Source organism: Haliotis rubra, unplaced genomic scaffold (genome assembly GCF_003918875.1).
Source record: "Haliotis rubra isolate DU_JTF1 unplaced genomic scaffold, ASM391887v1 Scf1087, whole genome shotgun sequence".
NCBI classification, from domain to species: domain Eukaryota; kingdom Metazoa; phylum Mollusca; class Gastropoda; order Lepetellida; family Haliotidae; genus Haliotis; species Haliotis rubra.
In genome coordinates this window covers 11,249-299,606 of record NW_025764989.1, presented here as the reverse complement: position 1 = coordinate 299,606, position 288,358 = coordinate 11,249, and the positions used below count along the sequence as shown (strand labels likewise).

General features: G+C 40.6%; 2 protein-coding genes across 2 annotated transcripts in view; one reads left to right on the top strand and one right to left on the bottom strand.

Annotated features, from left to right (window-relative positions):
* Positions 1 to 97,826, bottom strand: part of LOC124282204 — a gene marked incomplete at its 3' end in the record, with an annotated part of 102,220 nt that extends 4,394 nt beyond the window's left edge. The window contains 122 exon segments of the mRNA XM_046718166.1: positions 296 to 554; positions 1,052 to 1,217; positions 1,333 to 1,536; positions 2,725 to 2,828; positions 3,317 to 3,458; positions 3,571 to 3,719; positions 4,095 to 4,370; positions 4,599 to 4,874; positions 5,092 to 5,225; positions 5,380 to 5,525; positions 5,923 to 6,043; positions 6,265 to 6,358; positions 6,857 to 7,078; positions 7,277 to 7,430; positions 8,003 to 8,133; positions 8,486 to 8,721; positions 9,116 to 9,275; positions 9,873 to 10,115; positions 10,271 to 10,468; positions 11,105 to 11,264; positions 11,888 to 12,060; positions 12,461 to 12,578; positions 13,177 to 13,420; positions 14,043 to 14,214; positions 14,898 to 15,141; positions 15,554 to 15,681; positions 16,505 to 16,674; positions 16,808 to 16,988; positions 17,258 to 17,443; positions 17,727 to 17,821; positions 17,979 to 18,102; positions 18,835 to 19,018; positions 20,649 to 20,749; positions 20,751 to 20,885; positions 21,527 to 21,836; positions 22,853 to 23,074; positions 23,584 to 23,800; positions 24,213 to 24,438; positions 25,707 to 25,869; positions 26,728 to 26,954; positions 28,100 to 28,256; positions 28,532 to 28,634; positions 28,821 to 29,046; positions 31,062 to 31,271; positions 31,445 to 31,496; positions 31,745 to 31,854; positions 32,757 to 32,894; positions 35,050 to 35,229; positions 36,319 to 36,479; positions 36,627 to 36,669; positions 37,343 to 37,561; positions 37,819 to 37,992; positions 38,512 to 38,672; positions 38,815 to 38,857; positions 39,089 to 39,298; positions 39,521 to 39,688; positions 40,122 to 40,291; positions 40,997 to 41,039; positions 41,261 to 41,470; positions 41,641 to 41,805; positions 42,078 to 42,241; positions 42,446 to 42,488; positions 42,654 to 42,863; positions 43,789 to 43,950; positions 44,128 to 44,285; positions 44,656 to 44,698; positions 45,042 to 45,119; positions 45,664 to 45,873; positions 46,581 to 46,742; positions 47,180 to 47,340; positions 47,550 to 47,598; positions 48,284 to 48,502; positions 48,839 to 49,015; positions 50,326 to 50,480; positions 50,634 to 50,676; positions 51,555 to 51,779; positions 52,092 to 52,202; positions 52,508 to 52,677; positions 52,867 to 52,983; positions 53,190 to 53,699; positions 54,226 to 54,280; positions 55,235 to 55,486; positions 55,833 to 55,878; positions 56,097 to 56,188; positions 56,642 to 56,796; positions 57,400 to 57,442; positions 57,749 to 57,994; positions 58,747 to 58,885; positions 59,115 to 59,248; positions 59,698 to 59,861; positions 60,246 to 60,312; positions 60,641 to 60,862; positions 62,010 to 62,148; positions 62,449 to 62,597; positions 62,946 to 63,026; positions 63,516 to 63,663; positions 63,991 to 64,170; positions 64,932 to 65,102; positions 65,710 to 65,893; positions 66,285 to 66,451; positions 67,119 to 67,285; positions 67,734 to 67,792; positions 67,926 to 68,068; positions 68,471 to 68,629; positions 69,143 to 69,319; positions 69,745 to 69,890; positions 70,997 to 71,202; positions 71,780 to 71,904; positions 72,154 to 72,362; positions 72,594 to 72,783; positions 73,940 to 74,114; positions 74,689 to 74,797; positions 75,255 to 75,345; positions 75,995 to 76,116; positions 76,705 to 76,763; positions 77,783 to 77,868; positions 79,477 to 79,589; positions 80,068 to 80,128; positions 83,338 to 83,470; positions 84,424 to 84,457; positions 90,577 to 90,667; positions 97,612 to 97,826. Coding sequence (XP_046574122.1) covers positions 296 to 554; positions 1,052 to 1,217; positions 1,333 to 1,536; positions 2,725 to 2,828; positions 3,317 to 3,458; positions 3,571 to 3,719; positions 4,095 to 4,370; positions 4,599 to 4,874; positions 5,092 to 5,225; positions 5,380 to 5,525; positions 5,923 to 6,043; positions 6,265 to 6,358; positions 6,857 to 7,078; positions 7,277 to 7,430; positions 8,003 to 8,133; positions 8,486 to 8,721; positions 9,116 to 9,275; positions 9,873 to 10,115; positions 10,271 to 10,468; positions 11,105 to 11,264; positions 11,888 to 12,060; positions 12,461 to 12,578; positions 13,177 to 13,420; positions 14,043 to 14,214; positions 14,898 to 15,141; positions 15,554 to 15,681; positions 16,505 to 16,674; positions 16,808 to 16,988; positions 17,258 to 17,443; positions 17,727 to 17,821; positions 17,979 to 18,102; positions 18,835 to 19,018; positions 20,649 to 20,749; positions 20,751 to 20,885; positions 21,527 to 21,836; positions 22,853 to 23,074; positions 23,584 to 23,800; positions 24,213 to 24,438; positions 25,707 to 25,869; positions 26,728 to 26,954; positions 28,100 to 28,256; positions 28,532 to 28,634; positions 28,821 to 29,046; positions 31,062 to 31,271; positions 31,445 to 31,496; positions 31,745 to 31,854; positions 32,757 to 32,894; positions 35,050 to 35,229; positions 36,319 to 36,479; positions 36,627 to 36,669; positions 37,343 to 37,561; positions 37,819 to 37,992; positions 38,512 to 38,672; positions 38,815 to 38,857; positions 39,089 to 39,298; positions 39,521 to 39,688; positions 40,122 to 40,291; positions 40,997 to 41,039; positions 41,261 to 41,470; positions 41,641 to 41,805; positions 42,078 to 42,241; positions 42,446 to 42,488; positions 42,654 to 42,863; positions 43,789 to 43,950; positions 44,128 to 44,285; positions 44,656 to 44,698; positions 45,042 to 45,119; positions 45,664 to 45,873; positions 46,581 to 46,742; positions 47,180 to 47,340; positions 47,550 to 47,598; positions 48,284 to 48,502; positions 48,839 to 49,015; positions 50,326 to 50,480; positions 50,634 to 50,676; positions 51,555 to 51,779; positions 52,092 to 52,202; positions 52,508 to 52,677; positions 52,867 to 52,983; positions 53,190 to 53,699; positions 54,226 to 54,280; positions 55,235 to 55,486; positions 55,833 to 55,878; positions 56,097 to 56,188; positions 56,642 to 56,796; positions 57,400 to 57,442; positions 57,749 to 57,994; positions 58,747 to 58,885; positions 59,115 to 59,248; positions 59,698 to 59,861; positions 60,246 to 60,312; positions 60,641 to 60,862; positions 62,010 to 62,148; positions 62,449 to 62,597; positions 62,946 to 63,026; positions 63,516 to 63,663; positions 63,991 to 64,170; positions 64,932 to 65,102; positions 65,710 to 65,893; positions 66,285 to 66,451; positions 67,119 to 67,285; positions 67,734 to 67,792; positions 67,926 to 68,068; positions 68,471 to 68,629; positions 69,143 to 69,319; positions 69,745 to 69,890; positions 70,997 to 71,202; positions 71,780 to 71,904; positions 72,154 to 72,362; positions 72,594 to 72,783; positions 73,940 to 74,114; positions 74,689 to 74,797; positions 75,255 to 75,345; positions 75,995 to 76,116; positions 76,705 to 76,763; positions 77,783 to 77,868; positions 79,477 to 79,589; positions 80,068 to 80,128; positions 83,338 to 83,470; positions 84,424 to 84,457; positions 90,577 to 90,667; positions 97,612 to 97,770 — 18,953 coding nt within the window.
* A 20,074-nt stretch (positions 97,827 to 117,900) lies between these two features.
* Positions 117,901 to 259,568, top strand: LOC124282192. Its single transcript, XM_046718161.1, has 107 exons — positions 117,901 to 118,103; positions 133,628 to 133,718; positions 146,160 to 146,193; positions 147,219 to 147,351; positions 151,234 to 151,294; positions 162,153 to 162,265; positions 163,106 to 163,191; positions 163,759 to 163,817; positions 164,774 to 164,895; positions 168,769 to 168,868; positions 169,184 to 169,292; positions 170,506 to 170,680; positions 170,977 to 171,166; positions 172,016 to 172,224; positions 172,477 to 172,601; positions 173,184 to 173,389; positions 174,162 to 174,307; positions 174,821 to 174,997; positions 176,590 to 176,748; positions 177,179 to 177,321; positions 177,446 to 177,516; positions 177,946 to 178,112; positions 178,792 to 178,958; positions 179,343 to 179,526; positions 180,390 to 180,560; positions 183,731 to 183,910; positions 184,130 to 184,277; positions 189,903 to 189,983; positions 191,084 to 191,232; positions 191,843 to 191,981; positions 192,554 to 192,775; positions 193,123 to 193,189; positions 195,880 to 196,043; positions 196,520 to 196,653; positions 196,903 to 197,041; positions 197,716 to 197,961; positions 198,673 to 198,715; positions 199,193 to 199,347; positions 199,720 to 199,811; positions 200,016 to 200,061; positions 200,576 to 200,827; positions 202,791 to 202,845; positions 203,167 to 203,336; positions 203,600 to 203,776; positions 204,124 to 204,348; positions 205,224 to 205,266; positions 205,420 to 205,571; positions 206,658 to 206,708; positions 206,872 to 207,081; positions 207,269 to 207,497; positions 207,792 to 207,894; positions 208,177 to 208,333; positions 209,042 to 209,268; positions 210,368 to 210,530; positions 212,050 to 212,275; positions 213,224 to 213,443; positions 215,419 to 215,640; positions 216,210 to 216,519; positions 216,955 to 217,190; positions 222,403 to 222,586; positions 223,288 to 223,411; positions 223,821 to 223,915; positions 224,230 to 224,415; positions 224,654 to 224,834; positions 224,968 to 225,137; positions 226,357 to 226,484; positions 226,694 to 226,937; positions 227,489 to 227,660; positions 227,955 to 228,198; positions 229,777 to 229,894; positions 230,500 to 230,672; positions 231,077 to 231,236; positions 231,701 to 231,898; positions 232,059 to 232,301; positions 232,509 to 232,668; positions 233,000 to 233,235; positions 233,601 to 233,731; positions 234,834 to 234,987; positions 235,175 to 235,396; positions 235,807 to 235,900; positions 236,082 to 236,202; positions 237,050 to 237,195; positions 237,362 to 237,495; positions 239,270 to 239,545; positions 239,772 to 240,047; positions 240,592 to 240,740; positions 240,828 to 240,969; positions 242,626 to 242,729; positions 243,575 to 243,778; positions 243,905 to 244,079; positions 244,786 to 245,051; positions 245,355 to 245,510; positions 246,002 to 246,212; positions 246,443 to 246,597; positions 247,385 to 247,705; positions 248,270 to 248,438; positions 250,041 to 250,243; positions 250,652 to 250,838; positions 251,070 to 251,240; positions 252,035 to 252,439; positions 253,120 to 253,419; positions 254,091 to 254,182; positions 254,581 to 254,752; positions 255,737 to 255,851; positions 257,370 to 257,574; positions 258,283 to 258,456; positions 259,379 to 259,568. Exons 1-107 carry the CDS (start codon positions 117,945 to 117,947, stop codon positions 259,463 to 259,465), a joined length of 17,523 nt encoding a protein of 5,840 aa, XP_046574117.1. The 5' UTR covers positions 117,901 to 117,944; the 3' UTR covers positions 259,466 to 259,568.
* The last annotated feature ends 28,790 nt before the right edge of the window (positions 259,569 to 288,358 follow it).

Below are 288,358 nucleotides of genomic sequence, written 5' to 3'. Positions count from 1 at the left end.
AAAGCACTTATACATACTGCATCCACAGGTTCCACCCTGCAACAGGGCACAGATAGACTCGGTCCAGTCCGGTGATGGTGTGTAGTCGTAGTCCAGGATGTAGTCATCTGGGCCGTCCCAGAACAGGACACTGGTGACCCTTGACTATCACCTTCGCTGCAGCTCTAATAAATAGCTGCAACACGAGTAGTAAGTGGATAGACATAAGTAGTAATTTAAGAGATACATGGGTAGGAATCATGCGTAGTCTTGGTAACAGGATCTATTTAACAGTGTCTTCTTTAATACCTTATACTCCCCGCCATTAAGAAGGTCAGCATCTCTGAAGTAGGTTCCAGAATACATGGAGTCAGTCTTGGTATCTCTGGCCAGTTTGATGTCCACTTTGCCGGACTCCGGGTGCACGTTGGCTGATCTGTAGGTCAAGGTCAAGCTGCGGTTGTTGCTGTCATGGTTACGGTCAGACTCCAGGTACATCCACTCCGAGTCATCAAATCTGATTTGTCTGACAGGACATGGAGACACGTCGGGCACAGGGTGGTGCAGGAAGGTGCCTACAGAGAAGATATGTACATAAAACTTCGAATTCCAATCATATCTCAATTCACGACATGCTTTGATACCACATGCGAATTAATAGTTTTATGCTACAGCCAACATTAGCGCAACTAGCCATTTTACACAATGAATTCAACTGACTTTCATTTCACATATATATTTATTAAATAATAAAATATATTTAACGGAGTTGATGATAATAGTAAATATGGCCGAAGTATGATACACTAAGATACAGTCGATTTCCTCTCTTCGACTGCTCAGAACCTGGCGACTTATTGACTGCAAAGTCTATCAATTACAATCATTGCATTAGGCTATCCTTGAACCTAAACATACCACACGGTACAATGTTTTAAATAGGGATGTAACGTATTCATCATGTCCGTTCAACGTTATTACATAACACTTGTTGTTTTCACTTTATCGTGATATGCAGGTAGAATGCAACCATGTATCTCAACAAAACCTAAATGAATGGATTACCCGTAACGGTGGTGGCAGAGCCGCTCCAGCTGATGTCGTGAGTGAAATCGTGCCCGTCGATGACGATGCCCGGGAGGGATGGAGTTGTCATACACGACTGGTGGAGAGTCTAATGTCGACTTGAGTCCAGCAAAGTTCTCCACCACAAGACGCACAAAGTAAGGAGCATTGCCCTGGGAAAGAAACGTCGCAGTAAGTTTGGTATGTGACCGTAGCTTTTGCTATAAGTCAAGATACCTACAACGCATGATATATTTCCGTTCAGCCTATTACGTTCAAAATACCTACCTGCATACTAATGTCCATGAATTTATAGGACGTGTAGTTGACATCAATCTCTATGGATTCTACGACAGTTTCTTCCTCCGAGTCTTCGTCACAGGAGGCTCTCTTCAGCAGGGCTGCGTGGTAGCATCGGATGCCCGAGTCCTCATCACTGAAGCCTGTCCAGTAGGTCTGAAGACTCTCACTGCTGGCCGAGTAACTCAGTTTCTGACAAGCGGAACAGTAAATTAGACACCCATTGTAGTTTCGTGATTCTTGCTGAAGACCAGTCAATAACTTTTCTGTTTCACGCAGGATAGTAAACCCATTTCCTTAACCATTGATAGGAAAGCTCTATTATCATTCCAATAAAAACACTAGTGCACTCTTGTGATTCTGAAAGGGTGGTTTTTATTCACGAAACAAAGTAAACAATGAAGTCTCTTTAAATTTTGAGACTTTTTTCTTCTTTTGAAAGTATAATTCTAAACGAAACTTTTATATAAGAAAAAAACCGATCACATTTTCCAGTATAACTGTAAACGCATAGGCATACATGCCAGACGAACCGGTCCTAGGTATGTGTCAGTATGTTGCCATGTTTAAAATACTCAGATACGTTTCAACTTCGTGGAGTCCACCTTATTTGGTAACAGCGGTTATGTAATTTTGTCGACATGAAGCAGTAACAGTTGTAAATGTGCACTTAAAAGAACCCACGAATCCGTTGGTAGATGACCAGATGTGGCCACATGAATACGTGCAAACGCCTAGTTGCGGGTACAGCAACGAACGTGCAGTAATCTTGGACAAAGTACTGTGACTATGTGTATCCCAGTCCACCCAGCTGTGAATGGGTACCTCGTAAGGATGGAAAAGCCGCAATAACTCGGTGCGCCTTGTGGCAGCAAGAGTAGTATGATCCCCAGGGAGTTGAGATTGATAATAAGATGCGCCGTTGAGATTGACATCCGACTGACTGACTGAGTTTGGTTTTACGCCGCTTTTAGCAATATTCCAGCAATATCACGGCGGGGGACACCAGAAATGGGCTTCACACATTGTACCCATGTGGGGATTCGAACCCGGGTCTTCGGCGTGACGAGCCAACGCTTTAACCATTAGGCTACCCACCGCCCATTTGACATCCAATGATCGAGGGGAAAATACCAGCGCCTTGAGCATACACTAGTGGGTGGATACGTGCACTATATAGATATGCTATAATAATAATAAATGAACATATAGCAATCCTAATGTAAACCCATCACTAAAAATAATGGACAATAAATCAACACACATATTGGTTGACTCGTATGCCTTTATAGCAAGACATTGTTCCGACAGAATACGGCACTGTTTTATTAGGAGGCGTGGACTTGGCAGGAGGATTATAATGTTTCCCCCGTCACCTACCATGTCATAATAGGGCCCTGTTCTGATCTTGCCTTTGACTGGAGGTGTTACGTCCACGTGGAACATGTGACTTGTCACGTTGCACTCTCCGGCCTTGTCAGCACCTGGGATATGAAGCACCAGCAAAATGAAAGCTCGCTTTTTCAATGGTGTCCACACAAAAGGGATGTTGCCACATAAGGGATATGCAGCACAAGGGTATGGGGTCATATAAGGGTTTTATCATGAAATGAGGAATTTGCTACACAAAGGAGTAGAAGTACTGCAACTTAAAGGATGTTGTCACATACGGAATATTGCCACATACGGGATATTGTCACATAACGGGTTTTTTTGCCACATACTGCCACATAAGGGTTGTTGCCACATACAGGATATTGCCATAAAAGGTTTGTTGCCATATACGGGATATTGCCACACAAGGTTTGTTGCCATATACGGGTATTGCCATAAACGGTTTGTTGGCATAAACGGGTATTGCCATAAAAGGTTGTTATCAGATTCTCTCTGTTAGAAGCTTGGAGAGGATGGTGATGGTGAAAGGTGTTAAATATGTCTAATTGTCATGCATTTCCCTTTTTCGTCAACTTACCAATGACCCAAGCATAGTAGATTCCATTGTGATCCAGAGACAGATTTTCAAACTTCATAAAAGTGTCCTTCCCCACATTTTGGAGGTCCACAACGTTGAAGATGCCTCGTCGCTCGTCGTCACTGATGGAGCCTCTTTCAGTCTGAAACATATAACAAAACATCAGCGTCTATTGACGAATCTCAAATCTGCCATTAGGCACAAAGTGAGTACTAGATACATAGTACTGATTTGTGAAGGTAATCTCTACTCACAAACTGTCCACATGTGTAGTTGTTCGCGTCTGTGCTGCTTGAGAGACCGACGTAGTACATCATCATGCCGATCTTGGATTCGAACCCGTCCCAAGGTACATCTACATAAGTGTCAGTGTTGACAAATTCTTTCATGTCGATGATACCCACTGAAACGTAAAGTCATGTATCGATATTGTATAAACTTTATATAGCAGCAACAAACTGGAGAACAATAGCCCATATACACTCATACACCGTTGTGTGGACTCTGATGTCTCGAACTTACGGCTGTATCGTAGAATATTAGTAGGACTAGGACCCTTTGACCTCGACACAATGTTCATTTTGCTTGGGGGTATGTGATCTTTGAAAACGTCCTGATCAATATTTTATACAGACTAGCAAGAAGGAAGAATATACACTCATACGCCGTTGTGTGGACTCTGATACACTCATACACCGTTGTGTGGACTCTGATACACTCATACACCGTTGTGTAGACTCTGATACACTCATACGCCGTTGTGTGGACTCTGACTCACCAGAAACGCCTCCATCAAAGCCAACAGAGAAGCCATTGGACGTGACGTCCGTCTTGGACCCGGAAAGGCTGTGTGCTCTGACTGTGAAGTAATATATTGCCGTGACTGGGGTGAGGTCAAGGTCGTAGAAGGTCACAGTTTTGTTAAGGCCAACGTTGACAAAAGGCACGACGTTGTCACGTGTTTTGGGGAAACGGCGGTCGGTTCCAAGGGCAACTTCATAGAAAGCGACTTCTTGGTTGGAAGATTTCTCTTTCTCCTCTTCAGGAACATTATCTGGAATGGCGAAAACATCGCTGATTACGAAAAGACATTAAAATAATTTCTTGTTGTATTTGTATCAAACAACTTTTCTGTTATAACCTGAATCTGTACTTTTTTCAAATATATTATTCTTTTGACGTTCCCTTTTCAGTGGCCTCTTTGGCGTCCTTAATTCAGGGCAGACCGACTCTCCAACTAGTCACCTTTTACGACATACATATTACCAACTTTTTGTCTCACCTGCTTTTATTCCAGCTGATACCTCGTCAGCGTTGCCATCGCTACCAAACTTGTCCCAGTTGGCGCTGACTTTACTTCTAGTTCGGAGGAACTCAAGGTCAAATCCAATGACATCGCCATCACTGACCTGTCCAGGCACCAGGGGGTCATCCTCGATGGTGATGCCGTTCGATCTGATGGTGTAGGTGTAGTCCATGGCGTTGGTCACACGTAGGTACTGATAGTAGCGTTCCATGTTTTGCATGGCCAGTTGGTCGTTGACGCCATGAGTTCTTCCTGGAAATGCAAGACAATTGATGAGATCCTACTAAACCAAGTTTATACCAAACATAAATGTCCACAATTCTGCACCAAACCACACTGATATAACTTCTCATTAACAAAGTTCGGTCACATTGCAGACTAATGTCCGTCTCGTCATCGATTGAATATGTTAATACACAAGGCCTCCAGAACACATCTGATTAATGTCAGCTGATGTTATAACTCCCACCTTCTGTATCGAAGTATTCCTGCACCCTCAGCCCGTCAGCCCTTTGTATTGCCCACTCGTACTTGACCACCGGACACGGGTCACCTGACACGTCCCACTTGGCCCCCATTCGGGACAGACTTGTCTGGAAATCACTGAAGAGAGATACAAGGTCAAATACTCTTTTTGTATGAAATGGATGACATTTCATGACAATCGGCGATTTTTCAATTAACCTTTGACATTTTGGTATCTTGGTCCAGATGCTAATGCATGGAACTCTGCACTTTGTTCACAATCAGTACTCACAGATCACCATCATGGCTTTCACCATCCCAGATTCCAACATGAGTGAGTGGTTCCAAGCCTTGACTGAGGTAGGACATGTAGATACCGTTAGACGTCGATATTGTGCTGAGACCAGCTCCATTGGTAGCTTTCACCGTCACAAATATCTGTTATTTGAAATTCATTATAAGACCTCTATGTTGCACTTGTAAGTCCAACATATATTCATTTGTAGTTTCAACTGTAATCCCGTGAATCCTAATAATAGCTGACATAACGTGGGACTTTAGAAGCGGTTTGTGAAGCAAAGGTAGACAACTCAACTATTGACGGAAGTGTTACTTTCATTTAATGGTACACGCACACTTCAATATGAATTTTCGGCAATTAGATATACACTCATTCGCCGATACAAGGATCAGAGCCAGTTAAGATCGTTATAATGTATAAGGAAAATAAATAGAAATGCAAAACGTTCAGTATTGTATGTACACGTCCATTATTATATGTTAGTTATTGTACAACAATCCAAGAATTTTAATCCTAATCCAAGGGTTTTCTCACCTGTCTCACCCCCTTCAGGATCAAGCCTGTGACCGACAAGTATCTCTTTGTGACGTCATCAGTCTCAAAGAACCCCCTCAGTTGTCCCCCCCCAGGTGAAGTGCCAACAGCTATCTCGTACCTGAAGAAGCCAAAACATTGAAATCAGAAGAAACATTTAGACGTCCGAGAAGATATTGCTCATGTACTTTGATACAGACTTGAGATACAGAAAGTGCTACATCTTCAGTTACCCTGCCACATGGCAAACAGTTTTCAGCAGTAAAAGCCCCATGCTTATATTTAAGTACATTGAATATCTAAAATACCGTGAAAATCCAAATCACGCATTTCTTTACTTACTTGACAATCTCTGTTTCTTCATCGTTGAAGGTCTGCCAGGCCACGTTGACAGCAGACAGAGACTCCTGACACACAGCGTCTATAGCCAGGCAGTCTGTGGATATACAGTTGTATAGGATGTACACTTGTAACACATGGCATTACTGATGGTGTGAATAGAATGCATACTCTTCGGCTACAGAACAAAATCCATGTATTAACCAAACTAGAAGATACTGAATGGAATCGAACCAGTTTACATCCACTATTTCATATGTTTATATGACGAGGTTATTGTTTTTAAACAGGTGATCAACTTCCTTTCAGTTGAAAAAGAATTGTTCAGGAAATGAACGATGGTCGGAAAACGACTGCCGTGATTTTATCAGCTAAGGCAAGTCCTTTATGATCATTCTGTTTTTCATTGTCATACAATTTAATTCTTTTAACATGTTACATACATTGTATGTTAATTCTTTAAATACAGCGGAATACGGAAACTAACATCTGCCTGTACCAGTATAGGTAAAACCTATTCCTATACATGCTGGTCCGTCATGCCACAATGTATATAACTTAGAAAACTCAGCAAAGACACAATGGTGGTACACACCTTCCTCTGTGTCACACTTGTAGGTGTTCAGTTTCTCGGTGATGATCTCGTCGGTGACGTTGATGATGTAGGCAGACTTCAACTCCACCACAGTGCCCGGCGCTGGTTGTGTGGTGTCCACGTTGATGGCATTGGAGATGATTGATGACGTCATTCCTACTTGGTTGATGGCCTTGACCTTGGCATAGTATCTCTGACCGTGGGTCACCTTATCAGCTAAGCCTAAGGATGAAAACGTCATTAATAAATTACCAGACGCTGAGTTTTCCATGAGATTACCTTACAACTCGTATGTAAGACCATCCTTTTACATAGTGTCCAACATTAACCGCGAACGGTACCCATAATTTCAAGATGAATGGTATCATAACCTATAATTTCATACCGTGTTTAACACATAGATAAAGTTATATTTTCTACCTGAAACCACATATTTTGCAGCATGTCCCGGCAGCTTGACAGGAGTGATGACATCCTCCAGCCCCTCATGAGAGCCAACAGCAAACTCAAACTCTACAACCTGACTCTCTGCGTCGTAGAACCCTGTCCATGTGCACTCCACTGCAGACCTCGGCTGTCAACATATATCCAAACAATATGAAACTACTTGGTACAATCTTAGCTGGACAGGATATGGAACCATATAACAGAAACAGTGGAACATTAACTCCTCCCTAAGACATAATATATATCATCATTAATTAACACAATATACACCTTCAATGTAAAGACTGTCAAATCAAGTCCAACCCACTCTGAATAATGAAACTGCATAACATGTGCATTGTTCTTAGGGAAATGACGATTGATGTGAGTGAGCCAATCTTTAAAAATGCACTCGGCCTGTAAATGGAGTCTAGGCAAACTGTGACCCAAAGCATGGACGATGATCAAACATTCAGCAAAGACACTGAGTTTGACAGATTGATCCCCTTTATAAGGAGGGTTTCATGACAAGGGGTAGGTCAAACCAGCCGAGTTCCAACTCAACCTCTCCAAGAGTGTCCAGCCTTTTCAAGATCTTTTTAGCGCATTGAGATCCAATGGGAACACACCAAGAAAGGAGAATGACCTAAGAAAGTAAGAAAACATGTGGTATAGGATCTGATCCGGATCTCTCACAATGGATTGACTTGTACCGCATACCTGAATAAAGCTTGGACATGTCAGTGTTCCCTTTGTTGGAGATGAGATGTCAACCACAAGATAGGGGGAGATCATGCTTGAGGACAATCCAAGTTCATTTTCAGCTGTCAGAGTCAGAATATTGGGTTTTCCTGAAACATTTATTGGTACAATTATTCTCATATATCGAATTCACGTCTGCTCTGCACTGTACAGATAAACACGAAACACAACGTTTGACATAAACTGGACACGAGTTGTTTTTGTTATTGATCAACGTTTTTTCGAAACAAGGAGGCATTGGAATCTTAATTGATGTGAGGATTGTTTCATTGTTTGCAGTTTCTCATGCATTTGTGTGAGACCGCAAATATTAATTCATACTGCGTCAGCAGTAACATCATACGATCAATACTATTTATCAATTCCTAAAATGATTAACAGCCTCTACCCTCTCAGATATTGTTTATGTAATAATAATTTCTAAACCCTGTCAGTTCTCACCATCAGTTGTAGGTTCGATGCCAGTGGGTAGCGCCCCCTCGCCGGTCAGCAGGATGTCCACCTCAGTCCTGGGCTTGACATCCTCCCCGTGAGGGTAGGTCCCCACAGAGTAGTACATCTTCTTGACTGGACTCTCACTGTCTGCAACCTTCCAGGAAGAGGAGATGGAGTCCACCTCAGCCTGGTACAGTGTCGTGGTGGAGGTCAGTCTGCTCTGGTTGCTCTCAGAGCCATAGCTGAGTTGGAACAAGAATAAAGCTTAGTTGAAATACATAGCGATGGAAGGACCACTTTTCCTGGCTGATTCCAGTGGTGAGCGAAACCTGACCAGTGATTAGCGCCTGAGGAGACCACATTGCATTGTCTGTTCTCACTACAGCAGCGAAGGCAACATGAACAATGCTTAGTTGACGTACATTGCTTCTGAGACCACATTGCTGTTTTTTTTTTCTGTGAGTGAAAGGTTAATCATGTGTGAAGACCTTGTTCTTATGGTTCTCAGAAGTATCTCTGCGAATAATGGTAAACATTGCTTTTTTAACGGACGTGATGTTTCAGGTGCTTGCTTTTACTATCGACAAGAGAAATACACAGTAAACCAAATTATGATTTGTAGACATTGATGTTTACCTTTCCATGTGGATGTCAGGAGGAGTGATATCAACAGTAAATCCATCTGACGTGGATTCCAGGATGTTGCCACCGTTGGTGATGCCGCGAACTGTGGTGTAGTATGTCGTGCCGGGTGACAGCGGGAGGACAGTCTGACCAAAACCCATGCTGGCGATACCTGGACAATATGTCGTAATATGTAACATGTAATTCTTGAATAAAAGTCGAAAATCACATGATGTACATATAGAGAATATCACCAATGTGTCTAGTGATATCAATTATATCAACACGAGTTGATAAAGTTACAAATATCCGTGTCTTGCCGAGGATATTTTTACTTTTCACAACGAGTGTTGATATATTTGATATCAGAAGACACAGGGGTGAGATTCAGATATAATCAAAAATCACTCTTCATAAATTTTCAGTGTAAAATGTACATATTTGAACACGTCACTGCCATTAGACTTGCAGTGCAGCGATGTCTTAGCATTGTGACATCATCAAGTTCATGACGTCATAGCATTCTCAGGGTATTATACAAAATCTACTGTCAAAACGATATCTGCTAGGAGATATCGTTTGATCTCACCCAAGCAATATCTCCAGTGGAACACAGTTTTGGATGATAAATATTATGTTTCCTATCAGCTGTTATCATGCCGATGCTAAAATGTTTTTGAGGCGTCGAAGAATGTCAGTAAGGAAGAATTTTCAATGTTTGGAAAATAAATCAAAAATGAGAATGTATGAGCTGAAATGTTCAACCCACCATTTCCAGGAACCTTGGTCTCTGCTTCTTCGTGCATAAGACCCGCCATGATGAACGGTTGCACCTCCTCGCCACCAGGTGCCGTCCCTACCGCCCAGTCATAGTACGTCACACCGTGCTCGTGGCTCTCAAACCCGGCAAACTGTACGGTCACAACTCCCGTGTCTTTCTGGTAGTCCGTGTCGTTACCGATGTCCATGAAGTCAATTCTCTCGGTGGAGTCGGCGCCGTCGATGACAATACCTTTTGTACAAAGATTTATTCAGTGTTCATATCTGATATGATGCAAAAGATGTCATAAAGATATGTGTTATTTTTTGACTGATCGATGGTGAAGCCGATGACTTTCACGACGACGATGATGCTGATGACAAACATACGCAAATGACGATACATACCCGCTTTGTCCTGGTCAACGACCCGGATGGGGTTTGACGTTATGACGTCACCGGTCAGATCAGCTCCATTGCTCGCCTTTACAGACACATAGTAAACAGGGGTCATCGTGTCAGGGTCGGTCACGCTCAAGGTCAACTCGTCCATGTATTTGTCTCTGTCAGAACCAAAGTCCTTCCAGTTTAGGATATTAGTTCCACCTGAAAAATAGTTTAATGTATCCAATCAAATATGTGATTGCTCTATTTGGTGTAAGATGAGTTGAGGTAAAATGGAATTACATCACAGTACACTTGTAGAGCGACGTGCAAACACGTGCGTGTGCAAGTACAGGTCTGGTTTCATAGTACAATGACCCCATGCAACGGGGGACGGTGGGGTAACCCAGTGGTTAAAGCGTTCGCACGTCACACCGAAGACCTGGGTTCTATTCCACACATGGGTACCGACTCCAGTCCGTGTAGGGTAACAACAAATACCAACTTAACCTATTTTGGTATGACGTGACTGGGGATTCAAACCACAGACCTCCTACTCCCCTAGCACAGTATATATAAACTACACAGAGGGTGTTTTGTTTTTTGGTGAGTGAATGAGTTTGGTTTTACGACACTTTTAGTATTATTCCAGCAATATCACAGCAGCGGTCACCATAAATGGGCTTCACACATTGTACTCATGTGGGGATTTGAACCTAGGTCTTTGTCGTGACGAGCGAACGCTTAACCATTAGGCTACCCCACCGCCCCTGTCTTTTTTGGAATATCTCTGGTTCAGTTAAGAATCTTTGATATTGACTTTAGTAGAAATGAAATTAATATCCTGAGAATACAAACCTTTAGTGGTTCCAACTGCGACCATGTACGACTTGATGCCACTCTCATGGTCCACAGCAAACCAGGTGGCCTTGATACCGCTTGGATCAGACTGGATAACGTGACCGTCAATCAACTCTTCTTCACTGCCAGAGAAAATGCCAACGTAGACCCATTTCATCTGTAACGAACAAGAATGGATGGTGAAACTCTTCTGAAATGTTCGGTGATACAGATAAGGAACAGACATATTTTCGTAACAGCCGGGGACGGTGGGGTAGTCTAGTGGTTAAAGCGTTCGCTCGTCACGCCGAAGACTCGGGTTCGATTCCCCACATGGATACAATGTGTGAAGCCAATTTCTGGTGTTCCCCGTTGTGATATTGCTGGAATAGTGCTAAAAGTGGCGTAAAACCAAACTCACTCACTTAGTCGATCCAGAGCTACCACAGATTCGTAAGCCTATGATAAACTTTAGAGTTACGACAGGTCGTAACACTGCGAAAGGTTTGTGGATCGGGCCCCAGTATCTCAATACTTGTCGTAAGAGCCAAGTGAATGATGTCTTTATGGACGACGGCAGTGGATTTTTCACATGATCTGAACTTGTGTACTTCACACACCCACTCATCCATTTAAAAGTCTGGACTGTGTTCATTTAAACAGTTTAATCTTTGTGCATAATACTCGATTTCACTCATATGTAAATGTAGTAAAAACACATTCAAATTGGGTAAAGCACTGTAATCGGCGTCTTCTATAATTTTTATAAAAAAACCTATACAGTATATATGTATGTTTTACCCGAGGTGGAGTATTATCAACAAGGACGCCGTTTGTGTCGTATGTGGCTACGGCCCCGGCTCTGTTGACGGCCCCGACTCTCACACTGTACTGGGCGCCCGGCCGGAGACTCAAGCCCGACTGACTGAGGCTGGTGATGCTAGGGTCGCTGGAGGTCTCCCAACCTTCTGAATCTGTTCCCGTTAGGTAATATATAGTAACACATCATCCTGTGGTGTACAGGTGTACATGTACGACTCAACGTTTCATGTGAATAAAGATATGTTTTAAAATAGTCCAGCCGTCATGTACCTTGAATCATAGAGGTTTGCTTTCTTTAGCAGCGCCAGGATTCCCAGGTCCTCTGTTCGTGCCTTGTGGTCAAACTGGATTTATCTCCAGTCTAAACATTACATATAATGATCTCATACTTAACTATTGTCCCAGCAAAATCGTTTGCTTCCATAAGGTCTGGAATGCCATCGTGATGTAAATATTGATAAACATATTCTGAGCATGTGACATCCTTTGCAAGGCTGTTGAGTATAATCCATAAAAATAGATCGTGTCCTGTTCATCAAAAATATTACTAACCTGGGTATATCTGATGTTTTGACCCATGGTAAAGCTCATACACCTGGTATTTGTAATGATCCAACCCAGACTCGGGGTCTTGAAACTGAAAGTTGGCTTCAACAGTAGTGCTGGATGTCTGCAAGTAGATACCACAAATCTTAAGGAGATACATTGAGTTTATAGAAGATAAAGCTTTGGGTGCATCATGCTCTTGTTTCAAACTATATGAGACGACAATTAACACTGAATGAATGACACCAGGTGTTCTAAAAAATGACAATGAAATTACGAAACATTTCTACAGTTTCTATTTATCATCGTTAAAAATGTCACTGATCCTAAAATAGTCATTCAGGAACTTCGGCGACAACTGCGACTATAACGGGATTTTAGAGACAATAGAGACAACACATGACATCCAAGGCACTGGGCTTATCATCAACCTGGATCCCCGTATCTTTGATCTGTTCGTGTCAGTTGTAGATCCAGATCATACCACAGTTCTCAAACATAATGAAGGATGAAAACATCTTCAACACCAACTTACAAGGGGCATTTAAACTTTGAATGTATATTTCATGCATGTACGTTATATTACGGTTCACCTGGTTCTCCGCATCTTTGGTCTGTACAAATTCAACACATACATTGTACCATTGGTGTCAAACATAATCAAAGACGTGACACCTAGAAGACAAAAATGTGTTAAAGGTGGTATCACGTCAATGCCTCACCTGGAAGTCCGTGTCTTTGTTCTGTTCACGTCCATCACCTAGGTACACCATCCTGGGCGGAGTGAGATCCACCACAAACCCATCTGTTGTCTGTTCTACAGTACCCAGGGCGTTGTTGATGGTCTTCAGTTTCGTCTTGACAATGTCCTGATGGTTCAGGTGGAAGTTGTGCCACTCGATCTGTCTGACGTCTTTGCCCAGAGTGTTCCAGTTTCTTAATATCTCAAATTCTGACGACAGCCCTCTGGAATTCACATTTTCAATAGAAAGAAGTTTAAGAATATGTCCATTATGTAACTCGGCTGAAGAAGATGAAATTCACTTTGATTTTGTATGCCAACATTATGCTGATTAAAGATAACAATGTATCCCAAATATTTATCTGTTAAAATATCCTTCAACTGCCTTTGTTTCCATTCTACCCTCCAAAAATGAAAAATTTAATACGCAATCAATCACTTTATGTAAAACATGCTGTTATCGGTAGAAGCAACCGCTTATCTGAACTGTAATTTGTTTTTGCAAAATGTCTGTAAAATGTGCTATATGCATACTTGTATTACTTGTATATGGGCCGGAGGCCTTAAGTACAATTATCATCTCTGACTTGACTTTGACAAAATTCGCGTTGTATTCATAATCATAATCCCATAATTTCGCAAAAATTGATTTTCCACTCTTACAGGTACGCTGCTTGTATGAATGCCTACCCCATCACTCTTTTAATTCTGCCCCGATTTGGAATAATGTAATTCAGTGTTAATCCTGTATACATGTATACGTGGCAGTTACAAATGCATTGCTTGAGTTAGTGTATCATTTACTATTGCATCTGCTTCCTCAGTGAAATGATCCCTCCGACTTACTTTGCTCTTAGTATCTGTACAGCAAACTCTCTTATGTCGGACTCGGGGTCACTATGGTTCCTCCACTGGGTTCCAACTGTGGCAACGTGGGTACTGAACTCAACGTCGACAAAGCTGTGCCGTATACCGTCAACAACGTCACCCGGCACAGGGGCAGTCAGATCCACGATCACTGGAAAAGGGTCAGTATTCCAGTGATGTCATAGGGTGTTAGTTGAATGGGCATTTGTATGGACAAGGGGTGAGGGAGTGGTGGTGGTAGCCCTGGTACCCATGTTTTAGATATGTATCTCTGTGATGAAGTTTATGGTGCTAATAATATAGAGATCCTTAATGTGGGCCTACTGAAACTTATGATTCGAACCCCTGCTGGGCAATCCAGGTATGTACCCAATTCTTGTCATGTGAGAAACCTTACTCATACAGAGTCATCCTTGTCACACTTAGTGACCATGGGGCGGTGTGGTAGCCTAGTGGTTAAAGCGTCCGCTCGTCACGCAAAAGGTGAGGGTTCGATTCCCCACATGGGTACAATGTGTGAAGCCCATTTCTGGTGTCCCCTGCCGTGATATTGCTGGAAAAGTTCTAAGAGCGGCGTAAAACCATATACATTTATGACATATCTGGATATTTAGGGCTAATTCTATCAGCGATGAACGCTGATATGAACATGAGAGAACTCATGGTAATTGTCGTCTATGACCAATGCACACACAAATGATCCTTTTCCTGCCTAGTGAACTATGAACGTAACACGCTGTCAAATAAAACCTGTGTATTTTCATGATGCAACCTTTACACTCTCCCTCTCTCCATGTAAGCAACGATATAATAGCAGTTGCCAAACATCATTACCTCCATCTGACATTGCCGAGACGTTCAGCTGTTTGTGGCCAGCATTGAATGCTGTGGTGTAGAATCTGTAGGCCTTGCCGTGTTCGAGCCTCTGGTTAGAGCTAAGCTGAACACAGGTATCGTGTGTCTTATGGTCAAGACTGACCGGCTCGGAGATTGTTGTGTTTGTGTCATCAAGAACCGACACCTCGTAGTTGGAAATACCCGACTCAGGATCATAGAACCCAAACCAGTTTGCGCAGATCTGGAATGCAAAGATGAGTTCTAAATACCAGACTCGGGGACAGAGAACCCAAACCAGTTCGCACTGGAATATGGAATATACAGATCAGGTCTCTTTGTAGGCGGAAAGACAAACTCAAGCTTATAGAACCCAAACTACATGTAGTTGGTACAGATCTGGAATATACAGGTCAGTTATCATTAGAGACGGAATACCAGACTCGGGGGCAGAGACTCCAAACTAGCTGATACAGATCTGGCACATAGATATCAAAACTCATTATAGATTGAATATATGTCGTTTGGGTAAAGACATGGACATTAGTGGAACTTTAAAGGTCATTGGAGGATGTATATCCAGTTAAATTGAATACGTAAAGATTGCTATCAACTATTTACACAGAAGGTTTCATGTGAAATAGATACATATCTACCTTATCAGCATCCTTGGTAAAGTTGAGGTCATGTCTGAAGAAGGGTCCGTCATACACAATGCCTGGTTCAGGAGGAGATGTGTCCACTATGATCGGATGGTCGGACACTCCCACTTTCATTAAATCAACTGAAACACAAAACCAATAGCTGATACTTTGTGTAATATGCAAAATAATCCATGTGTTAATAACCCGTGAGGTCTCAAGATGATACTTATCGTCAGCAACCTAAGACGATGGTGACAGAAGACGATGAGGATGTCACAGTCGGAGACCTGGTGGGCTCTACTGATTGTGGAGTTAAACAATGTATAAGCAAATCGTTTTTGAAGCTATACATCCCGACAGTTATTCAAAACAAACTTTAATCCCTATCGGCATGTTATCTGTATGCCACGTAGGATCTTATGCAAGTAGGTATTGTTTCTGCAATGAAACGAACATCCTTTATGCCAATCAACGTTCCAAAGAGCAATATTTTATTTTAGACAAATCTTCAGTTTTATTTCTATCATCACGATATACAGTATCAGTCCTGGGTGATGGCTTAAATCCAGACAGCAGCTTAATATTGTATCTGAACCTAGCCATTGATGTCGCCCTAATTGTTACAAACCTGATACCATTACTGACCATTGTTGATTATCCGGACTTTAATCCAGGCAGGAATCCCACCCGGTATCTGGAACTGGCGGGCGATGTCGCCATCAATGTTCCGAACTTCTAGGTTATAACTCACCATTGTTGATTACCCGGACTTTAATCCACACAGGAATCCTACCCGGTATCTGGATCTGGCGGGCGATGTCGCCATCAATGTTCCGAACTTCTAGGTTATAACTCACCATTGTTGATTACCGTGACTTTAATCCACACAGGAGTTCCACCCGGTATCTGGAACTGATGGATGATGTCGCCATCAATGTTCCGAACTTCTCAGTTATAACTCACCATTGTTGATTACCCGGACTTTAATCCAGACAGGAGTTCCACCCGGGATCTGGAACTGACGGGTGATGTCGCCATCATTGTGGGAGGACCTCTGCCAGTCCATGTGATGACAGTCACGTGTGGTCCGTCCAAGACACAAGTCTGCTTCTCTGATGTCTGAATGTGGGTCACTGTGAGGAGTAATGGTCATTAGCAGATATCTAAATGAAGGTTGTCCTAATTTGATCGGAGTTAAGTTCAATACAAATTTTAAAGACAGACGACATTTCAAATATACAAATATATTCGTCAACACAATATTACCTGGCGTTGTACTGCGCATTAATGAAGAAGGTATCTTCGTTGTAGGAGACGTTATAGATTTCATACAGGAGTGGTGGTGAGTTGTCCACCCCTAGCGGCGTGGTGTGGCAGATTGTTGTTACAAGTGGACCTCCATAGTCAACCTTGTTCAAGGCCCTCAGTGTGATGTAGTATTTCCCATCTGAAACAAGACAAAGATGTAACTGAATGAGTGTTTCTTAGTTTTCTATAGTGGCCGATCTAAGCCTAACATATATCATTACGAAGTAAGATTGTGTTTCATACTGTCCTGAACAGTAGTTGTATAGCGGGGGCCTCTACATAATCAATTCCAGCTTTTGCTTCCAGACAACAACAAGTTCGACACATCAAACGTCGATACAAAGTTGTTTTACAGTATTTAGGTTATTGAATGGTCTTATGTTTAAAAGTTTTATGTTTCTGTTTTACCAGCGAGAGGGTCGTATGGAGCCGGTATAGGGGAGATGAGTCCAGTGTGGGTCCACTCTGATTCGTCAAACAGGTGCCTGTGAGGGTCATGATGGGGGTGAATCAGCTCCTCACAGATCTGTGTCCCTGCGGTCAAGGAGTAGCCCAGTATGCCCGTTTCTTTGTCCATGATGCCGTCCCAGTTAGCTGGAACATAGGTGCAAACAGAAAATCGTCATGATGGTTTAAAAATGATGGTTTGAGGATGATATAAAAAATGAACATGTTAAAAATGAATTACCATACATCAAACGTGTACAAAATCGCAAACCAAAAACGTCCAACTACGTTTAGTAATGTCTACAAAGAGGTCTTTTTGTACATAAGAGAACATTTAGGACAGTAAACGAAAGATTAAAATTATTCTACAGTCAATACCAAATTTAATACGATATATCTGACCTCGAAACAAATAACCTCTTTCACCAACCTGATACGTATCTGTTTGCTCTGGTGTATAGGAGATCAGTAAGGGGTTCGTCCCCATTGAAAACGGTTTTTGATCCAGTGCCATCATGAATTATCCTGAAAATGGAGCGGTTACCTTGAGAATAAGATTTTAAGTCAACACAACTTTACATAACCATGTGGCCTGAGATTTGAGAATGCTGTGATATTCACTTTTTCTCCAGGAACTCATGAAATATCATTGAAATATAACCTTTGTGGTCAGATCTCTCACCTGTGGTTTTTTAACTGACTGTTGACACCTCGACACCTGACTTCCCAGTCTGGTCTGTCATCTGGAACCACACTCTCACACGAGGTCACCTCCAGGACATCGAGACTCACATTAGCCAGTGGACCTGAATAATGAGTTCAGATAAAGACGGGAATTTGTAAAACCGTAGCACAACATCAGATTCAGATGTGTTATTATCCCAGTAAACTTGAAGTACAGAACATAGATGGACGTAGAGCAAGGGTATAACAGGGTCGCATGAGCAATGCTTAATGCATGGTGATAGTCAAGTGGAAGGAACGTCACTCAGTCAGATATGTCGCTAAAAAAACAATCATAGCTTTTTACAGGACAAGGTTGGTTGGTTGGTTGGTTATTTAACTCAGCAATATTCCAGCAATATGGCGGCGGTGTGTAAATAATTGAATCTGGACCAGACAATCCAGTGATTAACCGCATGAGCATAAATCTACACAACTGGGATACGGTAACACATGTCAACCAAGTCAGCGAGCCTCATCCACCGATCTCATTAGTCGCCTCTTAATGAGTGAGGAGTTAAGTTTGACGCCAGTATATAAAACAATCTCAGCAATATTCTAGCTATATGGCGGCGATCTGTACATAATCGAGTCTGGACCAGACAATCAAGTGATCAACAGCATGAGCATCGATCTTAGCAATTTGGATACGATGACATGTGCCAACCAAGTCAGCGAACCTGACCACCCGATCCCGTTTGTCACCACTTACGACAAGCATGGGTTACTGAAGATCAATTCTAACCCAAATCTTCACGGGTTTCCAGGCCAAGGACACAATAATGCAACAAATTGTGGCTAAAGTGAAATCCTACCTGGTTCAGGAGGTGTTAAATCAACCACGACCCCCTTGCTATGGAGGATGGAATCAAACTGTAGGTTGTTGATAAGGTGGAGGTTGAAGTAGTACATGACCCCGTGACGTAGAGACAAATCCTTGTAGATGAACTCGTGGGCAAGACCAACTCCAAGCCTCTCATAGTGAGAATACTGATCAGACTACAAGGATAAAGAATGATGTGTGGTTAGTGTACATCATACATGATGTGTTTCAGTGGCATATACATATACATCATACATCATACATGTTTCAAAATATTTCTTGAAAAAAATACTTGAAGATACGCAAGGTAAGAAATGTCCTTCCCCTTATACGCTGAGAAAACCATTCCTGATAGTTTGATATCAAATCAGTATTTTAACTATAGAATATATTAGAGACTCATGCTTTCCTGGTATTTCTTTGTCTCGGCTCGCACAAGGTAGCAAAATATACAGTTGGGGCATTATCTCGGAATTATGTCTTGTTTCGTGTCCTGTCTATTAGGTTCAAGTCAGGATTGTGTTCAAGAAGCTGAACGACAGGTACACAAATTAGAGAAAAGGTCGTTATCGTGGATTACCATTGCCGGTATGTGTTTTGCCCACAAGAAGAATTACAGAGCTCCAAATGAGATAGCTGCTGACAAGCGAAACTGGCAACATGACTGTTGTGATGTGAAGGGGTGAGATTCAAAAGTGGTCAGGAGGGCAAGTTCAAGCCACTTTTACCAACAGATTACAATACACATCCGAGTATGCAAGTCATATAGTGATACACGGCCTAACATATGGATGGAAAATTACAATCTCGGAAATGAATGAAGTTACATTATGTAAAAAAATTATGTTTCACTTATATTAACGGCAAAAAGTAACTGTGCATAACATGAAATTGCATAAAACAAAATTATTGTAGTTATAGATATAAATTAGTTATACCTTCATCTTCAGAGATTCAGTACAAAAGTTTGCTTGATATAGAACGTCAGTGCATAAGTATATCCATTGTTCACTATCCTCAGATACCGATTCCTTGTGATGTAATGGGATCAATAGCTGTGAAACTTTCATAACAGGCAATACGTGAAATACCGGACTTCTATAGAATTTGGGGAAAGACAATAAGGAAGAAGTAGGCATCCCCATGTGCACGAGAGTGTTCCATAAACTGTCGATCTGTTTCTTTTTTGTAAAATAATCAGAGGTTCTGTTCGCCTAGGCAAAATCAAATGAACTGAAATTGATCAAGTGTAAGTTAAACTTCCTGAGTATCGATATTCAGTCTGTTCTATGTCACTGCTTTACCCAACTAAACTAAAAATCAGTGACAGTGAAACCGTTTCTTCTGTATCAGATATAGTTCCGTGTATAATGACGCAGAGTGATAACAAACTACCCCCAAGGCTGTAAGACGAGGGATGACTGATATTTCCAATTTTCCTTTCCGTGGAGCAATATTTCAAAAACTTCAACCTTTGGTGTCTGCTAATAACAACTTTTGATGTACAATGGAACATGCTATCTTTCCGAAGATTTCGAAGAATGTCATACAACTCTTCCTCAAAGGTTTTGTGATCACGATTGCAGCATTCAGATGTGAAGGCAAACTGTTCACACAGTTTCACTGCAGACACGTAATTGACTTATCAGTGACCAAAAAAGATATTCATTCCCTGTTTTGATTAGTTCCCTTTTTATTAATGGATAGGGGTCAATTGTCGTATAAAGAATATAAAATACACTCATGATGATAATAGCATAGATACATGCAAGTGTTTTCCTAGATACATGCCTAATCTATACTTACAATGAAGATTTTATGGTCGTGTCCTTCAATGCCTTCTAACAGTTCACAATGTCCACTAGGCCCGTAGTCATAGTTGACGCTCAAACATTTGGTCTCCGGGGAACTTCATACACTCCTTCACACACGACCCGGCGTGGTTCATCCTGGAGAACTCGGCAAACACTGGGCCAATCAGCCGACCTTTCTTCAGACCCGTAAACTGTTTTAACGCTTCATGGCCATACTGATCAGATGAAGCTGTAAGCAGTAACAACAATCATCTTTCACACATCCAACCTGTTATATTTGTTGTTTGCAAATGTGTATACTTTTTGGGATATGGCACCGTCTCTGGTAACAGGACGAAATGCCTTATTTCCTGCCTGTGAACAAACAGCGTGAATGAGTGAGTATGGTTTTACGCCGCTTGCAGCAATATTCCAGCAATATCATCGCGGGGGACACCAGATAAGGGCTTCACACACTGTACCAATGTGGGGAATCGAACCCGTGTTTTCAGCGTGACGAGCGGACGCTTTAACCACTGGGCTACCCCCTCCGCCTGAACAAACATTCAACCATTTCTGGTGTAGAGTTAACTGTATACTACGGAGTGGTCGTTGTGATAATGCACTTCGAAAACGTATAAAAAATTATTTTCTTGTATAAGTATTGCCAAAACTGACCATATTCTTGATTATTTGTCACTCATCTTCAATTCCACATTTTATGTTTACCCCTTACTTTGTTGAGCTATGTTTAATCATAACAATTCATTAGCAATTCATTTTATGTTTGATTATTTAGTCATCTTCGCGTATGGGTATAAGGCTCTTGTTTTGTTACAAACAGTAGATCAGGTTTACTGGCGATCGTATGATATATCATATTTGCCGTACGGTCATAGCCGGCTGTGTGCCTTCCTCTGAGATTGACCGAGTTGTAGGCTATTATTTCATCTGCGTAGATTCCTCTTCCCAGTCCGACACCCACAGAGGATTTAACCAGATCGGAATCTTCATACACCACCACGTTCCCTCTCAGCTCAGCTGGGTTACTGGTTGAACTAAAGTCCGCTGTCAATCTGCCACCAGGGGGCGTGACGTCATAGGTGGGGATGGCGCAAGTCACGGTGGATCTCGCGCCTGCGCTGTTCTCTCCATACACCGTGAAGTAAACGGGGACACCGTAGCCATTCTTGGAAAATCGCTTAAATTGATAATGTCATAAATTTAGATTACATCTCTAAATAGAGTTCTGAAATATCTACTTGTCAATATAGATATTAATCAAGATGATTCTACTAAAATGGTAACGTGCATGCACGTGTGTGGTTTCCAGACTTATTCCGGTTTTATAACACTGTACACGCCAACTGAGCTACAATAATACAAACAATTACACATGGACACCAAGTTCTGACACAATATTTCAACTACAACAAAACCCCGCAATGCTGTAACGAGGGGTAGTACACTCCTTAAGCGATTTTTGGTATGACTCTACAACGGACTCGACCTTCCGTACTGTAGAAAGACACACTGTCCACTAGACCAATGAGGTGGTCTGTCAATACAAACTTAAAATTATATATTTCTCATACTTGTCTCTGTGAGAAATGTAACAATGGCGAGTGCTATCTGCTCCCTTCAAGAGACATACAAATCTCTATATAGAATAATTATTGTAAAGGAAGTACAGGCATCAATATTAACAATGACATCTGTCGTCAACATATTCGAAGTGCGTGGTTTTTCACACTTTATTATATAACATTTGCAATACGAATTATGATGGTGATGACAGACTTCTAATAATAGCCATGTGATTAATCAGTATGATTGCCTCAGAAAACGGGGGTGGGTGGATGCGGGGGATGGTGTGTGTGTGTGTGTGTGTGTGTGTGTGTGTGTGTGTGTGTGTGTGTGTGTGTGTGTGTGTGTGTGTGTGTGTGTGTGTGTGTGTGTGTGTGTGTGTGTGTGTGTGTGTGTGTGTGTAAGGTTGATTCACTATAAAAGTATTGAAAAAAACGTGACATGAATGGTGTTGTCCCCAAGTCTGATTTACTTTTGTTCAACATAAGTGTGCCTGAGGCAAGTGATTTTGTGCCTGTGGCTTAATCACTTTCCACGATTACAAAGTAGTAAAAAGAACTTAAATGAACAAAGAAACCATTCATGCGCATGGGATGATGACAGAGGCATTCTCCTACGTCGGCTCCATACCTGAGTGATAATTGTTGATGGTCCACCGAGGGTGGATTTTCTCAGCACATCACTGAGTCCAGGTTTGGTGCCAGCATCCACAAAGATCTGGACCTGACTCCGGTCATCCTGGGCAGCTATGGCTATCTCTACAGCCGGTTCTGTGTAGTCTCTATTGGGGAGTTGTCTCACTAAGCAGCTCCGCGATGTGGACACTGCTCTCTTCTTTCGGCCAGGACCTCCCTGATGGATATACATGGATGTGCATCAGTTTTTTCCTCTGACTCTCTACTATTACATTTCTGAACTGACAAACCAGGAACCCGTTTAATAAGTCGATGTTAGTGCTATGGTAACTCCTATAATTTAACATAGACTTACCACCGCCGTAGGGCTACGTTCGCTTTGTGAAACGATGTTCCGCCCTTTGCTGGACTGATGAAACATGATAGAAAAGGCTTGTAAATACAGAAGCAAATGTTTGTTTATTGTTTAACACCGCACTCAGCAATATTCCTGCTTTATGGCGGCAGTCTGTAAATGATGTAAATGAGTCTTGTCCTGACAATCCGGTGATCAACAGCATAAGCATCGAATATACTTGTTAACCAAGTCGGCGAGCTTGACAACCTGATACTGTCAGCCGCCCTTTACAAGCATGGCTGAGAACAATTTCCCGGATCTTCATGGGTAACAGAAACAAATAAAAATGTAGCATGTGTAATTTACTTCGAAAATGTTCTTAAACGTACCGTATTGTCCACGTAGTTGAGGAACTGTGGTGGAGACTTGTCCTCCTCCTTCTTGCCTGTGTCTATCAGTCTTTTCCTTATCACTGGAGTAGCATATTGCCAGATAACTGCCTGGTACAATATCTTCTTGATCGTGACGAGCCAGAGATTGACCTCCAGGGTAACTAGTCCCCGCAGGGTCATCTCCAGAGGAACCAGCTCTATGTCCATCTTCAGACTAGAGAGGATCGCAAATGAGGCATATGATTCATGATTCCTTGAGGGCATTTTAATATTGCAACAGTTTTCCAGTAATATTCAGGTAAATGTTACATCATTGAAATAACATTGCAGTTGCATGAGAACATATGTTCATGGCACAATGCTCATATTATCTGGATAAGCAGAGGCATACTTCCATAAAGGTTTCTGGCCAAAGGCGGCACCACATGGTTAGGAACAATGCCCTTCAAATTCTTTGGGGTCAATCTGACAAACACTAAAGTACCACGCATTCTCAAACAGTACGCAACTTAACCACATACCTATTTAGTATCTAGGCTGTATAGAATGATATAATATAAATCACCATGTGATATGCGCATGTGTTTGGTTTGAGACACGTTAACTAATTTATGTAGAATACTTACCTTAAATCAAGTGGGAACTTATAGAACCCTATTTCAGCCCTGGACGGGAACGCAAGGTTCATGAGGTAACCATCAAATCTCAGCTTGCCATACAGTATAAATCCGATGCCAAGTTCTCCGTAAACATGGGCACTTCCATAGGGTACCACTTCACCGAACACCGTCATGCCAAGGATCTTAGCCCCGACAACTATTTCCATTCCATAAGAAGCTCCGGCTCCAAACTCTGAAGATTGCAGAGGCTGAATGCAGTGGATGACGTGGTATACGCCCATACATCATGGAGTGGAGTGGAGTGGAGTGGAGTGGAGTGGAGTGGAGTGGAGTGGAGTGGAGCGGAGGGAGGGAGAGGGAGGAGGAGTGGAGGGAGGGAGGGAGTGGAGGGAGCGGGTGGAGTGGCGGTGGAGTGGAGTGGAGTGGAGCGGAGTGGAGCGGTGCAGTGCGCGGTGTGGAGTGGTGTGGAGTGGGTGAGGTGTGGAGGTGGAGTGGAGTGGTGTGGAGTGGAGTGGAGCAGAGCGGCGTGGAGTGGAGTGGAGCGGAGCGGAGTGGAGTGGAGTGGAGTGGAGAGGAGAGGAGCGGACAGGCGTGGAGTGGAGTGGAGCGGAGCGGAGTGGAGTGGAGAGGAGAGGAGAGGAGAGGAGAGGAGTGGTGTGGTGTGGAGTGGAGTGGAGTGGAGTGGAGTGGAGTGGAGGGGAATGCAGTGGAGTGGTATGGTACTAACAAATGTAAAACAATTTCTCAAGCGTAAATGTGTCAGTGAAGTTGAAAACAATACTCAGTTTATCAGCTTGGAAAAAAAGAAAGCCCACAGAAAGAAAGACAACATTCTGTAGCCATACATCTTCTCTCTTGCAACTAACGTGAGGATCAGTATCATCACTTGCGTGATAACGATGTTAGTATCTACACCGAAAGGTCACATGATCAGTCGCATAGTAACCGTTTACCAATCTACACCGAAAGAGCACATACATTATAAATGGCACTGAATGAACAGGTATGGTAAAGTATTCTAGGATCATAATCTGAGCAAATATATGGGATTAGAACCAATCATCAGCGGATCAGTGGGACGCAGTCCTCAATGACAAGTTTCCTTTGACTCTCTATGTCGTTCTATCGTATACTTGGAAAAGTACCTTGACCAAGAGTGAGTGAGTTAAGATTTAAAGTCACATCGGCAATATTTCAGCCATATCGTGACTAACCTTGGCCAAGAGCATGAACTAAGCCATATTTCAGCTCATGAGCTTCACATATTGTACCCGTGTGAGGAATCATGTCTTCAATGAGACGACCTTATGTTTGGCCAAAAAGCTGATGCCATTGCTCCTTGAAAGGAAAAAAATGCATGCATACTTCATGTGGCATGTGACAGTGAAAGTGAAAGTGACAACAATTACAGCCTGGATGTAGAAACATTTGAAACATTACTCTGACATTCCTTTCAATCCAGAGTCAATCGTGTTTAGGGTTTTCTAAACCCATACTCACTAAAGGTCATGGGTACGAATCCTCCAATCAGGAAGAAATATTCGTATTCGAAGAAAGAGATGCTTTTTCTGGGTATACTGAAATCTCCTTGAAGGGTAATGTCAAAAGAACTAAATGCGTTGGTTCCATCGCCGTTGATGATGGCATTGATGATATCTGAATACTGAAATTGGAGAGATGACATAAATATCAACGGCATTAGGAGAGCTGACGACGTCAGGGAGAATATCATTTGCTTGCACTACGAATTTTCTCAGTTATATAACGGCGGTGATATATATTACTGCACGACCGACGCTGAATCAACAATGACAGTAAGAACGTGGAAGTCGCAGTGGACGAGTTGGAGACCGCTGCCTTTTGTGTTGGCGATTAGGGCCCTGATTCTAAGAGTGAGGGTTCGAATCCGGGATGGTACTAAAATCTGTACTTTATTGAGAATGTGTATTCCTAAATATAACATATGCTACAGCAGGCACTAGTATTTAGATGGTAAATATTGATATTTCTCTCGGCACATTTAGCACTCGTCTACATTTATAAAATTTCTATATCTGTATCACGATAAATGTCATCTGATCATATAAGTAGAGAAAAAGAAGTGTACGTCTTGAACATGATCTTAACCAAATTGACCTTGACCTTTAAAACATATTTTGCGTGTTCTAAGCTCGCAGAAAGGTAACCATGAACCCCAAAAACAGTGACATCACTAATGTTTTACAAAAAATGTTTGGTAATCTTTTTCAAATTCATGACCTTGACCTTTCATATTCTGAGCCAAATGAATTCCTCAAAGCCACCAGTGGAAGTTCATGCAAGAACAATCATTGATGATTATAACTGTTGCGATTATTTAAAAGCAAAATCACTAACAATTCGAACAAATACTGCTAATAATGTTGGGGCTACCATACATATATGAAGATGATTTCATTCTTTTATCTTACACCTGGAACATGGAATGTGATATATAACATTAATTATGGATAACTAAATATCAACATAACTAAAACGTTACCAGGGCAAGAGCCAGATCTCTCAGTTGTCTCGTCAGTCGAAGAGCAAGTTCAGGGTCGATGTTCTTGGCATCAAACATGGCTATGATCTCCCCAATACTCATGTTGGCTAGTTTAGCACCAAGCAGCTCCAGTCCTTTCCCAGTCAGACCTTTCCCAACAGTGTACGCCTGGTCCCCGCGACCCAGGATGTCGGTGACCTGACCCAGGACCTTCATGATCTTCTCGCCTAGGTGAACCAAGAACAATACAAAAGTGTGATGAACACACGGGACTCTTAACCAGCAAGCTCACCGACAAGCTCTGCTTGCCAAGCTAGAGGAATGAAGCAGCTAGTTCTGCGTGTGATGTGTCGGGGACTCTGATAGCTGCTGCGTGCAGCAATATTCTGGACATGTCACTCGGGGTACAGACGTAATAGGTTTCACGAATTTGAATTTATTCAACTAAATGGTTTTGAATGACTCGGATGTATTATTGCTACAGCGTTGTTTAAACGTTCAAAGTCCAAGTAAAGCTTTAACCTTTATAGACAACATGTGAAAGACATTTCAAAATTTAATGTATATCAATGACAGAAATTATATCCTAAGCAGTTCCGATTTTGACGTATATATCACATGTTCCCGTGTTCTTCAGCTGACTTTCAAGCGTTAGTGGCGGGTGCCACCGGTCAGGCAGGATATGCACACATTTCCCCCTGATATCGTCACTTTTTGAGAGTGAGGCATTAAAAGAAACATGCTGCTCATGACACAGCCCTAATATATAAACTGCATCTGGCAAGGATTTAATGTCATCATTTTCGTTGGTTTTATTTTTGTTTCCTTAAAAAAGTGCAAAAAACGTTAACGTAAAGATACGTTGGGTTTTTAGACATATTCCTTTAACTATTGACCTTTTGCATAAAGGTACTTGCAAAGCCATTTCAGATTTGTACAAGTTCGTAAATCTATCAACGGACATTCATCTACACGTTCAAGTGGACAATATATACTTTCAAGTATAAACATGTGGCCTGTAATTAGACATTGAACTGCAATCCAATCGGAGAAAGAAATGTTGATTTAGCAAAGCGCATTCACACCTACAAAAGATATAGTTTATTGTCATGGCATAGATAACCAATGTGCTACTCTGATGTTGCCAAAGAAAAAACAACAATAATTTAGACAATCTATATATATAAGCTCTTATTCAAAGCATGTATATTTCAAATTTGAAGATATTTCGGTTTTAAAACACATTCGTTGTAATCTTATATATGATAGAGTGCATACGAAACTAATCGCACAAAACATACAAAATATATATGCCTTAATTACTCTGAACTCAACAATTCTATGCTTATTGCGTGACACTAAACCCTCTCACCTCCTTCCATGCCGAGTACCACGTTCCCTCTGCCGACCTCCCCTGAGTACAGAATGGTTCCTGGGTTGGCCATACCCATCTTTCTGATGGCACTCTTAGTGTTGGTGGCTGTGCCATCATCATCTGTGCGGGTGAACATCAGTGAGTTGTCCCTCTTCTGAAGGTAGAGAACTTGTATTGCAATGAAGTTCTTATTCAAAGCATGTATTTTTCAAATTTGAAGATATTTCGGTTTTAAAACACATTCGCTGTAAAGCACAAAATCATGTCGGCATGTGAAACATCGATGAATTGAGGACAGTGATCTTCAAAACACCAGTGCCGAGGATAACATTCATATATCATTGAGAGCATACTCAATTCATCGCCAGATCTCCATAAAGAAAATTCATGTTAGTGGCAAAAAACAAACGCTACAAAATAGTATCATACTGCTTCAGTCTTCAGTCTTTCAAAAAGATCCTTGATTTCTTCATTTGTAAAGTTCTGGTTCATAGCATCATTAAGGATCCGTTTGGCATCGCCTGTATGTATTCTGAAAAGGAAGAAGGCCACAGGAATTCAACCTAGTTACATCTTCAACATTCGTTATGAGAAATAAACGAAACTATTTTCCGGAAATTATGTTTATCAATTAACATATTAAAGAATACATGGGTTATGAAAACAGAGGCCAAATGAATCGCTCTGTGTCCTCAGCAAAGTATTATGCAACACTCACAGGTCTAAAGGACTTCTTTTCCTTCTTCGTCCAACAGGTGAACAAGAAGACGGCATCTGGAACACCTTTTCATCTAGGAGTTTGTAGTAGTAGCACTTGTTGATGAGGTCGTGTACGTTCATGACACAGAGCTTGACGTGGAAGGACACTTCATAGGAGGACGCGGTTTTGCTGATCACGTAGCTCACGGTGATGGCGTTGCCAACTAACACAGTGTGGTTCTTGTCTAGCGGAACAGCAAAAGGACTTTACAACAAAAACGTACTGTTAGTCATTATTGTACATATTGAAATTTACTCATTTTGGCATTTGGCCTAGGACTGTTGCCACCGAGCAATTGCCACCTAGGACAATTGCCACCTAGGATAATTTACCAACTTTTATTGAGTTTGACATAACAAATAATAACATATTCTTCCATATAACCAGCTTTCATCAACATAGATTTTAAGAAGGTGTTCGATACAGTATCTACAAAAGATGTCTTGAATATTGTTTTAGCTAGATTTGGTAATAATTCATTGGATAAATATAATGACATATGAAACAACATTCTGTGTAACCTAACATGGTAAACTCTCTGAAGCAAGGAGATCCTCTGTCACCAGACCTCTATATTTTTTTGTCGCCGAAATACTTGGTTGTATGATTAGAAGTAATAAGAACATAAAAGGTATTGTTATTGACAATAATGTGAGTGTAAATTAAATCAATATGCAGATGATACTGAATTATTTCTTGATGGGAGTGAACAAAGCTTAAAGGCTGCTCGTGATGAAATTGATACTTTTTAAAAAATGACAGCATATCTAAGATTCTTAGAAATATACCACTATACACTCCAGAAATATTCTAGTTTTTAATTTACTCATAACTGAATGTCATTTGAATTTATTGAAATCATGGAAAGGGGCTCTATAATTTTGTATGACTCATTGATTTCTAATGAAGATTTACCCAAAGTGTGTCTTAAATGGCAAGCATCTTTTGCTAATGTTACTTTTGATTGGAATAGATTTTTTATGACTTACAGACATAGTTTGAAAGATGTCAAACTACTTGATTTCCAATACAAGTTTTTACTTGGTATTATCTATACTAAAAAAGAACTACTTGTTGACAATTTAGTTTGCTGTTTTATGTAATGAGCTGAATTAGAGTATTTATCGTGTTTATTGGGAATGTAGAGAAACACACACATTCTGGAATGAATTTGAAGTTTGGATGAATAATTATATTGAGAACACAATTAAAATAACAAAAAAACATGTTTGGTTTTGAACATTATACACTGAAATACTGAATCATATTATCTTAGCTGCCAAACATAATATACAACATGCTCCAAAACTTCAAAGGGTTTTGGTTAATTTGAAAGAAATTTCCAATGTTGAAAAACTCAATGCAATAAAAATGATAGCCTTCATAATCATGGCAATAAATGGCTATCCATAATCCGAACTAAACACTAATTTTATGTGTGTAAACAGCAGTTTAATTTACTAAAATCACTACTAAATTTCATTTAATGCTGAACCAAAGGATGAAACCTGTAGATTTGAACTGTTTTTCTAGCAAAGTCTGTTTACTCACATTATCAAAACATTCATCTCAGCATGCTATATTTCAGACAGTAGCACCCAAGCTCTTATAAATTGTTTTTCTAAACACTTGATCTTCTTATCACTGTAATCATATGTTTTCATCTAAGTCAATATTTCGTCAAAGTAAAAAATTCATCAAAGTGAAAATTACTTTAAGGTGAAAAGTTAATCAAAGTCAGAATATATATATATACCAAGAAAACACTGACTTTTCATCATCTAAATGTGTGTTTATTGACAACCTGCATTCATTTTCTCAAATATAATCACATAAAACTTCTGGGTGGCAATTGTCCTCACTATTATAGTAAAAATAACTGGGTAGCAATTGTCCTAGGTGGCAGTGGTCCGGGTGGCAATTGTCCTTTCTCTTGGGGTTCTGGGTTAAAACACTAAACACATACAAGAAGTACAATCCTGGAAACTTGGCCTCTGCAGCTTGAAATGAAACTAAAGTCTATAGATATGTTTTACTTAATTATGAGAGCAGCATTCATCAATATATAACTTCAGCCCAGCGACTGTAGGTGTGGTGTGAGTTACAGGGTTGAAAATGTGAAGAAAAAATATTTTTATGAACGCATTTTGTTTTAAGTATACCTACCCCCGGTACCCGAGTTACCTCGCAGTTACTCACCATATTCCACAACCTGAAGCTTCTTTGACCACTCTTTGTTCTCTATATGATACACAAGCTGGTCATTGCAGTGGTCAACCTCGATGCCGGCAGTGATGGAGTAGATGCCGAGGTACTTCAGGTCGACGTCCACACAACACGTTATGCCCATGCAGTTGTCAGTCAGGCGGCAGGTGCTCGAGATAGCCGTGGGGAGGGATGCCAGACAAGCTGGGGTTATGAATACAAGCAGTACTCAGAAGACATCATTATAATAAAATTTGCGAAAACTATTAATTTAATACAAACATGCCTGCTGGTTATTTCATATTCCACGATCACGTATAAGAAACATTAAAAAAAAAAATTAAATACATACTTTTCAAGACTTTGTTTGGGCTTACCGGAAGTTTGTAGAGCACATTTTTTTAGACTTCCAGAAATCAAAGGAGACACCTGTAACGTAAATAACACAATGTTTACATTTACACCTGTGTATCTAGAAATACGGTCACACACACGCACTCACGCACTCACGCACACACGCACGGTATACATACACAAAGCATTCTGTATCTGCCAGTATAAAGCCAGTGCTAAGTTTGTCTCAAATCCTGGTCAACCTCGGGCATTAGTATGAAAGATTATGTGGTAATCCACAAAATCTGTTTCCGTAAGTGTGACACCTTTGATTAAGTACACACCATCAAACGGCACCGGTAGACTCGGGTTACATGGGGAATACGCCAGCTCTGATTGCGAGAAGACTGGGACTTCAAGCACACACGTGTTGTCTTCAAAACACATCTTGATGTTTAGATCAATCACCAACGTCTGCGTGGAAGGGACGTGCTCAAGTTTGTACCTGCAGCGACATTCCATAAGTTCTTCTGAATGTTTATGAATGGTATTTGTAAGAGTCTATGCAATCAAATATCTTCATTATTTTCAGTATGATACTCTTATCAGTGTTCAGGAGAATAATTATTAAGCTCTAAAGAAGTGTAACAGATTCATGACATAATATCCCTATTCTAAAGCTGTGTGCAATAAATCGACTGAAAATTGATTTAAAGATTATAGTCCAAGGTTCTATGAATAGCTATTTGTTAAACAATAAAATGAAATCGGAGACCAACGTTTAGGTCTAATGATTTGCAACATACATTTGTGCGAAAAGGAAAGATATGACAGGAGAAACTACAGGCATCACGGCAGGTTCAGTCACATGAACAAAATGCCATCTGATACTCACACCAGCCGTGCCATATCTCCCAGGATGAAATGTCCTTCCGTGCCTGGAACAGATCGGAAAGTACATTGAATCAGGTATGACTAAAATACGACTGGCTAGTACCTCTAAGGTGTTAAGATGCGTAAGTCTAATGTTGGACAAACCTCAACGTGACAAAGGTCGCAATACCATTTTGAATACCATCTAGGCTCAGGTTCTATAACAACGGTGTCCATTCATACTGAATGTGAATTTGATATTTGAAACTCAGTGGATTTGGACACATTTCTGAACATTGGATTCCAGTGGACTTAACCATGGGCCAATCCTGAACCTGTGAAGAATTCTCCTTGTGACATTCTAGGATGGAGAAACAGGATGAATTGTAGAATATTGTGCAAGTGGACATTTACCCCATACATACTCCAGGAGTGAAACAGTGTAAGATAGTCGTTCAATGATCACTGTCATCTGTAAGTTACAAACATCCACATCAAACTTGGCTTGGATTGTCCTCTTGATGAGTCGAACATCGACACAACAGTCTACAGTGGAACAGTTGGAGGTCAGGTGACATCGCACAGACTCGGGTAGGAATGGTATGGCTCGGCTGCTGCATTCTGGAAACACAGAATATATAAATCGCGTACCTTCTGTTCTTCCATCTATACTGGTAAGACTTCACTCTAATGAATGTAAGAATTCCGAAATGTTTAAATCGTGTCTTATAACATACATTTTCTTTACTGGTGTGGTAGATTTACCAGTACCCTGCTCTTTCTCTGTGCAAAAAGGGTCGTTGAGGTAGCCTAACAGTTAAAGCGTTTGCTCGATGACGCGGGTTTATTTCCCTACATGGTTACAATGTGTAAAGCCCGTTTCTGGTGTTCCCCGCCGTGATATTGCTAAAAGCGCGGCCTACAACTAAACTCACCCACACTGCGCAAAAAGGGCGTAGGGGACAAATTCATTTAAATTCATTGCGTTTTCAGTGCAAATATCTATGTATATAATCTACAAAAGATTTAAAAGCGGAATGACCCTATGATTCTCATGAGAGGAAAGATTTCGTAATTGTTGATTTCATCAGTAACCCTAATTTCATTTAAATATATGCTCAACCACAGGCATACTTCAGTTAAATATATACTGAGTCAAAAAAGAAACTTCACATTCTTTCTTCAGGGCACTATAAAAGAACAAGAGATGGTAAGATGGTTAAATTGTTATTATTTCATTGCTGAGATCTGTGTGATGTACTCGATACACTGACAGTGCCATAATCAGTTCCATTAGGCTTCACCGCCGTTCCAAAACATGGGTATACAGAATGTCAAGTCACAAGAATAAAAATGCGAAATGTCTCAGTTCAATATCGTGTATGGCCGCCCCGCGCATTCACCACTGCCAAACACCGTCTCCTCATCGACTGCCTGATGCTTGTGAACACGTGGTTGGGGATTCTGCGCCATTGCTCTTGCAAGGCAGCGCCAAGTTCCTGCAAATTCTGAGGTTGGTTCCTAAGACCACGAAGCCTTCTCCCAAGTGCATCCCAAACGTGCTCTATTGGATTAAGGTCAGGGGACCTCGATGGCCAGTCCATGACGTTGATTCCAGCTTTTTTGAAGGAAATTTCGTGTCAACATCGCGGTATGCGGCCGAGCATTATCATGCTGGAGCTGTAGACCTGGGCCATGAGCCGCCATGAAAGGAACGAGTTCAGGGGTGAGCACCTGGTCGCGGTAAGCAGCACCTGTGAGGTTTCCACGGATAACCAGAAGTCGGGAACGGTTGTTCCCACAGAAAGCACCCCCACACCATGCAACTTCCGCCCCCGAATCTGTCGACTTCCTGTACACAACATTGGGCATACCGTTCACGACGTCGTCTCCAGACTCTATGCCTGCCGTCCGCGAATCTGAGGGTAAACCTGGATTCATCGCTAAAGACGACTCGATTCCAGTCTCTCTGGGTCCATCGGAGGTGACGTTGGGCCCACAGCAGACGTTGACGTTGATGAAACGGCGTCAATATTGGCCCACGATATGGACGTCGAGAATAGAGATTGGCAGCCCACAACCGATTTCGAATGGTCTGTGAGGACAGTCGACCTCTAAACATCTCAGCCCTGGTTCGTGTAGTCGGCAGAAATCTGTCACGTAGGTGACGTAGGACGATTTGACGGTCTTCTGCTCGTGACGTCACACGTGGACGACCCGACCTTGGGCGATCAGAAGTGGTGCCAGTTTGTTGTAGACGACCTCGCAAGTCATACACAGTACGACGGTTGCATCCCATTGCTCTTGCGACGTCAATAACTGATCTTCCCGCTTGCAACATGCCAACGGCACGTTCACGTTGCACATTTGACAATCGTGGCATTTCAAGTACCGTTAGAACTGTGGTTTAAAAGTGCTTTTTCAATTCTTGAGGCCAATGCAAACACGTGCATATGAAGAAAACCTCGATGCGAAGATCACGTGATCGACTGCACGTGCAAAACCTGATTTGGCACTAACGTCATTTGCACGACGAATGGATGGGTTTGAATGGGTTTTGCTAACGTTTTTCTAGAGTCGAAAGATAGGGATCCCATTTCGGATACATAGATGTATCATCAGAGAAGAATTATTCATTATTTTTCAAATTACATTTTGTGAAGTTTCTTTTTTGACTCAGTATATACAGGTACAAAACAACATGCAATAACTTCATACAGATTTTTACTTTACTCCAACACCAATAACATAGTGGTATAAATGTTTATACATATACCATTATTCCAGTTGTTTATCCCAGCAGGGGAATATGGACTTGCTGACTGATCACAGGCCGAACTGACGAGGTACTGAGACACCCCGAGATCATCCATGAGCTGAGATATGAGTGTTTCCGAGAGAGTCGACACGGTGGAGGACAGACCCTTGCCTGATGCCCAGTTGGACAATGAGAAATCTGAAACAAACAGTCATACTTGCTATGTTGTCTTCCTTATTATTCCGTTTGAATACTTAATAACATTCTGTTGGTTCAGATGCAAGGTTGCTAGGTTGGTTATATTTCCCTTATCTCTCAAAGGATGAAGCAGTCAACAATGCTGTTTCTCTAAGACCACAAAGATTTGAAAATTAAAATTAAAAATTTATCTTAAGACTTATACATGTCATTCTGCACTTATATACATCTATGGGGACCGGATGTCTAAAATTAAATTGACTTTAATTCACACACAATATACCATAATGACGGGAAGAAGACACATATATATACGCATGGCAAACATTGACTTAGTCAAACAATTATGACATAATTGTTACAGCAGAACCAGAGACTTGTCTAAGACATCAACAGAATATGACTGACTGACTGACTGAGTTTAGTTTTACGCCGCTTTTAGCAATATTCCAGCAATATCACGGCGGGGGACACCAGAAATGGGCTTAACACATTGTGCCCATGTGGGGAATCGAACCCGGGTCTTCGGCGTGAAGAGCCAACGCTTGAACCACTAGGCTACCCCACCGCCCCAACAGAATATGAAGTCACACTTTCCGAATACTTGATGTGCTGTTACCAGAAACTCCTGTTGACATTTTTTTCAACTTTCAAAAAGGTATATTTTCAAACTTGCTTCATATTGTTAAATACATGAAGGAAAGTCCGTTTGTTTCGATTTATGTGTAGAAAGTACGACTGTTTAAACTTAAAAAATATCCATTAAATAACTGAAATAAGATATGCAATTTCAAATACATATGTTAGAATATAGTTTTCTTGTGACCATGTGAATGACATGTCCCTCCGACAGTTTGCATTCACACGACTGGTCAGCAAGGGCAACACGTGCTCATCATGAGTATGAGTGGCAAGCCACCCAAAATGATTGTTTAACCATCTGGTATTGACTATAATATATTCTGTCGGCCTGTCTATTGCAGTGTGTGTTTACCTGAAGAACAAGAACATCCTCTTTGTTAATTATGCAATAGGATGAGAAATGAGAGATAGGGATTAAACAAGGACACATATCTAGTAAAGCCTTACTTCTCTGTTGCAGCCTGGCCTCCCAGTCACACAGGGGTTGTGGTATCTTGGCCTTGTCAAGGAAGGTTTTGGAGAACAGACACTCGTTTTGTTTCAGACACACACTGACAGCTGCAGTCACCTCCAGTTTCTTCTCAGACATAAGTCGGTTGATGGTGTAACTGAAACATTGGTTCAATGTATGCATATTTTCAGGTAAACGTTACGCGAGTGGTGCATACATAAGTGTAGATCCACATTTTTGTGTGTTTTTGTCTTATTTTACTGAATCATTATGTTAATAGATTAAATAACACGTCAATACTTACTCAACTCGAATGACACCTTTTACATAAAAATGTTCTTCTGTGCCTGTAAACAAAAATAAAATACGTTTCAGCACGTGACGTGTCCGTGGTAAAACTTCCCAATGTTCGTCAACGTTCAGATTATACTTGATGCATAATTTACACTGGACGAAAAGATTTATTTCGACGGTGAAGAGACAATCAATCAACCGCTCTTACCTTTCCAAATGTGTCATGATGCCCAATTAAAACAATTCCATTTTTTTTAATGAATTGGGTTGCAATATTGTTTTCGAATGTTTTGGAATGGAGTCCGGCGTTAACATGTGACAGACCGACACTGTATGTTAATAGACAGCCCGGGGTGCAGTGCGTTTCCTGCTTGATTCCCTGCCAGCGTCTTACAAGATGGCGTTTGATGTTACCCTAACTCGTGCTCGCCATAAAGGAAATAGTCGTATCGGAGTCACTATTGGAGCCTGTGTCTGATTATGAGTGGGTTGATACCGCAAAGTACCAGAGTGGGCAAGAACAAGAAAACTGCATTCTTCAAGAATAGTGCGACACTTAAATGTACAAACGTCAAAGAAATCATTTTGAAAGCAATGTTCAATGTCATCCATCACTCCAAACCGAAAGGAAACTGAAGGGATAATGTATCAGAACACCATAACGTAGCCATACTTACAGGTTTCACAAAACGTCAATCAGACTGCATAAATAATATGCTAACATACCCCACTGATAGTCGAACAACATCCGTTTGTAGACCAGATTTTCCACGCCCACCGTCAACTGATAGGTGCACATGTCCACTGTCACGAAGACGTTGAAGGCACGTGACAGGAAGTCGATGTAGATGCAGCAGTCAACGGCGGTACAGATGTCGGGGATGTGACATGCCATGGAATCAGGGAGGTTTGGGAGATACTGGTCAAGCCCATGAACTGGACACTCTGAAGTCATCGAAGTGAAAACATCACAATCAATAGGCTTCTGTTACATTTGGTCTGGGAGGAAACGTTGCAGCTATCATCACAATGGAAAGTTGTTAAATATATAAAATCACTCCATCATTGCTTTCAGCTGTGGACTTATATATTATCTTTAATCAGAATATTACATAAGTTTATTTAGAATCTTGATGACATATGAATACAGTGACTGGAATTTCATGCTGGTTCAACATATCGCCTTTTAATCCGGGTCCTACCGTTGTTCCATCCATTGATTGTAGGTACATAAGGACTACTTGTATTTTGACACTGTGCTGTCTTCAGATATCCAGCTATTTCCAGCCTCTCAAACAGTTTGGCTGCGATGACTGAAGTAAGACTCGCAGACCCATTAGACTTCATCTCGGACAGGAAGCCAGACAGAGAGAAATCTGGAAAAAATGGAGATGTATTATCATGAATATTCTGATCGGAAATTAGTTGAGGAGCCATTACATTTCTTGTTGATACACATACAATATATGATTCTTCTGGTTTTATTCGTTTGTTTGCCGCAATATGCAATGTTCCAGCCATGTGAATAATTCAGCCTTGATCAGACAAGCCAGTGACTGACATTATGAGCATCAACCAAGTCAGCGAGCCTGGTCACCCGGTCCGTTAGACTTCTATCATGACAAACATGGGTTGCTGAAGACCGATTCTAACCCGAATTTTTCACGGGTCGATGTCTCTGGTAGGCACTGATAAAGAACCACTTGTTATACACATGGGAAGGAATTTCTTAATGAAATGACAGGAAATGCTATATATAATCTAGTTGACCATTTTACGACACCAACAATGTGTGGGGAAACAATCTTAATATGATACGGTATAGTCATAAGCCTTAACACGTTTAGAATTAAGTGGGTTTACTTTCACATAGAACCCTCATCCACATCACTGACCTGCAAGAGCAGCTGTACTGTCCCAGTCACATATCAACTTGGGAATCTTTACATTCTTCAGAGCTGGGAAGGAAATCATACAAGAATCCTCCTCGAAACAGACACTGATGTTGAGGTTGATCAGGAACTTCTTTTCCCCGAACAGGTCATCGAGCATGAAACTGAAAAAAAACATGTGTCCTTAAACAGTGACGAACGGATGCCTCTGATTAGTACAGTGATGCGTACTATTACAACTCGGACAAAGCAAATGCTCAATTCTTTTACAATATAGTGAATTACCAATGTTAAAACAATACTTACTCTACACGGACCACGTTCTTTAAGCTGAAGTGTTCCAGAGTTCCTGAAAAATCAACACCTTTGTAAGACAGGACATGTACGTTTCATTGTTCGTCGTCATACATATATAGATGCATTAAAACGATTCATTATAGTCAGTGTTCCTTCCATCAAACTCGATTAATACTTTCACATTTGTATCCAGATACTCGAATATCCTCTAACAAACCTTTTACCCACACTTCTGAGATATGTTAACATTTTGATCATCCCCCCAAAACAGCACCCTGCTCACCCCATTTGTAGTTGGATAAGATCCTGGTGAAGACCAGCTTCTCTATGCCCATGGTGAAGGTGTAGGTGCACGGGTCTATTCCAACCTGGACGTTGAAGGATCTCCCGATAAAGTCCACGTCAATACAACACTGTATGGAGCCACACGGGTCTGACAGATGACAGGTGACGGAGTCTGGTAGTGTTGGCAGGGTGAGACTTGCAGGGCAATCTGAAAACATCACACAACAGTATGAATCTGTGTCTGTGTTCTTCTTATTGTTGTATAGTTTAGCTTTTTCTATTTGAAGACCCATACTCACAAGCCTTTCCCATCGCACTTTCTTTATTAGACATATTGCTATCAGTTTGTTGAGCGCAACAATGATCACATGCCATATTTGAAGCCTTAATGTCATACATTTTGCAAAAGTTCAGCGTTTAAACAACATACCTTTTTTCCAACCGCCAACTGCTCCAGGTGGTAGGCTCTTGTTACACTGGGGGTTTGTCAAGTAGTCCGCAATCCCAAGTCTGTCCAAGAGTTTCGACACAGCTAAGCTGGCGAGTCTCTTACCAGACGGAAGCTTCAAATCAGAAAGCCAGTTCTTCAAAGAGAAGCCTGCAAATATGTGGTTAGAAAGACATGATATTAATCCCATGAATCACAAACACAGGAACATCATTTATAAGGACACTGTCATATGTTACATTTATGCAATGTCTTTATAACTTATTACAGAAACGTGAAGTGCATCAGATGTTCATGTAGTGTACAGTTGTCGATGTATGTGGCTTACCGTTACCAGTCACCCGTTAGAATTGATCTTCAGTAACCCATGCTTGTCGTAAGAGGAGACTAAAGGGATCGGGTGGTCAGGCTCGCTGATTTGGTTGAGACATGTCATCGGTTCCCCGTTGCGTAGATCGATGCTCATGGTGTTGATCACCGTATTGTCTGGTCCAGACTCGATTATTTACAGACCGCCGCCATACAGCTGGAACATTGCTGTGTGCGGAGTAAAACTCATTCACTCACTCACTCGCTCACTCACCGTTGTCAATCGCGGAGAAAGGATTATCCCAGTTCCACACTAGTTTGGGGAAGCTGATATCTGTGAGGACAGGAAGGCTGAGAGCACAGGGAGAGTCTGCTTCAAAGCACAGCGAGAGTTTCAGACTCATCAGGTACTTCCAAGCATGTACAAGGTCATCAATCTTGAAACTGAGGAGGTAAGATGGACATAGTGTTAGGTCACGTACATAACCATTACAATGCGGGTTTGCTGGATGGAGACAACTGAATATAAATCACAGCATGATATTGAACTGGTTTAATTGTTTCTTCTGCATGAGTAAAGTGGTTGGTCGTTGTCAAAGGTAGGAACAGATAGCCACCCCAAGAGACCATGAGTCGAAGTACTAATATCGGTCATTTGACTGTCCAAACTGACTTCAGTCAACCAACCCATAAATGTATATTCCGTGTCATCATTCAATATACTTATATATATATATATATATATATATATATATATATATATATATATATATATATATATATATATATATATATATATATATATATATATATATATATATATATATATATATATATATCTATATCTAAGCATATACTTAATGCAGTCGCTCTGTAAGTGTATAAGTCTTCGAATCCGACTAAATCAACTCTCGTGACAGTCCATTCTAAACATATGTTACTGGAAGTGCCAGCAGTACATATAACAATTGGTCACTGAGAAGGAAATTTTAAATATTTTCGTCGTGAAAGGTTATACACTGAGTTTCATATCAAATCACACGACATACATGATCATATTCAATTGGCCTTAGTGACGTTAAGGATAAAGGTTCTTCATTTAAAACATGATAAATGTACCGTATATACAGTATTAATCACCCATCTCACCTTAACCTAACGACGCCATTAAGGTTGAAATTTTCCCATTCTCCTGAAAAAGCGTAAACACAAAGTTGACATTTTCGCAAAATAATCAAAAAGTAATTTATTGGTTATTATTCGTTATACATGACATTGAAACTGTGTACATACGATATTGAAAACAATTGCAAAAACACTCTACTGCTGTTAACAAAAACGTAAAAATTGATTGTCTATTTAGTAGAATACACATGATCTGCATTGTTATGGGGTTGCTGTAATGAGACCTACCCCACTTGTAGTTGAACAATGATGTCTGGAAGGTGAGCTTCTCGATGCTGACAGTCAGGACAAGGTTCCGTGTGTCCAGGAGGATCTTGAAGTTGAAGGACATCCCCAGACTGACCACATCCACACAGCAGTCCAGTCCAGTGCAGTAGTCGGGGATATGACACGACAGGCTGCTCGGGAGGCTTGGTAGGGTCATTGGTTTTGGACACGCTGAAATGTCATATAATAACCCAATTATTGGCCGAAACAATTTCCTAATTTTAAGATAAACAGAGGTTTCTACTTTTATTTGCACCGATATTTCCCTTCATTTCAGCAACTGGATAGAAATAGTACTTTGCATGGTTCCTGCAAAATTAATGATTTTTACAACCATTTACCATTATTCCATCCCGGCTTGTATATCCCCCTCTGCCTGTCGCACATGGGATCCAGAAGGTACTCAGAGATGCCCAGAGCTAGAGATAGTTGGAACCGGAATACTGAGGTCAAGGCTTGTCCGATGTTCAGATTATGATCATTCAGCCAGTTCTTCAGGGAGAAGCCTTTGCATATTGAAGTGGAATAAGATAGTGTACATGTTTCACCATCATTTCATGTTAATATACAAAATAACCCCACCACGCTGAGTTAATGAAATCAAACTAGGTTTATCATTTATGGAGGCCGTGCCTCCTGTTGATATAGTTTGAGTATGTTTTTATACTGGAATGGTCAAACAATTAATGTTTATACGATGATATATTCCATACATCACGCATCGAAAGTTTCCCTAGAACTGTTAATTATTTACTGTTTTATTTATTCACGGGCGTACCTTTGAGGGACAGCGTTGAGTTCCAGTCGCATCCAGGGTTGGGGAACCTGGCTTGGTTTAACACTGGTAGGGTAACCAGACACTTCCCTCCAGCCTCGAAGCAGGCACTGATGTTGAGACTTACAAGAAACTGTTTCTCTCCCTCCAGATTGTCGATGACGTAACTGAAAATGAAACACTTGTATTTCCAAACGTACGAGACTCGAATAGGAGACTCCAATTCACCATACACATCAGCTATGTACTTTGAAAATACTAAAAGTAATGGCGGTGTACCATCACAACTATATTTTTGTCTGTTTAAATCATAGGAGGAACCACTGTAATAGCAACTTACTGAACAAAGCATCAACATTTGAGTAACTTACTCTGCCCGGAATATCCCCTTCAGATTGAAACTGTCTGGCGTCCCTGCGGAAGGTCAAAGCAAAATAGAAATCTTAAAAAATATACACTTGCACATTGACTGGGCCTAACAAATAGACATTGTTGTTCTTGTGTTCAATGCGTAGAATCAGGTTCCACTTCCCCCTAAATATACAACAATTCATTAAATTGCTTGATATTTCCACCCACCCCATTGGTAGTTGAAGAGCAGTCTGCTAAACTCAAGCTTCTCTATGGCCAATGTAAGGGTCATTTTGCACATGTCCAAGTCGACCTTGAAGTGGACATTCCGACTGATGAGAGGCACATTGAGGCAACAGTCTATTCCAGTACAGTGGTCGGGAAGACTGCAGGACAGAGAGTCGGGTAGTGTTGGCAGTGAAACCGGTCTGGGGCAATCTGAAAAATATGATATGTACCAAACAGTAGAGAACCCTTCATCATACTAATGAAATGTCAAACATCTGTTCCCTGCAGAATATTTTTCCACAAACACATTAGTAATTGGCCCCCAAGAAGATAACATTTGTTTTATGTATACAGGTTCAAAGTGACAAAAACATTTTCCACGAGACTGGATGACAACAAGAATGTCTTCTATTTCCAGTAGTCAACTGTCTCGTTGTGTTGGACGAGCCCTACGCTTTACACAACATCCCAGGCAAAATCGAGCGTGTTCTTTCTTCGAGAGAACCGCATTAGACTCTTCCTCGAAAATTGTTTGATCACGATTATTACATTCAAGACCTTTTTAAAATATTGCAAAGAAGGAAATCAATGACCAACACTATGTTCGCTGCAGTTTCCTGTTTCAACTCTAGTATCACATGTTTCCTGGTTATCTCAGCTGAATACTGGACTTTCTTTTCTTCCACGTGTTTTTTCTTGGTGCTACCGTTGCGACAGGAACAACTTGTTAACAATAGTTGGTTGGTTGGTTTATTGTTTCACGCCACACAAAGCAATATTCCAGCTATTCTGGGGGCGATCTCTAAATAATAGAGTCTGGACCAGAGAATGTAGTGATCAACATCATGACCATCAATCTACGCAACTGGGATACGATGACATCAGCGAGCCTGACCACCTGATCCCGTTTGTTTCCTCTTACGACAAGCATGGAGTACTGAAAATCAATTCTAACTCGGATCTTCACGTGTCCGTGAACAATAGACATCATGTTTCATAAACACATGTTCACGATAAAGACACCTGCAATCTACCCTGAGATCATGAAAAGGATTTGTTGTTTTGTTGTATATCTGTTCACTGTTGGTCAGTGTGCTATAAATATGATTTATCTTAAACGGTTATGTCTCCTAACCTGAGCTCCAGCCATTCGTGCCCCGACCACTCATGGAACACTGCGGGTCCAGAAGATAGCCGGATACACCAAGAGTCTCCATCAGCTTGTCCACCAGTGTATCAGCCAGTCTGTCTGTCAGTGCACCACCTTGCGATGTCACAAACTCTCTAAGGGAGAAATCTGAAGCAAAGTCAAATCGTTTGACATGACGTTCTGCAGGTTTTTGTCCTTATTCAAAGATGATCTGTCCCAGAACGTCCATGTCAGTGTTATTGAGAAGGGCTTCGCTTGGATTAACCAAGGGCTATCCAGTAACTATTGCATATGGAATACAAAGGAGACTAATGTTGTTCTTACTTTGTAGCTGCTTGGTGGCCTCCCAGTCACAGAATGGTTTAGGGATGATCATGTCTGTGAACACAGGGAAGGTAAACTGACAAGCCTCTCCAGCAGTCAGACACACCTTAAGGCTCAGGTTCACCAGGAACCTCTTCTGACTAGAGCTGATGGTATATCTGAAAAGGTACGCCATTCTTTAAATTACTTCCATTCTGGGGAAATTGTGTGAATGGTGGGTGCTACCGGTAGGGCAGAACATGCTTACTCCTTTCGTGAACACCTGGTGTCATCATTGACTTTCAGTGATCAATTCATATATTTTCCCATTACTCCATAAGGAATTTGTTTCTGAGAATAGTCAATACTGGGTATTCTTTGCACTGATGCTATGTATATTAGGATGCGTAAATCTTTTTTGAACACGGCAATATAAAGTATATTCAGATCTAAACATGAACGTCCTTGTCAGCCTGAGGTATGTATCCTAGACAATATCACCTGATAAAAACTGAAAATCATACTTTTTTAAATAATCAAAATACTTACTCAATTCGTACCAGTCCTCCAAGATCGATAACTTCTGTTTCACCTTAGAAGGGGAAAATATTTGCATATGATTACCAGCAGTTGAACACACTTTTACAACTGACACGTGTATCTGTATGCATTTTCGGTATAATAAACCCAAATCTTCTCCATACCCAATGTTTTCCAGTGTACAACTTACCCCATGTATAGTTAAACAATGCACAACTTACCCGTGTATAGTTAAACAGTGTACAACTTACCCATGTATAGGTAAACAGTGTACAACTTACCCCATGTGTAGTTAAACAGTGTACAACTTACCCCATGTGTAGTTAAACAGTGTGTGACTGAACTCCCGCTTCTCAATGCCGACTCTCATATTGTAGTTACAGTGTACAACTTACCCCATGTGTAGTTAAACAGTGTGTGACTGAACTCCAGCTTCTCAATGCCGACTCTCATATTGTAGTTACAGTGTACAACTTACCCCATGTATAGTTAAACAGTGTACAACTTACCCCATGTGTAGTTAAACAGTGTGTGACTGAACTCCAGCTTCTCAATGCCGACTCTCATATTGTAGTTACAGTGTACAACTTACCCCATGTATAGTTAAACCGTGTACAACTTACCCCATGTGTAGTTAAACAGTGTGTGACTGAACTCCAGCTTCTCAATGCCAACTCTCATATTGTAGTTACAGTGTACAACTTACCCCATGTGTAGTCAAACAGTGTGTGACTGAACTCCAGCTTCTCAATGCCGACTCTCATATTGTAGTTATTGTGTACAACTTACCCCATGTATAGTTAAACAGTGTGTGACTGAACTCCAGCTTCTCAATGCCGACTCTCATATTGTAGTTACAGTGTACAACTTACCCCATGTGTAGTCAAACAGTGTGTGACTGAACTCCAGCTTCTCAATGCCGACTCTCATTTTGTAGTTACAGTGTACAACTTACCCCATGTGTAGTTAAACACTGTACAACTTAACCCATGTATAGTTAAACAGTGTGCAACTTACCCCACGTGTAGTTAAACAGTGTGTGACTGAACTCCAGCTTCTCAATGCCGACTCTCATATTGTAGTTACAGGAGTCCAGGAAGAGGTAGGCATTGAAGTTCCGTTTGACCTGTGGCACTTTGACACAACACGTGACCCCGGTGCAGTAGTCAGTCAAGTGACAGAAGACGTTCTGAGGTAGTACTGGTATCGTAATGTTTTCAGGACAAGCTGAAATGTTCAACATTTCTATATTCACTCAGTATACCATAACACTGCACTCTCGACTTCAGTCGAAATTAGTTTAATCACCTGATTTAATTATACTGATACCCCCACAAGAAGCTTCTAATGCGGTATGGCACCAGGCATTATCTGGTATTAGCATTTGTACGAAGTCTAAAACAAAGGGGTTACAATGAATGTATACAACTCAATAGTTATCCAAACCCTTTAGTAAACAATATTAACAACACAAATAAACACTTATAGCCTGGTAGAATATTATTTAACCCATGTCTATTAACAGATCTATAGGTGACAATGTCGACAGTATAATCACTATTTTACTCAATCTTCCCCCAACTTGCAACAGTCCATGCCAAGTACAATACAACTTTTACGACGGGTTTTAACCCAGTTAAACGTACCATTATTAATTCTATTTACAATAGACAACCGTGATATAGCTGTACTACGTTTGCGATCTTGCTTTAGTGCCATAATACAGCATTTGTCAACAGACAAATAGGGACATGGATATTAGCTGTCATATATGGTATGAATTTGAGTGAACGACCAGCATATAAATGGCTGCAAGAGATCAGGTCATTTAAATTAGACACGAATAAACTATTTCAAGAAATCTATAAATAGCAAGAATATTTAGCATAACGTAATATATATCAACCCACCAGGAAGCCACCAACAAAACCTACCGTTGTTCCATCCACTCATAGCACCTCTGTAAGGTTCCAGGTAGTCCTGACACTGTGCGTCCAGCAGGAGCTGTTTAATACCGAGCTCTTCCATCAGGACTGCTGACAGCTGAGCTGTGATCTCACCGCCCTTTTCTCTCAGCCAGTTCCCCAGTGAGAAATCTGAAAGGAAATAAACATACATACATACATACATACATACATACATACATACATACATACATACATACATACATACATACATACATACATACATACATACATACATACATACATACATACATACATACATACATACATACATACATACATACATACATACATACATACATACATACATACATACATACATACATACATACATACATACATACATACATACATACATACATACATACATATACACACACACACACACACACATACATACATACATAAATGTTTAATACTATAATCATGATATTTAAGTCACAGTGCACTGCTAACAAACAATAGCCAAGTTCAAGATATAATTTAGCTACCATTAGTTAATTAACTTGAGGTAATTGAGTTAACGTAATGTTTCAGTGCTGAAAGTTTACACCAACAGTTATCCTTACTTTGAAGCTTGAATCCCTTGAACTTGGCACATCCTGGCATCGGAAGTCGTGTCTGATTCAGCACCTTCAGGTCCAGCTCACAGTCATCTCCCTCCAGACACAGACTCAGAGACAGGTCCACAATAAACACTTGCTGGGACAGAAGCCGGTCAATCTTGAACCTGGGAAATATTAGACAAGTTAACGAGAAAATCGACAATTCTTTAAATTTTAAATGATGTCAAATTTATCGCACTTGTAGCTATAATTAGCATTTATTTACTATTTACAAAATGTTTACCGTTTATGGTAAAAGCAGATATAGATTCAATTAACCCGAGAAAATGTTATATTATAAAGTATCCGACGACAATAACTTTGTCCAACTTACTTCAATTTGAGAACAGGAACACCATCAAACGTAATTACTTCTTCTTTTCCTGAAACAAGACGTGTGACTTGTATGTTATGTTGATTTTGCACAGATGCATCAGAAATCGGAATTCATTTCTTTTACGACTGTCCAAAATCTAAAAAACATATGTAGTCAATTTTTCACTTGGATATCAGATATCACATTGAATATTGTTGAGAAAAAAAATCATATGTGGATTTTCTGAAAACAGGAACGATATCCTTAATCTCCTGATAACAGTTGTCAGCTTTACTCTTTTTAAAATATTAATATAGACATGCACGCCAGCTTTCGATGTGATCAGAAAGGAAATAAGACACATGCCATCTCTTCTTGTAATTTTACCAAATTTGTTGGATTCTGGTCCGATTGCCAATGTGACTAATATTTACTGAGAGCTAGCATATTTTCTAACAATGTCATCTGTTATAATATGCCTGTCAATCTGCCAAGATCTGTATACAAACGCATGGTTTTATAATTTGCTCGCTGTTATTTGAAGTCATGATTTTGTACCTAAAAAATAGATGAATAAAAACGTTAAAGACTTGTAACTGCAGAGTGCAACCCAATAAACATTGAAGTCAACAAAACAAAATGACAGATACAGCCTATTACCTTTGTATCCTATTATCATCGTTTTGGTGAGGCTTAAGCTTTCTCCTTGTGCTTTATGTGAGGAATTTGTAAACCATGTCATAAACACATACCCCAGTTATAGTTGAGTATGTTATGCTTAAAGCTGAACTTCTCAATGGAGCCTTCAATGAAGTAGTTACAGAGGTCAATGTTGAAGGCCGTGTGAAGAGACAGATCAAGGACGTTGCTGTGGAGACAACAGTCTATACCCAAACATTTGTCATTGATGTGGCAGTTGGCCGGAAGAGTTATTGGTGGGAGGGAGATAGCGCTGCCGCTCAAGTCGCAATCTGTAATAAGAATAAGGATTACTATTAAATCTTGGTTAAGACGTCTTTGGTGATCTGCGATACAGTCTATTTGTAAGAAGGGTAACTGTTTGACTGGTATTCACCACATTACTAAATTTGTACTGACCAAATATTCTTATGCCTCCACCTACTTATTGTCTCAATTACAATTCAGAACCACTTATCAGTTTAAACAAAACACAACATTCGTCCTATGGGAAAAACATTCAATGTGAAACAGAGTCATGACAAAAGTACTTATTACGCGTACCTGTTCACCTAAATGAAATGATAAACATCGTCAGATCTATCTGACTATCTGACTATGTTACTGACCATTCTTCCAGTTGCCTGCATCAGCTGGCTGGTACTTGAGACTGCTCCGGTTACATGGCGGATCCAGCATCTTGTCTTTGATACCCAGTTGCTCCAACAGAAGGTTCACAGCTGTCCGTGCGAGTCCCTTGGTCAAATCCTGTCCCCTTGCCTTGGCCCAGTCCGATATACTGAAATCTAGAGGGTTAGAACATTACAGATAGAGTTTGGATTGGTGGTCGGGGTGGGGATGGGGGAGTGGGTTTGGGGTGTGTGGGTGTGTGGGTGTGTGGGTGTGTGGGGGTGTGGGGGTGTGGGGGTGTGGTAGGTAATGAGGTAGGCAGGTTAACAGATTTTTAAGGACCACTGCTGCATCAATTACACACCTACCCCTTCCACCCCTATATTCAATCAATCCAAAACCCTGCAAACTGGACCCCATCTTCAAATAGTTCAACCATTGAAAATTGGTAGTACTTTGTTGACATATCATAATAAATATGTTCACTAAATTTTGAACCTAAATGAGGGGACTGGGTAGTTACTGAGTCAATACCAAACCTAACATACGTTACCTGTATGACTAAGGTGCAAGCATTCTGAACTTCAGTATATGATGTGTATGTCGATGTTCAGTATATGATGTAGCTGTGTGGCATCTATACTCCTCACAAAAATTTAGCAACAAGTATTTTCAGTGAAATATCTTTATCAATATGGATAGCGATTCAAAGAATGTATAACCTTTAGTGAATGTCAAATTGATTTATCTGATAACATTGACAGCGTCACCCGAACACAACCACCCTCAGAAACATGGATGTGTGGCATGGATGTGCTTTACTCTTCACACATGCACCCTGATCGGTGTAAACCACCTGTAATCATTCCCCTTGCACAACAAGCGGGTCCTCACTTCATGTTTATGAATGATAATGCCTGTCCATGGATGACAATGCCCGAGAAGAGATTTTAATGATGTTGTTTAGATCAACATCATGACACATATGCCTGGCCTTCAAGGTCACCTGATCTTAATCCCATTGAACAGGCTTGAAGCATTATTGGAAGTCCTGTTTACGGTCTCCATGTTCACCTCCAGACTCCGGATGACCTTGAACAGGCGTTGCAGACAGAATGGCAGATCATTCCACAACAGCAACTTTAAAGGCTCATTTGGTCAATGCCAAAAAACTGCTTCACTGTCCAAAACTGACTTGAACCTTAATGTTAACATTTTGCTCCACCAATGCAGCACATTTTGCACGACTGTTTCACGGGTACATGCTTTTGATGATTTGTTAGTCTAGTACTGCTCAATACCATCTCATATCATTTTGTTTATCGTGTGCACATAAGTTTCACCTTTCTATTGCATCATTCCATGATTTGAAATTTCAATATATGAAAATGTAATGAGACTAAAAATTTATGTTGCTTAACTTTTTGTGAGGAGCATACATTTCGTACAGGGACATTATTTCTTTTAGCTAGGTCTCATGGCTTACTTTTCAGGGTCCAGCTGGCATCAAGGTCGCACACAAGTTGTGGAACTTCAGTTCCCTTCATAATGGGCGAGGAAACAAGGCAGGAATCCTTCTCGAAACAAACCTCAATGTCAAGGTCAAGTAGTAGAACCTTGTCTTTCTTTTTCAAACCAAATCTGGAATAGAGATAATATTTTGAATCGATGGTAAATGGTGACACTTCACACCCAAACCACTTTTATAATTTATTATTATGATGTCTATATGTATGCATCCTATAACTATTTTATCGATGTATTTATTACGAACACAGCTGACAAGTGACTTACTTCATCTGGAAGACATCCGCGATATCTAGCGTCAGTGATGTACCTGGAGATGAATCAAAGGCGAGACTCAGATCAGAGGTGAGTTGAATTTAACAGTATTCGAACCGAAACACGACGTAACAACTGAATGAAGGAGAAGAGCCCGAGGTCTTAAAGGTTTGTCACTTTCATGAAAGCCATGCTGTACGTTGGCGACAAGATTCGAACCCACGATCGTTGATTTCTGTCGTGCGCAAGGTAAGAACATGTATTCAGTGACTTGCAGCTGCCTGGATGACAGAGACACGCCCAGATTCAGATCGTAACTCATATAATAACTATTAGATTTAAAATAACCTTATTATGGCACACCTGATTTGTAATGTAAGTACATTAAATAACACGTTGAAAACCAACGTTATCTGCATTAGTCTGACATTCCAAGCGAGGCCATGCTGTGTTCATGTCACTATACTGAGTTGAATAGGAGCAACAACACAAATTTCTTAATATCAAGAAATCTCTGCTAAAAGCAAAGTCTATTGTATGATTCCAACAAGGTCAGGAGCATACGTTCCCAGGGTACATAATCTATATGGCCTTTATTGACGTAGAAAAGTAGAATTGAACGCCCGTTGAAATACATGTCTGCGATACAGTCACTGCTTGTCACTGCTTGTAGACTCATTCATTAAAATTGTCAAAATCAGTGTTTCCTGTCAGGAATAGTAATATTGACGCCATTGTGACGTGGGGCATCGGACAATGGTTTCATATACCGCATCGATGTGGGGTCTGAGGCCGGGTCTTTTGCTTCACGAAGCAGAGCTATAATCTTACAGACAGCAAACTTCTCAGCTTTGGAGAGGTTTAGTCTCTGTACCCGTTTCATCCCTATCAATCACAGAACAGCATATTTTCAGCTGACAACTGGTCACGTACCAGCATCGAGGTCAATACCATTCCCTAACATTCCAAGCGTCCTGGTTTTGTTCTCAATGGCGGCATAAATGACGTAGTCGCACATATCGACGTTGAGGACGGCGTTGAAGGACATCTCCAGGAAGGGGACATGGAAACAACAGTTTATCTTGGTGCACGTGTCCGCTAGGTGGCAGTACAGACCGCTGGGAAGATTGGGCAGCTTGCCAATACTCTTCGGGCATTCTGAAAACTACATGACCCTGAAATTCTTTTCCTATTCTCTTTGACAGATTTTACTTTTTCATTATAAGTATCAATATGGATACAAAAACAGAGCTGTCCACAGAATCATCTTTGACTGGAATGTTCTTATCCTAATGAGTACATGGGTGATTTACTTAAACATCCAACGAATTTATTCATTGTACACTCGTGGATTAATAGAACGAACCAAAACTAACAATCATTATATCATTTTATACGCATGCAATGCAAAAATGAAATTGTTTTCGAGCGATGCACGTGTTTCGTGTTCGGAAAATTATACTTTCGTACCATTCCTCCACCCGTAAACACTTGGCTTGTATGGTGTTCTAGAAACATCACATCTGTCATCCAGCAGGAATTCAGAGATGCCAAACTTGTCTAATAATAACCTGGCAGCCGCTTGAGAGAGGACTTCAAGTTGACGTCAAGGTCAAGGTCGCGTAGCCAATCAGAAACTGAGAAATCTGCAAAGTATACGCAAAGGGAACTACATTTGAACGAAATCAATGTCACTTATTACTTTTCAACAAGTGGGTATTGTCGAAACATTTCGAAGAAAACCAACATGGACAGGGAAAATAATTTACCATATGGAAGATTGAGAAACTCTTCTTACTCTTCTTTCAAAGTTGAAAAAACACATTGGATTTACACGATGACAAAAAGAATGTAATAGGAGCAGTTCTTTGCTAAGGTAGACATACTTTGTTTTGTGAACTCCACCAGAGCATTAGCATCACAGGCGGGTATCTTCTCCTGATTCATCAGCGTCATTCCTCCTTCTGGGTAACAGAAACTGTCACCATCGATAGGGATACATGTGTGGACACTCAGGTCAACAAGGAAGCCTTTGGGATACTTGGAGATCGTGAACCTGGAATACAAAAAATGTACAGAAACTGTCACCATCGATAGGGATACATGTGTGGACACTCAGGTCAACAAGGAAGCCTTTGGGATACTTGGAGATCGTGAACCTGGAATAGAAAAATGTACAGAAACTGTCACCATCGATAGGGATACATGTGTGACACTCAGGTCAACAAGGAAGCCTTTGGGATACTTGGAGATCGTGAACCTGGAATAGAAAAATGTACAGAAACTGTCACCATCGATAGGGATACATGTGTGGACACTCAGGTCAACAAGGAAGCCTTTGGGATACTTGGAGATCGTGAACCTGGAATACAAAAAATGTACAGAAACTGTCACCATCGATAGGGATACATGTGTGGACACTCAGGTCAACAAGGAAGCCTTTGGGATACTTGGAGATCGTGAACCTGGAATACAAAAAATGTACAGAAACTGTCACCATCGATAGGGATACATGTGTGGACACTCAGGTCAACAAGGAACCATTTGGGATACTTGGAAATCGCGAACCTGGAATAGAAAAATGTACAGAAACTGTCACCATCGATAGGGATACATGTGTGGACACTCAGGTCAACAAGGAAGCCTTTGGGATACTTGGAGATCGTGAACCTGGAATAGAAAAATGTACAGAAACTGTCACCATCGATAGGAATACATGTGTGGACACTCAGGTCAACAAGGAAGCCTTTGGGATACTTGGAGATCGTGAACCTGGAATAGAAAAATGTACAGAAACTGTCACCATCGATAGGAATACATGTGTTGACACTCAGGTCAACAAGGAAGCCTTTGGGATACTTGGAGATCGTGAACATGGAATAGAAAAATATACAGAAACTGTCACCATCGATAGGGATGCATGTGTGGACACTCAGGTCAACGAGGAAGCCTTTGGGATACTTGGAGATCGTGAACCTGGAATAGAAAAATGTACAGAAACTGTCACCATCGATAGGGATGCATGTGTGGACACTCAGGTCAACGAGGAAGCCTTTGGGATACTTGGAGATCGTGAACCTGGAATAGAAAAATGTACAGAAACTGTCACCATCGATAGGAATACATGTGTGGACACTCAGGTCAACAAGGAAGCCTTTAGGATACTTGGAGATCGTGAACCTGGAATACAAAAAAATGTACAGAAACTGTCACCATGCATACAGACGTGTGGACACTCAGGTCAGTGAGGTAGCTTGGTATACTTGTATACTTGGATCATGGATCTGGTGTATACTAGTATACTTGGATCATGGATCTGGTGTAGACAAATGTACGGAAACTGTAACCGTACACAAACGTGTCAGAGAACACACTGGGTGTTCTTGCAGATCCATAATTTGGAATTGAAAATCACACACATGTGTAAGAAAGAAATCACTCGTACATGATGAATGATAGTGTAGTATTTCAAGAAAAGGTTAATCATTATTTGCTTTTTTCATAACAACGACAGAATCAGATGTTGTTATTACTGTCATATTACAAGAGTGTGTCATTTAATATATTTCTGCAAATAATCTGAATGTGAGATATTATTACTTACTTGATGATTACTGGTGATGGGTTACCATTGCCAATGTGCAGTTGATTTTCAGTTCCTTGTATGAAATAAACATCGGGAAAAATATTACACATGTACTGAGAGACATACAGAAATATTATTTTGAAACACACACACAGAAACGGACACACACACGCATGTTCACATACAAGTGTGATTATGAATGTATTAAACTGCTAAGAAACATTATCGTAACGGAATGAATCAGTTCATGTTTAACATAGTGGTCGTATTCACTCTACACCATCACTGTCTGTAAGTGGATAATCAGCCAATCCGGGACCGTTCATCGGGATAGAATGACACACAATTACTTCTCTTAGACATTGTATTCAGCAGATACCCTCATGTATAGAATGAAATGGCCTACCCCAGCCGTATGCCATCAATCAGATGACTCACTCCAGTTGTATGACTGTCAACCCTTATTGACTCACCCCAGTTGTATGTCAACCCTTATTGACACCCCCCAGTTGTATGTTAATCCTTATTGACTCACCCCAGTTGTATGTCAACAATCAAATGACTCACCCTAGTGTAGGTCAACAATCAAATGACTCACCCAAGTGTAATTCAACAACAAATTGACTCACCTTAGGCGTATGTCAACAATCAAATGACTTATCCCAGATACTTCGATGTATGTCAACAATCAAATGACTTAACTCAGTTGTATGTCAACAATCATATGACCTACTCCAGTTGTAGGCAAACAATCAAATGACTCACCCAGTTGTATGTCAACGAGTAAATGACTCACCCCAGCTGTATGTAAACATTCAAATGACTCACCCCAGCTGTATGTCAACAATCAAATGACTTATCCCAGATACTTCGATGTATGTCAACAATCAAATGACTTAACTCAGTTGTATGTCAACAATCATATGACCTACTCCAGTTGTAGGCAAACAATCAAATGACTCACCCAGTTGTATGTCAACGAGTAAAGGACTCACCTCAGTTGTATGTCAACAATCAAATGACTCACCCCAGTTGTATGTCAACAGCCTTTCCTTGTGGTAGTAGCTCCCAAAGCCGACCTCCACATTGAAGTTACACGGTTCAAACTTCAGGAAGAAGGGGACGTGTTTGACGAGGGGGTTCTCAAACAGCGGGATGTCAAACGAGAAGTCCACACAACATTCTATACCGAAACAGTTGTCCGGCAGTTCACAGTTGACGTTGTGCTGGAAACTGGCGGGTAGAAGATGCTTGTAGTTTGGAAGTGTCCAAGGGCAATCTGGGGGTTAAAAAAGTTTGAAAGTCTAAGTGTTTTGAAGACAAACAGAAACGTTTCCAGCTTCACATACCCAATCATCATATTGTAGATTAGCTTTTAAGTCAAGTAGTATCTCAGGTGTGTCATGCAAGCAGCGTTTAATGCAAGAACAAGACGAATTCAAAATCATGACGTTTTTGTAGTGTATTAAAAAATAATGGGATTGAGATTATGGCACTTTTTAGCTATGGCATTACACCAACCATGTGTTACCGTTCAGCTATGTTGAATTAAACAGTGTATGTTTCAGTATACATTGCACCACATGCAAACATAGATGAAGTGACATATCCAGCTGTTATACTACCTGGCTGGGGCGTTAATGCTGTACAGCCTCCGTCTATCAGAATCTTCTAAAATTAGAAAAACAATTATAAATAAACAGCATTTTGGACTATAACATAATTTCCTGGATCCACAATACACATGTACTTGTATTTCTACTATAATGATATTGCAATCATGGAGGATGTAGAAATTCCGCCTGTTTTGTTCATTATCACATTGTGTGCTTATTGGTCGATGAAGACATGAAACCTAATTGTTAAGAAGTTTGCTTCGTAAAACTCACATCCAGTCCGAGTTTTCGAAACACCACATCTACCACCTCTCTGATTAGCTTTCCTCCCATTTGTTTTGCAAGGCTATTCAGAGATCCGTTTCCTTAAATCAGAAAATTATGGAATGGATATATATTCGAAGCTGACACTGAGAAACTAAGCATATTATATCTGTATAGTATGGAAGCGTGCTCGTGCCACAGCCTAAACATTTTTTATCGTGTACGTAGAACATGCTTGTACTTTCGTCTGCGTAGAATACGCAGAAGATACTGATATCTACATGTTCACTTTACTTCTACGTAAGTATTACCCTAGTAGATTATGAAACATTTTTATACAGACTCAATTATGCTTCCATAGTATACCAACTATAAATCGGGTATACACCAAAATCCAACTATGAAATGAGCTTTTTCAACATACGTCCAACGGTTTACGATCGGGAGGCAGGACTGCCCAGGATCCCAACTAAGGGTTCAAGTCTTTAATGGGTTACTTCAATATTGTGAAATGTTATGAATAAATTAAAGTCGTCATTGTATTCGACACTTACCCGGAAAAGAGAAGTTTTCATTACAAACAGGTATTGGTACATCCAGTTTTTCGATCAACAAGGCATTCAGAATCGGTTCCGACGCTCCAAGACTGATTTGTAAACCCATGTCAACCACGAACACCTTCCTTGCCTCACTCCTGTCAATGGTGTACCTAGAACACGGTGCACATAATGCATTGGTGGTGAGGACTGCTTTAGACTGAATGACATCGTGACTGCACTATCGTTCAATAAAGTCATCATAAAGGATCATATAGTTGATGTAAATGGCGATCAGGTGTTGCCGTGTGGACTGGCTGACTTTATGTACATGATATGCTGTCAAATACTGACTTAGATACAGCAAAGAAGTGTATTTACAGATTGGTGTGATAAAACGGCTGCAACTTTAAAATGAACAGACATAATCAACATATTTTTAACAGGAGCACAGATCGATAAAATGCGAAGACAACCACAAAACTACTATTTACAATATAAAGTTAAACATCTTGCAGATTTGTGATAAGTTATATATAATCATTAGGACTCACGAGGTATTTTTGTAAATCAAAAGGTAACGTTTTGAGTGATTGTGCATCAGGATTGACAATTTGCCATTACACTCAATATGTTCAACCTTACACATTATAGGAAATATCGATTTTCTCTAAAACCAGAAGATAGTGTCCTTGTAAAGACAATCCTCTGAATCTCTGTAGAACATCCGAAAGGAGATATCTCATACGTGAAAGGCACCGTTTTAAAAGTCCTACCTTATGGAGACCCAATCATTCAATCTTGCGGTCTTCTCTTTCCCTGTAAACGCAATGACATAAATATCAGTTGGACACGGTGGTTGGATTTGATAAACGGAGCTGCTGTGTGGCTGTCAAGGTGTTACACGGGATAGGAATCTTTATGAAGCTAACATTACGTGCCGCTTGTGTCTAGAATGTATGGAGTATCATCATTATGGAGGAGTAATTTCATAAAGGTAAGTACTGTATTTTTACAGCACTTGAATGGACATTTAGTTGTTATCAATGTGTCTTTATAGCAATTAATGATAATATTGCATTCAGCTATCTAGCACTAGACTTTGATCTTTGATCCAATACCTACCCCAGTCGTATCCCAGGAGGATAACTGTCTCAGTGCAGTCCTCAAAGTTGACGGTCATTGTGAATTTACACGGGTCTAGTTGTATGTAAGCGTTGACAGCCTTGTTGAAATTCAGCTTCTTAATCCTAATATCAACACATGCATCAAACCGCAGACAGTCCGGGGCTATCTCCATGTACACGATCTTGTTTATATTGTCGTTCTTAATTGTTGGGAGGGTCACTGTCCTGTTCATCAGTCTGCAAGCTGGGAGAAGGTAATAACATAATGTTATCTCTAGAATTACAACACGATCCTTAGAAATGTTATTTATGTTCCGGATTGATGTCATATGAATACTATTTTATTATCGTTTTGTTCAATATGGTTTCATTATGAACAGGTAACGGTTAAATAGTGTGAATATTCATATTTCATCACCCCCAGTTTGGACGAAATTGAAGTCTAGTTGTCATAATTACATCGTATTTATAACTTCATAATCGTGGATAAAGAAAATGAGTAATAATGTATAGTTTTTGTCAAATCCAACCCATCAGAGATCTACAATAAAAAATATACCATTCCAAAAGGTAAATATTGGACGTCAGTGCAAAAGAATAACCAGCATTAACTATTCTCAGAAACAAATACACTTTGTTTAAACTAGATGTGAAATATATATGAATGGATCATTGAAAATCAGTTATGGCACAAGGTGATCGCGAAAACGGGAAGCTTGTCCTGCCCAGCCGGTAGCACCCACCATTCACAAAATTGGACTACAAATGGAAGCATTTAGGCATGAGGCCTGTAAACAATGGCAGCAAAATATACGGTAATTCTTGAACGCAAAACATTTCGCATTAGATTAGTTTTGGCCACAAGCTTCTTGACTACTGTATCCACAGTATGCAAGTTTGTGTGTGTGATATTCCATGCAGGGAGTTCATTGGGTACACAGAGCAAGACCATTTGCACCGAATAACAAAAACGCCATATTCCAGTGAACCACTTACTTCTGTGTCCAACCGTAAGCCTCTGTTCCAGTTCGTCTCTCGTGCCTGTGATCTGCAGTCCTCGCTGTTGTAACTTCTGTTTGAGGATATCCCGAGTCAGGGCCTCGGGTCTGGGACAGGGATCCGTCTTGCCAGGAGCCTGGAAATGCACCCGTTGTTATTACTAATTTGTCTGCCCTATGGAACAACTCTCTTGGGCATTTATGACCGGGTACCACTGTTAGAAAGAAGTAGAGTACCAATATAAACCAGCCAGAGTTTCCATCCTGCCCAAATCGTACATAGAAGTTGCTATATAATAAGAACACAGAGAATATATTTAAAGTGACAAATACACTGTGACGTGGATAGAACTGAGCCATACTTACATCGGGTGATATACACGGGATTACACCAAGTAGTTCTTCTATGCCTTTCTTTATGGTATCCTTTGCAAACGTTTTCGCACTTTCCCGAATTCGTCTCCTGATTGATTCCTTATCTAACAAACTCCTGTAGTCAACTGGTAATAGAAGAAGCTGCTATTAGTTATACTGGCATGTGAACAGATCAGCAAACGATACAATCTTCACTTAATACAGTCTACATAGTCTCACACTGTTACAGACCGCGACTCGTCCCGGACTAGGTGACGTAAATTATGAACAGTAGTGTATGTTTGTATCCGCTGCATTAGTTCCTTGCACTGAAACTAAACGTCTATTAAACTTACAGATGTTAACCTCAATGTTACCCTAAATCAACGGACTAGTGATAACATCGGTAAGGCTGTCGGTGACCTTGCATCCAATAGCAAATGAAATACATCGCTTGTATGTCATAACACCGAATAATATATTTCATAACTTATCTGAAATATGTGCTCCATAACTGGAGTAGTTCATAAATGAGTTGGTTAATTGAGATATTTGACACAGTTTCTCCGAGGTGATATATTTTTATAATGTTTACCGTCTGGCCAGGTTATTGAGCCATCTGGGTGACATATAGGTAGAGGTGTTGGAAACTCGTCCAGGATGTTGAAGAATGCGATGCAGTTGTCGTGGTCGTCCTGGGAACAGAAGCCGGCGGCCACTGTGATAAGAGCAGCCGTGTCATCTTTCTCCAACTTCACTCTGAAGAAACAACACTGAAGGATGTGAGATCTGGACATCATGTCTACAGCTACACTGACATGTTCATAAATCCCCTCTCCAGTAACAAGAGTAGTCAGATGGCAAATTGCCCGGAAAGCTTAAACTGTTCGTTTCTTCATTTAGAAGGATGTTATGCTGACATAGATCTTGAATTCGAACCAAATGTCAACGAATCCAAGCTTTTAAGGGATGTAATTTCTTCCAGTGGCCGCTCATATAAATTCCGTCATCCAAACATTTTAAAATAACGGTTGATAACATTTATGTGTTGAGTTTCTATAGTAAATAATCTACTTCGAGATAGTGTTATATCAAGTTCTCAGGCGGTCTTAGTTACTCACAAGATGTGAATTGTGTTTATACCTGATGAGTAGCTCTATTCCTCCCAGTATGTCCAGTTTCACATTAGTCGGAATAGTCTTTTCCAAACCTGTAAAATAAAACCGGCTTTCAATGAAGAATAAAAACTATCATTTCCAAACTGGAATTATGTTTATATCCTTCAAAACTTCATGCTCATGTACAACAATGTATATGTATATAATGCTTGGTATCTTTCTGTAAGGATAAGCATGGCCTTCATATCAACCTTACATGCATAAATTTAAAAGCACAGAAATCTGTTAATATTCTTCTATATATTTTTTTCAGAAACACTTGTAATTTTATGTAAAACAATGTAAATGATTTCCAACATAAAGTCCATTTTTCAGGTTTCCTTGAGACTGTGAATACTCCATTTAAGGAATGGCACCTACCTGCATATATATCCTTCAGGTCACCTTCAATTCCAATGGACGTGTTGAACTTCCCAGCACCGACAGAAAATTTCAAGTCACATGGGTCAAACCTCGCAAACATCTTATATGTCTTTCTGAACATGAAGAGGTTGAAATGTACACAGCATTCCAGTCCAAGACATTTGTCGTCAAATGTACAGTAGATGTTGTTGGGCATCGAGATTTTCATGAGCGGACAGGCTGCAAAACATTCATTACATTCATTTACCAAAGTTACATTTCCCTATGTTGTAAACTTACGCTAAGTGAATAAATGTTGTTTTAAGCCGTGTTCCATTATTTCAACTCCATCACGAAGCCTGTACTGAAGCAACTCCAGAACAAGCAATCAGCAACGATCCACGCGGCCGGTGAAGGATTACACTTAATCAGCCAGTTCACACATATATTTTACTTTTTGTCTCATTGTACGTAGGACCGCCTCCGTGGGGTAGTGCTTAGAGCGTCCGCCAGTAGAGCGGAAGGTCGCGGGTTCGATCCCCGATCCCCGACCGCGTCATACCAAAATATGGTACTTGTTGGTCCCGGCCTGGCATTCAGCATTAATGGGTACAACAAGGACTGGTCGGCTCGGAGTCAGTATATTGTGTCTGAGTGGGTGTATTCATGCTTCACTGCGGCATGGTATCTCAGTGGGCTAGCACTATAAAACCAGCTTCAGTCTGGGCTAGTACAAGCAGCCACACATACACATACACACGCATGCACGTCGTCATATGAGCGAAATATTCTCAAGCACGACGTTAAACCCAATTTCACCTCACCTCATTGTACATAAATAAGTGCAAAGACCTAGTCTGTCCGGAGGTCCCAGAGAGCCCGAACACTTATATCAATATACGGACATAAGTAGACTGGAGCAACCAAATGTTAATAGATAAAGAAGGAATGCTCCAGCAAAGTGTTGCTCCTTAATCATGAGGCATACTGTGACACATGAAGTTTATGAATATCGTGTCAACGAATTTTAGTAGACAGAGAAACGTAGTAAAGCCTGTTGTGTCGCTAAAATAGCTCTTTTAAGACGGCCTTTGAACGACCAAAGAGTGTCCAATACTCAAACTACATTAGTTGTACAGGCTGCATAAACTTGGCAAATTACTTAAAAGCGACAAAACAAACCATGATCAAGAGAAATATCTGTCAACAACACAGTCCATTGTAAACATTATAATGTACCACCAAACAGTAGGAATGACTTTAAGGAGACGGACCATGGACAGTCTTATCGCTTCGATTATCTTGTACTGATTGAAGCGTGGAAAGGCACATATCTGCGAAGATTATATAATTAAGCTAAAGACTGTTTGATACTGTGTGAACTGACTGTTTGATGGCGTGGTGAGGGAGTTGATCATGTTTTCCCGAGTCCCCTCTGCCCTCATCCCCCTCTCGGTCAGCTCCGTCCTCAGCTGGTCATCCGTCATCTGGTAAGGGTTGAAGCACGGCTTGTTGCTAATCATCTCCTGCAGCACAGAGAAACGGGAACATACATGATACATGGTATTATAGTGGACTATAACAGAATTTTAAGAAATCGTTCATAACTGTTTAATGAAATTGATATAGGTCATGGTCAAGATCAAACAGTCATAGTTCAGTAGTTCGACGCTGTGATATGACACAATACCTGTTATTTATAATCGTTTAAAACACAAGCTATGTACCACTAGCGACTAGGCTTGATCACCTTGCTTGTGAGTACGACTGTGAAGAATATTCATTTGTACAATGTTTCTCATAAGCCATACAATACAAAATTGTACCTTGATTGTTCTTATGACCTCTGCCATCTTCTCTTGACTCTCGTCAAGGCCGAGAATCTCAAGAAGATCCAAGATAGTCCCCATTTTCAGGTTACGGATGGAGAACTTCTTCATAAAGGCACCAGCTTTCTCGAAAAGGGTTGCCAGAGCTAAAATGAAATTTGGTAAGGTAAAGTTAGAATGTAGGTTGTATATAGCAGTGAGTCAATGCATCTTCTTGCTGGCTGGCTTGAAAATACGTACCATGAAGTTCATCAGCGAATTCCTATCATTGCCAAAACAGTTTACATGCATTTCATTGCACTTAAGCCATTTTACAGCATACACAAAGGCAAATACATACTATGTGTATCTGTAGGATACATGGAGGTGTCAGTAACATCTGTCGATACGTTACTGTACACTGTGTGTAGACATTTTCAAGTCAGGTTGCACGTTTTTTGTCTGCATTGTGAGAAACCAAAATTTTTCCAACCCGCGTATCATAATCTGCTCACCACCATCTTTTGTTTTCTTCGCCTTTTCTTTTATCTGTGGTTTTCGAGACTGCATCCTTCGGAACATAGAATCGGGCTTTTCTGAAACGATATACGTACAGGTAAAACGCTGCTGGACTAGTATGTTGCAAGGAAACACAACCGAGAGTCTTCTCCTATACAAGTTACGTAGCCGTGGTGGTCTGTCCTTAAATAAGTGTGACTGAAAAATGAATCCTGTGGAAACCAATTTTATCAATGATTATGTCTGCGTGTCAACAACGCCATTGCTGCGATATCGCCATGGAGAGATAGCCTCACCTTACACAACCAATATATCGATATTGTTTGTGATGACATTATTTATCTTGCATTTGTATTATGCACCTCAGACTATGATTAAACTTGAATGTTTCATCGATCAAATCACTCACTCATTGAAACAAGTATTGGGTGCATTATACTCCGTAATAGTTTTATACCTTTTTCACAAAAAACTCGATATTCCCCCAAACAATACACAGGTAACTATTTATCCCATATAATCGAAGAACGGATGGTAATTAAAACGTCAAAACAGAAATAACCTACTATTTTCTGCGTCGGCAACTGAGGAAGGATCTTTTGAGGAATCAACGTCCTCTGGCTTGTCAACTTCCTCTCCTTTTCTCTCTGGACTGGTGTCATTGTTGTCTTTACCGTCCAGACAGATGATGCAGTTTTCGGCTATAGTCTCAAACTGAGCAAGAAATTGGAAATCAACTGTCGTGCCTTAGTGTCTTTGGAAATCAAGTGTCGTGCCTTAGTGTCTTTGGTAAACGTGTGCGTCACAACATGACACACAATTTGTCAAAACAAATATGCTGACCAGATTCGTCACAGTATGTGTCCATACAAGTACGCCTTTGATGCAAATCGCACTGATTCTACTTCATACGTCTTGTATTTGGAACTTCATGATCACAATGTACATTTCAGATAAATAACTAAATTTATTCTCGGCAGATACACGTGCATGCTTATCTGTCTATCCCTATGCCAACACAGAAGGCGAAACGTTATCTACCTTAAACACCACCTTGTAGTCGTCACATTCTTGCACCCACTCAGGAATCTTCGGTATCCTGGCTTCCAGGTAGCGTGTAGGATCCACATAGCCGCCCTTCCGTCTCAGGGAGAAATGAATGTGTTCGTTACCCCCACACGGAGAGTTGGCCGCCACGCCTATCTTCTGTCCAGCACTCACCTGGAACAATGGAAAAAAAATACCTATCTAATCATAGCTTTCGAAAGTAAAGGAAGGATAACAATAGATGGATGAACAACTTCTTTGTTACAGCGAGAGCGTCGTTTCGGTGTAGGTTCTAAGGCAATTATCAAACAAGAGATGAACAGAATAAGGATTGGGTGGCACATTGGCACAAGTTTAAAGTGTTTGTAAAGCATATTGTCATCCTTCCTTACTGCTCCAACTTCTAAATGCCTCTCAAAGAAGTTCACACAACAAAGTGTTCTTGACGCCCCTCAATATGTGAAAGATGGTGTAACATTACAACAACAAATGTTGCGGATGATCCATCTGAATCATATACTGATGCATAAACACTCAACATCCATCATAGAGTATATGCCACTTTCGATTTCTTCAATAAGAGAATGCATAATCTTGAGAAGACGATTTGAACATTACTTTTATCAAGAAACTTCACATAAGATAGGGAGGGAATTTACTAAAAGTGATTGATGGCAGAAAGGTTGTACTTCTTAAGGACGCTTCACAGTATGGCACGCAGAAAATAATTCATGGAGTCTTAAAATCCCCTAATTATTTTCGTTGTCTCTTACGATAGACAGAACGTGTTGTGAAAATGCCCATTGGCTTGGTGTCTATGACTTAACCTGCATGCTACAACATGCCAACGTTAACTGTAATTCCACGTGGTGTTCATGGATATGTCTTTCGTCTTAGGAGCATAATAATGTCTACACGATCAGTATACGACTTACTGGATTGTCCACATATGTAGAGTCACCTGGACGTTGGATGCTTAAGGAGCTGTCAGGGTCGATGTTCGTGATGATGACCTCCGTTTCCTTAAGAGATCCTGCATTCGGGATGATGATGACCTCATGAGATTTGTCAGACAGCATGATGTTTCCAGCAAACGGAGCCACAATCTGCAGCATTAAGGTGTGTTGCTTTGTACACGGATATACCACGAGTGAGGGGGGCGAGCCATTGTAAAAAATATTTTAATTAAAAATAATAACGCCCTGTCTACCGTGTTTTGTGTTGCCAACATTACACATGCCTGAATAGATTGTCATATACCGCTTGGACTCATTATAGTTTCAAGCCACGATCAGCGTTTTCTGGTACGACGAAGGACGGCGACGCTTAGGCCCCTGGGCAACTTTTGACCCCGGGGACGGAGAGGAAGGGTACATGTACACATTACGAACATGCAAGTGAGTGAGAGGAGCTGGTTAGACACAACTTTGAACGGTATTCCAGCTATATGGCTGCATGGAAGCTCAATTTACGAGGAAAGTTCGAAATGATTCTGGCCTCAGCCATTTAGTACTTTAACGAGAACAGTGAGAATTACTAAAAAGATTTGACATGTGTACATGTGTAATGACAGACGAAACTCTGGACCACAATATGAACAGGTTTTCAAGGGGAGCACGAATTACACTGTGACTGTATTACACAGTGACACATGTGTACCGAACACTGCACGCGTTATATCTTAACACGACTACACATGTGGACGTTAGGCACCTCTTTGCCAGGAGATATTGTCACATCTATTCCTTCATGCTCGTATTCATCTCTATCCTTCAGTTCAGAGGGGTAGCTGCCCTGTCCATTGCATCCACCCCCAGCGAGTCGGAGGGTTCGGGGGAACTCCTTGTGACATTTGGGTCCGAAAACACGGTCGATAAGAGAGCGGGCCGTTCGGTATCTGAAGCCAATATGAACACCATACATTCTTCAAGTAGGTTGTATGAGGACATGTACAAAATACTCCCAATGTCTGTGTTCTCTCAAATCACTTTCCTCATATATGAAGTTACTTTGAATGAGGATTCCAGATGGAAAAAACGAGATATAAAAACTTGTAATCAAGAACACGAACTCTAAACATACAAGTGCTACCCGCCATGTTGGTTCAACCCCATGTTGGTTTATTTCAATGTTTACCACGACCCTCTGTTAAATAAAAAAACTAAATCATAACGCTAGATGATTTGGAAAGTAGTAGAACGTTGTTAAGATTAACGATATTACATGTTATCAATAGTTAATAGTTAGCATATTGTTCAGTGCAGCGTTAAACAACAAACAAACTTTACCCTTCCTTCAGAATGTTGTAAGCTTCCTTCACGGTTTTGACGAGATCAAACACCTTCTGGAAAGTGTCCACGAACTTCATTCCCAGTTTTTTTAGAGGTTCAAGAGGAGCCAGAACATCATCAACAATGTCCTTCAGCATTGCCACCACATCCTGTCTCATCGCAGTCTATAAAATTTGATCAGTATGTTACAACTTGCATCAAATAGAGAACAAACTGAGTTATCGTAAAATTTAACTTCTCCTATTCAAGGCATTCGGATATAAAGCCCATGTTCTACTCCTGGATGCAAAGGCTACTGAAATATTCACCTTCGCCGGATTAAATAGGAACATTCCACATATATCAAACAATAGCACACAAAGCTGAGTGATCAAAACCATTTTTTTTCAGTTTCCTTCATTTCAATCTAACATTTGAATTATTTTATTCAAATATGGGCAGTTTTCCGCAAAATATATACCCAGATATTTGGTGTTTAGCCATCCTGGTCTATTAGCAATTGGTGAGTGACGTTTTATTCCAGCTATTGTTCAATGGGGAAGACGTACCCGTACCGAAAACATGAGAAACGACCCGGGCCATCGTGGCCCTATGATATTCAATTAGCATGTCCTAGAGTTTGAAAACAGGGTCTTCTTTATTCAGATCTGACCACTAGTATGTTTTAATGGGGACCTATCTTTCACTGGAGTCTCAAGAGACAGATGCGTGATTGCTTGAATGTGTGAAAAGATGGGTCCAGTCCACAGTACAATAAATCCAATGTGGTCATTCATGAGGTAAATTCCAGCTCAAGTGCCTTCAAGACATACTCCGTATTGAATCACTCACCATGTTACTCTTCCCCTTGGAAAACTCCGCTACAGGGTCCTTCCTCCCCTTCGCAACCTCCTTGATCCATTTCTCCCCACCTCCCAGCAGCGCCGTCTTTGCTTTAACCCCTGCCTCCACTATCTCAACCACCTTCGAACCTAGGTCCATCCAGTCAGGAGGATTTTCTGTTGACACATGAGTCAGCATGTTATCTATAACACCAATAGTTATCCGTATGCCAGTGGAAGGTCCAACGAGAGGAAGTAAATGTTTCAGATATGGTGAAACCTCGAAGCCAGCATAGTCATCACAGTAATACTGCTACACACAATTAAAAAGGAATATCCTGAAGGCCCTGGTTTGATTTCCCACATGGATACAATGTGTTAAGCCCATTTCTGGTGTCCCTCGCCGTGATATTGCTGGACTATTGCTTAGGGCGGCGAAAAACAACTCAACAACAACAACAACAACAACAAAAAGGCATTTCACATGTCAAACGTTACTGAGTAGTTATAAAAAATGACTCTTTCCAGTTAATAGACACCTAGTCAAAGCGCGTCCCTTCCATCTGCATATTACTGTGGTAAATGTAAGTCAAGCGTAGTTGACGTTTATAATAGAAAGACTTACCGAGGGGTTTTTTGGCCTTGTTAATGACGTCAACCAGATTATTTACTTCTAGGCCAATACTGAAAAACAACAAACATTAGTCCAAATTAATAGACTTAAAGACAGAAATTATTTGAATCATGAAACGATATTTAAAGCTACTCTTTGACGAAGATAATCAGTGGTACCAGGTGTACCGTGAGAGTTACTCACGTAATGACGTTGCCAGCGACAGTAGAAATAGCCAGTTTGGGGTCTTTGTTGAACGTCCTGAAGCTGTCAATGATAGCCTTGATAGCCTTATAGATCATCTTCCCTGCCCTGGGTATTATAATCGTCACTGTCTCCATCAGTTGCTGAAATGGGCAGCACAATAATATTCATTTCTCTTTAGTAAACGTTCTTCTTGTTTATGAATAAATAATAGCGTTAAATGGAAGATTACCATTTCACTTACTAAAACATAAGGGAATTCAAAAACCAAATCGTACCTTCCTACATTGAAACATTTCCGGTAACTTAGCTCAACAGACCAGGTAGTTTGAGGTGCAATTTGAATATAGATTTTATCCATGTAAAGATGCTCCAATAGTAGCTGCCGACTTATAGCCAGCCTACCCAACTAACAGAAAAGGTTGAAACGGTGGTCTCAGTTACATTATGACACTACATCAATATTGACAGAAAGGAACTCAAAAATAATTATTACGAGAAGCACAAGATATTGCAGAAGACAAAATTACTAAGGTAATACCTACATTGTAAAAGCTGAGGACCGATGACTTGACTTCCTTGTAAAGATTTGTGATTTTCAACACAAGGTCCCTGGCAGGTTTAGCAAAGGGAGGCAACTGTTTCTCGTCCAGCTGACCAAGGACCGTCATAGCATCTGATGCCTTCTTTCCAACACTCACAACCTGTATCATACCATGATGTGCATCTACCTTATTGTCCTAAAGGGGGGTAGTGTGGTAGCCTAGTGGGTAAAGCGTTCGCTCGTCACGCCGAAGACCCGGGTTCGATTCCCCACATGAGTTCGATTTCTTTAAATATCCGCGTGTTATTGGTTCGTGTGTGGACTTCCTTGTCGTTGGTCTTTACGAAATGTTACACAACTAAGGAAATAAAAATATATAATTCAACTGGTCATAACCCTTCGACATAACGCCAGTAATGGGCTTCACACAGTGTACCCGTGTTGACAACCAAACACAGGTCTTTAACCACAAGGCTACCCTACCGTCCATTTACATACATCAGAACATCAACGAGACCTATTTCATGTTAAAGTTTATGGACATGTGGACATTGTATAGGGCTGGTCAAAAGTATTTTCTGATAGGTGATCTGCTCATGATGCCGAGTTTATCTGACCTCTACATCACAAAGCAACACTCTTGATTGTAGTATAAATTGCTCAATGAACACACCTTATCTGGAAGCTCCTCAAGCGCCGTCCTGAAACCTTCTATCATGTCAGTAAGCGAGAACTCCCCATCGATGATGCTCTTGAAGAGATCCAGACCTTTCCCTATAGCACCAGCAGCATCACCCTTGATAGCGTCGTAGAGTTCCACCAGTTTCTGGAGGTTGTCCACGCCATACTCCTGTAACAGGAACAGACGGTGCCAGCCGAAAATTTAATCAATTTGCATTGTACGTAATTAAATTTAAAATGTTAATTTATAATATTCTTATGATGGCTGCTTGACACTTTCTCATTTGGAAATGCTGATAAATCTGATGTGGTATTATTCATCTTGTTGGCATTTGAATATGAATTGTTTTCCTGTTACACTGGAAGGCATCAGGCTTCCTAACGTTAACACAGCCGAGTGTAGACATATATTCCCTGTCCAACAGAACGTAAGACATTGGAAACATTACAGGAAGGTCTTAGCGCAAAGCTACGTCACACGTTCACAAAGGGTAGACACACAACTATCACAGACAAGAGTCATTTGCTACAACGGTTTAGCTGAGCAGACTGGACACAACAGAAGTGGTTCAACGGGCTGCTTTGTTTGGTTACCTGCAGCATGTTCAGGTTGTAAGAAGCTCCTCCCTTGAAGCAGATCCTCGCCAGAAAGAATTCCAGATTCTTGCCCATGAAACCAAGGTGGATGCGGGCGTAGGCTTCATCGTGGATGTTAATTTTCATGTGTCCACTCAAAGGTGCTGTAACATGCAGTGACCATATATACTATTGGAATACAGTAACTGTGCATTAGTTGATGTTATGCCATTTTTAATGAAAAAAAGATATAACATGTTTTGTGGTGTCTTCCTTAATCACTGTAACTGTTGCCAGGATAATGATGTGACGTGATGTCCAAAGGCTTGTCAGCGAGGAAGCACAGACGACACTAAGCGACTGAAGAAAGCTTGGGAATGTTGTTCCATGACTAAACCAACGCTTGTTCCAGTTCACCTAACGTCAATGGGCAATCTGTTCTTGACGTAAACGTCGCTCCATTTCATCGTAAGCGTGCTCGATAGGGGACATGTCCTGAGCTGGCCATGGATGTTCTGCTGCCTCAGGAAATCTGTCACAACATGTGGACGGGCATTACCTTGCTGAAACGTGAATGTCTGTACACCCTTGCCCTGCCATCTGCGCTGTCCAGATGAAATATCGACTCGTCAGTGAACAAAACACTATCACAATGTTGTCTTCTAGATGCTGTCTGCACCAGGCAAGACGTACCTGTCGATGACGCTGGAGTAAAATTGGACGTATTGCAGGCCTCTTACCTAAGCATAGATTGTTGAAGGCCAATTTCATCCCAGATTTTCACGGATCGAGGGGTTGAGAGGAACATGAAATGTCAAAATCGTCTTTGTGTCGACGGACAGATAATATCGCATGTCAAATAACTCCAAGAATTCTGTTAAACGCAGAAATTATTATTGAGTGTGTTGGGTTGTGTTTTTAATGGCTTGGATTGCTGCATCATTTTTTTCAAGTTAGGGTATTCGTCAATTGTTTTTGAATGGTAGTCTGACATTACAGTTAAAATAAACAAAGATGTTTTATGACATTTACAATGGAATCTGAAATAAGAGTATATTATGATAATCTGTGATATCTTAAACACTGTGGATATGGAATGTCGGTATACATAAAACACCGTTGTGTCGAAGTTTGATGTGTCGAACTTACAGTTATCTCGATGTTAAATCTTCTTTTTCTTTTATTTATTCGGATAACTGTAAGTATTTACAGAGGTCGCTTCACCTTCGACACAATGGTGTGCGACTGTATGTCACTGACACGAGCATACCTATCTTGAAGTCTAAAGCGTTGTTGATGAGGAGTCCAAAGGAAGCTCCAAGTGTTGTGGTTCCAATCATCTTCTTCCAGTCTACGCTCGGTGAGGCCAGTATGAACTCGAGCTTACCGATGTCCCTTTTACGTCGATGGTGTACTTCAATGTCCCGTTTGCCAACATAGCGAGGATCCACGTGAAAAATGGATCCATTCATGGGACTGTAATATATCAGATGATTAGGTTTAGCATCGATTTAACAGTTTGTCTGAAGGGTACAATCAGGTCATCTCAGCTCAATCGGAAACAAAATGCAATGTCGAAGGCCTAACCGCCGGACACAGATATGGTGCTGGTAACAGACCAAACCCCAGAATTCATGATAATTTCATTCTCATGCTGCTTAGGGATGCTTCTCTTTGCAGTAAGATGCCTCTTCTAGGTGACAACTAACGGATTAATGGGGAAGCCAGGGGTATACAGAAATCAGTGACTGAATGATAACAAAACACTTCGGACGTTATTCATCCAGCCACTCTATTGTTATTCATCGTCAATTCGTACTGGACTGGTGAGGAGGTGAGACACCGTTTTAACCTTAAAGCAACCCCAGAGTCCCCCTGAAGTAATGGTCTACGGACAATTCATCTATGATGTACAAAAGTAAAAAAAAATGTGGATTGTCTTACCTTTCGGTAGTAAATTGGGGGGGTTGGAAGAAGTAATATTTTTTGAAGCCACAAAATATGCCATTAAAATAGCTTTTTGTATGAATTGTTGAAGGTATTCAATATTCACCCTTCTTCTCTGTACATGGGAGCTATATTTGCTGCTTTTGGGTGAGCCTGGTATTGTAGGAGGGCTTCATATCGGACCTTCTCGTCGTCATCGTACAGGGCTGTCCTTAACATCAGATGTGCTGCCTGGATCAGGGGATGATGTATCATTATTACATCTTACCCTCGTACCTCTACTCGAATATTTTCTACTGATGTGAAGCATTCCTTGGTGCCTCTACCAAATACCAGTTGATAAAAATTACAGTTTGACAATGTTTTTGTTTACATTTAAGAGTGTATTACTTCATATTTGTTCAGCTGTTGCCTATCTGAATAAACGAAGCTGTACTGAATTACCTGTTTGGTTAGTTATAAAGTTAATTGTGTGCATACCCCTTCATGTTGGTACTTCCTTAAGGCGTGTATCCCAGCCCGCTTCACCCACTGAGAGTTGGTTGTGTTGACATGTGACACAATCATCTCAAATGATTGGTCGAGACCGGCATTACCCAGAGATCCCAGTAAAATAACTCTCCAGCGGTCGTCATTAAGGACTTCAATTTCTGTCATAGTAGATCGTTTCGTGCGGTAAAGCCAGGGATCTGGAAAAGATGAGCAGATAATTAATCCACAACAGGCTCAAGATCGGGATGAAAGTAAGTTAGGGATTGTGAATGTCATTGGATCTGTAAGAATATAGCAGTCACAGACAAACCTGTGAACGCCAGATGTGTGAAGTGAAAATTCAGTGAGTTCCACCGAGTTAACAAAGTTTGGTGAAAATACAAAATTATGTTCGTGGTTGTTGTTCTAAGTCAAATAGTTATTCTCACCATGTAATCCAAGCCATCCCTCAAACTTCATGACAATATCAACCGCCTCCTCCTTCCTCCCAGCGTCTAATAGTCGCCTAGCAACCGCTCCCAACGCCAGCACCATCCTGTGATATGTTTTGTGTTCTTGTAAAGTCACAGGGGCCTTCTCGCGCTCAAAACACAGGCTCTTCAGTTTTGTGATGATACCCTGTGCAAAAAGCAAAATATACAAATAATCCGGGATCTACATTCAATCCGAACCATTGCAGTACTCCCTGGGCTTCCTCCCGTCGCTTACACCTCGGGAATTACCACTGCTGCTAGTCGTGGTAGAATCAGTATTCTTTCAGCAAATAACCAGTGTTGTGGAGCTTGTAACTGTTATACCACACATGTCTACACTTACATCTATCGGTGGTCCATCAATGGAGACGATGTGGAACATGAGCTTGTACTGGTATACCACTCATATCTACACTTACATCTATCGGCGGTCTATCAATGGAGACGATGTGGAACATGAGCTTGTACCTGTTATACCACACATATCTACATTTACATCCATCGGCGGTCAATCATGGGAGACGATGCACTACAACATTTACATCCATCGGCGGTCAATCATGGGAGACGATGCACTACAACATGCGCGTGTAAGGCGATTTATGCAGCTCCCAAGGGAGCCGTGCTGAAATAGGTGATACAATCTGGGAGGCTTGTAACTGCTATACCACATATTTACACTTACGTCTACCAGGGGTCCATCAAGAGAGACGATGAACAACATAAGCTTGTAACTGTTATACCACACATATCTATATTTACATCTATCGGTGGTCCATCAAGAGAGACGATGTACAACATAAGCTTGTAGCTGTTAAACCACACATATCTATATTTACATCTATCGGTGGTCCATCAAGAGAGACGATGTACAACATAAGCTTGTAACTGTTATACCACACATATCTATATTTACTTATATCGGTGGTCCATCAAGAGAGACGATGTACAACATAAGCTTGTAACTGTTATACCACACATATCTATATTTACATCTATCGGTGGTCCATCAAGAGAGACGATGTACAACATAAGCTCGTAACTGTTATACCACACATATCTATATTTACATCTATCGGTGGTTCATCAAGGGAGGCAATGTGGAACATGAGCTTGTAGCTGTTATACCACACATATCTATATTTACATCTATCGGTGGTCCATCAAGAGAGACGATGTACAACATAAGCTTGTAACTGTTATACCACACATATCTATATTTACATCTATCGGTGGTTCATCAAGGGAGGCGATGTACAACATAAGCTTGTAACTGTTATACCACACATGTCTACACTTACGTCTATTGGTGGTTCATCAAAGGAGACGATGTGGAACATGAGTCTCATCACCAGGGAGGAGTCGGGTCTGGATCTGTTAAGGACAAGGTCCAGCAGGAGCTGCTGAGACAGGTCTGTGGTCAGACCAGCGATAGCATCAAACATGTGGTTCTGGTCCTTGAAGGTCTTAGTCAGTCTGTAGATAGATGTAATGGAGGATTGAAAAAGCGCGCACCACTGCTTGCAGGTGTCGTTGGGACCATGATGATTAAAATGCATCTACCAGTGGACATGTTTATGCATCACGTGAAGTACAAACAGGTAAACTAGATAAAACTAGGTAAACTAGGAGCTGAGCTAAGGTGATCAACTGGTATAAGATATTCATTATACACACGAGGAACAATCAGATACCTGGCAGTTAATAATACCATTCAGCTTAAGATGATCTTTGGATGGCATTTAGAAGTGATACACATGAGGAAGAGAGTCTTTCATGGATGTCAACTTCTTTATTATGAGGAACACAACGTTTCGGAGCATATCCTTACTCCTTCATCATATGTTAGGCGATAAATAAATTTTTTAAAACATCCCTTTACAAAGTGTTCAAATACGAATATAGTATACTACTTGTGTATAATGTACAGGTGTATAAATACATATTCTTATGTAAAAACATTTATTGCATAAAATATTGATTTATATAAGACAAGTGCCATCAAACTGTTCCAATTTGTGTCTAGTAAGTACTTTAAGGGTTTATTCACCTCGGCCTGTCGGTTAGGTAGCGTTTGGCAAGGAGAGTCAGCTGTTTGTCAGGTAAGTCCCGGAGAACGTTAACAAGTTCAGTGAAGCATTTGTCCAACTTCTTCGAACCTGAAAAAAAGACAGCAAACATTTTAATATTCCAGATTCTCCCCTTACTGTGTGCTTAAGAAGCTTGTATTCACACTCCGATCAACTATTTGATTTTCAAAGGTGGTATTTACATATTGATAACCTACAGGCTTTAGAATCCACTAGGGGCGGTGGGGTAGCCTAATGGTTAAAGCGTTGGCTCGTCACGCCGAAGACCCGGGTTCGAATCCCCACATGGGTACAATGTGTGAAGCCCATATCTGGTGTCCCCCGCCGTGATGTTGCTGGAATATTGCTAAAAGCGGCGTAAAACCAAACTCAGTCAGTTAGAATCCACTATTTACAACCGAATCAAATGTGTGGTTTTTTGAGACTTGTGTTTACAAATGGACCAAATGTGTGATTTAGAAACTTGTATTTATTTACGGGACTCTATAACATTAAGACCCTAGACCATATCTACACATAGTAGTACCTTTATCTGGCTCGTTTCGCATGCAGGTGAGGTTCCCCTTCACATACTGCAGGTACTCCGTCACATTGACTGCTGTCTTCTTGCGCTTCACCTGGGACAAACGATGTACTAGATGAGGGTTCTGAGGTCCCGTACGTCTACGTTGATTCTCAATTTATTATTTAAGACATTTTCCTATCAAATGTGCACATACGTTTTGCACATTTTCTGCATTTTATTATTTTATTGGTTTCCTTTCTGTCACCGACTGACATAAGCGTTAGCGTGAGATTAATTGGACGAAAAGCTATGGTTCGTTAATATGCAAGGGGATTTACATTGTTTAAATTGTGTGCTACAAAATATTAACGATTCCTAGCTTTTAGCATTCCATTTATGATGCAAACTTAGGTGTCTTTAGACTTTACTGAACAGATTCTCTGTATATTATCTTTCTCTTTCTAAATGCTTTCTGATTCATTTTTAGTTTTCTTAAACAAGATCACATCAAAAACCCCATCGATATTAACAATACAATTTGAAGAAGGTTTTCAAGGAGGAAGGTTTGAAAATGTTGTAACAAGTGTTTGTTGTATCCGATCGATATGAAGGTGACTGAAACGATCTACTGTTTCTGACGCATCTGAACAGGAGTGCCATCGCTAACGTATGAATACAAATTTTCACAACAGAAATCGAGTTAACGCCACAGATGGGGATTCACTCTGTATTTTGAATGTAAAAGATATATAAACGGTTACCTCTTTGATATGAATGGACGCCGTACTGATGCCTGTCTTTGGTTTGCTGGGAATACTGACAACCTTGTGTTTGCTGAGGAACACCAGCTTTCCTGAACCTTGTGCTGACATCTCGGGTAATTCTGGAGACAGCAATCATGTAGACTGTCATATATTACAGTTTTGATGTACTCTTCTTCACAGCACTGACACAGGTTTCATGTAAGTAAACAGTTCCAAACGCGATAGATCCAAGACATTGTGTATTCAAGTCCGAGCGAGGTTACAGTTTTATAGAAAAAAGTGGGTGTACAGCATTTTGGAAAACGTGTGTGTGTGTGTGTGTGTGTGTGTGTGTGCGTGCGCGCGCGCGTGCGTGCGTGCGTGCGTGCGTGTGTGTGTGCACGTGCGTGCGTGAAAAAAGTCAATTAATTTCCATTTTTTGGGGTTGAATCCGGTTAATCATGTGTATGATTTTATCAGGATCCATGTATGGATTCATTGAATGTGCTCATTTAATAATAAACATAAATCGTTCTAGTAAATTGAATTTGATTGGGGACTTGTTAGTCTTGGTATAAATGTATATCTGTCTTAAGTCAGATCCACATAAGCTCTTTTGAAGATAACATCATCCAACAAATAATGTACAAATTCGCAGAAGCATCTGTAAAATATTTACCACCGCTGATAACCGTAAGGGTCTGTCATAACTACATATAACTGCTCACCCATTTCTGTGAAGTTGTTGACCGCCTTGACGGGACGACTGTTTTCATACGGGTCATATCTAGTGAGTGGTAGAAAATAACATAGATATAGACAGTACCAGGTGCGTATGTTACATATCTAGCCAGTTCAATCCTTTTGTCTGTGACCGCCTCCATGGTGTAGTGGTAAGAGCGTCCGCACGGAGAGCGGAAGGTCGCGGGTTCAATCCCCGACCGCGTAATACCAAAAGACGTTAAAATATGGTACTTGTTGGTCCCTGCCTGGCGCTCGGCATTAATGGCTACAACAAGGACTGTTCGGCTTGGAGTCAGTATAATGTGTCAGAGTGGGGTATTCATGCTTCACTGCGGCATGATATCTCAGTTGGCTAGCACTATAAAACCAGCTTAAGTCTGGGCTAGTACAAGCAGCCGCACATACACATACACACGCATGCACGTCGTCATGTGAGCAAAATATTCTCAAGCACGACGTTAAACCCAATTTTACCTCACCTCACCTTTTTTCTGTGGTGCCACTCATTTGTATTCTCAATAAGAGGGGCATGATGATCACTTAACCGGAGAGATCATTATGATCACATTATGTAGGGTAGCCTAGCGGTTAAATGTGGATACGATGTGTGAGGCCCATTTCTGGTGCCCACAGTCGTAATAGTGCTGGAACGTTGCTAACATCGGCGTAAAACTAAAACTCACTCACTCTAATCACATTGAGGCAACGACCTGTGTCGCTATCTCAAATTAATCTGAAATGAGGGTAAAATACTTTGAGAGCAACGTTGCACATAGTCCAGTAAATTTAAATGTTTGAGTATGATGGTCGTCATTTCATTAAGATTGATAATCAGAAATAAAAAAACCAGCGTGGTCACGGCGTTGACAAACCCAGAAACATCACCATGACGACCCGTGATCCGACCCCACAAACAACAAATGGACGCAACTCTGCACATCGAATACCGGGGCCTCTGCTGACTGACTTGGGCAACCGTGCCAGGCAAATGAGTGTGATATAATAAAGATGGTGACATCAACAGTAAAATGTGTTTTCAAGCGAAATATTCAACATCCTCACCCTTCTGCAGTCTTATGCATAACCCGGAACTTCTCCTCTACTTGAATGGTGTGCATTGTTCCAAGGGCAGTGTCGTAATACAGCGTCTGAAACCACGCCCATCATATCGTCATATAGTCAAGTATATATGCATACCCATGGTAATCAAAGTACTTTGACTTATTCGTCTTGCTATGTTTTAGCATGAGAACAGTATATGATGGGGCAGTAGTTTTAATCTGACAAGTGTTCATTGTGAGAAAAAGAACATTGGTTGAGGCGCTCTTAAAATGTCAAATGTACAGTACAAAGTCCGCCACAGCGTTTAACACCTTCGGTCCTCTCTGAGTAGACGACAAAGGTTGAAGCAAGGTGTCCATGTTTACGTATTGTCTGCGTAATTGCGTGATGCGTAGTGCGTATTGTCCAATTCCATGTGTACGCGTGTAAAGGCTATGTGATACGTCAAATCTTTCTTTTCCTGGAGATCGTACTGATCATAATTGCAGTCTACAATTCCACTTTGCTTCTCAAAGAACGCTAGAAAAATAATAGACATAACAGAAGATGTGGTTATTGCAGGGTTATTGTACTTGTATGTGAAAAAACACAAACCGAAGAAAAAACATTATTGATTAAAAATTAAAAAAAAATAGTAGCAATAAAATAGTAATAAAATAGTTTGAGCACATGGAAACCTAACTTTAATTGTTCAAGAAGTATCTCGGGTACCGAATTCCTTGGAATTTTGCAACTTGTGTGGGCAATGAAAACCACGTGACATTGGCAAGACCCCTTGGGAATCCTTACTAACGGCCTCCGTATAGCTACGTGATGCGTATTCGGACGCGGTTTGAACGTAAGCAAGATCACGCACTAAACATCACGCAGTACGTACCACGCGTGCGTGGAAAAAGCTATATTTACTATTTTAGTATAAAGTGTTGTCTACGCACTGCGAATCACGCCCTAGGCAGACATTGAAACCCTTGGTTAGACTGTTTAAGGTTTCTGTTAAATTATTTCATTTTGGCTTTGTTGGGGTTTATCACGTACTTGTAGATGCAAGTCACTGTTTGTTGTGTGAGCTTGTTGTGTAACGCCGCACTCAGCAATATTCTAGCTTTATGACGCAGTCCGTAAATATTCCAGTCTGGACCAGACAATCCAGTGATTGACATTATGGTCATCAACCCGCGCAGTTGTAATACGACGACATGTATGAAAGAAGTCAGTGAGCCTGACCGCCCGAACCCGCTAGTCGCCTCGTACGACACGCATGGGTTGCTGAACACCTGTTCTGACCCTTCTTTTCGGGGAGGAGCGGTGGGGTAGCCTAGTGATCAAAGCGTTGGCTCGTCACGCCGAAGACCCGGGTTCGAATCCCCACATGGGTACAATGTGTGAAGCCCATTTCTGGTGTCCCCCCGCCGTGATGTTGCTGGAATATTCCTAAAAGCGGCGTAAAACCAAACTCAGTCAGTAAGTCAGTCTTTTCGGGGACGTTATCTTGATCTGTTTGAAACTGATCCCGAATTTTCTCCGTTTTGTATCCTTCTCACACATTATATGGTATAGCAATATGTCCATTGTACACTATGATATGCCGTTTCAATGTATTATTGGAGGGAATAGATTTTTGCAAAGTTAACTAAAATTTCGAGCAGTATTTCCTGATATGCTTCCTCGGCAGCAGCAGAAAGTGCGTGGTCTACCTTGGTATAATCTGATGTTGCGTGCGTGACGGGGTGGTGACCCGGATATCTCGTCTTGGTGAACACGTGACCTGTGTGAGTTGGCCGCACAGAGTAGGTGGCGTTGTGAGGACCTGGAGTAGGATTGCAATACATTTAAAAAATGTCAACAATTAAAGAAAGGACTCGTATATTCAAGACAACCAATATATCAGACTGCATTCCTGCCAAACAGTTATATACCATTGCGTGCAACCCGTCCTTGACAAGCAGCCCATCTTCGTCAACCAACCCACCCACGAAAACCATCCTATCCACATCCTCCAACACATCCACGGACTCGGACCAGTCCTCAATCAACATCCTCCAACACATCCACGGACTCTGACCAGTCCTCAATCAACATCCGTCCTGCGGCATCCAACTCTTTCTTATGAACACATCCCGGATCATAAGCACAACCACGGCCTCCAATCTATCACATGTTTAAAACCCATTTCGACCTTACAACAGCCAGCCAGCCCTCCCACGGCCAGCAATCAATCTAAGTCGTCAATACTAACCCTGACACCCAATGCCTGCCCGGTCCCAGACCCTAACCCCGATCCTTACCCTCATGTCCAGTTTCTCTCACGTGATAACCCCAGCCGTCGTCAGTTGCATGGACATGACCCTGAAAAGACAACCAAAGACATTTGTATCCAGGTGAGAAGGAATGAGTGTTGGTCCTTAATCAATAACAATCAGTACGATATCTACTGCCTGTAAACAACCGAGTGTAGTCAATCGGCAACCATAGCATAGACTGCACACTACACCGTCGGGAAACGATAATACACTTGTAGCTGTGTCTGACATTATAAGTTGTATGCTTCTCTCGAGGGTAATACGGTCTGATGTATTTCATCAGACTGTATTATCCGAGGGAGAAGCATACAACGTATTTATCTTACCGCCATGTTAAATGTACAAAACATCATTTAATGTTATGTTAAAGATCGCGACCGACTATATGACATGTAAACAAAATGGCGTCTGCCTCTCGACTGGATTTTAAAAATCAGTGAAACATATTCTGACAAGCTAAAGACAGCTAGAAAAATGGTTAATTATGTTGAAGTCGAGTGTGCAAACCACTCCACGTACAAAATAGCTTAAATAAAGCAGTGAAAGTCGGTAAAATAAATATGTATAAAGTGAACACAAAAACAGCTGATCGAACGGTTTTCGAACTCGGGCACTGCATGCGTCATATCATGACGTCATACGATTGTTAGCGCTTCAGCTTCTCGGCGGAGAGCTTGGCGGTTACCGTGGCAGCGGGTAATATTTACTGTTGTCACCCTCCTGGGAGGGGTGAGACGGAAACTTGTTAAAGCTTCATTGACCAATGAAATTAAAGTATTTTACATGAAGGTAAGATAATACACCTTCCTGATTCTTGTCTGGTTGACATATTCAACACAAAGGTAACTCTCGGAAATGCTCCTTGCTTCTCCGGAAGACACAACAATGGTCTGTTTAGAAACATGCACTGAGCTTCAGTTTGAATAATTAAACGTTCGTTTAGTATTGAACACAACTATTGTGAGTTGAATGTAGAAGAAAACTGTCAATATTTGAAGACGTGGAGGTCTCGGTGAATTTCTGGAGCAGGTTTATGGTGCTGACAGACCAGGATTCGTAATCGTAGTTAACCTGGGATTCAAGTTTATGTTAAGAAGATCCTGAAATGTGTAAGGGTCGTAACCCTGCACCTAAGACAACTTTGATTCACAACCTATATGTAGATAGGTTCATTATTGTGTTTTCCAATTGCAAGGGGTGCATAGGCGGATCCAGAGGGGGTGTGCAAGGTGTCCTGAAAGTTTATTAAATGACCACTGAAGCTCTCGTAAAAACAGGTGAAAATGAACTATGCACCTCCCTTTTCACAAAAAGATGTATCTGACCCTGTGGTGTGTGTGTTTTCTAGCATCAGTCCTTAGCACCGACCTTTTGCAATGCTACAAATCAGTGAAATTCAGTATAAATGTATTTGTTAATGGGTTGATAGAAAGATCCAAAAATATATGAAGCGACATTGTTTTAAGTTTCACGAACGCCTGTATCTTGGTGATGATCGATATCACTGGTAATGCAGGTCTCTCAATTACTAAAAATCAGAATGTTTTCAAATATGTACATATCTATATCTCTCAAACAAAACGTTTTCTCAGTTAACTTCTGTTGTACATATTTTAACCTATGTCTGTCACTTGTGTATATTGTTGTAAGATGAATTGTGTAATTATCAGTAGGGGGTCTTTCTAAGTTGAACAACTTGTGCCCGATCCTTTTCTTGAATGAATAAAATATGTTATAATCAACCGCCGCCATATAGCTAGAATACCGCTGAGTGCGGCATTAAACAACAATTAAATCACATCAAATCGAAAGTGGATCAAGTGGTATAAATGGTTTATTTCGTGTTGTATCAAATACTGCCATATCAATAACTCGTGTGTCGAGCCAATATCTGATCATATAAAGACCGCCACCCTGTATCGTGGATATTGCTTAGTGCGCCGCTGACTATACAACAGGAAACACACATGCGTGTATTGTATTATAGAGCAGTAAAGTATGCACGACATGTACCGTAAGAGGCGGGACACAAGTTTAAACATATAAAGGCATAAACTTCACATCCTGCACAACTGTAAGCAGCACGTCTATTTCTTTTTTAAATGATACGCCCACAGGGCTTCTGTGTAGGTCGTCTATTATGTGCCGTTTACCACAGCGGGGAACGCCCAAACCTCATGCATACGCAATTCTTACATGACTGGTGGCCTCGACTTGTAATTATTGAAACGGGCCACACGCTGTCGCAGGTCCTCCGAGCTGGCTCTACCTGTTCAGGTGACGGACCAGGAAGTAGATTACTGACGCGCATTGAAGGGTAGTGTAAATACAGGAGGCTGCAGATCGCATACCGATACAAGCGCTTATATTTCACATGTGGCTGACGGTTGCTTTTGTGTGTATCCAATGGCACCCGAGTTAGAATAGCTCCCCAGCACGCTAATGGGTGTCGTGAGGGTCGATTAGAGTTTGGTTGGTCAGGTGAAACGTTGAATTGCGTGACAGAAACCACACTGGTATAACATTCAAGTTTTTCTTCTCACACTATTGGGACAGTTCAAATATATAAAACTACAATTTCTTGCTACAAGCCATTGGTCCACGGGCATGCGCGACTCTAAAATAAGCAAAATTATCAGATGTGTTATCAAGTGAATAGGAATCACATAAGACTATAATTGGGATAAAAATGGGATTCGAACCCGCGACCATACGGTTCCAGGACTCCAAATCTGGCAAATGCTTGATAGAAAGACGGCGTTTTTAACCACTGAACCAACCATGATCTCGCACTGTATAGCAGCAGGGGTGAACTAGAAAGGCGGAGGCATAGTCCGTAAGCCGATATATCTTTAAGTCGGTGTTTTTTACGGTTTTATATAGTCGGATTCGTACATTGGACTAGCATATATTTCATGATCTCGGGAGAATTACTCGGATATCAGAGACTCAATAAACATAGTACTATCAATGTTACTAGTGTTAGGTTAGCAGTACATGACTTCCTGTTTAAGGTCATGTGCTCATAGCACCAGCCACTGTTAGCATCCAAGGTCCTAATAAAGCTTTCTAACACGAAGCTCAACCTGTAATTTCATTACACCCACCACATTTTGACGTCAAGACTAACGATGTTTAGGTGTAGAATTCTATTAATCTATGAACCTATAAGCAATGAGAACCGGGAATGCTGTCTAAAAGACGGTTCAACACTGGCAGACTTAGACGCCTGGTTAACTAGTAATTCCTCATTACCTCAGTGGCGTGGTGTAGACGAGACGCGAACATGGCGGCGGCTCCTTTCTTCATTGCAACAGCTTCGTCGTCGTCGTCAGGAGGGTGGTAGACATGGAGAATCTCGCCACGGGACGTGATCACAAACGAGAACCTGTGAGATACATAATGAATGTCCGTGTGTAGATTTGATAATAACTGGTCAAGCAAGACACCTTGAAGACTACAGAGCGATGGTAAAACATACTTTGGATTGTTCACATTTGACCTGTTATCAATACTTGATAGTGATTCATAAACACATCCTCTGTCATCGTATATCATTGCATCAATCACTACATTATCCGGTCCAGACTAAAATGTTTTTGTCGTACAGCTGTAATACTGCTGAAACAAATACATACTCATGATATAGTCATAATTGTACGATTGACTCTTTCAGCAGAGATTTCTTATGGACGAGGAAATGGTTTTGTCCGTTTTATTCAGGGGACGCTTAAAATACGGTGGTAATTAATTGTGTTTCACTAGACTCAATTTAGCACCGGACTGCATAGGAAAGTTATAGCACGCTACTACCACTAACACACTCTTGTCATACCGTGGCCTTTTACACAGTCAGTTTTTAGGCAGAGTAAACAATACACGACCTTGTCAAAACGTTACTAGGTGAGAGAACATTGATTAACGCCGTATCAGCAAATTTGCAGCTTTTCGGAGCGAGAACGTTACTAGGTTGAAAACATTTATGTTATATCCATACCAGGAGCATATCTATTTTTTATTTCTTTCATTGGTCGCCACGATCAAACATGGGTAATCTCTCTCTTGTCCAGATCGCTGTGAGGTAGCCTAATGGTTAAAGCGTCTGTTCGTCACGCCGAAGACCCTGGTTCGATTCCCCTCGTGGGTGCAGTGTGTGAAGCCCATTTCTTGTGTCCGTGCCGTGATATTGCTGGAATATTGCTTAAAGCGGCGTAAAACCTCACTCACTCACTCACTCAATCAATCAATCAATCCGTCAATCAATCATTCTATCCCTCTCCTTAGATGAATAAGGGCGATCAGAAATTTAAACGTATACGCGCTCATTGATTTCACAATTACCATTTCGAGAAGTCCAAATGATGGCCAATGGTATCTGAAAAATAACAAGAAAATCAACTTTATAAAAAGTATGGTATCAAAATATCAAAACAGACACCCTAACATGACATGCAAGGCAATATAACTTCAAGGCGGAGTTAAGACTACGAGACATACACATATGTAATACCAAGAATTCCTCGCCTATGCAGTATTCACCTCCTCTTCCATAGTCTATAGTCTTATCATATGTCCCTGTAAAAAATGGCCTATGCACGTTGCAAAAATAGCTTTAACGTATATTACATATACTGCTCTTAAGAAAGAATAATGTTTGGACCTGTCATAAAACTAGAATTAAATTTGCCATAAGACCTTTTCTTCTTTGTCAGCCGGTGAAAAGTATTTTGCTAAGAAACTGTGCAGAAATATAATGACAGGCGTGTCTGTGCGGCAGTCATGACACAAACAGCAAGAGACCTCGATCATTCAGCTGTCTTTGGGCGTTATGCAAGAGCCATCGCGAAGTCAGATTGTGACTTTTAACATTCTGCGGATTCACCGGAGCGTGACTTTGAATGTTTTGCGAAAACTAACACGTAAACAATCCCCCGTGCAATGCAATATCCAGACACGAGACACAATACATGTCTTGAATGTTTCCTAAATTAAAAAAGGGAATTAACTGCTGTATACCATAGTGAAACCGTGATCAATTGCAAAATCCACGATTAATTTCTTATCAGTTGATTCAATGACAATTATTGTATTGTATTATATACACGCCCGTGAAATAGTGATCGGGTATTAATGGGTGATCGAGGAATGCAGTGTGTAAGACTCGTGAAGTATTAATAAAATGAATATATCTATGGGCGATAGTTTATACAGGTCCGTACAGCATTGACGATGTATTCTGTGGTCCTGGGGGAATGTGTTGAGTTTACAATCCCATAACGTTCTGAGACTGTATTAATGGATAATGGAAGATTATAGAGTACACTAGCCCGTGAAGTACTGCGGCTGTATTCATGGAAAATGGAAGATTATAGAGTACACTAGCCCGTGAAGTACTGAGGCCGTATTCATGTATAATGGAAGATTTTAGAGTACACTAGCCCGTGAAATATTGAGGCTATAATAATGGATAATGAAGGATTTTAGAGTACACAAGCCCGTGAAGTACTGAGGCTGTATTCATGTATAATGAAGGATTTAAAATACACAAGCCTGTGAAGTATTGAGGCTGTATTCATGTATAATGAAGGATTTAGAGCACACAAGCCTGTGAAGTACTGAGGTTGTATTCATGGATAACGGAAGATTATAGAGTACACTAGCCCGTGAAGTACTGAGGCTGTATTCATGGATAATGAAGGATTTTAGAGTAAACAAGCCTGTGAAGTACTGATGCTGTATTCATGTATAATGAAGGATTTTAGAGTATACAAGCCTGTGAAGTACTGAGGCTGTATTCATGGATAATGGAAGATTATAGAGTACACTAGCCCGTGAAGTATTGAGGCTGTATTGATGTATAATGGAAGATTATAGAGTACACTAGCCTGTGAAGTATTGAGGCTGTATTCATGGATAATGAAGGATTTTAGAGTGAACAAGCCTGTGAAGTACTGAGGCTGTATTCATGTATAATGAAGGATATTGAGGCTGTGAAGTACTGAGGCTGTATTCATGGATAATGGAAGATTATAGAGTACGCTAGCCCTTGAAGTACTGACGCTGTATTCATGTATAATGAAGGATTTTAGAGTAAACAAGCCCGTGAAGTATTGAGTTTGTATTCATGTATAATGATGGCTTTTAGAGTATACAAGCCTGGGAAGTACTGAGGCTGTATTCATGGATAATGAAAAATTATAGAGTACACTAGCCCGTGAAGTATTGAAGCTGTATTCATGGATAATGAAGGATTTTAGAGTAAACAAGCCTGTGAAGTACTGAGGCTGTATTCATGGATAATGGAAGATTATAGAGTACACTAGCCCGTGAAGTATTGAGGCTGTATTAATGGATAATGAAGGATTTTAGAGTATACAAGCCTTTGGAGTACTGAGGCTGTATTAATGGATAATGAAGGATTTTAGAGTAAACAAGCCTGTGAAGTAATGAGGCTGTATTCATGGATAATGGAAGATTATAGAGTACGCTAGCCCGTGAAGTATTGAGGCTGTATTCATGTTTAATGGAAGATTATAGAGTACACTAGCCCGTGAAGTATTGAGGCTGTATTCATGTATAATGAAGGATTTTAGAGTAAACAAGCCTGTGGAGTATTGAGGCTGTATTCATGGATAATGAAGGATTTTAGAGTACAGAAGCCCGTGAAGTACTAAGGCTGTATTTATTTATAATGGAAGATTATAGAGTACACTAGCCCGTGAAGTATTGAGGCTGTATTGATATATAATGGAAGATTATAGTGTACACTATCCCGTGAAGTATTGAGGCTGTATTAATGGATAATGAAAAATCTTAGAGTATACAAGCCTGTGAAGTACTGATGCTGTATTCATATCTAATGGAGGATATTAGAGTAGACAAGCCTGTGAAGTACTGAGGCTGTATTCATGGATAATGGAAGATTATAGAGTACGCTAGCCCTTGAAGTATTGAGGCTGTATTCATGTATAATGAAGGATTTTAGAGTAAACAAGCCTGTGAAGTATTGAGGCTGTATTCATGTATAATGATGGATTTTAGAGTATACAAGCCTGTGAAGTACTGAGGCTGTATTCATGGATAATGGAAGATTATAGAGTACACTAGCCCGTGAAGTATTGAGGCTGTATTCATGGATAATGAAGGATTTTAGAGTACACTAGCCTGTGAAGTATTGAGGCTGTATTCATGGATAATGAAGGATTTTAGAGTATACAAGCCTTTGGAGTACTGAGGCTGTATTAATGGATAATGAAGGATTTTAGAGTAAACAAGCCTGTGAAGTAATGAGGCTGTATTCATGGATAATGGAAGATTATAGAGTACACTAGCCCGTGAAGTATTGAGGCTGTATTCATGTATAATGGAAGATTATAGAGTACACTAGCCCGTGAAGTATTGAGGCTGTATTCATGTATAATGAAGGATTTTAGAGTAAACAAGCCTGTGAAGTATTGAGGCTGTATTCATGGATAATGAAGGATTTTAGAGTACAGAAGCCCGTGAAGTACTGAGGCTGTATTCATGGATAATGGAAGATTATAGAGTACGCTAGCCCGTGAAGTATTGAGGCTGTATTCATGTGAAGTGTATTATTGAGGTGAAGTACTGAGGCTGTATTCATGCATAATGAAGGATTTTAGAGTACACAAGCCCGTGAAGTATTGAGGCTGTATTCATGGATAATGAAAGATTATAGAGTACACTAGTCCGTGAAGTATTGAGGCCGTATTAATGGATAATGTAGGGTTTAGAGTTCACAAGCCTGTGAAATACTGAGGCTGTATTCATGGATGATGGAAGATTATAGAGTACACTAGCCCGTGAAGTATTGAGGCTGTATTCATGTATAATGAAGGATTTAAAGTACACAAGCCTGTGAAGTACTGAGGCTGTATTCATGGATAATGGAAGATTATAGAGTACTCTAGCCCATGAAGTATTGAAGCTGTATTCATGGATAATGAAGTATTTTAGAGTAAACAAGCCTGTGATGTACTGAGGCTGTATTCATGGAAAATGGAAGATTATAGAGTACGCTAGCCCATGAAGTATTGAGGCTGTATTAATGGATAATGAAGGATTTTAGAGTACACAAGCCCGTGAAGTACTCAGGCTGTATTCATGGATGATGGAAGATTATAGTGTACACTAGCCCGTAAAGTATTGAAGCTGTATTCATGTATAATGAAGGATTTTAGAGTACAGAAGCCTGTGAAGTACTGAGGCTGTATTCATGGATAATGGAAGATTATAGGGTACACTGGCCCGTGAAGTATTGAGGCTGTATTAATGGATAATGAAGCATTTTAGAGTACACAAGCCTGTGAAGTACTGAGGCTGTATTCATGCATAATGAAAGATTTTAGAGTAGAGAGCCCCGTGAAGTACTGAGGCTGTTTTCATGTATAATGGAAGATTATAGTGTATAGAAGCCCGTGAAGTATTGAGGCTGTATTCATGTATAATGAAGGATTTTAGAGTATACAAGCCTGTGAAGTATTGAGGCTGTAATAATGGATAATGGAAGATTTTAGAGTACACTAACCCTTGAAGTATTGAGGCTGTATTCATGTATAATGAAGGATTTTAGAGTATACAAGCCTGTGAAGTATTGAGGCTGTAATAATGGATAATGGAAGATTTTAGAGTACACTAACCCGTGAAGTATTGAGGCTGTATTCATGTATAATGAAGGATTTTAGAGTATACAAGCCTGTGAAGTATTGAGGCTGTAATAATGGATAATGGAAGATTTTAGAGTACACTAACCCGTGAAGTACTGAGGCTGTATTCATGTATAATGAAGGATTTTAGAGTATACAAGCCCGTGAAGTATTGAAGCTGTATTCATGTATAATGAAGGATTATAGAGTATACAAGCCTGTGAAGTACTGAGGCTGTATTCATGTATAATGGAAGATTATAGAGTACACTAGCCCGTGAAGTATTGAGGCTGTATTCATGTATAATGAAGGATTTTAGAGAATACAAACCCGTGAAGTACTGAGGCTGTATTGACTGGTAATGGAGGATTATAGAGTATACAGATACAGAACGTGATGTCCCCAATGTAGACAAGGTTTACCCAGTCCGTGAATATGATTTAAGACACTTCACAACTGGAGGGGGCGAAACATGTGGTTCACCAATGTGATTTATAACAACATACTATAATTCACTTTATTCCACTTGAAAGGATTCGTATTTTAACTGACGTTCGTGTACAGAATGTTTTGACGTGTTTCACTGAAGTACTGAGGCTGTATTCATGGGTTTTATGGGTATCCATTTAGGAAAGATCCTTATTTTATACAGCGACAGTACTCACAGATATGTTCGTAATGACTACATGGACAATCTACACAACATTGGACCTGCAGGAAGTGTTGCCCTTCGTCATGCATAGATGACAATCACATCCGTGACAACTCGTGTCATTCCGGGACAAGCCGAATAGTCCCTCTGGCAAGTTTGCATGTGTTTTGTGTCCAACAAAATTGACATTTATAACCACTAAAATCCCTTTTATGAAACGTTTGTGGCTGTCAGTATCCTCCCTGTTTCAGATACAAATAATACTTGTAAAGATAAAGCATTAAGGAGGAATTCTTTGACAAAAAGTATTTTGTGTGTTTGTTTACTTATATAGTCAATCTTGTGTTCGTGTAATGACGAATTTCAGATCATTCCGTGTTTGATATCCCCAGTATATGTGTGATTTCGCCAACATTGTCTCATAAATCACATAAATCTATCTATCGGGCATAGCTTCTTGATTGTTTTACGACAAACCATAAATCGACTTTAATGTCATTTGAAATTACCCGTTCTGCTTGTTTATAGATTTGCTTTCATCGCGCTTCTTGTGAGCACCCTTGCGTTGGGTTGGATGGGGTGAGGTGGGGTGGGGTGGGGTGGGGTTGGGGCGGGAGAGGTGGGGTGTTGCAGTGGAGGAGATGTTAATGTTGGATATAGTGGTAAACAAGTTGCAGGTGTGGGGACTGGTTAGAATTAAGCATTGAAGGTGAACACGTGAAGGAGCCCGCTGTGTTCTGTACAAACAGTATCGTATTGTATGTTTTGTGCTCTGTAGAAATATTTTAAGGCTACGAAACAGGTTTATCTACCCTTGTCTCATTCAGGTGTAATTTTAGCCTAAGGTAAAGAAACGCGTGTCTTCCTGGTTCACTGATAATTACATAGAACTGTCCCTGTCTTATTATCTGGTTTTGACTGTATTTTTTGTCTTCCCAGCGTTTAACCGTTCTAGTGGCGGTAGTTTTAGTAGGAATAGTTGGAGCTGTATTAGTTGAAATAGCTAAATTAACGCCGCATGGGTAATTTTACCACTAAACGTGGCGAAGAATGGTAGTCGTAGCCGTAATCGTGGTCGTAGTCGTAGTAGTAGTATTAGTGGTGGTGGTGGTGATGGTGGTAGGAGTACGAGTTGTGGGAGTAGTTGTATTATAAAAGAATTGAAGTAGTAGCTACCTTGTGAGTGTTTGGTCTTCAGCTGCAGAGCATACACCTTCACGTAGATCTCTTGTCCGTTGCCGCTGTCACCGACGTTGATGTAGCCGACCTGAATCAGAGACGTACATGATGAATTACAGGGGTACTGTTTTTAACATGGACACAAGATGACGTCATTGACTATTTATAGTAGACATGTGGAGGAAGTTCCAGATGGGATGCATCAGTGACAAAAATGATGTCCGATGCAACTCATTTATTTTGACATGTACCATATGTTCCCATGTCTTTTTCCGGTGAACAATTAACTTGCCTTTGCATTTGTTTGTGACGGATGCTGCAGAATATACCCAGCTTTTCGAGACCACCAATTTTTACCAGTATTTGATGCTGCATCATAACCACATGCTCATGATATAGCACAACTGAATCTTCTCTTACCGGAGATAATAGGTTTTCTTTTAGTTATTGTGAATTATGAACGGGCGGGATGACTCTTTTGTTGTTGTATTATATGTTTAATATGAATAACCACGAGGACATAAACATTTTGTTTTACAATAACAGTGGCTTGTAAGCATATATATAAATATGTGTGTGACTATAAACAGTATGATAGGTATTAAACAATCAAGGTAATATCGGCATCAAAAGTTTATCAAGTTTTCGACCACTGAGAACATTTACCATACCTTTTATTATGTTTCTAAAGCCTATTGCAAAACCTATTTGAGATGGTATGAAGTCCTTAGAAGTGACATTACCCTTCAGAAACACTCCCCCCATAATTTGAATTGTTATGTAACATGGTGTGAACGTGACAAATAAGACTATTCACGCGTGCCCACAAACAACGAGGACAAGCATTACATAAGCGTAAAATGGTTTTGTAAAGGAAGATAAAGAGCCAAATACGTAGCCCGTCGAAGTAGTTTGTTGTTTTGCGCCAGAGCAACGGCAACGGCCCACGCCGTCGGGTTGCGATGACACAGCGTCAACCAAGTCCAGAGCCTGATCACCCTTTCCATTTAGCATATGTTTGACATAGTCACAAGATTCCATCACACGTCCAGTGACAAAAGAAGTTCACATCTAAGACCTACATTACGTCCTGTGCCAAACGTAGTTCACATCTAAGTCCTATATTACGTCCAGTGACAAAAACAGTTCACATCTAAGACCTACATTACGTCCTGTGACAAAAGCAGTTCACATCTAAGACCTGTATTACGTCCAGTGACAAAAACAGTTCACATCTAAGACCTACATTACGTCCAGTGTCAAAAACAGTTCACATCTAAGACCTACATTACGTCCTGTGACAAAAGAAGTTCACATCTAAGACCTGTATTACGTCCAGTGACAAAAACAGTTCACGTGTAAGATCTGTATTACGTCCTGTGACAAAAACAGTTCACATCTAAGACCTGCATTTCGTCCAGTGACAAAAACAGTTCACATGTAATTCCTACATTACGTCCTGTGACAAAAACAGTTCACATCTAAGACCTGCATTTCGTCTAGTGACAAAAACAGTTCAAATGTAATTCCTACATTACATTCTGTGACAAAAACAGTTTACATCTAAGACCTGCAATACGTCCAGTGACACAAAACAGTTTACATCTAAGACCTGCATTACGTCCTGTGACAAAGCAGTGCACATCTAAGACCTGCAATACGTTCTGTGACAAAAAACAGTTCACATCTAAGACCTGCATTACGTCCTGTGACAAAAGCAGTTCACATCTAAGACCTGCAATACGTTCTGTGACACAAACAGTTTACATCTAAGACCTACATTACGTCCTGTGACACAAACAGTTTACATCTTAGACCTGCATTACGTCCTGTGACAAAAGCAGTTGACATCTAAGACATGCTTTACGTCTTGTGACAAAAACAGTTTACGTCGAAGACCTGGATCACTTCCCATCATAAAAGCCGTAAACGTCTCGGATGTCTATAATTCGCTCGATGCATTATCAACATACATGAAAACACGGATCAAACCAAGTTGTGCTCAAATCATCCTATCTTTCGTTATATGTAACACAACGTAGGTTCAAACGAACTCACAAGGCCTCTAACATACGTATACACGAGAGTTAAGCATACAATACCACTGATCATATTACATACTACTGATCACAACTGTCATGGAAGTGATTAGTCCTCAAACTAAACAGATTTCTCAACTGATATTCTATGAGGTCGAGCCATATTTTTACCAAAGAGGATTAATTTTATGATTTTTAAGGTCGACAATTGATATTGTCATGATCAGGAAAACGATACCCCATAAGTAATCACCTTGCTTAATGGGAAATTATAGGCTACGGGACAACTCGAATGACAACAGCATGTTTGTCCAAGCATAATCCTAGATCGGACTTGTGCTGTAGACGGAAGACAATTGCATGTTTATTACGCTTTACATGACACTCTGAATGAATTGGGAGATTAATTTCAGCGTTTGTATTCGGTAGCATCACAAACGAGCTTGTTACCCTCCACAGTGTGACCGCGATACTACTGTCCTAAATCTATTTTTACAAATAGACTAAATTTGCTTTGTTGATTGGGTTCCCGACCTTTTGGATAACATCTTAATTGTAACGGGATTACATGTCTTTAGGAGTTGCTATACATATAGTTACAAGTGATAGTGTGGCCATATATGTAGATGTGGATTTAAGTGTAGGTGTAGATGGAGTTGTAGCTGTTGGTGCAGATGTTTTTATTGGCATAGGTGTAGATGTAGACGTGGATGTGGATGTGATGTAGATTTATGTGTAGATGTAGATTAAGGTGTAGGCGTAGATGAGTGAGTGAGTGAGGTTAGTTGTACGTCACACTCAGCAATATTCCAGCTATATGGTGGCGGTCTGTAAACAGGCGTAGAAGAAGACATGGTGCGTGATGTAGGCATAGATGAAGGAGTATGTGTAGATGTTGGTACAAATGTTATATTGATATAGTTGTTGATGTATATGTGGATGTTGATGTGATGTACATTTATGTGTAGATGTAGAATAAGGATTAGGCATAGATGAAGGTGCAGCTTCGTAGATGTAAGTATAGATGAGTGAATGAGTGAGTGAGTGAGTTCAGTTTTACACCGCACTCAGCAATATTCCAGCTATATGGCGGCGGTCTGTAAATATTCGAGTCTGGACCAGACAACCCAGTGAGCAACAACATGAGCATCGATCTGCACAATTAGGATTCGATGACATGTGTATGTGTGTAGATGCAGATGTAGGTTATCAAGGTGTAGGTGTGGAGTTTTGTGTAGATATAGATAGATGAGAAGGCGTAGATGAAGGTGTAGCATTGTCGATGTAGGTGTAGAGGAATGTGTACATATACACTTAAACGCCAAAAGAAACTATACCCTCCTACTTTTATGAATTACTTGCATTAAAAACTATCAAGACAAGTCAAAGACAGGTTAGAAAGTATTAGTTTACAAGAAATCTTAACAAAACAGCTTTATGCAAATCACGAGAAAACATTCTCATGTACATTCATATTTAGGTGAAATGCATCTTTTCCAGAAGAGTTAAATTGTCTCATTTTCGACCCTGTCGAAATAAACCAATAACAGTGATTTAGATGTCCAAAAGAAAGGTTGAAATACAATTCTGCTTTAAGACAAAGATAAACCATTTAACCATTTCAACTATTAAAACAAGAAACAACTGTTGTAGAGTGTGTGAAAATGTAAAAGAATCATTCCTATAATTTCAGTCTCTTAAAACATTTTCTCCTGATTTGCATTAGTGAAAAGAAGTAAAACGTGTCTTTGATATTGTGAAAAAGTGTTTAGGAACATCTAAAATAATCATTTTTCCATATTCTGTTAACACACAGCAATATCAATCGCCTAACCGTAGCAATATTCAAACAGTATTTGCATCAATTTCATGTGTAGAATGATTCTATAGGGTATAAAGAGAGACTAAATGTATGATATGATACACAAGTACAAGAAATATGCCACGATTAACAGCTGAAGAAGGTGAAAGAGCTGGTGTCCTGATTGTCCACTGAAACACATTCCACTGGGCCTTGTCTTACTTTAAATAGGGTCGCTGGGGTAGCCTAGTGGTTAAAGCGTTCGATCGTCACGTCGAAGATCCGAGTTCGATTCCCCACATAGGTACAATGTGTGAAGCCCATTTCTGGTGTCCCCTGCCGTGATATTGCTGGAATATTGCTAGAAGCGGCGTAAAACTAAAACTCACTCACTCACTTACTTGAAAGATCTCACCTTTGACATGTATTCAGTGGGCTTCATAATAATGACTCATCACTCACTCAGCCAAGCCAATGTATGTAGTTTCAAACGATACACACTATCGAATTGTCAACCAGCCTAATACACTTGTGGGTGTCAAGGCATGTACGTAATTTACGAGAACCTCTCACGCTGAGATACAATATTTGCTTAGTAACTAGGACGAGAGATCCTATTTGAAATGACATACATAGGAACAAAAAGGGAGCGACGTGTGACGAATTCACCACCTATCTCGCTCTCTTGAGTAAGTGAGTTGGTATTCCTCGACACAACCGGGAATTCGATACATTCAAGTTCGAGATTATTTGGTTTTGATGTATTAATAGCCACCAATCAGTCACCTCCACCCCCAACCCCCCACCCCACACAGCCATCGCTGAGACAACGGGATGTGACCGTATTGCCATCCACACCTCAACCTTTCCCACCACTCCATCCTCCCCCTCGTTCGAGTAATTGTAACTTTCGCTATATGGAGACAGCGGACATGCATTAAACTACCAGCACCACACCATCCCCTCCACCCACCCAGTTCCACCCTGGAGAAAGGAGTTATAGAGTGAATGTTGTAATATGTCCCAGAGCGCGCATTCCAGTCGTGTCACTACGACCTTCTGAGCACGACTCTCGACCAAGCATAACAAAGATGTAGTCAATACAAGCAGCCGTGATCTCTCGTCACGAAATTAGCCCCAAACCAGCACCTGATCATATGTGTCCGCTCTGGCTGTTTGATACTGGGGTCTATTAAACACCGAAATCACAACGTTGACAAATCACAAGCGTCAATAATAATCAAAGTGTAACCAGATGGAAGCCACTGATTCAGAAAAAAAGTCTTACAAGTCTCCGGTTTGTGACCTTAACATGAACCGAAATCATCACAGGGCTAAACGGATAACTTGTCAAACCAAACATAACAACAGTAACTAAGAATGTCTTCGTTCAAAGGCTTGGTGAGATAAGCCACTGTCCTTCGGGTTTTACACATAAAAACGATTCTTTACTTATTCATTATCATGCGTATTTCAAAAGGCGTGTCTCCGTGTCGCAGTTGTTGCCGGTGAATGGCAGACAAATCGGGACTACTTGGAAATCCGGTTACACAGCTCTGCCTGAGTTTCCAAGGAAACACTGCCGACATATGTAAAAAGCTAATATGCATTTTTGTCAAGTGCACAGGCTTGAGCATCCCGTGTTCTACACAAATGCAAAGGTCAGACAGTAGGCTGAAGGTAAACAAGGAATTTGAAGCATTCACGTCCCTAATTATCTTCATAAAAATCATGACACTCGGTCAGCATGTCTGTAAGTTGTCAGCAAAAGGAGCACGTCGCCCAGGATCGTTGTTCCCAAAGGATTAACCATTAAAGGGAGTTCTTCCAGTTACGTAATTTGCTTTAACTGTGTTAGACGCAGATTTCAAAGATATGTTTAACTGGTATGAATGTCACTTCAAGCAAATTGATCTGGGTATAACCTTCCTTAAATATCATCCTATCTTGATGACATAATTCAAATGAAAGAAGAGTGAGTGTGCGTGGTTTTACGCCGATTTTAGCTGTATTCCAGCAATGTCACGGCGGGGGACAACAGAAATGTGCTTCACACATAGCACCCATGTGGAGAATCGAAACCGGGTGTTCGGCGTGACGAGCGAACGCTTTAACCACTAGGCTAACCCAACGTCCTTAATACAAATGAAATGATATTCCCGATGGATGTTTCCACCGAATATGCATATATACGTTTGCTATGATACCGCTAAGTATTTGCTGGCGTTTACGCGTCCATATAGTTATAATCGCGACATTAACTTGCAATAAACGTATTTATATAAATTACAATTCTGTACCCTGTTTCCATCTTGACAGGTGTAAACACAATTTGCCACCTGTTTGTTTGATTAATCACGATCGTAGTTGATGATACTAAATTTTTGCTTTTACTTATATGCCTTTATGTTGTGATTACGTAGCACCTATTGAGGACTCCATATATGTCTTCTCATGCCGTATTCATGCACATGGGCACTTGAGCTCAAGTGGTTTAAGGGGCCACGAATCCGTTCACAGCTGTTCCCAAAAGGCGTACCAGAATCCTACCAATTCTAGATTTGACACGATTGTCATTTCCAATTTTCAGCACACGATAAACTGGCACTTCTTCTGATTTTTGTTCGACAATAAGTTGAAAACCCACAAATAACTGAAATATTCTGCATTAACTCCCTCAGTATTCGGGTATTTTGCTAGTTCTCTCGCGGTCGCTAACCCCTTTAACACGAAACATCAGGGTGTGCATTCCCAAACTGTTAAACCTGCACCACTTCTCACAACGTTTTGTTCCACAATAAGATGGAAACCTATAAATAACTGAAATACATGTACGCTGGATCAACTCCATCAGTGTTGGGGTATTTTCCAAGTTCTCTCTCGGTCGCTAACCCCTTTTACGCGAGACATCAGGGTGTCCATTCCCAAACTGTTAAACCTGCACCACTTCTCACCACTTTTTGTTCCACAATAAGGTGGAAACCTATAAATAACTGAAATACATGTACTGTGTACTCCTTCAGTGTTCGGGTATTTTGCTAGTTATCTCAAGGTCGCTGACCTCTTAACGCGAAACATCTGGGCGTGCATTCCCATTCTCATATTTAGTCCTCTTAATTTATTGGAAGTACATTTTGTGTCGGCATATACAAAATAAGAATTATGGAAATGAAATAGGACTCAGGAACTCACCTTGGCTAATACTTGAAAATCTCCAAGATTTTTCACATTTGCGTTGGAATCATACTTGTACTGGTACTCAAATCCCGGTTCAAAGTTAATAAAACTTGAAGAAACACATGTCAGTATAACAAATATTCCACAAAGTGCCGGAAAATGATTTCCAGACATTTTGTAGAATGTATTCTTTTTCCAAATGCGATACAGTGCTCTATTCTTGAGCGAGGTCTTGCAAGACTGAAGTAAGCTGCAGCGTATATGTACTCACTGCCGTGCGATTGCGCTCGGGAGACGAGGAAGTAGATTTAGCTGTAAATATAGCAGTGACGGTTCCCTTCAGTACGGAGCAGTCTAAGCCCGCTCCTCGTTAAAAAACTCTCCTCAACTGTTCAATAGGGGCTACATAAAGCAAATAATATCAGTTTGAACAAGATGTTCTTATCATGCATGACTTTACTGACAGCGGCGTTGAGTAGAAGTCTGAAGTAGAACACATCATCTTCTGCAGTCAGTCACACATGATGATATATCCACGATAGGTTGTGAATATTTAATCTGAAAACGTGTTAATAGAAAATGCAAATGTATCTGTTTAATATTCTTACACGAAGAACGAAGCGAAAGGGGAATATCTGTGACAAAGGATCATTTGTTGCTTTTACATATCTATCAAAGCATATCCGTGAAATCATTTGAAGGGCTCGGTGATAGTGACAACGACTGACTGACTGAGTTTGGTTTTACGCCGCTTTTAGCAATATTCCACCAACATCAAGGCGGGGGACACCAGAAATGGGCTTCACACATTGTGCCCATGTGGGGATTCGAACCCGTGTCTTCGGCGTAACGAGCCAACGCGTTAACCATTAGGCTACCCCACCGTCCCAGTAACATAGACGACTATGTTAAACCAGCTAATGGGTGCTTTTGTCCACATTATGTCTAATATTATCGTTATTGTTATTGTCAGTGGTAAATCCAGGGGAGCCTCTTTTGTGTTCATAGATGACATTCAGAATGGTCTCAAATGATTGTTTGGAATGCTGTTATCCCAAAACTGTGGCACAAACAGCAATCAACAACATCGGCTTCAGTGATACACAATCAGATACTTGACATTAGACTGGTCACTTTTCGATCCTAATGTGTGTATGCCTGTGTATTATTTTTAAAGTGTATATGTGTCTCAGTATATCATTCCGTGCTGTTTATTGATGGGGGAAAATCCCGAAGTAACACAGTCAGTGCCATACAGCCCAGACTAGACACTATTTTCATTGTATTGTTACAGTTAACTAGAGGAAGATATTCAAGGCATGATCCATTGTTGATACAGGATTGGCTCCGAACAACTACCACAACATTTGCCTCTGACAAGGAAGTGTTCCTCAATGAACATATTTACTCAAGCTACTTCGTAACAGTCACAGCAAAGTCGTGGTCTCGAGCATCAGAGTGAACGAATGTTCAGGACGACTTGAAGAGTATTTCAATTACTGCGTGTCCTGCTGTGGGTGGAAAGGCAAAATAGCTAAACTTGTAAATGTTAACCACTGCAGTAAGCTGAGGCCGGAGAAAGTGATATTATACGTCGCGACAAAGATGGTGTGTATACCTAAGACACATTTTATTGACTCAATGCAACCAATCTTTGTTCTATTCCCTTAACGGGAGTCAGGCAGGGTGACAATACATACCATGGGATCGAACCAACGACTTTGTGCACTTCGCGTAGACGCTTTATACATTAAACTACACTTCGGTATTAAATACAATGGGCTAGTCGTAAAACAGCTGCAGTTCGCTGAGACACCATATTAAGCTGACACACCCTGATTTATCTTGGATACCTTTCAAAGCAGCATTTAACCACACTCAGTCACTCATTAAGATGTGCTTTAGCATTATCTCTTCCAACATTCAACCGAGGTTTACAGAAACCGTGTGTGGAATCTAACCCAGTTCTTCCTGCGAAGGATCAGTGGGGTAGCCTAGTGGTTAAAGCGCTCGCTTGTCACGCCGAAGACCCGGGCTCGATTCCCCACATGGACACAATATGTGAAGCCCAATTCTGGTGTTCCTCGGCGCGATATTGCTGGAATATTACTAAAAGCGGCGTTAAACTAAAATTCACTCACTCACTCTTCGACCGAACGTTTTTAACACCAGTCCTTGCACTATGCTGGCTCCCACACATGTTTATGTATTCATGAGCGATCAATGCCATAACTTGCTGTACAAGTACGTATTAAAGATAAACTGTTGATTTAATGAACTGTTGATAAAATTCAAATAATGCATTCTCCATTTTTTGTTGTTGTGGACAATTAGTTTAGGTTGTGTGTCTGGTTGTGCTTGAGTCCACAAGTCGCGGAAATGTCATTGCCTAAAGGTGTTTAGGTTTCAAAAATTCATGATTTTAAATATTCATTAATAATTCACCTGGAAAAATGCTTTCAATGAGACGTTTGATTATTGTATTCGCTTGAAGCATGCTTAGATAGGCCAAGATAGGTATTATTAGACATACCTGTGTGTTTAATACCCTCAGTTCGTTGTTCTTGTTACAAAACATTGGTTTGAATAGACTCTGACTGCTGACACTACCTACACCAAAACGCATATATCAACAAATGAATGAATGCTTGATTTGCGAATAAAGTGAAACAAAATCAAACGAAACGATTTGTTGATAGATTACGGGATACATTGACCATATATCAATAAACAATTCAACATTATGAAATGTACAATATCAAGTATTTCATGATAAAAATTGCCATCATGACCTGGGTCAAAGACGTTTTAGGTGAATCTTCTAAGCATTGAAAGGGCCAGGACATTGAGACTAAGTGAGTTTTGTTTGACCCTGTTTTCACTTTTACTTAAATCAGGTTTTCCTGAGAGAAATGCCTAATGATGTCATGTACATCCTTCCCAATAATGAAGTATGCTATCACTGATCAGAATTCTAAATCACACTTACTGGATCCTTATACCATTAGGGGACGCAACCCATCATAGCCATTGCGGACAACTGGTCCAAACGCGCACGGCACAGATACACTGTATTATCCAGTGCTAATGTCACACACACACACACACACACACACACACACACACACACACACACACACACACACACACACACACACACACACACACACACACACACACACACGCACGCACGCACGCACGCACGCGCACGCACGCACACACAAACACAAACACGCACAAACACACACGCACGCACGCACGCATGCCCAAGCGTGCGCACGCACATACACACACACCAAAACGGCAGCATTGAACACTTAGCTAGGTGACAAACTGTCTGTCTGTGCATGTGAACAGGTTTGTATGCGGGTGTTTATTTACTCATTGATTTCCAGAGTTATTAGCAAACATAAACAGATGTTTAAGAACACAAGAATTCGTGGGTACCTGTGTTTCAGCATACATACACAATGTAAATATATACGATTGTTACGATCAGTTGACACGTGTGACAGCATGGTAAACATACTGGAACTATTTGACATAACATTTCATAGAAGACTAGACTCTTGCATAATATATGTAATTACTATAATAATATTAGTAGATATGTGGTGGAAAAGTGTTTGATGTGTGTATGAGTGTTTGGCTGTGTGTTAGTGTGTCTGTCTATGCGGCCTGTTGGATGGTTGGTCGGATTGTTGTTTTACACCGCACTCAGCAATATCCCAGCTATGTGGCGGCGGTCTGTAAATAATCGAGTCTGGACCAGACAACCCAGTGAGCAACAACATGAGCATCGATCTGCACAATTGGGAACCGATGACGTGTCACCCAAGCCAGCAAGCCTGACCACCCGATCCCGTTAGTCACCTCTTACGAAAAGCATGTGTTACTGAAGGTTCATTCTAACCCGGACCTTCCATGGTAGGTACAGCTGAAGGTGTATGTGCACATATGTGTGTAGATGTACTGGACCTTGTCTTATTTTAAATAGGAGCGCTGGGGTAGCCTAGTGGTTAAAGCGTTCGATCGTCACGTCGAAGATCCGAGTTCGATTCCCCACATAGGTACAATGTGTGAAGCCCATTTCTGGTGTCTACCGCCGTGATATTGCTGGAATATTGCTAGAAGCGGCGTAAAACTAAAACTCACTCACTCACTTACTTGAAAGATCTCACCTTTGACATGTATTCAGTGGGCTTCATAATAATGACTCATCACTCACTCAGCCAAGCCAATGTATGTAGTTTCAAACGATACACACTATAGATTTGTCAACCAGCCTATAACACTTGTGGGTGTCAAGGCATGTACGTAATTTATTGAGAACCTATCACGCTGAGATACAATATTTGCTTAGTAACTAGGGCGAGAGATCCTATTTGAAATGACATACCTAGGTACAAAAAAGGGAGCGACGTGTGACGAATTCACCACCTATCTCGCTCTCTTCAGTAAGTGAGTTGATATTCCTCGACACAACCGGGAATTCGATGCATTCAAATTCGAGAATATTTGGTTTTGATGTATAAATAGCCACCAATCAGTCACCTCCCCCACCCCCACCCCCACCCCACACACCCATCGCTGAAGCGAATATGAATTCAAGACAACGGGATGTGACCGTATTGCCATCCTCAACTCAACCTTTCCCACCACTCCATCTTCCCCCTCGTTCGAGTAATTGTGTTGTTGTTACGAAAACATTCGCTATATGGAGACAGGGCACATGCATTAAACTACCGGCACCACACCATCCCCCTCCACCCACCCAGTTCCACCCTGGAGAAAGGAGTTATAGAGTGAATGTTGTAATATGTCCCAGTGAGCGCGCATTCCAGTCGTGTCACTACGACCTTCAGAGCACGACTCTCGGCCAAGCGAAGCAAGATCTGATAACAAAGAAATAGTCTTTACAAGCAGCCGTGATCTCTCGTCACGAAATTAGCCCCAAACCAGCACCTGATCATATGTGTCCGCTCTGGCTGTTTGATACTGGGGTCTATTAAACACCGAAATCACAACGTTGACAAATCACAAGCGTCAATAATAATCAAAGTGTAACCAGATGGAAGCCACTGATTCAGAAAAAAAAGTCTTACAAGTCTCCGGTTTGTGGCCTTAACATGAACCGAAATCATCACAGGTAACTTGTGAAACCAAACATAACAACATTAACTAAGAATGCCTTCATTCAAAGACTTCGTGAGATGAGCCACTGTCCTTCGGGCTTTACATACAAAAACGATTCTTTACTTATTCAAAAGGCGTGTCTCCGTGTCGCAGTTGTTGCCGGTGAATGGCAGACAAATCGGGACTACTTGGAAATCCGGTTACACAGCTCTGCCTGAGTTTCCTAGAAAACACTGTCGACATATGTAAAAAGCTAATATGCATTTTTGTCAAGTGCACAGGCTTGAGCTTCCCGTGTTCTACACAAATGCAAAGGTCAGACAGTAGGCTGAAGGTAAACAAGGAATTTGAAGCATTCACGTCCCTAATTATCTTCATAAAAATCATGACACTCGGTCAGCATGTCTTTAAGTTGTCAGCAAAAGGAGCGTGTCGCCCAGGATCGTTGTTCCCAAAGGATTAACCATTAAAGGGAGTTCTTCCAGTTACGTAATTTGCTTTTAATGTGTTAGATGCAGATTTCAAAGATATGTTTAACTGGTATGAATATCACTTTAAGCAATTTGATCTGGGTATAACCTTCCTTAAACATCATCCTATCTTGATGACATAATTCAAATGAAAGAAGAGTGAGTGTGCGTGGCTTTACGCCGATTTTAGCTATATTCCAGCAATGTCACGGCGGGGGACAACAGAAATGTGTTTTTCACATAGCACCCATGTGGAGAATCGAAACCGGGTGTTCGGCGTGACGAGCGAACGCTTTAACCACTAGGCTACCCGAGCGTCCTGAATACAAATGAAATGATATTCCCGATGGATGTTTCCACCGTATATGCATACATACTTTTGCTAAGATACCGCTAGGTATTTGCTGGCGTTTACGCGTCTATATAGTTATAATCGCGACATTAACTTGCATTAAACATTTTTATATAAATTACAATTCTGTAGCCTGTTTCCATCTTGACACGTGTAAACACAATGTGCCACCTGTTTGTTCGATTAATCACGATCGTAGTTGATGATACTAAATTTTTGCTTTTACTTATATGCCTTTATGTTGTGATTACGTAGCACCTATTGAGGACTCCATATATGTCTTCTCATGCCGTATTCATGCACATGGGCACTTGAGCTCAAGTGGTTTAAGGGGCCACGAATCCGTTCACAGCGGTTTCCAAAAGGCGTACCAGAATCCTACTAATTCTAGATTTGACACGATTGTCATTTCCAATTTTTCAGCACATGTTAAACTTGCACTACTTCTGATTTTTGTTCGACAAGAAGTTGAAAACCCACAAATAACTGAAATATTCTGCATTAACTCCCTCAATATTCGGGTATTTTGCTAGTTCTCTCGCGGTCGCTAACCCCTTTAACGCGAAACATCAGGGTGTCCATTCCCAAACTGTTAAACCTGCACCACTTCTCACCACTTTTTGTTCCACAATAAGGTGAAAACCTATAAATAACTGAAATACATGTACTGTGTACTCCTTCAGTGTTCGGGTATTTTGCTAGTTCTCTCAAGGTCGCTAACCTTTTAACGCGAAACACCAGGGCGTGATTTCCCATTCCAATATTTAGACCTATTAATTTATTGGAAGTACATTGTGTGTCGGCATATACAAAATAAGAATTATGGAAATGAAATAGGACTCAGGAACTCACCTTGGCTAATACTTGAAAATCTCCAAGATTTTTCACATTTGCGTTGGAATCATACTTGTACTGGTACTCAAATCCCGGTTCAAAGTTAATAAAACTTGAAGAAACACATGTCAGTATAACAAATATTCCACAAAGTGCCGGAAAATGATTTCCAGACATTTTGTAGAATGTATTCTTTCTTCAAATGCGATAGAGTGCTCTATTCTTGAGCGAGGTCTTGCATGACTGAAGTAAGCTGCAGCTTATTTGTACTCACTGCCGTACGATTGCGCTCGGGAGACGAGGAAGTAGATTTAGCTGTAAATATAGCAGTGACGGATCCCTTCAGTACGGACTTGTCTAAGCCTGCTCCTGGTAAAAAAAAACTGTCGTAGAGTCTTCAATACGGCCTACAAAAAGTAAATAATATCAGTTTGAACAATGTGTTCATATTATGATTGATTTTACTGACAGCGACGTTGAGTAGAAGTCTGAAGTAGTTCACATCATCTTCTGTAGTCAGTCACACATGATAAGCTATCCATGATAGGTTGTGAATATTTAATCTGAAGACATGTTAACAGAAAATGCAAATATGTCTGTTCAATATTCTTACACGAAGAACGAAACGAAAGGGGAATATCTGTGACAAATTATCAATTGTTGCTTTTACATATCTATCAAAGCATATCCGTGAAATCATTTGAAAGGGCTCGGTGACAGTGACATAGACGACTGTGTTAAACCAGCTAGTGGGTGCTTTTGTCCACATTATGTCTATTATTATCATTATCGTTATTGTTATTGTCAGTGGTAAATCCAGGGGAGCCCCTTTTGTGTCCATAGATGACATTCAGAATGGTCTCAAATGATTGTTTGGAATGCTGTTATCCCAAAACTGTGGCACAAACAGCAATCAACAACATCGGCTTCAGTGATACACAATCAGATACTTGACATTAGACTGGTCACTTTTCGATCCTAATGTGTGTATGTGTGCGTATTATTTTTAAAGTGTATATGTGTCTCACTTATGTCATTCCGTGCTGTTTATTGATGGGGGAAATCCCGAAGTAACACAGTCAGTGCGATACAGCCCAGACTATACACTGTTTCATTGTATTGTTACAGTTAAATAGAGGAAGATATTCAAGGCATGATTCATTGTTGATACAGGATTGGCTCCGAACAACTACCACAACATTAGCCTCTGACAAGGAAGTGTTCCTCAATGAATATATTTACTCTAGCTACTTCGTAACAGTCACAGCAAAGTCGTGGTCTCGAGCATCAGAGTGAACGAATGTTTGAGGACGACTTGAAGAGTATCCAATTACTACGTGTCCTGCTGTGGGTGGAAAGGCAAAATAGCTAAACGTGTAAATGTTAACCACTGCAGTAAGCTGAGGCCGGAGAAAGTGATATTATACGTCGCGACAAAGATGCACTGGTGTGTGTGTTAGTGTGTATGTGAGTGCGTGTGCGTGTGCTTGTGCGTTTGTGTGTGTGTGTGCGTCCGTCTGTTCCTGTAAAGAACGGAACGGTTTTATAGTCGAAACCTTCAGATGCTATACCATATGTGGATACCCAGCAAAGACACATTTTATTGACTCCATGCAACCAGTCTTTGTTCTATTCCCTTAGGGGCGGTGGGGTAGCCTAGTGGTTAAGACGTTCGCTCGTCACGCCGAAGACCCGCGTTCGATTCCCCACATGGATACAATATGTGAAGCCCAATTCTGGCGTTCCTCGGCGCGATATTGCTGGAATATTACTAAAAGCGGCGTAAAACTAAAACTCACTCACTCACTCTTCGACCGAACGTATTTAACACCAGTCCTTGCACTATGCTGGCTCCCACACATGTTTATGTATTCATGAGCGATCAATGCCATAACTTGCTGTACAAGTACATATTAAAGATAAACTGTTGATTTAATGAACTGTTGATTAAGTTCAAATAATGCATTCTCCATTTTTTGTTGTTGTGGACAATTAGTTCAGGTTGTATGTCTAGTTGTGCTTGAGTCCACAAGTCGCGGAAATGTCATTGCCTAAAGGTGTTTAGGTTTCAAAAATTCATGATTTTAAAAATTCATTAAAAATTCACCTCGAAAAATGCTTTCAATGAGACGTTTGATTACTGTATATGCTTGAAGCTTGCTTAGATAGGTCAAGATAGGTATTATTAGAAAAACCTATGTATGTAATACCCTCAGTTCGTGTTACCAAACATTGGTTTGAATAGACTCTGACTGCTGACACTACCTACACCAAAACACATATATCAACAAATGAATGAATGCTTGATTTGCGAATAAAGTGAAACAAAATCAAACGAAACGATTTGTTGATAGATTACGGGATATATTGATCATATATCAATAAACAATTCAACATTATGAAATGTACAATATATAATATCAAGTATTTCATGATAAGAATGGCCATTATGACCTGGGTCAAAGACGTTTTAGGTGAATCTTCTAAGCATTGAAAGGGCCAGGACATTGAGACTAAGTGAGTTTTGTTTGACCCTGTTTTCACTTTTAGTTCAGTTACAATACAGCAAATCAGGTTTTCCTGAGAGAAAATACCTTGTAATGTCATGCACATCCTTCCCAATAATGAAGTATGCTATCACTGATCAGAATTCTAAATCACACTTACTGGAACCTTGTACCATTAGGGGACGCAACCCATCATAGCCATTGCGGACAACTGGTCCAACCGTCCACTGCACAGATACACTGTATTATCCAGTGTTAATGTCTCACTCACTCACTCACACACACACTCTCACACACGCACACTCACACACACACTCACACACGCACACTCTCGCACACACGCACGCACGCACGCACGCACGCACGCACGCGCGCGCACACACACACACACACACACACCAAACGGCAGCATTGAAAACTTAGCAAGGTGACAAAATGTCTGTCTGTGCATGTGAATAGGTTTGTATGCGGGTGTTTATTTACTCATTGTTTTCCAGAGTTATTAGCAAACATAAACAGATGTTTAAGAAATGGTAACACAATATTCGTGGGTACCTGTGTTTCAGCATACATATACAATGTAAATATATACGATTGTCATGATCAGTTGACACGTGTGACAGCACGGTAAACATGCTGGAGTTATTTGATATAACATGTCATAGAAGCCTAGACTCTTGCATAATATATGTAATTACTATAATAATATAAGTAGATATGTGGTGGAAAAGTGTTTGATGTGTGTATGAGTGTTTGATTGTGTGTTAGTGTGTCTGTGTATGCGGCCTGTTTGATGGTTGGTTGGATTGTTGTTTAACGCCGCACTCAGCAATATTCCAGCTTTATGACGGCGGTCTGTAAATAATCGAGTCTAGACCAGACAATCCAGTGATCAACAGCATGAGCATCGACCTACGCAGTGTCAACCAAGTCAGCGAGCCTGACCACCCGATCTTGTTGGTCGCCTTTCACGAAAAGCATGGGTTGTTGAAGACCAATTCTTACCCGGATCTTCACGAGGGACAAGCATGGATTGCTGAAGACCAATTCTTACCCGGATCTTCACGAGGGACAAGCATGGATTGCTGAAGACCAATTCTTACCCGGATCTTCACGAGGGACAAGCATTGATTGCTGAAGACCAATTCTTACCAGGATCTTCACGAGGGACAAGCGCTAGCATTGGTTGCTGAAGACCAATTCTTACCCGGATCTTCACGAGGGACAAGCATGGATTGCTGAAGACCAATTCTTACCCGGATCTTCACGAGGGACAAGCATTGATTGCTGAAGACCAATTCTTACCCGGATCTTCACGAGGGACAAGCATGGATTGCTGAAGACCAATTCTTACCCGGATCTTCACGAGGGACAAGCATGGATTGCTGAAGACCAATTCTTACCCGGATCTTCACGAGGACAAGCATGGATTGCTGAAGACCAATTCTTACCCGGATCTTCACGAGGGACAAGCATCGATTGCTGAAGACCAATTCTTACCGGATCTTCACGAGGGACAAGCATGGATTGCTGAAGACCAATTCTACCCGGATCTTCACGAGGGACAAGCATGGATTGCTGAAGACCAATTCTTACCCGGATCTTCACGAGGGACAAGCATGGATTGCTGAAGACCAATTCTTACCCGGATCTTCACGAGGGACAAGCATGGATTGCTGAAGACCAATTCTTACCCGGATCTTCACGAGGGACAAGCATGGATTGCTGAAGACCAATTCTTACCCGGATCTTCACGAGGGACAAGCATGGATTGCTGAAGACCAATTCTTACCCGGATCTTCACGAGGGACAAGCATGGATTGCTGAAGACCAATTCTTACCCGGATCTTCACGAGGGACAAGCATGGATTGCTGAAGACCAATTCTTACCCGGATCTTCACGAGGGACAAGCACTAGCATTGGTTGCTGAAGACCAATTCTTACCCGGATCTTCACGAGGGACAAGCATGGATTGCTGAAGACCAATTCTTACCCGGATCTTCACGAGGGACAAGCATGGATTGCTGAAGACCAATTCTTACCCGGATTTTCACGAGGGACAAGCATGGATTGCTCAAGACCAATTCTTACCCGGATCTTCACGAGGGACAAGCATGGATTGCTGAAGACCAATTCTTACCCGGATCTTCACGAGGGACAAGCATTGATTGCTGAAGACCAATTCTTACCCGGATCTTCACGAGGGACAAGCATGGATTGCTGAAGACCAATTCTTACCCGGATCTTCACGAGGGACAAGCATTGATTGCTGAAGACCAATTCTTACCCGGATCTTCACGAGGGACAAGCATGGATTGCTGAAGACCAATTCTTACCCGGATCTTCACGAGGGACAAGCATTGATTGCTGAAGACCAATTCTTACCCGGATCTTCACGAGGGACAAGCATTGATTGCTCAAGACCAATTCTTACCCGGATCTTCACGAGGGACAAGCGCTAGCATTGGTTGCTGAAGACATATTCTTACCCGGATCTTCACGAGGGACAAGCATGGATTGCTGAAGACCAATTCTTACCCGGATCTTCACGAGGGACAAGCGCTAGCATTGGTTGCTGAAGACCAATTCTTACCCGGATCTTCACGAGGGACAAGCATGGATTGCTGAAGACCAATTCTTACCCGGATCTTCACGAGGACAAGCATGGATTGCTGAAGACCAATTCTTACCCGGATCTTCACGAGGGACAAGCATTGATTGCTCAAGACCAATTCTACCCGGATCTTCACGAGGGACAAGCATGGATTGCTGAAGACCAATTCTTACCCGGATCTTCACGAGGACAAGCATGGATTGCTGAAGACCAATTCTTACCCGGATCTTCACGAGGGACAAGCATTGATTGCTGAAGACCAATTCTTACCCGGATCTTCACGAGGGACAAGCATGGATTGCTGAAGACCAATTCTTACCCGAATCTTCACGAGGGACAAGCATGGATTGCTGAAGACCAATTCTTACCCGGATCTTCACGAGGGACAAGCATTGATTGCTGAAGACCAATTCTTACCCGGATCTTCGACGAGGACAAGCATTGATTGCTGAAGACCAATTCTTACCCGGATCTTCACGAGGACAAGCATGGATTGCTGAAGACCAATTCTTACCCGGATCTTCACGAGGGACAAGCATGGATTGCTGAAGACCAATTCTTACCCGGATCTTCACGAGGGACAAGCATGGATTGCTGAAGACCAATTCTTACCCGATCTTCACGAGGACAAGCATTGATTGCTGAAGACCAATTCTACCCGGATCTTCACGAGGGACAAGCATGGGTTGCTGAAGACCAATTCTTACCCGGATCTTCACGAGGACAAGCATGGATTGCTGAAGACCAATTCTAACCCGGATCTTCACGAGGACAAGCATGGATTGCTGAAGACCAATTCTTACCCGGATCTTCACGAGGGACAAGCGCTAGCATTGGTTGCTGAAGACCAATTCTTACCCGGATCTTCACGAGGGACAAGCACTAGCATTGGTTGCTGAAGACCAATTCTTACCCGGATCTTCACGAGGGACAAGCGCTAGCATTGGTTGCTGAAGACCAATTCTTACCCGGATCTTCACGAGGGACAAGCATGGATTGCTGAAGACCAATTCTTACCCGGATCTTCACGAGGGACAAGCATGGATTGCTGAAGACCAATTCTTACCCGGATCTTCACGAGGGACAAGCATGGATTGCTGAAGACCAATTCTTACCCGGATCTTCACGAGGGGCGGACAAGCGCTAGCATTGGTTGCTGAAGACCAATTCTTACCTGGATCTTCACGAGGGACAAGCATGGATTGCTGAAGACTAATTCTTACCCGGATCTTCACGAGGGACAAGCATGGATTGCTGAATACCAATTCTTACCCGGATCTTCACGAGGGACAAGCATGGATTGCTGAAGACCAATTCTTACCCGGATCTTCACGAGGGACAAGCATGGATTGCTGAAGACCAATTCTTACCCGGATCTTCACGAGGGACAAGCATGGATTGCTGAAGACCAATTCTTACCCGGATCTTCACGAGGGACAAGCACTAGCATTGGTTGCTGAAGACCAATTCTTACCCGGATCTTCACGAGGGACAAGCATTAGCATTGGTTGCTGAAGACCAATTCTTACCTGGATCTTCACGAGGGACAAGCGCTAGCATTGGTTGCTGAAGACCAATTCTTACCCGGATCTTCACGAGGGACAAGCATGGATTGCTGAAGACCAATTCTTACCCGGATCTTCACGAGGGACCAGCATGGATTGCTGAAGACCAATTCTTACCCGGATCTTCACGAGGGACAAGCATGGATTGCTCAAGACCAATTCTTACCCGGATCTTCACGAGGGACAAGCATGGATTGCTCAAGACCAATTCTTACCCGGATCTTCACGAGGGACAAGCGCTAGCATTGGTTGCTCAAGACCAATTCTTACCCGGATCTTCACGAGGGACAAGCATGGATTGCTGAAGACCAATTCTTACCCGGATCTTCACGAGGGACAAGCGCTAGCATTGGTTGCTGAAGACCAATTCTTACCCGGATCTTCACGAGGGACAAGCATGGATTGCTGAAGACCAATTCTTACCCGGATCTTCACGAGGGACAAGCATGGATTGCTGAAGACCAATTCTTACCCGGATCTTCACGAGGGACAAGCATGGATTGCTGAAGACCAATTCTTACCCGGATCTTCACGAGGGACAAGCATGGATTGCTGAAGACCAATTCTTACCCGGATCTTCACGAGGGACAAGCACGGATTGCTGAAGACCAATTCTTACCCGGATCTTCACGAGGGACAAGCATGGATTGCTGAAGACCAATTCTTACCCGGATCTTCACGAGGGACAAGCATTGGTTGCTGAAGACCAATTCTTACCCGGATCTTCACGAGGGACAAGCATTGGTTGCTGAAGACCAATTCTTACCCGGATCTTCACGAGGGACAAGCATGGATTGCTGAAGACCAATTCTTACCCGGATCTTCACGAGGGACAAGCATGGATTGCTGAAGACCAATTCTTACCCGGATCTTCACGAGGGACAAGCATTGGTTGCTGAAGACCAATTCTTACCCGGATCTTCACGAGGGACAAGCATTGGTTGCTGAAGACCGATTCTTACCCGGATCTTCACGGGTCTGTGTATGTGGAGTGAGAAGGGAATATGTTGGACGGGAGAGGGGAAGGGAACAGTTAATCATGACATAATACTTTTCATTGCCCGGTGTGTTCCGAATGTATCAGATATATGTGCCGTTATTTTCCTCTTGGGAACTATGCACTGATGTGAGGGAAAACATGGTCCAGCGCAGTGAAGAGTTACTTTACTGTACCGTCCTTCCTTGGCTCGAGCTCAAGATAATCTTGATTGTGATCCGTTATCTCCACATCCATGCGGGGCGGTGGGGTAGCCTAGCGGTTAAAGCGTTGGTTCGTCACGCCGAAGACCCGTGTTCGATTCCCCACATGGGCAAAATGTGTGAAGCCCATTTCTGGTGTCCCCCGCCGTGATATTGCTGGAATATTGCTAAAAGCGGCGTAAAATCAAACTCACTCACTCACTCACTCCACATCAATGCATGTAGGCGTCAACTTGATCGATGTGTATGACCTGTGTAACTTTAGGCTCTGCCTCATCAAGATGTCTCAGGGGCATACTAATGAAATATCCTCGCAGAGTACAACCAGAAGTGTGAAACATCAATACCAATTCAAGCACAAAATGAAAATTAGGCATTATTGGCAGGTGAGAATAAATATTTTCATACGGTTATATATACAGGTGGATATAATTCGCATGTAAGTATTATCAATTGATCGACATTATCATCAGGTTAGTACTTATCACAGGGGGCCATAATGTACAGGTAGGCATTGTCCACAATATGTACTTATGTATTATTTATAATTTGGTATTTTTGTCAGGTGGGCATAACGTATTGTTTGTGTTTTGTGCAGGTTGATTTTATTGACAGGTAGGCATGATTTTCATGTTATTCGCAAGTGGACATTTATTGATTGGTGTGCATTATTTACAGGTAGACATACTATTCATATGTATAGATATACATATATATTGACTGAAGGGTATTTTTCACAATATGTACATACAGAACATTATTTACATACAGGTATTTTGTTATGTAGGTGGTCATTATTTACAAGTCGGCATCATTCACAGGTTGTCTGTTTAAATGCAGGTATTTGTCATAAGTGGACATTATTTACAGGTAGGTACTATACACAAATGGACATTATATACAGGTAGGTATCATCATAAGTGTTACTCGTTGACAATTCTGGCATCGGGGTTGTGTTTGAGTGCTGGTAAATACCCTAGTGCTTTGTAAGCTAAAGGGACTGTGCATGTGCTTTGAATTATAGAACCCGTCGAGACACCCCATCGATCGAGATCTAGACATACTGAACGTAGGTGACGTACGGATAATGTATAAGGACACATACTGACGTAGTTTCACGTAGTTAATCGTTCAGGACGCAGTATAGGCTAAACAAACACCAGAGGTATAAACGCTCACTGTTGCTACATCTAAATATGAATTCAGAGATTCAACAGCTCCACCGATTTGTTATACTGGTACTGATAAGGACTCATTGGGTCTGTTTTCTGTACATGTTTTTCTTACTTGGTTGACTTTAAACTAAGTTATTTTTAGCTCCGCAGTGTACAGAACTCAAACCAAATTATGCGGGTTTAAGGGATGGAAAGAGAAAACCCACAAATGTCCAAATCAAGGTTTTTCTCAGATTCAAACTCCATCTAACCGATCATGGTTTGAAATGCCTTTCCATACAGTAGGCCTCGCCTTCAGGACGTAAAACCAGACAAACACGAGTTGTTTGAATGGCCTCAATCTGAATCAGTCCCAGCCTTCTATAAAGTCACGAACTCGCCTTTAAGAAACTTCACTTAGCTATAGATGAAATTGTCAACGTAAGGAAGACGTAAAGCTGACCGTGGCAAATGCGATGTAATCGAGACGCGTGCTCGTGACTTTCGTAGTTAAACAGGGTTTCCTTTTCAAATTAAAACTGTAATTTGACACGCTTTTCTGTCTCACTAATATTTTATGCCTTAATCTTAACACTATCTGTTTCGTACTTGTTTCAACAGAACAGATAGTGTGTGGTTATTCAGGTGTTTACTGTCAGTACTGAATCCATTTTTGGCAGGCCTGTCAGTGTTGAAACGGTTGATACCCACTACTTCCGGGTCAAACTATCCCATTACATTGCTCTCAGATTCCTAGAAGTGCTACTGGTTATTGGCTTGGTGTCAGTATCAGGACACTCCCTGCGTAAAACTTAACTCATCGCATGTTAAATATACTAGCCATAAGAAACAATTGTGCACATAGGAAATCAAAATATATGTTGGAACTACATGTGTACACAGGCACAGTAATTAGAAAATTAGATCATATTTGCAAGTGCACCGTTTCTTGCCGTCCGTGGTTTCGGCATGGGGACGTCCAAAACGTTTCTGCATTTGCATCTAGATGAACTCGTAGAGCACCATTTGTGACATTCGTCGCCACTCGCCTCTTTCCGTAACCTCCAAGAAGACTCCATTCGTCACAACTCGCCCCTTTCCGTAACCTCAAAGAAGACACGTCCCCCACTCAATACTTGTTATGTGCGAAAATACGACAAACCAATGAGAACGCGCGTAAATGAGCGCGGTGCTTTGATAAAAATAATCCCGAGTACTTAAATCGTTTATGGCATTATGTCATTGTTTAAAGAATCATGAAAAATATATATCGTCATATTGAAAGTACAAAGAACGTAGCTAAAAGGATTTTGCTGACTATTATGAAGTTTTTAATAAGAATCATGCGATTGACGGTGAGAGATTTAAATACACGCACGTGCGTTGGTTGACATCACTGCTCTCATGGGTCCAACTGGGGGTATTTCTGACGATCTTGCGGGCTTGTTATGGAGATGGTACGTGCGCTTCGACCAATTTTAGGAGATGTGATTATAATCGATAGGGTTTCAAAACAATAATATCGTATTTGTATGTAACTAATCAACCTTAATCTGTTATATTTCATAGCTCTGGGGATAATTTAGTCTGAGTGTTTTTTGGTCATTCATATTTTGTTTCAGCGAATTCATTTGAAATTCCACCAGGGGTGGGACAGCAAGGTTACACGAATGTTCAGTTTGAGAAATATTTTAAAGTCATTTTTGAGTATCTGCTTTGGGATTTAATGTAGCTGATTTTTTTCTTGGATTTTGTTTTGTATATTCAATAAAACAATTCCCATTTGTGATAATTAAACCCTATTAAGAAAATTAACATAATTAGAAATATAAGGTGAACAGCTGGTAATAATTACATTAGAATATGTCTAACAAAGATGTGTTTCTCCTTCTTTTAGTTGTATCAATGAGGTTTAATTCTTTAAACTAAATAAGTAAAAAAAAACAAACCACCCAACCTAGCAATACAATGTACATGTGCTTCGGTGATGTTTAGAAACATTGGAATCAAACAGGGATAGAGTTATCGTTCTTTTTAAAAGTAGTTCTGATGTACATGCGCCAATATGAAATCCTTCCAGAGGTGCACGAGTCGCTATTCGGCTTGTCCCGGAATAACACGAGTTGGTCATGAATGCATTGACTGGCAACAATAAACCGTAGTAACCAATAATGTAATTGAATGGCGCAAGCGCATACTGTTAGAGTTTTTAACGATAAGAGAATTATGTACCCGCAGCTGAACAGGGATCAAGGAGTGTACCTCACCTGTGCCTGGGAAGTCAATTAGGTCTTTACTGGCTTCTACCCACATCTTCTCATCACTTGTATAAACTCTTCCCTTGTATAAACAATACCCATTATCTGTACATCTCACTCTTTCATCTCCTGTTTCTTATCCGATTTATTCCACTGGCTTCTTGTACGTTTAGTATATATATAAATTGATGTATCTTGATGGTTACAACTCACCTGACGAAGGGGCAAGGAATAGCCCAGAAACGTTGTGACACACAATAAAGAAGAAGTTGTCATCCATAATATTTGCGTTTTACTTGAATACCAACTTCTAAATGCCTCTCAAGAACCTTCTAAATATAATGAATACACTTAATGCATGGTAACTTTAGTCATCTGTAATATGCCTACTTATAATTGTGGGGGCGGTGGGGTAGCCTAGTGGTTAAAGCGTTGGCTCGTCACGCCGAAGACCCGGGTTCGAATCCCCACATGGGTTCATTGTGTGAAGCCCATTTCTGGTGTCCCCCGCCATGATGTTGTTGGAATATTGCTAAAAGCGGCGTAAAACCAAACTCAGTCAGTATAATTGTGATGGTTCAAGCAATGTGTTGGGCGCCAGTAAACCCTACTTCCGGTCCAAGTCGCCTTAAATGTATAACACCACCACCACCAGCTCTGGGGGAAAAACGTTCGTCATCCCATCCCAGGCCAATAAAAATCCTGGTTTATAGTTTCAGAGTAGTTGCTTTTCATTTTTGTGACGGTAAAATATGACCTTGTTTTACGAAAAGAAGACCTTATATGAGTTTCATATAACTGCCTATGTCACACATTTACATTATCAATATTTGCATTTGTATACACAATTTGGCTACCTTAAGTCAACAATTTGGGGCAAACGTATTTCCCCCGACTTGTGCTTGTTGGTTACAAATGTAATAACCTTCCTTGAGAAGTATTGACAAGTTATAGATTCTATCATTTGCTTGATAACAGTGTGAGTCCCTACACTGAGACGTCGCCCTGTTGAAATAACAAACCTTGTTTATCTATATATATTATTATCCTTTCAATACATATACCGTATACGAGAAGTTAGTTTGATACATAAGCACATTGTCAAGTCAAAACATTGATTATACAACAGTCTCGTTTCCTGTTGACTGGGTTCCATCCTATTGCGCAACTTAGTACAATAACCAGTCCACAATTTTGAGACCAATTTTAAACATTCCTTCACTCTGCTCCAGGATACTTTGCTGTGACTGTTACGAAGTACCGTGAGTAAATATATTCATTGAGGAACATTTCTTTGTCTGAGGCAAATGCTGTGGTATTTGTTCGGAGCCAATCCTGTATCAACAATGAATCATGCCTTGAATATCTACCTCTATTTAACAGTAACGGTGCAATGAAAATAGTGTCTAGTCTGGGTGGTATGGTACTGACTGTGTTACTTCGGGATTTCCCCCTTAATAAACAGCACGGAATGACATAAGTGAGACACTGTTGTGAACGTCTGTATTTTATAGTGTTTTGTGATGCGTTGTGTCAATTCTCGTGTAAATACTTTATGTTCATTCGCTGTGTAGCTGTTTCCAGATATTGTACCAGAGTACGACTATAGTGGGTAGGAATGCCGGGGTAGATTGTGTTAGGCATACCATGATGTGCAGTATGAGACGTCTTAAAAGTCAGGCACTCAACATCTATCCATCCATCCATCCAATAACACAAAAGGGGTTTCCCTGGATTTATCACTGACAATAATAATACTATTAGACATAATACAGAGGGTATTTTAAGTTGGGTAACTTGTCCCAAATCCCTTTCACATTTGTGAACAAAATATGTTTAAATCAAATCAGACATGATGTGGACAAAAGCACCCATTGGCTGGTTTAACATAGTCGTCTACGTCAATACCACCGCGTCCTTCCAATGATTTCATGGCTATATGCTTTGATAGCTCAAATAAGGATGAATACAGTCACAAAAAAGCAAAATATGGCCACTCGTCACGGATATTTCCCCTTCGCTTCATTCTTCGTTTAAGAAGACACCCATTGTATAGAGTTATGTGTGTGTGAAAGTACTGTTTCTGACTTCTGCTCAACGTCGCTGTGAATGAAGTAATAGCAAGAACATCTTGTTCAAACTGATATATACTTTTTGTAGCCCGTGTTGAAGACTTGACAGGAGGTTTTACCAGGAGCGGACTTCGCTCAAGAATAGAGCACTGTATCGCATTTGAAGAAAGAATACATTCTACAAAATGTCTGGAAATCATTTTCCGGCACTTTGTGGAATATTTGTTATACTGACATGTGTTTCTTCAAGTTTTATTAACTTTGAACCGGGATTTGAGTACCAGTACAAGTATGATTCCAACGCAAACGTGAAAAATCTTGGAGATTTTCAAGTATTAGCCAAGGTGAGTTCCTGAGTCCTATTTCATTCCCATAATTCTTATTTTGTATATGTCGACACAAAATGTATTTCAAATACATTAATAGGTCAAAATATGGGAATAGGAATGCACATACAGATGGTGAACTGTTTTCCTTTAATGGTTAATCCTTTTTGAACAACGACAATCTTCCAGGCACGCTGACCGAGTGTCATGATGCTTATGAAGATACATGTACTTAGGGAAGTGAATGCTTCAGATTTCTTGTTACCTTCAGCCTACTGTCTGACCTTTGGTTTTTGTAGAACACGGGGAGCTCAAAACTGTGTACTTGACAAATGTGTATATTAATTCTTTTACATAGGTCCACAGGGTTTCCCAGGAAACTTTGGCAGAGATTTCAAAGTAGTCCCGATTTGTCTGCCAATCAAAGACAACATTTTCGACACACAGAAAGGCCTTATGAAACAGGCATGATAATGAATAATTAATTAATGGATCGTTTTTGTACGTGAAACCCGAAGGACAGTGGCTCATTTCAACAAATCTTTGAATGTTGGCATTCTTAGTTAATGTCCTATATATGTTTGGTTTGACAAGTAATTTAGTAACATTGCGCTGATTCAGAGCCCCATACTGCAGACTTCTGAATCCGTGGCCTTGACTCGCTAGTAAACTGTCTGCTTCCACTTTGAAACATAAAACCTTTTCAAATATGAAAAATAGACGTTCTCACCAAAGAACACAACACGTCACAATTTAAACCTGGAAACCCAAACTCCAGAACACTTTCCGCACTATGACCAGTTTTAGGACGAGAAAATCTACCACGTTCTATTTCTAATTGAAGTGTACCACAGCGTAGTTTACCTAGAACGCTACGGTGCCATCTAGGCACTATAGAAGTCATGCATGGTTCTGGAGTAACAGTGTACTTAAACTGTCTATATGTGCGTAACTTACTACCCATGTGATTACCTTGGTCATTCCACAGTTCCTGTAGCCACTCCTGATGATCTGACAACTGTATATGTTGAAATGACAAAGTCAGTTCACTCCTACATATGTGTAGCATATGATTGTAGCATTACGATGGTAATATAGATGACACTATGTTATCCGATGATTTGGCTAAACGCTGTGACCAGCTGCTAATAACAGAAGGCAATCTATCAGGTGCAGTTTATCACAAAATCGTAATACTTCTGTTCTCTGTTTTGACAAAGTACTAGTCCATCCCATATCACCCCTAACTGCCAGATTGGGAGTTTTGCTATTTACACCAATAAAAAATCTACAAGCACGGTTCTGTACTGCGCTTATACAACTAAAATCCTTAGTTCCCCAAAGTGCTGCACCTTAAGACAGAATAGGTTGCACTAAGTTATTGTATAATGTATTAAAAACGCTATAAGCCATACCGCCCACGGACTTAAACGTACACATCACCTATCCCAGTGCACGATTAGCAGACTTGGCTATTTCCTCAGCAGTGTAATTTAAATCAAGATTCTCCTCAAGCCAAAGTCCCAAGTATTAATCGGCGTTAGTATAATCAACACAATCATCACCAATTGTAAAGACAAATTTAGATCTCATAAACGATCTCGGACGATAATGAATAACTTTGGTTTTCCGAATATTAACAAGAATTCGCCAGTGGAAGCACCAATCAGCTACAACATCCAATATTCTCTGCAACGACACCTCGTCAGAAGCAATAAGTGCTGTGTCATCTGCATATAATAACAAACTTAACATAAGTAGTATACTATGTCAAAGCAATGGGGGAAAAGCTTTTTGTCCACGTTTCTATGTATTTGGACCACTTTCCGATGTTATTTTTCTCTCCACACATAGAAAAGTCTGTCTACTCCTAGAAAGTACTGTTGAAAGCAATCTTGTCCCAGATACTGCCAATGTCTTGCTGACAATCTCGGTAGAACAAATCTACAACATTTGGAAGGCCTACCTACACTTGTAGACGATATATACGTGTTTGGCTACCTACAGCCCAAAGACTGCGTTTGCAAGAATGTCAAAGTATCTTTGGGAAAAGGGAAGGGAAAGTTCTCGTAGTTTCCAGAATCGCCATCGCAGTACAAGAGCCCTAGGCAACTATACACCCAAAATATATGCAAACAAATATCCTACATTTCTACGCATACAAAAAGACATGCAGCATGCAGCATACAGCAACAGAAGACAAAATGTAGTCCAAACACACACAAGAGTAGTCCCTGTGGAGGTGCACACCCTTTAGAAGCCTCCAATTTGGTTTCCACAACTCACGACAGTGCAACTCCAAAAGTAGTATACACACAAAAGTTGTCCAGGAATATGAAACAAACACCGAAAAGCGGCACACGTTCCGGAGGGAATCCATACGTGCAAAAAGTTTGCAGAAGCGAAATACAAAGGGGAGAACAGATTGTTGTTGCTACTCGATTCGCCGACTGGAGAAACGATTCCGGTCTACAGCTACAAGATACGAGAAACGATTCGAGACAACGGCGGAATAGAACACCTACAGTTGGTGGGTGGACGGTTTCTGTGTAGGCCTGGCAAAATCTGCTACTCGCCCACTTTGGAAAAGAAAGACGATCGAGAAGTCGAGTTACTGTTCCCAGAGACCAAGTGGGTAAAGCTTCCATCGAGTCAAAAAAACACACACACGCAATCATGCATACAAACATATTTATTTCTAGTCCATGTAGAAGGGGTGCCTGGGGTGGACTGTGCAAACTTGTTTGGACGTTTCCGTCTTCTCGTCGGCCTGTCTGTCGGCAAGTGTGCAGTGCTTCCAGGTCATCTGCGCAGCCTTCCAGAGAAGGCGGCTAGCGAAAGGTAGGTCCACTTTTGGGCCGATTCTGACATCAGCCCCACCTTCTGGATATCCAGACGAGTCTCTTCTTGTTCCTCCTTTACGCTTTCGATTTCCTCGTGGAGTTCGTCGAGAGTGGAATCATCGTCGTCGTCCAGCCTAGACAAGATGTTGACCAGCATATTCGTGGTTTGCTCCACATGAGCCGACAACATCATCGCGGTTTGCTCCGCACAAGCCTCGATCTTCCCCAGACGATAATAGAAGTCCTGGAGAGTGGTCGACGGTTCTGCAGCAGGCAATACGGTTGTGCTGGAGGGCGACGTCATATTTGGTGCTATCTCGCCGGTGGGCAAGAGGGTCGAACGTTAGGCAATACGTTAGTGTTAGAGGGCTCTCGCCATAGCTATAGAGACTTTTAAAGCCGATACCGAGACGCTCTTTGACCTCGGCTGCCAGAGTACAACGCAAAGGTCACAGATTTCTTGGATCTGGTCCGGTGACAAATCTCTTTTTGGTGGCATGGTGTTTTTTTCCTGGATATAGACATGTGGAAGAACTGGGTTTCCTAGTCCTAGACATGTGGAAAACCAGGTTTCTTAGTCCTAGACATGTGGAAAAACCAGGTTTCTTAGTCCTAGGTTGCAGTTCAACACATCGCGAAATGACATCTCCAAGTAGCCTTATTCTAACCAAATTTTCAGTCATCTCTTCGATCTTGAACTGGATTACCAGTACATTGTCTTAGTGGTAAAAACCGATGCTTTTCAATGCTCTCAAATCATATCCATGTACTATGATATATCACGTCATACTGTAATCAGGTAACCTGTCCCACGTTAGTACTTCTGATGTTTTAAGTGCCCAGTGATTACATACTTATCAGTTAAACAATTTCTCACTGAAACGATAGGCGGGATCTTTCAATACCACTGGGAGCTTTCAATACCACTGAAAGTTCCTGACAGGTAATTTATGGCAGTTGGTCGGATTGGGGTGTGTTGATTGAAAAACAACGATTACAGCAACACAACAATACAAGCTTGATACAGGTGTAATTAACTGGTTATTAAATTAATTAACCCAGACCAAGTCAGACTTAACATTGTTTAATATTGTGTTTTGTGTTTGTTATCTTTCCCCATCTTGTCCTTCTCGCATCAATGGTGCAGAAGACTTGTTTAATAGGCTTCTGGATAAACTGTATACTGTTCTCATGGGCAACTTTTTGCTGACTTCTTAACACAGTGTAATTTGTGTGTTTTAAATGGGCGCCTTGGAACACAGGACTTTGCATATATCAAGAATGGTGCCTCAGTAGTTGATCATGTTGTCACTGGTCATGAAGAACTGAATTACTTTATGAATTTAATGTTGTTACTGTGTCATCAATAATCAATGGTGCTAATATGCCAAAATCGCTGCCAGACCATTCAGTTCTCTATTGGAATTTATCTGTACCCGGAATTTTCTACGAAATGTCGGTAGTCAAGTTCTGGATTGGCCGTTGTCGAGGTGCTCGTCAGCAAGTCAATACACCACAGACGTTACAAGATCTTCAGCGTCACCTTGTTGAGCAATGGCGACGTCTTCCTCGGGGTGTGTTTACTAACGTTCTAAGATCCATGAGGAGGCGTTGTGTGGCTGGAAGAGTCGCTGGAGGAGGCCACAGCCCTTACTGAAGTCCTCAATCAAATTGTTCTCCACGATATGAACTTCATTTGGAGGGTATATTGACATCATGACCGCTATCATTGTTAAAGATTTTCGGTGAGCGTTTTGTTTTCCTTTGATGTCAAGATGTTCTATGCACAGCACACAGCTAAAATTATTGTCTTGAACCGAATATTGAAACCTAGTCCAAAAAATCCTGAATGTCACGTTTTCAGTGTTGCTCAGTGTATATGTGTTTAATTCTTGTAGTTCAAGGCCATTGCCCCACAGAATATAGGGTCATGACAATAATTCATACATACTGAATGAAAACGATGCATAAAAAGGGGTGAGACATGAACATCAGGTTTGTGATGAATGCTGTCTGTATGCAAAAAATACAAATTTTGACATGATAAAGTGCGCATTTATATTCAGAGGACACTAATTCAATAAATTTACTGTATGTTGGATGATGAATGATATTCAGGCTTTAAGAATTTACTTCTTAGATGTTTATGGGCAAATTATGGATATCCGAGACGTTTACTGATTTAAGGACAACAAGTGATGCAGGTCTTAGACATTTACTGCTTTTGCGACAAGTGATGCAGGTCTCAGACATTTACTGCTTTACTTTTGGAACAGGCAGTCTTAGACGCAGGCTTTTGTGACAACAAGTGATGCAATTGCAGTGCTTTTGTGACAACAAGCGATGCAAGTCTTAGACATTTACTTACTGCTTTTGTCAACAAGTTGCAGACATTTACTGCTTTTGAGACAAGTGATGCAGACGTGACGCAGGTCTTAGACTTTTACTGCTTTTGTGACAACAAGTGATGCATGTCTTAGACATTTACTGCCTTGTGACAACAAGTGATGCATGTCTTAGACATTTACTGCCTTTGTGACGAGTAGTCATGCAAGTCTTAGATATTTACTCGGGTAGCATGCCATCATCGGCCCGAACTCGGCCCAACGTTGGCTCATCGGATTGACGTCGGCCCAACGTTGGCAAACTTCAATGGCCCTGTATCGGCCCTGCATCGACCCTACATCGGCATACTTTATTGGCACTGCATCGGTCCAACGTCGGCATACTTTAAAGGCACTGCAATATTAAATATTTGCTCACTTCACTTCTCCACGGTGAATACATATTTGTTATATTTGACAGCATATTTACCAAATTTATAAATGAATACAATTTCATATGTATATTAAAAATATATATAAATGTGAAAAAGCATCACCTGAACATTTCACGTTTTTAAAACGTTTTATTCACGTGAATTTGTATGGTTCTAGAAACAGTGTTTTCTATGAACATTTGGTTAAAAAAATTCAGTAACCACCAAAAAGGTTTCTGAAAACGTTTTTTTCATGTGAATATCTATGGTTCAGGAAACGTTGTAATAACATTTTCTGTCAAGAAGTGGTTTTAACTTTTCAGTAAAACACTAACCTTTAACTGACTGACTGAGTTTGGTTTTACGCCGCTTTTAGCAATATTCCAGCAACATCACGGCGGGGGACACCAGAAATGGGCTTCACACAATGTACCCATGTGGGGATTCGAACCCGGGTCTTCGGCTAACCTTTAACAACAAGGTTACATGTCTAAGGAAAATAGACATTGTTACTCTTAACAAGGAAACAAAACAAAACAAAAAGAATGGCAGACATGTAATCAACACTTTTTATTATTTATTTTTTTAAAAGCTCGTACACATTTTGAGATTACTTGTATATTAGAATCTTCTTCTTTGGTTTTGCCTTTATCCATTTTCTGAAATAAAGAAAAAATGTATAGTAAGTATTTTAAGTCAAACCAAGAGACAATAATCAATTAATGAAGTCTTCAGGCACCTATGTATATGACAATGTATATGCAAGTTTTTGATGGAGAACACAATGGAAAATAATGGAAATCCTTGAATGCCTAATTTGGTAATAGTATCAAATCACACTGAACAGCAACAACCCCATCACTCTTATTGGTCAGAGGCTGAGTGCAGGTACAAATCCAAGTTTCGCAATTACAAGCCAAAACGCCATCAACAAGTATATAGACAATGGTATTTAAAAGGTGCACTTACGTTTTCGGATTCACAGCTCCTGGATTATTAGATGTAATCCTCAATAAATTCAACACTTCTGTTTGTATCTGCCGGAATGCTTGTGTCTCATTTCCGCCCTTGCTGCGACGAAAATAACAATGTTCCACATTACAACAAGTATATAAATCTAGTTAGTCAGAAGTTGAAATATATTGTGTAACTGCCTAAAGTTTTTTTGGGGTCAACACTAACTAGATTTAACACTAACGTGTATATTAAAGTTGGAAATAACTCTGCCCTTTACAACAAACTTGGATTACTGGGGAGCGTTTCTAACAAGGAATCCAAACAGAAACTGATATATTAAATAGCTATTGTAACTAAAGTACTGTCGGAAATAGAAAAAAACAACTGTTTTAGGCTGTTACCCTGTATCCCTAAAATTTAAACAATTGCAAATAGCATATGTCGAAATAACCCACATCGACCTAACTGGGCGTTCAGTGGGATGCGTAATAGGATATCCAGAAAAGCATGTTTACTCATAAAATCGGGGAAACTTTGAAAAAAAAGAATAGCTGCTGAAAAGAATAGATCAAACTATACATGGCAATTTGGTCGCTCAGCCAGGCTTGACGACGGACCGTCGACTCACCTGGCATGAAATGCATGTGCTGCCTACGGGCACAAGGGATCATCTCAAAGACATATTATGCTTTTTCATGTGTGTTGAATATGTCTCATCTATTGATTAACATCTTACGTGTCTTTATTTCATAAACTTTACATTGAGATATGTGAAAGAGTATGATTCCCATAAAAAAGCTTAAATCAGCCATCATATTAAATGTCGCCATTTTTGACACAATACGAAATCGCGATTCACAGCGTTATTTGCTGTATGTTTTGAAATGTGAAAATCGGATAATTACTGGGAGTATTGAATTTTAAAAATAACATATTAATGACCACTGATATAAGTTTTTCAGGAAATCACTAATGATAATTCTGAAACGTTGCCGATGAACCTAGAATCGGTTGGGATGTTTTCAAAAATACACTCACACGAACGCCGAAGTGCGCTTTCCCCCATATTGGATAGTGTTTACAAAATCACATTTTGCAAAGGCCGGTATTGAGACGACTATTACATAACGTATATTTCATTTTCAGCTTCGACAAATGCATCTCTGAATTCCCCATACATTTTTTAATCAAATTGCCACTAGTCTTTGCCACAATAACCAACTGCCTTGATAAACTAAGACGAAACATATTAGGTGTGAAAACGAACGCTGTGCTCGAAAGACTGCGCTTGTTTGAAATGTAAACACATACAAAATCCGATTTTACACTGCGTGGCTTTTTCGGAAATTTTCCGACATCCAGCCGTCTATTTATTTCTTGCAATGGCTCAATACCTTTAGAATATGCATGGAAAGACTATCGTAGCCAAAAAATAGGAAATTAAAAATAGATGCAATGCAATGATTTGATAATTCATAAGGAATTGTCAAAGTTTCCGTGCAGCGTGACGCCATGGCTGACGCAAAATCACACAGAACGACAACGGTAATTGTCAGCATTTCTGGCTTCCTCTCTTACTTACAATGAAAACGATAAAAACATATAACAATACACAGATAGTCGGAATCATTCTGATTACTTACATGTCATATTTATGTACAAACAATCCCTGTATCAAGGGAAAGGTCCTCGCAAAACCCTGTGTACCCTTGTCAGCGAAGCCGCCATTTTGTAAGAAATCGGTCATCGGTAGTGGGGGCGGTGGGGTAACCTGGTGGTTAAAGCGTTGGCTCGTCACGCCGAAGACCCGGGTTCGAATCTCCACATGGGTACATTGTGTGAAGCCTATTTCTGGTGTGTCCCCCGCCGTGATGTTGCTTGAATATTGCTAAAAGCGGCGTAAAACCAAACTCAGTCAGTCAGTCAGTCATCGGTAGTGATGTCATACGTCAACATTGTTTATTAGGCAATTTCTTTGAGATTGAATAAGAGTAAACCCAATCGCCATATCCTTCCGGTTACACTTTCAGTATCTACATGATGTATATTTTGCATATCGTTCAGATATGTTTTCATGAAACTAACTTCAATTTTATCTACATTTAGCCTTATTCAACATCATATCATACGAGGGTATACGATACGTTTTTATTCTTTGAAAGCTTTGATTATTTGAATAATATTTACATAAGAAAATGATACATTTAGTGTAGTATACCATATTTGAAACCTTTACACAAGTGTTAGTTATAATTAGTTAGTGTTAGATTAAACGTAGTCATAACTGCAACATGTATAGTATGACCAGAAATTATTGAGACTTTTAGGAATATGTTTCATTGGATTTCTAGTATAAACAACCTTGACCAGTTATCAAGTGCTTGGTTTCATTCAAGAGAGACAACTCCGTTCATCCTTTTTCATTAGTTTGTGAAGAGTTATCCCCCTTTGTTTACTTGCTAGCAGACGACATTTTCAGTGATCCTCAGTATGGAGGATTTAGGGAAGAGGAAGTTGTGTTTAGAGTATTATAACAAGGACATCAGATCAGCTAAAGTGATTTCAAGTAGAACAGGCATCCCTTTGTCCGCTGTTTATCGTGTTTTGAAAAATATTGCAAATGGATATGGCATTGAGCACCAGGGAGGCGCAGGTAGGCCCAGAAAATTGACTGTCGGTGAAAGGAGGCGGCTTGGTATTCTTGTTTCTAAAAACAAACGAAGGAGTCTAGAAAACATAAGGCTGGATATGATTGATAGAGGAACTGTGGCTGTCTGTAAGGAGACAATTAGAACTTAGCTGCATGCAATGGGTTGGCAGAATAGTCGAGGAATTCCATCACCGATCATGAAACCTGAACAAAAGGAGCGAAGGTTGAACTTGTGCTTACAGCATAGAAATTTTAACTGGGACAATGTGATTTTCTCAGATGAAAGTTCTGTGTGGCTGTTTCCTAATACACTGAAATTCTGGACCAAAAAAACTGAAAAACCTTTGTATCAGCGCCCAAAGTACAGTCCGTAATTTATCGTGTGGGGTGGCATATCTGTGTTAGGGGCAACGCCCCTCTGTGTATTTGAAGGGAATATGAACAGTGAGCGGTACACAGATATTCTCGAGGGACATGTACTTCCATCTGCTCACGTGTTCTATGGAAATGTTTGGATTTTCCAGCAGGACAACGACCCAAAACATCGTTCAATGCATTCACGGGCCTGGTTTCGGACCCAAAATATGACATTATTAGATTGGCCAAGCTATAGCCCTGACCTTAATCCGAAAGAAAATGTTTGGGGAGTTATGAAGGAACGTGTCAATAAGAAAAATCTGATCAATATTGCTGAAATGAAAGAAGAGGTGGTCCGATATTGGGACAGCATGGACCACGACTTTCTAACTTCTTTGATCAGTAGTATGCCCCGCCGCATTGAAGCCTGCATTGCTGCCCATGGTGACTTTACAAAATACTAACTGTTCACCTGTCTTTGAATTTGGAGTTATGTTCTGCTAATATTCACATTTAATACGTGAGTAATGAGTGAAAATATTTAAAAAAATTACAAGCTTAAATTCTCAATAATTTCTGCTTGTACTGTACTTTAGTTCCTATGATATACAATATTCAACACACTTTGACTAATTGCAGTTTCATATGAACAGGTTAATGAACAGCGATTTCATTCAACCTTATAAGTAACGCTGATAAAATTAATGAAATGCTTTATACAGTTTATGAAAAGTATATGGACGCACATTTAAACGGAATTGTCTTGTTCATTGAATTTGTTTGTGTCGTTTTATACACAAAACAATGATAGATATCGATTGGACAGGTGCGCGTTTGTCAGAAACGTTTTATGATTCATTATCATTGTTTTCGATAATATTATCAATTCATATTCGATTAAAAAATATTGTGATGACAGGATATTCTAACTATATTTATATGAAAATTGTTTAAAAATATATAAACCAAGTCATGCCTTAATCTGGCCAAACCTTACATCATTATTCTGATAGTTCCATAAAAAAGAGCTATTATTTTGTATCTTTCATTGTATACTTCTGAAGAGAAATAGCTACATAATCATGGACAAAGAAAGGCCTTATCCTAAAAAATATTCGGTTTAATTGTGAAATATTTTTTATCACTTATGTTACATTGATGTGTTGTTCAATTAAAGATACATAGTCAAACCGTCCAGTTGTCTATCTATTCCGGACATTATTTAAATGGTAAAATAACTTATTATATGTTCTGTCGATAGAGCGTTAAAGTCTGACATAGAAACCGAGACCTGTTATACAATTAATGGAAAATAGGTGAGATATTTACTAATCAGCATACCAATGTCGTCTGTTATCGACGTCACAAAATACATAAAACAAGCCATGACGTCAACTAAAGTGTAATTGTTCAGTAATTTCACTACATTTGAAGATTTGGGTAGTACTCTGTTAATAATGATGCAAAATTAGTCAAAATACAGCTACACAAACAGGCGAATATGTGAATCTAAGAACTGATTTACATATCAGATAGGGCCATCCAAACGACTATTACGTGCTTTCTCTTTTACATTGTCACCTTTTCTTATAAATTGCGAAACTACCAAAACGTATCCGCTCACATTGGGGAACTTTGTATTGGAATAGTTTGCTTGACGGGGAACAAAACATAACGAAAATATAGCGTCCGTATCTACAACAAATTCTCTCCAAGTGAGTTACATTAGCCTAGTGTTAAACATAGTGGAGTTATGCCCCCTTATCTTTATACGTGTATGACCTCTCTGTCGTCGATTGACGTCATAGAAGAAAATCCATTTTCGACATTTATTGCGAGTAATTTTTTAAGTTTTAACGTATAACGTTACGTATAAGCACACAAACCCATTTCATATCCACTTATGTCGTTCAGATATCAGGCTGTATTTTCTTCGCTTACACTTTCCGTAAAGATGCCAAATTAAAAAAAATCGTAGCACAGTGCCTTTATCGGTGCACGATAAAAAGAGGCGAAATTTACTTATTTTATAACGATATAAAATATCGGACAACATTTAGCTGTGTTTATTTCTAAAACCGCCTAGGTATTTGCACTTATATTTATAGCAACGGATAGGAAATTTAATATTCTACATTTCTGTATAATTTTATAGAGGTAAGCAGATCCAGGACCTCGCGAGCGCAATTCTCGGAGAACGTTCACTTTCCAAACCTTTTGAAAATATGCGTCTGAAAAAAACTCGGCATCCAGGGGGTTAAGCCTCCTTCACAACAATATACATAATGCTCTCTGTTGGAGGCATCACAACACTGAATCTGAGAGATCGTGTCCGACTACAGTATTTCTCCAAACCTCGCGATTTCTGAGTTGCACGATACATTAATCGAGTAAATTTCAAAATGTACATAACATAACAACAACAGGGCGATAATGACTGTAAAATTAACTTACCGCAACCGAGGCCCAGTCCTATTGGTTCCTGCACAATGACATAGTTACATCGTCCTGAATAAACTTCAACGAAGATGGCGGGTACGAAAATATGACATGAACGTATGACATCATTCCGACGTCCTTTCCCGCAGTAATTTTTCTTGTTTTGAAAAAACATTTGAATAATGAATGTTTTAAATAGTTGAGAGACATTGTTAAAACATTGTGACTATGTTTTGACGAAAAGAGTTTTGATAAACCAGTTTGAAATCTTATGAAAATATTTGGAAAATGTTATGTGTTAGGTGGGTTACATATAGGCCCGCTGTCGGCCCAGCGCTGTTCAACGATGCCGATATTAGCCGACAGTGCCGACTATCAGCCGACGTCGGGCCGACGATGCATGCTACCTGGGTAGCGTTTTTGTGACAAAAGTGATGCAAATCTTAGACATTTACTGCAGATCAGATACATTTGGGTGTTACTGAAATAACCCACAGAGGATAACACCGGGTGTTACACGTGTTACACCTAAAGCAGTCTGTCAGGTGTGACGGTATCTTGTGACTATTTCAAATGTATGCTTGTACGTATGCGGCAAATTGAAAGGGTGGTGGACTTGGTTGAGGACTTAGTTGAGGCTGTGTCATCGTAACCCGACGCTCTGGCGCCAAACAACAAACTACTTCGACGGGCGACGCATTTGGCTTTCTATCTTCCTCTACAAAACAATTATGCGCTTATGAAATGTCTGTCCTCGTTTGTTATGTTCACCCAATGTTACGATAATTATAAGTATGGGCGGATGTTTCTAAAGATTAATACCACTTCAAAGGACTTCACAAATAGGTTTTGCAATTCGCTGTAGAAAATGAATACAATGTATGTTAAATGGTGAATATAGAGATCTCAGTGGTCGTAAACAGGATACAATATTGACGTCAATATTGGCGAAGTGTGACTTTTAATTACCTATTAGGCTGTTTACAGACTCATAAATATTTTATATGTGCTTACATGCAAGAGAGAGAGAGACTTGTGCGAGTGGATGTGTGAGCAATTGGAATTTCCGAGTAAAAGGAAGGTTAAATGAATGGGGCCTTAGTGTGGAAGCTGATGTTAATGTTAAACGGGTATGCGAGAAGGTGCGAGATATTTGTATGCAGAAGTATGTGAATGATTGGTATGAGTTATTACACAAGCCAAGTGGTAGAACGGGAGATAATAAATTACGAACGTATCGAATGTTTAAGGATGTGTATGGCTGTGAAAGTTATGTGAGTATGAGTATGCCCCGTTCTTAAAGCTCTGCCTTCTCCAAATTCAGATCAGGTACTGCTCCTCTGCATTTGGAAACCGGCAGATATACAAATGTGAATGTGAATGAGAGGGTATGTTTTCAGTGTAGTGCGAGTGTTGAGGATGAAAGACACGTTCTGCTGTATTGCTCTATGTATGATGATTTGCGTGAAAGTTTATATGAAAATGTCTGTTTTAGCTATCCCAACTTCTTAGATCTTTGTGATGATGATAAATTAGTTTTAATTTTTAAACACCATGTATATTTCAGTGCCAAAATCTGCTTTTATATCTTGCAAAGAAGAAAACATATTTTATACGGATAGATTTTATACTGTATGTACCTATATAATTATTTATTATTTAGTATTTATAATGTACTAAAACATTAGTCTCTCATAACCCTTAAAGGGTGGCTTACTTATGTGCTATATTTTATAAATATATTTTTATATGTATTTTATGTGAGGTGAGACTGAAATAAAATATCTGTCTGTCTGTCTGTCTGTCTGCAACTGTTTGGTTGTCTCCCAAAACCCCTACAGCCCAGTTCCCCATACAATTAGTTAAAACAACACGTGGCATTAACCTGAACGTCTGGCATAATGAACTGACCCAAAGGAGAGATTACAGGGTGGAGTATACAGTGTTAGATTAAGCTGCACAGAGTATACCGATGAGAAGGGAATAAGATTGTGCTGTTGTTATTAGGGTTTTAACATTTCATTTTAAATAAATGAGATGAATTAAATGTTGAACTAGATTTTTTAGCTTCCTGATGTACATAGTGAGCAGACAGGTTTTGGAAATCAGTAATAATATCAGTTGTAATAGTGTTGAGATAGTACACTGAGATAAATAATTTGAGATGATTTGGGGTGGTATATACGAGGGGCGTTAAAAAAGTAGTCAGCCTAACTATATTTTCGCGATGTTCAATGTTTGAAAAGCTTCCATTTTATTTTATTTATTCACTACCCGTCATAATCAACATTCAAAGATTTTGATTCTTTAATTTGCATTTAGACGGGGGCACCCCCACTGTGTCAAGATATTCAAGCTGGCACTGTTTACAATATATTGAGAGCTGACATTTGTGTGACCATTCAGTATTTAGTTTGAACCCTTGGCATCATGTATGAATATTTGAAAACATTAGAATAAATTATGCCCTTATGATTACGTCATCTGAAAGGGTTGGGTAGTGTCTCCAAAACAAGCTTCAGTAAACATGAAGGGGGAATCACTTCAACAAGCGACTGTAGTTGCAAATTGCTTTTTTATGCACTTTAATATTTAAGTTTGATTATAGTGGACTTCTGCCTCTCTCAAACACACAAGATGTTTCTTGCATATTTTGTTTCCTGATGCATTTATTGCAGCTTTTGCGTTTATGGGGGCTACCAAGATAAAAAGTCAAACAAAATGGGGATCATGAGGCTGGAACATGGCAAAACCGATTTGCTTGAGGCTGACAGATAATATGTAGAAAAATAAAATATAGAAATATTTAATTTGTTATGACATCATGATATTTAATGAAGTTAATTAAATCTCAAATTCAATATTATTTTTGATAATATTTTTGTTATCATCTATTAAAACCATTCTCTGAAACTCTTAGTTTGGTTATTGCTCATTAAAATCATTCTCTCAGTTGCTAAATGTTTGGGCTGGTCCATTCTATGAAATAGGTAACAGGCAGGAGATTAGCAGTGCACTGGGCCAGGAACTTTGTTGTTATAAGCTGTAGGGGTTATGGAATGTAGGGGTTTTGGGAGGTTACCAACTGTTTTCATACAAAAATCTGTATATGTCTTGGTGGTTATTCATGTTAAACATACAATACAACTACAAAAGTGTCAAAACGAATCGTATTCGCCCGTTCAAAATTCACAATAACAAAAGAAAAAAACTTCAATCTCTGGTAAGAGAAAAATCGATTGTGTTATTCTGGCTATATCATGAGCCTGTGGTTATGAATCAGCATCATATAGTGATAATAATTGGTGGTCTCGAAAAGCTGAGTGTATTCTGCCCCACTGTCACAAACATACGCAAAGGCAAGTCCATTGTTAACCGGGAATAAACAAGGGAACATATGGTACACGTAAACACGTAAACGCATCTGATGCGTATCACTTTGAATGTCCTCTACCTTTCTACTGCAATTTTTTAAATAATCATCATCTTGTACCTCCTCTACTCTACCGATTCATCATCATGTACGTTTCTGATTCAGGTCGGCTACATCAATGTTGGTGACAGCGTGGACAAACAAGAGATCTACGTAAAGGTGTATGCTCTGGAGCTGAAGACCAAACACTCAGAGGGTAGCTACGTCTCAATTACAAAAGAAAAATAAAACCACTGCTACTTCGACAACTCCTACTCTTACTACCATCACCACGACTACTGCTACTACTACTGCTACTACTACTACTGCTGCTACTGCTACTGCTACTCCTACTCCTCCCACTACCACTACTATGTTCATTTATATAAATAATAGTTTATATCACCATCACCACCGATCCTCATTCACCTCGAATTAACCCCACCCTAACTCCGACCCCCACCCTAACTCCGACCCCCACCCTAACCACTGACAATCTATATACAGGAAGCACAAGTAATTGCAAGTGACATTAAAGCTGATTAAGAACTTATGCCCATAGAAGAATTTTGTCACGATAAAATACAGTGGGAATCGTGAAAATAATAGGGACATCCCGAACGGACTGATCTGTCATTCGTCACTACATACCCCTTATCGAAACCTGCAAGAACATTCGATTTATAAGTAAACAGACACACAAAATATGGTTGTAAATGATTTGTGCAAAGAACTCCTCCTTAAGACTATTTCTTTACATGCATTTTTTTGTATCTGAAACAGAGTTGAAAGTGACAGTCACAAAGGTTTCACCAAAGTTAACATTTAGTGGTTATAAATGTTACACACAGAACACATGCACAGTTGCCATGGGAGGAACCCGTGTCTCTATTCATCTATGCATGACAAAGCGTAACACTTCCTCCAAGTCCTATGTTGTGCATACATTCCATGTAGTTATTAGGAAGGAACTTGTGGGTACTTCCTTTTCTAAATGGACCCCTATAAGTTATGTTAAAAATAGATACAGTACAACCAGAAATTGTTGAGAATTTAAAGATTGTCCAAAAATTTTTTCACTCATTACTCACGTATTAAATGTGAATATTAGCAGAACATAACTCCAGATTCAAAGACAGGTGAACAGTTAGTATTTTGTAAAGTCACCATGGGCAGCAATGCAGGCTTCAATGCGGCGGGGCATACTACTGATCAATGAAATTAGAAAGTCGTGGTCCATGCTGTCCCAATATCGGACCACCTCTTCTTTCATTTCAGCAATATTGATCAGATTTTTCTTATTGACACGTTCCTTCATAAGTCCCCAAACATTTTCTATTGAGTTTAGGTCAGGGCTATAGCTTGGCCAATCTAATAATGTCATATTTTGGGTCCGAAACCAGGCCCGTGAATGCTTTGAACGATGTTTTGGGTCGTTGTCCTGCTGGAAATCCAAACATTTCCATAGAACACGTGAGCAGATGGAAGTAAATGTCCCTCGAGAATATCTGTGTACCGCTCACTGTTCATATTCCCTTCAAATACACAGAGGGGCGTTGCCCCTAACACAGATATGCCACCCCACACGTTAAATTTCGGACTGTACTTTGGGCGCTGATACGAAGGTTTTTCAGTTTGTTTGGTCCAGAATTTCAGTGTATTAGGAAACAGCCACACAGAACTTTCATCTGAGAAAATCACATTGTCCCAGTTAAAATTTCTATGCTGTAAGCACCAGTTCAACCTTCGCTCCTTTCGTTCAGGTTTCATGATCGGTGATGGAATTCCTCGACTTTTCTGCCAACCCATTGCATGCAGCTCAGTTCTAATTGTCTCCTTACAGACAGCCACAGTTCCTCTATCAACCATGTCCAGCCTTAAGTTTTCTAAACTCCTTCGTTTGTATTTATAAACAAGAATACCAAGCCTCCTCCTGTCACCGACAATCAATTTTCTGGGCCTACCTGCGCCTCCCTGGTGCTCAATGCCATATCCATTTGCAATATTTTTCAAAACGCGATAAACAGTGGACAAAGGGATGCCTGTTCTACTTGAAATCACTTTAGCTGATCTGATGTCCTTGTTATAATACTCTAAACACAACTTCCTCTTCTCTAAATCATCCATTCTGAGGATCACTGAAAATGTCGTCTGCTAGCAGTACACAAAGGGGGATAAACTCTTCACAAACTAATGAAAAAGGATGAACGGAGTTGTCTCTCTTAGATGAAACCAAGCACTTGATAGCTGGTCAAGGTTGTTTATACTAGAAATCCAATGAAACATATTCATAAAATTCTCAATAATTTCTGGTCATACTATATATTCACGTATATCAGTTGAAATACGAATCCTTTCAAATGGAATAAAGTTGACATATGGTATTTGGCAACAAATCACATTGGTGAACCACATGTTTCGTCCCAGGCAGTTGGGAAGTGTCTTTAAATCGGCGAACTTTTAGAATTCAGCACCACAAACTTTACAAATTGAATCACAATACCTTATGACGTAATTTGTGAAACTTTGTTACCAAACACAATGCTCTGCGACGTCAGATTATTGTTTGGGTTTGCCTAGGCTCCTCTCAGAGGTCTGCTGTCTCTATGTGCATTGGCACTGAGTAAGCCAAGCGATGTTGGGAGTTTGTGCGCTAAACATAGCCGGCGGCGCATTTAAAAGCATGTTTAGTTTACACATTTTTTATTTCGAAATACAAGAAATGAGGATCGGTGAACAAGCCAAAGGATTATGCATATACCTCTTCCGTACAACATAGAGAGAAGAAAAAATAATTTTAGTGACATCATAAAATAGTCGTTTAAGTGTTGTTGGCAAGTGTAATCAATACAGCAATTGTATTGTCACATATCAATCAAAATTATGGCAGTATATCAAAAGGTATATGGTAAAATTATGTAATGTTTCATATCTTTGGATCGTTACGAAATTATGGAGTTATGTGTTTCATATCTTAGTATTTTACAAAAGCAGGAAATCTACCTGATAAAAATATGAAACTGCGCACTGATTTCAAGATTTCCATATTCGTTTTTAAGTGTGAGCTGGAATGACCGTAAAAGATTTTAAATCAAAGCCATTCACAAAGAAATACAAATCGTGTCTGATCAAGTCATAATCAGCGCAGACAAAGAAATAATGTAGAGTGTCTTCAGTATGACAGCCACAGTTACATATTGGTCTCTCAGCTAGATGTCTACCAAATTTGTCGGCGTTGAGATCGCTGCAACCAAGTCGGAGGCGGGGAGTGACTGATTTGACAGAATCGTGAACAGTAGTTAAGATCGAAGTAATTTAGTTTAGTAATATTTTCTTTTTTTAATCTCTTTTATAATTCGCCAAGGGATGGGGCGCTTGTACTGTCTGAGGGTAAAGTATTCCAGATATTGACTGTGTCAGGAAGGAATGTTTTGGCATAGTTCTACAATTAATACTTTGGAAGTTTAGATGGTTTCTTAAACAATAAGTGGTTGAATCAGATACTTTATTTGGTAAGAGAGATGATAAATAAGGAGGCACTAGATTGTTTTCCATTTTATAGAACATGCATAGCTTTTGAGAATGTCTCCTTTTATCCAAAGAGGTAAGAATTATTTCATCATAAAGTTTATCATAACTAGTGCCACTGACAGCTCCACATTCAGTTCTGATTGCATGGAGGTGTCACTTTTCAAGCATAGGTTTTTGTTCATTTGTACAATTGTACCAAATATGACTGACATAATCGAAAATAGGCAGTATAAATGATTTGAACATAGTTTCCAGAGTCTTTCTATTAAGGCGATACTTAAAACTTCTTAGACAATTTATCATGAGGCCAACTTACCTTGAAGTGTCGATATGACTGTACCAGAGGCCATCTTGTTGAAATGTTACTCTAAGGTGTTTATGGTCTGGCACCTCGGCGATGACAGAGTTATTCATTATCAATTTTGGCGCTTGAGTTAGTTTTCGGGAAATTTGTATAGATACAGTTTTACTTGGATTGAAATCAACTTGCCATTCCTCTGCCCAGTTAGATATTCTTGATAAATGCTCATTTAACAAGCCGCAGCTGTTTTTGGGTCATGTACTATAACATAAAGCGGCGTGTCGTCCGCGAAAAGTCTTATGTTACTATTAATGTCATCAACAATATCATTTATGTAAAGTATGAATAATAGCGGTCCGAGAACTGATCCTTTGGGGACACCTGCTAGAACTGGTCTAAGGCCGGATTATTAACCATTTAGAACAACGCGTTGACATAGCTTTTCTAAGTAACTTTTAAACCATAGTAACAAGTTGCCGTTTAAACCATATGATTCAAGTTTATGAAGCATACCGCTGTGCCACACCTTGTCAAAAGCCTTACTAATGTCACAGAAAACAGCCTTTACTTCCTTTCCCTTAGCCATTTCTCTGGCGATAAAATCGTACAGATACGTAAGTTGATTTGTAGTTGAATCACCCGACATGAAACCAGATTGGAAGTTCGTGATTAAGTTATTATCTCTTAGATAATCGGAAACATATTTAAACACACACATTTCGAAATTCTTTACAAGACAACTTGTCGATGCTACGGGTCTATAGTTACTGCATTCGTTTATGCTACCCTTTTTAAGAATTGGTACGACAGAAGCGTCTTTCCAGATTGCTGGGAAAATTGAGTGTTCTAAATATGCATTAAATAGTTTGGACAACGGAGCCAATACAATTGACGGGCCTAATTGCAATAGTTTATTGCCTAAACCATCATGTCCACAAGGTTTAGATAGAAGAATATCGCGAACATCGATGACCGTTATGGTTATTGATGATAAGAATTTATCAGTTTTTTTTTAGAAGATTGGGAGATTTTTGTCCGTGTTTTGGACAGTAGCTTGTTTCGAAAAATATTCATTCATTACTTCAGATATATCCTCCATAATTTCATAGGTGACATCATATTAATTTATTGGTGGGAATCGGCTGATGTTACTTGAACCCTTTAAATAATTTTAACTAAACGCCACCAGTAACTTTTCCCATGTGATTCGTTGATAGTGCGATCAATGTTCAAAATATGATTTTACTTAGCGGTTCTTACCGATGATACTACACTGTATCTAGCTTGACGGAATTTTGTCCAGTAAGAAGGGAGATCGCGTTTCTTAGCAATTTTGTGCAGCCCGTTATGTTTCCCAATCATTCGACAAATTTCACTAGTAATCCACGGCGGATCACCTGGCCTGATTGTTATGGTTTTGTTTGGGATCTGATCATTACAAACATCGATAAAAGATTCCGTGAACGATTTTGCTGCATAAGATATTTTCCCAATCTACATTGGATAATCATTCAATGGATAAATCGTTGTTCATTTTTTTAAAGTTTATGTCGGTAGAGAGTAGTTCCTTTAATAGTACATGCGTGGGATAGTGATTGCTGCACATAGGATCTCAAACGCCGGATTTGACTACATTTGTTACATTTGTTACAAAAATAAGGTCAGTCAGCGTCCTAGAAGCCGGCGTAATTCGAGTAGGTTCGTCAATGAGCTGTGTTAAACAATACATGTTTTTTAGATGATCAGTTTTGGACCTATTTTCATTTAAAGCATCAATGTTGAAATCACCAGTTATAACAGTTTGTAGATTTAAATCTATTGAATTGTTTATGGACTGATCAATCAATTCCCAGTAAGCTTCGCTTTTATCCGCGCAGTAAAAAGTTCAAATCAAATATTTACTATTTTTGCATCTGATCTTAACCCACAGTGCGTCAAGCCCAAGTACTGATAGATGATTAATTTCTCTAGCATAAAGACTATTCTAGACGTAGATCGCGCCGCCCCCACCCCGACTTGGCCGATCTCTCCTTATTGGTGATCTTTATGCTACGTACATTTATATGAACAATTGTGATGTTACCAAATATTTGCTTTACCGGGATGTGGGTGAATATCTCCACAACATAGAAAAAGAATTAATATTAATAATAAGGTCTCAACCTTGTAAAGAGCATGGTAATGATAATACATAGAGGATTTTACGAAATGGCTACTAGCCCTGCTAGAAAAGCATGCGATCTAAACAAATTTTATTCATTATGAGTAATGAAAAGGATTGGCAAACAAGCCAAAGGCTTATCTTAATGCCGCTCCAATACAACAACATTGATTGTGTACATATATTTTAACAGAAAATAATTAAGTGACATTGAATTTGTTCAATGAAATAATATCATTTACAGTAGGTTAACAGTTATGTATTAAATTGTGTTTCAGTGCATTACTTTTTAAAATTTAAATCGACAAGAATTTTCAAAAAAACAATGAACAGATTTAACAATTTGCAAATTTTCAATATATTTCCATATAGGACCGATTTGAGAATGTATCCATTTCTAAAAAATGCATATCGTTTCTTGAATTATCATAATTTGGACGCAGAAAGAAATAGTATAAATTATCTTCAAAAAATGCACCACAGGAACGAGATGGGTCGTTAGATATATAAGGATTAACTTTGTACGAGTTTAGATCACTACATCCTAATCGAAGTCTACAGTGCATGATTTGACAGAATCTGCTTCAATTGTTCAGGATAAGGGGAGTGAGTGTGTTTCCACCAATATTAGCAATTTTCCAGCAATGTCAACCAAGAGCAACCAGAAATGCGCGACGAGCGAATGTTTTAACCAGTAGATTACCACACTGCCGCTGTGAACCCCCCGTCACCATTTCACGGGATTGTATACACTTTAATCCTCCACTAATCATGAATACAGCATCAAAATGTCATGGGATTGTATACAACACATATTCCCCCAGCCCCATGGAATACATCGTCAATACTGTACGGGCTTGTATACACTATCGCCCATAAATGCATTCATTTTGTCAATACTTTACGGGTTTTATGCACTACATTCCTCCCTATTGTAAATACAGCCTCAATACTTCCATTTGGCTTGAATACACTATAATCCTCCATTGCCTGTAAATACTACCTCAATGCGTGATTGTGTGTTGTATACTCTATAATCCTCCATTATCTGTAAATACAGCCTCAATACTTCTATGTAGCTTGTATACTCTGTATACCTCCATCACCTGTAAATACTACCTCAATGCGTGATTGTGTGTTGTATACTCTATAATCCTCCATTGCCTGTAAATACAGCCTCAATACTTCAATGTAGCTTGTATACTCTGTATACCTCCATCACCTGTAAATACTACCTCGATGCGTGATTGTGTGTTGTATACTCTATAATCCTCCATTGTCTGTAAATACAGCCTCAATACTTCTATGTAGCTTGTATACTCTGTATACCTCCATCACCTGTAAATACTACCTCAATGCGTGATTGTGTGTTGTATACTCTATAATCCTCCATTATCTGTAAATACAGCCTCAATACTTCTATGTAGCTTGTATACTCTGTATACCTCCATCACCTGTAAATACTACCTCAATGCGTGATTGTGTGTTGTATACTCTATAATCCTCCATTGCCTGTAAATACAGCCTCAATACTTCAATGTAGCTTGTATACTCTATATACCTCCATCACCTGTAAATACTACCTCAATGCGTGATTGTGTGTTGTATACTCTATAATCCTCCATTGCCTGTAAATACAGCCTCAATACTTCAATGTAGCTTGTATACTCTATATACCTCCATCACCTGTAAATACTACCTCAATGCGTGATTGTGTGTTGTATACTCTATAATCCTCCATTGCCTGTAAATACAGCCTCAATACTTCTATGTAGCTTGTATACTCTGTATACCTCCATCACCTGTAAATACTACCTCAATGCGTGATTGTGTGTTGTATACTCTATAATCCTCCATTGCCTGTAAATACAGCCTCAATACTTCAATGTAGCTTGTATACTCTATATACCTCCATCACCTGTAAATACTACCTCAATGCGTGATTGTGTGTTGTATACTCTATAATCCTCCATTATCTGTAAATACAGCCTCAATACTTCAATGTAGCTTGTATACTCTGTATACCTCCATCACCTGTAAATACTACCTCAATGCGTGATTGTGTGTTGTATACTCTATAATCCTCCATTATCTGTAAATACAGCCTCAATACTTCAATGTAGCTTGTATACTCTGTATACCTCCATCACCTGTAAATACTACCTCAATGCGTGATTGTGTGTTGTATACTCTATAATCCTCCATTGCCTGTAAATACAGCCTCAATACTTCTATGTAGCTTGTATACTCTGTATACCTCCATCACCTGTAAATACTACCTCGATGCGTGATTGTGTGTTGTATACTCTATAATCCTCCATTGCCTGTAAATACAGCCTCAATACTTCAATTTAGCTTGTATACTCTGTATACCTCCATCACCTGTAAATACTACCTCAATGCGTGATTGTGTGTTGTATACTCTATAATCCTCCATTGCCTGTAAATACAGCCTCAATACTTCTATGTAGCTTGTATACTCTGTATACCTCCATCACCTGTAAATACTACCTCAATGCGTGATTGTGTGTTGTATACTCTATAATCCTCCATTGCCTGTAAATACAGCCTCAATACTTCAATGTAGCTTGTATACTCTATATACCTCCATCACCTGTAAATACTACCTCAATGCGTGATTGTGTGTTGTATACTCTATAATCCTCCATTGCCTGTAAATACAGCCTCAATACTTCTATGTAGCTTGTATACTCTGTATACCTCCATCACCTGTAAATACTACCTCAATGCGTGATTGTGTGTTGTATACTCTATAATCCTCCATTATCTGTAAATACAGCCTCAATACTTCAATGTAGCTTGTATACTCTGTATACCTCCATCACCTGTAAATACTACCTCAATGCGTGATTGTGTGTTGTATACTCTATAATCCTCCATTGCCTGTAAATACAGCCTCAATACTTCTATGTAGCTTGTATACTCTGTATACCTCCATCACCTGTAAATACTACCTCGATGCGTGATTGTGTGTTGTATACTCTATAATCCTCCATTGCCTGTAAATACAGCCTCAATACTTCAATTTAGCTTGTATACTCTGTATACCTCCATCACCTGTAAATACTACCTCAATGCGTGATTGTGTGTTGTATACTCTATAATCCTCCATTGCCTGTAAATACAGCCTCAATACTTCTATGTAGCTTGTATACTCTGTATACCTCCATCACCTGTAAATACTACCTCAATGCGTGATTGTGTGTTGTATACTCTATAATCCTCCATTGCCTGTAAATACAGCCTCAATACTTCAATGTAGCTTGTATACTCTATATACCTCCATCACCTGTAAATACTACCTCAATGCGTGATTGTGTGTTGTATACTCTATAATCCTTCATTGTCTGTAAATACAGCCTCAATACTTCAATGTAGCTTGTATACTCTATATACCTCCATCACCTGTAAATACTACCTCAATGCGTGATTGTGTGTTGTATACTCTATAATCCTCCATTGCCTGTAAATACAGCCTCAATACTTCTATGTAGCTTGTATACTCTGTATACCTCCATCACCTGTAAATACTACCTCAATGCGTGATTGTGTGTTGTATAATCTATAATCCTCCATTGCCTGTAAATACAGCCTCAATACTTCAATGTAGCTTGTATACTCTATATACCTCCATCACCTGTAAATACTACCTCAATGCGTGATTGTGTGTTGTATACTCTATAATCCTCCATTATCTGTAAATACAGCCTCAATACTTCAATTTAGCTTGTATACTCTATATACCTCCATCACCTGTAAATACTACCTCAATGCGTGATTGTGTTTGTATACTCTATAATCCTCCATTATCTGTAAATACAGCCTCAATACTTCAATGTAGCTTGTATACTCTGTATACCTCCATCACCTGTAAATACTACCTCAATGCGTGATTGTGTGTTGTATACTCTATAATCCTCCATTGCCTGTAAATACAGCCTCAATACTTCTATGTAGCTTGTATACATACTCTGTATACCTCCATCACCTGTAAATACTACCTCGATGCGTGATTGTGTGTTGTATACTCTATAATCCTCCATTGCCTGTAAATACAGCCTCAATACTTCAATTTAGCTTGTATACTCTGTATACCTCCATCACCTGTAAATACTACCTCAATGCGTGATTGTGTGTTGTATACTCTATAATCCTCCATTGCCTGTAAATACAGCCTCAATACTTCTATGTAGCTTGTATACTCTGTATACCTCCATCACCTGTAAATACTACCTCAATGCGTGATTGTGTGTTGTATACTCTATAATCCTCCATTGCCTGTAAATATACAGCCTCAATACTTCTATGTAGCTTGTATACTCTATATACCTCCATCACCTGTAAATACTACCTCAATGCGTGATTGTGTGTTGTATACTCTATAATCCTCCATTATCTGTAAATACAGCCTCAATACTTCAATGTAGCTTGTATACTCTGTATACCTCCATCACCTGTAAATACTACCTCGATGCGTGATTGTGTGTTGTATACTCTATAATCCTCCATTATCTGTAAATACAGCCTCAATACTTCTATGTAGCTTGTATACTCTGTATACCTCCATCACCTGTAAATACTACCTCAATGCGTGATTGTGTGTTGTATACTCTATAATCCTCCATTGTCTGTAAATACAGCCTCAATACTTCAATGTAGCTTGTATACTCTGTATACCTCCATCACCTGTAAATACTACCTCGATGCGTGATTGTGTGTTGTATACTCTATAATCCTCCATTGTCTGTAAATACAGCCTCAATACTTCAATGTAGCTTGTATACTCTGTATACCTCCATCACCTGTAAATACTACCTCAATGCGTGATTGTGTGTTGTATACTCTATAATCCTCCATTGCCTGTAAATACAGCCTCAATACTTCAATGTAGCTTGTATACTCTGTATACCTCCATCACCTGTAAATACTACCTCGATGCGTGATTGTGTGTTGTATACTCTATAATCCTCCATTGTCTGTAAATACAGCCTCAATACTTCAATGTAGCTTGTATACTCTGTATACCTCCATCACCTGTAAATACTACCTCAATGCGTGATTGTGTGTTGTATACTCTATAATCCTCCATTGCCTGTAAATACAGCCTCAATACTTCAATGTAGTTTGTATACTCTGTATAACTCCATCACCTGTAAATACTACCTCAATGCGTGATTGTGTGTTGTATACACTATAATCCCCCATTGCCTGTAAATACAGCCTCAATACTTCAATGTAGCTTGTATACTCTGTATACCTCCATCACCTGTAAATACTACCTCAATGCGTGATTGTGTGTTGTATACTCTATAATCCTCCATTATCTGTAAATACAGCCTCAATACTTCAATTTAGCTTGTATACTCTATATACCTCCATCACCTGTAAATACTACCTCAATGCGTGATTGTGTGTTGTATACTCTATAATCCTCCATTATCTGTAAATACAGCCTCAGGGGCGGTGGGGTAGCCTAGTGGTTAAGATGTCTCGTCTTGGTGAACACGTGACCTGTGTGAGTTGGCCGTACGGAGTAGGTGGCGTTGTGAGGACCTGGAGTAGGATTGCTATAAATTCAAAAACTGAAATAGCATTTATAGATGTCAACAATTAAAGAAAGGTAACACATCTTCAGGATAGTCAGTGTATCAGACTGTGTGTGCTGCATGCACTACACTAATACATAAACAGAAGGAATCAATGTTAAGACGCTACTGTTTTAGAGACGGTGGGGGTAGCCTAGTGGTTAAAGTGTTCGCTGGTCACGCCGAAGACCCGAGTTCGATTCGCCACATGGTTACAATGTGTGAAGCCCATTTCTGGTGTCCCCCGCCGTGATGTTGCTGGAATATTGCTAAAAGCGGCGTAAAACCAAACTCATTCACTCATTAAATACTGCCTCAATACTTCAACGTGGCTTTTATGCACTATAATCTTCCACTACTTGTAATTACAGCCTCAATATTTCGCTGGCTTGCATACACCATATATTCCGTCATCGTCCATGAATGCATGTTGTCAGGCTGTATAGACCTATAAGAAATTAATTGTACGTTAACACTGATGATTTTGCAATTAAACACTCCCATTTAGCTCCCATTTTTACTTTAGGATAATTCAAGACATATATACATATAGTGTGTCCCGTGTCTGGATACTCCATACTTCAATCGTAAGAAACGTACCAGTAAATCTGTGGAATGTTAAAAATCTGACAGCTGAATGATCAAAGTTCCTTGCTGATTGTGTCCAAACTGCTGCACAGGCCGTCTGTTTGTTGTCGTAGCACTGTTTCTTTCTCTACACTTTCTTAGCAAAATGTTTTATGAGAAATTTAATTGCCTAGTTTACTGACAGGGCTACACATTATTTTTCTTTACAGCAATATGTGCAATATACTTCAAAGCTATTTTGCAACGTGCATAGGCCTTTTTTTACAGGGACACATGATAAGACTATCTATAGACTATGGAAAAGGAGGTGATTATTGCATAGGCGAGGAATTCTTGGTATTAAATATGTGTATGCCTCGTAGTCTTAACTCCGCCTTGAAGTTATATTGCTTTGCATGTCATGTTAGGGTGTCTGTTTTGATATTTTGATACCATACTTTTTATAAAGTTGATTTTCTTGTTATTTTTCAGATACCATTGGCCATCATTTGGACTTCTCGAAATGGTAATTGTCAAATCAAAGAGCGCGTATATATACGTTTAAATTTCTGAGATTGAATGGACATTAGACATACACTGCCGGACAAGAGTGAGTGAGTGAGTGAGTGAGTGAGTGAGTGAGTGAGTGAGTGAGTGAGTGAGTGAGTGAGTGAGTGAGTGAGTGAGTGAGTGAGTGAGTGAGAGTGGTGAGTGAGTGAGTGAGTGAGGAGGAGGAGTGAGTGAGTGAGTGAGTGAGGTGAGTGAGTGAGTGAGTGAGTGAGTGAGTGAGTGAGTGAGTGAGTGAGTGAGGAGGGAGGAGGAGGGAGGAGGAGGAGGAGGGAGGAGTGGTTTTACGCCACTTTTAGCAATATTCCAGCAGTATCAATACGGGGGCACAAGAAATGGGCTTCACATATTGTACCCATGTGGGGAAACGAACCCGGGTCTTCAGCGTGACGAACGGACGCTTTACCCGTTAGGGTACCTCACCGCAATCCGGACAAGAGAGAGATTACCCATGTTTGATGGAGGCTAAAAATGAAAGAAACAAACTGGTTATTTCATGGAAATGTTCTTGGTATTGATGTCACATTGGTGTTTGCCATGGATTTCACATCAGTGTTTGGGACCTTAAGTATGTGGTTTTCAGCCTAGCAACGTTTTTCGCTGCGAAAAGCTGCAAATTAAGTTATAACGCTGCGGGGTTAAGTTATTATCACTACTACAAGTAACGTTTGGAGGTTGGGTATTGGTTTGTCCTATAAAGTATTTCACTTGCCCGTCACTCTATATCGAGATTGATTGTGTAGAAGGCCACGGTATAGTGTGTGAGTGGTAGTAGCGTACTATAACGTTTCTGTGAAGTCCCGTGCTAAATCTAGTCCAAGGAAACACAGTCGTGCTAGTACTACCATATACGAAGCCTCTCTGTGAACATCGGGCAAACACAAACGTATGTTTTAGCACAGCCCTATAAACAGGTCTTCAAGATGACTTGCTTAACCATTTATTATCAAATCTACATATCGACATTCATTATGTATCTCACAGGTTCTCGTTTGTGATCACGCCCCAAGGCGAGATTCTCCACGTCTACCACCCTCCCGACGACGACGATGAAGCTGTTGCCATGAAGAAAGGAGCCGCCGCCATGTTCGCGTCTCGTCTCCACCACGCCACTGATGTAATAAGGGATTGCAATAAGTCTAGTCTCCCAGTGTTGAACTGAGCAACGTTCTCACAGACAGCATTCCCACTTCTCAATTCCTATAGTTTCATAGATGAATAGCAGTCTACAACTAAACCTAGTTAAGTCCTGGCGTCAAAACGTGGTGGGAATTCTCCCTTGATTTCAAAATATAGTATTCACAGAAACTATTGAGAAAGTTGTTTCGGCAAATACGTGATACATGTATATAAACTGTTACCAGTAGAAGTTTTACTCAAATGAATATGCTGAGATATGATTCCCTTACAGTCGAAGTGTCTTTTCAGTACTTTGTGATAACTCCTTGCCCTGCAATACACGACTGAATGCGCCTAGGTACACTACCGATCAAAGTTTGTGGGAAATCGTGTGGCAGCGTATCCCAATATTCTACCACTTCTTTCTTCATATCTTTTTCGGTTTATTCTGTTAATTCTGTCCCATATATTCCCAGTAGAGTCAAGATCTGGGTGCCGTTCCACTAACCGATCTTAGCCCTATGCCAATCGTAAACCCCTAAAATCCTAATCTTAGCGTGACGTTACGATCGGCATACCGTTCCACTAACCAATCTTACCTAAGTCAATCGTAAAGTTAAGATTCAAAGTCTAAGTTGCTCATGACCAACTTAGGATAGCTAAAATCAATCGTAGAGAAACCAAAATGGTGACTTTCCTATTCTTTGTGAAAAATAAGAGCGAGCATTTCACCGTAAGCGTCCCCTAAAGTCCCCCATGAAATGAATTTGTATATTTCTGTGATGTAAACAAACACTGCACTGAAGCCTTACAAATGTCAGGCCAGTCTGACCACTGTCGTCATGGGAACACAACCGAGCGAGTCGGTGTAACACATTTGTACAACAATATTGCAACGTCATGGTTAAGAATAACGACAGCCGTGAAGTGAACAATGTTCTGAAGCAAAAAGATACAAATATGTTTGATTTCACTGCGCATATTTGGTGTGGGATTCTAAAGACAGGCCGCGTGTTATTCAAGACCACTGACAGATTCTACATACGTTATATATAGCCTCGTCACGCCTTTTTTATTCTGATTGACAAGGTTCAGGCACATATTAAAAGCTCTGACACAATTGCCATTTTTAAAGTCCAGACTTAAAACCTGTTCTCAGTATATTACTTATAATCTCGGCTGTAAATATTCTCGTGTAAATTATCTGTACACAGCGCTTTGAGCATGCCCAAGGATGTGGAATAGGCGCACTATAAATATGCATTTATTATTATTATATTATGCTTGATACCCAGCGTTCTCACGCACTTGCACCTGAAACCAAGGTGCTCACTACCCTAATATTTTGCTCTAGGTTTTTTCTCCACGTTTACACTTGGTTGGAAAAATACCCATGAAGGCCCGGGTTAGAATACTTCAATAACCCATGCCTGTCGTAAGAGGCCACTAACGGGATCGGGTGGTCAGGCTCGCTGACTTGGTTGACACATGTCATCGGTTCCCAACTGCGCAGATCGATGCGCATGCTGTTGGTCACTGGATTGTCTAGGTTAGAGTCGATTATTTATAGCTAAGATACATAGCGTTCACTAACATGAACGCTCATGCTAGTGAACGCTATGCATCTTAGCTAGATTATTTACAGACCGCCGCCATATAGCTGGACTATTGCTGAGGGCAGCGTAAATCTAAACTCACTCACTCACTCAGTTGGTTCGTAAACTACTTCCATCATTTGCTAGACTATGCAAAGGGAGATAACTCGTGCCTCGCATTCCTCTATCTCTCGCACGAAAGAGTCTCGATCTAAGCTTGGATCGGATCGTAAGATCGGTTAGTGGAACGGGTGTAACTTTTAGCTAAGACGATTGTAAAATTGGCGTAACTTGCTAAGATTGATCTTAGTTAAGATCGGTTAGTGGAACGGCACCCTGGGCTGTAGCTGGGTCAGTCAAAAACTTTAGTCTAAAACACTGTTGTCTGAAAACCACTGTTTTGTGTAGCCCCCAGTACGTTTTAGGTCGTCATCATGCTGGAAAATCCAATTATCTTCATACAGTCTTCGGTCCGTTGGAAGGAGGTGACCAAGATGCCCCTGTCTATTGCTCAATCCCAACTCCTGACTGCGTATTCTTCAAAGTTCTGTATACTGTAGACAGAGGAATGTCATGTCTACCAGCTAACTTTTTTCCAATAATCACATTCCTTTCAAAATCATCTGGAACCAGCTTTCCTTTCTTTTCTCTTCTACTGTCACACCTGCAATGACAACAAAGGAAGCCGTCTGCGACACCTGGGGAGATAACTCTTGATGTAGTAAGGCTCATTCTTAAGCCAACAAGAGTTGGGAGAAACTATAGTCATCGAACATTTAACAATCAAACTTTAGTTGTGTTCAAAACTACGATATAAACTCCAAAAACCATTTCATTTCTATTTCGGTGAGTACTTTAGCACTGGTTGACACGTGTAGGCCATGGCTCCTCCACCACATCTGTCCACCTGTTAAATGCAGTTCCGCGCTAGTTCGTGTTGATGTCATTAGACACGATGTCTCCCATCCCGTCGTTGCAGATTCATCGCTGATCCAAACGCATCGCAAGCTCCCCAGGTTCCATACCTGTACTCTGTTGCACCATTGGACACGTCGTGTCGGTGTAGTCGTGTCAGGTCAGGTTCAACTTTTGGTCGATATGCTCGAATTCCCATTTTCTCTCAGATGATTTATGAAGGTTCGCTCGGACATTTTTCGAGGCACCTGTCCTCCATGATGAATTTGGTTTGACCTTTTATAGTCGATGTCTCTACCAATGTTTCCACCCCATAGAATCGAGTGGAAAACCTTTTCTGCATGGACTTTTCATGTTTCGTTTCTTTTTTTATGACAAACGCTTACAAACACATTTTGGGATGCGTTTGCTCTCAATACACAGGAACCATGACATGATTAACGAGATTCAAACATAGGAATTGTCTTAATGACGAATGCTGTCAAAATATATCGAAATGAACTGCTGAAAACGCCTGTGCGTTTTTGTTGCTGTTTTGTAAAGAGTGTATTGGGTAGCAAAGTGGATTTAAACTGTGAATTATATTATTTCGACCATGTGATTAATATTGATTATGGACTTAACGTCAACACCAGGGAACAACCAGTCTGGATTATTCGCCAAAACGGGTTCAATACAGCATAGAAGACAAAGTAGATGTGTACATATTACAATTTTTCTCTGGTTATGACTGCAGGCGTTGGCGCCTTGACTCGACATATATTTGGCTCTTTTCAGCAGTTCAGAAACAAATACATCTACACTGATTTGTAGTAATACCGACTACTAAAGATCAGTGCTATGGAGTGATGCTAGGAAAGAGACACACCACTTGGAAATGACAAATAATGCTCCTATCTACCTATAGTTTGTGAATCAAAGTTGTCTTATGTGCAGAGTTACGTCCCTTATACATTTCAGGATCCTCTGAACATCTTGGTCTGTCAGCACCATAATCCTGCTCGAGAAATTCACCAAACAGTTACGCATCTTCAAATATTGAACGCAGATAGCTGCGCTCAGTACCAAACGAATGTTTAATCATTCAAACTGTAGCTCATTGCACGTATCTAAATAGACAAGTGTTGTGTTTTCCGGAGCAGCAGGATGCATTTCCCAGAGTTACCTTCCTGTTGAATGTGTCGACTAGACAAGAATCGGGAAGGTGTAATGTTAGACATAACAACAAGTGTATTATCGTTTCCCGACGGTGTAGTGTGCAGTCTATGCTATGGTTGCCGGTTGACTCGATTTTTACAGGGAATAGATATTGTACTGATTATTACTGTTTAAGGAACAACACAACAAAATGTCTTTGGTTGTCTTTTCAGGGTCAGGTGTATGCAACTGACGACGGCTGGGGTTATCACGTGAGAGAAACTGGACATGAGGGTAAGGATCGGGGTAGGGTCTGAGACCGGGCAGGCATTGGGTGTCAGAGTTAGTATTGACGACTTGGGTGTCAGGGTTAGTATTGACGACTCTGGTGTCAGAGTAAGTATTGACGACTTGGATGTCAGAGTTAGTATTGGCAACTTGGGTGTCAGAGTTAGTATTGACGAATTGGGTGTCAGGGTTAGTATTGACGACTCTGGTGTCAGAGTAAGTATTGACGACTCTGGTGTCAGAGTAAGTATTGACGACTTGGATGTCAGAGTTAGTATTGGCAACTTGGGTGTCAGAGTTAGTATTGACGAATTGGGTGTCAGGGTTAGTATTGACGACTTGGGTGTCAGAGTTAGTATTGACGACTTGGGTGTCAGGGTTAGTATTGACGACTTGGGTGTCAGAGTAAGTATTGACGACTTGGGTGTCAGGGTTTGTATTGGCGACTTGGATGTCAGAGTTAGTATTGGCGACTTGGGTGTCAGAGTTAGTATTGACGACTTGGGTGTCAGGGATAGTATTGACGACTTGGGTGTCAGGGTTAGTATTGACGATTTGGATGTCAGAGTTAGTATTGGCGACGTGGGTGTCAGAGTAAGTATTGACGACTTGGGTGTCAGGGTTTGTATTGGCGACTTGGATGTCAGAGTTAGCATTGACGACTTGAGTGTCAGGGTTAGTATTGACGACTTGGGTGTCAGGGTTTGTATTGGCGACTTGGATGTCAGAGTGAGTATTGGCAACTTGGGTGTCAGAGTTAGTATTGACGAATTGGGTGTCAGGGTTTGTATTGACGAATTGGGTGTCAGGGTTAGTATTGACGACTTGGGTGTCAGGGTAAGTATTGACGACTTGGATGTCAGAGTTAGTATTGGCGACTTGGGTCTCAGAGTAAGTATTGACGAATTGGGTGTCAGGGTTTGTATTGACGAATTGGGTGTCAGGGTTAGTATTGACGACTTGGGTGTCAGGGTTAGTATTGACGACTTGGATGTCAGAGTAAGTATTGGCGACGTGGGTGTCAGAGTAAGTATTGACGAATTGGGTGTCAGGGTTAGTATTGACAACTTGGGTGTCAGGGTTAGTATTGGCGACGTGGATGTCAGGGTTAGTATTGACGACTTGGGTGTCAGAGTTAGTATTGACGACTTGGGTGTCAGGGTTAGTATTGACGACTTGGGTGTCAGAGTAAGTATTGACGACTTGGGTGTCAGGGTTTGTATTGGCGACTTGGATGTCAGAGTTAGTATTGGCGACTTGGGTGTCAGAGTTAGTATTGACGACTTGGGTGTCAGGGATAGTATTGACGACTTGGGTGTCAGGGTTAGTATTGACGATTTGGATGTCAGAGTTAGTATTGGCGACTTGGGTGTCAGAGTAAGTATTGACGACTTGGGTGTCAGGGTTTGTATTGGCGACTTGGATGTCAGAGTTAGCATTGACGACTTGAGTGTCAGGGTTAGTATTGACGACTTGGGTGTCAGGGTTTGTATTGGCGACTTGGATGTCAGAGTGAGTATTGGCAACTTGGGTGTCAGAGTTAGTATTGACGAATTGGGTGTCAGGGTTTGTATTGACGAATTGGGTGTCAGGGTTAGTATTGACGACTTGGGTGTCAGGGTAAGTATTGACGACTTGGATGTCAGAGTTAGTATTGGCGACTTGGGTCTCAGAGTAAGTATTGACGAATTGGGTGTCAGGGTTTGTATTGACGAATTGGGTGTCAGGGTTAGTATTGACGACTTGGGTGTCAGGGTTAGTATTGACGACTTGGATGTCAGAGTTAGTATTGGCGACGTGGGTGTCAGAGTAAGTATTGACGAATTGGGTGTCAGGGTTAGTATTGACAACTTGGGTGTCAGGGTTAGTATTGGCGACTTGGATGTCAGGGTTAGTATTGACAACTTGGATGTCAGGGTTAGTATTGACGACGTGGATGTCAGGGTTAGTATTGGCAACTTGGGTGTCAGGGTTAGTATTCACAACTTGGATGTCAGAGTAAGTATCGACAACTTGGGTGTCAGAGTAAGTATTGACGACTTGGGTGTCAGGGTTTGTATTTGCGACTTGGATGTCAGAGTTAGTATTGACGACTTGGGTGTCAGGGTTCGTATTGACAACTTGGGTGTCAGGGTTAGTATTGACAACTTGGGTGTCAGGGTTAGCATTGAAGACTTGGGTGTCAGAGTTAGTATTGACGACTTGGATGTCAGAGTTAGTATTGGCGACTTGGGTGTCAGAGTAAGTATTGACGAATTGGGTGTCAGGGTTTGTATTGGCGACTTGGATGTCAGGGTTAATATTGACGACTTGGGTGTCAGGGTTTGTATTGACAACTTGGGTGTCAGGGATAGTATTGACAACTTGGCTGTCAGAGTTAGCATTGACGACTTGGGTGTCAGGGTTAGTATTGACGACTTGGGTGTCAGGGTTTGTATTGGCGACTTGGATGTCAGAGTTAGTATTGGCGACTTGGGTGTCAGAGTTAGTATTGACGAATTGGGTGTAAGAGTTTGTATTGACGAATTGGGTGTCAGGGTTAGTATTGACGACTTGGGTGTCAGAGTTAGTATTGACGACTTGGATGTCAGAGTTAGTATTTGCAACTTGGGTGTCAGAGTAAGTATTGACGACTTGGGTGTCAGGGTTTGTATTGACGAATTGGGTGTCAGGGTTAGTATTGACGACTTGGGTGTCAGGGTTAGTATTGACGACTTGGATGTCAGAGTTAGTATTGGCGACTTGGGTGTCAGAGTTAGTATTGGCGACTTGGGTGTCAGAGTAAGTATTGACGAATTGGGTGTCAGGGTTAGTATTGACAACTTGGGTGTCAGGGTTAGTATTGGCTACTTGGATGTCAGGGTTAGTATTGACAACTTGGATGTCAGGGTTAGCATTGACGACTTGGATGTCAGAGTTAGTATTGGCAACTTGGATGTCAGGGTTAGTATTGACGACTTGGGTGTCAGGGTTAGTATTGACGACTTGGATGTCAGGGTTAGCATTGACGACTTGGATGTCAGAGTTAGTATTGGCAACTTGGGTGTCAGGGTTAGTATTGACGACTTGGGTGTCAGGGTTAGTATTGGCAACGTGGATGTCAGGGTTAGTATTGACGACTTGGGTGTCAGGGTTTGTATTGGCGACTTGGATGTCTGAGTTAGTTTTGACAACTCGGCTGTCGGTGTTAGTATTGACGACTTGGGTGTCAGGGCTAGCATTGACAACTTGGGTGTCAGGGTTAGTATTGGCGACTTGGATGTCAGAGTAAGTATTGACGAATTGGGTGTCAGAGTAAGTATTGACGACTTGGGTGTCAGGGTTAGTATTGGCTACTTGGATGTCAGGGTTAGTATTGACAACTTGGGTGTCAGGGTTAGTATTGACGACTTGGGTGTCAGGGTTAGTATTGACGACTTGGATGTCAGGGTTAGCATTGACGACTTGGATGTCAGAGTTAGTATTGGCAACTTGGGTGTCAGGGTTTGTATTGACGACTTGGGTGTCAGGGTTAGTATTGGCAACGTGGATGTCAGGGTTAGTAGTGACGACTTGTGTGTCAGGGTTTGTATTGGCGACTTGGATGTCAGAGTTAGTATTGACAACTCGGCTGTCGGTGTTAGTATTGACGACTTGGGTGTCAGGGCTAGCATTGACAACTTGGGTGTCAGGGTAAGTATTGACGACTTGGATGTCAGAGTTAGTATTGGCGACTTGGGTGTCAGAGTAAGTATTGACGAATTGGGTGTCAGGGTTAGTATTGACGACTCTGGTGTCAGAGTAAGTATTGACGACTCTGGTGTCAGAGTAAGTATTGACGACTTGGATGTCAGAGTTAGTATTGGCAACTTGGGTGTCAGAGTTAGTATTGACGAATTGGGTGTCAGGGTTAGTATTGACGACTTGGGTGTCAGAGTTAGTATTGACGACTTGGGTGTCAGGGTTAGTATTGACGACTTGGGTGTCAGAGTAAGTATTGACGACTTGGGTGTCAGGGTTTGTATTGGCGACTTGGATGTCAGAGTTAGTATTGGCGACTTGGGTGTCAGAGTTAGTATTGACGACTTGGGTGTCAGGGATAGTATTGACGACTTGGGTGTCAGGGTTAGTATTGACGATTTGGATGTCAGAGTTAGTATTGGCGACGTGGGTGTCAGAGTAAGTATTGACGACTTGGGTGTCAGGAGTTTGTATTGGCGACTTGGATGTCAGAGTTAGCATTGACGACTTGAGTGTCAGGGTTAGTATTGACGACTTGGGTGTCAGGGTTTGTATTGGCGACTTGGATGTCAGAGTGAGTATTGGCAACTTGGGTGTCAGAGTTAGTATTGACGAATTGGGTGTCAGGGTTTGTATTGACGAATTGGGTGTCAGGGTTAGTATTGACGACTTGGGTGTCAGGGTAAGTATTGACGACTTGGATGTCAGAGTTAGTATTGGCGACTTAGGTCTCAGAGTAAGTATTGACGAATTGGGTGTCAGGGTTTGTATTGACGAATTGGGTGTCAGGGTTAGTATTGACGACTTGGGTGTCAGGGTTAGTATTGACGACTTGGATGTCAGAGTTAGTATTGGCGACGTGGGTGTCAGAGTAAGTATTGACGAATTGGGTGTCAGGGTTAGTATTGACAAGTTGGGTGTCAGGGTTAGTATTGGCGACTTGGATGTCAGGGTTAGTATTGACAACTTGGATGTCAGGGTTAGCATTGACGACTTGTATGTCAGGGTTAGTATTGGCAACTTGGGTGTCAGGGTTAGTATTCACAACTTGGATGTCAGAGTAAGTATTGACAACTTGGGTGTCAGAGTAAGTATTGACGACTTGGGTGTCAGGGTTTGTATTGCGACTTGGATGTCAGAGTTAGTATTGACGACTTGGGTGTCAGGGTTCGTATTGACAACTTGGGTGTCAGGGTTAGTATTGACAACTTGGGTGTCAGGGTTAGCATTGAAGACTTGGGTGTCAGAGTTAGTATTGACGACTTGGATGTCAGAGTTAGTATTGGCGACTTGGGTGTCAGAGTAAGTATTGACGAATTGGGTGTCAGGGTTTGTATTGGCGACTTGGATGTCAGGGTTAATATTGACGACTTGGGTGTCAGGGTTTGTATTGACAACTTGGGTGTCAGGGATAGTATTGACAACTTGGCTGTCAGAGTTAGCATTGACGACTTGGGTGTCAGGGTTAGTATTGACGACTTGGGTGTCAGGGTTTGTATTGGCGACTTGGATGTCAGAGTTAGTATTGGCGACTTGGGTGTCAGAGTTAGTATTGACGAATTGGGTGTCAGAGTTTGTATTGACGAATTGGATGTCAGGGTTAGTATTGACGACTTGGGTGTCAGAGTTAGTATTGACGACTTGGATGTCAGAGTTAGTATTTGCGACTTGGGTGTCAGAGTAAGTATTGACGACTTGGGTGTCAGGGTTTGTATTGACGAATGGGTGTCGTCAGGGTTAGTATTGACGACTTGGGTGTCAGGGTTAGTATTGACGACTTGGATGTCAGAGTTAGTATTGGCGACTTGGGTGTCAGAGTTAGTATTGGCGACTTGGGTGTCAGAGTAAGTATTGACGAATTGGGTGTCAGGGTTAGTATTGACAACTTGGGTGTCAGGGTTAGTATTGGCTACTTGGATGTCAGGGTTAGTATTGACAACTTGGATGTCAGGGTTAGCATTGACGACTTGGATGTCAGAGTTAGTATTGGCAACTTGGATGTCAGGGTTAGTATTGACGACTTGGGTGTCAGGGTTAGTATTGACGACTTGGATGTCAGGGTTAGCATTGACGACTTGGATGTCAGAGTTAGTATTGGCAACTTGGTGTCAAGGTTAGTATTGACGACTTGGAGTGTCAGGGTTAGTATTGGCAACGTGGATGTCAGGGTTAGTATTGACGACTTGGGTGTCAGGGTTTGTATTGGCGACTTGGATGTCTGAGTTAGTTTTGACAACTTCGGCTGTCGGTGTTAGTATTGACGACTTGGGTGTCAGGGCTAGCATTGACAACTTGGGTGTCAGGGTTAGTATTGACGACTTGGATGTCAGAGTAAGTATTGACGAATTGGGTGTCAGAGTAAGTATTGACAACTCGGCTGTCGGTGTTAGTATTGACGACTTGGGTGTCAGGGCTAGCATTGACAACTTGGATGTCAGGGTTAGTATTGGCGACTTGGATGTCAGAGTAAGTATTGACAGGTGGGTGTCAGAGTAAGTATTGACGACTTGGGTGTCAGGGTTAGTATTGGCTACTTGGATGTCAGGGTTAGTATTGACAACTTGGGTGTCAGGGTTAGTATTGACGACTTGGGTGTCAGGGTTAGTATTGACGACGTGGATGTCAGGGTTAGCATTGACGACTTGGATGTCAGAGTTAGTATTGGCAACTTGGGTGTCAGGGTTAGTATTGACGACTTGGGTGTCAGGGTTAGTATTGGCAACGTGGATGTCAGGGTTAGTAGTGACGACTTGTGTGTCAGGGTTTGTATTGGCGACTTGGATGTCAGAGTTAGTATTGACAACTCGGCTGTCGGTGTTAGTATTGACGACTTGGGTGTCAGGGCTAGCATTGACAACTTGGGTGTCAGGGTAAGTATTGACGACTTGGATGTCAGAGTTAGTATTGGCGACTTGGGTGTCAGAGTAAGTATTGACGAATTGGGTGTCAGAGTAAGTATTGACGACTTGGGTGTCAGGGTTAGTATTGACAACTTCGGTGTCAGGGTTAGTATTGGCGACTTGGATGTCAGAATTAGTATTGAAAACTTTGATGTCAGGGTTAGTATTGACGACTTGGATCTCAGAGTTAGTATTGACAACTTGGGTGTCAGGGTTAGTATTGACGACTTGGGTGTCAGGGTTAGTATTGACGACTTGGATGTCAGGGTTAGTATTGACGACTTGGATGTCAAAGTTAGTATTGACGAGTTGGGTGTCAGAGTTAGTATTGACGACTTGGGTGTCAGGGTTTGTATTGGCGACATGGATGTCAGAGTTAGTTTTGACATCTCGGCTGTCGGTGTTAGTATTGACGACTTCGGTGTCAGGGCTAGCATTGACAACTTGGGTGTCAGGGTTAGTATTGACGACTTGGATGTCAGAGTAAGTATTGACGAATTGGGTGTCAGAGTAAGTATTGACAACTCGGCTGTCGGTGTTAGTATTGACGACTTGGGTGTCAGGGCTAGCATTGACAACTTGGGTGTCAGGGTTTGTATTGACGACTTGGATGTCAGAGTTAGTATTGGCGACTTGGGTGTCAGAGTAAGTATTGACGAATTGGGTGTCAGAGTAAGTATTGACGACTTGGGTGTCAGGGTTAGTATTGACAACTTCGGTGTCAGGGTTAGTATTGGCGACTTGGATGTCAGGGTTAGTATTGACAACTTTGATGTCAGGGTTAGTATTGACGACTTGGATGTCAGAGTTAGTATTGACAACTTGGGTGTCAGGGTTAGTATTGACGACTTGGGTGTCAGGGTTAGTATTGACGACTTGGATGTCAGGGTTAGTATTGACGACTTGGATGTCAGAGTTAGTATTGACGACTTGGGTGTCAGAGTTAGTATTGGCAACTTGGGTGTCAGAGTTCGTATTGGCAACGTGGATGTCAGGGTTGGTATTGGCCACTAGGGTGTCAGAGTTAGCATTGACGACTTGGGTGTCAGGGTTAGTATTGGCAACGTGGATGTCAGGGTTAGTTTTGACAACTTGGGTGTCAGGGTTTGTATTGGCGACTTGGGTGTCAGAGTTAGTATTGACAACTCGGCTGTCGGTGTTAGTATTGACGACTTGGGTGTCAGGGCTATCATTGACAACTTGGGTGTCAGGGTTAGTATTGACGACTTGGATGTCAGGGTTAGTATTGACGAATTGGGTGTCAGAGTAAGTATTGACAACTCGGCTGTCAGGGTTAGTATTGACGAATTGGGTGTCAGGGTTAGTATTGACGACTTGGGTGTCAGGGTTTGTATTGACGACTTGGATGTCAGAGTTAGTATTGACGACTTGGGTGTCAGGGCTATCATTGACAACTTGGGTGTCAGGGTTAGTATTGACAACTTGGATGTCAGGGTTAGTATTGACAACTTGGATATCAGAGTTATCATTGACGACTTGGGTGTCAGGGTTAGTATTGACGACTTGGGTGTCAGAGTTAGTATTGACGACTTGGGTGTCAGAGTTAGTATTGACAACTCGGCTGTCGGGGTTAGTAGCGACAACTTGGATGTCAGGGTTAGTATTGACGAATTGGGTGTCAGGGTTAGTATTGACGAATTGGGTGTCAGGGTTAGTATTGACGAATTGGATGTCAGGGTTAGTATTGACGACTTGGATGTCAGGGTTAGTATTGACGACTTGGGTGTCAGAGTTAGCATGGACAACTCGGCTGTCGGGGTTAATATTGACAACTTCGATGTCAGGGTTAGTATTGACGAATTGGGTGTCAGGGTTAGTATTGACGACTTGGGTGTCAGGGTTAGTATTGACGAATTGGATGTCAGGGTTAGTATAGACGATTTGGGTGTCAGGGTTTGTATTGACAACTTGGATGTCAGGGTAAGCATTGACGACTTGGGTGTCAGGGTTAGTATTGACGACTTGGGTGTCAGAGTTAGCATTGACAACTCGGCTGTCGGGGTTAGTATTGACAACTTGGATGTCAGGGTTAGTATTGACGAATTGGGTGTCAGGGTTAGTATTGACGACTTGGGTGTCAGGGTTAGTATTGACGAATTGGATGTCAGGGTTAGTATTGACGACTTGGATGTCAGGGTTAGTATTGACAACTTGGATGACAGGGTTAGCATTGACGACTTGGATGTCAGGGTTAGTATTGACAACTTGGATGTCAGGGTTAGTATTGACGACTTAGGTGTCAGGGTTAGTATTAACGACTTGGGTGTCAGGGTTTGTATTGACAACTTGGGTGTCAGGGTAAGTATTGAAGACTTAGGTGTCAGAGTTAGTATTGGCAACATGGATGTCAGGGTTAGTATTGACGACTTAGGTGTCAGAGTTAGTATTGACGACTTTGGTGTCAGGGTTAGTATTGACGACTTAGGTTTCAGAGTTAGTATTGACGACTTAGGTGTCAGAGTAAGAATTGACGAATTGGGTGTCAGGGTTAGTATTGACGACTTGGGTGTCAGGGTTAGTATTGCAACTTGGGTGTCAGTGTTAGTATTGGCCACATCGGTGTCAGGGTTAATATTGGCCACTTGGGTGTCAGGGTTAGTATTGACGAACTGGGTGTAGAGTTAGTATTGACAACTTGGGTGTCAGAGTTAGTATTGACGAATTGGGTGTCGGGGTTAGTATTGACAACTTGGGTGTCAGGGTTAGTATTGACGAATTGGGTGTAGAGTTAGTATTGACAACTTGGGTGCCAGAGTTAGTATTGACGACTTGGGTGTCAGAGTTAGTATTGACGACTTAGGTGTCAGAGTAAGTATTGACGAATTGGGTGTCAGGGTTAGTATTGACGACTTGGGTGTCAGGGTTAGTATTGCAACTTGGGTGTCAGTGTTAGTATTGGCCACATCGGTGTCAGGGTTAGTATTGGCCACTTGGGTGTCAGGGTTAGTATTGACGAACTGGGTGTAGAGTTAGTATTGGCGACTTGGGTGTCAGAGTTAGTATTGACGAATTGGGTGTAGAGTTAGTATTGACAACTTGGGTGCCAGAGTTAGTATTGACGACTTGGGTGTCAGGGTTAGTATTGACGACTTGGATGTCAGGGTTAGTATTGACGAATTGGGTGTAGAGTTAGTATTGACAACTTGGGTGCCAGAGTTAGTATTGACGACTTGGGTGTCAGGGTTAGTATTGACGACTTGGATGTCAGGGTTAGTATTGACGACTAAGGTGTCAGAGTTAGTATTGACGACTTGGGTGTCAGGGTTAGTATTGGCAACTTGGGTGTCAGGGTTAGTATTGGCCATATGGGTGTCAGGGTTAGTATTGGTCACTTGGGTGTCAGGGTTAGTATTGACGAATTGGGTCTAGAGTTAGTATTGACGAATTGGGTGTCAGGGTTATTATTGACAACTTGGGTGTCAGGGTTAGTATTGACGAATTGGGTGTAGAGTTAGTATTGACAACTTGGGTGTCAGAGTTAGTATTGGCAACTTGGGTGTCAGGGTTAGTATTGACGACTTGGGTGTCAGGGTTAGTATTGACGACTTAGGTGTCAGGGTTAGTATTGGCGACTTGGATGTCAGGGTTAGTATTGACAATTTGATGTCAGGGTTAATATTGACGACTTGGATGTCATGGTTAGTATTGACGACTTGGATGTCAGGGTGAGTATTGACGAATTGGGTGTCAAGGTTAGTATTGGATAACCGTGGATATTTTCATTTGTGGGTGAGTTGACGATTGGACGAGATGAGATTGAGATGGTTTAGTTGTAAAGGATGGGTTTGTTGCATCATTACATAACACATACAGAAAGGGGACATACATAAAATAGCATAACGTGATTTGGCAAGAATACTACAAAAAGCAAAACTGCTTCAAACAGTAGGGTGAGTTAGTATAGTTTTACGCCGCTTTTAGCAATGTTCCGGCAATATCACAGCGGGGGACACCAAAAATGGGCTCCACACATGGTATCCATGTGGGGAATCGAACCTGGGTCTTCGGCGTGACCAGCGAACACTTTAACCACTAGGCTACCCCCACCGTCTCTAAAACAGTAGAGTCTTAACATTGATTCCTTCTGTTTATGTATTAGTGTAGTGCATGCAGCACACACAATCTGATACACTGACTATCCTGAAGATGTGTTACCTTTCTTTAATTGTTGACATCTATAAATGCTATTTCAGTTTTTTGAATCTATAGCTATCCTACTCCAGGTCCTCACAACGCCACCTACTCCGTACGGCCAACTCACACAGGTCACGTGTTCACCAAGACGAGACATCCGGGTCACCACCCCATCGAGCACGCGACATCAGATTATACCAAGGTGAACCGATAACACTTTTATATGACACATCATAGTGTACAACAGTGATGCTGATATTGCATAATGGGTGAAAAGGATGTAAAATCTTTCGTCAACGAACGGAGAAGATTCGGCCTCAGAATCCCCCAGTTTCAGATTCAAAGAGATTCGGACTCAGACACCTGTTCAGACTGATTCAGATTCAACGACTCATCAATGTTTTACTATCAATTGTTTGACCGATCTAAGGTCGGATGCACATAGCAAATGCGCAAACTCATCTTACTGTTTCTTTTTCTTTTCCCCTTTAATTGACAAATTTTATAATATATAATTATTCTCAGTTATGCAATGCCGTATACAAATAGAGACACGAGTCCCATATGTATTAAAACAGAAAACACATGGTTATTCACTCACAAATTACAATAATGCTTGAAATAACTGTATGAAATAGTAAAGTCACGGACCCGTGAAGATTAGGATTGGAATTAGTCTTCAGGAACCCATGCTTGTCATAAGAGGAAATAAATATAAAAATAATAACAATGAAATAGTATAGCAGAAGCTTTTCTAAGGAATAGTTTTAAACAGTTATAAACTTGGTCATCTATCCAGAGAGGACCGAAGGCGTTAAATGCTGTGACGGAGTTTGTACTGTACGCGAACATTTTAGGAGAGCCTTATGCAATTTTCTTTTTCTCACAATGAACATTTGTCAGACCAAAACTACTGCAGTATCATATAATGTACTCATGCTAAAATATAGCAAGACGAATAAGTCAAAGTGTTGACCATTTTGATTACCATAGGTATGCATATATACTTGACTATATGACGATATGGTGGGCGTGGTTTCAGACGCTGTATTACGACACTGCCCTTGGAACAATGCACACCATTCAAGTGAAGGAGAAGTTCCGGGTTATGCATAAGACTGCAGAAGGGTGAGGATATTGAATAATTCGCTTGAAAACACATTTTACTGTTGATATTATTTGTTAAGCACGGTTTACCAGTCAACCCCGGCATTCCCTGTGCAGAGTTGCGTCCCTTAGTTGTACACTGTTTGGCGCTCCTGATGTTTCCAGGTTTGTGGTAAATGATCCGTGCATCAGTGCATACCATCCACACCAAGCCAACATGATGGTATATGACTGAAATACTGTTCAAACCTATCTGAAAACAGTGTGGATTGGACGAGTGTTTCGCGCTGGCATCATCATTATCATTAATCAAATAACCATCATCATACTCAATCTTTTATATTTAGTGGGCTGTATGTAACGTCGCTCTGAGAGTAATTTACCCTCATTTCAGATCAATATGAGATATTGACAATGGTCGTTAACTCTAACAAGATTACAATTATTGCTTCGGTAACCTTAACGATCGAGTGTATGGCGTTCTGGGACATGCCCCTCTCGGTCTTATCACAATGGTTGTACTGGTCAGTCATTCAACTTGCATACCTGGTACTGTCGGTAACTATGTTATTTTCTGCCACTCACTAGATATGACCCGTATGAAAACAGTCGTCCCGTCAAGGCGGTCAACAACTTCACAGAAATGGGTGAGCAGTTATATCTAGTTATGACAGACCCTTACGGTTATCAATGGCGGTAAATATTTTACAGATGCTTCTGCGAATTTGTGCACAATCTGTTTCGGTGTGTTGGGTGTTGCACTTGCGGCATTAAAAAAAAAAACTTACATGGATTTGACTCAAGACAGATGTACATTTTACCGAGACTCACAGTGTCCCTAATTAAATTCAAATACACTTGACAAGAAGCATTTATACAAAAAATTTAAATCAAATCTCAAAACCCACCTTTTTGCTAAATATTATCCTCAATAGCCTTTATTGTTTTTGTATTATGCACCTATTCATCGTAGTTTTCTTGCTCTGTATATATAATGTATTTATTTTAAGGTACTTATGTAGCGCCAAGAGCTTGCTTCTGAGCGTGGATATGTGCGCGTTATAAATATGCACTATTATTATTATTATTATGATATTATTAAATCAACATATGAAATGAATCCATACATGGATCCAGACATATGACGAAAGCTATAATAGTGAGCGAGTGAGTAGGGTTTTACGCCGCTTTTAGCAAAATTCCAGCAATATCATGGCGGGGGACACCAGAAATGGGCTTCACATATTGTACCCATGTGGGGAATCGAACCCGGGCCTTCGGAGTGACGAGCCAACGCTCTAACCACTAGGCTACCCCACCGCCCAGAAAGCTATGATAATACGCCTGGATCACCTTACTTGAATAAAGGAAATTAATTGACTTATGTGATGGTTAATAAGCGTAATTATTTTCTCAATATTACCTTTCGGTCTGTACTTTAAACCTAGGTCCTAAAAAGCTGTTACCGCGCTTGGAATTGAATGCACAATGTATTGGATGTACCTCGTCGGTGTTTACTTACATGAAACTTGTTTCAGTGTTATGAAGAAGAGTACATCAAAACTGTATTATGTGACATATTCAACATGATTTCTGTCTCCAGAATTACCCGAGATGTCAGCGCAAGGTACAGGAAAGCTGGTGTTCCTCAGCAAACACAAGGTAGTCAATACTCCCAGCAGACCAAAGACAGACATCAACACGGCGTCCATTCATATCAAACAGGTAACCGGTTTGATAAACAAATGCATATATTTTTCATTCAAACTAGGGAGTGAAGCCCCGTCTGTCACGTTACCTAAATTTCTGTTCAGTAAATGTACATACATAAGAAAGCGATGAGACTTTACTCCTGATCAGCTGCAGATGAAACTGAGTGAGTGAGTGAGTATAATGTAAGTCACGTCGACAGTATTTCAGCCATATTGTAACTTGATCAAGTTATATAATTTCAAACAACACATTTCAAACTAAAACCTGTCACCAAAGGACCGTAAAATAACTAAATATTCACAGATATAGGTCTAAAACTAGTATGTAAATATTAAAATGTGACTGTTTACAACAATACAATCTAAACATGGGCTATGGTTCACCACTAGCCAACATTAAGCCACCACCCCAGGGACCATAAGGGTTTACGATACTTCTGCTACCTGCAGGGTATCACAGGTGGATTTACACCATCCCTCTGGCTACCGGCGATGTGTTGACGGTGAAGCCAAACAGTTAAAATTAACAGAAATGCTATGATTAAGAACACGGAGGATGAAAAATACTGTTAATGTCATTTGAATTAAGAATCTTCTCTGGAGGACAATACCTTTACGATGCTTCAACCCCCTTTGAAGGTACAGGCACTAACAATCAAAGTTATTGATTCACTCGTCCAAATTAAAATATTTACTTCCTATTTACACTATATATTCGTATCAAAATTTATCAATGAATCAATATATATTTTGAAAAGCAATAAGTGAAATCTTGAAATAGTTGCCCCTTGCAATGTTATTCTTTCATCAAAAGGGATACAAAAAGTAGCATCCTCAACTTTCAATAAATATTCACGAGTATATCTGAAATGGCCAAGACGTCATCGTCTTAATATGACGTCTTCAAATCTGGAAGGTGTAAAGTAGGTGTAGCCGATACCTGGTTTAATTTCATGTAATGTATTAATACCTACTTGCGAATGCCACTTTTGCATTAGATCACGGATGTGATATCTAATAGCAGTTTTGTAGTCGCTGTATGGTATAAGGCGTGGTGTCACAGATTTGTTGAGAGCTGCCTTTGCAGGAGCGCCAGCCATTGTGTTACCTACTATGCTAACATGACTAGGTAGCCAACAAAAGACAATATCTCACCGGCTAGTTGAAAGATGATTATATAGCTCTAAATTTTTTAAAATAAGTGAATGAGTTGGAGAAAAATTATTTAATGCCTGAAGACATGAAAGAGAATCAGAAAAATACAATTTTGAAACTGTCTATACACAGACTGTCTTTGAATGTATAAGCCCATTTCTGGTGTCCCCTGCCGTGATATTGCACTTTGATTGTATGACAAGGCGGTAAGCATAGCATGATACTCAGCGGTAAAACGATAATGTCTGGTATTCTGGACCATGATTCTCCTTTATAAAGGGGCTTCAAAACGGAATCTTAAGGAGGATTCAAGGGATTTGAACGTAATTTAGCAATATATTGGAGAGATAATTTAATGAGGCTCGTTTGCCTCAACATAAAAGGGAGATGTTCTAAAGGCAGCCAGCCAGACATAATAGTTCTTTGTAGTGGATAGTGTCCAGTTTCTTTAAATTACTCTTGCAGGCTCCAGCATATACACTGGATCCATAGTCCAATTTAGAACGAATCAGTGATCTATATAAGTGAAGGAGGGTTGTCTGATCCCCTCCCCACTTTGAGTTTGAGACGACTTTTAACAGGCCTTCCGGCATTTAGTCTTCAAATATTTGATATGTGGCAGAAATGTCAAACGATGGTCGAAAATCAAGCCCAAAAGCTTGTTTTCCTTCATAACATTAATTGGAGTGCCATCTAAAAAATAATTCGGGCTGGTTATGGACATTATATTTTCGAAAGAAATGTATACAGTTTATCTTTATCTGTGAAAACTTAAACCCATTCTCAAGTGACCATTTATAAATTTCATTTAGACACAACTGTAATTTTCTTTCAATGGTGTACATATTTTTACCACGACCTGAAACATTAAAATCATCCACAAACAATGACCCATCAATTGAGTCATTTAATACTTTTGAAAGACTATTTATGTTTATACTAAACAAATTCAAGTCACAGACACAATACTGCCTAATGGAACCCCCTGTTCCAGATTATAATGGTCAGACAGGTTTGCTCACACACGTACTTGAAATTATCTGTCTGTTAAAAACTGAGATATAAAATGAGGCAAACGGCCTTTCCAAACCAAAATACCATGTTTCCATGTTGTATCATAAGCTTTTTTCAGGTCGAAAAAGATTGATACGAGTTGTCCAAATATCATCAATAATATGTAAGTGTTTCAAGACATGAGTTGGGTAATTGTTTTAGAAGCTGATAGTGGATGTCGCCGTATTACGGACTTGTACTTTTCTTGGGTTTTTTTCTGAAATTGTGGATTATAATGTGACAATGAAGAATGTGCAGCTAAAGGTTCACCCAACTTATTTGCAAGGTCGGATTTATCCGTTAATATATTGTGTTCATCTTTGACATGATGAACATTACATTTTGTACCTTTGCCTTTGCCTTTTTGTATCATGATCCAAACCTCCGTCACAGGTGTACGTGATTTAATCTTTGATACAAAATTCTTCCAGGACTGTCGCCTATATTTTGCTTAAACGTACGTCGAGCCTTGGCACTATCGATTTTTAACATTATCAAGATTATGAACTGTAGGATGACAGCGAAAGTATTTCTCAAGCCTTCTTCCTGCACTTCCTCGCCTTTTTACAATCGCCAGTAAACCATGGTTTACGACAATGTGGCTTAGCAGAGGACTTAGGAACAGTAACATCAGCTATTTCATTTAGTTTATCTAAGAACAGCTGAATAGGATCTGGGATATTAAATGTCGGATTTTAATGTGTCAGTTCAAAGTGTCTGAAATAAAGGGTAATTACCCAATTTAAAATTCTACCTCATTGCAGGTGGGTCATCAGTCCGATTTATAGCTGAGAGAATTGTGGGCCAATGGTCACTTCCACAAAGGTCATCATGGACCAACCTTTCAAACTCATTATTTATATTTGGATCTGAAAGTGACAAATTAAGTTCAGAATGTGTTCCTGTACCAGGATGCAAATATGTGGATGATCCAACAATTAAATATATATAAATTTAAAGAAAGATAATATTTTAGACGATTGGTCACTTTAACTTGTATTATATATACATGGTATCTGATAAGCTTGGAATCATAAATATATTGGGGATTATAGTGAGTGAGTGAGTGAGTGCGTGAGTTAAGATTTAACGTCACATTGGCAATTTCTCAGCCATATCGTGACGAGAACAATGTAATTCATATCAATGAAAAAAATAAAAATTCAGAAAATATAAACCTGTCATCGAAGGACAGTAAAACTACTTGAATATCACAGCTCTAAATTTAAAACTAGTACGCTATCATAAAAATATATCACTATAGACAACAATACAATATAAAACCGGGCTATAGATCATTAGCAACTGAAGGCTGTTCCCCATACTAGGGACCATGGGGATTTACAGTATCTTTGCTACCTGCATGGACCCTAGCAGGATTTACACCATCCCTTCAGCAGCTGGCGATTGTAGGAAAAATTAACCAAAATTAGTCAAAGTCAGAACAACACACAATTTAAACAATATAAATCCCCTTGCATGTTCATGAAACTTAGCTTTGTCGTTCAGTTGACCTTACGCTGACAGTCATGTCAGTTGGTGACAGACAAGAAACCAATAAAATAACAGAATGCAGAAAATGTGCCAAACGTATGTGCGCATTTGATAGGAAAAATGTATTGGATAATGAATCTTCATAGTCGTACTGGACCTCAGCATCCTAATCATTTCATTGTAGGTGAAGAGAAAGAAGGCAGCAGTCAGTGAGAAGGAATACCTAAAGTTTGAGCAGTACATGAAGGGGAACCTCACGTGCATGCGAAACGAGCCAGATAAAGGTTCTATTATGTGATGATTGGATCAGAGGTCTTGATGTTATACAGTCCTGTAAATACATACAGGCTTCTAAAGCACACATTTGGCTCATTGTAAACACAAGTCTCAAAACCACACAATTGATTTGGTTGTAAATTGTAGATTCTTAAGCATATAGGTGATCTAGATTTAGATGCCAACTGCTAAAGTAAATGGTTAATCCATTTGTAAATTCAGGCTTCTAAATCATATAATTGAATGTGAATACAAGCTTCTAAAGTATACAAGAAGGGGAGAATCTGGAATATTTTAAATAATTTGTGGTTTTGTTTTTTCAGGTTCGAAAAAATTGAACAAATGCTTCACTGAACTTGTTGCCGTTCTCCGGGACTTACCTGACAAACAGTTGACTCTCCTTGCCAAACGCTACCTGACCGACAGGCCGAGGTGAATAAACCCTTGTGAATAAACCCTTAAAGTATTTACTAGACACAAATTGAAACAGTTTGATGGCACTTGTCTGATATAAATCAATATTTTATGTTTTATTTATTTTTGCATATGCATTTATACACTTGTACAAGATACACATGTATCAAACTATGTTCGTATTTGGACACTCTGTTAAGGGATATTTATCATTTATCATCTTCTAACATATTAGATAAGTGGTATATGTCTTAAGCTGAAAGGTATTAACTGCCAGGTATATTATTGTACCGCGTGTGTGTAAAATGTATATCTTATAGCATACCAGTTAATCATAGTGACCTTAGCTAAGATCATCGTTATCCAATTTTACCTAGTTTTACTTAGTTTACCTATTTGTACCAACATAAACATGTGTTACGGTTAATAATTTGCCGACAAAAGGTTTAAGAGTCCCCTTTGAACCAGCAGTATAGAACACAGACAAGTCTAAAATATTCAATAATATATTGAGCAAACAATGAGCAAACTACAATCAATGGCAATACAGATATCTAGTACAATGCAATTGTGTCACAAATCTAAAATATTGGGTCACAAATATCAAATATTAACTCACCAGAGTCTTGACATTAACAGTGAGAACAGATTTACTGATTGAAGGTTGTTTACAATGAGAATAGACGAATAGACGGTCTTGAAATGTTGACAGACAGACTTGACGATGGTAGCCTCGGTAGGCAGATGACGGCAGACATGTGTGTATAACTCTAGTCAGGTAATAAATCCCGTGTAATTCCGTGTGTGTGTGTCAACACAACAACCAGCCTTTATATATACTGACACAATTCTCGAGCATTCTAGCAAAACTAGGTAGCAGCATAATCCACTCAGAATGTTATCGAAATTCGTCGAACATAGGACTGGGAGTCAAAGCAAAATAAAGCTAAGGGATGCAACTCTGGAGCGCTATCAAAATGGTGTACCGCTAAAAGTACTATTGCCATTGAACATACATGATGCATGATGTGAGCCGCAACCTACTCTCAAAACTTTAAACACTGTGACCCACAATAACTATCACCTAATCAATGATTTTACAAGTTACAAAAAAACCACTCTCATGACATATTTCCACACTGGTAGATGCATATTAAGACATCATTGTAACAACGATACCTGGAAACAGTGGTGCACTTTTTTGTCAGTCCTCCATTCCATCTATTTACAGACTGACTAAGACCTTCAAGGACCAGAACCACATGTTTGATGCTATCGCTGGTCTGACCACAGACCTGTCTCAGCAGCTTCTGCTGGACCTTGTCCTCAACAGATCCAGACCCGACTCCTCCCTCGTTAAGAGATTCATGTTCCACATCGTCTCCCTTGATGAACCACCGATAGACGTAAGTGTAAATATGTTTGGTATAACAGTTACAAGCTCATGTTGTACATCATCTCACTTGATGGACCACATATAGACGTAAGTGAAGATTGGTCTTGTATACCGGTTTCATGCTGATGTTGTACATCATCTCACTTGATGGAACACCAGTACACGCAAGTGTAGATTCCCCCGTTATTCGTTGAAAGAACGCCGATTGAACACGACTATTATCAGTACTAAGTTTCGAGGTGTCAACTGTGGAAGGAAGCCAAGAGAGGACTGCAATGATGAGAGTTTTTTCTCTCATTGGAACAGGACATCATCACAAAACTGAAGAGCCTGTGTTTTGAGCGGGAGAAGGCCCCCGAGGCTTTACAAGAACACGAAACATATAACAGGATGGTGCTGGCGTTGGGGGCGGTTGCTAGGCGACTGTTGGACGCTGGGAGGAAGGAGGAGGCGGTTGATATTGTCACGAAGTTGGAGGGATGGCTTGGAGTACATGGTGAGGATAACTCTTTGATTTTAGAACTCATCAACAGCGTCGAACATGGTTTGGTATTTTGACTAAACTGTTGATAGATATATGCTCGCTGAAATTTCACTTCACAAATCTGACGTTTCCTTTAGTGGTGATTTTTGTACATATTTACCGTGTCTAACAAGGCAAGGTGTAAGAGGGTCACATCTTAGATAAGAACAACAGTCATCTGTGAAATCTGGTTTTGCTGACTATTTTACAACCTAAAGTCACTGTCCCATTGTACACGATGTTGAACCAGCATATTAGTACACTGTTGCATTGTTACACTAACCCGTCTATTTATTACGACATAAACCTGTCGACTGCAGAAAACCCGTGAAGATCGGGGTTAGAATTGATCTTCAGTAACCCATGCTTGTCGTAAGAGGGGATTAACGGGATCGGGAGGTCAGACTCGCTGACTTGGTTGAGACATGTAATCGGTTCCCAATTGCGTATATCGATGTTCATGCTGTTGATCATTGGATTGTCTGGTCCAGACTCGATTATGTACAGACCACCGCCATATAGCTGGAATACTGTTGTGTGCGGCATAAAACTCATTCACTCACTCGACTGCAGAGAAATGCGCACTCCAAAGTGTTACCTTTGACCCGAAGCAGTTCACCAATTTTCCCATCTGTGCCGAGTGACATGGGATTCCTGGTGAGACTGTATGGCATGCCAATTTGCTTAGGCTAGTCACAGATTTGTCTGTGACTGATTGCATACTTTACGAATCGAATGATATTGCCAGAAACAGATTCCCTAACTTACTTTCATCCCGATCTTGAGCCTGTCGTAGATTACTTATCTGCACATCTTTTCCAGATCCCTGGCTTTTCCGCACAAAGCGATCCACCATGACAGAAATTGAAGTCCTTGATGACGACCGCTGGAGAGTTATCTTGCTGGGATCTCTGGGTAATGCCGGTCTCGACCAATCATTTGAGATGATTGTGTCACATGTCAACACAACCAACTCTCAGTGGGTGAAGCGGGCTGGGATACACGCCTTAAGGAAGTACCAACAAGAAGGGGTACGCACACAATTAACTTTATACCTAACAAAAGAGGTTATTCACTACATTTTCGTTCATTCAAATAGGCAATAGCTGAACAAATAATATGAGGTATTACGCTCTTAAATGTAAAAATCATTCTTGAACTGTGATTCTCACCAAATGGTATTTGGTGGAGGCACCAAGCAATGGTTTACATCAATAGAAAGTACCTGAGTGGGGATACGAGAGAACTCATATGTATTAATGATACATCATTCCCTGATCCAGGCAGCACATCTGATGTTGAAGACAGCCCTGTACGATGACGACGAGAAGGTCCGATATGAAGCCCTGCTACAATACCAGGCTCACCCAAAGGCAGCGAGAATAGCTCCCATGTACAGAGAAGAAGGGTGGATATTGAACATTTTCATCTGTTCAACAAGTCATACACATTCTATTTTCATGGCATACTTTGTGTCTTCCAAACCTTGAAGTCCATTCAACCCCTAATTAATTACCGAAAGATAAGGCAATCCAGATCCCTTTTGACTTCTTGTACATCATAGATGAATTGTTCGCATTGAGACACTGTGGTTGCTTTAAGGTTAAAACAGTGCCTCCCCATGCCAACACTATGGTTTGAATTGACAAAGAATAGCCATGATGTGTCTGGATGAACGGTAACGTCATATTGTTGTTGTTTTTTTGTTGTTATTATTCAGTCACTGCGTACCCCTGGCTTCTCATTAAGCCGGCAGTTGTCACCTAGTTGTCAAAGAATGGGCATCTTACTGTAAAGAGAATCTTCCCTTAGCCGCATCAGTGTTCACTGGATCTAGTTCTTGGTCAAATTCTCCCTCCACCATATCCGTGTCCAGTTGTTACGCTTTCGTCTTTGCGTGTGTTACTCACTGATCTGAGATGCTGTTTCATTTTTCGCTAAGGGATCTCTGTTAAAACAACGTTAAACCTTATCAACCGATATGTTACAGTCCCATGAATGGATCCATTTTTCACGTGGATCCTCGATATGTTGGCAAACGGGACATTGAAGTACACCATCGAAGTAAAAGGGGCTTCGGTAACCTTCAGATCAAAGTGGCCTCACCGATCGTAGACTGGAAGAAGATGCTTGGATCCACAACCATTGGAGCTTCCTTTGGACTCATCATGAACAACGCTTTAGACTTCAAGATAGGTATGCTCGTGTCAGTGACTCACTAAACCATTTTTATCATATACCTATTTCAGATTCCATTGTAAATGTCATAAAACATCATTGTGTATTTTAACTGTAATGTCAGACTGGCATTCAAAAACATTCGATGAAAACCCAAACCCAAATTAGCGTTGCAGGAGCTCAGGCCATTTAAAAAGCTACCAAACGCACTTAGTAATTTCTGCGATTTGACATGCAGATTTGATGTTATCTGTCCGTCGACACAAGGACGTTTTTGATATTTTTGGTTCCTCTCAATCCATCGATCCGTGAAGATTCGGGCTAGAATTTGCCTTCAACAAGCTATGCTTGGCGTAAGAGGCGACTAACGGGATCGGGTGGTCAGGCTGACATGTCATTGAATCCCATTTAAGCAGATCAATGCTCATGATGTGAATCACTAAATTGATGGTTATTTACAGACCGCCGTCCCAGAGTTGGGGAAAGTCTGGGTACGACGATAAATAGCAAGAAAAAATATACAACAAACGAACAAAATCTAAAGCTTGAAAGAGAACAGTTCCTTAACTTCTACTGAAATTGTAAATGGTTACTTCAGGGGCGGTGGGGTAGTCTAGTGGTTAAAGCGTTGGCCCGTCACGCCGTAGACCCAGGTTCTAATCCCCACATGAGTACAATGAGTAAAGCCCATTTCTGCTGTCCCCCGCCGTGATATTGCTGGAATATTGCTAAAAGCGGCGTAAAACCAAACTCACTCAGTCAGTCAGTATATGGTTACGTCATGTTACAGCGCCTTTGGGTGCACATACGAAAGTGAACATCCAGGATGAAGCGTACGCCCGCATCCACCTTGGTTTCATGAAAAAGAACCTGGAATTCTTTCTGGCGAGGATCTGCTTCAAGGGAGAAGCTTCTTACAATCTGAACATGCTGCAGGTAACCTCACAAAGCAGCCCGTTGAAACACTTCTGTCGCGTGCAATCTGTTCAGCTAAACCGTTGTAGCAAATGACTCGTGTCTGTGACAGTTGTGTGTCTACCCTGTAGATGTGTGACGTAACTTTGCGCTAAGACTTTCCTGTAGCGTTTCCATTGTCTTACGTTCTTTTGGACAAATAGTTTATGTCTACACTCGGCTGTGTTAAAGTGCTTCCAGTGTAACAATTCATATTCAAATGCCAACAAGATGAATAATACCACATTGGATTAAAATAATCAGCATTTCCAAATGAGAATGTGTCTTGCAGCCATCAGCCATAAGAATATTATACAGGCAAACTTTATGGATAAACAACTTCTTTATTCGGTAGATGCGACGTTTCGATACAGATTCTTGTTTCGTTGTCACTCAAAGAAGTCATAAGAATATTATAAATCAACATTTTAAATTTAATTACGTACAATGCAAAGTGGTTATCTTTATGGTTGGCATCGTTTGTTCATGTTACAGGAATTTGGCGTGGAAAAACTCCAGGAACTGGCGAAACTCTACGACGCTGTTAAGAGTGAAGCTGCTGCTGCTTTAATGAAAGGTCTGGAACTCTTCAAGAGCATCATCGATGGGGAGTTCTCGCTTGCTGACATGATAGAAGGTTTCAGGACGGCGCTTGAGGAACTTCCAGATAAGGTGTGTTCATTGAGCAATTTATACTACAATCACGAGTGTTCCTTTGTGATGCAGAGGTCGGATAAACTCGGCATCATGAGCAGATCACCTATCAGAAAGTACTTTTGACCAGCTCTATTATTTATTATTATAGGATATTTATATAGCGCACATATCCACGCAACTAGTGCTTGCTCAAGGGGCTGGTATTTCTTTCCCTCGATCATTGGATGTCAATCTCAACGGCACATCTTATTATCAATCTCAACTCCTTGTGAAGTATACACCTCTTGCAGCCACTAGGCGCACCGAGTTATTGCGGCTTGCTCATCCTAACGAGGTATCCACTCACAGCTGGGTGGACAGGGAAACACATAGTCACAGTACTTTGTCCAAGTTCACTGCACGTTGTGTTTGCACGTATTCATGTGGCCACCATCTGGTCATATACCAACGGATTCGTGGGTTCTTTTAAGTGCACAGGTTTGTGTACTGTACACTAGGGGTTGTGACAACACGGAAAGAGTCTGCACACAATGTTGAGTCCAAGGTTTTTACACCTTGTCACAGGTGGGCTCGATCCCGACACCTCAACCTCGCTGGATCACTAGCCTAGCGCTTTAACCAGCTCGCCCACCGCGTCCCATACATAGATACAAAACCCAGATGTTCATAAACTTTAACATTAAATAGAACACGTGAATGTTCTGATGCATCGAAAGGGTGCTGGGGTATCAAAATGCTTAAAGAGTTCGCTCGTCACGCCAATTCCCCACATGTGTACAATGTGTGAAGCCCATTTCTGGTGTCCCCGGCGTGATATTGCTGGAATATTGCTAAAAGCGACATAAACATACTCACTCACTCACTCACGCTGCTGTATGAAGACGAGCTCCATTCTTGCATTACATTTAGAAGCGGTCTATGAAGTCGAGTTAGTGAGTGCAACCATGTTTTTCAGTTTCGATTTTGAAGAAGGGGATTATTTGTCTGTGATGAAGATATTATTCCTCATGTGTGCTTCCGGACACAAAGATTCGCACAATGCAATATATGCCCATATACGCGGTAATGATAATTATGATTCGAAAACACTCCCGGCTAATATCCTCTCTATATAAGATGGGAAATTCCCTGCACGCATTATCAATAATATGAAGACTATAATCAAATAAGCGTGAGTGAACACCTGGTTTCATTACTGATTATCAGTAATCCATTCATATGTTCACAGCATATTTGCCTTTAAGGCCCGATGGATTCAGATTGGATGGATAATCACGACTGGGTTTTATATTTGGAGGGTGAAATTATGTCGAGGAGTCATGACCAGTTGGATCATGAAATAATTTCCTTAGTTGTGCAAAATTTCGGCAGTGAAGTTGAACACACATAAAACAATAACACGCGGATAGTCACTGATATTTCTGTATGATTAAGTGAGTAGGGTTTTACGCTGCTTTTAGCAACATTGCAGCAGTATCACGGCGGGGGACACCTGAAATTCGCTTTAAACGCATGTGGGGAATCGAACCCGGGTCTTCGGTGTGAAGAGCAAACGTTTTAACCACTAGGCTACCCCACTACCCGATGTACATGATGGTATGATACAGGTTATCAGTGCTGGGAAGAAGGCATCAGACGCTATGGATGGACTTGGTCAGCTGGACGAGAAACAGTTGCCTCCCTTTGCTAAACCTGCCACGGACCTGGTGTTGAAAATCACAAACCTTTACAATGACGTGAAGTCATCGGTCCTTAGCTTTTACAATGTATGTATTGCTACAATAATTTTGTCTTCTTCCATATCTTGTGCTTCTCGGAATAACTGTTTTTGAGTTCCTTTCTGTGAATTTTGATGGTATTATACCATACATTTAATAATGTAACTAAGGTCTTCGGGCTACCTTTTGAATCTTTTATGTCAATTGGGCAGGCTGACTATAAGTCGGCTTGCTACTGTTGGAGCATCTTTACATAGATGAAAATCTATGTTCAAACTGCACCTCAAACTACCTGGTCTGTTGAGCTAAGTAACCAGAAGGTGTTTCAATGTAGGAAGGTACGATTTGGTTTTTGAATTCCCTGGTATTTTAGTAAGTGAAATGGTAATCTTCCATTTAACGCTATTATTTATTCATAAACAAGAAGAAAAGAACGTGTACTAAAGAAACATGAATATTACTGTGCTGTCCATTTCAGCAACTGATGGAGACTGTGACGATTATAATACCCAGGGCAGGGAAGATGATCTATAAGTCTATCAAAGCTATCATTGATAGCTTCAGGACGTTCAACAAAGACCCCAAACAGGCCATTTCTACTGTCGCTGACAACATCATCACGTGAGTAAAGTCACCGTACCTGGTACTATTGATTATCTTTATCAGTCAACAGAAATATCATTTCATGGTTCATTTGTATTTAAAACGTATTAATTTGGACGAATGTTTTCTTTTTCTTTTTCAGTATTGGCCGAGAAGTAAATAATCTGGTCGATGTCCTTAACAAGGCCAAAAATGCAATATATACAACCCTTGGTACGTCTTTTTAAACGTCGACTACACTTGACTTACATTTACCACAGTAATTATTATATGTCCAGATGTCTATTAACTCGAAAGAGTCCTTTTTTATAACTACTCAGTAACGTTTGACATGTGATATGCCTTTTAGTTGTTGTTGTTGTGTTTGTTTTCACGCCGCTTTTAGCAATATTCCAGCAATTTTACGGCGGGGGGCACCAGAAATGGACTTCACACATGAGTCCATGAGGGGAATCAAACCTTGATCTTCAGGATATTCCTCTTTAATTGTATGTAGCGGTATTACTGTGATGACTACCCTAGCTTCGGGTTTCACCATATCTGAAAACATTTACCTCCTCTCATTGGGCCTTCCACTGACATACAGATAACTATTGGTGATATAGATAACATGCTGACTTATTTTGTCACATGTGTCAACAGACAAAACTCCTGACTGGATGGACCTAGGTTCGAAGGTGCTTGAGATAGTGGAGGCAGCGGCTAAAGCAAAGACGGCGCTGCTTGAAGTCGGGGAGAAATGGATCAAGGAGGTTGTAAAAGGGAGGAAGGACCCTGTAGCGGAGTTTTCCAAGGGGAAGAGTAACGTGGTGAGTGACTCAGTGTTAGATTTTACCTCATGAATGACCTCATCGAATTCATTGTATTATAGACTGGCCCACACTCGTGCACTCACGCACGCATGCACGCATGCACGCATGCACGCACGCACGCACGTACCAGTCTCTTGAGACTCCAGTGAAGGAAAGTTCCCAATTATCACATATTTGTGGCAAAAGCTGAACAAAGAGGACAAGGTTTTCAGATGCTGTAACATGCTAATTGAATGGCATGGTGCCACATGTGTTAGTCACGGATTTATGTTGCCAAGAGTTTAGCCACATGCCAGTGAACAATAGCTAGAACACTGTTGACTTCAGCATAAAACCACACTCACTATTGATAATAGACCAGGTTGGTTAGACACCGAATAACTGGGTATATGTTTTGCACAAACATAATTCAGATGTTAGATTAAAGCGTGACTGTATGGAGGAAACAGAACAATTTACATGTCTTATCATTCAACTTTGTGTGCTATTGTTTGATATATGTGGAATGTTCCTGTTTAATCGAAAGAGTCGATATGTCACTTGCCTTTGCATCCAGGAGAGGAACATGTGCGTTATGCTTGTCTGCCTTCAGTTGCATAGTAGAAGTTAACCTTTGCGATTACTCTGTTTTCTTTTCTATTTACGCTAATTGTAACATTCTAATCAAATTTTATAGACTGCGATGAGACAGAAGGTGGTGACCATGATGGCGGACATTGTTGATGATGTCCTGGCTCCTCTTGAACCTCTAAGAAATCTGGGAAGGAAGTTCGTGAACACTTTCCAGAAGGTGTTTGATCTCATCAAAACTCTGAAGGAAGCTTACAACACTCTGAAGGAAGGGTAATGTTTGTTTGTTGTTTAACGCTGCCCTCAGCAATATGCCGGCTTTATGCGGTAAGGGTAAAAGAAGCGAACATTTAATATACACTATTGTTGATATGTAATGTCATTATTTAAAGGTTCTTCTATTTTCCAAATCACTAAGCGTTTTGTTTATTAACAGAGGATCGTGGTATTCATTGGAATAACCCAACCTGGGGTTTAACGAAACCAGTAGCAACACTTGACTACAAGTTCTATATTAAGTTCCTGATCTGGAATCCTCATTCAAAGTCACTTCATATACGAGGAAAGTGATTTGAGAGAACACAGACATTGGGAGTATTTTGTACATCTCTTCATACAACCTACCTGAAGAATGTATGGTGTTCATATTGGTTTCAGATACCGAACGGCCCGCTCTCTTATCGACCGTGTTTTCGGACCCAAATGTCACAAGGAGTTCCCCCGAACCCTCCGACTCGCTGGGGGAGGATGCGATGGGAATGGCAGCTACCCCTCTGAACTGAAGAATGGAGATGAATACGAGCATGAAGGAATAGATGTGACAATATCTCCTGGCAAAGAGGTGAGTAACTTCCACTTGTGTAGTCGTGTAAGGAGAAAACGTGTGTAGTTTCGGTACACCTCTGTCACAATATCTCCTGGCAAAGAGGTGAGGAACTTCCACTTGTGTACTCGTGTAAGGAGAAAACGTGTGTAGTTTCGGTACACCGCTGTCACAGTGTAACTGATATATTTTTCCGAATTGTGAATTCATAATGTCTTGATCTTCTCAACAGAATATCAAAAGAAATGAGCATATATTTCTAAAAGATTGTAGGCAATTCTTTATTAAGGAACACGCTTTGGGGGAGAAGATGTCGAATTGTGGTCGTTCGTCCAAATATGAACAACGGGGAGAGTTCTATGGATATACAACTTTTTAACATAATATGAGCGACGTTTCGGTGTAGCTACTAACACCGTTATCAAGCAAATGATGTACAAAACTAGAGGCAAGGTATATATATACATAGTAAAGTTGAACAGTAAGTGATTGATGTTTGCACAATCATTTCGGACTTTCCTCCCAAACTGAGTTTCCACGCAGTCATATATGGAGTACTATTTAAAGCGGTGTATAACCAGCTCCCTCACTCGCTCACATGTTACTTCGTAATGTGTACATGTACCCATCCTCTCCTTCCCCGGGGACAAAGACTCACCGCCCTTGGTCGTGCCAGAAACCGGGGATCGTGGCTTGAAACTACAATGAGACCAAGAGATATATGAATATATCTTTTGGCATGTGTAATGAGGACAAAACCAAACAACGAATAATGTTTAAAAAATAATGTTCAAAATTATAAAATTAAAATTACCTCCAAATCAAGTCCTCCCTGGATGTATCTGTGATAATGTCCACTACAACAAAAATATATTCTGCAGATTGTGGCTCCGGTTGCTGGAAACATCATGCTGTCTGACAAATCTCATGAGGTCATCATCATCCCGAATGCAGGATCTCTTAAGGAAACGGAGGTCATCATCACAAACATCAACCCAAACAGTTCCCTAAGCATCCAGCATCCAGGTGACTCTACATATGTGGACAATCCAGTAAGTCATATACTATGGAGTACCGTTTTTCTGACACCCTGCTTCAGTACTTAAAAGTTTCACAGTTATGGACAGGGATGTGGAAAAAGACTTCGAAGTTAGACCACCAGTCAGTTATTGTAAATTGCGCTTCGTTTCTTATGTCAAATGTCTCTATTAATGTAATCTTTAAATCCTCTGACATCATATTCACTTTCTGTTATGCATTCTCTCCTTGGAGAAATCGAAAGTGTCATCTATTTTAGGAAGGGTGTTGAGTGTTTATACAACAATATATGCTTCAGATGAATCATCAGCAACATTTGTCGTTGTAATATTACATCCTCATTCACATATTGAGGGGCGTCAAGAAAACTTTGTGAACTTCCTTGAAAGGCAAGACAAATCTTATGCATAACAACTTCTTGATTTATTTTTCACAACGTTTCTGGGCTAGTCGTTGCCCCTTGTTCAGGTGGATAATGATCATGGTGAACAGTTCAGTATGTATACTCTCCAAAAAATAAACGCATCATAAAAATAACAATTTCATGTAGCAATGAATTAAAATGTGATTCATTTTACAAAAGGTTATCCTCTGTTTATGAGTCCTATGGTGTTTATGTTTTGAAACATCACAACAAAACGCACCATCCGTAAAATACCCGTATTTAACAGCATGATTTTCAATTTCGGCGTGTAGTGTCACAGAATGCACAATTCACATGCAATGCACGTGAAAGTTGGGGATCAGATAGTCTCAATGATGGGTATAAAAGGTTGTTCGCTGTCTGTCGACTATTCACTGTATTTGGAATATTGTTGACGAACGCAAAATGCCACGTCCAAGTGAAGCCAACCGTCATATCGCCATTGGTTTGCTTGAAGCTGGCCATTCTCAAGGTGCAGTTGCCCGACGCATGAATGTTCACCAAAGGACCATTTCACGGCTTTGGGAGAGATATCACCGGCAGAATGCGGTAGCAGATGCCCCTCATAGTGGGCGACCTCGAGCGACCACTGCGGTGCAGGATGACTACATCCGGGTACATCACCTGCGTCATCGAACAGCTACGGCGACCAGTACCGCTCGACAAATACCCGGATTGAGGAGGCTTTCTGCACAGACCGTCAGGAACAGGTTGAGAAAGGCTGGTTTACGTGCCAGAAGACCTTATTTTGGCCCTGTGCTTCGACAACAACATCGTCGACATCGAGTTCAATGGTGCACCAACGTTCAGGCCTGGAACCTACCGAATTGGTGTAGAATCTGGTTCAGTGATGAATCACGATTTCTATTGGAACGACGCGATGGAAGAATGCAGGTGTAGAGACGTCGACGTGAACGTTTTGCCGACTCTTGCGTTCCCCAGGTGGACAGATTCGGCCGGGACAGTGTTATGATGTGGGGGGAGATCACCTGCCGTAGGAGAAGTGATTTGGTGATGATCCAGGGCAACCTGACAGCTCAACGGTACTGTGACGAAATCCTACGCCCACACCTCCTTACAATCATTGATCGCCAGAGGGAGTTGTTTCAACAGGACAACGCCAGGCCCCACACAGCACGTCACACTAGAGACTTCCTCCAGAGCCACAACATCAATGTGCTCCCCTGGCCCTCAAGATCACCTGACTTAAACGCGATCGAACATCTGTGGGATGCCCTAGGACAGACGGGTGCGACGCTGTAACCCTCAGCCCCAGACACTTAAGCAACTCGCACAGACACCAAAATAAACATAAAAATACAGTTGAAATTCCTATATGCGTTTCTTTTTCGGGAGAATATATATATATAAGGAAACGCTGTTAAATTTACAATATTTACTTTTTATCAAGTTCAAAATTCGGACAAAGTAAAACGAATTTTAAAAGAACACTACTTCATAGACAAGTACAAACCAATGTTAAACCATTGCAAGCTGTGACCTTGTCGCTCTAGAATGTTGTCCCTATTATGACGTCACAATATATATGTAATGACGTCATACTGTAACCGCTACAATCTCCCTGAAGAGTAAAGAACGAAACATGTTGGAGAAAAAGGCATTCTGTTTTTATTTTTCTCTGCAATATTTATGACTGAACACCTGTACTACTTTGGACATTTTGTGCGTATATATATATATATATATATTGATGTACAGGAAGCCAGATATGTCATTTAAGTATATACAACCGCAAGGGAAACAGCAGATAAAATTAAGTATGTATAAACAATGATTGGATAAAGCAGGTTGAGTTTGAGAGTCTATGATTTCTTGGTGATGCACGAGGCGCTATGGAGGTAAACCCCTTGATCCCTGTTGATCTCGGGCACTAATCTTCTTATGTTGATTGACTCAAGAAGTTTTCTTTTGCGCCAATTACTAATGTTGGAAGACAGGATTTCAGTGCGTTGCCCTCTCAGAATACATTGTCCTTCCTTACCTTGTTATGTTGAATATTGCTCATATTCATTGCCCCTTCGTTATGCCAACTGAAAGCTATGATTAGATAGTTATTAGGGCTCCTTGCCTCTAGGTAGGAAACCTATTGTAATCGTTCGGATTATTATTATTATTATTTATTATTCCGCCGATTTTTGTACCAAACATAACTCCTAAACCAATGCTCCGAATCGCTTACAAAAAAAATCACACAGATGCGCACCGAGGTGTAATTTAAAATTAATTCCAAAATTTCAACGTTTGACAGCAAATATCTCAAGAACTTATTGTTCCAACACTTCCAAATTTATTGTACAGATGCACAATCGAATTCCCAACAATTTTGCTTGACGGGTCAAGTCGCTAAAATGTACCTTTTGGCAGTTATTTTTGTTTTCAGTTTTTGACCATGTTTTTCAGCACTTTTCTGAGTAGTTTGCTCCCAAAATGTGCAAATTCTGCACAAAAAGTACCAGTATGGTAGATGATGTCCTGGTGATTCCAGAACACTAATTGTTTTGAACGTAGACCCAAGAACAACTGAGATACAGCCTTTTAAAGAGGGAACTATTTCGTCTCCGGAACTACTTAAAAGGTACGTGACCCCGGCTGTATTTGGAAGATCCGCTCGCCTGTCAACACATGTGTTCTGGCTCCGTTTTGGACGATGATATCTGGCCCTCAGATATAATAGATAGAAAGTAAAGCAAAGGAGACCTAATCGTTGCCTGCAACTATATTTTTGTTTTATTTTTCCAGGTGACTGCTGGACAGAAGATAGGCGTGGCTGCCAACTCCCCGTGTGTGGGTAACGAACACATCCATTTCTCCCTGAAAAGGAAGGGCAGCTATGTGGATCCTACACACTATCTGGAAGACAGGGTCCTGAAGGTCCCAGAGTGGGTGCAAGAATGTGACGACTTCAAGGTGGTGTTTAAGGTAGATAACGCTTCGCCTTCTCTGTTTACATAGGGATAGATGGATAAGCATGCTGAGTATATATTTAGTTATTTATCTTAAATGTACATAGCGATCATGAAGTTCCAAATTAAAAAATGTATGAAGTTGAATCAGTGCGATTTGCATCACATTATGTGTCATATTGTAATATACACGTTTACTGAAAACGCTGCATTTGATTTCCATTTTTTTGTTCAGGATGATACTATAGCCGAGAACTGCATCATCTGTCCAAACGGTAAAGACAAGAATGACACCAGTCCAGAGAGAAAAGGAGCGGAAGTTGACAAACCAGAGGACCTTGATTCCTCAAAAGATCCTTCCCCTGTTGCCGACGCAGTAAAGAGTAGGTTAATTCTGTTTTGAGGTTTGGGTTATAACACGTTCTTTGATCGTATGGAATACATATTTACCTGTCTATTGTTGGGGGCGATATCGATGATTGATTCTCCGAGTGTTTGTTAAAAAGGTGTAAACCTATTACTGAGTATACATGCACCTGATACTTGTTTGAATGAGTGAGTGTTTTTGATCAATGGAATATCCCTTATCCCCGTATATTTTTCTGTTAAGTGCAGAAATACTAGCGCACATGTTAAGGACTAACCCAAAAATAAAAGGAATTATCAATGGAAATACAGAATTTCTTGTATCTCAAGTTGCAGATGACACATTACTGGTATCAGATGGAACATAATTTTACCTTACAAACATGCTGCAAATCCTATGGCACTATGCACCATTTTCCAGTTTAAGAATTAACATGAACAAAATGCAAGTAGGAAAATAGGATCCCTGAAATCGTGTGCCAAAAAAATGGGAATTGAATTGAATGAAAATGAATTTACTCTGCTTGGTATCATCTGCACGCATTATTTGGCAGAAATGGTGGAAAGAAACTACAAAGATAAACTAAATGAACAACTATCGAAGAAGAGCCCTTTCATCTATAGGTAGAAATACTGTATTGAAATGTCTTATACTACCTAAACTGAATCATTTATTTTCATCTCTCCTCAATCCAAATAAAACCTTTATAAGACAATTAAATTAAGAATTTTTTAGATTTATTTGGCAAAATGAAAAACACTTTGCAAATCAATCGGAAATGGAGGATTGAGAGTACAAAACAATACAATCAAATCAAATCGCAAAAGGTTACATAGAGGGTGTTAAAAAAAACGATCCCAAACTGAAAATATTATTTAATAATACACTAAAACAAATGATATGAACTTTGTATCAGAATGTGAACAATATATCAAAGCAAATCTACTGATGAAGTGAACCAATGAATTTTGGAAAGATGTTTTGCTCTCATGGGGAAATTACATCAATAGTAATAGACAAAACATCAAGGATGAAGATATTCTCACACAACCACTCTGGCACAATAACAACATACGTACCGGCAGCAAGCCAATATGCCATAGACTCTTTGAAAAGACAGAAAGATATGCTATAAACGATTTGATAGACGACAAAGGAAACATACTTACATTTAAACAGTTTAAAAATATGTATAACTGCAAAATGAACTTTTTTAGAATATACACTGCAGGTAACTGGAACTGAAAATAATAACAACAAATACAGAAGTAAGTGGGATTTACAAGTACACAAATGTATATCTGATATGATTGGAGATATGTCCATAAAATACCTTTCGGGGCATTTCTTAATGAAAAAACATGAATGGTTTCAATACAGTATTATTCACAGGTGTATATCAACTAACAAAATGCTATCAAAACTGAACTGATGGAAATTGATGCTTGTACTTTCTGTAAAAAAAGTGTTGAAAACATAATACACATATCCTATGAATGTGATGTTGTTAAAGAGATTTGGAATAATGTTATTGTGTGGATTCAACATAAAACTGGCCCTCTTCTTCTCTTTGATAAGAAAATAGGTACTATTTTGGATACTGTGAGAAAAGAAATGATGTGCTCAATTGCATCATAATTATCACAAAACACAATATTTTCAAATCAAGATTAGCAAATAGCTATAGACATCCTGACATTTTACATGTAAAAAGATGTCGAAAATTCATATCATTTAGTTTTGATTTCATCACTGTCTTTATTCTCATTTCTGTCTGGATAAATTCTTATGGAAAAACGCTTAATCTGTTGCATGTCCACGGGTGATCATGAATTGGAAAGTGTCACGTAATGAGCGTTCAAAGCAATGTCATGGGATTCCTTGCCTCTTGGGAACAGGTTTTGCAATAGCAAGAAGATAATAACATTCTTGTGGTGGGAGGTTTGGGTAAACATATAGGAAATCTGTTTGTCATGCTTCGCCTGAGACAAAAAAATCATCCAAAACCCTCATGATTTGATAACTGATATCAAAGATGTTATCATCCTCGAGATGCCTTTTACAAACTGTACTTGGGGTAGAGTTTGAAGAATTGTATCATAAAAGGATTGCCTTACAGTATAGCACCAGACAATGTGGTTAGGCATGGGTTTGATGAGTCCACATTGTAATAGGTTGAAAAAAAACACTGACTTTCCACTAACCCTTGGTCCTACAACGATGGCAGTGGAGGGAAATGTTCTGATAGAATGCCCTGAGGAGGAGGAAGAGGAGGAGAAGTAGTGTCCTGAGGAGGAGGAGGACAAGGTGTGATTGATTAGGAGGAGAAGGAGGAGGAGGGATAGATTGTCAACACTTCATGTTGTCTCTGCGTGTTATCTTCCCTAGTAAAGTTCCTCTCACACTCTGGACACTGTGTGATTTCCATGACGACCCGAGTAATACTGAGGACTTACAAGAGATACCACAACAAATACATCACAGTTGGTTCATGCGCGTCTGTCAGTTTGTGTTCTTCCTGTTACATTAAGCCTTTACCCGTCTCTACTTTTTTGCCATTTGGGGTTTAGTGTTTCTTGTAAGGTTCGTCTTTCCATTCAACTGATTGTTTGATCTCGGGTTGAATGGATAAGTACGTTTTCCTCTTTTCTTGACTAGTTGACGGACAATGCTTTCTGTGAATGTGTCTGCATGTCCAAAGATGAACGACTGTCATTTGGTTATTCATTGTCGTAATATGTTCTAAAAATGGGGTCCAATCAGCAAAGACACTTAGAGGTAATGAAAGCAACAACACCTCTATCTTATCAGACTTTGGACATGTTTAAACAGGCGCTTGACCAACAATGTTTTCCCATTAAAAGATCCACCAATCACTGCGGGTTTGAGGTGTTGACTTGTTGACTCATGGTGATGCAGGAAACTGGATTAGACTGAACACACAAATGTGCTGTCAATGACTGATATATGTCTCCTGTTTTGTTGTTTACTTGTGGATTTTGTTCACTTTAGTGTGTTTAAGCATAAACATACTGAGCAAAACTGAAAACTTGACACTAGGGATTTTTTGGACTAGGTTTTAAACATTATGTTTAACACTATAATTTTAGTTGTAGGCTGTGCACAGAACATCTGGACATCAAAGGAAAAACAAAATCAAGACTCGCTGAAAGTTTTTAACAATGATAGCGTTCATGGTATCAGGGTACCCTCCAAAATGAAGGTCACAGCGTGCAGGACAGTTCGATTGAGGTATTCAGTAAGGGCTGCGGTCTCCTCTATCGTCTCTTGCAACCACACAATGTCTCCTCGTGGATCTTAGAACACTAGTAAACACGACGATTTCAAGACGTCGCCATTGCTCACCAAGTTGAGGTTGAAGATCTTGCAAAGTCTGTGGTGGATTACTTGCTGACAAACACGTTGACCCAGTTCATCCTAGATGTGTTCGATAGGATTGAGGTCGGGGCTACGTGACGGCTTATCCAGAACTTGAATACTGGCATTTTGATGAGAATTATGTGTAAGAATTGTCGTATCTACTGCTGTCTAGCGTTGCCTTGTTATAACGTCAGTCCAGGGCAGTGTCTCTGCATAAATGGAAGCAGGACAGGTTGCAAAATCTTATCCCTTTTCTGGGCAGCATTTAAGTTCCCTTGAACGACAACAAGGGGAAAACGTCAGGCCCTGCTGTTGGCATATCTCAGTGGGAATCGAGATTCGTTGCTGAAGACAACCGAATTCCACTGTCTTTGATTGAATTCCATGTGTCTTGTGGCCCATACCATGCAGACACCTTTCGTTACTAGCCTTTCCTTGATTATCTAAAAGGTATGTTGTTTCACACTTCTTCCAACACTGAACCAGGTGGGAATAGTACTTTATGATATCGACTCGATAGTTATGTAGTTCACTACCGCAAATAACGATGTTTCTGACGTTAAATCGGTGGTGCATTCTCCGTGTTGTTGAAATGTTGAGGCGAATTATACAGTTTTATGTATAATAAAAGCAATCTCCAAACGTAAAGCTGATTATTTGCGTGAAAAAGACAGGAAAACCATTTGTCACAAACTACAATGATCTTAGTTCCTTACATTGTCTGGACCAATTGTAAGTTTCGATTGTAACTTACAATGATCTTAGCCTACAATCGCCTTGTGCAATTGGATGTCGATTGTAACCAAAGCCCAAGATCGCAATCTTAAGGATTTACAATAATTGTAGCGCTAAGATTGTTCTGCGCAAGTGGACCCAGGTCACTAAATCGTCTATGTGTTTCACTACATTGGCTCTGAATCCTTCGTCTGCACAGACAACCACATTCCGGGACTTTTGGATGATCATCTGTTTGACAGCTTTTTGTCTATACTGAAATTATCCCTTGGCACCTTTCACACATTCACCACGATCTTGAAACAATTCGCTCGATAGCATGTTGGTAGGCTTATTGATAGGTTGGGATGTCCACATCACTTGCTTCCAGGAGTAGTAGGTCACTTTATTGTCTGCTCTGCTGTTCAGTGAAGCAACAAATGTTCAGTGATGATCACATGAGCATATGTGTCTGGTCATTTTAGAGCGCAAAACTACTTCAAGAGAATACCTCTTACTTCTATTAATACCTCTCCTAACCGATTTTGTCCTTTCCACCTTGATACTTCAAAACGTTTGGTGTTGAGAGAAAGAGTCGAACACCCCATTGTTTATCATAAGGACGTGCTTCAGCCAATACTTGTGGACAAGTATGCAACAAGACATCTCGGAGATAGATCGACTGTAAAATTTTCTGTGAGATTTCAATGTCACCGAACGTGATAGCCTCCATGTACCGATCAGTACAACTAACCGCTTTATCATCAACAGGATATTGTTGACTAAATAGAGATGAGTTTGTGTAAAGGAATACAAACTGTTCTGTGCTCCTGGTTCCCATGGTATATGTTCCACAAGTTGGTAAAATGTCTTTTTCCTGTGCTTGCTTGGATGAGAATTAAATGTTTCCTTGGGTGAATTTTTGACCTGATGATTCACTGCACATTTATTGGCCATAACCTGATATGTACAAGATCATCTGACAGAATATCATCACCGTCCTAAGATGTTGCTCATCCCAGCTCGGAAGGTGGCTGGAATGTTAAGGTTGGAAAGTATTCTGAAATGTTATTGTTCATTGTTTGGGAACAGGTGTTTCCTAGGATGACTCACAGAGGAATGTCATTGTACTCAATAAGATAGTGGAGATGGGTGAATTTGAGATGGATGAGGTGGGTGAGAGGAGGGTACTTGCAGGAATGCAAGGAATCCTATTATTCTTCTTTGGAATTCTTTTGTTCTTCTGAAGAATCCTTGGTACATGTATTCTTGTCTCTGTGGTAGAGTGCAAATAACTCCTACTCATAATACGAATGCATGAATAAAAAATGAAATCATCAAAAACAATAGCGATATTGCTTGTAAGAGATGAAGCTATCTCTCCATGGCAATGTCACTGAAATGATGTTATTGATTCACTTTTCAGTCAGACATTACTTATTTAAGAACAGGGTACCATGGCTGCATAGCTAGTATAGAGGAAGACTCTCAGCTATGTTTCCTTGATACATACAGCAATGTTTTACCTGTACATATATCATTGCAGAAAAGCCCAATTCCATGTTCCAAAGGATGCAGTCTCGAAAACCACAGATAAAAAGAAAGACGAAGAAAACAAAAGATCGCGGTGAGCAGATTATGATAACTGAGATGGAGAAATGATGGTTTCTCACAATGCAAATAAAATATATGAAGAACAAAAATAAGGAAAATCTAGTAACTTCTTTATGAAGCAGGCTTTATATTACTTTGTATACATACTGGAGGTTTACAGCATAGGTTGCCCCAGGAATTTGCTGCCACTCATCCTGAAGTGCAACACTAAGTTCCTAGAGATTAGCAGGCCCTGAGCGCCGTGCACGAACTCTCCTAGCCAACACATCCCACAAATGTTCAATAGGCGACAGGTCTGGATATTTGGCAGGCCAAGGAAGTGTCATAATGCCTTGTTGACAAAGAGAACTACAACACGAGCCCTATGGGATATTGCATTATCATCTTGAAAAATGAAACTACGTCCTACCCTGCGGGCAATGAAGCAACAACGATGTGCAAGATTTCATTGACATAACGCTGTCCTGTCAGGGTACTGGGAAGAAGATATGTCCTATCGTAGGAAACACCTCCCCAGACCATAACACTCCTTCCACTGAAGGAATCATGTTCCATGATAGTGTTATGACTGTATCTCTGCCTACATCGTCGCCAAACACGTTTGCGCCCATCAGGGGGATCGAGAGGGGATAGAATTGGGGTGAAGGGCTTGGTGGGCGAGGGAGGAGGGGGTAAGTGTTCCAGTTCTCTCATTGTGCATACTACTATTGCTCTGAGCTTAGAGTTTTAGAACATGTTTTAGAACAGTTGAGACGTAAACTCATTCTGTCATATCAAGTCAGAAAATATCGGTGTTGGGATTCCTTATGTTTTGGGCCACGTATACTTGCAAACTTGGGTTGGAAATGTCTACACACAGTATACAGTAACGTATTTAGTTTGCGATCGACATATACTACTGACACGTTACATGTGTCCTATTGCTACACATTGAGACATAGTTGTGTCTGGACATATATATTTGTTTTTGCTTTGTGACTTACATGCGGTAAAATGGCATAAGTGCTAAGACATGCATGCGCGGAAGTGTTTTGAAACCAACCGGCAAGGAGATGTACTGACTGACCTGACTATATAAACCTACATTCTAATATTACCAAATATCCATTTCAGCTCTGGCAACGCTTTTCGGGAAGACTAGTGCCTTTTTGAAGAAATTCTCCATTCGCACCCTGAAAATTGGGAGTGTCTTTGATACAATTGAGATTCTCGACCTTGACGAGAGTAAGAAGATAATGGAAGAGATCATAAAAACAATACAGGTATATCTTTTTATTGTTGGGCTTATGAGAAACATTGTAACAATGAATATTCTTCACAGTCGTACACTCAAGCAGGGTGGTCAAGACCGGTTGCTGATGGTATAAAGGTTGTGTTTTAAACAGTTAAAAATAATATGGTTATGAAAAACTATGTTTGACAAATTTCCTTTTATACATGAGCTTGTACTTACGTTTGCATATTTGGCTGTATAGAGTTGGTCTCACAGCTATATGGCTGAACATTTGCCTATGCGACATTGATTTTCACTCACTCACTCACCCACTCACAACGCACCCACTCACTCACTCACTCACTCTCAGGGGTGCTATCACCGCTGTCATCGTCTTATAGTTTGACGAAGGATTGTTTCATATCACCATGACTGCCAATCTGACCTTGCCCATGACCATAAATTTCTTAAAACAGTTTTGAACGATTTTGACTATGCTTGATAATCAGTCATGCTCCGTGTCGAATTATTTGGATCTATGTCGATCTTAATGAAATCCGAATATCTTTGTGAAGAAATAAGTTACAGCAATTGAGCTCTCTTAAGGTAAATACTTTAATTCCATGTATCATGTATGTTCCCGTTTCTCTGTGATGCAGGAGATGATTAGCAACAAGCCGTGTTTCAACCCGTACCAGATGACGAATGACCAGCTGAGGACGGAGCTGACCGAGAAGGGGATGAGGGCAGAGGGGACTCGGGAACAAATGATCAACTCCCTCACCACGCCATCAAACAGTCAGTACATATGGCGTCCTTTCGCTTAATGGTATAATTATCGGTAAACTAGATATGTCCATCTCGACACTTCAATCAGTACAATATATTCGAATCGATTAGACGGTCCATGGTCCGTCTCCTGCAAGCTATCGCTACTATTTGATGGTATGTAAAAACCATATGTTTACAAATGGCTCTGTTAACAAATATTTCTCTTGAGTAAGGTTATGGTTTGTCGCTTTTATGTTGTTTGCCAAGTTGATTCAACATGAAGAACTAATATAAGTTGAGTATTGGAGACTCTTTGGTCTTTTAATAGTATCGTACCATTTGGTACCATACTAGTCTACACATGTACTTACATTGTGCTTGGGATCTGTGGGATCTCGGGGCAGAGTAGGTCCCTGTACTTATTTATGTACAATGAAACAAAAAGTAGAATTTAATATTTGAGTGTAAACTGGCTGATTAAGTGTAATCCTGAATCGATCGCGTGGATCGGTGTTGATGCTGTTAAGCACTGACTTGCTAGACTCTTTTGTAAAGTGAAATACCATTTCAGGTATATGCGTCTTCCTCTTTTTTTGCAGCCTGTCCGCTCATGAAGATCTCGATGCCTGACAACATCTACTGTACATTTGACGACAAATGTCTTGGACTGGAATGCTGTGTACATTTCAACCTCTTCATGTTCAGAACAACATATAAGATGTTTGCCAGGTTTGACCCATGTGACTTGAAATTTTCTGTCGGTGCTGGGAAGTTCAACACGTCCATTGGAATTGAAAGTGTCCTGAAGGATGTGTATGCAGGTAGGTGCCATTCCTTAAATGGAGTATTCACTGTATCAAGGAAAACTGAAAACTTGAACTTGTTTTGGAAATCATTTACATTGTTTTACATAAAATTACAAGTCCCTCTGCCTTACAGATGATACCAAGATTATTAACAGATTTCTATGCTTTGAAATAATTGAGTACATTGGTATTCTTCTGAATTATGCATCTATGGTTGATATGAAAGATGATCATGCTTATCTTTACAGAAAAATACTGAACATTATACATATTCATGTTCATGTAGTTTTGAGGGATATAAACATAATTCGACACTGGGCACGAGTTTTTATTCTTCATTGAAAGCCGGTTTTATGTTATAGGTTTGGAAAAGACTATTCCGACTAATGTGAAACTGGACATACTGGGAGGAATAGAGCTACTCATCAGGTATAAACACAATTCACATCTTGTGAGTAACTAAGACCGTCCGAGAACTTGATATAACACTATCACGAAGTAGATTATTAACTAATAACTCAACACATAAAAATTCTCAAACGTTATTTTAGTGCGTGCGTGAGTGCTTCCTGCATCACCCTTTCATCCTTCTGCGATTAAAACTCTGGCAATGATCAACATACATATGCATTGAATGATGATGTCTTAAGTACCCTCTTCGGAGGACAGTTGAATTATTTGGTCTTAAGGACCCTCTTCGGAGGACAATTATTTTACGCTACTTCAACTCTCTCCGAGCATATAATCACTGACAATCGTAGTTATGTGTTCATTCGATCAAATTTATAAAGTATTTATTTTTTACAGTACATGATCAAAATGTTTGAATCAAATTAATTAGGACTTAAACAAAAAAGTTTCTTTAAGGATGAAACTGTGAAATATCGATACCTTGTGATGAAAAAATCAATTCAGTCGAGTAGGACATGCTTGATCGTGATACTTTCATCACAAGGATGCAAAATGAAGGATCATCACCTGTTAACAAATACTCAAATATCAAATATATCAGCTGTGGCAATACAGACTTTATTGTAAATTGTTTGGATGACGGCTCGTTATTTAGGGTTCGTTGACATTTAGTTCGAATCCAAGAGTTATGTCAGCATCACGTCCTTCTAAATGAACAATCGAACATATGTTTAAGCCTTAAGATTAAACTTTCCAGAGAATTTGTCATCTGATGGCTGTGGTTAATGGAGGAGACACGATGTCCAGATCTCACATCCTTCAGTGTTGTTTCCTTTATACTGGAGGAGAGGGTCTATGATCATGTCAGTGTAACTGTAGACATGATGTCCAGATCTCACATCCTTCAGTGTTGTTACCTCTATACTGCAGGAGAGGGTCTATGATCATGTCAGTGTAACCGTAGACATGATGTCCAGATCTCACATCCTTCAGTGTTGTTACCTTTATACTGCAGGAGAGGGTCTATGATCATGTCAGTGTAACTGTGGACATGATGTCCAGATCTCACATCCTTCAGTGTTGTTACCTCTATACTGCAGGAGAGGGTCTATGATCATGTCAGTGTAACCGTAGACATGATGTCCAGATCTCACATCCTTCAGTGTTGTTACCTTTATACTGCAGGAGAGGGTCTATGATCATGTCAGTGTAACTGTAGACATGATGTCCAGATCTCACATCCTTCAGTGTTGTTTCCTTTATACTGCAGGAGAGGGTCTATGATCATGTCAGTGTAGCTGTAGACATGATGTCCAGATCTCACATCCTTCAGTGTTGTTACCTCTATACTGCAGGAGAGGGTCTATGATCATGTCAGTGTAACTGTAGACATGATGTCCAGATCTCACATCCTTCAGTGTTGTTACCTTTATACTGCAGGAGAGGGTCTATGATCATGTCAGTGTAACTGTAGACATGATGTCCAGATCTCACATCCTTCAGTGTTGTTTCCTTTATACTGCAGGAGAGGGTCTATGATAATGTCAGTGTAGCTGTAGACATGATGTCCAGATCTCACATCCTTCAGTGTTGTGTCCTTTATATTGGAGGTGAAGGTCTATGATCATGTCAGGGTTGCTGTAGACATGATGTCCAGATCTCACATCCTTCATTGTTGTTTCCTATATACTGTAGGATAGGGTCTATGGTCATGTCAGTGTAGCTGTAGACACGATGTCCAGATCTCAAATCCTTCAGTGTTGTTTCCTTTATACTGGAGGAGAGGGTCTATGATCGTGTCAGTGTAACTGTAGACATGATGTCCAGATCTCACATCCTTCAGTGTTGTTACCTTTATACTGCAGGAGAGGGTCTATGATCATGTCAGTGTAGCTGTAGACATGATGTCCAGATCTCACATCCTTCAGTGTTGTTTCCTTTATACTGCAGGAGAGGGTCTATGATCATGTCAGTGTAGCTGTAGACATGATGTCCAGATCTCACATCCTTCAGTGTTGTTTCCTTTATACTGCAGGAGAGGGTGTATGATCATGTCAGTGTAGCTGTAGACATGATGTCCAGATCTCACATCGTTCAGTGTTGTTACCTCTATACTGCAGGAGAGGGTCTATGATCATGTCAGTGTAACCGTAGACATGATGTCCAGATCTCACATCCTTCAGTGTTGTCACCTTTATACTGCAGGAGAGGGTCTATGATCATGTCAGTGTAGCTGTAGACATGATGTCCAGATCTCACATCCTTCAGTGTTGTTTCCTTTATACTGCAGGAGAGGGTCTATGATAATGTCAGTGTAGCTGTAGACATGGTGTCCAGATCTCACATCCTTCAGTGTTGTTTCCTTTATATTGGAGGTGAAGGTCTATGATCATGTCAGTGTTGCTGTAGACATGATGTCCAGATCTCACATCCTTCAGTGTTGTTTCCTATATACTGTAGGATAGGGTCTCTGGTCATGTCAGTGTAGCTGTAGACACGATGTCCAGATCTCAAATCCTTCAGTGTTGTTTCCTTTATACTGGAGGAGAGGGTCTATGATCGTGTCAGTGTAACTGTAGACATGATGTCCAGATCTCACATCCTTCAGTGTTGTTTCCTTTATACTGGAGGAGAGGGTCTATGGTCATGTCAGTGTAGCTGTAGGTATGATGTCCAGATCTCACATCCTTCAGTGTGGTTTTTTTCAGAATGAAGCTGGAGAAGGATGACACGGCTGTTTATATCACCGTGGGCGCCGGCTTTTGTTCCCAGGACGACTACGACAACTGCATCGCATTCTTCAACATCCTGGACGAGTTTCCAACACCGCTACCGATATGTCATCCAGATGGCTCAATAACCTGGCCAGACGGTAAACATTATAAAAATATATCACCTCGGAGAAACTGTGTCAAATATCTCAATCAAAAAAGTCATGTACGTATGGACTACTCCAGTTGTGGGGCACATATTTAAGATAGGTTCGGTAATCAAAGTTATGAAATTATCCAGTGCTATGACCTACAAGCGATGTATTTCATTTGCTATTGGATGCAAGGTCACCGACAGCCTTACCGATGTTATCAGTCCGTTGATTTAGGGTAACATTGACGTTAACATCTGTAAGTTTAACAGACGTTTAGTTTCAGTGCAAGGAACTAATGCAGCGGATACAAACATGCATTACTGTTCATAATTTACGTTCCCTAGTCCGGAACGAGTCGCGGTCTGTAACAATGGGAGGCTATGGAGGCTGTATTAGGTGCAAATAGTATCGTTTGCTAATCTGTTCACATGCCAGTATTACTAACTGCCAGTTCACATGCCAGTCATCCTTTTTATTACCAGTTGACTACAGGAGCTTGTTAGATAAGGAATCAATCAAGAGACGAATTCGGGAAAGTGCCGAAAAGATTGCCAAGGATGCTGTAAAGAAAGGCATAGAAGAACTCCTTGATGTAATCCCGTGTATATCACCCGATGTAAGTATGGCTCAGGTATCAGTTCTACGTCCACAGGTTTTGATGAACGGTGTATCTGTCACGTTAAATACGTTCTCTGGGTTTTTTAAGCTATAGCAACTTTCATGTATGATTTGGGAAAGGTCAGCATTATGACTGGTTTATATTGGTACACTACTTCTCTCAACCTTTGGTACCAGGCATAAATACTTAAAAAATGTTGTTCCATAGGGCAGACAAATTTGTAAATAACAATGGATGCATTTCCAGGCTCCAGGCAAGGCAGATCCCTGTCCCAGACCCGAGGCCCTGACTCGGGATATCCTCAAACAGAAGCTACTACAGCGAGGACTGCAGATCACAGGCACGAGAGACGAACTGGAACAGAGGCTTACGGTTGGACACAGAAGTAAGTTGTTCACTGCAAAATATATTATTTTATAGAAACACAATCAACCAAATACTGTGGATAAAGTGCTGAGGAAGTTTTTTTAAAAACTGAGTGTATAGCGAAATTAATATTTTGTGTTCAAGAAATACCGTACCCGTATTATAGTCAATCAGTACTGCTGCAAGGCGTCAGGATCAAGTATTTGCTTACCCTTTTCACGAACACCAGGTGTCATAACTGATTTTCCCTTCAATTGTCGAAGTTCTTTACAATATACCCAAACGCTATTGGTTACTGAAGGAAGCTAGTTTATTCTGGTTATTCTATTGCACTGACGTTCTATATTTACCCTTTTAAATTGTATGATCATGTTTTCTCTGAGAGTTTGCATTTGACAAAATATCGACATTATCATTAAAAAATTTCTATCCACGATTATGAAATTCTAGATACGATTCAATTATGATTATTAGACTTAATTTTTATGAAAACAGTTGTTACTAAGGGGTATGAAATTTGAATATTCAGAATATTTACCTTTTACCAGTTAATAGTGAAAACATTTTGAACAAAACGATAATACAATGCAATTCATATGATATCAATCCGGAACATAAATTACATTTTTGAGGATCGTGTTGTAATATTTTTTTTAATTCTAGAGATAACATTATGTTTTTACCTTCTCCCAGCTTGCAGATTGATGAACAGGACAGTGACCCTACCAACAATTAAGAACGACAAGATAAACAAGATCGTGTACATGGAGATAGCACCGAACTGTCTGCGGTTTGATGCATGTGTTGACATTAGGATTAAGAAGCTGAATTTCAACAAGGCTGTCAACGCTTACATACAACTAGACCCGTGTAAATTCACAATGACCGTCAACTTTGAGGACTGCACTGAGACAGTTATCCTCCTGGGATACGACTGGGGTAGGTATTGGATCAAAGATCAAAGTCTGGTGCAAGATGGCTGAGTGCAGTATTATCCTTAATTACTGTTCCTATGTTGAGTCAACTACAAAAGAGATGTTTACTCCGAAACAATAAAATTGTCCCTCCCCCCTCCCCTCCCCTCCCCTCCCAATTGTCAAATACATCTTTTTCACAAACATTTTTCTTTACTGTCGGGATCTCGGTACTTCTACACAACAGTTGAAATTCAAAATTATATGACTGGATTTTCAGGTTCATCGTTCATTTGATTGTCTGGATTGTTTACTAGCCGACGTTGCATGGCAAAAATATTTCTTTTCAAGACACGTTTTGTGAATGGTGGGTGCTACTGGTAGGCCAGAAAATACTTGCACTTTTGTTTCAGTGATACATTCATACCGTGTTCACATCTGTTTTCCCCTTTACACCAAACGGGATTTGTGTCTGAGGATAGTCAAGACTTTTGCACACACGGTCTATCAAGACACATGGATAGCAACTAAATGTCCCTTCAAGTGTTGTGAAAATACAGTACTTACCTTTATCAAATTGCTCCTCCATAATGATGATGCTCCATACATTCTAGGCTCAAGCCTCACCCCATGTTAGCTTCATAAAGATCCTCATTCCGTGTACAACCTTGACAGCCACACAATAATCAAATCCAAACACTGTGTCCAACTGATATTTCTGCCATTCCTTTAACAGGGAAAGAGAAGACCACAAGATTGAACGAATGGGTTTCCATAAGGTAGGACTTTTAAAACAGTACCTTTCACGTATTACATACATCCCCCCGGATTATCTACAGAGATTTAGATGATTGTCTTTTCAAGGTCATTCTCATCTTATTTTGTAGAAATCGATATTGCTATAGTGTGTGAGGTTTAACGTTTGGAGACATGGATAATGGTACATTTCGATCCAGATACAATCACCGCAGAATCTCCCTTCCATCCATATACCTGATCACTCACAACATTGCCCTTAAGATTAACAGTAGTAAACCAATGGGTTGCAGTCGCAATAGCACATCAATTTGTAAATAATCTTATGTAGGCCAGTATATGATAACATGGAAAGTATCAGATCAGCCAGAAACACCCATTCGCCAATAAAATTGGCTGTAGGGTACTGAGGTATTTTCAAAACAGTGGAGTTTGTTCAACGATATGAGTCACCCAATAGCAGTTCTCACCACCAATGCATTATGTGCACCGTGTTCTAGGTACACCATTGACAGGAGTGAAGCAAGGAAGGTGTTCGTGGTTGACATGGGTTTACAAATCAGTGTTGGAGAGTCGGAACCGATTCTGAATGACTTGTTGATCGAAAACGTAGATGTACCAATACCTATTTGTAATGAAAACTTCTCTCTTCCGGGTAAGTACCGAATACAATGACAACTTTCATTTTCTTCATAACATTTCACAATATTGAGGTAACCCATTAAACACTTTAACCCTTAGTTGGGATCTGGGCAGTCCTGCCTCCTGATCGTAAACCGTTCGGAAATATAGGGACCTATGTTGACATAGCTCGTTATATTGCTGAGTTTTGTTACATACCCTATGTTTAGTTGGTAAACTATGGAAGCGTAATGTAGTATAAACATGCTTCACCATCTACTCAGACAATAACAACGTAGACGAGAGTATTATCTACGTAGATAAAAGTATATTTTACACAGACGAATATATGTTCTCTCAGTGTCACCTTCCAATGTATACCTATACCATAATTTTCTGATTTAAGGAAACGGATCTCTGAATAGCCTTGCAAAACAAATGGGAGGAAAGCTTATCAGAGAGGTGGTAGATGTGGTGTTTCGAAAACTGGGACTGGATGTAAGCAAACCTCTTATCAATTAGGTTTCATAGATCAATAAACACACAATGTGATAATGAATCGAAACAGGCGCAATCTATACATCCTCCTGGATTGCAATATCGTAAAAGTAGAAATACAACAACTACATGTGAATTGTGGATCCAGGAAATTATATTATAGTTCCAAAATGCTGTTATTTATGATCGTTTTACTGATTTCAGAAGATTCTGTTAGACGGGCGCTGTACAGCATTAACGCCTCAACCAGGTAGTTACAGCTGAACATTTAAAATCTATCACTTCATCTATGTTTGCTTATGATACAAACTATAATGAAACATACACTCTTGAATTCTACAGAACTGAACAGTAACAGATGGCTGGCGTTATACCATAGCATAAAAATGTATACAATATACTACAAGCACTGACACACGTGAGAGGTACAACCTGACGATTTATTACTGTACATTTTATCACCCACACCTGTTGTAAAATATAGTAAGACTGGAAACTCAAGAAACAACATGTCATACATGGTTTAAGGAGATGTACTTAACAAAATAAAGTCAGTTTTTCCCCTGACCTTCCAACCTGAGTGGGTTTTAATGTACATGTGTATATACATGCACTTAAATATAGTTTGACTTAAAAAGTGGTTGTGTAGATCATATAGAATTAGAACTATGTACAATATGTCAATTGGAATGTGAAGCTGGAAACGTTTCTGTTTGTCTTGAAACCATTTTGACTTATTGCCTTCAAACTTGTTTTTTCCCCAGACTGCCCTTCGGCCCCTGCAGACTACAAGAATCTTCTACCCGCCAGTTTCCATGACAACGTCAACTGTGAACTGCCGGACAACTGTTTCGGTATAGAATGTTGCGTGGACTTCTCGTTTGACATCCCACTGTTTGAGAACCCCCTCGTCAAACACGTCCCCTTCTTCCTGAAGTTTGAACCGTGTAACTTCATTGTGGAGGTCGGCTTTGGGAGCTACTACCACAGGGAAAGGCTGTTGACATACAACTGGGGTGAGTCATTTGATTGTTGACATACAACTGAGGCGAGTCTTTTGATTGTTGACATACAACTGGGTGAGTCCTTTGAATGTTTACATACAACTGGGGTGAGTCCTTTGATTGTTGACATACGGCTGGGGCGCGTCATGTGATTGTTGACATACATCTGAGGTGAGTCCTTTGATTGTTGACATACAGCTGGGGTGAGTCCTTTGATTGTTGACATACAACTGAGGTGAGTCCTTTGATTGTTCACATACAACTGAGGTGAGTCCTTTGATTGTTCACAAACAACTGGGTTGAGTCCTTTGATTGTTGACATACGGCTGTGGTGAGTCCTTTGATTGTTGACATACAGCTGGGGTGAGTTATTGGACTGTTGACATACAGCTGGGGTGAGTCCTTTGATTGTTGACATACAGCTAAGGTGAGTCCTTTGATTGTTTACATACAGCTGGGATGAGTCCTTTGATTGTTTACATACAGCTGGGGTGAGTCCGTTGATTGTTGACATACAACTGAGGTGAGTCCTTTGATTGTGACGTACAGCTGGGGTGAGTCATTTGATTGTTGACATACAGCTGGGGTGAGTCCTTTGATTGTTGACATACAACTGGGTGAGTCCTTTGATTGTTGACATACAGCTAAGGTGAGTCCTTTGATTGTTTACATACAGCTGGGATGAGTCCTTTGATTGTTGACATACAGCTGAGGTGAGTCCGTTGATTGTTGACATACAACTGAGGTGAGTCCTTTGATTGTGACGTACAGCTGGGGTGAGTCATTTGATTGTTGACATACAGCTGGGGTGAGTCCTTTGATTGTTGACATACAACTGGGTGAGTCCTTTGATTGTTGACATACAGCTGAGATGAGTCGTTTGATTGTTGACATACAGCTGGGGTGAGTCCTTTGATTGTTGACATACTGCTAAGGTGAGTCCTTTGATTGTTGACATGCAGCGGAGGTGAGTCCTTTGATTGTAGACATACGGCTTGGGCGCGTCATGTGATTGTTGACATACATCTGAGGAGAGTCCTTTGATTGTTGACATACAACTGAGGTGAGTCCTTTGATTGTTGACATACAACTGAGGTGAGTCCTTTGATTGTTCACAAACAACTGGGGTGAGTCCTTTGATTGTTGACATACGGCTGTGGTGAGTCCTTTGATTGTTGATATACAGCTGGGGTGAGTACTTTGATTGTTGACATACAGCTAAGGTGAGTCCTTTGATTGTTTACACACAGCTGGGATGAGTCCTTTGATTGTTGACATACAGCTGGGGTGAGTCCTTTGATTGTTGACATACAGCTGAGGTGAGTCCGTTTGATTGTTGACATACAGCTGAGATTAGTCGTTTGATTGTTGACATACAGCTGGGGTGATTCATTTGATTGTTGACATACTGCTAAGGTGAGTCCTTTGATTGTTGACATACAGCTGAGGTGAGTCCTTTGATTGTGACATACAGCTGGGGTGAGTCCTTTGATTGTTGACATACTGCTAAGGTGAGTCCTTTGATTGTTGACATACAGCGGAGGTGAGTCCTTTGATTGTGACATACAGCTGGGGTGAGTCATTTGATTGTTGACATACAGCTGGGGTGAGTCCTTTGATTGTTGACATACAACTGGGTGAGTCCTTTGATTGTTGACATACAGCTAAGGTGAGTCCTTTGATTGTTGACATACAACTCAGGTGAGTCCTTTGATTGTTGACATACAGCTGGGGTAGGTCATTCTATTGTTTACTTGTGATTACAATGACTAAGCGAACTTATTGTATGTCATTCCCTATGAACATGCCTGGATTGACTGATTACCCACTTACAGGCAGTGATGGTGTAGATTGAATACGACTATAGCGTTAAACGCGCGCGTGTGTGTGTGTATCTGTGTGTATTTCAAAATAATATTTCTGTATGTTTCTCAGTACATGTCTAATATTTTCCCCTATGTTTATTTCTTACAAGGGACAGAAAATCAACTGCACATTGGCAATGGCAACCCATCACCAGTAGTCATCAAGTAAGAAATTTCTCACATTCAGAATATCTTTTTACTCGCGGATTGTTATGAAAAACGTTGTGATTAAGCTTTCTTGAAGTATTATACTATCATTCCTCATATGCTAATGGTTTATTTCTTACACATGTATGTAATTCTCAAATCCAAATTATGGATCTGCGAGAACACTCAACGTGTCCTCTGACACGTATGTGTATTTTCGTATATTTGCCTACAACAGATTCGTATTTCCCAAGGATACTGAAGCTTCCTCGTTGACCTGAGTGTCCACACATGTATCCCTATCGATGGTGACAGTTTCTGTGTATTTTTCCATTCCAGGTTTAAGATCTCCAAGTATCCCAAAGGCTTCCTTGTTGACCTGAGTGTCCACACATGTATCCCCATCGATGGTGACCGTTTCTGTTACCCAGAAGGAGGAATGACGCTGATGAATCAGGAGAAGATACCCGTCTGTGATGCCAATGCGCTGGTGGAGTTCACAAAACAAAGTATGTCCACCTTAGCAAAGAACTGTTCTTACTACATTCTTTTTGTCGTCGTGTAAATCCAATGTGTTTTAACGTCATTGAAAGAAGAGTAAATGTTGCATACACCACACAAAACATAAACTGTGTTTCTGAATCTTCAATAAAGTAAATTATTTTCCTTATTCATGTTGGGTTCTTCTGAAATGTTTGGATACCCATGTGTTGAAAAGTAATACTTGACATTGATTTCGTTCAAATGTACTTCATTTTGCGTATACTTTCAGATTTCTCAGTTTCTGATTGGCTACGCGACCTTAATCTTGACGTCAACTTGAAGTCCCTCTCTCAAGCGGCTGCCAGGTTATTATTAGATCGCTTTGGCATCTCTGAAATCCTGCTGGATGACAGATGTGATGCTTCTAGAACACCATACAAGCCAAGTGTAAACGGGTGGAGGAATGGTACGAAAGTATAACTTTCCGAACATGAAAAACCGTGCATCGCTGGAACCAATTTCACCTTTTCGCATTGCATGCATATAAACTTACTTGAGTGCTAGATTTGGTTTGGTTCTCATTCCATTTTTAAGTGAAGCAATATAATCCACAGGTGTGCAGTGAATAAATTTGTCGGATGTTTCAATGAATGTACCATGTACAAACTGATCACAAGAAAATTCCAGTCAAAGATGATTCTGTGGACAGCTCTGTTTTGTATCCATACTGACACTTACAATGAAAAAATTAAATTTGGTTGTAAATGTTTCTTAAGGAGCAGGGACTAAATTTCAGGGTCATGTATTTTTCAGAATGCCCGAAGAGTATAAGCAAGCTGCCCAATCTTCCTAGCGGTCTGTACTGCCACCTAGCGGACACGTGCACCAAGATAAACTGTTGTTTCCACGTCCCCTTCCTGGAGATGTCCTTCAACGCCGTCCTCAACGTCGATATGTGCGACTACGTCATTTATGCCGCCATTGAAAACAAAACCAGGACTTTGGGAATTTTAGGGAATGGCATTGACCTCAATGCTGGTACGTGACCAGCTGTCAGCTGAACATATACTGTTCTGTGATTGATAGGGATGAAACAGCTCAGAGACTGAACCTCTCCATAGCTTAATAGGAGTAGTTTGCTGTCCTTAAGATTATAGCTCTGATTTGTGACGCCAAAGACCCAGCCATATACCACATAGGTACAGTGAATAGATACGTAAATGGTGCTATGCGTAACATCAAACACTGATTTTTGTCATTTTAATGAATGAGTCTACAACTGCCATGTGACAAGTAGTGGCTGTGTAGGAGACAGGTATTTCAAACAGGCGTTAAATGCTATTTTATATGTCAATAAAAGATCATATAAATGATGTTCCCTGGGCACGTATGCTCCTGACCTAGTTGAAATCATATAATTGACTCTGCTTTTAGCAGAGATTGCTTTATAGGAAAATGATTTTGTTGCTCCTATTCAACTCCCTCTAATGACATGAAAACAATATCACCTCGCTTAGAACGACAGAATAATGCAGATAATGTTGATTTTCATTGTGCTATTTAATGTACTTACATTACATATCAGGTGTGCCATAATAAGGTTATTTTAATTGTACTTGTAATTATATGAGTAATGATCTGAGCCTGGGTACGGGTGTCTCTGTCGTTCTTGGTGCCGCAAGTGGCTGAATACATTTTCGTCCCTTGTGCACAACACAAACCAATGATCGCGGGTTATCCCGTCTCCTTGCAACATACCTGGGTTCATGGGTTTCACAAAAGTGATAAACCTCTAAGACATGCATGAGCTCGGGCTCTCTTCGTTCATTCAATCGCCATGTCGTGTTTCGATTCTAATACTGTTAAATTCAACTCACCCCTTACCTGAGTCTCGCCTTATGATTCGTCTCCAGGTACATCACTGACGCTGGATATCGCGGATGTCTTCCAGATGAAGTAAGTCACTTGTCAGCAGTGCTTGTAATAAATACATCGATAAAGTAGTTATATGATGCATACATATAGACAGCATAATACTTAATTATAAAAAAGGTTTGGGTGTGAAATGTCACCATTACCATCGAGTCAAAATATTATCTCTATTACCAGGTTTGGTTTGAAGAAGAAAGACAAGGTTCTACTACTTGACCTTGACATTGAGGTTTGTTTGGAGAAGGATTCCTGCCTTGTTTCCGCGCCGATCATGAAGGGAACTGAAGTTCCACAGCTTGTCTGCAACCTTGATGCTACTTTACTGAAAGGTAAGCCAGACCTGGTTAAAAGAAATATGGTTAACAATTTGAACAAATAATCATATACTGAAGATCAGAATGCATGCAGAATGATCTGTGTTTGTTTGATGATAGTGTGATTGGTCTAAAGAGAAAAATTGATGTATCGGAGCAGTTTAGTATCAAATGGTGTTTGGATGTCAATTTAGATCAAACTGAAATTTTATTGTTTAGAAATTGTGCCAAATTAAGGTTTTCTGAGAAATGGATGTTTGGCAATAAAACTATTAAGACATCGACCTATTATAATTATCTTGGGTTAACATTTTTTAACAAGTTATGTTGGTCAGTTCTTGTTCAAAAAGCATCAATAGCCCTAGTTTCCGTTAACCAAAATTTTACAGTGAAAGTTTCAGATTATTTCTTCTTTAGTTTTATTCAAGATATTTGATGCTCAGATTAAACCAATCTTACTCTATTCTAATGAAGTGTGGGGCCATTCAAAAACTGAATACTTCAAACGTTTTGTTTTGTAAATATGTTATTGGTGTAGGTAGTTATGCCTCTAATGTTGCTGCACTTGGTGAATGTGGTAGATATGGCTTATTTTTGTTGATTGTCATAAAAGATGTATTCAGTATTGGTTAAAGTTGCTATCAATGCCTAATCATAGATATCCTCAGCAAAGCTATCTTCTTTGTAAATCTTTAGACGATTGTAATCGTGTTACATGGGCTTCAAAAGGTAAATTGTTACTTTTCTCTTATGGGTTTGGATATTGTTTGGAACTCTCAGGCAGTTGGTAATTGTTCTTTATTTCTCAGTAAGTTTGTGCAAAGAGTTAAAGATTGCCACCAGCAAGATTGGTTTTCTAAAGTTTGTGAATCAAATAAGTTATGTTTCTATCAAGAATATAAATCTCTATTGACAGTTGAATATTATTTATCCACTCAAAAGGATCGTGAATATAGAAGGCTTATATATTGGCTAAGATCTGGTAAATTTCCTTTCATGATAAATGTTGGTAGACGTTGCGGTATTGTTCGCGATGAACGATTTTGTAATTTATGTATGAATGGATACACAGGAGTAATTGTTTTGTCTTTTACATTGCAGGTGTCTCCTTGGATTTCTGGAAGTCGGAAAATTGTACTCTACAAACTTCCGGTAAGCCCAAACAAAGTCTAGACAAGTATGTATTTTTTTCAATCGTTTATGTTTCTAATACATGATCGTGGTATATCAAATAATCAACGGGCATTTTGTATACAGCTAATTAGTAGTTATTATAAGGATGTCTTCTGAGTAATGCTTGTATTCATAATCCAAGCTTGTCCTGCATCTCCGCCTGCCACGATGTCGAGCACCTGTCGTCATACTGACAACTGCAAGGGCATCACGTGTTGTGTGGACGTCGACCTGAAGTACCTCGGAATCTATTCCATCAATGCTGGCTTCGTGGTTGACCACTGCAATGACCAGCTTATGTATCATATAGAGAACAAGGAGTGGACAAAGAAGCTGCAGGCTGTGGACTATGGTGAGTAACTGAGATGAACCTCGGGTAATTGTGGTAGGAGTATTTAAGACAGAACACATTCATCAAAATGGTTCTCTTCACATTTTCAACGCTTTCACTGACACCATAACCTACAGTTGCAATCCTGGAGTTATATATACAATTATATTACAGGCTTTTGTTGTAATGCCCGTTTCTGTTCTGCTAGACAAAAATCACACTGAGTCAATTGGCAACGCCATCACCGTGAGCTACGTGATCAGCAAAACCGCATCCTCATATGAAGTGTCATTCCACGTCAAGCTCTGTGTCATGAACGTGCACGACCTCATCAACAACTGCTACTACTACGAACTCCTTGATGAAATGATGTTCCAGATACCGTCTTCATGTTCGCCTGTTGGACGAAGAAGGAAAAGAAGAAGTCCTTTAGACCTGTGAGTATAATCTATTACTGAGGACACAAAGCGACTCCTTTTGTCCCTGTTGTTGTAATATGTTAATAAATAAACATAATTTCCTGAAAATAGTTATGTTATATGCCTGGGCCTAGATTTTCGAAGCTCTCTTAGCGCTAAGATAGTCGTAAGTGCCATACATTAACATTAACTTACGACTATCTTAGCGCTAAGAGAGCTTCGAAAATCTAGGTCCTGGATTTTATTTTATTTATATAAACGGATGTTAAATATGCAACTAGGATGAACTCCTGTGGTTTTCTTCCTTTTCAGAATGCATACAGGCAATGCCAAACGGATCCTTAATCATGCTATGAACCAGAAGTTTACAAATGAAGAAATCAAGGATCTGTTAGAAAGACTGGAGGCTGAAGCAGTAGGATACTATTTTGTAGCGTTTGTTTATTGCCACTTAACTGCATAGATGAATTTTCTTTATGGAGACCTGGCGATGAATTCACTGTGTTGTCAATGCTATATGAATGTTGTTATCCTCGGCACTAGCATTGTGAAGATCATCATTCCCAAGTCATCGATGTTTCATATGACATGCTTTTGTACTTCACAGCGAATGTGTTAAAAACTGTAATATCTGCAAATTTGCAAATTGCATTCTTTGAATAATAGCTTTAATGCAATACAAATTCTCTACCTCCAGAAGAGGGACAACTCACTGATGATGACACGCACTGATAAAGATGGCACAGCAACCAACACTAAGAGTGCCATCAGAAAGATGGGTATAGCCAACCCAGGAACCATTCTGTACTCAGGGGAAATCGGCGAAGAAAACCTGGTTAGCGGCATGGAAGGAGGTAAGATGGTTGTATTGTCACGAAATAAGCATTGAATTGCAGACCGCATATTAATTAAGACATATTGCTGATTGGATGCACGAAGATACGAGGGGAGGTCAAACAAATTGAGAACTCACTACCTCAAGTTGTGAAACAGCATTGCACTTGGTAAAAGAACTTCAAAATTTAGTATGAACGTATGAAATCCTTGCCAAAGCAGTATAGACTGTAACGTCGACAGTGTTATGAGCAGCATGTTTGTTTTAACGATTCACTCTCAAAAAGTGACGATACCGGGGGCAAATGTGTGTATATCCTGCCTGACCGGTGTCACCCACTGTCAGCTGAAGAACACGGGATATAAATCAAAATCGGAATTGCTTAGGATATCAATTCTGTCATTGATATACATTAAATTTTGAAATATCTTTTACGTTCGGATTATAAGTCCTTTTGAAAGTTTACTAAGACTTTGAATGTTGTAACCCTATTCAAACAACGTTTGACCAATAATCCATACGAGTCATCTAAAATAATAATTGAAGCCTATATCGTCTGTACCCGAAGTGTCATGTCCTGCATATTGCTACACCCAGCAGTTATCAGAGTCCCCTACACAGCGGATCTAGCTGCTTCGTTCCTTAGTAAGCTGAGCTTATCGGTGAGCTTGCTAGTTAAGAGTCCCGTGTGTTCATCACACTTTTGTATTGTTCTTGGTGCATCTAGGCGAGAAGATCATGACGGTCCTGGGTCAGGTCACCGACATCCTGGGTCGCGGGGACCAGGCCTACACTGTGGGGAAAGGTCTGACTTGGAAAGGACTGAAGCTGCTTGGTGCTAAAGTGGCCAACATGAGCACTGGACAGATCATAGCCTTGTTTGATGCCAAGAACATCGACCCTGAACTTCCTCTTCGATTGGCGAGACAACTGCGAGATCTGGCTCTTGCCCTGGTAAGAGACATTCAGAGTATGACCGAAAAGTGTTTTTTGTTGGTGCTTTTAATGTTAATGCATGGTTGATTTTAATTTACCGATAATTAATGTTGCATATTAGAACGTTCAGTTTCCTAGGATAAGAAAATGAAACAGCTTCAAACATGTAAGGCAGCCTCAGCATTATTAACATCACTGGTTCGAAACTGACAGACGTCATGTCGTCAGTAATTCTTCTTATAAATACTACACAATGATTATATGTATCAGTGCTTTTTCTTGCATTAACTTTTTCAGACGGCTCGGGGAACTTAATTTGGCTGAGAATATGAAAAGCCATGAAATAAAAACAAATTACCAAACCGTTTGCGGTTACCCTTTCAAAAAAGTGTTAATGTATTCGTCTTTAAATTGGTATACGCCTTTTCTACAATGTACTCTTGCTTCAGGTCAGAATATGTCAGAGGTCCAGGTCAGCGTTCTGCAAAATATTAGTAATGCCACTGTTAGTTTTTTGAGGCACGGTTACCTTTCTGCAAGCATAGAACGATATTTGCAGGCACCACACCTATTGTTGGTGGAATGTTTTTGACGATCAAGGTCATTTTGGTTAAGGTCATGTTCAGGAGGTTCTTTTTCTTTATGAGAGTACTTGGAAACACGTCTGCTTACATGATCAAAGACGATGAAATTGATCGTGATATAAACAAGGAAATTATATAGATGGGGATAAGTGATAAACGTGCCGAGAGAATCATCAATATTTAACATCTAAATACTTGTGCCTGCTACATGTATGTATATACCTATGTATATGTTTAAACCATATTGTCTATATATCATATGTCACTTTACATTTATTGTACACGGGCTAATTGCCTTTATACCTAAATAAATTATTCTAATTCTTGTGCCTGCTGTAGCATACACATCTGTGTTGTTTCGGTAATACACTTCCTGGTAACGTCTAGTACCATCCCGGATTCAATCCCACACTCATAGAATCAGGGACTTAATCGCTAACACAAAAAGGCAGGCAACAAGCAAACGATATTCTCCCTAACGTTGACAGCTCTCATAATACCGTTGATATTTACGTGATCTTTCTCGATTTCAGTATTCAGATATCATCTATGCTATCACCAACGACGATGGAACCAACGCATTTAGCTCATTTGACATTACCCTTCAAGGAAATTTTAGTATACCAAGAAAAAGCACCAGTTTTTTCAAACGCACAAAATACTTCCTGGTTGGGGGAATTTTACCCATGACGTTTGGTGAGTATGGGTTCATACAACACCTACCGTAAAACCAAAAATTTGACTGACGCTGAATTGAAAGGAATGCCTATGTAATGTTTTTGCATCCAAGCAGTGATTTTTGTCACTGTCACAAGTGACCTGGAGTGTACTTTCTTCAATTAAAGGAGCGATGAATCACACATTGAGCTAAAGCATAAGCTCGTCCAACTGGAGTTTGATTCCCTCCATGGGTACAATATATGGTCATTGTATCCCTATTGCATAGATCGATGCTCATGCTGTTGATCACGGGGTTGTCTGGTCCAAACTCGATGATCTGCTCATCATTAGTACTAATCCCAAGTGATCATGTAACGTTTCCGTGTAGATACTAACACCTTTATCAAGCAAGTGATCATGTGAAGTCTCAGTGTAGATACTAACACCGTTATCAAGCAAGTGATCACGTGACGTCTCAGTGTAGATACAAACACCGTTATCAAGCGAGTGATCATGTTGTGCTGTTTTAGTGTAGATACTAACACCGTTATCAAGCAAGTGATCATGTGACGTCTCAGTGTAGATACTAACACCGTTATCAAGCAAGTGATCATGTGACGTCTCAGTGTAGATACAAACACCGTTATCAAGCAAGTGATCATGTGACGTCTCAGTGTAGATACAAACACCGTTATCAAGCAAGTGATCATGTGACGTCTCAGTGTAGATACTAGTACCGTTATCAAGCAAGTGATCATGTGACGTCTCAGTGTAGATACTAACACCGTTATCAAGCAAGTGATCACGTGACGTCTCAGTGTAGATACAAACACCGTTATCAAGCGAGTGATCATGTGCTGTTTTAGTGTAGATACTAACACCGTTATCAAGCAAGTGATCATGTGACGTCTCAGTGTAGATACTAACACCGTTATCAAGCAAGTGATCATGTGACGTCTCAGTGTAGATACAAACACCGTTATCAAGCAAGTGATCATGTGACGTCTCAGTGTAGATACAAACACCGTTATCAAGCAAGTGATCATGTGACGTCTCAGTGTAGATACAAACACCGTTATCAAGCAAGTGATCATGTGACGTCTCAGTGTAGATACTAGTACCGTTATCAAGCAAGTGATCATGTGACGTCTCAGTGTAGATACTAACACCGTTATCAAGCAAGTTTCAGTGTAGATGCTAGTACCGTTATCAAGGAAGTGATCATGGGACGTTTCTGTGTAGATACTAACACCCTTACCGTATAAGTGATCATGTGCTGTTTTAGTGTAGATACTAACACGGTTATCATGTCCTCAAAACTATCTCGCTCGTTTCTCTACTGTCGTTGTTACTTTTGACTTTCTCTATTTTCCCGTTGGTTTACAATTATGCTGTTTAACTGAATACTGTTTTGAACATAACTGACAATGAAAAAGAATTACCGACGTGATAGTGCTTGAATATAGCTAACAGCTGTTTAAAACTAATTTCACTCACTCTTGTTGTATGCGTGTAAACCACGTCATCCGCTGAATTCAAGCTCTGCACTCTTCAGAGTTTGGGGCTGGAGCTTTCTATGGAATGGATATAGTTGTCGGAGCTAAGATCCTTGGCATGACGTTGTTTGGCGAAGTGAAGCCCTATGGAGGTGCCAGTGTCTACGGAGAGCTTAGCATTGGAGTAGTACTGTATGGCAAGCTGAGATTTGATGGCTACCTCATGAACATTGCGTTCCCGTCCAGGGCTGAAATAGGGTTCTATAAGTTCCCACTTGATTTAAGGTAAGTATTTTACATAAATAAGTTAACGTATCTCAAACCAAATACATGCGCATACCACATGCTGATTCTTGATTAAATCCTGCTGGACAGCCCAGATGCTAATTAAGCGATGTGATATATACAGTATAGTTTAGTACTGTTTGAGAATACATGTTATTTTAGTGTTTGCCAGATTGACCCCAGAGAGTTTGAAGGGCGCTGGTCCTAACCAACCCTGACACTGCCGCCTTTGGTCAGAAACCTTTATGGAAGTATGCCTGTTTACCCAGAAAATAATGTGTAGTATACCCGTTTGTCCAGGAGAACATATGGCATTATATCCAGGGTGACATTATGGCCAGGTAGGACAACGGGATTGGTGGTGGTACGACATTGTCCACAATCAACAAGGTGATTGAGCTGATGTCTCCTGTAATGAGCCTTGGAAGACTGGATAATTCCAGCGTCCAGGCTTTGCAGGTGACTTCTTGTAGGTGGCAGGAAGTGTATTGTCATATGTACTAGGTAATATGAGCATTGCTTCACGTAGATATGTTCTGATGCAACGCCTTGAGCATGTACTAGTTGCGAGGATTTGTGAGCTACATAAATATCCTATAATAATATTACTGAAAAGCTTCACGTAAATATGCTTCACGTAGATATGTTCTGATGCAACGCCTTGAGCATGTACTAGTTGCGTGGATTTGTGCGCTACATAAATATCCTATAATAATATTACTGAAAAGCTTCACGTAAATATTCTTCACGTAGATATGTTCTGATGCAACGCCTTGAGCATGTACTAGTTGCGTGGATTTGTGCGCTACATAAATATCCTATAATAATATTACTGAAAAGCTTCACGTAAATATTCTTCACGTAGATATGTTCTGATGCAACGCCTTGAGCATGTACTAGTTGCGTGGATTTGTGCGCTACATAAATATCATTTGCTACCTCCTCTAGTCTGAAGATGGACGTGGAGTTGGTTCCTCTGGAGTTGACTCTGAAAGGATTAGTAACATTGGAGATCAAACTCATAGCAAACATCACGATCAAGAAGACTTTGTACAAGGCAGATATCTGGCAATATGCCACTTCCGAGATAAAGAAGAGACTGATAGACACAGGCAAGAAGGAGGAGGACAAATCTCCACCACAGTTCTTCAAGTACCTGTACAATGCGGTATGTTTAAGAACGTTTAAGTAATTTACAGATGCTACATTTGTCATTTGTTTATGTTACCCATGAAGATCCGGGTTAGAATTGATCTACAGCAACCATGCTTGTCGTAAAGGGCGGCTGACAGTTTCGGGTTGTCAATCTCGCTGACTTGGTTGACACTTGGCATTGTATCACAGTTGCGCAGATCACTTGATTGTCTGGACCAGACTCGATTATTCACTGACCGATCCCACATATACTAGTGGATTAAAGTAAGTGTGCATTAGTAGATGTTATGCCATTTTTCAATGCAAAAAGATAATAATAATGATTTGTTGTGTTTTCCTTAATCACTCTTTAACTATTGAGGGTATGACATCGAAATCGGTTTGATTTGACACTAGGCATCGTGACACGCCTTTGCGGAATATGGTGTCAAAAGTCAGTCCACAAATTCAGTATCGTGTCTGTCCGCCACGGGCTTTGATGCAGACTTGAGAACGACGCATATACATAGCGATTGAAGAAAATTGTTCCATGTCTGAACCAACGCTTGTCCCAGTTCAGCTAACGTCAATGGCTGATTCTGGGCTTGACGTGACCGTCGCTCCATTTCATCCCAAGCGTGCTCGATAGGAGACAGGTCCGGAGAAACAGCTGGCCAGGGGAGTACCGGAATGTTCTGCTGTCTCAGGAAATTTGTCACAAAACGAGCGACATGTGGACGGTCATTATCTTGCTGAAATGTGAAGTTCCGTCTCTGTCATTGAATGAACGGCTGCACATGAGGTCCATTGATCTCATCCATATATCGCAGACCTGTCAGATTGCCATTGACGGTGACAAGTTGTGTCCCACCATGAGATGTGATTCCTCCCCATACCATAACGCCCCGCCACCAAAATGTCAACATGGAACAACGCACGCGTCAGCATACCGTTCAACTCGCCGTCTGTACACCCTTGCCCTGCCATCTGAGCTGTCCAGATGAAATCTCGACTCCTCTGTGAACAAAACACCACCCAAATCTTGTTTCTTAGATACTGTCTGCACCAGGCAAGAGATGCCTGTGACGCTGTAGCGTTGGTCTCTTGTGTTCTTATTTTGTTGAAAATGTCTCCATAGAGAGGAGAACGTGTTTCGATGGACACCTTAATGTCTGGCCACTTCATTTTGGGCCATTCGAGTATCCAGCAAACCCACGGTGCGGAGACGCTAACTTTCCGTCAGCCGTGGCATGATGTACCCGCAATTTGGATTGAAATTAACGTGCTTTCCACAACATTCAGAGGCAAGAGAATAATCAACCGTGCTTCCATTTTCAATATCAGGTGTGTGAACTTCATGTGTCAAAAGGCATGAAAATAGTGAGTAAGTTCATTGTGCACAAAGTGCCACGCGCGATTCGTGATATCAAGGTTCATGCAAAAGGCTTTGCTACGTGTTCTTTAGGGGCTTTTTTATAACTTTGCAAATAGCTTTTAATTTTTCGCATTTTTACTGTATGCACAGTTACTTTTTTCTGTTAGTATAGCTGGAATATTGCTGAGTGTGGCGATAAACAACAAACAAACAAGCAAACATTTGTTTACGTACTTTACAACTAAGGCTTTCAATCAAGATTCATCACTCCACCAAAGGGCAGTACATCGTTTCACAAAGAGAACTGAGCTCTTTGGCAAGTCTATGCTAAAGTGGGGCGGTGGAGTAGCCTAGTGGGTTAAAGCGTTGGCTCGTCACGCCGAAGATCCTGGTTCGATTCCCCACTTGGGTACAATGTGTGAAACCCATTTCTGGTGTCCCCCGCCGTGATGTTGCTGGAATATTGCTAAAAGCGGCGTAAAACCAAACTCACTCACTCACTATGCTAAAGTATAGGAGTTGCCATGGCCACGGTCTATTCCTTGTGTGTCAGTTCAGAAATTTAATGATAGACATTAAGCTGAATTTACTAGACAAAATGAGAGAGTGAAGCATATCTATGCGTCTCCATCAGGTGTTTTCTGGCCGAAAGAAGAGGCCAGTGTCCACATCACAGAGCTGCTTAGTGAGACAACTCCCCAATAGAGACTACACAGAACCGGCTGTAGAGATAGCCATAGCTGCCCAGGATGACCGGAGTCAGGTCCAGATCTTTGTGGATGCTGGCACCAAACCTGGACTCAGTGATGTACTCAGACAGTCCAGCCTTGGTGGACCATCTGCTATTATCACTCAGGTATGGAGCCGACGTAGGAGAATGTCACATCATTCCCTGAGTATAAGGTGTGGTGTCTGTCATTGCCAGCTGGGTATGTCGAATTTCCTGTCCAGTTCAGTACTTTATTCTGATGAGCACCAAACCAAGCATTGTGATTGTCTAAAGTGATTAAACAATTGGCACAGTACTACTTGCCCCAGACACATTTGTGTAGTGTTGACTTTGGGACAATACTCATCTCACCTGTGTGTCATTGCTATGATATTTCATATAACAAATGTTATATCATAAAGTGATAAGAACCACGCACTTTGAATATGTTGAAAATCACTGTCATTGTTAGATATTGATGTACTTCCTTTACAGATAATCTTTCTGTGAAAAATATTTGTATTTCTCTTGATGGGAGAAGATATCGCAGAGATCTCTTACAGAGGCAAAACGGAGAAATTTATATTTTCAAGTATCTGTTTATGTTATTGACAGACCAGATCAGTGTCTACAGAACGGAAGGTCGGTGGTTCGGTTTATGAGTCATACCAAAAACCGCTAAAGGATTGTGCATAGGATGACATTATCCATTTCAGCCTTTTCCCCAAAATAGTCACGGTGTCCCAGTTTACTTCACGGTGTATGGAGAGAACAGCGCAGGCGCGAGATCCACCGTGACTTGCAGCATCCCCACCTATGACGTCACGCCCCCTGGTGGCAGATTGACAGCGGACTTTAGTTCAACCAGTAACCCAGCTGAACTGAGAGGGAACGTGGTGGTGTATGAAGATTCCGATCTGGTTAAATCCTCTGTGGGTGTCGGACTGGGAAGGGGAATCTACGCAGATGAAATAATAGCCTACAGCTCGGTCAACCTGAAGGACAGAAACAATGCACACTATGACCGTACGGAAAACACATTATATCATTTGATCTCCAGTAAAACTGAAAATTTACTGCTTATGAATTGTTATGAATGAAAATAGATCAACAAAAAAAGTAAACAGTAAACATAAGATGTGGAAATGAAGTTTGGTGACAAATAATCAAGATTACTATAATTCAGCTTTTGCAATACTAAAATTTGTTTCATTTGTTTTCTTATACGTTTCCAAAGTGTTTTCATGTATATCAGTGCATTATCACAACGAGCACTCCGTAGTATACAGTTCAACACCAGATATGGTTGACGTTTCATGTGCATTAAATAAGGTAGTTTGTCTTGGTACTTGATGCTGTAGCAACATTAATATCCAAAAACGTAATGAACATTTTCAAATAATATACGATCATACCTAACAGTTTGAATATGTGAAGAATGATTGTTGTTACTGCTTACAGCTTCATCTGATCAGTATGGCGATGAAGCGTTGAAACATTTCACGGGTCTGAAGAAAGGTCGGCTGATTGGCCCAGTGTTTGCCGAGTTCTTCAGGATGAACCACACCCGTTCGTGTGTGAAGGAGTGTATGAAGCTCCCGGCGTCCAAGTGTATGAGCGTCAACTACGACTTTGGAAAAAGTGGACATTGTGAACTGTTAGAAGGCATTGAAGGACACGACCATAAGATCGTCATTGTATGTATAGATTAAGTAAAATAAGGCATTTGTATGTGAAAACTCATACATGTGTATATGCTGTGTATGATTATACAGTGTATAATATAAGTTTGCTCAATCCAGCAGGTGTTTAAAATTCTGACAATCTCTGTGCAAAAGAATACCCATTATCGACTATCCTCACAAACTGATCTTCTTTGATGTAAGGAAAAAAATAGCTGTGAAACTTTCATGAAAGAGACAACACGTAAAGTGTTGAACTACAAAATTTGGGGATAAGACATTAAGGGAGGTGTAGAAATTTCCAAGTGCACCATTGTGTTCTGTACCCAATCGATTTGTTTCTTTATGCATTTTAATCAGAGGTCTTGGTCGGTTGGGTGAAATCAAATGAAGGAAATTGGCCAAGTTATTTGATATCGATTAATAGCGATGAAACAGCCAATTCTGCATGACTGCTTTACCCAAATGAACCGAGAATCTACGAAAGTGAAACCGCTTCTCCTGTTTCATATTTAGTTCTGCTATTTATGATTCAACTGTATGACAAGAGGGATAACTTCAGCTGCTCAATAGTCAAATTTTCCTGTCAATGTACAAATTGAGCATGCCATTTCTAAGAATTTTCCAAAAGCTGCTTACAGCTCTTGCTCAAAGGTTTTTTGTTTTGTTTTTTTGTTTTTTGTTTTTTTTGTTTTTTTTATTTCCATTTTTATGTTACAATTTCCATTACAGCAGCTTTATGTTCTTCAATTGAAAGTATTTTAAGTGTACAGTGAGTACTGTTGATGTAAATACATAATGTGTACATCACCTCTTATATATATAGTACACATATATACAAAATACATGTAGTTACAGTCAGTCAGTTATAGTATTTCGAAAAAAGTAAATGGAAGGATGACCAGAAAGAATGAAAACTTGCATAGTTACAATTAGAAAAGGCAATAAATTTTGAGATTTCATAATATTTAAATACTTCTTTTTGAAACCATATAAAATTAGGTTTCACTGCTTTCTTACTACATTTATACAACATATATTTGATTATTATTATCACCACATTAAGAGGATTATTATGTTTACCTTTAAATCCAAATAATATATGTTCTTCACTTAAATGAAGTTTACTTTCGATGTATCCTTCAATCCATTCAGTAAATTTTGTCCAAATATCTATTGCATATTGACAATTACAAAGCACATGTGCTATAGTTTCAGCTGGATCTTTACACAATGAACATGCTGGTGACTTAACATAGCCAATCTTATATAAATAACAATTAGTGCTGAGAATATGATGTAAAATCTTAAACTGAAACCATCTTAAGTCACTGCTTTGTGTACATCTTTTTGCCATCAAACTATAGTTTATCCATTCTGTTTCAGTAATGTGTTTATTAAGATAAAGCTCCCATTTGCTATAGCTTTTAAGTTTTGTAAATTTAGAATTTTGCAACATTTCATAAAATAATCTACTACCTGAAGTACTGTTGATTTTAGAAATATTACAAGGTAATATTGGTGTTTGAGAGATGTCTTGTATTTAACTAAGTTAATTCTTTGTAGGTATTGGGCGATCGATTGTTTCAACCCTTGAAATGTTAAAAAGTCTGTATTCAAAGTATATTTTTGAATAAATTCATGGAAATTAAACCAATTTCCTGTATCGTTGAAGAAATCGTTAATATATGTTATACCTTTTTCATACCAATGGGAAAAATATACTGGCTTATTATCAATTGTTATGTTATTATTGTACCAGATTGACTTATTCAATACATCCGTAACAGATAGTTCCATATTATCACAACAATTTAAATATGATGCATATACTGACAGTGTTTCTTTCCAAAATTGGTTGTGGATATTTTGGACAATATTGTTTTCTATGTAGAAAGCATCAGCCAAATTTACTATTTTTGCCTCAACTAAATGATCATAAAAGAAACATGCCCATTTGGACTTACTAACAGATAGTCTTTTGATCCAACAAAGTTTCTGAGCTGCAATAACTTTTCTAATATGGGTACACTTATGCCACCATACTTAGGCTGTAGTGACATTGTATCTCTCTTGACTTTATCTGGTTTAAATTTCCAAACAAATTGAAAGCATTTCTTTTGAAAAGCTTCTATTATATTTTTAGGTGGGCTTGGTATACTGCTGAATAAATGGTTTAGTTTAGGTAGTAATAATGATTTTAACACAATATTTCTACCCATTGGTGTTATCTTGCTCAAAGGTTGTGTGATAACGGTTGCCATATTGCTATGTGAAGGCATCTGAAAGGTTTCAGACCGTTTCATTGTAGCCAAAAGTTGACGTATCAGTGACGGAAGACAGAACCATTCCCGATAATTCCGTCTTTTTTTGTTCCTTTATTATCAATGGATCGGGGTCAGTTGTCGTATTGTTTTACACTGACGTTTTTGTTCGACCTGAATCTCTGAAGATTAAGTGTAGCGGTATCCGTGCAACACAGTTTCTGGCCCATGCTCCATGGTTCAAGGAAAACAGTTTTTCCTGAAGTGTGTCGACTGGGATGATGGTGTATAGAGCTGAAAACTTCACATTTTTGACATTATTGAATTTGAGTCTTTTCCGAAATTGTCAGAATTTATAACATATGCTGCTGGATTGAGTAATATATCTTCCGTGTCCTTTTATTGATTGATTGATTCATTGATTGATTGATTTAATGTTCACATAATAGATACATTAGTTTAGCAAACGGATGCATCACAGCATCTGTCTATTCACTGAAACAACACCATATCACATGCATAGACTCAATATTCAATGTTCAGTAAAATAATATATATTGTAATCTGTTTGTAAATGTGGATTCATTTAGAATCGTCTTCTGTCCACTGAGAAATCTGCTTTGAAAAGATATAAAACAACAGAGACAAATAGACTAAATGGCAAGGTGTGAGGATATTTAACTATGGATGGCCTCGGATGAGTAAGCTTGTCCTCCTCACTGCTTTTGAATTTCACCCCTTCATATGACAACATGTTGCCAGTTTTGTTTGTCAACACTCTGCGTTGGCTTATATACATCGCTGTATTTCTTCTTTTGGGCAAAACAAATATCGGCGATACTAATCCACGATAACTACTTTTCCTTCAATTTGTCTGTCAGCTTTTTTTTCACGGCATTTGAAACACAAGCCTGACTAATAGGCAGGATACAATATTACCCATACGGGCGAGGAGATCACGTGGGATATCTTTTTTTATATTTGCTCAGTGTGCAATTTAGTGATCCTCGACGTTGATTGGTAGATCGTATATTTTTACATTTCCATTGGATGCTGGATGTACTTTTGCATCACTACATTCATTCATCATATCATTCTCTTCCCACAGAGGTTACTCCTGTCATATCTTCCTACGTAACCTCTGTTCTAATACGGCTCTTTCATGGTGTGAGCGTTCAAGACTCGTGATTGGAGGCAATCAGATTTAGTTGTGCAATCAGCGACGTTGTTTCAAAAGTGATCATTCGCAAGGCCTCGGTAATTTCCGTATACTTCGAGAAAACTAAACCTCTTCCCCTGCGCGATGCGCAAACGTTTCTTCTAGACAGAACTCAGTCATGTTATGGCGGATCAGTGGCGTCTCCATCGCCCTCGTTGACAACGGACAAGCTAGCCATTAAACGTCTTGTGCGTAACATCACAATGCTGTATTCGCAATGATTCGAGATTTTAGAATAGACCAAAAAAAAAAACATACAGGATTTCGATTTTGATGCTGATTTAATGCGTTATTTCATACGTCATTAAAAACATGGCGTCGTTTACTTAACAACATGTATTGTAATAAGAAATTGTCTGGAATTGATAAAATCGTCTTTTGTAAACAAACGTGGCTACCCATTTAACTCCAATCAAAGTCAATGACTGGGTCAAGGTAGACGGAGACATTACTTGACGTGTAACGGGACTAATGCAACCACTAAATTCGTTTCACGTGTATGTGATAAACACTGAATATGTTGAAATGGTAGTCGCAAGGTATAGACTGAAAGTGTTGCCGGAAACGATATCGAGTGACCTGGCATCTCGCCAAAGTCACCACTTGCCTGAGAGTGTCATAAATGACTTACTGCAAGATAATTATTTTTATCAAACAATCGAATACAAAACTTTTGACAGGTTTGTTCCTGTTTTTGACCATGGCATTGACAACGTTTTAGCTGCGAACAAAAACTGTTGTCGACTTGGACTAAATTTAGAGTTATCGTTCTTGACAAGGACACTAACGCGAGCCCAAACTAGGTCAATCCGTTTCAGCAAAATGCTGACAAACGTTCTCAACTGAACAGTATACCGTCTTCTTGAAAAAAGGTTCACCATTCCTACGTTTTATTGTTCCCTTAGAGGTTTCCACTGTTTTGTAAGTAAGTGTTAAAAAACTGACAGGGTTTTTGCTTTCTTGTATCCAAGAACAGTCACCCACCTTCTGACACGAGTAGGCTAGATCGACACGTTTGCGATTCACTAAACATTGAATATGAGATTGTACGTGTTGTAAATAACCTTATCTTTACGAGGGGGTGTGGTTATTAAAATTGCCATCAAACGACTTAGGAAACTGTTGAACTGATGAATTGTGTTATTTTTCATACCGTTTCCTACAGTACTATATTGTGGTTCGTATGCAATTCCATTAGCAATTTGGTTACATCCACGCATTAGTCGATATCAGCTGATTACGTTGTAGACACTTATATAAGAAGGTGCTGCAGTGAGTTCATATATATACTGGTTTCTAGGTGTAATTACATAATGGGTAGTAATAGAATAACCCACGAGGCACGAGTGATTAAGTTAAATATGTCCCTCGTGAAATTAATGTTCAAGTACCTCGCTAAAGCTCGGGAGAGTGAACATTACTTTCACGAGGGACATATTTCCGGTAATCACTCTTACCTCATGGGTTATTCTCTAAATATTCATCACCATCCTGTTTATGTCCCAATTGAATATTTGCTACCTTAAAACGGGAAACATGAGTCTGGTTAAATAGTCTATAGTTAAAATACTGATTTGATATCACACCATCACAAATGCGTAACTGGTCTCAACACGTAACGGTGAAAACATTTCTTAAGTGAAATATGAGGCCTACCGTTCGTACCTTCAAGTACTTTATTTCAAGAACTCTTTTGAGACATGTATGATGTACGCTAACCACACATCATTCTTTATCCTTGTAGTCTGATCAGTATTCTCACTATGAGAGGCTTGGAGTTGGTCTTGCCCACGAGTTCATCTACAAGGATCTGTCTCTACGTCGCGGGATCATGTACTACTTCAACCTTCATCTTATCAACAACCTCCAGTTTGATTCCATTCTCCATAGCAAGGGGGTCGTGGTTGATTTAACGCCTCCCGAACCAGGTAAGTTCTAACTTTAGCCTGAATTTGTTGTGTTATTGTGTCATTGGCCTGGAAACCCGTGAATATTCGGGTTAGAATTGGTCTTCAGCAATCCATGCTTGTCGTAAGAGGCGACTAACGAGATCGGGTGGTCACTTCGTTGACACGTGTCTTTGGTTCCTAGTTGCATAGATCTATGATCATACTGTTGATCACTGGGCTGTCTGGAGCAGACTCGATTATTTACAGACCACCGCCAAACAGCTGGAATAATGTTGAGTGCGGCGTTAAACAACAAACAAACCAACCAGCCTTGGCCTGGAAGAACGTGAATAGCTATGATTGGTATCAGGGACATGTCACTGACTGAGTGACGCTCCTTCCACTTCTCTGTTACTTCACATTAGGCATTGCTCAGTGAATACAGTGAGTGAGTGAGTGAGTATGGCTTAACGCCGCTTTTAGCAATATTTCAGCAATATCACGGCGGGGGACACCAAAACACATTGTACCCATTTGGGGAATCGAACCCGGGTCTTCGGCGTGACAAGCCAACGCTTTAACCACTAGACTACCCCACCGCCCCCTCAGTGAATACAGCCATACCCTTTCTCTACTTATTCAGATCTATGTTTTGTACTGTATGATGACTCAAAGAATAACGTTAAAATGTTGCGCAACGTTTTCACAAATCCCCTTGTTTATCTGAACTTGGTTTTCAGGTCCACTGGCTAATGTCAGTCTGGATGTCCTGGAGGTGACCTCATGTGAGAGTGTGGTTCCAGATGACAGATCAGACTGGGAAGTCAAGTGCCGCGGTGTCAACAGTCAGACGGAAAACCACAGGTGAGAGATCTGATGTCACCACGTTGAAGTCGAGGTTTATTCTGAAAAACATTATTGTAACGACCGATAAAGACAGATCTTAATAATGCATTATTCGTTCGTCTATTCCGTCCATTCCCATGATAATTTTAATTGTACAGTTATGTTCAGGTTATGTTCTTGTACACCTCCTTATACAAGCTAAAGTAATCTGAACTCCAATAATTAATAGAAAATGGTCCTGTACATTTAACGTCATAGGTGTACTGCCAACATTTCCGTGTGATGATAGGTTCAAGGTTACCCTTTTTAAAATATGTCGCTTATTTATTGACTTCCAAGAGAAAACAGTGAAGATCACAACATGTGTTCTTGTATGTATTGCAATGGACTTAAAATATTATTGTCGAGGTAATCGTTTCATTTTCAGGATAATTCATGACGGCACTGGATCAAAAACCGTTTTCAATGGGGACGAACCCCTAACTGATCTCTTATACACCAGAGCAAACAAATACGTATCAGGTTGGTGAAATGGGTCTATAGTTCTTTGTTTTATGGATCAGATATATTTGATGAAATTTGGTATTCATTTGTATTCATTTTCATTTTCCGTTTACTAACCTAAATGTTCTTTTATGTGCAAAAATACCTTCTTTGTCTGTCGACATTATCGAACATAGTTGAAAACGTTTTAGGCTTACATTTTTCAATGTATACTTTTGTGATGTATGGTAATCTATTTAAACACGTTTCTTCTTGATATCATCCTCAAACCATCATTCTGAAACCATCATGTCCATTGTTATGACGATTTTCTGTTTGCACCCTTGTTCAAGCTAACTGGGACGGCATCACGGACAACGAGACGGGCATACTGGGTTACTCCTTGACTGTAGGGACACAAATCTGTGAGGAGCTGATTCACCCCCATCATGACCCTCACAAGCACCTGCTGGACGAATCAGAGTGGACCCACACTGGACTCATCTCCCCTATACCGGCTCCACACAACCCTCTCCCTGGTAACACTTAATTATAGGTCTCTTAAACATATGACAGTGTAATAACCTTTGTATCGACCTTTGATGTGTCGAATTTGTGGTTGTCTCGAAGTATAAGCTGGAATTGATTATGTGGAGGCTGTCGGTTTATGACAACTCTTCAACAGTGTGAAACAACAGTCATCTCACACATTTCGCAATACATATTAGACAAAGATCGGCCACTGTAGAAAACTTGACATCTTTGGTCTTGTTTCAGATGGGAAATACTACATCACACTGAGGGCCTTGAACAAAGTTGACTATGGAGGTCCACTTGTGACAACAATCTGCCACACCACGCCGCTCGTGGTGGACAACTCACCACCACTCCTATTTGAAGTCTACAACGTCTCCTATGATGAAGACACCTTCCTCATCAATGCGCAGTATAACGCCAGGTGTTGTGTTGACGTGTATATTTGAAATGTTGTCTATCTCGGTGTTAAATTGAACTGGGATGAAATTGGAACAGCATCGTTACCATTTAGATATCTGTTGATGATAATTAGTCTTTGATACATACATTCACAGGGACCCAGATTCAGACATCAGAGAAGCAGACTTGTGTCTTGGACGGACCATACGTGACTGTCTTCACATGGACTGGCAGAGGTCCTCCCACAATGATGGCGACATCACCCGTCAGTTCCAGATCCCGGGTGGAACTCCTGTCTGGATTAAAGTCCGAGTCATCAACAATGGTGAGTTACAGGTAGAGGTTTGTAACAATGATGTAACAATGATCACCGTTGATGTGGGTTCAAGTCCTAGTCTTCAACAATGGTGAGTTACAGGTAGAGGTTTGTAACAATGATGTAACATTGTAAACCAAAAGTCACTGTGTTCTTCAATCTGATTGGTTGAAAAGCGTGATCAAATGGTATTCGATTCCCGGAAATTCGCTGCGTATTAATACATACAAACATCGCTCACACCATTGTATTGTTACGTCGTCAGCTGTGATGACATCATTCAAATCATATTGTGACGTAAAGTCCGAATGACGTCACAAATGAGCAGTTCCAGATGCTACCATGAGAGACAGCCGAAACGGCCGGTTGATATCATTTCAATGCTGTACCCGTACACGATGTCAATGAGTGCAGACACAAAAACGTGTGTGGACCTTTTGGTTTACTTTTGTGTTTACAATGTCGATAAACATCATGTGTTGGCCAATTTCCGGGTGTTATTGAGTATTTGAAGCACGGGAATTCATTTGGAACCGTTGATGTGGGTTCAAGTCCTAGTCATCAACAATGATTTGTAATAGTATCAGTATTGTACCAATTATGGTGAGATCACGTGGGAGTTCCAGATCCCGGATGGATCTCCTATGTGTGCTCAAGTCCGAGTCATCAACAATGGTTTGTAAAAGTATCAGTATTGTAACAATTATGGCGCCTCAATTGCCAGGCTCAGATTCCACATGGAGCTGCTGTCTGAGTTTGAGCCATCAACCATGGCTGAGACTATATATCGTGATGACTGAAAGAAAATTGAAACATTCGTCTATGAGAAGCAATTGCTTTTTTGAACATTGATGTCTCCCCTGGCACAGAGGACGTTCGTTTCATTGACGTATAGTTTGTTTTACATAACTGTCAGTATCTCGATGTATAACTCCAACAAAATTGTGCATATACTAGTAGATTGTTTATTTGTATTGCGGTAAATGATCGCGTCGGGGTAAAACAAAACATGGGTTGATATATTCCATCTAAGAACTTCGGCCCCGTGATTCAAAACCGTGGAGTCCACCAGGTCTCCGACACTGATATCATGCTCCTCTTCTGTCACCTCGTATTCCAAGGATACGTGTCTGACGGTAAATTCAACTTGAGACCTCGCGGCTTAAAAACACATGTATTCTTTGGCACATTACACATTAACGCATCGGATATTGGTTTTGTGTTTCAGTTGATTTGATGACAGTGGGCGTGTCCGACTATCCGATCATAGTGGACATATCTCCTCCTGAACCAGGCATTGTGTATGACGGACCCTTCTTCAGACATGACCTCAACTTTACCAAGGATGCTGATAAGGTAGATATGTATTTCTTATCAAACGTTCTAAGTAAATAGGTGATAGCAATATATAATTTTTCGATTTACCTAAATATTCATCCCCCAATATCCGTTAACGTTCCACATATGTCCATGCCTTTACCCAAACATTTTTCCCGTCTATAACGACACCATCTAGTTTGAGTTTGGTTTTCCGCCTACAAAGAGACCTAATCTGTATATTCCAGATCTGTGCGAACTGGTTTGGGTTCCATGACCCCGAATCGGGTATTTCCCGCTACGAGGTGTCGGTTCTTGATGACACATACACAACGATCTCCGAGCTGGTCAGTCTTGACCACAAGACACACGATACCTGTGTCCAGCTGGGCTCTGACCACAGGCTCGAACACGGCAAGGCCTACAGATGTTTCATGACAGCGTTCAATGCTGGCCACAAACAGCTGAACGTCTCAGCAATGTCAGATGGAGGTAATGATGTGTGGCAAATGTAATTATATGGATGCTTACATGGAGAGTGGGAGAGTGTAAAGGTTGCATCATGGAAATACACAGGTTTCATTTGACAACGTGTTACGTTCATAGTTCACTAGGCAGGAAAAGATTATTGGGGTGGATAACTGGTCATAGACGACAATGATCAGGAGCTTCTCTCATGTTCATGTTAGTGTTCATCCCGGGTAGAATTCGCCCCAAACATCCAGATGTTGTCGTAAACTTAAAATCCAGAATGGTTTGCTTGGTCACTAAGTGTTGTCTCACTGACAAGGGTGACTCACTTAGTAAGGTTTCTTGCATGACACGAATTAGGTCCACATTTGGATTGCCTCACAGGGGTTCAAATCATAGGTTGGCCCACATTAAGGATCTCTATATTATTAGCACCATAAACTTCATCACAGTGATACATATCTAAAACATAGGTACCAGGGCTGCCAGAACCACTCCCTACCCCCGTGTCCATACACATGTCCATTCACGTAACACCTTATGACATCACTGGAATACTGACCCTTTTCCAGTGATCGTGGATCTGACTGCCCCTGTACCCGGTGATGTTGTCGACGGTATACGGGAAAGCTTTGTCGACGTTGAGTTCAGTGCCCACGTTGCTACAGTTGGAACCCAGTGGAGAAATCAAAGTGACCCCGAGTCCGACATAAGAGAGTATGCTGTTCAGATACTAAGAGCAAAGTAAGTTGCAGGGATCATCTAACTGAGGAAGCAGTTGGAATAGACGATTCACTGAGTCAAGGTTTGTCTTTTGAAATGCCACGTATACATATATCCAAGATTAACACTGAATTGCATTATTCTTAATTGGGACAGAATTGAAAAAGTGAAGGGGTATGCATTCATATAAACAGCGCATGCGTAAGTGTGGAAAAGAAAGATCAATTTTGGGAAACAGTGTCTTTGGAAATATAATTATGAATACAACGGGAATTTTACAACTGTTCATTTCGAAATACCTCATGCGTATTCCAGAGGGCTGTCATCAGAATTTGAGGTATTAAGAGACTGGAAGACTCTGTCCAAAGACATCCGCCAGATCGAGTTGCACAGCTTCCACCTGAACCATCAGGACATTGTCAAGACGAAACTGAAGACCATCAACAACGCCCTGGGTTCTGTAGAACAGACAACAGATGGGTTTGTGGTGGATCTCATTCCGCCCAGGATGGTGTTCCTAGGTGATGGACGTGAACAGAACAAAGACACGGACTTCCAGGTGAGGCATTGGCGTGATACCACCTGTGATGACAAAGCGTGGGACATCCATACATTCAACAAGTTTCTGTCTATTTAAGTAGGCCTTGTAGGTCTTTTGAAAATGTTTTACACCAATAGTATAGGTTCGATCTATAGTTGACACGTACAGACCAAAGATGCGAAGATCCAGGTGCGTTCATGCATAAAACACACATTCAACCTTTTACTGTCCCATGTAAGTTTCATTATGCTTGACAACAATAGTATGACCAAGATCTTTAGCCGGCATGAACAGGTCAAATTTTCATATGGTCATATTTTCCCTTAAGCACAGTGCCTACATTACATGTTATGTTTTGTTATGATTTCTGAAATGACGTTATTCAGGTTACCATACCGTCGCAGTAGTCCTGGGTGACATTTGTAGGATCAATGACGTTTTCTTTCTACTTTTTCAAATATGAAAACTAATTTGTCTTCATTGTCCCTTGTTATTTACACTCAACATTGACATTGTAACTGTGTGCATATCCCCTACCTCACCTCACTTTCATCTGAGGTGAGGTGAGGTGAAATTGGGTTTAACGTCGTGCTTGAGAATACTTCGCTCATATGACGACGTGCATGCGTGTGTATGTGTATGTGCGGCTGCTTGTACTAGCCCAGACTTAAGCTGGTTTTATAGTGCTAGCTCACTGAGATACCTTGCCGCAGTGAAGCATGAATACCCCACTCAGACACATTATACTGACTCCGAGCCGACCAGTCCTTGTTGTACCCATTAATGCCGAGCGCCAGGCCGGGACCAACAAGTACCATATTTTAGCGTCTTTTGGTATGACGCTGTCGGGGATCATACCCGCGACCTTCCGCTCTCTGGGCGGACGCTCTAACCACTACACCACGGCGGCGGTCCTTTCATCTGAAGAAGGATCAAGAACATCCAAACATGTTGTATTTATCAACCATCCATACCTTCAGGTCATCCAGATGTACACCAATTCTGTGTGTATAGTGTCAAAGAGAATTATCCATCATGTTTGTTCTGAAATGGAACTGGAATATTTTCGCCAGGATACGATAAACACCATAACGTAAAACATGTAAAGAAAACAAATTGAAAAGAAATATGCTCTTGTCATGACAACTATTTGAAAAGAATATGTTACTTCACTGAGACGTTGCATGGAGCAAGAATACAGCTGAAAACAATAATTGTTTGGTAATAGGTTTTACAGTTGACAAATAGAAACTGTAGAAATGTTTCAGTGCATTGGTAGTTTCATTAAATAAAGCATGTGAGACTTAACCAGAGACTGTGTCTAAACCGCGGGGTGTCTTTCGGTGTTTTCACTGTCATTGCAAATTCATTGTTAGAACACCCGGTGTCGTTAATTCGTTTCGGCAATACATGTATTCTCTTTTAGCTTGAAACATGAACAGGAATGCACCCCAAGCTTTGTCCTTCTATAAAATCAATGCATCTCCTTTAGATTTGTGGCAGAAAGCAAAGCGGATTTTTGAAGGGCTTAACTATTACTGTAAGCTGAGCACACTCATACTTTTTACTCAGGTATAATTCACTATCTACTTGCAGACATCCACCACTACTGTTGAAGCCAACTTTCGGTTTAAGGACGACGAATCCGGGATGGATCATTACAAATACCAGGTGTATGAGCTTTACCATGGGTCAAAACACCAGATATACCCAGGTTCGTAACATGTTAATGAACTGCACGCGATCTCTGTTTCTGGATTACACGTAACAGCCTTACAACGGGTATCACGTGCTCTGAATATTTACATCAATATAAGCATCACGATAATGTTCCAGACCGTCATGGGGCGGTGGGGTAGCCTAGTGGTTAAAGCGTTGGCTCGTCACGCCGAAGACCCGGGTTTGAATCCCCACATGGGTACAATGTGTGAAGCCCATTTCTGGTGTCCCCCGCCGTGATGTTGCTGGAATATTGCTAAAAGCGGCGTAAAACCAAACTCAGTCAGTCAGTACAGACCTTCATGCACGTACATTATTTCGCTGGAACAATACTTGAGTATGATGTCATAGTATGTGAGCTTCAGACTGGAGACAAATCCATTTTGACCATAGGCACGAATATAGTACTATCTGTCATTGGAACAGAGGATCTGCGAATCTTTGGGCTGCTAAAGAAAACAAATCATTGTGCTTCAAGATGCATGACGACTGGACTGAAATCGACATGACTTTAATAATTTGAAAAGAAGTGTTTGTTCACAGGAAACGATGAAACCTGTTTAGAAGTATCTTTAACTATATATTACGTAACGGGAACAGATTCAGAAGGTTGGGAGACCTCCAGCGACCCTAGCATCACCAGCCTCAGTCAGTCAGGCTTGAGTCTCCGGCCGGGCGCACAGTACAGTGTGAGAGTCGGGGCCGTCAACAGAGCCGGGGCCGTAGCCACCTACGACACAAACGGCGTCCTTGTTGATAATACTCCACCTCAGGTAGTTACATATGAGGTCTCTATTCTTAAAATAATAGAACGTACCAATTATCGTGTGTTACCCAATTTGAATGGTGTTCACTTAATTTACATATGAGGGAAATCGAGTCTTATGCACAGACTGTTTAAATGGCCACAGTCCAAACTTTTGAATGTATGAATGGGTGAGTGGACTACACCAGTTCATACCTATTGAAATGTACACTGCCTCTGGGCATAATGGCCTCCTTCTCTTGGCTCTTACAACAAGCATTGAGATGCTTGGCATTTCTACTAATCTGCGTCCCAAAGGTTTGTGTTAGGTATTCAAAGGTATCAGACGGCTGTTACGAAAATATGTCTGTTTCCTAACTGGATCACTGAACATTTTAAAAGAGTTTCACCATCTATTCTTGTTCGTTACAGATGGAATGGGTCTACGTTGGCATTTTCTCTGGCAGTGAAGAAGAGTTGATTGACGGTTACGTTATCCAGTCTGACCCAAGCGCTATCAAGGCCACCTGGTTTGCCACGGACAGTGAGAGTGGAATCAAGTCGTACATGGTCGCAGTTGGAACCACTAATGGTTTGTATTCTCCGGATATTAATTTCGTTTCTACCAAACCCGATATTAAAGATATCGAAACCAAGTATGTTCTTAACTGAACCAGAGATATTCCTAAAACTGCCTTCTGCTGTATAGTTAAGTAGAATGTACTAGGGGAGTAGAAGGTCTGTGATTTGAATCCCTAGTCGTGTCATACCAAAACAGATCTAGTTGGTACTTGTTGCTCAGCCCAGCGCGGACCTAAGGGTACACGGGTGACTGGAGTCAGTACACTTTGTCTGAGAGGAGTATTTATATGAAACACAATTATGCATGTTACGTTATCTCTGTAGGACTACTTGACTGGTACAAGCACACACACACACATGCTTGCACGTCGGTGTACTAGATATATATTTTAGAACATTCCATTATACATCGCCTCATCTTACACCATTCAAAGCAATTACATATTTGGTTGCATCCTTTGAATTGTTTTTCAGGTGGAACCGATATCCTAAACTGGAATGACTTTGGTTCTGACAGAGACAAATACATGGACGGGTTGACCTTGACCGTGACCGACCCTGACACAATGACTCCTGTATACTATGTGTCTGTAAAGGCAAGCAATGGAGCTAATTTCACCAGTGACGTCATCACGTCAAACCCCATCCGGGTCGTTGACCAGGACAAAGCGGGTATGTATCGTCATTTGTGTATGTTTGTCATCAGCATCATCGTCGTCATTATCGTGAACGTCATCGGCATCACTGTGGGTAAGTAAAAGAATAACCTTAATCTATATGATATATTTGCATTATCTCTTATATGAACACCGAATGAATCTCTGTACAAAAGGCATTGTCATCGACGGCGCCGACTCCACCGAGAGAACTGACTTCATGGGCATCGGTAGCGACATGGACCACCAGAAAGACACGGGAGTTGTGACGGTACAGTTTGCCGGGTTTGAGAGCCACGAGCACGGTGTGACGTACTATGACTGGGCGATTGGGACGACACCTGGTGGCGAGGAAGTGCAACCGTTCATCATGGCAGGCCTCATACACGAAGAAGCAGAGGCCAATGTTTCAGGAAATGGTAGGGTGAACATTTCAGCAGACGAGTTCTTATTTGCAAAATATTTTTCAAGCATTGTAAACAAACATTCCTTCTTACTGACATTGCTTGACGAGTCTGAAAGCCTTTCACCGTAGACATGCAACAGCTAAAATACATAAAGTATGCTTTAGAATATACCAATGACAAAAGAACTGACGAATAACCGTAATACGACGTATTGTCAAGGTATCGCCAGCATGGGTTTTGGTCAGACTGTCCTCCCGCTGTCGCCCGGCACGACATACTACACCACAGTTCGCGGCATCACCAACGGTGGCAACATCCTGGAATCCACGTCAGATGGATTTACTGTTGATATCACTCCTCCTGACATCCACATGGAAAGGTAAACATCAATGTATACAAATCATCATTCAGTAGGTATTTTCTATTGTCAATAGTAAACAAAAGGCACCCAAAAAATCAAGTCCGTTAACAAGGATTGTTTTATAACTGTGCTATATTTACTTTTTGGGAACTATAGGTTCTCAATGTATCACCACCTTGATTCGAAGAGATGGTTATGAGAACTTTTAGAGCTATATCAAACCCAACAACTAATCATTGTTCACATTCCGCGCAAGGCTGTGGCGCTGACATCAACCACGAAAAGTGGGTCTTCCGCCGATATATACTTTATTCTTGTTCAACAAAACTTTGTTCTTGTTCCCTTACAGCTATGGCTCTGAGAGCAACCAGAGCAGACTGACCTCCACCACGACACTGTACCAGACTGAGGTGGACTCCATCTCCTCTTCCTGGAGGGTTGCAGACAGTGAGAGTCCAGTCAAGAAGATGTACTACTCTGTGGGGACTTACCCTCACGGGGAGGATGTCCAGCCCAGGACTGAGGTGGACATCCTGCTGACCGGCGAAGGGGCGCTACCCACTGGCATCAAACCTACAACTGATGGTGAGAACTGACAGGGTTCAGAAATGGATAATGAAATTAATTTAGCATCGTGCGATTATTAGTATCATGTAAACAATTCAAAGAGGGGTAAAGGCTATTAATCATTTTACGAATAGATGCAATATGCTGCTCGTATGATGTTACTTCTACGTTTAACGCAGTAAAAATTAATGTTAAAGGAACTGCAACTGATGTAAGAATCCCCACATCAACTGAAAATTCAAATGTCTCCTTGTTTGAAAAAACCGACGACAAAGAAAAACGTCAATGCTTCGCTCATGTCAAATGTTGTGTTTTTATGTGCTCAGCGCAGAGCGGATGTTATTTATGTATGTTACAATAATTCCACGAAATATATATTTCAGGAAAACCCAATATTCTGACTCTGACAGCTGAAAATAAACTTGGATTGTCCGCAAGTATTATCTCCCCATATCTTGTGGTTGACATCTCATCTCCAACAAAAGGAATACTGACATGTGAAAATTTTATTCAGGTATGAGGGACAAGTCAATCCACATTCGTCACCACTCGCCCCTTTCCGTAACCTCCAAGAAGACTCGTCCCCGTCTCGATGCTTGTTATGTGTGAAAATACGACAAACCAATCAGACCGCGTGTAATGATTTTGGTGCCTTGATAAAAATAATCCCGAGTACTTACATCGTTTATGGCATGATGTCAGAAAATCATAAAAAAAAAATATCTATTCTTATGAAAGTACAAAGAACGAAGCTAACTATAAACTTAATCACTGTTCTTACATTTCACTTCAGTGGGCATATTTTAGTCTGATGTTTCTTGGGTCCTTAATATTTTGAAAGCTTATTCATCATAAATTCCGATTGGTTTATGGTAGCAAGGTTACATGCACGTTCAGACAGCTGGTAGACACGGTGTACAATAATTCATGATCGAACTCAAATCATCATTATTATTATTTATTTTTTTAACTGCTTAAAATCTTTTAATTTGTTTTAAAGCAGCAATTTTAGAGTGTGTATGTAATGTATGTTACTGTTGGAATTGAGTTGACGTTCTTGTTTGACGTAGTTCTGATGTTCCTACGCCAATATGAAATCCTTCCAAAGGGGCACGAGTCGCTATTCGGCTTGTCCTGGAATAACACGAGTTGGTCACGAATGACCAATCCATTGTGAGAGATCCGAATAAGATCCAGTACCTCATGCTTGTCCTGAAAGTCGACTTTTTAACTGGTTAAACCATTCAAACTCAATATCCTCGCTGAATGTTTGATTATCGATCATGTGGAGGGTGGCGGCTTGCTTTGTTCAGACTTGACTATTTACAGGCTGCCATTTTATAATTAGAACAGTACCAAGTGCAGCTGTAAAGATCCGCGTACTCACATCAGTCGCCATTACCCTAAGAACAAAGCACATTCGACGTGGTTTCAATATTCTGTATTTCCATAAGATGGACTCAGTCTGACACATTTAATGTGTATATTGTATTAAGTATTACTCAAACAGTCTTAATGATGAGTTAATATTCCACTGTTTCTGTTTAATGGTCCCATATCCTGTCCAGCTAACACTGTACGAAGTGATTTCATAATGAGTGTGTACATGTTGACAGCCGAGGTCTGCAGTGGAGTGCACGTGGACAGGGTTCTATGACGCCGAGAGTCAGATTTTAGAGTTTGAGTTTGCTCTTGGCTCCCACGAGGGGCTGGAGGACATCATCGCACCTGTCAAACTGCCAGGACATGCTGCAAGATACGTGGTTTTAGGTATAAAACGTACACCTTTAATTATGTGTAAAATATGGTATAAAATTATTCAAACCTTCATCTTGAAAAATGGGTACCTGTTGCTGTTCATGTTGGGTTCCATGTTAAACGATGGTCTCAAAATGACGTGTAAGGTAATCTCATGGAAAGCACAGGAAATTTATTAGTGATTTGTTTTTATACTTAGGCTTAGTTGATAAGGTGACCCACAATCAGAGATACTATGCCAAGATCAAAGCCATCAACCAATTAGGAATGACGTCATCAAGCATCTCCAACGCCATCAACGTGGACAACACCCCCCCGGCGCAGGGCACTGTGGTGGAGTTGAAGTCTGTCTACATCATCAACGTCACCGACGATATCGTCACCGAGAAACTGAACACCAACAAGTGTGACACAGAGGAAGGTTAATACCACCATTGTGCATTTATTGTGTCTTCCACGTTATCTACATTGTGGCATGACGGTCCAGCATGTAGGGGGGTATATTTTACTAATACTGAGAACTGCAGAGGCTAGTTTCCGTGTTCCGCTGTACTTCAACACTAAATATACAATGGAAGAAAAATGCTAAAAAGAAAACGAAAAAGAACGATCATGAACGCAGACTTAGCTGATAGAGTCATGACAATCGATTTTCTATGAGAATCCCCTGGTTTATAAAACAATAACCTTCATATTAAACAGATGTCAACTGGTTAATTTTCACCCAGTACTTAAAGGATTTGTTTATACTCTGTTCTGTAGCCGAAATGTATGCATTCTACCCATATCATGTGTTACAAGTGTACATCCTATACAACTGTATATCCACAGACTGCCTGGCTATAGACGCTGTGTGTCAGGAGTCTCTGTCTGCTGTCAATGTGGCCTGGCAGACCTTCAACGATGAAGAAACAGAGATTGTCAAGTAAGTAAAGAAATGCGTGATTTGGATTTTCACAGCATTTTAGATATTCTGTGTACTAAAATATAAGCATGGGGCTTTTACTGCTGATAAGTACAATAGCAATATCTTCTCGGACGTCTAAATGTTTATGTGTAAAGGCCTTTGTTGTTTCTTCTGATTTCAATTTTTTTGGCTTCTTCAGGTACGAGATAGCTGTTGGCACTTCACCTGGAGGGGGACAACTGAGGGGGTTCTTTGAGACTGATGACGTCACAAAGAGATACCTTTCGGTCACAGGTCTGAACCTGAAGGGAGTGAGACAGGTGAAATATCTCTTGGATTAGGGTTATTATTCTTTGATTGATGTACGATTATTGGCATAAACTATTGCTTCTGTACATTACAATATAGACAAGTGTTTGAGTGTTGCATTTCTCATTGCTTTTCTAATACATTACAAAGCTCCTAACTGTCTCTAAGCCCTGTGTATGAGTGTCTATCAAACTGCCGAAAATTCAAACTACAGTATGTGTGTACTATTGAATAGGGCTGTAGCGATGCACATCGAACTATCGATGGATTGCAGTTGTTGAGTCTCCGATAGCAATTAACAGATGGTAGAAACGAAAAACTATCGATGCATTGATAGTATGTGTGACTATCGATGGTTTGTAATTAACTTCCTCTGATAAATACGCAGCGCAAAATACAGGAAGTACCAGATTCGTTCACTTTGATTTAGAGTTATCCGCCCCTGTTACCTCATAAACAAACATGACTGTCAAATTGATCTGGGTTTCAAGTCTCTTGTCAGTTATCAAAAGAGACTGAAACTACTTCAACTTGGTTTTATGTGGAAATAAACTATACATTTATTTGCGAAATGAATTCAAATAAGACAATTCAAGGAGAGAGAAAAACTATTGCAATAGTATGGCAACAGAATGTCACAATAGAATGTTGTAATAGACTATGCTATCGCAATAGTTGTTTCCCCCTCAATATTCACCCCTACTATTGAACAAAAGGAACTCTTCCGTCTATGACTCAGTTGTCGACAGTTTGTTTGACACAACACAAATAAGGTGTCATACCATTTTAGATATTATTAGCATTTTTACGATTAACTTCATCTGAACTAATGCTCTAATGATGAAGTTTACATTTCAGATATTTGTGACGGTGAAAGCTACCAATGAAGCTGATCTCAGCACAATATCCACGTCTAACGGTATCTACATGTCCTACCTCAGTCAGGGCTTGGAACCGCTCACTCATATTGGAATCTGGGATGGTGAAAGCCATGATGGTGATCTGTGAGTATTGACTGTGAACATAGTGTAAAGCTGCATGCATCAGCTTCTGAACCAAGACACCGAAAACACGGCTATTTGAAAAATCACCCATTGTAAATAAATATCATCTATTTCATATAAAGCGTCTTTATACCGAATAAGTATTGGACCTTGTTTCTCACTACAGTGATTTCCAGACAAGTCTGTCCCGTATGGGGGCCAAGTGGGACGTGTCAGGTGACCCGTGTCCGGTGGTCAAGTACGAGTGGGCAATACAAAGGGCTGACGGGCTGAGGGTGCAGGAATACTTCAATACAGAAGGTGGGCGTTATAACATCAGCTGGCAATAATCAGGCCTTCTCTATTAATATATACTGAGTCAAAAAAAAATATTTAACAAAATCTAATTTGAAAAATAATGAATAATGTTTCTCTGATGATACATCTATGTATCCGAAATGGGATCCCTATCTTTCGACTCTAGAAAAACGTTAGCAAAACCCACTCAAACCCATCCATTCGTCGTGCAAATGACGTTAGTGCCAAATCAGGTTTTGCACGTGCAGTCGATCACGTGATCTTCGCATCGAAGTTTTCTTCATATGCACGTTTTTGCATTGGCCTCAAGAATTGAAAAAAAACACTTTTAAACCACAGTTCTAACGGTACTTGAAATGCCACGATTGTCAAATGTGCAACGTGAAGGTGCCGTTGGCATGTTGCAAGCGGGAAGATCAGTTATTGACGTCGCAAGAGCAATGGGATGCAGCCGTCGTACTGTGTATGACTTGCGAGGTCGTCTACAACAAACTGGCACCACTTCTGATCGCCCAAGGTCGGGTCGTCCACGTGTGACGTCACGAGCAGAAGACCGTCAAATCGTCCTACGTCACCTACGTGACAGATTTCTGCCGTCTACACGAACCAGGGCTGAGATGTTTAGAGGTCGACTGTCTTCACAGACCATTCGAAATCGGTTGCGGGCTGCCAATCTCCATTCTCGACGTCCATATCGTGGGCCAATATTGACGCCGTTTCATCAACATCAACGTCTGCTGTGGGCCCAACGTCACCTCCGATGGACCCAGAGAGACTGGAATCGAGTCGTCTTTAGCGATGAATCCAGGTTTACCCTCAGATTCGCGGACGGCAGGCATAGAGTCTGGAGACGACGTCGTGAACGGTATGCCCAATGTTGTGTACAGGAAGTCGACAGATTCGGGGGCGGAAGTTGCATGGTGTGGGGTGCTTTCTGTGGGAACAACCGTTCCCGACTTCTGGTCATCCGTAGAAACCTCACAGCTGCTGCTTACCGCGACCAGATGCTCACCCCTGAACTCGTTCCTTTCATGGCGGCTCATGGCCCAGGTCTACAGTTCCAGCATGATAATGCTCGGCCGCATACCGCGATGTTGACACGAAATTTCCTTCAAAACACTGGAATCAACATCATGGACTGGCCATCGAGGTCCCCTGACCTTCATCCAATAGAGCACGTTTGGGATGCACTTGGGAGAAGGCTTCGTGGTCTTAGGACCCAACCTCAGAATTTGCAGGAACTTGGCGCTGCCTTGCAAGAGCAATGGCGCAGAATCCCCAACCACGTGTTCACAAGCATCAGGCAGTCGATGAGGAGACGGTGTTTGGCAGTGGTGAATGCGCGGGGCGGCCATACACGATCTTGAACTGAGAAATTTCGCATTTTTATTCTTGTGACTTGACATTCTTTATACCCATTTTTTGGAACGGCTGTGTAGCCTAATGGAACTGATTATGGCACTGTCAGTGTATCGAGTACATCACACAGATCTCAGCAATGAAATAATAACAATTTAACCATCTTACCATCTCTTGTTCTTTTATAGTGACCTGAAGAAAGAATGTGAAGTTTCTTTTTTGACTCAATATATTTACATCAGAATTTCCCAAATCAATCAATCGGTGACTAGACGGAAATTAGTTTTTACTGTTACTGAACTTTGTCAATGAGCAGCATATAGTAGTGTGGTTTGGGTTACGGACTTGAAACAGCTAAAATACCTTTGACTTAGTTTAGCAGGTTTGCTGGATCTCATCAACTGTCTTGCATTTCCAGGAAGAACTAATGGCGTCAACGACCAGCTGGCCATGCGTAACATGGAACGCTACTGCCAATACCTACGTGTGACCAACGCCCTGAACTACACCTACACCATCAGATCGAACGGCATCACCATCGAGGATGACCCCCTGGTGCCTGGACAGGTCAATGATGGAGATGTCGTGGGATTTGACCTTCAGTTCCTCCGAACTAAAAGTAAAGTCAGCGCCAACTGGGACAAGTTTGGTAGCGATGGCAACGCTGACGGGGTGCCAACTGGAATAAAAGCAGGTTAGACAATATAGTGGTGATATGTAATAAAATAATAATAAAATGTGCATAGTTGAAGAGTTGCTACGTCGCTCAAACAGGAAGTAAAAGGGACCAGTGATGAGAGAATGTATATGCATACCATATTTCAAAAACAGATTCCGGTTGTAATCGAATAGCTGTATGCTTGAAAATACCAAAGTATTTGCATATGTTTTTGTTATAAAGGACGTTTTCGCCATTCCAGAAAACGTTCCCGAAGAGGAGAAAGAGAAATCTTCCAGCCAAGAAGTCGCTTTCTATGAAGTTGCCCTTGGAACAGACCGCCGATTCCCCAAAACGCGTGGCAACGTCATGCCGTTTGTCAACGTTGGCCTTAACAAAACTGTGACCTTCTACGACCTTGACCTCACCCCAGTCACGGCAATATATTACTTCACAGTCAGAGCACACAGCCTTTCCGGGTCCAAGACGGCCGTCACGTCCAATGGCTTCTCTGTTGGCTTTGATGGAGGCGTCTCTGGTGAGACCTTTACTTTTTCGGCATTTGTTGACCCATGTGTTGTAATATGTCTTCAAACTCAGACATAACGAAAGAAATAGAGCACTTGCATAGGCTCCTTCTTGCTTACAAAGTATAAAATTGTGTTCATAGCGTTTTCAAAGATTATGTCCACCCAAGCAAAATCTGAGCTAATTTCGGACACCAAACAGCCAAATACCATTGTGTCAAGGCCAAAGGGTCCTACTAATATTGTACGAGTCAACCGTGAGTTCGACACATGAGAGTCCACACAACGGTGTATGAGTGTATCAGAGTCCACACAACGGTGTATGAGTGTATCAGAGTCCACACAACGGTGTATGAGTGTATCAGAGTCCACACAACGGTGTATGAGTGTATCAGAGTCCACACAACGGTGTATGAGTGTATCAGAGTCCACACAACGGTGTATGTCTGTATATGGGTTATTGTTCTCCAGTTTGTTGGTGCTACAAACTGTATACAATATCGATACATGCATGAACAGCACTTCCCCAACACCTCTCAACACTTTACGTTTCAGTGGGTTTCATCGACATGAAGGAATTTGTCAACACTGACACCTATGTAGATGTAACATGGGACGGGTTCGAATCCAAGATTGGTATTATGATGTACTACGTCGGTCTCTCCAACAACACGGTGGCGAAGAACTATAAATGCGGACATTTTGTGAGTACCGATTACCTCTGCTTACTAGAACATTCTGTAGTAAGGTTTCAGTTAAAAAGCAACTCAAATGCTGGTGCCATGTTTCAGACTGAAAGAGGCTCCGTCAGTGACGACGAGCGACGAGGCATCTTCAACGTTGTGGACCTACATAATATGGGGAAGGACACCTTCATGAAGTTTGAAAATCTGTCTCTGGAACAAAATGGAGTCTACTATGCTTGGGTCATTGGTAAGTTGACAAAAAGGAGAAATGCATGATATTTAGACACATTTAGCTCCATTGGCCATTACTATCGTCACCAAGCTTCTAACGAGAGAGAAACTGACCTTCAGTACTCAACAGCAGTCAACAACGATATATGATTGCGTGAAGCTTATGAATGTCTGTTGTCAGAAGGAACACACAAAACTGCATTTAAGTTATAGACATATGTTCTTGTTTTAGGTTTTGTCATGTTCTTGTTTTCAAATCCATACACTGAGATTAAATGGGAAATACATACACACAGAATTATACTGTGAAGTAAGTAAATGTCGTCTCTCGATGTCGAACAATCATTATTGTGGGCACAGTTTCAGTATATAGGCCTAAGGTTGAGTTGAGTTTAGAAATGGGCTTCACACAGTGTGCCTCTGTGGGAAATCGAACCCGGGTCTCCGTCGTGACGAGAAAACGTTTAAACCACTAGACTAACCCCACTGCCGCCTAATAGGCCTAAGAACTATAATGAGTGTATTCATAAATGTCTGGACGTTGTAACTGTCGAAAGTCTCCATCCTTGAATCGTGTTACATAGTGTTGCAGCTGAAATATATTTGGCATTTCCAGATGTATATTCAAAGAGCCCTGGGCAAATAGATTTGAAAGGATCCAGTTTGACAATGCCTCGAATCACAGTCTTGTTGCTCTAAGATAGGTTCATCCATCCTTCTGGGAATTGTCTCATTCTGACTCACCACAAACAAGGCCATCGTGTTCAAGTGCACAATGAGTGCAGATGACTCTTCTGTTACTAGTACAAAATCATTATGGAAAGCTCTACTGGCTTCTATCGACTTCTGGTCATATTTTGCCTCAGCAATACTTCATGTTGTTTTACGAGTCGAACAATCGTTGCTGCCATTGTCACTTATTTTATATATGGGCAGTGGGGTAGGCTAGTGGTTTAAGACAAAGACCCGGGTTCGATTCTCCACATTGTTGCAATGTGTGAAGCCATTTCTGGTGTCTCCGCTGTGGTATTGCCTGATAATTGCTAGAAGCGACGTAAAACCATACCCACTCAATTATTTTTAAATGTCTCTATGACACTTTCTAGTTGCAACTGATGTTATATGCCTAACGTCTAGCATAAAAGCTGACAACTCAATATATGAAGTTTTTCTGCTTTTTTCACGTGCATATCTTAACTGAGAAAACATGCATCATTATACTACCAGTGTTCCGTTCTGTAAAACACAGCACCAAAGCTCATATGTATCTCTCATTCATTCTTGATATCAGCCATTATTAATATCTTCTATTAATGTCGTGTCATAAATAGCATAATATTAGAATTAAACTTTTAGAAACGGATAAATGGAAAATGTGGTTGAAATGTATATTGTTGTTGCTGACATTTGTATCCTTCGTCATTCATCATGTATCAAGAACCTTTATATGCCATCATCCCTTATATGGCCACACCGATGTCGTAACATCCTTCGTGTGGCCACATCCCTTATTTGGTGACATTCATACTGCTGCAACATCCCTCCTGTAGCAACATTAGGTTTGTGTAGAATTTGTTTTATTATTGTCCTTTTAATTTTTTTATTGTTCGTTTTGTGTAAAATTCCCTAGATAAAGCGACATTTCATTTAACAAGTGTGCTCCATATCCCAGGTGCTGACAAGGCCGGAGAGTGCAACCTGACAAGTCACATGTTCCAGGTGGACGTCACACCTCCAGTGAAAGGCAAGATCAGAACAGGGCCCTATTATGACATGGTACGTGACAGGAATACAATATATGAATAATCCCACCAGGTTCTTCCACAATAATGTATTCCTCGCACCAGGACAGTAACTTGTGCCAGAAATATGTAGCGTTATGCAGTCTAAAGAAAATGTTGGTGATAGGGCCAACTTTCTAATCCTACTACCAGTGAAATTCAAGCTTCCTAGTAATCAAATCGACAATACATACATGTCTTCAGCAATGCATAAAGGCGTCCGAGTCAACCACTCAACATTGTGTATGGATTTATTGTGCACTCTATTTTCAGTATTTTAAACAGGATGGCTAAATGTTCTTTATACAACCGTGCCTTGCCGACCACAAGCAGGACTGTGGTGGGCATAGGAAGTTGAAATGTCTCTCATTTATCTAATTATAAAATATGGCAATATATTGACAATATTTAGGACATATTTTTTTATGTGTATGCGTTTACTGTTACACTGGAATACATTATCGCTTCTTCCATACAAAACAAGTTGAGTTTAGAAATGAAGTTCAAAAAGAGGGAAAAAATCTCGAGGTTCATAGTCAACAAACTTGAAATAAATATATATACTTGTGTTTCGTAAATAAAAGTCTATTACTGGAATGATGAAAATTGCAAAGCTTATGATACAGTGGGAAGTTTACAGCAAACACTGTTTTTGGCAAAGATCTCTTGATATTGAAAGGATTCCGTCGCCTGAATTATTATGAATATTCAAATTTATATTAACGTAAAGGTGGCAGTGTCCTGCCGTGAATTTGAAATGTTATTGACATGACGTGACTTGAGCAAAGATCAAACACCGCGGACCTCTACTGTTGTCTAATTTACTGTTCCGCTTGTCAGAAACTGAGTTACTCGGCCAGCAGGGAGAGTCTTCAGACCTACTGGACAGGCTTCAGTGATGAGGACTCGGGCATCCGATGCTACCACGCAGCCCTGCTGAAGAGAGCCTCCTGTGACGAAGACTCGGAGGAAGAAACTGTCGTAGAATCCATAGAGATTGATGTCAACTACACTTCTTATAAATTCATGGACATCACACTGCAGGTACATTTACAAAATTCATATCAGACTGAATGGAAATATATCGTGCGTTGCAGAATCTTGACATAGTGAAGGCCATAGTCACCTACAAATGTTACATGTTAAACGTTCTGTGATTTTCCTTTCCAGGCCAATGCTGCCTACTTTGTGCGTCTCGAGGTGGAGAACTTTGCTGGCCTCAAGTCAATGTTATACTCCCCACCAATCCTGTATGACAACTCCATTCCCTCCCCAGGCATCGTCATCGACGGACCCGACTTCACCAACGACATCAGCTGGAGCGGCTCCGCCAATACCGTTACGGGTAATCCATACTTTAAAGTTTGGTTGGGTTCAGTGTGTTTACATTTCACAATAAATTACAAAGAACATAGAGTGCGATGTAATACGGTTGAACTAACATATAGAAATACATTGAATTCATGTTTAAAAGCATTGCACTCTTTGCCTCGGTGGTATAGTGGTTAGAGCGTCCGCCCGGAGAGCGGAAGGTCGCGGGTCGATCCCCGGCCGCGTCATACCAGAACATGTGGCACTTGTTGGTGCCTGCCTGGCGCTAGGCATTAATGGGTCTAACAAGGACTGGTCGGCTCAGAGTCAGTATTATGTGGCTGAGTGGGGCATTCATGCGTAACTGCGGCATGGTATCCTAGTGAGCTAGCACTATAAAACCAGTCTGTTAGGGATTAATGAGAGCCAAGTACAGTTAATAGGTTAATCAGTCTGCAGATTCTAAGCAGTGTGAGGAAGAGGCGATCCACTGTCATAATACATGAGTCGGCTTTGCAACTATCATTAACTTCGTTAAACATATTTTCCCTGAAATGAAAGTTGGGTGACAATATGTGACCCGGCTTATTGTGCTATTGCTGGCCATAGCATAAAAGAAGATTCATTCACTCGTGCCATCCATGCACTACAATGTAACGTCGCAAAATTGCAAACTTTTCGTCATGAAATGAGATGTGATTGGAAGTTGTTTCATTCTAACACCTACCATCTGACCTCAGGCACCTTCCTGCACCACCCTGTGACCGATGGGTCTCCATGTCCTGTCAGACAAATCAGATTTGATGACTCGGAGTGGATGTACCTGGAGTCTGACCGTAACCACGACAGCAACAACCGCAGCTTGACCTTGACCTACAGATCAGCCAACGTGCATCCCGAGTCCCGCAAAGTGGACATCAAACTGGCCAGAGATACCAAGGCTGACACCATGTTTTCTGGAACCTACTTCAGAGATGCTGACCTTGATACTGACGGAGAGTATAAGGTATTTAAGTTCACACTGTCAAAAAAAACTATTGTTATATTCCACAATCAGCAATATTTAGCTATATCAAGGCGTCTGGTTTACAGTCGAGGACGTGGTTGATGTTATAAACACTGTCCCATGTAGACGGGGTACGATGACGGATTGTTATTGGATCAACTCATCTGACCGCATATATGATGAAGCCATCACCTCACTGCGGTAGCCCATCACTATGGAAGCCTAACACTGAGGTAGCCCTACCATAACATTGTATCTCCAAAGTTACTACTTATGTTCATCCCACTTACTACTGTGTTGCAGCTCTCTATCCGAGCTGCAGCAGGTGACGGTCAAGCGGTCACCAGTGTCCTGTTCTGGGATGGCCCAGATGACTACATCCTGGAGTACGACTACACACCAGTTCCGGACTGGACTGAGTCTATCTGTGCTTGTTGCAGGGTGGAACCTGAGAATGCAGTATGCAGTTTTTCATTAACTTATTTACATCCATATGTGTCATTGTTTTTTTACAATTATGGTGAGTGTATTAACCCTAACAGGACATCAGGTTCGTCCAGTAATCATTTACTCCTGATGCAAAAGTTCCTGGTTCACATTCTTGGTGTCTCTGTTTGTAATATGGCCAGCACGATGCTTCAGGGACTGGCTGACTGACTCACAGGTCCATCCTGCAGCTCTATTTGGCAACATGTATCCAATAATTAGAAGGCAAAGCGAAAAGGATATCTTCCGAAAGATATTATCGTGGGTTCGATTCCAAGATTCTACATGACTGTGACTCTAGCTTTATCACCACCATACCTATACTGGCTGGTCTCACTACAAGATCGTCCCACACGAAGTGAACAGGCCATGATACAACTAAAATATTCTTCAGATCTTCAGCCTAACTTGGTCACCTATAACCATGACATGTCTATTTTCATACCATGTCTCTTCTTTCACAGTCTTGTACATGCAATTGCGAAGCCTACCTACAAGAAAGGAAGAACATCAGCAAGAGGTCTGTGGATCAGGATGATCCTGGCTACGAGGTGAAGAAGCTGACGGATGAGGAAAAGAAGAAGCTGCAGGAGACAGGCTCCATCACCGGCAAGACTGAAATTGGGAATCCTAATCTCCATTCCAGGAAGGCCTGTGGAGTACAGTTATTTGCAGGTTCGTGGAAATCGATTCTTTCCACTTCTTCCTTCATATGAGAAATGGTGCTGCTGTAGGCATGGTTAGCAAAATTGCCGTCAAGGTGAAGGTCGATTGTCTGTACGATCATACATTAATGATGGCAATCATGACACGTGGCTTTTCCCTTGTATCTGGTGACATGATGATAGGTGAAGATAGCATGTGATACAATATCATTATTAATGATGTTTACCGATATTGGGCAGGTGCAGCAGCCAAGTTGGTGTCATGGTGTAGTTACGGAGATAACCTCATCGAATCTGTAACAGCAGTGAGAGACCTCCTACAAGACCCTTCCAGAGATTACCATCAGTACATGGTCAAGTTCACTACGCGGAGATACGAAGCAAGGGGATCAGAGGTAAAGTTTCATTGAAACGTGAAACCATTATTGAGGTGATGATGGGTAGGTGAAAAGTTTTCAGGTATCTCTGTTTTCTTATTTGTTTTACGTTGGAAAAAATATATGAGGCGACTTTTGGGCAAACAAAATATAGACTGGGTAAACCAGGGCCCCTTTCCTGAAAGCGATCGTAACCCCCCATACTTTAACAAAGACTTACGACTGTCGTAGCGCTACGATCGCTTTGAGGAACAGGGCCCAAGACGTAGATTTGTAAAGCGATCTTCGCACTAAGATGCACTAACACCAATACCATAACACAGATTTACGACAGTCGTAGCGTTGTAGTTGGATCGAAAGAACAGTTACACCATTGTGTATGTTCTGTTATTGCTGAAACTATTATAACCGATATGTCTATTTTAAATAACTTCTGTTGTCTATAAATGCAGATTCCGCTGACTGTAATGCTATTTTGACGGCGTTTAGGTTCCGAATGCGTTAAATACAGGAGATATACCGTAAAGTTGACCACTTAACCACACCCTAAAGCAAGTGATATGATTCCAAACAAACCATATGGAATAGACCTCGGTTTTGATACACTGTGTTAGTTGTCGTGTCAAGGGACACTACTCTGTATTGCTGTTAGAAAAAGCAATATGCAGAAGAAGGATCGAAAATATATGAATCAAAAACATTTCAGAAACAAATGTCAGTCGATCTCATTTGAAATTCGCATGATTAGAATATTTATCATCTTGTCATGTGATAAACAGGTTATACAATAATTTCAATATCGCAGGTTACCTGGTGCATGTCAGTCTTCATGGACAACGATCTGATGACGGAGCGGTGTGGGATGCCACGTCTCTCTCCCGACACCAAACTCTACCTGGGAGTCTGGAATTACAAGAACTATATTCCTGACACTGAACGAGATTCGGAAGGACATCTAAAGGTTTGGAGTGCTACGGCTTCATTCCGTGACCTAGTGATGCCAGCCGACAAGGAGCAGCTGTGTCGCTATGGCAACCCTCTCCAAGGAGGTAACAACCCCATTGTTCGGTATGAGGCTGGAATCGGGTCAGTTTCCGGTCTCTCTGATGTCGTGCCGTACCAGCAGGTGAGATGTTGCGCATGTTGACGCAGATGAATAACGTCCGTTTGATTACGCGTAATAATAATATAATAATATCAAACCTTCGAAGAAAACAGAAATAGCTGTTGAAATGATGCAAATGATCTTGAATACAGCGTTAAAGAGACTTGTATCTCCAGCTTACTGTGACATGTTCTATGTGTTGTCTATGTAAGTACATACACAGTGCATCCACTGTCTAACTCCCTATGACGTTACGTCAACTTTCTAAGGCGTGTTTTGTGTGTTGCTGGGTATGCATTTGTGTATCCCCTGTCTGACTCCCTCTAACGTTACGTCGGCTTACTGTGAAGTGTTCTATGTGCTGCTTGGTACATCCACCGTGTATCCCCTGTCTGACGCCCTGTGACGTGTTTTATGTGTTGCTAGGTCCATACACCGTGTATCCCCTGTCTGACGCCCTGTGACGTTACGTCAGCTTACTGTGACGTGTTCTATGTCTTTGCTAGGTACACATACCGTGTATCCCCTGTCCGACGCCCTGTGTCATTACGTCAGCTTACTATGACGTGTTCTATGTGTTGCTAGGTACATACACCGTGTATCCCCTGTCTGACTCCCTGTGACGTCTACACATGTGACGCCTCATGTGACAACTCATCAATAGACCAGGTCAAGATCACTATCAACGACCTTAACCTTACAGAAACAACTGTCGTGGAAGGAAAAGTAGTCCCTGTATTGTACTACCTCACAGGTGAGTGAACAACACTTATTGAGAGAGTAGTCCCCGTATTGTACTACCTCTCAGGTGAGTAAACGCCTGTCGTGGAGGGGGAATTAGTCTATGTATTGTACTACCTCACAGGTAAGTGAACAACACTCGTGGAAGGAGAAGTAGTCCCTGTATTGTACTACCTCACAGGTGAGTGAACAACACTTGTTGAGGGAGTAGCCCCTGTATTGTACTACCTCACAGGTAAGTGAACAACACTTGTTGAGGGAGTAGCCCCTGTATTGTACTACTTCACAGGCAAGTGAACAGCACTTGTTGAGAGAGAAGTAGTCCCTGTATTGTACTACCTCACAGGTGAGTGAACAACACTTTTTGAGGGGAGGCACACCCTGTATTGTACTACCTCACAGGTATGTGAACAACACTTGTTGAGGGAGAAGTCCCTGTATTGTACTACCTCACAGGTGAGTGAACAACACTTGTTGAGAGAGAAGTAGTCCCTGTATTGTACTACCTCACAGGTGAGTGAACAACACTTGTTGAGGGAGTAGTCCCAGTATTGTATTACCTTACAGGTGAGTAAACGACACTTGTTGAGAGAGAAGTAGTCCCTGTATTGTACTACCTCACAGGTGAGTGAACAACACTTGTTGAGAGAAGTAGTCCCTGTATTGTATTACCTTACAGGTGAGTGAACAACACTTGTTGAAGGAGTAGTCCCAGTATTGTATAACCTCACAGGTGAGTGAACAACACTACTTCACAGGTAAGTGAACAACACTTGTTGAAGAAGTAGTCCCAGTATTGTATAACCTCACAGGTAAGTAAACAACACTTGTCGAGGGAGAAGTCCCTGTATTGTACTACCTCACAGGTGAGTGAACAGCACTTGTTGAGAGAGAAGTAGTCCCTGTATTGTACTACCTCACAGGTGAGTGAACGACACTTGTTAAGAGAAGTAGTCCCTGTATTGTACTACCTCACAGGTGAGTGAACAACACTTGTTGAGGGAGTAGTCCCAGTATTGTATTACCTTACAGGTGAGTAAACGACACTTGTTGAGAGAAGTAGTCCCTGTATTGTACTACCTCACAGGTGAGTGAACAACACTTGTTGAGAGAAGTAGTCCCTGTATTGTACTACCTCACAGGTGAGTGAACAACAGTCGTGGAAGGAGAAATAGAGGAGGGAGGTAACAGCCTGTGTATTGCGCTACCTCACAGTAGAGTATAACCAAAATTCAGGTCAATAAAACAGTGCCTACGGTTGTACTTCATTTGGTGCTAATGCATGAACAGAACAAATTACATCAATTACAAAGGTCCACAGGGTTCCTTTTACCAATGGACACCTCTCCTTTGCAGATAGGTGATAAAATTTAATCATGTTTGAATTGTTCCCCTTCCACTTCTGACAAACCTTTACCCGCACTACCTTACATTAGTGCCGTTCGTCGTTACATTGAATCATCATTCGACTGTTTCAACTCGCTCATAAGATACCTGCAATACTGATAATTGTGGTGAACAGAAATATTCATTCATTTGCCAACATGACTGTGGTTTTACAAAATATGGGGGATGAAAATGAAAGAATATTCTTCCACACCGATCTGATTTCCAGTGAAAGCTGTCCTCGGGTCTGGAACAGAGGCGGTATCGTCATCTGACGGCTTCCAGATCGACACGTCACCGCCACTGTTTGACACCGACGTCATGCTGTACATCGACGTCACTCAGGGCAACTTCACCCCTGTGACGTACCAGGGATCCAACGACACCATCAAGGCTGTGTGGAAGTGCAATGACAACCAGAGCGGTATTATGGTAATGCAAGGCTTTTGTATCTCATTATGGTAACATTAGATTCATAGCTAAAAATTCGTTTCTCAAATACGTTGGGGATGAAAGTTTGCTTTTCCTGTAAATGGGCTGCTGGGAATCAACATTTTTGCATGTCGATGAAGATTATCAGGCCTTTTCATCATTAATCTCTAATCTGTTTGTGAGTAAGTATATTAAGGGCACAATGGAGTACCTCCTTGGTGTTGGTATCACTTGGCACTGACATAAAATTGAATTATATTCCCATACGTGTTTATCCACCACATTGATTACTATGTACCTTTAGCTAAATACGCACACGCTGCTGTTGATTATGAGGATAAGTGACAAAAAAGTGAGTGAGGGTTATTAGATATGTACCTGATTATATGAGCTGGGTAAATATTTCAGAATTACGAGTGGGCGATAGGCACAGCGCCAGGGGGAAAAGAGTTGCAGACATTTGTATCCACTAGGGAGTATCCTGGATCTGTGAACTCCGGACTTGGAGGACTCCTGGAACACAACAAGACGTACTACGTGACCGTCAGATGTACCAACGGGGGTGGGCTGGTCACAACATACGCTGATCCCAGAGGTGCGTACGTTACAACATCAAGCAGTGGGTGTTTACCTTCTTTGTAGAGGTGCGTACCTCAATACATCATAGAGTATTACTCTATTTCTCGAGGTGGTACCTGTACCTACTTTCAAACGTGTTACAGTTATCAAATGATATTCAGGAATGGATGTTTTTGACATATCTATTTTCGGAGAATCTGATTCCATCCTTGATGAATTTATCAATAAAGCAAAATGTGTGACTTAGGTGTGACTGTTCTGCTGAAGCCTCCCATTGTCGATGACGTCAACACAACAATAGTGGGTGCTGAATCTCTTGGAGAGACAGTGGTGCCACCAAACTCCATGAAAACCACAGACAAAAACACCGTGGGTGCTTCCTGGACGGTCTCTGCAGATGAAAGTATCATACGATATGGTAACTGACGAAATGAGATGCCATGTCTTATGAACGAGAAATGTCATTCAAATTAGATTTTTCTAGGGTTTTATTTCCCTCGCGTCAAACCACATCAAAGCAATGTGCGCTTTCTAATACTATTTGGTATAATTATTTTTACACATCCGTGCTTTTGAGAAATTTCAGAAAACCAGGTTTTTGCAAAACGTTCTAGCATTGAACACAATGCAATATACCTAGTTGAAATTAGGTAGTACGTGTGTCCTTGTGATGTTTGTAATCGTTGTTGACATGACAATCAGGTGGACCAGTGAAGGTGGCAGTTTACATGAAGGAACAGGACCCTCCAATAGCAAGGGCTGAAGTCATTTAAGTGACATAACATTCAACATAGTATATTATGCTAATAAGCAGGAAATTTATTTTCTGCCTTACGTAAGATAATTTAAAATGAAGAGGATAATGTTTACGGTATAACTGATTTTGAATTAAAGACTTTTTGATAATTAAAAACGCTTAAAGTGGTAATAACGTGGTAATATTCGAAATACAAATACTGAATCACGATTTGAATTGATACATTTTGGCTTCATCGGCACCAGTGAACTATACTCAAAGCCGTCGTTGGTAACTTCTTGACAAATGTTCTCAACCCTATATTGATGCTCTCAGTGGAGTTAATTCTGTTTTCCACTTACATAATTGGAATGCTGCTAAATGTGGAAAGACTTCAGTACATGCCAACCAATCTACAATATTAAAACTACATGCCAAATTACAGAACTGGAAAGACATCTACATTTCATCTTCAGATTTCTGTGTGGGGAGTTCCGAGTTCAGCATCAGTGACATCTTCCCCTGCACCTGGGTCGGCTACAACACATCGGGGACGGTTACAGTAGAAGATGGATATCTCAAACTAAACGGCCACAACATCTACATGCTAAGTCAGTACAAGGCAGGCTCCGATGCCTCCGACAACACCACCACGGACAAGTCAGCCTTCACCATGGCTCCTGGTACAGAGATGTTCATCTTCATGAAGATGTGTAATGAGGCTCAACTGTGTACCCCCAAGTTAATGGGCTCTATCATAGTGGAGACGGACAAGTCCACGATGGCGACGTCGCCAGATGGTTCTGCCGTTACTGTGGGTGTTGGTGGTGGTGTCAGAAGAAAGAGGGATGTTTCAGGAGTAACTGTATCAACACCAGATGGTTAGTGTACCAAATAATTATAATAGGATATTTATGTAGCGCACATATCCATGCAACTAGTACATGCTCATGGCGCTGGTATTTTTCCCTCGATTATTGGATGTCAATCTCAGTGGCACATGGTATTATCAATCTCAACTCCCCAGGGAGCATACAACTCTTGCAGCCACTAGGCGCTCCGAGTTATTGCGGCTTGCTCATCCTTACGATGTATCCATTCACAGCTGGGTGGACTGGGACACATCGTCATAGTACTTTGTCCAAGTTCACTAGGTGTTTGCACGTAAACAAGTGGCCACCATCTGGTCTTATATTGATATTGATATTGTTATTTTTCCCTCATTAAGTTCAGAGCGACGTAGAACAGTTCTCTCAGGCTCCGTCTTTTTAATACATTGGAATATTGGTGGAACAATTACAGGTCAACGTTTACGAATGACTTTCTCTTTTTATGTAAGACCAAACTAGGTTCCCGGACCTGTAGCTTGTTGTAAGGACCTACTTAAAATTGGGTCGCATATGTATGTGACTGATTAAATTTTGCTTTGTCGCCTTGTATATTTTCAGTCCACAATGTTATCTCTGTATTATTGCTACCAGAAGCAGCATACAATGTTGTACAGTGTGTGAGTTCGTGTGTTTCATCATGTTACATGTTCGATGCCCTGTCTGTCATCCAGGACTCCAGGCCGGCCAGAGCATCGTGGTCACTCAGCTCACAAAGCTTGATCTAGAGACGGAATACAAGTCTGACTCCTCGGTGGAGTTCGTTCCATACATCACTGACCCATCTATGTCAACCACAGAAGATGCCTTCACGGACAGAATCCTCAGAAAGAGGCTCAACTACCAGGAAACCGACCTCTCGTTCTCTCTGACCAGCATTGGTAATCTTCCCATGCCAGGACCGGTGAAAGTGACCTTCACCTATGATCCCACGATGACCGATACAACGTTGATGCTGCTTCACTGGAACACAGGTAATGTTCTGTACATGTACTTCATGTCAGAGGAAATCAGTCCACAGCTTTAGTCCTTGTTTCCTAATGCACGAATTCGGGCATATTGTGTTGTTAAATTTTGTGAATACAACTGAACAGAAAATTCCATCCATTCTTTGTATCCACCCTCTTATCATACCATTATAAGCATTAGTCGTGCCAATATCAGCTGTTTGTGAATTTAACACATATTTATCCGTCATAGCAGCACATGAAAAGATGTCAGTATGTAGCTAGTAGTTGCAGTATACTTTGCTGTATGACGCGGACATAGCATTGCTCCTTGAGTACATTGCCGTGATGATATTCACTTACAATAGGTGATTACATTGCCGTGATAATATTCACTTACAATAGGTAGCTTTGTGGTATCAGCGGATCTAGGATCCGTTAGTTCTCAGGTTTAATCCCTGATTCACCCTGAGTATGAACTAACCCAACAATGCATCATACCGTGTTTTCATGTTTTATCAACAAATAAATGTTCGTTCGACATCAACTGGTATAACTGCATTTATAAGCTGTACTTGCTTGTTCAGAAATAAAGCAAGCGAAAATTGTTTATACGGAGAACTCAATTTTGGACGAAGCATGAGCGCGAATCACATTAGTGGAGATCGCCTCTGTTTAATGATGTTTGTATGTTACAGATGCCAAACAGTGGCAACAGAGCAACAAGACCTGTCAACATGAAACAGACACGGAGGTCAGAGACCCGGGGACCTCTCTGGTCACGGTCAAGGTGAGTGGTATACTGTACTTAACAGGTATATATTTCATTATCTGGATTAGCGGCGTTTTGGTGAGGCCAGCATTGAAATCAAGTAATATTGATATTGAACATTGAACATTGATTGCTATAGATGGACACATCAGTGTTTTATGTGTACCCAGTCGTGTTGAAATGAACACATTGTATCGGGATCGGGACAGGTCATCTTTCGCTATTTTGCTGATTTCCACCTTTAGTATGTACGGACGTTGTATAGGGTGATCATTTCCAACACATATTACAGTTCTGTCCATACAATTTGCCGAAGATGTTTCTTCAATCACAATAATTTTAATTCAAATTAATAAAAATAAGTTAATCTTTGCTTATCAGTCGGTATCTGTTGTGACTGTGTCTTATGTGTTTAGGTGTGTAACACAAGGTCAACACAGGGCAGCAGTTCCAGACGTCGTCGTTCTGTGTCAGACACGTACTTCAGACACCCGACCCAGTTCCTGCTGACTTCAGCTCTGACACAGATACCTAACTCACCCCCACAGCTCACCAGCACTACGTCTCTTGTCATGCAGGAAGACCAGGGTATGCGTCTCTTAGATGGTCTCTCTTGTCATGCAGGAAGACCAGGGTATGTGTCTCTTAGATGGTCTCTCTTGTCATGCAGGAAGACCAGGGTATCTGTCTCTTAGATGGTCTCTCTTGTCAGGCAGGAAGACCGGGTATGTGTCTCTTAGATGGTCTCTCTTGTCATGCAGAGAGACCAGGGTATGTGTCTCTTAGATGGTCTCTCTTGTCATGTTGAGAGACCAGGGTATGTGTCTCTTTGATGGTGTCTCTTGTCATGCAGGAAGACCAGGGTAGGTGTCTCTTAGATTGTAATGCAGGAAAACCTGGATATGGGTGTTTCAGTATGTCAAGAAGGAAAGACCAGGGTATGTGTCTCTCAGCATGTAATATAGGTATGAACATGGTATGTGTCTTGTTCTCTCTTTAAGCAAGGATGGGCAAATGATACAAGGCACAGGGTCCAGCTGTAAACAGGGATGCTTTTCCTTAATTATAATAATAAAATGGCACCATGCATGATCCGTCGCTTGTCGGATTTACTAATTCCTTATGGATGTATCAGCTATGGTAGTCTCGGTGTTGACGTAAGGGAGGAACACTTAACTAGAACTTTGAAGAGGTGTTCAACCCTTACCAACACACTAGAATATGAGCAGTGTCCATCCTAACATCCTCCGTTAATCTTCCAGACTTGCTAGCCCACTGAGATACCATGTCGCAGTGAAGCATAAATACCCCACTCAGACACATTATACTGACTCCGAGCCGACTAGTCCTTGTTGTACCCATTAGTGCCGAACGCCAGACAGGGACCAACAAGTACCATATTTTAACATCTGTTGGTATGACGCGGTCGGGGATCGAACCCACGACCTTCCGCTCTCCGGACGGACGCTCTAACCACTACACCACGGAGGCGGCCGCGTAACTGGAACTTTATAAAGGCGTTAAACTCTTACCGGATCACAAGAATATGAGCATCATCCCTTAATCTTCCAGGTACCATGATATACCAGATGACATCCACAGACGCTCATGGAGACGTGGTCAAGTACAAGATGCGTGACGACTTCGTTGTGGGTGATCTGGAACTGACTCTATCAGAGGATGGATTGTGAGTTTCCGCATGATACATACTTACAGTTGTACAACATGTTGTGTGGTGTAAGAGACGTTGCTGTGGGAGGAATTTGGTTTTGTGATATGTCTGGAAACTGAGATATACTTTATGTCTATCTATGTACACGTCCGTCAATATCACGCATTGGCCATTATCAAAAGATACATTGACACACTTTATAAGGTGAATCTAACCTCATACGGACAGACAAGAGTGTATTTCATACACATGTGCGTCTGGTCAACAGAATGGTTATCGGTATCTTACATAACTAACGCCCAAATGAAACTTGCAACTAAAACATTAAATTGTTGAGATATTCCCTCACCTGAACGAAACCAAGGCAAATCCAATCCTCAAACCCCGCAGAATACGAATCCGTGTAATGACTGCAAAAAGTGGGTTTTTTTTCAAAAAGCCCGTGATTTGCGTGTTTAGAACTTGCACAAGCACAAACGGTATAAAAACTGTTCAGTTCAAATGTTAGAGATGCAGTATTAATAAATACCACAAACGAAATGGCCAGGTTAAAACAGCGTGAGGGGGCCATGGGAATGCTGCAAATGGGGGCAACCCATGTTGCAAGAACATTGAACAGATCACATAATACTGTAGGCAACTTGGTCCAGCCGGCATCAGTGCCTACAGACCCTACAGAGGCCCCCTGTTGACTAATGAACATCGTCGTCGAAGACTGAGATGGGCGAGAACAGTGAGCCATTGTCAACGTCATATTTGGCAGGGGCGGTGGGGTAGCCTAAAGGTTAAAGCGTTGGCTCGTCACGCCGAAGACCCGGGTTTCATTCCCCACATGGGTACAATGTGTGAAGCCCATTTCTGGTGTCCCCCGCCGTGATATTGCTGGAATATTGCTAAAAGCGGCGTAAAACTAAACTCAGTCAGTCAGTCATAATTGGCAGCACGTCCTCTTCACCGACGAGAGCAGGTTCTGCATGTTTCATTCTGATGGCAGACAACCTGTTTATCGTCGAAGAGAAGAACGTACTGTTGTTGCGTACAAGAAGTCGTACCCTTTGGGGTAGGAGTGCCATAGAGTTTGGAGGCATTTATGGTGACGAGAGGATGCCATTGGTCATCTCACTAACTCAGGTGTCAAACCATGTATCATGTCACCGCTTTTGCGTCTTTCATGACCAGTGGACTGACTGACGGAGTTTGGTTTTACGCCGCTTTTAGCAATATTCCAGCAACATCACGGCGGGGGACACCAGAAATGGGCTTCACACATTGTACCCATGTGGGGCTTCGAACCCGGGTCTTCGGCGTGACGAGCCAACGCTTTAACCACTAGGCTACCCCACCGCCCCTCATGACCAGTGGGATAGTAATACTCGTTTTGTTTCTGTTTAGTATGTATTGGCTTGATGCTTGAACATATTAACTTTGCATGGACGGGTAAGGGCTAGTTTAGCCCTGGAAACAGGAACGCCCTGACCAGTGGAACCTTGCTCGTCGGATAACAGAGACTGGTTATTCTCCGATATATTTCAGAATGACTTACACTCCAGCTTTAAATTATCACGGATCAATCGAGGTCCCTGTGGTTCTTTATGAGATGCCCCAAGTCGAAATACCACCGGCAAACACTGCAGTAAAAATCACCATCACCATCAACTCAGTCAACGACGCCCCCAGCGCCTTCGTCTTCAGTGACGGTGTCAGCTTCCTCCATGCAGATCCAGCACATCCTGTTCAGGTACACGTCATATCAGCATGGTGCTTTCTGTTAGTTAATATACTGCTATGTCCTTACCATGATCACGTCACAGGGGATGGTCCAGTGCTGGTTTCACGCTAGTTAGAATTGAGGTCTTTCGTCACACCGCAGTTGCAAGTTGGAGTCTCCATATTGGTACAGTATGTGAAGCCATATCTGAAGTCCCTTGTGTGATATTTGGAATATTGATAACAGCGGTTTAAAAAAACACTTACTCAATGGATTGTCTTCCCTTATAACAAGCTGTGTTTGTCAAAGGGAGCAACAATTAAGTAAAGAGACTCACCAGTGAACTCCTCACCCGAAAGAGGTGTTTCAGCCATTTTCCTAGCAGGTTCACATTAAACACGTTTAAAGAACCATTCGCTCCAGATTCTCACATACAATTCACATTTCGTCTCAGTACTGTATAAATGTCATAACTATATTGGTCTGTGAAATGTTAAACGCGGGTCAACGGGTGATAGGATGTTTTAATGACTTTCAAAAGATGTCTTCCTTCAGGGAGGCCAAGAGTTGGATGATTGGCTCTCTAAAACATTTATAGACGTTATGAAACTAGCCTTGCGGTTTTCAAAAGGATAAATGTGCTAGTGACGGCGATGCTGCTTGATGCTATGGCATTAATGAGTGTTGGATGATTGTGGAAAGCTGTGTTCATGGACATGGCAGTTTTGCGTTTTTCAGATTCTGTTGGAACAGGCACGCGTCAATGACAGCAACCCCACGACGTACATATGGGAGTTTGGGGCGTACGACGTTGACGTTGACGACAACATGACCATCTATTACACACTGCCGACTAGTGGGAATCTCACTGTCAGTGACGGGAAGACCAAGGTTCCCTGTTCATACAACACGGTCAGTTCATAGTCAAATTGTATTCGGGAATGTTTGATAAGACCTTTGTAATTGTTAGATATACACGCTCATATGGTACAGACAGATAAAAAACTGATGTCGCAGATATACTGCCATATACACAAAGGAATTACCCGGAACAAGTACTGTTGGCGGCTGTTATTGATGGTGTGGGGGCGCCTCTAACGTGACTGTAAACTTTACCTTGTGACGATCAAAATCCGAATGGACAACGGTTCATCACTGGGATCCTAGATCGGGTTGTTGTACCACGTTTTGATGACCATCCTTTGAACACAAGGCCAGTCTTCATAGACGACATTAGTGAGCCACATTGTGCACGCACGTGCCGTTGGTGATTTCGTATGTCAGGAGGCGGAAGCAGCTCCTCGACCAATTCTGCGCCCGAAATCCAGATCTCAATCCCCCCAAAGAGCATGTTTCAGACATTATGGGTCGCCCAGAGATCCTCGAGTACAAAACCTTGATGTATTGATACAAGCCCTCCATTGCAGTGTTATTGCAGATGGCGGAGGTTGTACTAGATATTGACACTGTACTCGATTGTTGACACTTATGTGATTTCTTGATGATTATATGCCCAAATCATGAAACTGACTGCACTTGTCAACGTCATTCACCATAGTTTTCAGGGCTACAAACTGCCATGTTTGCCAGTTGTTACAGTTGTTCACATTTAATCCTGTTTTGAGGGTCGGTATATATAGATAGAAAGTTAAATTAAGGTTTGGGTAAGTTCCTTTGCTATAGTTAATGGTAACCTACTGGTACTAGGAAATATATGTGTGTTGCGATACTTTTGTCCATGTGTGTAGATGTAACAGAGCTAACGCCTGCCTTTAGTCAATTCACGACTCATCTACAAACCTATAATAATGTGGCCATAATAAACTGATTTCAGAGCGGCATCCCCTGTGAGAAGCTCAACCTCCCCCCACCATTCCGACTCCCTCAACTGGGTCTACAGAACCTTTCAGTACCAACCTGATCCTGGTTACTATGGTTACGATGAGGTCCGGGTATACGCCCAGGACCAGGCAGGTTCATACTCTGACGTCATCACGATCAAACCAACTGTGATGGAGAGGCCATGCAAGAATGGAGGAACATGCAGAAGTAAGCCATGCCATGTCTTTGTCCCAGCGATTCGGAACTGAAGTAGCTGGTAGCCCAATGGTTAAGCGCTGTCTCGTGACAGCAAAGACCTATGTTTGAATCTTGCATTGTGTTTTGGTGCTACACAGGTTTCTGTCAGCGTTTCTTTTGAGTAGTATATCAGTACGACGCTAATCTAAACATCAAGTGGGGCGGTGGGGTAGCCTAGTGGTTAAAGCATTCGCTCGTCACGCCGAAGACCCGGGTTCGATTCCCCACATGGGCACAATTTGTGAAGCCCATTTCTTGTGTCCGCTGCCGTGATATCGCTGGAATTGCTAAATGCGGCGTAAAACTAAACTCACTCATTCACTAAACATAAGGGTCGCATTACAAAAACACGGATCGTGTAGATCCTGCAGTGGTACTGGTTGAAAGAACCGCTGTGGGGAGGAATTTGAAGAGGGAAGACATTCGCTATTTTTCATAATAAAAATCTTCACTTTTTTCTCGTTTTAAACACAGTTTGATAACCGATTCGTTAAATGTATGACAGATGTCTTGACACATTCAGAAAGAAGTATCAAAGTAACACAAATTTCAAATTGACAAAATCGATAAAGCGTAGAGTAAAACTTAATCGACGTTAATAACTCTAATCCTGTTTGGATCACATAATGATTACCTCCTTATCCTGCACAAGGATCCCATAATGATTATCCCCTTATCCTGCACAAGGATCACATAATGATTATCCCCTTATCCTGCACAAGGATCACATAATGATTATCTCCTTATCCTGCACAAGGATCACATAATGATTATCTCCTTATCCTGCACAAGGATCACATAATGATTATCTCCTTATCCTGCACAAGGATCACATAATGATTATCCCCTTATCCTGCACAAGGATCACATAATGATTATCTCCTTATCCTGCACAAGGATCACATAATGATTATCCCCTTATCCTGCACAAGGATCACATAATGATTATCCCCTTATCCTGCACAAGGATCACATAATGATTATCTCCTTATCCTGCACAAGGATCACATAATGATTATCTCCTTATCCTGCACAAGGATCACATAATGATTATCTCCTTATCCTGCACAAGGATCACATAATGATTATCTCCTTATCCTGCACAAGGATCACATAATGATTATCTCCTTATCCTGCACAAGGATCACATAATGATTATCTCCTTATCCTGGACAAGGATCACATAATGATTATCTCCTTATCCTGCACAAGGATCACATAATGATTATCTCCTTATCCTGCACAAGGATCACATAATGATTATCTCCTTATCTCCACAAAGTGAATCGGTCATTTATCCTCTTAAATATTCCAGGCAAAGATGAACGCCTGTACAACTGCACCAACTACCGCCGCGCTGAAGGTTTTGACCTTTACTATGTGTGCGCGTGCGCACCTGGCTGGACCGGCATACACTGCGAGGATGTCGTCAACGAGTGCATCAGTTCCCCGTGTTCCCCACCGTACATATGCTACGACGACGTCAACAGATACTACTGCGCATGTGCAAAACAAAATCCGAACTGTGATGGGTGGCAGGCATGGATGATCGGGCTGGTGGTGTTGGCGGGAATATTGATAATCATCTTATCCGTGCTGGCTTGGTATCTGTGCATGCTCAAACGAGGGTAGGTATCTCATATGTGCGCATGGGTACGTTAGTCAAATATCCTGTCGAATATGGAATGAGTAAGACTGCAATTTTTCCGATTCCGTTCAAATTGTCGCAAATACACATTTTCGTATTAGGGTTATGAGATTATAAGCTCTGGAAAAGTGACCAAGGAAAACTGAAATTTTTTCAGTTTGTTAATTCTTTTTAGGATCTCTCCTTTACTTATTCAGTTTGGGGCGGTGGGATAGCCTAGTGGTTAAAGCGTCCGCTCGTCACGCCGTGGACCAGGGTTCGATTCCCCACATATGTATAATGTATGGAGCCCATTTCTGGTGTCCCCCGCCACGATATTGCTGGAATATTGCGAAAAGCGGCGTAAAGCCAAACTCACGCACTAATTCAGTTTTCCTTACAAAAAATTAACATCGACCTTTACAGTGAGTTAGTGAGTGAGTTAGAATTTAACGTCACCTCGGCAATATTTCAGCCATATAGTGAGACCTTTACAGAGCGACTTAAATAACTATTAACTGCTTTGCGAGTCGTAACTTCACAATTCGTTTTTATGCGTAGTTCAAATTTCAAAAGCAGAAAACACAATCCATATTGGAAGGGGCAATAACTCTTTCAACGAACCATATGTGACGGCAACGCTTGTTTTCATCCCATTGCAAGAGATATTTTGCATAAAGCTATAATTTTCTATTTACTCCTTACACACACACACACACACACACACACACACACACACACACACACACACATATATAAATATATGTATATATATATATAGAGAGAGAGGGGGGCGGGGGGCGGAGATGATAACAAAGTGGTAAAATGAGTGGGCCAGCATGTGCAAGAACTAGGTGATACCAGGAGGGTATTACATGAAAATGTGTTACATTTGCTTGCTTTTCGTAGTTGATCACATAATGGTCGTTAGTTGGCATGGTAACGGTTTACGTGTTCTTGCATGTATTGAGTATATTACGCCACTGGAAGTGTTGATGACCTTTTCTTACATGTATTGAATTTATTACCGTGGAATTTCTGGTTACCTTTTGTTGCATGTATTTCTTTTTATTACGTTATTGGAGTTTGGGTTGCATCTTCTTGCGTGGCTTCGAAATATTAAAAGATTCCCATATTCACGAGATTTCTAACCGCCAAAATTCCACCAATTTCCAATCGGAAGAATTGTCTCGCAAGGTTTACCGAAATGATAATGACAGTGTTTCTGCTGTGCGTGATTTTGGGACACATTTTCTCTAGCACCTGTTTTGAAGTAGATTGTATTATCTATTTTGGAAAGGACGTATTTCAAGCATGAATAAGTCTGAATCGTGGTGGGTTACATGAGCTATGCCTAACGGAACAGTTACAATTCTTGATAATTCAATATGTGATCCGTCTATATCAATATTCCCAAACAATTCGGGAGTATTCCAGAGAAGTTCGAATTTAGTGGCACCAATTACCATCTAGGTCTTTAAGAGTATTTTCATCTTATTTTCCAGACGATTGCACTTGTCCTTGACATTGTGTAAGATCCTACACATCCGACCGGAGGAATCCAGAACACCTTTTGTGAATGAAGGCTTCAGTGATGTAAGTATAGTCAGAGGTGCGGAGTAATATAACTGTGGTTTTTTACACCAAGGTATCAATATTCCAGTATGAAGTTATCAGGAGAGAATCCAAAATGGGCATCGAGTCCATGTCCATGTTGTGAACTGAGCGTGGGATTAGTAAGAGAGCAGTTTTATGCAGCTAGGACGTGGGTAATAAATAGAATACCACACTCGATCTCATTACATACGAATTATACGAAACTCTTATCCACTGCCTTGAATATTCACGGTTCGATTGTTATCCAGCCAGCTCCTAATCTGTGACAATTTACCTGTTTCATCTGATATCAGTTATATATAATGAAGAAAATGCCCTTCATATGTTTTCCGTCCTTTGTATAAGAAGTCATTATTTCTTCTAGAACCTGAGAGGAAGTGGGAAAAGCCATGAGGTGGGTGTCGATGTTACATTATTTGAACAACATTCTTTGAACCTTGGTTGTAATGTAAGTCCGGACACTGATTTGGCTTAAAACCTTTGAAGTTTACAAACTAAGGTTAGCCTTACTTAATTCTCTAATTTACTTTACATGTTTCGCTTAACTTTTAGATATTTCAAATATCTGAATCAAAGTCGCCACTTGTACAAAAGGGAAATGTAAAGTTAGACATTACATTGTACGTATTTACTCTTCGGATATATTATCATGTAATTAATTTCAAATCGAACTGTTCCACAGTCCCGTGCACAGTATGGAGGGTCCGGCGTGTTCATGTCCAGTCGCCGACCAGATGACCCCACAACCCCGATGAGGTCTGACCGATTGGCCCGCTTTATCCCCGATCTTCACGAACACCAAACCGTAAGTTTTAACAATGTAGTTCTTTAAATACACAAACTTGATAATATCGTTTTAGAATGTTACTTTAAAGTTTCGTTACAAAAGTGTGTCATTGTTGTAAGGCTTCCCAGCATGATAGTTGTAAACCTTTTTTGGTATGGAAAGACCAACTACAACAATCGGGACGAATCCGGAATGGAAACACCAGATTTCTAGACTTACAGACATATGGTTTTCAGTAAGAGAGCTTATGTCCATTCAATACACGGAGTCAGCTGTCATTGATGTGGATGGGCATTAATTTTCTATCAGCTGTTAATATTTCTACAATTTCAATCTATTCTGTACCAAGGTTCCCATTCTGCTGATGTAAAGTAAGTGGAATATGTAATTTTATTACCCACGTAGTCAACGTATGGGTACTTGCATAGTTATCTCGTACGTCACACGAGTGTGGTATCCTGTTGACCTGTGCCATAACGACTTGAACTGAAATTCTAACGATTTGATTGGATAACCGATGGACCTCTCTGACGATTTGACTGGATGAGAAAATTCTTCCGCACTCCCTTTATGAAACCGGTTTGGCTTTCAAAAGCATAAAAATAACAAAATACACTATTTTGTCACTTTTGTGGAGGTAAGACGTGGGTAATAAATAAAATACCACACTAAGTATCATTACATACGAATTATACAAAACTCATGGACACTCGTTTCGCATAATTGGTTTGTAATGAGACCTCGTGTAGTATTCTCTATGTACATTCATCGGGTGTCGAGAGTCGCTGCAGCCTTGTTACTGCCTGGATAATACTCAGAACATCTTACTCGACGCCCCGATCTCATGCACAGACTCTTATCCACTGCCTTGAATATTCACGGTTCGATTGTTATCCAGCCAGCTCCTAATCTGTGACAATTTACCTGTTTCATCTGATATCAGTTATATATAATGAAGAAAATGCCCTTCATACGTTTTCCGTCCTTTGTATAAGAAGTCATTTTTTCTTCTAGAACCTGAGAGGAAGTGGGAAAAGCCATGAGATGGGTGTCGATGTTACATTATTTGAACAACATTCTTTGAACCTTGGTTGTAATGTAAGTCCGGACACCGATTTGGCTTAAAACCCTTTTGAAGTTTACAAACTAAGGTTAGCCTTACGTAATTCTCTAATTGACTTTACATGTTTCACTGAACTTTTAGATATTTCAAATATCTGAATCAAAGTCGCCACTTGTACAAAGGGAAATGTAAAGTTAGACATTACATTGTACGTATTTACTCTTCGGATATATTATCATGTAATTAAATTCAAATCGAACTGTTCCACAGTCCCGTGCGCAGTATGGAGGGTCCGGCGTGTTCATGTCCAGTCGCCGACCAGATGACCCCACAACCCCGATGAGGTCTGACCGATTGGGCCGCTTTATCCCCGATCTTCACGAACACCAAACCGTAAGTTTTAACAATGTAGTTCTTTAAATACACAAACTTGATAATATCGTTTTAGAATGTTACTTTAAAGTTTCGTTACAAAAGTGTGTCATTGTTTTATGGCTTCCCAGCTGCTAGTTGTAAACCTTTTTTAGTATGGAAAGACCAACTACAACAATCGGGACGAATCCGGAATGGAAACACCAGATTTCTAGACTTACAGACATATGGTTTTCAGTAAGAGAGCTTATGTCCATTCAATACACGGAGTCAGCTGTCATTGATGTGGATGGGCATTAATTTTCTGTCAGCTGTTAATATTTCTACAATTTCAGTCTATTCTGTACCAAGGTTCCCATTCTCCTGATGTAAAGCAAGTGGAATATGTAATTTTATTACCCACGTAGTCAACGTATGGGTACTTGCATAGTTATCTCGTACGTCACACAAGTGTAGTATCCTGTTGACCTGTGCCATAACGACTTGAACTGAAATTCTAACGATTTGATTGGATAACCGATGGACCTCTCTGACGATTTGACTGGATGAGAAAATTCTTCCGCACTCCCTTTATGAAACCGGTTTGGCTTTCAAAAGCATAAAAGTAACAAAAATACACTATTTTGTCACTTTTGTGCAGGTAAGACGTGGGTAATAAATAAAATACCACACTAAGTATCATTACATACGAATTTTATGAAACTCATGGACACTCGTTTCGCATAATTGGTTTGTAATGAGACCTCGTGTAGTATTCTCTATGTACATTCATCGGGTGTCGAGAGTCGCTGCAGCCTTGTTGATTCCTGGATAATACTCAGAACATCTTACTCGACGCCCCGATCTCATGCACAGACTCTTATCCACTGCCTTGAATATTCACGGTTCGATTGTTATCCAGCCAGCTCCTAATCTGTGACAATTTACCTGTTTCATCTGATATCAGTTATAAATAATGAAAAAAATGCCCTTCATATGTTTTCCGTCCTTTGTATAAGAAGTCATTATTTCTTCTAGAACCTGAGAGGAAGTGGGACAAGCCATGAGGTGGGTGTCGATGTTACATTATTTGAACAACATTCTTTGAACCTTTGGTTGTAATGTAAGTCCGGACACTGATTTGGCTTAAAACCTTTGAAGTTTACAAACTAAGGTTAGCCTTTACTTAATTCTCTAATTGACTTTACATGTTTCACTTAACTTTTAGATATTTCAAATATCTGAATCAAAGTCGCCACTTGTACAAGGGAAATGTAAAGTTAGACATCACATTGTACGTATTTACTCTTCGGATATATTATCATGTAATTAAGTTCAAATCGAACTGTTCCACAGTCCCGTGCACAGTATGGAGGGTCCGGCGTGTTCATGTCCACTCGCCGACCAGATGACCCTACAACCCTGATGAGGTCTGACCGATTGGCCCGCTTTATCCCCGATCTTCACGAACACCAAACCGTAAGTTTTAACAAATGTAGTTCTTTAAATACACAAACTTGATAATATCGTTTTAGGATGTTACTTTAAAGTTTCGTTACAAAAGTGTGTCATTGTCGTAAGGCTTCCCAGCATGATAGTTGTAAACCTTTTTGGTATGGAAAGACCAACTACAACAATCGGGACGAATCCGGAATGGAAACACCAGATTTCTAGACTTACAGACATATGGTTTTCAGTAAGAGAGCTTATGTCCATTCAATACACGGAGTCAGCTGTCATTGATGTGGATGGGCATTAATTTTCTGTCAGCTGTTAATATTTCTACAATTTCAATCTATTCTGTACCAAGGTTTCCATTCTGCTGATGTAAAGTAAGGGAATATGTAATTTTATTACCCACGTAGTCAACGTATTGGTACTTGCATAGTTATCTCCTGTACGTCACACGAGTGTGGTATCCTGTTGACCTGTGCCATAACGACTTGAACTGAAATTTAACGATTTGATTGGATAACCGATGGACCTCTCTGACGATTTGACTGGATGAGAAAATTCTTCCGCACTCCCTTTATGAAACCGGTTTGGCTTTTCAAAAGCATAAAAATAACAAAATACACTATTTTGTCACTTTTGTGCAGGTAAGACGTGGGTAATAAATAAAATACCACACTAAGTATCATTACATACGAATTATACAAAACTCATGGACACTCGTTTCGCATAATTAGTTTGTAATGAGACCTCATGTAGTATTCTCTATGTACATTCATCGGGTGTCGAGAGTCGCTGCAGCCTTGTTACTGCCTGGATAATACTCAGAACATCTTACTCGACGCCCCGATCTCATGCACAGACTCTTATCCACTGCCTTGAATATTCACGGTTCGACTGTTATCCAGCCAGCTCCTAATCTGTGACAATTTACCTGTTTCATCTGATATCAGTTATATATAATGAAGAAAATGCCCTTCATACGTTTTCCGTCCTTTGTATAAGAAGTCATTTTTCTTCTAGAACCTGAGAGGAAGTGGGAAAAGCCATGAGATGGGTGTCGATGTTACATTATTTGAACAACATTCTTTGAACCTTGGTTGTAATGTAAGTCCGGACACCGATTTGGCTTAAAACCCTTTTGAAGTTTACAAACTAAGGTTAGCCTTACGTAATTCTCTAATTGACTTTACATGTTTCACTGAACTTTTAGATATTTCAAATATCTGAATCAAAGTCGCCACTTGTACAATTGGAGACGTAAAGTTGGACATTACATTGTACGTATTTACTCTTCGGATATATTATCATGTAATTAATTTCAAATCGAACTGTTCCACAGTCCCGTGCACAGTATGGAGGGTCCGGCGTGTTCATGTCCACTCGCCGACCAGATGACCCCACAACCCCGATGAGGTCTGACCGATTGGGCCGCTTTATCCCCGATCTTCACGAACACCAAACCGTAAGTAGTTACAATGTTGTTCTTTAAATACACAAACTTGATAATATCGTTTTAGAATGTTACTTTAAAGTTTCGTTACAAAATTGTGTCATTGTTTTATGGCTTCCCAGCTGCTAGTTGTAAACCTTTTTAGTATGGAAAGACCAACTACAACAATCGGGACGAATCCGGAATGGAAACACCAGATTTCTAGACTTACAGACATATGGTTTTCAGTAAGAGAGCTTATGTCCATTCAATACACGGAGTCAGCTGTCATTGATGTGGATGGGCATTAATTTTCTGTCAGCTGTTAATATTTCTACAATTTCAGTCTATTCTGTACCAAGGTTCCCATTCTCCTGATGTAAAGCAAGTGGAATATGTAATTTTATTACCCACGTAGTCAACGTATTGGTACTTGCATAGTTATCTCGTACGTCACACAAGTGTAGTATCCTGTTGACCTGTGCCATAACGACTTGAACTGAAATTCTAACGATTTGATTGGATAACCGATGGACCTCTCTGACGATTTGACTGGATGAGAAAATTCTTCCGCACTCCCTTTATGAAACCGGTTTGGCTTTCAAAGCATAAAAGTAACAAAATACACTATTTTGTCACTTTTGTGCAGGTAAGACGTGGGTAATAAATAAAATACCACACTAAGTATCATTACATACGAATTTTACGAAACTCATGGACACTCGTTTCGCATAATTGGTTTGTAATGAGACCTCGTGTAGTATTCTCTATGTACATTCATCGGGTGTCGAGAGTCGCTGCAGCCTTGTTGATTCCTGAATAATACTCAGAACATCTTACTCGACGCCCCGATCTCATGCACAGACTCTTATCCACTGCCTTGAATATTCACGGCTCGATTGTTATCCAGCCAGCTCCTAATCTGTGACAATTTACCTGTTTCATCTGATATCAGTTATATATATATGAAGAAAATGCCCTTCATATGTTTTCCGTTCTTTGTATAAGAAGTCATTATTTCTTCTAGGACCTGAGAGGAAGTGGGACAAGCCATGAGGTGGGTGTCGATGTTACATTATTTGAACAACATTCTTTGAACCTTTGTTTGTAATGTAAGTCCGGACACCGATTTGGCTTAAAACCCTTTTTGAAGTTTACAAACTAAGGTTAGCCTTTACTTAATTCTCTAATTGACTTTACATGTTTCGCTTAACTTTTAAATATTTCAAATATCTGAATCAAAGTCGCCACTTGTACAAGGGGAGATGTATACTTAGACATCACATTGTACGTATTTACTCTTCGGATATATCATCATGTAATTAAATTCAAATCGAACTGTTCCACAGTCCCGTGCGCAATATGGAGGGTCCGGCGTGTTCATGTCCACTCGCCGACCAGATGACCCCACAACCCCGATGAGGTCTGACCGATTGGCCCGCTTTATCCCCGATCTTCACGAACACCAAACCGTAAGTAGTTACAATGTTGTTCTTTAAATACACAAACTTAATAATATCTTTTCAGAATGTTACGACGATCCGGATTGAAACCCCAGAAATCTAGACTTACTGACATATGGTTTTCAGTATGCCCTAACTCGGTTGTTTTGTTTTTTCTCCAGGCGAAAGCCCTGGAACGCTCTTCCAGGTCTCGGAGAGGCAAACTTCTACTTTGACCCCTTTCGACTTCAGTCGACTCTTCCAGGCTTCACCACGGACCGGCCCTTTCCACTAGTGGCAGATTACGAAGAAAGACCAAGCAGTTCGTGCTCGCGTATCGGGGGCAAATCACCGGTCAGAAGAAAGTCACGTCAAATCGTCCCTGGGCCCGATCTTGAACCAGAGCCAGACTATGATCCAAGCAGGTCGTGCTCGCGTATCTGGGGCAAATCACCGGTCAGAAGAATGTCACGTCGAATCGTCCCTGGGCCCGATCTTGAACCAGAGCCAGACTATGATCCATATTTAACTCTGTAGATACTCTCTCTCTGAAAATTCTTCAATGAATTTTGTAGCTTTCTTCCTTTGCCTTTAATAAAGTACCGTGCAAATGGTTGGTTTAAAATGGCGGTTAATTAACAGAATGTTTATAAAATCATTAAAAATTATATCCCCAGTCGAATGATCTAATCACAAGGGCTTTAATTGATGGAAACTACCGATAGGATGTCATCTGTACATGATATATGAATGTTGGTTGTGTGTTTCCATTGATTAAATCTCACAGATTTATCTGCTTTTGTAACAATGTTCAAATTAGCGTCAAAATACAAGCATGTGTCTTGAGCGGAGAATGGGAATTTGAACATAAATTAGTTAATGTTTAAAATTGTGAGTTATTGTTTTACGTATTTTGTCACAACCAAACACGCACTGATAGGAATGTATAAATATACGCATAACTGTACGTTTAGTAAACCTGCTAACACTGTTTCTCAAAAATAAATATTCTTCAGCAAATGACAAGTTGTTTTCGTCAGCAGATTGAATCTCGACCAAGGTGGAAAACACCAATTCCACGATACCTGGAGAATTGAAAGGGTTGCCGTTGAGGGTCATATTTACACCATTTGTAAGAGATTTTATTATGCATTGAGCCATTGTCATGTAACAACTGGTTGGGAATCTCCACTCAATGCGCCGGCCATGACTAAACGGGTGAAAACTGTCATTATTACCCATACGGGCTAGGATACACAAGGATTATTTTTGTGATAATCGCACATGTGCTTTTCAGTGATTCTCAACGTTGATTGGTCAGCTACAGAGAAGAAATATGATTGGTTGGAACTACTTTTCATGATCCAAGTTCATTGGCAGCTTTTGCAGTTTCATTGATAATTAGAACGTGCTGTACTCACACATTCCGAGATTTAAAAAGAGAAAACATAAAGGTAAAAGCATATGAATACTCTTTTATCAGACATTATTATTGTGCAATACAATTGCGTTATAAACAGCAGTCTTTCTAAAATATATAACTTTAAATACAAACAAACAATCGTTTGCATTGATTGTAAACAAACATGGCCGCCATTAGGCTCACTTCCTGATCAAGGTCAATGACCTGGTTAAAATTGACTTTGAAGAGTGATAAGAATTCTACAGCCCTTTGAGTTCCTACAACCTGTTTGTTGTTAAAACTGAATTCGGGGAAATAGAAGCAGCAAGATACCGACTAAAGGTGTTACCTGAAAGTGTGACAATAAGTGAGTCCGCCACGGCGTCCATGCCATAAAACCAGGCACAATATTCCGGGCACAAAATGTTCATTCAATAAACCGTTACTCTTCAATTAATGAGAAACAACATCAGTCCATCAATAAATTGTTGTCAAACCCTTGTAACTCCACCACTCTGCCCACTCAGCCTCAGCCTCAGACTGCCGCCATGACGTCACAGTCTTTGTCGCATGCCGTAAATCTTCATTCTGTACATACACTATTCTCAGGTCCATTTTATGGTGGTGCATTCCACTTCAACATCTCGAATGACTCCTCTGTGAGTCGACCATATGCTCCAAAGAGGCGTATTCTTCCCAATGACTCGGATTCCGACTAGAGTTATCCTTCTTGGAACTGCTATACTTTTGCTGCGACCAATGACGTAACTGTAACACGCCTTCCACAGAACAAAATGTTGTTTAATCTTCAAACTTGTTGACTTTCTTGACAGAAATCTTTTTCTAGATGTATTCGTGGATGGTTGTCTTTTAGATTTCCCAACTTTTAACCGTTGACTTTCCCCAAACTAGACACACACACGTCAGTCGTGAATGAACGATGTTCCGGCGGACTGACTTGATCAATAACGTTTTAGCTGTTATTAAGTTAGATAATTTTATCTTATTAACAAATGTTAATAAAATATCCCATAAAATATATTTGTGTTGTATTCTAAAGCGAGGTACTATTTTCCATAGTTATTGATATAGTTATGTTATTACCGCTGGAGAAGTTTAACCCATTCAAATCAACAACAGCCTTCATAAAAGTTGTTAAACGTACATATAAAATTACTATTTCCATCTTTATGTGCGATCATGTAATGTAAGTCAAGTCACTGATTAAGTGACATCTCGGCTCCCGCCGCCTCAGTCTTCACGCTCGACACAATGTTTAATGCGAAAATATATGCATGAAGCATTTTGTCACAGGTCATAACCCAGCACGATACGTCGAATAAGTTCCATAATTTACGTATAGCTAGCGATTTCGCTTAATATGTTCAGAATAGCATTATTTTACCCAAAACTTTCGTCTAAATCTAAACGTTTTCGTTTACGAGGACGGTATCCATTGCCGTAATATGATTGGCTGCCTTAGGTCACGTGTCTGATTTTCACCGATCACGACCCTTATAGCAGACTGTGGCGGGAAAAGCGTCATTAGAATCCAACCTAATCCAATAAAATCGCTTCTTACAACTGTGAAAATACTCTCGGCGAACGATAACCGACATCAAACGATTCGCCTATCATGTTATTCATACGAAGCTTCTAAAACTGAGGTATTTTCCGTTGTTGAGTCATGTTACCGAGCGGAAAGCCACTGTTATCTGGAAATAGGCGACCATACATATTATTTAAGAAATCTTTTATAATAATTTTCTTGATTACGTAAAATGAAAATATAAAAGAAAAAGGCACGGGCATGTTATGACATGTCACGAATGGTAAAATCGCCACAGTTTTTGGTTTCTTTCGTGGTTTATCTGGACATTATAAATGTAAGCTTGCATTTTCATTAAAAATTAATTAATTTATTTAAGTTGTAGCTTGTATTATTTGAATAATACTTATAAAAATAAACTTCATATTTATCAACAGTGGATTAGATCTTTTTTAAAATGGTGTTTGAGATGAAGCAGCAATAACGTTTTACAAGCTTATAATTTCCTTCATAAACATAGGCTTCATCTATGACCTTGGAGTCTCTGGGACTCGGTGTCATGGCAGTAAATGCCTCTGGTTGACTGGTGTTGAAAGAGTTAATACGCGCATGAATACGAATCAGCTGTTTGAGGTCACAAGCAAAGCCCGTCTCCGGGTGTTTTTATTTCGTGGTTCTTCTTTTTAAATTACATTATGGGTAATAAATAGAATAATTAAAAGGTACGAGGATTACGGGAAATATCCACTCGTTAAAATAACTCGGGCATATTTCCCGTACTCCACTCGTACCTCAAGACTCTGCACTGTGAACATTATTTCAACTCTGGCATATTTCCCGTAATCACTCGTACCTCGTTCGTTATTCTCTAAAATGGTGATCAAACACCGGAAAGTGGGTGAGTTTAGTTTCACGCTGCTTTAGCAATATTCCAGTAATATTATGGCGGCGACACCAGATATGGGCTTCACACATTGTGCCCATGTGGGGAATCAAACCCAGGTCCTGTGGCGTGGCGAGCGATATCAGATCAGACATTTTTCTACTAATGTGTGCCTCAGCACAGACCACAAACTTTATAATAATAATTTTAAACTGTTATATTTATTTGTTTACTTTCTGTACTAACGAAGTTTGCACTTCTGCGTACAAAGTCAATGTTATATGGATATTGCATAAAGAATGAACGATGAAAAGTGTATCCTGAAAACATACAGTGAACCACGTTTATAAACAAACACGCGGCCACTTGCCGTATATTTTGGTCGAAATGTCCATAAAGAACTACAGATATAACGACTTAGAATTAGTGGTCGCTTTGGTACGCGACCGCAGCTTACTGTAATACAGATTTTGTGCTGGAGTAAGTCAAAGGTGAGGTGAGGTGATAATCGGTTTAACGTCGTGCCTGAGAATATTTCGCGCTCATATGACGACGTGCATGCGTGCGTATGTGCATGTCCTGCTGTTTGTACTTAGCCCAGACTGAAGCTGGTTTTATAGTGCTAGCCTACTGAGATACCACGCCGCAGTGAAGCATGAATTATAGACACATTATACTGACTCCGAGCCGACCAACCTCGTGTTGTAATTCCCATTAATGCCGAGCGCCAGGCAGGGACCATCAAGTACCATATTTTTAACGTCTTTGGCATTACGCGGTCGGGGATCGAACCCGCGACCTTCCGGTCTCCGGGGTGACGCTCTAACCACTACACCATGGAGGCGGTCTCTGAGTGTCAAAGAGTAACATTTTCCTGAATACATGCTTTGAGATATTACGTTTTACTTTTGAAGTAATTGACGAAGGGCCAACACGCACAAGCAACTATCTTCAGCTGTGCTAACAAGACAAGCAGTCCGTGAGGAGATGAACAAGTCCAGAAAGACTGGGGTCTTTACTTTTCAATTTCCAATGGAACTGTTCATGTGAAGGGTTTTAGCTATTTTAAAAGAGCTAGCATGCTAGAACCAATATTGTTTAGAACAATACCATGAGGTCACCAGACATATTTATGCTGAAGGAATGTACCGTTGTATTCTAAGTGGCCCGACGTGTTCGCGCAGTTATCACGGATACCCATCGTATACCAGAATAGATATTGATAACGTTCTTGTAAGAAACCGAAACATGAGTCTCATTAGCCTATTCAGACAATGACCTACTTTTCTTAGCCGATCCGAATTTTATCGTGTGAAAGTGAAAATAGACATCACAAACAGCTATGGTTACACTGAATTCCAATTCCTTGTTTCATAAGAAAATTGTATTTTACAAAATGAAGTTTAATCTTTAATTACATCTTATTTATATATTTTATGGCGAGGTGTAGACGTCACAGACTGGCCCTGCTCTCTGATGAGGTCGTAAAATGATTCACAATGCATCTGACTCACTGGTTACACATATTGTATGTTTTTTGCGCTTATTCAGTGTAGTTCTGTAACGCACATTGTGATTGATATAATATCAATTCCGTACCAGACCGCCAAACGTTTCTAGGGGCAGAGCCTCGTTTTGAGATTTCAACGATTTCCAGATTCCCGTTGGTCAGAGCTCGCTGTACGACAGAGCACGCTGCACGACGTGTTTGTAAGGATTAGAAGGAGCGTAGTGTTGCAATATACAAGTGCTTAGATGTATCAAAATAATACTGATTAACATTTATGAATCCATTTTAAATGAATTAATCTAAAAATTCGGACTGGTTATTGTACTAAGTTGCGCAATAGGATGGAACCCAGTCAACCGGAAACGAGACTTGTATAATCAATGTTTTGACTTGACAATGTGCTTATGTATCAAACTAACTTCTCGTATACGGTATATGTATTGAAAGGATAATAATATATATAGATAAACAAGGTTTGTTATTTCCAACAGGGCGACGTCTCAGTGTAGGGACTCACACACTGTTATCAAGCAAGTGGTAGAATCTATAACTTGTCAATGCTTCTCAAGGGAAGGCTATTACATTTGTAACCAAACAAACACAAGTCGGGGAAAAGTTTGCCCAAAAATGTTGACTTTAGGTAGCCAAATTGTGTATACAAATGAAAATATTGATAATGTAAATGTGTGACATAGGCAGTTATATATGAAACTCCATATAAGGATCTTCTTTCGTAAAACAAGGTCATATTTTACCGTCACAAAAATGAAAAGCAACTACTCTGAAACTATAAACCAGTATTTTTATTGGCCTGGGATGGGATGACGAACGTTTTTCCCCAGAGCTGCTGGTGGTGGTGTTATACATTTAAGGCGACTTGGACCGGAAGTAGGGTTTACTGGCGCCCAACACATTGCTTGAACCATCACAATTATACTGACTGAGTTTGGTTTTACGCCGCTTTTAGCAATATTCCAGCAACATTCTGGGACACCAGAAATGGGCTTCACAATGTACCCATGTGGGGTTTCTGAACCCGGGTCTTCGGCGTGACGAGCCAACGCTTTAACCACTAGGCTACCCCACCACGCCCACAACTATAAGTAGATAAATATTACAAATGACTAAAGTTACCATGCATTAAGTGTATTCACTATATTTAGAAGGTTCTTGAGAGGCATTTAGAAGTTTGTATTCAAGTAAAACGCAAATATTATGGATAACAACTTCTTCTTTATTGTGTGTCACAACGTTTCTAGGCTATTCCTTGCCCTTCGTCAGGTGAATTGTAACCATCAAGATACATCAATTAATATATATACTAAGCGTACAACAAGCTAGTGGAATAAATTGGATAAGAAACAGGAGATGAAAAGAGTGAGATGTACAGATAATGGGTATTGTTTATACAAGGGGAAGAGTTTAAACAAGTGATGAGAACATGTGGGTAGAAGCCAGTAAAGACCTAATTGACTTCCCAGGCACAGGTGAGGTACACTCCTTGATCCCTGTTCAGCTGCTGGTACATAATTCTCTTATCGTTAAAAACTCTAACAGTATGCGCTTGCGCCATTCAATTACATTATTGGTTAATACGGTTTATTGTTGCCAGTCAATGCATTCGTGACCAACTCGTGTTATTCCGGAACAAGCCGAATAGCGACTCGTGCCCTCTTGAAGGATTTCATATTGGCGGATGAACATCAGAACTACTTTTAAAAAGATCGATAACTCTATCCCTGTTTGATTCCAATGTTTCTAAACATCACCGAAGCACATGTACATTGTATTACTAGGTTGTTTTTGTTTTTTACTTCTTATTTAGTTTAAAGAATTAAACCTCATTGATACAACTAAAAGAAGGAGAAACACATCTTTGTTAGACATATTCTAATGTAATTATTACCAGCTGTTCACCTTATATTTCTAGTTATGTTAATTTTCTTTAATAGGGTTTAATTATCACAAATTGGAATTGTTTTATTGAATATACAAAACAAAATCCAAGAAAAAACAGCTACATTAAATCCCAAAGCAGATACTCAAAAATGACTTAAAATATTTCTCAAACTGAACATTCGTGTAACCTTGCTGTCCCACCCCTGGTGGAATTTCAAATGAATTCGCTGAAAAAAAATATGAATGACCAAAAAACACTCAGACTAATATATCCCCAGAGCTATGAAAGATTAAGGTTGATTAGTTACATACAAATACGATATTATTGTTTTGAAACTCGTAGCGATTATAATTACATCTCCTAAAATTGGTCGAAGCGCACGTACCATCTCCATAATAAGCCCGCAATATCGTCAGAAATACCCCCAGTTGGACTCATGAGAGCAGTGATGTCAACAAACGCACGTGCGTGTATTTGAATCTCTCACCGTCAATCGCATGATTCTTATTAAAAACTTCATAATAGTCAGCAAAATCCTTTTAGCTACGTTCTTTGTACTTTCAATATGACGATATATATTTTTCATGATTCTTTAAACAATGACATAATGCCATAAACGTTTAAGTACTCGGGATTATTTTTATCAAAGCACCGCGCTCATTTACGCGCGTTCTGATTGGTTTGTCGTATTTTCGCACATAACAAGTATCGAGTGGGGGACGAGTCTTCTTTGAGGTTACGGAAAGGGGCGAATGGTGACGAATGGAGTCTTCTTGGAGGTTACGGAAAGAGGCGAGTGGCGACGAATGTCACAAATGGTGCTCTACGAGTTCATCTAGATGCAAATGCAGAAACGTTTTGGACGTCCCCATGCCGAAACCACGGACGGCAAGAAACGGTGCACTTGCAAATATGATCTAATTTTCTAATTACTGTGCCTGTGTACACATGTAGTTCCAACATATATTTTGATTTCCTATGTGCACAATTGTTTCTTATGGCTAGTATATTTAACATGCGATGAGTTAAGTTTTACGCAGGGAGTGTCCTGATACTGGCACCAAGCCAATAACCAGTAGCACTTCTAGGAATCCGAGAGCAATGTAATGGGATAGTTTGACCCCGGAAGTAGTGGGTATCAACCGTTTCAACACTGACAGGCGTGCCAAAACGGATTCAGTACTGACAGTAAACACCTGAATAACCACGCACTATCTGTTCTGTTGAAACAAGTACGAAACAGATAGTGTTAACATTAAGGCATAAAATATTAGTCATAAGTCCTGATCCTCTTTTTAATACGATGGGTGGTAATCGGATTGAAAGCGAATTCGTTTTTGTGTAGTACTTGTAAAGGTGAGACAGAAAAGCGTGTCAAATTACAGTTTTAATTTGAAAAGGAAACATCGCATTTGCCACGGTCAGCTTTACGTCTTCCTTACGTTGACAATATCATCTATAGCTAAGTTAGAAGTTTCCTAAAGGCGAGTTCGTGACTTTATAGAAGGCTGGGACTGATTCAGATTGAGGCCATTCAAACAACTCGTGTTTGTCTGGCTTTTTACGTCCTGAAGGCGAGGCCTACTGTATGGAAAGGCATTTCAAACCATGATCGGTTAGATGGAGTTTGAATCTGAGAAAAACCTTGAATTGGACATTTGTGGGTTTTCTCTTTCCATCCCTTAAACCCGCATAATTTGGTTCGAGTTCTGTACACTGCGGAGCTAAAATAACTTAGTTTAAAGTCAGCCAAGTAAGACAAACATGTACAGAAAAACAAACCCAATGAGTCCTTATCAGTACCAGTATAACAAATCGGTTGAACTGTTGAATCTCTGAATTCATGCTTAGATGTAGCAACAGTGAGCGTTTATACCTCTGGTGTTTGTTTAACATATACTGCGTCCTGAACGATTTACTACGTGAAACTACGTCAGTATGTGTCCTCATACATTATCCGTACGTCACCTACGTTCAGTATGTCTAGATCTCGATCGATGGGGTGTCTCGACGGGTTCTATAATTCAAAGCACATGCACAGTCCCTTTAGCTTACAAAGCACTAGGGTATTTACCCGCACTCAAACACAACCCCGATGCCAGAATTGTCCACGAGTTACACTTATGATGATACCTACCTGTATATAATGTCCATTTGTGAATAATACCTACCTGTAAATAATGTCCACTTATGACAAATACCTGCATTTAAACAGACAACCTGTGAATGATGCCCACTTGTAAATAATGACCACCTACATAACAAAATACCTGTATGTAAATAATGTTCTGTATGTACATATTGTGAAAAATACCCTTCGGTCAATATATATGTATATCTATACATATGAATAGTATGTCTACCTGTAAATAATGCACACCAATCAATGAATGTCCTCTTGCGAATAACATGAAAATCATGCCTACCTGTCAATAAAATCAACCTGCTAAAAACCACAAACAATACATTTTGCCCACCTGGCAAAAGACCAAATTATGAATCGTAGTACATATTGTGGACAATACCAACCTGTAAATAAAATCAACCTGCACAAAACACAAACAATACGTTATACCCACCTGGCAAAATACCAAATTATAAATAATACATAAGTACATATTGTGGACAATGCCTACCTGTACATTATGGCCCCCTGTGATAAGTACTAACCTGATGATAATGTCGATCAATTGATAATACTTACATGCGAATTATATCCACCTGTATATATAACCGCATGAAAATATTTATTCTCACCTGCAAATAATGCCTAATTTTCATTTTGTGCTTGAATTGGTATTGATGTTTCACACTTCTGGTTGTACCCTGCGAGGATATGTCATTAGTATGCCCCTGAGACATCTTGATGAGGCAGAGCCTAAAAGTTACACAGGTAATACACATCGATCAAGTTGACGCCTACATGCATTGATGTGGAGTGAGTGAGTGAGTTTGATTTTACGCCTCTCTTAGCAATATTCCAGCAATATCACGGCGGGGAACACCAGAAATGGGCTTCACACATTTTGCCCATGTGGGGAATCGAACCCGGGTCTTCGGCGTGACGAGCGAACGCTTTAACCACTAGGGATAACGGATCACAATCAAGATTATCTTGAGCTCGAGCCAAGGAAGGACGGTACAGTAAAATAACTCTTCACTGCCCTGGACCATGTTTTCCCTCACATTAGTGCGTAGTTCCGAAGAGGAAAATAACGGCACATATATCTGATACATTCGAAACACACCGGGCAATGAAAAGTATTATGTCATGATTAACTATTCCCTTCCCGTCTCCCGTCCAACATATTCCCTTCCCACTCTATATACACAGACCCGTGAAGATCCGGGTAAGAATTGGTCTTCAGCAACCAATGCTTGTCCCTCGTGAAGATCCGGGTAAGAATCCGTCTTCAGCAATCCATGCTTGTCGTGAAAGGCGACCAACAAGATCGGGTGGTCAGGCTCGCTGACTTGATTGACACTGCGTAGGTCGATGTTCATGCTGTTGATCACTGGATTGTCTGGTCCAGACTCGATTATTTACAGACCGCCGTCATATAGCTGGAATATTGCTGAGTGCGGCGTTAAACAACAATCCAACCAACCATCTAACAGGCCGCATACACAGACACACTAACACACAATCAAACACTCATACACACATCATACACTTTTCCACCACATGTTTACTTATATTATTATAGTAATTACATATATTATGCAAGAGTCTAGGCTTCTATGACATGTTATATCAAATAACTCCAGCATGTTTACCGTGCTGTCACACGTGTCAATTGATCATGACAATCGTATATATTTACATTGTATATGTATGCTGAAACACAGGTACCTACGAATATTGTGTTACCATTTCTTAAACATCTGTTTATGTTTGCTAATAACTCTGGAAAACAATGAGTAAATAAACACCCGCATACAAACCTATTCACATGCACAGACAGACATTTTGTCACCTAGCTAAGTTTTCAAATGCTGCCGTTTGGTGTGTGTGTGTGTGTGTGCGTGCGTGTGCGTGTGCGTGCGTATGCGTGCGTGTGCGTGCGTGCGTGCGTGTGTGTGAGAGTGTGTGTGTGAGTGTGTGTGTGTGAGTGAGTGAGTGAGACATTAACACTGGATAATACAGTGTATCTGTGCAGTGGACGGTTGGACCAGTTGTCCGCAATGGCTATGATGGGTTGCGTCCCCTAAAGGTATAAGGATCCAGTAAGTGTGATTTAAAATTCTGATCAGTGATAGCATACTTCATTATTGGGAAGGATGTTCATTACATCATTAGGTATTTTCTCTCAGGAAACCTGATTTGCTGTATTGTAACTGAAGTAAAAAGTGAAAACAGGGTCAAACAAAACTCACTTAGTCTCAATGTCCTTGCCCTTTCAATGCTTAGAAGATTCACCTAAAACGTCTTTGACCCAGGTCATAATGGCCATTCTTATCATGAAATACTTGATATTATATATTGTACATTTCATAATGTTGAATTGTTTATTGATATATGTCAGCAGTCAGAGTCTATTCAACCCAATGTGTGGTAACAAGCACAGTGAACTGAGGGTATTAAACACACAGGTATGTCTAATAATACCTATCTTGACCTATCTAAGCAAGCTTCAAGCAAATACAATAATAAAACGTCTCATTGAAAGCATTTTTCCAGGTGAATTTTTAATGAATATTTAAAACCATGAATTTTTGAAACCTAAACACCTTTAGTCAATGACAATTCCGCGACTTGTGGACTCAAGCACAACCAGACATAAACAACCTGAACAAATTGTCCACAACAAAACAAAATGGAGAATGCATTATTTGAATTTTATCAACAGTTCATTAAATCAACAGTTTATCTTTAATATGTACTTGTACAGCAAGTTATGGCATTGATCGCTCATGAATACATAAACATGTGTGGGGAGCCAGCAGAGTGCAAGGACTGGTGTTAAATACGTTCGGTCGAAGAGTGAGGAGTGAGTTTTAGTTTTAGCCCGCTTTTAGTAATATTCCAGCATAACGTGCCGAGGAACACCAGAATTGGGCTTCACATATTGTATCCATGTGGGGAATCGAACCCGGGTCTTCGGCGTGACGAGCGAACGCCTTAACCACTAGGCTACCCCACCGCCCCTAAGGGAATAGAACAAAAGACATGGAGTCAATAAAATGTGTCTTTATTGGGTATCCACATATGGTATAGCATCTGAAGGTTTCGACTATAAAACTGTTCCGTTTTTACAAGCCGCACACACACACACACACACACACACACACACACACACACACACACACACACACACACACACACACACACACACACACACACACACACACACACACACACACACACACACACACACACACACACACACACACGCAATCACATTGCATACACACACGCAATCACATACATGCACTAACACACACACCAGTGCATCTTTGTCGCGACGTTTAATATCACTTTCCCGGCCTCACTTTACTGCAGTGGTTAACATTTACAAGTTTAGCTATTTTGCCTTTCCACCCAGAGCAGGACACACAGTAATTGCAATACTCTTCAAGTCGTCCTGAAACATTCTTCACTCTGCTGCTGGAGACCACGACTTTGCTGTGACTGTTACGAAGTAGCTAGAGTGAATATATTCATTGAGGAACACTTCCTTGTCTGGGGCAAATGTTGTGGTAGTTGTTCGGAGCCAATCCTGTATCAACAATGGATCATGCCTTGAATATCTTCCCTATTTAACTGTGACAATGCAATGAAAACAGTGTATAGTCTGGGCTGTATGGCACTGACTGTGTTACTTCGGGATTTCCATCAATTAACAGCACGGAATGACATAAGTGAGACACATATACAGTTTAAAAAATAATACGCACACATACACACATTAGGATCGAAAAGTGACCAGTCTAATGTCAAGCATCGTATTGTGTATCATTGAAGCCGATGTTGTTGATTGCTGTTCATGCCACAGTTTTGGGATAACATCATTCCAAACAATCATTTGAGACCATTCTGAATGTCATCTATGAACACAAAAGAGGCTCATCTGGATTTACCACTGACAAAAGCAATAATGATAATAATAGACATAATGTCACTCTCACCGAGCCCTTCAAACGATTTCACGGATATGCTTTGATAATTATGTAAAAGCAACAATTTCGCTTCGTTCTTCGTGTAAGAATATTAAACAGATAAATTTGCATTTTCTGTTAACATGTCTTCAGATTAAATATTCACAACCTATCATGGATAGCTTATCATGTGTGACTGACTACAGAAGATGATGTGAGCTACTTCAGACTTCTACTCAACGTCGCTGTCAGTATAGTCATTCATAATATGAACACATTGTTCAAGCTGATATTATTTACTTTTGTAGCCCGTATTGAAGACTCTACGAAAGTTTTTTACCAGGAGCAGGCTTAGACAAGTCCGTACTGAAGGGATCCGTCACAGCTATATTTACAGCTAAATCAACTTCCTCGTCTCCCGAGCGAAATCGTACGGCAGTGAGTACAAATAAGCTGCAGCTTACTTCAGTCATGCAAGACCTCGCTCAAGAATAGAGCACTGTATCGCATTTGAAGAAAGAATACATTCTACAAAAATGTCTGGAAATCATTTTCCGGCACTTTGTGGAATATTTGTTATACTGACATGTGTTTCTTCAAGTTTTATTAACTTTGAACCTGGATTTGAGTACCAGTACAAGTATGATTCCAACGCAAATGTGAAAAATCTTGAGATTTTCAAGAGTATTAGTATTAGGTGAGTTGCTGAGTCCTATTTCATTTCCATAATTCTTATTTTGTATATGCCGACACAAAATGTACTTCCAATAAATTAATAGGTCAAAAATATGGGAATGGGAAATCACGCCCTGATGTTTCGCGACCATGAGAGAGAACTAGCAAAATACCCGAACACTGATGGAGTACACAGTACATGTATTTCCAGTTATTTATAGGTTTCCACCTTATTGTGGAACAAAAATTAGAAGTGGTGCAGGTTTAACAGTTTGGGAATGCACACCCTGATGTTTCGCGTTAAAGGGGTTAGCGACCGCGAGAGAACTAGCAAAATACCCGGAATATTGAGGGAACTTAATGCAGAATATTTCTTTTGTTATTTGTGGATTTTCGAACAAAAATCAGAAGTTGTTCAAGTTTAACGTGTGCTGAAAATTGGAAATGACAATCGTGGCAAATCTAGAATTAGTAGGATTCTGGTACGCCTTTTGGAAACCGCTGTGAACGGATTCGTGGCCCTTAAACCACTTGAGCTCAAGTGCCCATGTGCATGAATACGGCATGAGAAGACATATATGGAGTCTTCTAATAGGTGCTACGTAATCACAACATAAAGGCATATAAGTAAAAGCAAAATGTAGTATCATCAACTACGATCGTGATTAATCGAACAAACAGGTGGCACATTGTGTTTACACGTGTCAAGATGGAAACAGGCTACAGAATTGTAATTTATATAAAAATTTGTTGAATGCAAGTTAATGTCGCGATAATAACTATATAGACGCGTAAACGCCAGCAAATACCTAGCGGTATCTTAGCAAAAGTATGTATGCATATACGGTGAAAACATCCATCAGGAATATCATTTCATTTGTATTAAGGACGTTGGGGTAGCCTAGTGGTTAAAGCGTTCGGTCGTCACGTCGAAGAAGACCCGGTTTCGTTTCTCCACACATGGGTACAATGTGTAAAGCACATTTCTGTTCCCTCCGCCGTGAAATTGATGGAATACTGCTAAAGCCGGAGTAAAACCACGCACACTGCACTCTTCCTTCATTTGAATTATGTCATCCAGATAGGATGATGTTTAAGGAAAGGTTATACCCAGATCAATTTGCTTTTAAAAGTGATATTCATACCAGTTAAACATATCTTTGAAATCTGCATCTAACACAGTAAAAGCAAATTACGTAACTGGAAGAACTCCCTTTAAATGGTTAATCCTTTGGGAACAACGATCCTGGGCGACACGCTCCTTTTGCTGACAACTTACAGACATGCTGACCGAGTGTCATGATTTTTATGAAGATAATTAGGGACGTGGAGATGCTTCCAATTCCTTGTTTACCTTCAGCCTACTGTCTGACCTTTGCATTTGTAGAAGACAGGAAGCTCAAGCCCTGTGCACTTGACGAAAATGCATATTAGCTTTTACATATGTCGACAGTGTTTTCTCTTTGGAAACTCAGGCAGAGCTGTGTTACCGGATTTCCAAGTAGTCCCGATTTGTCTGCCATTCACCGGCAACAACTGCGACACGGGAGACACGCCTTTTGAAACACGCATGATAAGGAATAGAGTAAAGGATCGTTTTTGTATGTAAAGCCAGAAGGACGGTGGCTCATCTCACCAAGTCTTTGAACGAAGACATTCTTAGTTAATGTTGTATGTTTGGTTTGACAAGTTATCCGTTTAGCCCTGTGATGATTTCCGGTGCATGTTAAGGCCACAAACTGGAGACTTGTAAAGACTTTTTTCTGAATCAGTGGCTTCACTCTGGTTTACACTTTGATTATCACGTTGTGATTTCGGTGTTTAGTAGAGACCCCAGTATCAAACAGCCAGAGCGGACACATATGATCAGGTGCTGGTTTAGGGGCTAATTTCGTGACGAGAGATCACGGCTGCTTGTATCGACTACATCTTTGTTATCAGATCTTGCTTTGCTTGGCCGAGAGTCGTCCTCTGAAGGTCGTAGTGACACATTCACTCTATAACTCCTTTCTCCAGGGTGGAACTGGGTGGGTGGAGGGATGGTATGGTGCCGGTAGTTAAATGCATGTCCCCTGTCTCCATATAGCGAATGTTTTCGTAACAACACTTACAATTACTCGAACAATTACTCGATTTGTGGCTATTAATACATCAAAACCAAATATTCTCGAACTTGAATGTATCGAATTCCCGGTTGTGTCGAGGAATATCAATTCACTTACTCAAGAGAGCGAGATAGGCGGTTCCCTTTTTGTTCCTAGGTATGTCATTTCAAATAGGATCTCTCGTCCTAGTTACTAAGCAAATATTGTATCCAGCGTGATAGGTTCTCAATAAATTACGTACATGCCTTGACACCCACAAGTGTTATAGGCTGGTTGGACACATCTATAGTGTGTATCGTTTGAAACTACATACATTTGCTTGGCTGAGTGAGTGATGAGTCATTGTTATGAAGCTTACTAAATACATGTCAAAGATGAGATCTTCCAAGTAAGTGAGTGAGTGAGTTTTAGTTTTACTCAGCTTCTAGCAATAAATTCCAGCAATATCACGGCGGTAGACACCAGAAATGGGCTTCACACATTGTACCTATGTGTGGGGAATCGAACTCGGATCTTCGACGTCACAATCAGACGCTTTAACCACTCGGCTACCCTTTAAGCGCTCCTATTTAAAATAAGACAAGGCCCAGTGTATCTACACACATATGTGCACATACACCTTCAGCTGTACCTACCATGGAAGGGCCGGGTTTGAATGAACCTTCAGTAACACATGCTTTTCGTAAGAGGTGACTAACGGGATCGGGTGGTCAGGCTCGCTGGCTTGGGTGACACGTCATCGGTTCCCAATTGTGCAGATCGATGCTCATGTTGTTGCTCACTGGGTTGTCTGGTCCAGACTCGATTATTTACAGACCGCCGCCACATAGCTGGGATATTGCTGAGTGCGGTGTCAAAAATAATCCGACCAACCATCCAACAGGCCGCATAGACAGACACACTAACACACAATCAAACACTCATACACACATCAAACACTTTTCCACCACATATCTACTAATATTATTATAGTAATTACAAATATTATGCAAGAGTCTAGGCTTCTATGAAATGTTATGTCAAATAGTTCCAGTATGTTTACCATGCTGTTACACGTAATCAACTGATCGTAACAATCGTATATATTTACATTGTGTATGTATGCTGAAACACAGGTACCCACGAATATTGTACCACAGGACCAAAAAAAGGATAGTAAACCATTGAAATAAACGTAAATACAGTAGGAAATACATACCATGACCGGATTTACGTATGTTTTCAGATATTTCCTAACTTCGGGCATATATTTCATATGAATCTATACCTTTGAAACATATGCTCATCGTACATTTTTGTAGCACAAGAACCTCGTTCATGTATGCCATGACCGGATTGTCAGGTATTTCCAAACATGAATTGCAAAACAGATACCCCAGTAAATACATGATCATACAGTATTTCCGGTGCATTCCTTTGAATTTCAATGGGTGCTGAAATTTACGATTTCGTTCTAAAGTTTACCCAGGTTGGAAACATGTAAATTTACTTAGGTGGGGAAACACTTGTACATTTTCACATGTGCAAATGTTTACACACCTTAGATATTTATGTATCATACCGGATCTCAGGGGTATGTATATGAACGGTTCATACACCTTCATGTTACCTGTGCTCAAGCAAGATGATCATTTGTTTCCATCATGTGAATTACTTGGTTCATGTAATTTCATTTTCACACATTTTAGTACGTTTGAAATCAACGTTCACGTGACCTCATTATTCTTATCATCAAAAAGAGCCTGACTAAGAAAGCGGTATTACGCAAGCTAACATGGCTTATTAAGCTGCGCTCGCACTTGTTGCCAGTATCAGTGACGCTTTGTGTGCGGTGTTGGCAAATCTTGTGAGTGGTGAACAAAGGGCGATGAGCTGCCCCTTTGTCCTTGCAAGTGTCCCTAGCTGTCCCAACAGAATAGCACTTTATCTCTCTTGTAGTCTGTCTCACAGTCCCTGAACCACATTATTTTCCCTGCAGCCAAGCCCTCTGTGCAGTGCGAAAAGCCCTAAATAAAGGAAGTCTAGATTTCCACAGGTTCTGAATCTCTAGTCTCACTGGGGCTCCTTTCCAATTTAAATGAGCTTGTTTGTTACTATCAAAATTATATATATTCAGAGACTAAGCATTAGTCTATCTCTCTTTGAGCAAGGCCAAATACGCTACACGAACCAAATCGTAATTTCTTAAGTCTCTTCAGCTCGCGCATCAGTACTGTAAAATAAGTTTTGGCAGTACATAGTGGAATATTATTGCAATACATGTGACCTTTCTTAATAGTCTCACAGTGCCTGAACCGTGTTATTTCTCCTTCCGCTCAGCCTTTGCTGTAATAACGCCACACACAAACTAATTTTAGCGTGTAGCGATTATGTCCGGATGGCACAGGCGGGTGCGTTCTCTGAGTATACCATTGGCATGTTGGGCCTCTGTGCCTTTTGTAAAATTTGTCTTGATTGTCCTGTTTAAATTGACGATCCATAAACCCAGAGTCCGAAAGCAAATGTCACACAAGTAAATGTGATGTTGCATTCCTGCAATTTTCCATGTCGGAGAAGTCCTTCTAACAAGATATATATTCCGTTGTTTGGAGCAGGCCTATGACTATTACGCCCCAGTGTTGCTAAACATCTTGCAGACCTTTAACCTGACATAGACGCATTGTTATTGGGATGCCAAAATGATGAACATTATTATATAATGTATAACAAATCAGTCAGCAAAAAGCAAAATTTTAAAAACGCAAGAGCAACATAAATGTTGTCAGGTAGTAAGCTTTCAATAATTACAGAAACTGCTTAGTTATCTAACTTTATGAACTAATTGCAATCACTACAGTTTTC

What these genes read in the sequence shown, in the direction of transcription:
- LOC124282192 (XM_046718161.1), top strand. Translation starts at nt 117,945, where the DNA reads ATGTCTGGAAATCATTTTCCGGCACTTTGTGGAATATTTGTTATACTG. An exon ending in TCCCGTGTATATCACCCGAT is followed by an intron (nt 196,654 to 196,902) that starts GTAAGTATGGCT and finishes ATGCATTTCCAG; the next exon opens with GCTCCAGGCAAGGCAGATCC. An exon ending in AAGTTCCCACTTGATTTAAG is followed by an intron (nt 212,276 to 213,223) that starts GTAAGTATTTTA and finishes TACCTCCTCTAG; the next exon opens with TCTGAAGATGGACGTGGAGT.